This window comes from Rana temporaria, chromosome 10 (assembly GCF_905171775.1).
Source record: "Rana temporaria chromosome 10, aRanTem1.1, whole genome shotgun sequence".
In the NCBI taxonomy this organism is placed as follows: Eukaryota; Metazoa; Chordata; class Amphibia; order Anura; family Ranidae; genus Rana; species Rana temporaria.
The window spans coordinates 87407078-87617978 of record NC_053498.1 but is presented as its reverse complement, the minus strand read 5'-3'; the positions used below and the strand labels follow the sequence as shown (position 1 = coordinate 87617978).

The 210901-nt window shown below is 41.8% G+C and overlaps 1 protein-coding gene and 1 pseudogene across 1 annotated transcript; both read left to right on the top strand.

The window, feature by feature from the left end:
* Window positions 1-65252: 65252 nt before the first annotated feature.
* On the top strand, window positions 65253-190194 carry CACNG8 (calcium voltage-gated channel auxiliary subunit gamma 8). The gene is made up of 5 exons (XM_040325668.1): window positions 65253-65605; window positions 124738-125300; window positions 146223-146306; window positions 183112-183252; window positions 188354-190194. The coding sequence occupies exons 2-5, from the start codon at window positions 125078-125080 to the stop codon at window positions 188932-188934; spliced, it is 1029 nt and encodes a 342-aa protein (XP_040181602.1). The 5' UTR covers window positions 65253-65605; window positions 124738-125077; the 3' UTR covers window positions 188935-190194.
* Window positions 73508-73626, top strand: LOC120916686 (annotated as a pseudogene).
* Window positions 190195-210901: the final 20707 nt, after the last annotated feature.

Genomic DNA, 210901 nt, shown 5'->3' with positions numbered 1-210901 from the left:
CAGCATGAAGACATAAAGACATTTTACTTTGAAAATTAAATATATATTAAATAGTGTTTTCAATTTGTGGTGACCAGATACAATTAAAGTGTTACTAAACCCACAACAGTAAAATCAGTCTGTATATGAAGCAAAGCATGCTTCTTATACTTACTGTGGAACATAAGGTGTTAATCCTCTGCATTGTGTAAAAAAGCTGTTTTATCCTGTATACACAGATCCTCCCCTCCTACACTGTCTATCTGGGGAAGGCCAGTTGACACAGGCAGAGTAGCCAACCTGCACATGCTCAGTTGTGTCTTTTATGCTAGAGAGAACTCTTTCTTGTTCTCAGAGATAGCTAGGTCACATGATATTGACATCACCAGTGCCGGACCAAGACATTGTGCTTCCTGGTACCAAGAATTAAATGCTGCCCCCCCCCCCCCCCCAGAAAAAAAAAACAATCACGCCCACCAAAATGCCCCCACATCCATTATTTTATATCATGATAACCAAAGTGGACCTGTCATGGCTCTATACATGTATGTAGGAATATAAAGAGGACCTATTATGGTTGTTTACATGTATAGGAGTATAAAAAAGACCTGTTATGGCTCTAATCATGTATGTAGGAGTATAAAGAGGACATTTCATGGCTCTATATGTGTATGTAGGAGTATAAAGAGGACCTGTCATGGCTCCATGCATGTATAAAGGAGTATAAATAGGACCTGTCATGGCTCTATACATGTATGTAGGAGTATAAAGAGGACCTGTCATGGCTCCATGCATGTATAAAGGAGTATAAAGAGGACCTGTTATGGTTGTTTACATGTATAGGAGTATAAAAAGGACCTGTTTTGGCTCTATTCATGTAAAGGAGTATAAAGATGACCTGTTTTAGCTCTATTCATGTATAGAAGTATAAAGAGGACCTGTCATGGCTCTATAAAAAGGACCTGTTATGGCTCTATTCATGTATAGGAGTATAAAGAGGACCTGTCATGGCTCTATAAAAAGGACCTGTTATGGCTCTATTTATGTATAGGAGTATAAAGAGGACCTGTCATGGCTCTATAAAAAGGACCTGTTATGGCTGTATTCATGTTTAGGAGTATAAAGAGGACCTGTCATGGCTCTATATGTGTATATAGAAGTATAAAGAGGAACTGTCATGGCCCTATACATGTATATAGAAGTATACATTGGACCTGTCATGGCTCTATACATGTATATAGGAGTTTAAAAGGACCTGTGTGTGGCCGGCAGCCGCAATGTCAGCCGGCCACCCACGATCGCTGGGGGGGGGGGGGGCATTATGTTACTGCACATGCGCCGCCCAGCCGAGCGCATCCAAGCTTTCTTGAGGCCGGCTTCGGAATGGCGCATGCACAGTTGCATGGTCGGCTCGCAGCCATCTTTTTTTACGGACTTTCACGGATGGTTGGCAGCACTGGCGGCAATTTGCCAGCTCAGTGGAGCAGGCGGAACAGGATAGCGGGCCTGCGGAAATTTGCCGCCCCCCGAAAGTGCCACCTGGTACATTGGTACCATCGGGTCCCATGGTAGGGCCGGCCCTGGACATCACACATGTGGGCGTGTATACAGACTGTAGTGAAAATCTCCTCCTTCCTGAACCCTCAGCACTGGAAAACTGTGCAGTTTATCATGTAACAGTGGTATACAGATCATTCAAAAAGTTATACAGTGTCAGTATTTTATATAAAAATAAGATTTATAAGCTGTGGGCACTGTTTGGGGGGGGAGAATGGGGGGGCGGATTAACTATTTCTATTACTGGGTTTTGTAACACTTTAAGTTCCATTTTAAAGTGTACTTTGTGCAAAAATGTATTTTCTGCGTATTTACCAGGGGTCCCAACCTTGTGCCAAAAAGCTGCATTGCAATAAAAAAATAATTACCTGTGGATGAAAAAAAGTGGTTAACATGCTTACCTTACCCCAGCACTCAGGGTGCCTAGGTGATAATGACAGAATGCCAGATTTGGACTACTGGGTTTTCGTCTGAAGTAAGGTGACGTCATTCCTGCAGTACAAAGCTCAATTCTTTCTTTCTCTTTAACCTAGTACATCATTTTGGCACCGGCAGAGGACCCTTAGCAAATAAGCAGAGCTTGCTTATAGTGCAAGGTGTGTTTTCGCCTAGGTTCACACTAATGTGGTGTGGGAAACCCCATGATCTGTGTGCGCTTCCTGTACTGCATTCAAATTGCACTGACCTTGCGATCTGCAGTGGGTGCCAGTGAAATCTTAGAGTGGTTGTTAAGCCACTCTAACCTGTATACACCATCAGCACTGACACCTATTATAGTACCCCCTCTGTGTGTGATTTATAAAAAAGAAATGCTGCAAATACCTCATTTCACTGACAAGATTGCGATCACTTGACCTGCCAACTTTCCCCTTTTCTCCTCTGAGAGATGCAGCAGGCGCATCCTCTGCTGATGTCAGTCTGGAGGGGAGGAGGAGAGAGCTGGCTGGTCATGTGAACATAATCTCTGGTCTTAAATGAGGTATTTACAGGATTTATATTTATAAATCATTCACAGAGGGGGATACTGCAATGGGAGGCAGTGCTGATGGTGTATACAGGTTAGTGTTATGAGAGCAACAGGAGAGGTGTGGCGGCTCTCACACAGACAGAGGGGGAGGGGGAAGAGGACACAGGGGCAGAGAAGAGAGAAGATAGCAGGCTGCTGATGACAGAGGCACATAAACTGACCACGGTCTGGTCTCAGCAGCCATGATACACCGTGGTCAGTTTACAGAGGGGCAGGGACAACCCATGTCAGCACCCAAGCCAATTCTTCAACCGGGTGCAGGCGCTGGCATTGTAAGCAAGGAAAACCGTCCGTGAAGCCTTCTGGCTTCACAGCCGGTTTCCTACTGCTCTTCCCTTTTTGTGAATGGTCCCACATTCTTCTGGGACCTGTGTGTTCCAGAAGGCTGCAGGGGGAAGGAGGAGGGGCCAAACATGCTCGTAGATCGCCACAGCAATCTGAGCCGGAAGTGGGAGCAGGTACCTGTTAAAACCAGGTACCCGTTCCACCATCAACCTAAAAAAGTAGCAAATGTGGCAGTGGAGTAGGGGGGATGCAAACAATCAGAGCTTCGCTTTAAGAAAACCTTTTACTCCAACTTCAATAATGTTTGTGAAATTAAATTGTTTGTTTTAATAGAAATAAAAAGTGTTCCATTACAACCTGAATGTATGTACGTATTTTTTATTCTAATGTGTAGTTTTTCTATCATTTCTGTTGCTTCCCTTTTTATGTGCTGTAGAATATGTTCAATGAAATGATTTGCAAAAGAAATATGACATTGCAATTATGTTGTTATTTCAGACAAGTTGGGCTTTCCATCCGTATGGAGCAAGCACACGGTTTGTGTATCTTATACATGAACAATCTGCATCCTAGGCCTGATAAATCTATAGCACTTACACTGCAATAGCAAACAACGGCCCACTGGGTCATATGCGCGTTAAAATGAATCCTCCAGGTACTTCAGCTTCAAGTAAAGCCATTAATCAACTTGTAGTTGAAAGTATAGGCTAATGTTTGTTTTGCTCTCCACCTTATGTTTGCCTTATTTTTTACAATTAATTGTTTTGCTTAAAAAAACAAATCATTTAGTAGATTAAAGGCTGTTTTTCAGTGTATTTGCTTTTTGTTAGAGAATGCAAATCCGTAAACAGAGAAAGGAGACAAAGAATGGCATTGTGAATCCTGCAAAGTAAATCCTGGTCTATATTTCTGAAAAGCCAACACAGGCCATGGTGCTGCCAGGGGAGGCACATTCCAATGTACAATAAAAGGTTGCAGACTGCTATCTTAAAGAGGAACTTTAGTCGCCTCTCAGGAGGCTCTGACCCCCCTACCTATCCGGTGCCACCATTATGGCGCATTCACAGATGACTTATGCGGTACACACAGTCGGTCAAAAACCGATGAAAACGGACTGAAGGACCTTTTCATCGGTCCAAAACCGATCGTGTGTGGGCCCCATCGGTCAGTTATCCTTCGGTCCAAAAATTTAGAATTGCTTTTAATTTTGACCGATGGACGCCTAACGATCGGTCAAAACCGATGGTAGTATGCAAAAGCATCGGTTAAGGTCCACGCGTGCTCAGAGTCGAGTCGACGCATGCTTGGAAGCATTGAACTTCATTTTTTTCAGCACGTCATTGTCATCGGATGGACGGACCGTTTGTGTACGCGGCCTTAGGGTTGCCACCTCATCCCTTTAAACCAGTGGTTCTCAACCTGGGGGTCGGGACACCCTTGGGGGTCGAATGATGATTTGCCAGGGGTCACAAATCCTGGGCTGTTTCTGAAGTCTGCACCACCTCATAGCCTTTTTGGGAAACACCTAGCTGGGCTGTTCTGGAGCCCGCAGCCGCCCATTCAGTTCACGGAATGGGTGGGGGCAGAGACTAGAGGTCAGTTGACTGGTGAGGAATGTGAAGTGGGAGGGGTTAATTTCGGCATAGGTGCCACTGCTATGAGTAACACTAGCTGTGATTATAGTTGCCATTAAGAGCCCCCGCTACAATTCTCATATCAGCAGATGACCTTGATCAAGAGCACCTAAGTTGGCTGATCAGAACTCCCCCCAGCACTGCCACTCATCCTATCCCCTCACCACCAAGGAGTAAGAGAAGGAATAGCAATAGAGAATACATGGAAGGGAGAGGAAAAGAGGGGGAGGAACAGAGACAAAGGGAGAGAAAGAATAAGAGAACAAGAAAGACGTCTAGAGAGAGGGATAGGGGGAAAAAACAAGAAATTAGGATAGAGAAAGATAAAAGGGAAAGAAAGGAGAACACAGATAAGAGTGATACATCCTAAAATGTACCATAAGGGGTTTTAATACTGTACAAGTGGAAGGGACTCAGTCAGCGCTAAATGTCCGTGGGTTAGGGGCACACATTTCTTGTCTTGCCTAGGGGCTGACAACCCACGCAACAAAAATAATTTTACTATTGGGGGTCCCCACAACTTGGGAAATTTTATCAAGGGGTCACGGCACTAGACAGGTTGAGAACCACTGCTTTAAACCCAAACACATATGAATTACAAAGTAGGGCTAATTTTTTTTTCTCTTTCCTTTCTTTTCTCAGCTCCTTTTTTATTTATACTACAAATATCTCTTATAATTAAATTTATTACGATTCTTTACAACAATCATTTCGATACGCTCAATATGTGAAATATTCATGGTTAGATAGTTCTTCCTATAGATTATCTGACCAAATTGCTGTTTATTATTGATTATCTTGTATTTATATGATTGTAATTTGTCCTTTTTATTTGATGTATCAATAAAAACGATTGAAACAGAAAAAGAAATAAATAAGAAAATAATGTCCATTTTTAAGAAAGGAGGGCAGGAGGCAGGGCATAGCATGACCTTTATGGTGAAGGTCTGCTTTAAGTTGGCCATACAGGCCGCTAAAGCGGACAATCCCTACTGAATTGGCCAGAATTCAAGCTGTGGGTGCCCTGTTGGCACCATCTGACTAGACAAGAGTCAATTTTTAAATCCACTTTTAGAACAAGCTAGATGGAAATTTGTTGGTCAAACAAGGAATGCAATCACAGTGTCCCATTATTGTAGGGCCACTGCAATGATTATAGTGGATATAGTTGGAGTTCTGGCGGTGAGGAGGAAATAAGACAACCTTTAATAGGGATGTTTCACTCCTCCAAAACCCCAAGTATTATATGTGGATCGGGTGAGCTAAAGGACAGTGTTTTTCTCAGTGACACTGAGGACTGGGAGTCCACTGCTGCAGGCAATTTGTAATGAATAGAGTCTTTTTGCTGAAATTGTTACACAAGGACCTGTGAGGGTAGGATCCTGTGCTGTGTGAGAAATGGCTGGTTTACGCCAAATTCTGGAGAGAAAGACACATTAATTGGACAGCTGTGTCTTGGGCTTTTTAAGTCTGACCTGAACAGCATTCAGGGCCCCACCCCACAGACAGGAGGTCTGTGCTAGAAGTCAGGTGACTCCCAAATCTCTCTGAGAGAAGTCAGAGAGTGGATGCATCTTTGCAGGAGGCAGATGTCATTAAGGACTGGAGAAAGCGAGGTTTGAGCTTGACTCCAGGAAACTGTTCTGAGGGACAGAAATTGCGCAGCAAGACACTGACAGAAAAAGCTAGGTGTGTGCTTACCATTGGGAAACGGGTAGTTCTGAGGAGCAGAACTTAGGCCTAAGCTAAAGGCCTGAAACAGCCGGATGGCAAGAATAAGTTTTTCAAGATACAGGAATGGTGGAACCCCCCTGCGAGGGCTGCTATTTGTATTTGTGAAATTTTAAATAAAATTGGGCTACCAGGCCCTTAAAAAAACTCATTCTGATTGGCGTACTCACTGGAAACGCATCTATCGCTGGAGGTCTAATAACCCCAATCTTAAAGACCCCAGAATTTGGGTCTTTAAAGAAAAGAAAATAGAACCAAATTTGGCGGCAAACACCTTTAGATCCTCTGCCATCATTCCAGGGGGAGACAAAAATGTAGCCTTTGAAGACCTTATTTTTAGCATTTCTGATAGTGGCAGGGTCCCATGTAATAACCAATTTGTTTTCAATGCTTTGATCTCTCAAAGGAAGATCAGTGGTGATCAGAGTGTTCTTAAAAATAGCAGCCAGGCCCAGCTGTAGGCCACCTTTACAAAGCAGCACCTGAACCACATGATGCTCACCAGGGCTGAAATGGACAGTCTCTGAAGTGAGGATCCCCTGGGCTATTGGGTGTCCAGGCTAAAACACAGGCCAGAGCTTGCACAGTATGAGCTAGAATTTCTGTTTTGCCCTGCACTCAGTGTGCTGTCAGAGAGGGCCTTTATTGCAGCAGGAGAATTTTGATACGCAGAGGAAAATCGACCTGTGCCCTGATAGTGTGGATTGGCTCAGTTTCATTCAAATTAACCAGTACTGGATTATGAATGTCTACAAAACCTCTCATGGTGAGGTTACAGCATGTTTCTAATGTTCTAAAAATTCCTAATGTTTACTGCATGGTAAATCCTGCTTTACATCTCATAGTTTGCAGCCTCTTTTCTGGTGCTTCAACAGTATAAAGGTTTGACACAATGTTTCCACAGCTTGACTGCAGTTGCAAAATTTCTAATGTTTACTGTAGAGTAAATCTCGCTTTGTGCCTTAGTATTTGCAACCTATTTCTACCCTCAGAAATATATGTGGCCATTGTTTCATAGAAAACACAATCTGTTTCTTTCAAAATAGGACTTGACTCGTCTCTCCTCTTTACATTGCAGCCTAACCAAGATTCTTTTTATACAGTCTAGCCACTGTACTATATTTGTGGCTATTGTCTTTAGTAATATTTTTTTTAACTGGTTCCCGACCGGCTCACGCAGATATACTGCGGCAGAATGGCTCTCCTGAGCGAAATCCCGTATATATACAGCTTTGCCCAGGAGAGCCACCAGAGGGCGCTCAAGCGCAGCCCGAGGGGCGCGCACCCCCTGCATGGCAGGGAACCTGATGCGCATGGCCGGCGGGCGCGATCACTGCCAGTCAAACGTGTAAACACACAAATCCCTGTGCTGTCTGCGGAAACCAGACAGATCGTGCATTTCTACAAAGTAGAAAACACGATCTGTCAAATCTTCTACTTAGTCCCATCCCCCACAGTTAGAACACACAATAGGGTACACATTTTAACGCCTTGATCACCCCCTAGTGCCTTAGTGTTAACCCCTTCCCTGCCAGTGACATTTACATAGTAATCACTGCATACAATGCCTTGCAAAAGTATTCACCCCCCTTGGCTTTTTACCTATTTTGTTACATTACAGCCTTTAGTAAAAAAAAAAAAAATCTGAGTTATATGTGATGGATCAAAACACAATAGTCTAAGTGGTGAAGTAAAATTAGAAATATATATACATAAAACTATTTTTCAGAAATAAAAAACTAATTGGCATGTACGTATGTATTCACCCCCTTTGTTATGAAGCCATAAAAAGCTCTGGTGCAACCAATTACCTTCAGAAGTCCCATATAATTTGTGAAATGCTGTCAACCTGTGTGCAATCTAAGTGTCACATGGATCTGTCATTACATATAAGCACACCTTTTTGAAATTCCCCAGAGGCTACAACACCTAAGCAAGAGGTATCACCAACCAAACACTGCCATGAAGACCAAGGAACTCTCCAAACAAGTAACTTTTCTAATTTGAATTTGAAAACTATTCAAAATTGATTTGAAAAATTATTTGAATTGATTCAAATTCAAATTCGGTACGATTTTTCTTCAATATTTCGGATTTGTTTAAATTCGGTTTTATTGTAATTCGTAAATTTGAATAAATCTGAATCTCTAAAAAAACAAAATTTGTCTGGATTTCAATTCGGAACGAAACGAAACTACACATGTCTATTGGGCAGGCAGGGCCAAAAAAAGCCACGAAAGGAGCCTAAAGATGGTTGAGACCTTCCCCGCTTGGGTAAACTCCCTTACTAACTATAAGGCCTCATGCCCACGGACGTTTTAAAAAATGAGCTGTAAAGCTACAGTAGTACAGACGCCAGGAAAAAGCGGTGTTAAAAACACAATTTGCATTGAATCAATGCACGTCTAGCCATGCTGGCTTTCAGTCGCGTTTCTCTGTCTCTATTCAAAATTTAATGGTTCCCTATGGGAAATAATTGATTACGAATAAGAAGTCGCACCAGAAGTCGAATCAGGATGATCCGACTTGCGTGCTGAGAATCTTGAAGGGGAACCCCGGCAAAATGTAAAATAATTTGCGTGAGGTTCCCCCCAAGACGATCCCAGACCCTACAGTCTGGTATGGATCTTAAGGGGAACCCGACACCAAAAAATGCATGGGGATCCCCCCAAGATCCATACCAGACCCTTACCCCTACCCATTCACCTAAAAAAAGAGTAAAAAATAAACACACCACACATGTTTTTTAAATATTTTATTAGGGCAACTCCGGCTCTTCTCTCTTCTCTGACAAAGTCCTCTCCCTCTGCCCGTCATTCTCTCCTCTCTGGTTCTCCTCCTCTCTCCACTGTCTTCTGCTCTTTTGCTGGGTCTTCTCCCACTGTTCTTCTGATGTAGATTCAAAGCCATCTCCCGATGTAATGCTGGCTTCCGCCGTGTGCAATGACTTATATTAGCATGGGGCGGGGCCGCCCGATGACGTAATTTTGAGACCACGCAAATTGTGACTTTATGGCCCAGGCATTATGGGGCAATGACGTTGCAAGGACCAACCCCCCCCCCATGTTGAGGGCATGTGGCCTGGCTCGCTCGCCCCCCTCTTTCCTGACCTGCTGGACTGTGTGCTCAGGTAAGGGTCTGGTATGGATCTTGAGGGGGCCACACCATTTTTGGTTGTTGTGGGGTTCCCCAAGATCCATACAAGACGGAAGGGTCTGGTTTCGCCTTGGGGGGAACCTCATGCTAATTCTTTTTTTTTTACATTTTGAAGGGTTCTCCCCTCAAGATTCTCAGCACACAAGGTCGCACCGCAAGTCAGATCATCTTGATCTCACTTCTAGTGCGACTTCTATTCAAATCAATGCGCTCCCATAGGGAACCATTGATTTTGAATAGAGACATAAAACGCCGTGACGGACGAGGTTCAACCCAGCGTTAAGCCTTGTTAAATTGCACTTAACGCCCTTTTCCGGCGTCTGATGTTTTTACAGCTCTAGCGCTGGAGCCTCAGAACGCACTGGTCCTGTTTTTTTTGCACTGGTCCTTCTTAAAATCACCTATGCCACTTATAGCTCCTAAACGCCTTGGTGGGCATGAGGCCATAACATGGAGAGGTGTTTTCAAGCTGTGAATAACGCTCCAAAAAGCAGCTGTAAAAATGTCCGTGGTCAAAAGGCCTAACAAAACCTATACCTGTACGCACCAGCATAGAAGATGGTTGCATATTTTCTGACTCTCTAACACAGTGAGACCACCTGCATACTTGTAGCATAGTTATATTTTCAAGTCGAATGTACACCATTTTATACTATTTTGTTTTACACAAAATGGTAAACAAAGTAATATAGAATGATTCACATGATTTCTCATAGGAATCAGGCAGATACTAACAGAATGAAGTTTGAAGTGTTTGATTACCTTTACTCCCATACGGAAAAAAAAACATCTATTACACTACTGATTATGCTTATTTGCTACATTATTTTGAATGAGCGTAATTGTTTAAAACATGTTGAGCAGCATATTTTTACATAGAATCAAGATATGTGATAGATCTAGCCAGCCTTGTATTTTACGCAATGTGTTTTGAAGAAAAACTATCAAACCATACATGTATAAAGAGGAAATTGGAGGCTCTTGTTCAGTGATGCTACACATTCCTCCTTGACATACTTTCACTCGAGGCAACAGAATACATAGAAAGATGGATGAGTAGGAGTCGAAAGGAGCTTTTCACTAAAAGCATGAATTGAAATAATTTTCCCTTAAAAATATGAAATATGCATCTGTTGCAGTTACCGTATGCTGCAACAATAGTGAGTTAATTTACAAGGCAGCACTTATTTTTTAGTATGAATAGCATAATATGAAATTGATTCATATCTTGCAAACACCTGTAAAGGCTCTATGACACATTTAAAAACATGCACAAAGAAAACTAAAGAGATTACCCCAAGACAACCTCTAGGTCAGTGTTTCTCAACTCCAGTCTCGGGGCGCACCAACAGGTTTGATTTCAGGCTTTCCATTATTGTGCACAGGTGATTTTATCAGTTTCACTGCCTTAGTAATTACCACAGCAGTTTGATCTGAGGGAAATCCTGAAAACATGACCTGTTGGTGCGCCCCGAGGACTGGAGTTGAGAAACACTGCTCTAGGTGTTAGTAGTCAGTCTCTTTTTTGCACTGGAAAAATAAATCTTTGCATAATTAAAAGAGCAGTGTACAGTGCAGTAATTGTGCTCAAATTGTTAAAATTTGTAGTAACTAGTGATGAGCAACAGTACAACAAGTGGTGCTGCCCCAACCTATATCTGGCCTTAACAACAAGGAGCACATGGAAGGGCGACGGCATGCCAAACAACAACAAAGAAAAATTCCCAGCTCAACTTACCAGCCAGCTGCAATGAGTCGATTGTCCTGTCTAATAGTTCATGTTAAAAACAGGAGTTTCGTTTGCACACATTGCAAATACAGTATCTCACAAAAGTACACCACTCACATTTTCCTAAACATTTTGTTATATTTTTTATGTGGACAACACGGAAGAAATTACACTTTGCTACAATGTAAAGTAGTGAGGTGCCATATAGTGATGTCGCAAACCCTAAAACTTTGCGCTCGCGAATGGCAAACGCGAACTTCCGCAAATGTTCGCAAACGGGCTAACCCGGCGAACCGTCATAGACTTCAATGGGCAGGCGGATTTTAAAAGCCACAGGGACTCTTTCTGGCCACAATAGTGATGGAAAAGTTGTTTCAAGGGGAATAACACCTGGACTGAGCCATGCCGGAGGGGGATCCATGGCAAAACTCCCATGGAAAAATACGTAGTTGTCACAGAGACCGTTTTTTAATATTAAAGGGCATAAATCACCTAACATTCCTAAATTGTTTGGAATAACGTGCTTTAAAACATCAGGTATGATGTTGTATCGATCAGGTAGTATAAGGGTTAGGGTTACAGATAGGTTAGGGTTACAGATAGGGTTAGGGGTATAGACTAAACCCCTAACCCTAACCCTATCTGTAACCCTAACCCTGTCTGTAACCCTAACCCTATCTGTAAACCCTAACCCTATCTGTAACCCCTCACCCTGTCTGTAACTTACACACTCATGACATAAATTTTATTCCTCTATGCGTCAATCTTGGTGTAGTGATGACTGTGCTCGTGCGCACGTTTGAAAGATTGCAGGCGATGGGGAGTTTTTCATATCCTATGGTCATGCTGAGGTAGTTCAGTGACAGTTAAAGCGGTTGTAAACCCACTATACATGTTTTTATTTTTTTACACCTGCAAGGCAAAGCCATAATGAGCTAGTATGCACCGCATATTAGCTCATTATGAAATACTTACCTCGGAAAGAGGTAGGGAACTTACCTGGTCCACGCCAAGCGTGTCTTCTGGGTATCGCCGCTCCAGCGCTGTGATTGGCTGGAGCGGCGATGACGTCACTCCACGCATGCGCGCGGGAGATTTCCTTTCCAGGATGGGTCGGCGGAGGCCGGCCCTTCAGCCGAGGATCCCCCCTGCGCATGCGCCGCTGCAATCAGCGGCGCATTGCAAGGGGAATATCTCCTAAACGTACAGGTTTAGGAGATATTCTTTATACCTACAGGTTAAGCCTTATTATAGCTTACCTGTAGGCAAAAGTCAAAAAAGTGGGTTTACAACCACTTTAAGTGACCCAGAAAACAATGATTCTGCAGTGTGGGCCCATTGTTGGCCTAGTAGGCTTTAATGATCTCCTTAGATGATCACAAAGAAAATTAATGTTTTTTCTATGCAAAATTATCCAGCCGATCGCTTTTGGTCTGTTCACAATGAAGCAACGACCATATCATCTGTGGTGTGCCAACATTGCCATTGCCAACACTCATAGAGGTGGTCGCTTCATTGTGATACGCCAAGCCCCGTTCACCACAACAAGGTAACGATCACGAAGGGGAATTGACACACGTATGTGCCTTTTAAAAAAAAAAATTGGTATGGTTGCAGCGCTGCTGTAGCAGCCGGCAGAAAAATTGATGTTTTCAAGGCAGAAAGTGCACTATAACATTGCGGCTTGAACCCTAGTTGGTGGCGGATAAGTCACGCAAGTCATCGGCATGCAGAGATAAAATACAGCAGCGTGTGGACCATTTTTAGCCAAGGCAGCTCGTGTCATCAGGCTTTTTTTTAGTCAAATGTATCGCCCACTGTCCAGTCCCTTCGGGATCCATGCCTCATTCATCTTAATAAAGGTGAGGTAATCTAGACTTTTTTGACCTAGGCGACTTCTCTTCTCTGTGACAATACTCCTGCTGCACTGAAGGTCCATTCTGAAAGGACACTTGAAGCAGGGCAGGCCAGAAGTTCTATCGCAAATTGGGATAGCTCAGGCCACAGGTCAAGCCTGCACACCCAGTAGTCAAGGGGTTCATCGCTCCTCAGAGTGTCAATATCTGCAGTTAAGGCGAGGTAGTCTGCTACTGTCGGTCGAGTCTGTAAAGCGTCCTGTCCTTGCCGGCGTGGTATGGTAGGAGGAAGATACTTTCACCTCTTCCCCCTGTTAAATTCCCGTTGTGCTGTGGACATCACCCTTATACGCTGTGTAAGCATATTTTAAATTTATTTTGGAACTGCTGCATCCTTTTCCGACTTCGGTAATTCGCTACATCTTCAGGCACTTTCTGCTTATACCGGGGGTCTAGCGTGGCCACCCAGTACAGGTCCTTCTCCTTCAGCCTTTTTATACGAGGGTCCCTCAACAGGCACGACAGCATGAAAGACCCCCATTTGCACAAGGTTGGATGCCGAGCTTCTCATGTCCTGTTCCTCATCCTCACTGATCTCACGAAGGTCTGTTCTTCCCCCCAGCCACGTACAACACCACGGGTACCAGATAGGCGACAACGAGCACCCTGGGATGCCTGCTGTGGTTGGTCTTTCTCCTCCTCCTCCTCAAAGCCACATTCCTCCTCTGACTCCTCTTCCTCATACTGCTCTTACCAGCGTTGCCGCAGGTCCAGCAAGCAATGCTGATAAGGCTGTTTCTGGTAGTGATGGTGACCACAACTCTTCCTCTTCCTCTTCACGCTCATCTACGGCCTGATCCAGCACTCTCCGCAGAAAACAAATGGGATGATGTTGCTGATGGTGCATTCAGTGCTACTGACTAGGTTTTTCACCTCCTCAAAAGGACGCATGAGCCTACAGGCATTGCGCATGAGCGTCCAGTAATGTGGCAAAAAAGTCCCAGCTGCGCAGAGGCTGTCCTAGCACCCCGGTCATACAAATACTCGTTGACGGCTTTTCTTGTTGGAGCAGGCGGTCGAACATCAGGAGTGTTGAATTCCAATGTGTCGGGCTGTCGCAAATCAAGCGCCTCATTGTCATGTTGTTTTGCCGCTGGATATCTGAAAAGTGTGCCATGGCCATGTAGGAACGCCTGAAATTGCCACACACCTTCCTGGCCTGCTTGAGGACGTCCTGAAAGTTTGGGTACTTATGCACAAAGCGTTTGTACAATCAGATTCAACACATGTGCCATGCACGGCACATGTGTCAACTTGCCCAAATTCAGTGCCACCAAACAAATTGCTTCCGTTGTCACACACCACTTTGCCGATCTCCAGTTGGTGCGGAGTCAGCATGATCCACCTGTGCGTTCAGGGCAGACAGGAGTGCTGGTCCGGTGTGACTCCCTGCTTTTAGGCAAGTCAACCCAAGACGGCGTGACACTGTCATATCCGGGATGTGGAATAGCCCCTGGGGAGCTGGGGGGGTGCAGGAGATGTGGAGCAAGATGCAGCAGCAGAAGAGGACTCAGCCAAGGAGGTTATGCAGAGGATGGAGTAGGAGGAGTAGAGGGGTGGCAGCAGGCCTGCCTGCAAGTCGTGGCGGTGTCAGAGCCACGCATTACATGCTTGGCAGAAGTCAGCAGGTTTACCCAATGCGCAGTGTAGATGATATTCCTGCCTGACCGTGCTTTGCAGACCAGGTATCAGTGGTCAGATGGAACCCTTGCCCCAACACTGTGTGCCATGACTTCCTTTTGCACAATAGAGTACAGGTTGGGGATTGCCTTTTGATGAAAAGAAATTTCGGCCGGGTACCTTCCACTGCGGTGTCCCAATAGCTACAAATTTTTTGAAGGCCTCAGACTCCACCAGCTTGTATGTAAAAGCTGGCAGGCTAAGAGTTCCGACAAGCCAGCTGTCAGACGCCGGGCAAGGGGGTGACTCTGTGACTCTGTGACATTGGCTTCTTACGCTCAAACATGTCCTTGACAGACACCTGACTGTGGCAGATGAGCAGGAACTGCTCAAGGTGAGAGGACGGAGTGGCGGATGGTTGAGAGGGGGCAAGGAGGACAGCAGTGGTTGACGTGGCTGAAGATGCTGGACCAGGAGGGGGATGGTGGCTTTGAGCTTGTGTGCTGCTTGTACTCGTCATCATGTGTTGATCCCATAGGCATTTGTGCTGTGAGATCATGTGCCTTCGCAAAACAGTTGTACCTAGGTGGGTGTTGGATTTCCCATGACTCAGTTTGTGTGGCAAGGTTGCAAATGGCATCGCTGTTATCAGAGGCAGACACACAAAAAAAATGCCACACTGCTGACCTTTGCAATGACGGCATTCTGGTGGTGGCAACAGCATGTGTTGATTGGCGTGCTGTCTGGCTGACCCCGGGTGCCGATACATGCTGTCTGACTGTGCCACTAGCTCCTTGCGACGACCTCCCCCTGCTTCCAACTCGTCTCCTCCTCCTCTCTGTCTCCCCATCTGACTTTCCCTCTCTTCTTCTTCCCTTGGAGCGGGCACCCACGTGACATCCACGGACCACATTGTCATCATCAACTGCTTCACTTGTATCTGACAACTCAGCAAAGGAAGCAGCAGCGCGTACAACATCATCATCATCACACCATACGTCCATGTGTGTAATGCTGCCTGACTGGGACATATCCCTTTTATCTACATCCCTTCTAAATAATGGTTGTGCATCACTCATTTCTTCCAACTGATGTGTAAATAACTCCTCTGACAGATCAAGTGAAGCAGCTGTGATGCTAGTGTTGGTGGTGGCGGCAGGCGGGCGAGTGGTAACTAGAGAGGTGCCCGAAGCTGAGCTTGAGGAGGATGGTGCGTCAAGGTTCCGAGCGGAAGCTATAGAAGATTGGGTGTCCTGTGTTAGCCAGTCAACTATGTCCTCAGAACTTTTCGAGTTCAGGGTACGTGGCCTCTGAACACTGGGCATTATTCTAGGGCCAAAGGGATCACAGCACCATGACCACGACGGCCCCCTGCGGGGTGGCCTGCCTCTGCCTGTCATTTTTTTTAGATTAGTTTAGTTGTACTATGCGTGCAAGCTACTGTGCCACCAGATATGAGAATGTGGCACTGGCAGGTGGGCACAGTTTACCCTGTGAGGCAAAGACACCCTGGCAGACAAAAGACTACTATTTAGTATTGCAGTGAATTTTGTTTTTATATCTTATCAACTGTGCCAACACAATATAGATGAGATGTGGCACTGGCAGGTGGGCACAGTTTACCCCTGTGAGGCAAAGACACCCTGGCAGACAAAAGACTACTATTTAGTATTGCAGTGAATTTTGTTTTTTATATCTTATCAACTGTGCCACACAATATAGATGAGATGTGGCACTGGCAGGTGGGCACAGTTTACCCTGTGAGGCAAAGACACCCTGGCAGACAAAAGACTACTATTTTAGTATTTGCAGTGAACTTTGTTTTTATATCTATAAACTGTGCCAACACAATATAGATGAGATGTGGCACTGGCAGGCAGGTGGGCACAGTTTACCCTGTGAGGCAAAGACACCCTGGCAGACAAAAGACTACTATTTAGTATTGCAGTGATTTTGTTTTTATATCTTATCAACTGTGCCAATCACAATATAGATGAGATGTGGCCACTGGCAGGTGGGCACAGTTTACCCCTGTGAGGCAAAGACACCCTGGCAGATAAAAGACTACTATTTAGTATTGCAGTGAATTTAGTTTTTATATGGTTATAATGGTTAGTACGCAAAAGCATCGGTTTAAAACCCGCGCATGCTCAGAATCAAGTCGACGCATGCTTGGAAGCATTGAACTTCGTTTTTTTTAGCACATCGTTGTGTTTTACGCCACCGCGTTGGACTCGTTTGATTTTGAACTGATGGTGTGTAGGCACATCGTCCATCAGCCCATCAGACTTCAGCCTTCAGTCCGTTTTCATCAGTTTGGACTGATCGTGTGTACAAGGCCTCACACTTGCTTTGGCTTAAACACACTTTAAAGCGCATACCGATTCAACATGCTTTTATGATGTGTTATTCTGCTTCGGTGGTGCTTCGATGAAGCTTCGGTGGTGCTTTGATGAAGATTAGGTGATGCATTGGTGAAGCATCGGGGATGCTTCCGTAATGCTCTGTTGAAGCTTTGTAAAAAATATACCAGAATTTATCGAAGATAATACTGATCCAAGCGCTCTATGGATATAGTGTAATATGTATGATGGTGGTTTTGGCCAGAATAGCAGCTATTATAAAAGTAATACTAGAAATGAGAAAGGTGTCTCTAAATGGAAACACTAACAGCGCTCTGGTAAAAGAATGTAATAAATCTAAAATTACCCCTCTGCTTATGGTGATAAATAATCACCCTTGGTGAGAGCAAGTGTTAATCTGAATCAATCATAAGCCATGAGTGAAAAAGAAGGAAACAACAAAACCTCACTGCAATGATAATGGTTAAATTGAAAAAAGAATCAATGATGCAAAAGTCCATTCACAAAAAAAACTCATTAGCATAAAAAAAGTCTCTAAAATCATTGTGATTACTGTGCGTAGATATTCCTGAAGTGTTCCAAACAAAGATCTTCACCTACAGGTCTCCCTTAGGAGTTCTACTCACCAGATGCCTATGGTGTAATCAGCCTTGAGAACTCCTGTAATCCTGCTGGGATCCTTCAAATGGAATGCTAGGATGTATCCTGGATAACTCTAAAGAATCTTTCCTCCCTAGGTTATCAGCGTCTCTCAGTGGAGTGGATGGATGATCATGGGCAGGGTTTAATCATGGAAAAATAAGCATAGGAAAGGAACATAGTGTGATATTGCTTTTTATTGAACAAAGCCCCCACACAAAATGTAAAGCTTACTAGTGTTGAGCAGAATACGCCATATTCGATTTCGCGATATATCTCGAATATATAGTCGAATATTCTAGATATATTCGCTAAATTCGAATATTCGTGATATTTTATCGAAATGAAATGGATTTGCGAAATTTCGCTATTGCGAATGCGAACATAATGCGAAATTTCGACAACTGCGTTAGGAGCACTCTGATTGGCTCAGAATATTCGTGATATTTTATCGAAATTTCGCAAAATGCGAATGCGATATTTATTGCGGAATTTCGGACAACTGCGGTAGGAGCCCTCTGATTGGCTCAGAATATTCGTGATATTTTATCGAAAATTTCGCAAAATGCGAATGCGATATTTATTGCGGAATTTCGACAACTGCGGTAGGAGCCCTCTGATTGGCTCAGAATATTCGTGATATTTTATCGAAATTTCGCAAAATGCGGAATGCGATATTTATTGCGGAATTTCGACAACTGCGGTAGGAGCCCTCTGATTGGCTCAGAATATTCGTGATATTTTATCGAAATTTCGCAAAATGCGAATGCGATATTTATTGCGAATTTCGACAACTGCGGTAGGAGAACTCTGATTGGCTCTGACTGCAAAAGAAGGGCGGAGAAAAATAATCGCAGCGATATTCGATTGCCGAATAATCGCATTGCGATTTTTCGGCAAGATAAAATGATCTCTTCAGCTACTCGGCCAGGTCTTAATATACAGCAATGCTTTTAGACGTCGATGGAGATCTCAGGATGTGATCTGTTCTAAAATAAAATTGAAAAAATTTGAATATTCGGAATAGCGAATATTCACCGCGAAATTCAAAATATATCGCGAATACTCGAATATGCTATATCGAGCCGAATATTCGCAATACGAATAATTCGTGAGCAACACTAATGCTTACAATGTAATAGATAAAAAACAGGGCACATCAGATGTAAGGACTTTTAGCTCACGTAGCTATGTTGCTTGTCAGTCAGCTCCAGCTGACAAGTTGCTCGCTCTATACAACTGCTGTCTGTGTGAGTGTAAACTCGTCGTGTAGCCACGCCCTGACGTGTTTCTGGATTGGCTCCTGTCTTCAGAGGGCGTGGCTACACAACGCTGGCTCCGAATTTAAATAGGCAAGAGCAGTGAGTGTCCATCCACGCTCTAGCCTATGGTGTACAGCCATGTGTGCGGATCGTACACGCCCACTCAGACCTGGAGTTCCCTCTCAGGTCTGTTTTTTGGACCGATAATATCACCCTATGCAAAACTATGGGCGCGGACTGCATTGTAATGTCCGCGCATAATGCAGTCCAATGCAGTCCAATGCAGGCCTTGAGGAAAGATTCTGAGGCCCTTGTACTCACGACCGGATCTGTGCGCAGGAACTGTCTGCCCCGACAGTTTCCGGCGTACAAGGCTGATTTGTTGTTTTGTTCCGCTGGCGTGTACACACCAGCGGGACCAAATTCCCGTCGTACCGGAACGCGTGCACGTAAAACTACGTACGACGTCACTATAAAGGGGAAGACCAAAGTAATGGCGCCGCCCTCTGTTCCTCTTATGCTAGTTACGTGTTTGCTCGTGTTAGTGAAGGTTTGGTTAGAGCTGATTCGCGCTTCTCGGTCTCCAGGCTTTGACAGCGTGTATTCACGGGTTCAGTGCGTGTGCTTGCGGTAACGTAGTTGTCATTCGGCTATAGGCAAGCAGGTTGTTTCTGCTTTAGCAGTTGCATCCTGTGCGCTCGTATCTGTTTGTCACGCGTTTGTCGCAGGTTAGTGCTGGATTTGCGAGTGCTTTCTGTTTCAGTGTGGTCTTGACTGACAGCCGGCCGGTTGAAGCCATGATGGAGCAGCAGCGTCAATTTTCGCGAGTTGGTGCTGTTTATGGGATGGCTGCTGGATATGTTCATTTGTCAGTACTTTGGCCAGAAACAGGAGGGCGGAGGCGTTTCTGGACCAAGAATTGGTTGCGCCAGCGTGACAGTTCTCACATATGCTCTGCTTAGGGAACTCCAGGAGAATAATCCTAATGACTTTAGGAATTTTCTCCGCATGCGGACCCCGTATTCAACCGTCTGCTGGATCTTCTGTCCCCCTATATCACGAGGCAGGACACTGTGATGCGCCCAAGCCATCACGGTCCGAGCAGAGGCTTATTGCCACGTTGCGGTACCTGGCGACTGGGAGGAGCCTGCAGGACCTCAAGTTCTCGACAGGCATCCTTCCGCAGGCGCTTGGGGTCATCATACCGGACACGTGTGCTGCCATCATCAAAGTTATGCATGAGGAGTATATTAAGGTAAGTTTCATGGCTCTAATAATGTGTCAAACTAACTTTATTTTTAATTTCCCAGAATATTGCTGTGTGTTTAACTAACGTTACCTTTTCTCCCTATGCATGTTGATATCAGCTTTACATGTTTTATTCTTGGCCTACCTGATATTTGTCCATTACCAATATTAACCTGTCCAGCATGCTATCCTAGGGACAAACCACCTTGCCATTTTTTCTAACAGGACTTTTGGTTTTTGTGCCCCCCCCCTTCAAACTTTTATTGTCCCCATCAGAGGGCTGTGGAGTCTCTTAATGAAGTGGCCCTATATATTTCATTTCCCAAATTCTCCATGCACATTTTTCTAATGCAATTTTAATACTGTGAACTGTCACAAGGATGCTTGTAGGATGTATTTGTTACAAAGTACTAAATCTCTAATTTTGTTTGTCCCCACAGCTACCCCTCACACACAGGAATGGCAGTCTGTGGCTTCCAATTTGCCCAGCGGTGTGATTTTCCAAACTGCGGTGGAGCAATAGATGGGAAACACGTCCGCATTGTGCCCCCCACCCCGCTCGGGGTCGTATATTATAATTACAAGGGTTATCATAGTATTGTGTTGATGGCGGTGGTTGTCGGCACAGTATGAGTTTCTATATGTGGACGTGGGGAAGAACGGCCGGATGTCTGATGGGGGAGTGTTCGCACGGACTGATTTCTATGATCGTCTCCAAGCTGGTGGTCTGGCATTGCCACAGATGAAGATAATGTGGAAGGACTTCGTTTGTGTTCCTAGCGGACGAGGCTTTCGGGCTTGGTCTCACCTCATGCGGACTTTTCCCCAGAGGACCCTCACCTCAGAGAGGAGTGTGTTTAATTTTCGGTTGGCCAGGGCTCGGAGGGTAGTCGAGAATGCCTTTGGGATACTCACCAACGGTTACGCCTGTTCAGGACATCGATACATCTGGCGGAATATAAATTGGACACCGTTGTATTTGCCTGCTGCATTTTGCACAACTTTTTACGCAGCACTCCCAGACGTACCTACACGAATCGGTTCTGAGGCAAGACTACCCTCAGATCCCCTTCCCGGGCTGGACACTGGTCGCGCTGGCTTGGACCCCCAATCAGCTCGTGAGGTACGCGACAAATAAGTTGAGTACTTCATGGGTCGGGGGGCCATTGCTATGCCAGATCATATTTCTTTCTAATTCGGACCCAAAAGAAAGGAATATTCTAAAAAATAATAAATAATTAGACCATTGGACTTTATACAGTTGTTTGTCATTAATGCTTTTTCTCTTTTTCTGTCTTCCTGGTTCTCTAACTAACTTCTTCAATTGTAATGCATAATTGATTTTCCACTTTTAGTAATAACCACATTTTGCACAGTATTCACTCATCTTCAAACTGGGTATTGGTCTAGAAATAAGAAGCAATCCATTTGTAAATGTTGAGGTCAATTTTTTTAATTTTTGCTTGTTCATGACCCAAAATAATTTTATATTTTTTTCAATTACTCCTGCTTTTGTACTTAGGGAGTCGTCAAATTTATTAAAACTTTTTTTTTTTTTTCAGTAATTCAACCAAAAATATTTTGCAGATTATAAATTTATAACAAGTTCACTTATTTTTTCCTCAAAATATAGTTAGATTTATTGTTTACATATATATATATATATAGATTATATTTGGTGGGGTGTTTACCGCCTTAATTTTTTTGGGCCAATTTTTTAGGCACAAAAAACAATAATTTTTTAACCATTTTTTTTTTTTTTTGGTGTTTTTTTCTAAAGAAAATTTTTAGGTGAGAATTGGAGTCAAATCTCTACTTCACTAAATTCAGTGATTAGAGAGATTATAATTTATATATTATATTTTAAAAAATTTTGGCGTTGTTTATTCTTTATGGTCTAACTTTATAGTATCCAACAAGATCAAATGTCAAAAAGTAACAAATCAATTCCAATATTATAAAACTCACAACAGCAGTATGTCATGGTGTGCTTTCACACTGGAACACGCCAAAATTGGAAGATACACACATTCAGTGCAAACTCGCCAAATGTCATTGGTTCAACAGACAAATGGCCACATGTGCTATCTGACATCATGGGTGATCAATGTCTGTGTTTTGTGGGAGCAAACCCTTCCTCTCAACTACTTGAGGATGGAGGAGGGGGTTGGACCCACAAAGCACAGACATTAGATATTCTGTGATGGCAGATAGCACATGTTGGCACACTGTGTGTGTATCTTCAAATTTTGGCGTATTCATTATTCAAACTGTAAAAATGTTTGTGGGGGCGGGGGATGGGCGGGGGGTGTTTCAGTCTTTGACACGGCCCATCATGTCAATAATGTTCTTAAAATTAGATTCGATCACCATCATTCTTTGCCGCATATTGTCCATTTCCGTGCTGCATTCCAAAAGGACATTTGTTACATTCTGTTCCATGAGAAACATCCTTTCACGCATATTGTGCATTTCAGTGCTGCACTCCATTACCTGCTGAATAATTATAGCAGCACTTGCACGTGAAAATATTGGCACACCATCCTCCTCCCCTAAAACAAAAAAAAAAAAAAAGGCATTTACAATATTATTTTTCAATGAGGCCTATCTACATATGTTTTTTTCAATCAAGCTAGGGTGACACTGACCTGATGGGCTTCTCCTTTCCACCTCTTCGACATCTTCTATCACTCCTCCTTCTTCCACCACCTCCCCATCATCTTCAATCACTCCTCCTTCTTCCACCACTTCCCCATCATCTTGGACTCCTCCTTCATCCATCAATCCACCTTCTTTCAATTCGCCAAATTGTTCTTCCGCCACTTGCCCTTCATCTGCTATGACTTCTAAGTCCAAAATTACTTCTTCCTCCTCTCTTCCTTCCTCCTTTCTTCCTTCCTCCTCTCCTTCCACATCCTCCTCTCCTTCCACATCCTCCTCTCCTTCCACATCCTCCTCTCCTTCCACATCCTCTTCTCCTTCCACATTCTCCTCTCCTTCCACATCCTCTTCTCCTTCCACATCCTCCTCCTCCTCCACATGTTGAGATGGCAGATTTTGGCTTTGTCTGGCCCTCTCTGCCTCCTCCAAATGCTGGCGACTTCTTTCCCCTGAAATAAACCCAAAAAAATGTAGACTCATCAGCACACAGATATTGGAGAGCATAAATCGCACACATTGCTTAGAAGATGCTTTCATTTAGTTACTTTTATCTTTCACCAAACCTACATTTTGCAATTACTTCTATATGGCAAGCTCTGATCCTGCCCCTTTTTAGCAAAGTGACACACATGGATGTCCCCCCTAAACTGTATTTCTGGGAGACCCTACCAAAACCCATTTTTGATTTGGGGAGACACAGGTGCTCTGCATTGCAGATGTGAAAACATCTGCTTTCTTACCACTATTTTTAGAATGAATCCTGTTTGCCTTTCCCATTCTCATACTTTTTTTTTCTAGAACTAGCTTTTACACAATGTTTACAAACAAAGTTTTTGGCCAGTGAGCCATGTCCAGGTGTGTTGTTCCTGGAATAACCGAGCCTTTCTGATAAACTATGTGATGTTACGTTGTTTACTAAGAACACTGTTTGTAAATATGTAGTTAGTTATGTTCTAAAAAATAAATAACAACATGTCTTTAAAATTACAAGCTGGCCAAGGAGGCAGATGGTGAAATATACATGGCAACACATTATTGCAGACAATCACCACCCCCCCCCCCCCAACCCCAATATATATTTACTTACTTTTACGCAGAATTTTAAGTATTTTCTTCATCTGATGTGGCTCCCTCAATTTTAAGTCTGACCAGCGTTTCCTCAGCTGTTCCTTGGACCTGGTGATCCCAAACATCCTCTGCATTCTCCTCGCCACCTTGTCCATAATATGTGCCTTTCGGCGGTTAGGGGTCTTGTATGGCCCTAATTCACCATCATAGTCCTTTTTTCGCATGATGTAAACTAACTCCACCATTTCCTGGAACCGCATATTAGTGGCTTTATATCTTCTTTTCCTTGATCGGGACGTCCCTGCCTCTGTCCCTTCACTTGTGGCATGAGAGCATCGTGCCCGCTCGTGTGACATCGCCATCTTTCCTTTCCCACAGAGATTATGGGCGTGGAAAAGATGAATTCTTACGCCATGGGCGGAGAAGAGGGCGGCGTTTAATACATACGCGGAGTGTAGAGAATGCAAACAACGTGTTTACGTCCGTTACGCGGAGAATCTTCGAGCGCATCCAGAACATACACAGTTAACGCCATATTTCCTAAACTCATTGATTAGGGGCCTCGCAAAGGTGACGAGGGCGGGGTTTCATAAATACGCGGAGTGTTTAAAAGGTTTACGCCGTGATTACGCATCTTACGCGGTAATTAGGCGAGCGTGAGAAACGAGGAGCGAGAGACAGGAAGGTAAGGAAATTAAAAATGTGATCAGCAGAGGCCTTGAAAATGTAGACACATGGGATGGGGGTTTGGGCTGTTGGTTGCACCCTTTTTAAGCTATTCTGTCTATGGGGTACCACAATGTTATTTTGTATCCAAATGCTTTTGGACACCTCACAAAATAGAGATGTGAACAATGCTGTACCTCATTGACAAGTTTTTGAATGGTGTATTCAGATCAGGCAAAGTATTGTTCAAGTGTTGGTTGTACAGAGGTCATTAGGAAGTGTCTTTTATGTCATCCATTGTCAGGGGCATGAGATTTACACATGAAAGAGTGCCTAGATGAAAACTGTCATTTGTAAGCATTGTTTAATTTAATATATTTAAAATATTTACTGCAATGTGAACAATGGCTCTGCATCTAGCAAATCAATGTTTGGTACAAGCAATGCGGCCGAGCTGCCAATCATTGTTTAAACAAGAGAGACTGTGTTTGGAATTAGATATAGGTAATAAATTTGAAGACACATATTAGATCAAGGTCAACGCTGATCCTTTGGAATATTTATGTTTCTGTGGTTTATGTTTTTGTAATCTAGACTCAAAAAGAAATATAATTTTGCTAAAATTGCAATGGACCTCCTACAAAGCAAGGAATCTATAGAGGCCTTACTTCAAAAATACCAGGAGACGCCCATCCTGTGGAATTCAAAACACTCGTTATATTGCAATAAAGAGGTACGAGCGGCAGCACTAGAAGAGCTAGCAAATTATATGCAAACTTGGGTGCCAGGATGCACTGCCAACATGGTGAAGGATAAACTTGCCAACCTCAGAAGCACATACAGGAGAGCATACAAAGCTAATAAAATCAAAAAATCTGGAGCAGCAGCAAGACAAGCAAAGGAACCCAAACTGTGGTATTATAAACAGATGGCTTTTTTGCGGGACGAAATGGAAGGCAGGAAAACGATGTCCAGTCTTTCTTCCAACCTTTCCTCCATGCTACCTTCCAGCGGACCTTCCCCAGATGACCACAGCCCTGCAGAGTCGGAGGAAGAGGGCCTGGCTGACAGAGATGCAGATCTGCCACCCTTCGATGAGGAGGTATAGTAGTTTCCTCTATATTTATGGCGTAAATAATTCTTGGTGGATTAATGATTAGATATTGTAAAAAAAAAACCAAGCTGGAAAAAAGCAAACAAAAAGGTGTACAGACAAATAGGTGTCAGGGATGACAACTGCAGGGGTCAGAAGTAGAGTGTATTCAAGTAATAATGAACAGAAAATACTGAACGAAAAACATGAAAATGAGTGTGGTTTTATTTAGCGAAATTGTAAAAAAATTCTTTTTTTTTCCACACAGGAAGAAGAGATCAGCCAGGAGGTGGCAGATCCTCAGGTGTCTGTCAGCCAGGAGGAGGCCGGGGTCAGTGGCAGCCAGGAGGAGGCCGGGGTCAGTGTCAGCCAGGAGGAGGCCGGGGTCAGTGGCAGCCAGGAGGAGGCCGGGGTCAGTGGCAGCCAGGAGGAGGCTGGGCCCAGTGGCCTGCAGCAGGTCCACCCGGCCAGGAGAACCACCACCAGCCAGTCTTCTCCCCCCCAGGTGAGGCCATCAGGCCGAAGGAGGCAGTTGAGGCCTGTGGAGGAGGCAAGCCTCCGCATGATCCAGGAGGCAAGCGCCATCATGAGGGCCCCCCTCAACCCCACAGAGGCCTTCAGTGCCTCATTGGCCCATGATTTAAATGAAGGGGAGGAGGACCAGAGAAGACTGGCAAAGGCCCTGATGAACCAGGTCCTTTGGTGGATGCAGAGGGGCCTGCTGACCCCAGACACTGGGCTATGTGACCCGGCCCGGCTTGCGGAACACCATCCTCCTGCTGCCACATCAACCCCACCTGCAAGACCCCGTGTTCGATCCGCTGGAAGGCTGCCTGGAGGGAAGGCTGGAAAGAGGAGGAAACGTTGATTTTCTGCCTTCCATTTCCTTCCACATAAAGGACATCTTGTTTGTACTACCACAGTTTGGGTTCCTTTGTTTGTGTGCTGCTGCTTCATATTTTTGTGTTTGGCTCCTGAGGCTTGGAAGTTTATCCTTCACCATGTTGGAAATGCAAGTTTGCATATAGTTTGCTATCTATTCTAGTGCTGCCGTTCTTTTTATTTTTTGTGATGACATTTGCCTGAATAAAAGGCCTTTTGCTTTCATTTGAAAACATGTCTATTGTTTGATATACTGTGGGGATTATTAGGCAGCAAACCTTTAATAAATATACAATGGGTAATTTACAAAGGACACACTCCTTGGGGGGTGGGTACATTTGGTGTGCCAACATGGTTTAATATTCTCTAATGAAACACCAAAAAAAAAAAAAAAAATTAAAAAAACATGTAAAAAAAAAATAGTTTAAATGGTGACATAACTAGAAACAAAAAAAAAAAATTAAAAAATGAACATTCCTTTACAAAAATGACTACTCTAAATTATGGAGGACCACCAACCAAAACACACGTCTGGCATAGAAAACATTATTAAAGGATTACATCACAAGCAAGAAATGTGACATTTCAGTATGGGACAACTCTATTGAAATTGCATCAGCAAGAGAACGGGGTTATTCTAGCAAGAGAAGAATTAAGAAAACGAGGCTTTAAAATGTGGTTTAGTGCGCCTTTTTAAGACATTGTTCTCTTGCTAGAATAAAAGGTTTCTAATGACGAATGTGCCATATCCCAAAGAAACGCGAGTTTTACCTGAACGAGCGCTCCCGTCTCCTCATTTGGACTGAGCATGCGCGGGGTTTTTGTACGCTGCTTTTGTGTACAGACGACCGAACATGTCTGACGGACACGATTCCAGCAGACTGTTTTAAAGCAAGACCAGGAAACAGTTGTTCGTTGGAAAACGGTCTGGCCGACGATTGTTTGCTGGAATTCTGTACGTTACTGCCTACACACGAACGAACATGTCCGCTGAAACTGGTCCGCGGACCAGTTTCAGCAGACATGTTTGGTCGTGAGTACGAGGCCTGAGAGTTGTCCAGGATACATCCTAGGCATTCCATTTGAAGGATCCCAGCAGGATTACAGGAGTTCTCAAGGCTGATTACACCATAGGCATCTGGTGAGTAGAACTCCTAAGGGAGACCTGTAGGTGAAGATCTTTGGACACTTCAGGAATATCTACGCACAGGAATCACAATGATTTTAGAGACTTTTTTATGCTAATGAGTTTTTTTTTGTGAATGGATTCTTTTTCAATTTTAACCATTATCATTGCAGTGAGGTTTTGTTTTCTTCTTTTTCACTCATGGCTTATGATTGACTTAGATTAACACTTGCTCTCACCAAGGGTGATTATTTATCACCATAAGCAGAGGGGTAATTTTAGATTTATTACAATCTTTTACCAGAGCGCTGTTAGTGTTTCCATTTAGAGACACCTTTCCTCATTTCTGTTGAAGCTTTGTTGAAGCTTGACAGATGTGTGTGTTTGTGGATATCTCATACCTGCAATTTCTCCAAAATAAAGTGAAGCTAAAGCTGAATTAAAGCCTTTCAACAGCCACAGGTGCTTCAAGCGAGCTTCAAGCGAGCTTTGTCATACAGTTCTATAGAGCCTTTAACCACTTGCCTACTGGGCACTTTAACCCCCTTCCTGCCCAGGCAAATTTTCAGCTTTCAGTGCTGTCACACTTTGAATGACAATTGCGCAGTCATACAACGCTGTACCCAAAAAACATTTTTATAATTTTTTCCCCACAAATAGAGCTTTCTTTTGGTGGTATTTGATCACATCTGCGTTTTTTATTTATTGCGCTATAAACAAAAGAAGAGGGACAAGTTTGAAAAAAAACACAATGGGCCCGATTCACGTAGATGGCGCATCTTTATACCGGCAAAGCGCATCTGACATGCGCTACGCCAACGTAACATAGAGAGGCGAGAACAGTATTCACAAAGCACTCGCTCCCAATGTTGCGCCGGCGTAACGTAAATTGGGCGACGTAAGCCTGCCTAATTTAAAGTAGGAAGGAAGTGGGCGTGATACATTTAAATGAACCGTGACCCCATGCAAATGAAGGGCCGAACGAACGGCGCATGCGCCGTCCCGTGGACGCTTCCCACTGCGCATGCTCAGAATCACGTCGGAACGAACGCCTAAGATACGTCGAATCACTGAACGTAACCTACGCCCAGCCCTATTCACGTAGTACTATGTAAACGACGTAAAAAAACTACGGCTGTTCCGTCGTCCATACCTTTGCATGGGTTGTGCCTCCTATATGGTGGAATAACTTTACGCCGGACGTTAGCCTTACGTGAACGGCGTATATTACTGCGACGGGCGCAAGTACGTTCGTGAATCGGCATATCTAGGTCATTTACATATTCGACGCGTAAATCAATGGAAGCGCCCCATGCGGCCAGCGTAAATATGTGCCCAAGATACGACGGAGTAGGAAACTTACGTCGGTCGGATGAAGAAACATTTCAGGCGTATCTTGCATTAAGAATCAGGCGCATAGATACGATGGCACATCAGTGCACTTACGCGGCGTATATAGAGATACGTCGGCGTAAGTGTTTCCTGAATCCGGGCCACATTTTTTAACTTTTTGCTATAATAAATATCCATTTTTTTTTTAAACAAATTTTTTCTCAGTTTAGGCCAATATGTATTCTACATATTTTTGGTAAAAAAAATCGCAATAAGCGTATATTGATTGGTTTGCGCAAAAGTTATACGGGATAGATTTATAGCATTTTTTTTTATTTATTTTTTTTACTTGTAATGGCGGCGATCAGCGATTTTTATCGTGACTGCGATATTGCGGCGGACACTTTTGACACATTTTTGGGACCATTTACATTTATTCAGCGATCCCTGCTATAAAAATGCATTGATTACTGTATAAATGTGACTGGCAGGGAAGGGGTTAACACTAGGGGCGATAGTTGTCCCTATGTACAAGGGACATACCATCGGTCCCTTCTCCTTGACAGGACGTGCTCAGTTACTGGGCAATCGCGGGTGCCCGGCGGCGATTGCGGCCGATGGGCATGTGCACCCGTTCCCCAGTGAGACGGCGGGCGTGTACGCGCCCCCTAGTGGATTAAAAGGGCGCAACGTCATATGACATCCACCCAGAACAACAGGGTCTGCCTCCCGCCGTCATTTGATGGCGGGCGGTGGATTATGCCCTGTACACACGATCGGTTCAACTGATGAAAACGGACCAATGGATTTTTTCATCAGATATCCAATGAAGCTGACTTTCATCAGTCTTGCCTACACACCATCAGTTAAAAAAACGTTCGTGTCAGAACGCGGTGACGTAAAACACTACGACATACTGAGAAAAATTAAGTTCAATGCTTCCGAGCATGCGTCGACTTGATTCTGAGCATGCGTGGATTTTTAACCAATGGACTTGCCCACAGACGATCATTTTTTTCTATAGTTTTTTTAACCATCAGATAATTTTAAAACAGTATCTACGTTTTTTCACCGATGGGAAAAAAAACGATGGGGCCCACACACGATCAGTTCGTCCGATGAAAACAGTCCATCGGCATTAGAGGTCAAAGACGCTTTGAAGCACCACTAAAGCGACATGGGGTATAATTTTTGAAGCAAAGCCAAAGCAAACACAAGGGGTAAACAGGACTCTAAGCTAACCATTTTATTTAGACATGACAGGAGCTTTGACTAGCATTCAGAGAGCTTTAACAAAGCTTTAACAAATCGTGTCCAAAGTCTTGTTTTGAAGCAAGTGTAATCTAACCCTTATATAAGCACACAGCATTTCTTAGAATTAGACAACAACTGAAAACCTGACTGTTGAATCTTTGCTTTGATATTTAAGAATTTATTAATTTTCAAAACAAGCAAACAGAAAACTCAGTGATGGCTTAGTTTAAAGGCTACGTTCGTCAATTTTTTTCGAAAATCCAGCAGCCATACAGTTGTGCTCAAAAGTTTGCTTACCCTGGCAGAAATTGTGACATTTTGACATTAATATTGAAAAGATGACTGAACTTGCCAAAAAACTGTCTTTTATTTAAGGATAGCAATGAAGCCATTTATTATGACATAGTTTTTTGGATCCTTCTTAAATCATAATGATAACAGAAATCACCCAAATGGCCCTGATACAAAGTTTACATACCCTGGAATGTTTGGCCTTGGTACAGACACAGAATGTTAAAATGGCAATTAAAGGTTAATTTCCATGGATACACTAAGCAGGCTAAACACTGAGCCATGAGGAGGTAGAAAAGAACAGTCAAAAGACCTGCGTAACAAGGTAATGGAACTTTATAAAGATGGAAAAGGATATAAAAAGATACCCAAAAGCCTTGAATATGCCAGTCAGTACTGTTTAATCACTTATTAAGAAGTGGAAAATTGTTTTTTGTTTTTTATACCAATCCAAGGTCAGGTAGACCAAGAAAGATTGCAGCCACGACAAATAAAAGAAAGTTTTTTTGGCATGATCAGTCATATTTTCAATATTAATACCAAAATTTCACAATTGATTTTGGAAACAAGCCCTTACCTCATCTATGGCTATATTTTGAAGATCACTTCAGAGACTCCCTGTTATACAGACAGGACTCACTAGCCAGTATGACACAGGAAGGAGTTTACCAGCTAACCTCATTAGCACACCTTAACCCACCGACTAAGTTCACAGCTGAGCCATGATGAGGTAGAAAAGAACAGTCAAAAGACCTGCGTAAAAAGGTAATGGAACTTTATAAAGATGGAAAAGGATATAAAAATATACCCAAAAGCCTTGAATATGCCAGTCAGTACTGTCTAATCACTTATTAAGAAGTGGAAAATTCAATCAAGCTATTGCATCCATGGCGTGCACGCGCACGTGAAGACGTGAGGTCGCGCTGCGCTCTCGGGTGAGGAGGAAGAACTAGGGAGCAACGGGAGGAGGGGCGGAACATGGAGCGAGATAGAGCGGACATCACACCATACACACGCCGCATGCTGCTTCTGTCCGGCACACCACGGAGTCGTCGGGACCATCTGGAGCCGCAGATAGCGGAGCCCCGCTCGTTACACTAAGAAGACGGAGCTCAGGCAATAAGCAGAGGAGATATAGAAAGCAGAGCGGAGCAGGTATCGGGAGGACAGCACACGTAAACCCACACTATCCCCGGCCAGGTCTCATCGACGTGAGTATGGTGAGCCAGCGGTACGCTGAGCTTAGATGAAGAGTCTGCACCCCGTCTCCATGTGGACCCAGAAGGGGAGGTACATTTTTCTTCTTTTAAAAAAAAGGGTCTAAATGTGTCTAAATTCTATTGAAGCTTATTGCTTCATCCACTGCTGCAAACAGTAATCAGTAAGGTCAGCGGTAAGAAACCCCCTACGCAAAAACCAGGAAGCACGGAGGTACGTCTGTTATGCACTATTTACTTTTTATTTGCTGGATCCCTAAGGTATGAGAATTTATATTATTGAAAAACTGTAAGGGACTGCACCGTGCGATATGCATATAAAACCAACAAAATGTACTGTAAAAGAAATGTGTGAGAAAAGAATCTGAATCAGACCTGAATTTGGGGGAGTGTACCAGAAGGGGGGTGTTTGAAGAAAACAAACCGTAAATTGTTATTGATACCATTAAATCACCAGATGCAAAAGAAGCACAAGGTGCTAACACCCAAGGTATCTCAAACAGCTCACTCATATTGGTATCCGGGCTTTCTGAACTCTGTACTCTACATGCTGAACGAATCTATGCAATACATTTTATATTGGTGCAAAAGTTATCGGCATGGTTTTCAAGTCAGCCCGCGGGTCCCGCTGAACTATAAATTCAGGTCTTTTGTAAACGCATGTGACCCCCCTGTTATTGGTTTGAAATCTCACTGAAGGAAGCTTAGTCACACATACACTGGGGGAAAGACCAAGAGATTATTTAAGACCTAACGGTGACATAACTCTGGCACAGGAGAAGGTTGAGCAGAGAAGAGAAGAGGGGTTGGGAAGTGACTAATAAATAACAGGCAAGCTCCCACGTGAAGTTGCGATTTCTTGGTGTAAGTGCGCCATTAGTCTCTTTGTTTTTTTTTTTTTTTTGGGGTTACTCTAGCTTCCTGGCTCAGTAAGTACTATTGAGCCGGGGCTATAGGAGTGAAAGGGGGAACGAAAGAGACCTCCTGAAAACTAAAGCACACAGGAATAACACGGTGGCACGTTCCCCTATCACCTCTTAGTAATAACCCCCCCTCTCTCCAATACGTGATTAAGGTCTATAAGAGGGTGATATTCAAACGGTGCAAGTACGTACGATAAGATGAAGTGACATAGGGGGGATCAAAACCGGAGGAGTTTAGTATCAGAGAAAATCTCCCGTTCTATCCATCCCTGCATTTTACATGAGTTTCCCCTTTCCAACGGAGCCTCCCTCCAATCTCTAATTCTTCCAATAATTGGAAAAAGGAGGTCAAGCTGGGGAAGAGAATTAGAAGGAGAGAGAATAATATGAGTAGAATGACGAGTAGATCAACAAAAGGGGGGCCCCCAATTACCCCAAGCAATACAACAGCAACAAGCTCAATAAGACCATTTGTGACTAGAGGGGAAAGCCCGCGTGCCCAGGGGGCCCAGGGAGCAATGAAGCAACAACAACAAGCGAATAAAAATAAAAAGACTGATAATAAGATACCCCAGAGTGATATTTCTAGAGAAACATCTATAGAACTAAGAGAGGAAGGGCCCAGGGGAAATGGACTGGAAAGTAGCAGGATGGAAGAACAAAGCGTAAACACACAGTCCCCCTCAAAGGGAGAAATGGCTGAGATGCTGCTAAAACTGGAAAATGCGATAAAGGGGGAGATACAGAACTTACGGACAGATTTTAGTCAAATGCTCTCCAGAATAGAATCAGCAGAGGAACAAATTGAGAAACAAGAACAAGAATCTAACTCACTAAAAATTCAGATCGATCAGATCCAATTACAACAGAGGCATATTCTCTACAAATTAGAAGATCAGGAAAATAGAAACCGGAGACAAAATCTAAGGATTAAATCAATACCAGAGAAGAGGGGAGAGGATCTCAGGACAATTATGCAAACGATATTTAATCCTGTATTGGAAAGAACAGTTGACAACCCAATCATGATCGAAAGGGTACATCGACTAGGAAACCCGAAAAGAGGGCCCCCTGAACGAACAAGAGATGTTATAATAAGATTCAGATTCTATGAAGAGAAAGAAGAAATATGGAAGAAGCTGAGGGGGCAACCCCCGATAGTTTTTGAGGGGGCCGAGCTCCGGATATTCACTGATGTGGCCCCAGAAACCTTGGCGAGGAGATGGATGTTAAAACCACTCCTAAAACAGATGATCGATCTGAATATCAAGTATAACTGGGGATTTCCCGCCTGTCTAATTGGGACAAGAGAGGGAAGATCTGCGACCTTGAGATTCCCCGAGGACTTAAGTGAATTCTGCAGGAAATTGGATATTCGGATCCCTGACTTGCCGGGCTGGGGTTAGGGGGGGGGAGTTACGAGGGAGGGGGGGGCCGCTTTCTTGAGACCCCCCATCCCTCTCCTTCTCCTACCCATCCGGCTCTGACTTAGGCTAAAATCTGCCTCCTTAGGGTTCCCATCAATGAAGCCCTTCTCCCCCTTTGTTTTGAGAGTTGAGGGGACACACGGTGGACAAAGAGGAAGACGATCGTGACTAGTCCCTTTTTTCAAAGGGATTTAATATACCTGGGGATTCCCTGTTTGCTAAACCGAGAATTGTGAGAGGAGATCTGCAGTGTTAAGAATCCCCGAGGACTTAAATGAGTGCCGAGGGGAACTGGACACTCGGGTTTCCATTCTCTCGGGGTGGGGTGGGGGGGAGGGGGGGGCCCTATTCCGAGGCCCCCCCTATCCTCTCCATCTCTCCCCACCCAGCCCTGTCCCTTGGTACATTGTGCCTTGTTAGGACCCCTCTTTTTGCTTCCTAGGTGTGTTGTGCCCCTTTTTTTTTTATTCTTCTTTTTCCCCCTGTCTGCTACCTGGACCCGAGAGGGCCCTGGGCAGTTATGGGGGAGATGAAATTGTGGTTTGCCCTCCTCCCCCCATATCTAAACGATGGTGGGGGGGGAGGAAAACCCTAAAACCTCACCCAGAGCGATCTGGACCAAGACATGGTAGTTGGTTCAGAGGTCTTTAATAGACCAAATGGGAGGGCGGGAGGAGGGGAGGGGGGAGGGGGGAAGAGGGGGGAGGGACAGAGGGAGGGGGGAAGAAGCCCTGTCTCACCTGGACAATTAGAAGAGAGCGTAAACCATAGAAGGGAAAATTGCAGACCTAGACCTAGTGGAAAAAAAAAAAAAAAAAAAAAAAAAAAAAAAAACGAAGATGCCAGTAATTAAATGCATCTCATACAACGTTAAGGGTCTAAACAGCCCATACAAGAGACATAAGGTGCTAAAGGAACTGAAACACTATAGGGCAGATATCGTATTCCTACAAGAGACCCATTTGACAATAGGGTCAAACGTAAGGATGTACTCGCCAGACTTTCCCACTTGGTTTTATGGAGACACCATCTCCAAGAGAGCCAGAGGGGTCGCAATAGGGGTAGCCAAGGGGATTAGGTTTGTGCTTACAGATAGACTAACGGACCCAGAAGGGAGATTCCTCTTTCTGAGAGGAAAATTGGAGGAAGAAGAGTATACTCTGGTAAACGTATATGCACCTAACATCTCCCCGATGAAATACATATTGGGAATTTTAGGGAAATTAAAAGACTTCAGTAGGGGAAAGATAATACTAGGAGGAGATCTAAACTTCTGCATGGATCCGAAAGTGGATAAATCACACCGGACATTAGAAACTCAGGACACACAATTAAGAAAGGCCAAAGCTAGCCTACATAGAAGTCAACTGGTGGATACATGGAGGATTTTTAATCCTAGTCAGCGAGACTATACATTTTATTCCCAGGTGCATGGTAGTTATTCTCGGATCGACCACATCCTTGTTGATCATAGAATGCTGGAGGAGGTGGTCGAGACGAGAATAGAGCCCATGACGATTTCCGACCACGCGCCCATTAGTATATCTATAAAAATCTCAGGCAATCAAAGGCCCTATCAAAGCTGGAGATTAAATGAGGAACTACTGATTGAGGAGAAAAGCCTAACAAGGGTTAAAAAAGAACTAGAAGAATATTTTAAGATCAATGAGACTGAGGAAATTTCGGCGGCAACCCTATGGGACGCCCACAAGGCAGTGATAAGAGGGGTTTTGATCTCGGAAGGAGCAAGGAGAAAAAAAGAAGCGATCAGTAAAAAAGTAAAATTAATAGATGAGATTTTCAGCCTAGAACAAAAACACAAAAAAGAAGGTAAGCAACGAGAGGTATACCTAACCCTTGTCAATAAACGAAATAAACTTAAAGATCTCATGGAACAGGAAACAAGAAAAGATTTCAACTCAATAGCATGGGAAAGATACAAGTGGGGAAATAAAACAAGCAAACATTTGGCTCGGCTGGTGAAAAAAAAGAAATCAAGGAACTATATTGACAAAATTAAAAATGAAAAAGGAGAGGTTTTCCATACAACAAAAGAAATTGCCGAAACATTTAGATTATACTATGAAAAATTATACTCAGTAGAACAAAAGACATGGCAGATAGGAGAGAAAGAAAATAAGATCACAACCTTTTTAAAAGAAGCAAGACTTCCAAAAATTAGTCAAATCGATGCCGAGGGGATGGATAGGCCAATCACGGAAAAAGAAATCATGTTAGCATTAACCAACTCAGTCTCAGGTAAAAGCCCAGGCCCAGATGGCTTTACAGTAATGTATTACAAAAAATGTAAAGAGATACTACTACCAAGGCTATGTAAGTACTTTAACGGCCTCGGGAAGGGGTACAAATTAAGTAAGGAGGCCTCGGAAGCAATCATAACCGTTATCCCGAAAGAAGGCAAAGACTTGGAAGGTTGCTCGGGCTACCGGCCAATATCCTTGCTAAACACGGATATAAAATTGTTCGCAAGGATATTGGCCGGGAGAGTTAAGCAGGAAATGAATAAATTAGTGTATCCAGATCAGACGGGCTTTATTCAGGGGCGAGAGGGGAGAGATAACGGTGTAAGAACACTTTTGATAATCAGGAAAATGAGGACAGCGGGGTCCCCAGGTCTACTCCTGTCGATAGATGCAGAGAAAGCGTTCGACAGGGTAGACTGGGGACTCATGCTCTCTACTTTAAAGGAAATGGGGTTTGGCCAGGGGATGATGAACTGGGTGGCCGCCCTTTATCAGTTCCCTTCGGCAAAAATAAAAATAAATGGTAGCTTCTCGCAAACATTTCAAATGAAAAATGGAACGCGACAGGGGTGCCCATTGTCACCACTGCTGTTTGTGCTGTCTATGGAACCCCTGTTAGCCAAGATTCGCAACAGCCAAAAAATAAAAGGGATCAAAATAGGAGAGGAGGAACATAAACTCGCAGCTTTTGCAGACGACGTCCTCTTCTATCTAACTGAACCCAAAACATCAATTCCAAACCTATTAAGCCTTTGCCATGAATACGGAGAATTTTCAAATTTCAAATTAAATATCACCAAAACGGAGATCATGAGTATAAATGTTAGCAAGACAGAAGAAAAATCCCTGAAAATGAACCATCGTTTCGCCTGGGTTAGTGAACTTAAATATCTTGGGATCTTGTTAGCAAAATCAATCAAAAAAACCTACACGATAAATTTCATCCCATTGTTAAACGAAATTAAGAAAGAGACAAAAAGGGTGGAAAACAGAGCAATATCATGGATAGGACGAATTAATTATTGCAAAATGATCATCATGCCAAAGGTCCTATATAAATTCCAGATGATCCCTATAGCCCTCCCGAGAACGCTACTCTCAGCCCTTAATAAATTAATCATGAATTTTATTTGGAAGAATAAGAAACATAGGATATCTTTTCAAACATTAAGGCAACCAAAAAAAAAGGGTGGACTCGCCGTTCCGGATGTTAAGAGATACTACGATGCGGTGATATTAACAAGGGTGGTGGAGTGGGCCAGAGCCAATAAAGAAAAAAGGTGGGTAAGTTTAGAAAATGAAATATCACAGGCAAGGTTAGATAAGATAATTTGGAATCCCCCTAAATTTAGGACACTGGATATAAATCTACACGAGATAACAAAAAAGGCACTGAAAACATGGGATATAGTATATAAAAAAATTGAGAAAGAATACAACTCTCCTCTCATAGCACTGAAAAACAACGATTTTTTTGCACCGGGTAAGACACAAGTAGGGGGACATTGGATTAAAAAAGACACTGCACAACTAAGAGATATTATGAGTGAGGGTCACATTAAAACACTGCAGGAGTTAAAACTTAATAAAAATTTAATGGAAATCAATGAGTGGAGATACCAGCAGCTAAACCATTTTATTCAAGGTCTTTCTCACCCCTTGAGGTCAGGAGACCAGTTGTCAGATCTGGAGAAAATCTGCACCACAGAAAGATCCAAAGGTATTGTTTCAAAACTATATAGGATCCTACTGAAGATGGGGGAGCCGGACATACCTCCATTCATTGAAAAATGGGAAAGGGAATTGGGCACACAGCGGGATAGGACCACAATAGAGAGAATGTTGGCTCTGACTCACTCCTCCGCGGTGGATAGCCGCACGGCGGAAATGTGCTTTAAATGCATTGCCGGTTGGTATATGACACCGGATAAATTAAAACAATTTAAAGAGGGGCAGACAGGGGACTGCTGGAGGGGCTGTAGATCACTAGGAAATATGGCACACCTTTGGTGGGGATGCCCCAAGATAAAAGAGTATTGGGAAAATATATTGGGTTGCGTGGAAGAGATCACAAAGAAAAAGATAAAGATGGACCCATGGGTTGTTTTATTTCATGGGGGAGAAGAAGGCATTAAAAGGTACAGGGACTCTCTGATACCACACCTCCTGAACGCCGCTAAGAGATTAATCCCTAGAAGGTGGCAAGATCCAGACCCCCCTTTGGTGTGGGAATGGATCGACGCGGTCGAAGAAACATACAAAATGGAGGAACTGAAAGAGGGGTTAGAGGGTAATAATATCTTATTAAGCACAAAATGGGAAAACTGGAGAATTTTCAAGAAAACATGGAGTTACGCAGAAAAGCTAAGGGAAGAAATTTAAAACGCTCCCTTAGAAGAAAATTAGAAAGACCTACAGGTCTGAAGAGAATGTCTAAGGTGAGACGGGGGGGGGGGGAGGGGTAGGGGTAAGGGGGGGTAAAAATTTGAAATGGTTAATTTTTGGTACTTCCATTTGCTCTTTTTCAAATGGAGCAACATAAGGGTTCATATAGGTTTACTTGTATATGTGCATGTTACAATAGCATATGTAAAAAAAAAAAAAAAAAAAAAAAGAAATCCATATAAAGAAAAGCGACACTAATGATGCTAAACCAAAATAGAGATGCAATGGGCCGGTACGCAGAACATGAGCATAAAACACGCACTCTATGAGGTAGAGTCTGAAGTGGAAACGAAAAAAAAAAAAAAAAAAAAAAGAAGTGGAAAATTCGTATTTTTTTTTTTATACCAATCCAAGTTCAGGTAGACCAAGAAAGATTGCAGCCACGACAAATAAAAGAAAGTTTTTTTGGCATGATCAGTCATATTTTCAATATTAATACCAAAATTTCACAATTGATTTTGGAAACAAGCCCTTACCTCATCTATGGCTATATTTTGAAGATCACTTCAGAGACTCCCTGTTATATAGACAGGACAGACTAGCCAGTATGACACAGGGAGGAGTTTACCAGCTAACCTCATTAGCACACCTTCACCCACCAACTAAGTTCACAGCACCCTGGCATTCCTTCATGTGTGCATTTGACTGGCTTCACCAGTGTCCCTTCAGATGGGCTCAGGCTGTATGCTAAATTCCCATAACATGCAGCCCATGGACACCCCTGATATCCTGATTGGATACAGAGTGATTGAATTGATGGTGTGTCCTCCTAGTATATTGTTTCGGTAAATCTGAACAAAATTGTACAGGGATTGCACAATCAGATTGTATAGTGTATGGCCACATTTATACACCTAAAATTACATTGTTGCACTTTCAGTGTCATTAATTGTAGGGTTGTCCCGATACCACTTTTTTAGGACCGAGTACAAGTACCGATACTTTTTTTCAAGTAGTCGCCGATACCGAATACCGATACTTTTTTTTAATGTCATGTGACCGTTTTCAAACCACAATATAGACCAAAGATATTTTCTTTAGAATTATGAAGAACTGGTACATCATGGTGTGGGGCTGTTTTTTAGCATAGGGTACTGGAAAACTACATATCATTGAAGGAGTGATCACTGTCAGTGCAGCTCATCGGTGCCAGTGCCCAAAAGTGCAGCTAGCCAGTGCCACCTATCAGTGCAGATCAGTGCCCATTAGTGCATCAGTGCAGGGAGGCAGCTTATTAGTGCATCTCATCAGTGCCACCCAATCAATGCCAGTGCCACCTATCAGTGCCATCCATTTATGAGTGCCATTCAATCAATGCCAGTGCCACCTATCAGTGCCATCCAATGGTGCCATCCAATTTGTGTTCGATGTCACAAAAAAAAAAAAAGTATTCTATTTTGGTATCGGGAGTATTTGCGCGAGTACGAGTACTAGTGCTAATACTCGGTATCGGTCCGATACCGATACTGGTATCGGTATCTGGACAACCCTAATTAATTGTTTACGGCACACCAAACACAGAAGGAAACACACATTTTGCCACATGAAAAAACAGGTGACAAATGTAGTAAAACAAAAAAAAAATGTCCCACAAGCTACCTTGCCAGTCACTGGAAAAATTAGGCAAAAAATATGCACTCCTACTACACTATGTGAGAATGGGGCCTGAAAGTGAAATGGAAATATGGATAATTTCGCACTGCCCTGGTAGTAAGCGGCTAACACAACCAATTAACCAAATGGTAAAAACAAGTAGTACATAAAGTGTAGCGCTAAAGTTGAACCGGATGATTGTATAAAAATAGGAAGAAGAAGAGAAGGCACATAGCGTAATACTGTAATATTATTGGATTTTTAATGGAGTGGGAAAACTTACATTAGAGAAGTCAAAACAGCGCTTATCAAAGTACTTTCAGCAACAGTGGACTCCACTGTGCCTTCTCTTCTTCTTCCTATTTTATACAATCATCCGGTTCAACTTTCTGGTACCACCTGAACAATAAGACTCCATTCACATCTGTGTGTTTTCAAGCGCATGGCAAACTGCACAGAAAATGCGCACTTTGTCATGTGTTTCAGAAATGCTGAAAAATGTGCATCGTGCTTGTGTTGTCATTAAGTGTTAAATGATCTCCAAGTGCAGCAAATGCACCATAAATTGCAGTAACACACCATGCTCCGCTCCAAAAAAGTTATGGAGCTTCTCTGGGGCAATGCCCTATGCATCATGAGTAAAAACACTCCAAAGCACCCAAAACCAAGACAGGCCCTTGCACTACATAGCTAATGGGAGATCTAAAGATTGTATAGGAAGTAGGTAGAAGGTGGTATTGCAACGAGGAAGGTGTGGTGCAGAGTCATGCCCTCTTCTATGATGCAGCAAGGGAGTGAAGGTTTCTGGGAGATGACCTAACAGGAAGTGAGTGCTGATAGAAGCTACAGAAATTGATGGAATCTTAAAAACTGTTCAAAAATACAAATTAACTGACAAGATTTTATACATTGTGTGGACAAGGTAAGTGAGAGAAAAGCGCAATGGGATGGCTGGGCCAGAAATGACATTGGAAAAAGATTTGATCAACGATTGTATGGCTCAGAACAGTGGGAAACAAGGTCTAACTTTGGAAGTTTGCAGTAAGGGTGTCCAAGCTGAGGTGTCCTCCCACCTTCCCACACACCAATATATAAATTGTCATCGAGTAAAAGAAGGAGCCGGCAACTCCATAATATCAAGCGTATTTATTGTGAAGTCTTCACAGTGAGTACAGTCAGCAGCAGACTAGTTTCGGTGATAAGCCTTGTTCACAGCACACATGTATGTTAAAAAGCATGAACATTTATACATAAAAGACTGTCACATGACTACTGCTCCTCTTCAATCAACAATGTGTTCAATTAAAATCAGGTGATTGGTTACAGATTGTCAACAGATGTGTAGATGACAAATGAGAAGCAAATAGTCTAGCTATAATACAACACTTGAGATACAAAACATACAAAGACTATCTTGACATGTGAGAAAATACATATATTAAAAGCTCTATGAGAGCATCTTTAATGAAAAAATGTATAGATTAAAAAAATATATTGCTTGATGTGAAATATAAAGACTATACATAAAAGATAGTGCATATTCAAAGCGTATGACAAGCGATAGGCATAATACAGACATTGTCCCAGGACAATTGTTCATTCACACAGGTGCCATTGTCTGTAGGTGGAAAATCCACCAAACTTCACGTAAAAGAAGTGCACGGTGGATCCCCCCCCCCCCCCCACGTGAGGATAGTTTAACTCTTTCCAAGCCTGAGTATGAGAAGGATGCCATTATGTTCGTACTTGAAGTGATTAGACACATTGGATAAGCCTTTGTCTGTGCTGTAAGATGCACCATGAAAATGTTCTCTGATTCAAATTCTCAGTGGTCTCATGGTGCAACCCACATATTGTTTGTTACATTTATTGCATTCCACAACATATACAACATTACTAGTGCCACAGTTGATATATTCACAAATCGTGAATTCTCGTCCGATGGTACATGAAATTACTGTCTTGTGTTGTCTGGAGTCTCTACTACAGAAACGGCTTTATTTCCAGAAATGTAAGAGCCCTTAGTATTCAACCAAGTTTTTTTGTGTTGCTGCAACTTAAACAGACTTGGGGATAGAGGGCCTCCAAGCCTTTTAGCACGGCAGCTTGAAAACCTACAGCCCGACTTAAGTATTGGTGCCAAATCTCCATCTGTGTAAAGTATTGGTATGTATTTATTTACAATGTTTTTTATTTTGTTAAATTCCAGGGAGAAGGCAGTTAAAAAAGTGACTGAACTTGTTTTCCTGTCATTAGAACTCCTACTTTTGCTATAGCTGTTTTTGCAACCAGCATTTCCCAAGAGGGTGATTCTATTTTTCACCATGGCCAGACGGGCTGCTCTATCTATATTCCATTTTTCGCATTTTTTCGTGAATGGAGTCTTGAGGCTATAATGTTAAATCCTTCCTCAGTAGAGCAGTTTCATCTGGCCCTGGTGAACTTCCCCCATCGGTATGGATTGTTTGGTGTGTGCAGGATGGCAACTAGTAGCCAGAAGCAAGGCATTGCCTGCACATGCCTTACGATAGGTACATGCTGTAACCAAACCCTGGAGTGCAAGCCTGTTAAAGTAAGATCTAAGAAGTTAATGGTATCCTTCTGACTATCAAAACTGAATTCCAAATTGAGATTATTTTTTTTTGTTAAGGATACAAAGGTGACACAGTCCATAAGGGAACCATCCCATACAATCAGAAGGTCATCTATGTAGCGACCATAACTAACGATAGAACCTGCACATGGGAAAACTCTCCTCCCACTAGCCCATGTACAGGTTCGCCAGGGATGGTGAAAAATGGGCCTCCATCGAGGCTCCTATACATTGCAGATACAAGACTCGATTGAACATGAAATAATTACTCCTGAGCAGAAATTCAACTGCCATAATTATGAACTCTCAAATTGGTGTTGTAGCATGTGAGATGATGTTCAATGGCTTTAATTGCAAGATTGTGCGGAATACAGGAATATAGTGACTTTACATCCATGGTGAGCCACTGGTACTCCTCTTTCCACACTACTTCCTGTAAAGAAGCCAGTACTGATGTGGCGTCCTTGATATAGCCAGGTAATCTTACAACCAATGGCTGAAGATGCTGGTCTAACCAATGACCCAAAAGCTCAAAAAGGGAAACGATACCTGCCACTCTCGGTCTACCTTGTACCGGAACTATGTTTTTATGGAGTTTGGGCATGTGATGGAAAATGGGGACTATAGGTGAATTGACCATAAGATGCTCTGCCACTTTTCTGTCAAAAACTCCCATTTCCACACCTCTGTCCAGAAGATTGGCCATTTGCTGTCTGGAGACAGGAGTGGAATCCCTATCCAAAATTCAATATGTGGAGGTGTCTTGCAACTGGCGCAAAGCCTCTTCCTTATAACTACTTGCTTTTAGAATGACGACCAAGCCCCCTTGTTGGCCTCTTTTATCACTAGATCAAAGTGTGATTTGAGACCAACAATAGCATATCTTTCTGATTTAGTGAGATTGTCCTTATGTCGGATAGGCTGGGTCGTGAAAAGTAAAATTAAGGCTTATGCCACATTGTTTTCAAACAGTACAAAATGCTAAACAAATATACCATTTGAGCTTGAGATCTGGAAGGTTTTACCACCTTTATGACTAGGGCACTTTTTACTGGCAATTACGTGGTCATGCAAAACTGTACACAAATGAATTTTTTTTGTATTTTTTTTCACACTAATAGCCTTCTTTTGGTAAAATTTGATCACCACTGGGTTTTTTTATTTTTTGTCATACGTTTAGGACAAAATGTATTCTTCTAAATATCTTTGATAAAAAAAATCTCTTTATAGATATAAATTAATTAGTTTGTGTGACAGTTATAGAGTACAAACTATGATAGATATATTTGAAAATTGATCAATGTACTGATGGCCTATCTCATTTCTTGAAGCTCTAAAATTCTAGGATAGTACAAATATCCCCCAAATTACCCCTTTTTGTACAGAAGACAGCGTGATGCATTTAGTAAGAGGAATGGTGAGCTTTTTGAAGTTGTAAATTTTTATCACAATTTTTTTTTCTAAATGACGAAATTGTATAAATTTACATACTGCCACCAGTACAATAAAGCGTCATCATATGACTGACATGGCAGTGACCAGGGACACTGCCTGGTGACAGTAAATTCAATATTTTCTTTCTTTTTTTTTTAAACATTGTTTTCCTGTCATCATAGTAACAGCAACATTTTCAGCTGTCATGAACGGGTTAACCATACATGACAGCAGTAATCACTAGTGATCTGTGATTTGCTACAGCTAATCACATGGTACATGTAGCTATAATTGGTCCAGGTATCGTGTGATAGATGTGGGCCAATCACGGCATAGGCAGCACAGCTGTTATGAATTAAATAATTCCTAATAGCTTTCTTGACATCAGCAATCACATGATCACTGAGCCCTGAGTACCGGGATCCGCAAACTGGTATCTGGCAGACACATCGGTCAGGGGCAGGGGGGTCACGCAGTGTGCTCCTAAATCCAGTGCAGGCACATGACATACATGTACGAGATGGTGCCTGCTCATGCCAACCTGCCATAATATATGTACTGGTGCGAGTCAGCAAGTGGTTAAAGTATAACCAAGAGCATTTTTTTTTACATTTTGGATAGTGGAGAGGGATTTCATAAGCTGTCAGGTTTTTATTGCTGTCTGTGTCCCTGTTATGGATATTCACTATCTCTTCTTTTTGTCCTGTTTACCTTAATCACAAAAGTGAAAAATAAATAAATAAAAGTTGTAGCTTTTCTTCAGAACAGAAAAGGAGGATAAATCTTCAAATGGGGACACTAGTTCTTGTGATCCTGGTGATACCCAGGGATCACCTCACTTTGTAAGGATTTTCTTTTACTTTAAGTTTTAGCTATAAAACAAAAGTGAAAGTAAATTTACCTACTGGGGTATAACCTTTCCTCTCTATCCTAAATGGAAAAAGAATGTTTTGCGTATAGTTCTATGTCAAGTCTAGGTACAGATGCACTCAAAATTAGCCATTCCTTTAACAATGGTTAAAGTGAAACTATAGTGGTTTGAGACCACTTTTATCTTTAACATTTTATGTTTTAGATTATGTTTTATATCTTTGTATTTACAACTGTAATAAACATTACATATATAACAAAGGATTCCCAGAGCACACTGGGTTTTCTAAAGGCACAGGACAGTTGCCTGCCTTTTGGCTAGCTTAGACTAACTGAAAAGCATGTAGTTATATGATGAGGAATGAGTTACTTAACCACTTCCCCACCAAGCCATTGTAAAATGACGTCGGCTGGGACCTCTCGTCCTTCAGACTGGACGTCATATGACATCCTGTCTTTTCCGGCCGCTAGGGGGTGCGCGCGCCGCATTCCTCGGGACCCGGTGCGCGTCCGCCGGGCACCCGCGATTACCCGCAATCACGGCAGGACCATGGATCTGTGTGTTTAAACACACAGATCCATGTCCTGTCAGCGGTGAGGAGACTGATGTGTGTTCCCAGTACAGAGGAACACACATCGATCTCCTCCCCCAGTCAGTCCCCGTCCCCCTCCCCTAACAGTTAGAACACACTTTAGGGAACATATTTAACCCCTTCAGCGCCCCCTAGTGTTAACCCCTTCTCTGCCAGTCACATTTACACAGTAATCAGTGCAGTTTTATAGCACCAATCGCTGTGTAAATGTGAATGGCCCCAAAAATGTGTCAAAAGTGTCCGATATGTCCGCCGCAATGTCACGGTCACAAAAATAAAAATCGCAGATCGCCGCCATTACTAGTAAAAAAAAAAAAAAAATGCCATAATTCTATTCCCTATTTTTTAGACGGTAGAACTTTTGCGCAAACCGATCAAATACGCTTATTGCGTTTTTTTGTTTTTTTTACCAAAAATATGTAGAATAAGTATCAGTCTAAACTGAGGAAAAAAATGTTTTTTTCTTTTAAAAATATGATATTTATTAAATCAAAAAGTAAAAAATATTGTGTTTTTTTTTAAATTGTCGCTCTTCTTTTGTTTATAGCGCAAAAAATAAAAACCGCAGAGGTGATCAAATACCACAAAAAGAAAGCTCTATTTGTGGGAAAAAAAGGGTGACAATTTTGTTTGGGAGCCACGTCGCACGACCGCGCAATTGTCATTCAAAGTGCGACAGCGCTGAAAACTAAAAATTGGTCTGGGCAGGAAGGGGGTGAAAATGCCCTGTATGGAAGTGGTTAATTTAACTATGTGTATACATTTTAGCTAAAGTTGTTAAACTGTAAAAAAAAATTTGAGCAAATGATAGGAAAGAGAAAAAGGGATCCGCCTGCTGGCGGGATAGAAAACAACATAATATTTATATACATCCTTCCCAGCATGGTCAATCTTCTAGCTGTGCTGTGGGGCCCAAAGCAGCTGCCACATACTTGCCAACTATCCCAGTTTAAATTTCCTTATCCCTTGAAGTTTTAGTCTTGTGTGATGTGTCCCAATATCTCTGTGTGAAGTTCTGTTACTAATGCTGCCCAGCTCTGCCGTATTGCTGTGTACAGATGAATCACCTGCAGACCCTGTGTTTACATGTAAATAACCTAAATTGATATGTAAATAGAGGCGGCATTAATATGTAAATATCCACGGACTGATTGCATTGATATGTAAACAAAAGCGGCATTCATAGGTATATCATGCCCCCCAGAGGTCATATCAACCATTACCTCTGCTAAATGAAGAAATAATTTCAGATGGCTGCATTTCCAAAAATCCTTTTATTGCTTCTTCATATGACAAGTGGTTGACAGATGGAGCAGGGATCAAAGAGGTAGGCACATTTTGCGGAAATGTTAGCGCTTAGTCATTACCTAAGATTTGCTCAAAACGCATCTACCTCTTTGTCCCCTGCTCTATCTGTCAACCACTTGTCATATAAAGCTTCAATAAAAGGATTTTTGGAAGTGCAGCCGTCTGGAATTATTTCATCATGTTACACAGCATGCCAGCTGGGCTAGCACCTGACTAGTGTGTGTGGGGATTAACCAGAGACTCACTCACCTGGAGCAGCTTTTCTTGTTTCACCTCTGCTGAATGTTGCCACGGGGGAGGTAAAGGAGCATGCTTGAAAGTCCTGCCTACAACTATGGTCATTAAGCCTATCATCAGCCTTTTCTGCAAAGTTAAGAAAATTGGAGATGGAACCCTTTTTCAAAATAACATGGTACCACAGCATCGTGAATTTTGGTGGATGTGAATGTGCACATCTCAGCAGATGCATGGGGGTGTCAAGACGTATTACCATAAAACACGCACCCATCTCATCCATTTGAATTGCGCGCCCTTACGCCGACACAGTTACACTACGCCGTCGTAACTTACGACGCAAATTCTTCGCGAATACGGAAATACACTGTAAGATACGCCAGCGTAAATGCTTTGTGGATCTGGCCCTAAATCTTCTCATTACATTTGTGGCTTGGTGTATAATCCTTTCATTCACACTAGTGGCTAGTGTGAATGTCCACCTTACATTGGTTGTCAGTGTTAATTCTTAATTAAATTGGTGATCAGTGTACATTTCCATTACATTGGTGGTAAGTGCAGAATTGCCCTTACACTGGTGGTCAGTGTAAATCCCCCCTAACATGGGTGGTGGGTGTAGAAGTGTCATCTTACATTGATGGTCAGTACAAATCTCCTCAATGGTTGTAACTCCCCCCTTACATGGAGGTCATTGTATATTCCCCCTTACACTGGAGGTTGGTGTAAATGCCCATATTACATTGGTGTAAGTGTAGAAATCCCTCTTTATACATAGTTACATAGTTAGTCAGGTTGAAAAAAGACACAAGTCCATCCAGTTCAACCACAAAAAATAAAAAACAAAATAAAAAACACAGTACAATCCTATACACCCAACTCCATACCCACAGTTGATCCAGAGGAAGGCAAAAAACCCCAGCAGAGCATGATCCAATTTGCTACAGCAGGGGAAAGAATTCCTTCCTGATCCCCCAAGAGGCAATCGGATTTACCCTGGATCAACTTTACCTACAAATCTTAGTACTCAGTTATATTCTGTACATTTAGGAAAGAATCTAGGCCTTTCTTAAAGCAATCTACTGATTGGTGGGTGACATACAATCCCTGTTACATATTGGTCAGTGTAAATCCCCCCTCACATTGGTGGTCAGTGTAGAATCCCTCACTATATACTTGCCAAAGATTTCCAGCTCCCACCCCTCCACAGTCTCCACTCCCATCTTTCTATGTCCCCATACACACTATTAGATTTTCTGTAGCTTCTTGTCTTCAGATTTACCAAAGCCATGTAGTGCAAGGGCCTGCTTGATTGCAAACAAGTTGAAACTCTTAGGCCGCGTACACACGATTGATCCATCCGATGAGAATGGTCCGACGGACCCTTTTTATCGGTTCACCGCTGAAGCAGACCGATGGTCTGATGTGCGTACACACCATCAGTTCAAAAACCGATCGGGACAGAACGTGGTGACGTTAAACACACGACGTGCTGAAAAAAACGAAGTTCAATGCTTCCAAGCATGTGTCGACTTGATTCTGAGCATGCACGGGTTTTGAACCGATGCTTTTGTGTACTAACCATCGGTTTTGACCGATGGTCAGCCGTCCATCGGTTCGATTTTAAAGCAAGTTCTCTCATTTTTGTCCGAAGGACAACAGACCGATGGGCCATACACACGGTCGGTTTGGACCGATGAAACTGGACTTCAGGCTGTTTTCATCGGTTTGAACCGACCGTGTGTACGCGGCCTCAAGGTTTGACCTCATATTATATGGTTTTGGTAAATCTGAAGAGAAAAACCAGCAGAAAATTGAATAGTGTGTATGTGGCTTAACACCCTTAAAGCGGGGGTTCACCCTATTAAAAAAAAAAAAAAAAAATTTTTTATTCTACCATTACATTCGGCATCGTAGCGCGAGCTACAGTATGCCGGTCTTACATTTTTTATCCCCGTACTCACTGTGCTATTCCACATTGAAGATTCCGGGGAATGGGCGTTCCTATGGTGAGAGAAGGTGATTGACGGCCGGCCCTGGCACGTCACGCTTCTCCGGAAATAGCCGAAATAGGCTTGGCTCTTCACGGCGCCTGCGCATAGCCTGTGCGCAGGCGCCGTGAAGAGCCGAGACCTACTCCGGCTGTCTTCGGGGAGCGTGACGTGCCAGAGCCGGCCGTCAATCATCCTCCCTCTCCATAGGCACGCCCATTCCCCGCGGGAGTCGGAATCTTCAATGATCAATAGCACAGTGAGTACGGGGATTAAAAATTTAAGACCGGCATACTGTAGCTCGCGCTACGATGCCGAATGTAATGCTATAATGATGTTAAGGAGGGTGAACCACCGCTTTAAGCAGCTGAGAACAGAGGCTATGTGCATTCTCTGCATTAAGCCCAACAAAATTCCCATCCTCCTTCCCTGTGTGAGAACGAAAAGAGGGGAAAATAGATCCAACATCTCCTTTCACCTCTCTTCCTCTTGGTAGAGGGACTTGGCAGCAGCAGGAGCCATTGGCCATTGTTTGCAATTGCCCAACATCAAAATAACTCTACTCTGTAAAGCAGATGTCCCAAAGTATTTAAAGTAAACCTTTAACCCTTTCATGACTAAGCCTATTTCTGACATTTGGTGTTTACAAGTTAACATCCGTATTTTTTGCTAGAAAATTACTTAGAACTAGGGTTGTCCCGATACCACTTTGGTACAAGTACCGATACTTTTTTTCATGTACTCGCCGATACTGATTACCGATAATTTTTTTATGTCATGTGACAGTTTGACTGATGGGCACTGAAAGATGGCACTGACTGATGGGCACTGATAGGCGGCACTTATGGGCACTGACAGGTGGCTGGCACTGATGAGCGACACTGGCAGGTGGCACTGATGGCACTTATGGGCACTGATAGGTGGCAATCATGGATGGCACTGATAGTTGGTACTTATGGACACTGATGGCTGGCAATGACAGGTGGCTAGCACTGATGGGCGGCACTAACATGTGGCAATGATGGATGGCACTGATAGTTGGCACTTATGGACACTGATGGCTGGCACTGATAGGTGGCTGACACTGATGGGCAGCACTTATGGGCACTGACAGTTGGCTGGCACTGATAGTCGGCACTTATGGCCACTGACATGTGGCTGGCACTGATAGTCGGAACTTATGGGCACTGACATGTGGCTGGCACTGATGGCACTGATAGTCGGCACTTATGGGCACTGACATGTGGCTGGCACTGATGGCTGGCACTGAAATGCCACAATAAATGACTTGAGGAAGGATTTTGAAATGCTATGCTGTGACGCCCATCTTGGTACACCGTGCACTCGGCATCAGTAAGTATCAGCAGACATCTTGTTACACCCAGCCCAAACTATATGGGCTGGGTGTAACAAGATGTCCGCTGCTGGCTTACTGTGGCCAAGTGCAGGGTGTACCAAGATGGGCGTCGGGATGTCCACGCTGACGTTCACCAATCCTGATGCGGCTGCGCCCTCCACACTTCCAGCTTACCTAGCTGAGGACTCGCTCTCTGCCCTACTGACTCCGCCTATGGATGCCTCCCGCCCACTCCACCCGCCCTCTTCGCTCACAGACTACACCCGACCTCTCCACTTGCAAACTCTGCCCATCCTCTCCGTCTTCTCTGCTCACAAACTCTGCCTACCCTCGCCACTCAATCACTCCATCCGCCCTCTGCCTGCCCTCTCCGGCCTTCTCTGCTCACAAACTCCGCCTACCCTCACCGCTCAATCACTCCACCCGCCCTCTCCACTCGTACTCTGCCTGCCCTCTCTGCTCACAAACTTCGCCAGCCAAGGTATCCGGTCAGGCATCAGGAGCATTTTCGCGAGTACAAGTAACCCTATTTAGAACCCCCAAACATTATATATATGTATATTGTGAAAGACCTAGCTGCGACAGAGGCTTTTGGAGAGGACTTAATGCGAGCCTCTTGCCTTCCGATTATGGGCCAGGGCCTATATTAGCAGAGAATCTAGAGAATAAAATGTCGATAGTTGCAATATTTTGCGTCACACAGTATCTGTGCAGCTGTGTTTTAAACGCAACTTTTTGGGAAAAATTTACTTTCATGAATTAAAAAAAATGAAAAAGTAAAGTTAGTAATTTTTTTTGTATAATGTGAAAGATGATGTTACGCTGAGTAAATAGATACCAAACATGACATGCTTTTTAATTGCATGCACCTGTGGAATGGCGAGGAAGGTCAGAGTTACAGAGGAGGTCTAGTGCTAGAATTATTGCTCTCGCCCTCTAACGATCGCGGCGATACCTCACATGTGTGATTTGAACACCGTTTACATATGCGGGCACGACTGCCGTATGCCTTTTTTTCCTGCGTGAGCTCGCGGGGACGGGGGCGCTTTAAAATTATTTGTTTTTATTATTATTTCATTTATTTATTTTTATAATATTAAATTGTGTTTTTAAAAAAATAAAAATGTTGATCACTTTTATAGCTGTTGCAAGGAATGTAAACATCCCTTGTGACAGTAATAGGTGGTGACAGGTACTCTTTATGGAGGGATCGGGCGTCTAAAAGACCCCCGATCCCTCCTTTGCATTTCAAAGTATTCAGATCGTCGAAAATGGCCATTCTGAATACTGTATATTTTCTACATGATTCCGGACTTCCGCCTGCAGGGGGTGCGTGTGCACCACTAGTGGACCACTTCTGCTGCAATAATTTACAGCAGAAGCCAATCTGTGGGTCCCAGGGACTCAATGTTCTTCAGCATCTGCTGATCGTCAGTAAACACAGAGAACTGAGATATGTAAACAAGGCATAGCTCAGTTCATAGTTCTTGATTGATCAATTTACGTTCAAAGTTATTTTGGCACCATCATCCCTTTGTAAGCAAAATTATAAAAACAGTCCAAAAAGGATAGTGATGGGCCTATGTGGGTGCTAGTAATGTACCGAAATACCAATATTCTATAAAAATATATTATTTATTGTACAGTACATATACAATGTTCATCAAGAACCCTATAAAAAACACACACCAGTTCTGGGTTTGATTTTCAAGAGAAGCATTGCTTGATGTGAATGATGCCTCGCACAAAAGAGCTCTCAGAAGACCTACGATTAAGAATTGTTGACTTGCATAAAGCTGGAAAGGGTTATAAAAGTATCTCCAAAAGCCTTGCTGCTCATCAGTCCACGGTAAGACAAATTGTCTATAAATGGAGAAAGTTCAGCACTGCTGCTACTCTCCCTAGGAGTGGCCGCCCTGTAAAGATGACTGCAAGAGCACAACGCAGACTGATCAATGAGGTGAAGAAAAATTCTAGAGTGTCAGCTAAAGACTTACAAAAGTCTCTGGCATATGCTAACATCCCTGTTAGCGAATCTATGATACTTAAAACACAGAAATGGTTGGTGCAGTTGTCACCAGGGAATCAATGCACAAACAGCAATAAAGGTATTATCAGTTGCCCTACAGTAGTTCTTCCCGTGTCTACTAAACTGTGTTTTGTATTTATTTGTTTACACCTTTGGGGGATTTCCCATTACTTCCTATCCTAAAAGGATGGCAAAAGAATAAAAAAAACTTGACAGGGGTTCTAAATCTCCATCCAAAATGAAAGAAAAAATGTGTTGGCTAAAAAGTCTACAAAACATTTATAAAAGTTTATGAAGTATCCTTCTCTAGAGAATCAACTCTATTCAGATTGTATTTTAAGTTCAAAGAAGTGCTCAGTCTAGATTTAACTGTTCCTAAAGTATTTTTTCCTGCTTTTGGGGGAAGGTTAGGACATCTACCAAGTTTCTTTTTTTGCTGTTTCTGTTGCTTCTGAGAAGATGGACGTGTGTCTTTTTTTCAACCTCACCTTCTATGTAACTACTGTATGTATCTATGGAATCACTCTATTTGTCCTGGAGACCATTGATACCAGGACTTGCATTTTCTCAATGAATGCAAGGCATGGGAGTGTAGACTGTACAACATTTTAAATTAAATAAAATACATATATGAAATAAAACTCAATAGACCAAAATAAGTCTAACCACTTTATTACATTTTTTATTTATTTTTGGTAATAGAAATGGCCGCGGCACCTTTATTGGTATATACATATAAGTATAAATATTATTTAAATTCTTAATGAATAAAACTTTCAAAACTTAAAATTATCTCTTAAGATCTCGCTCAGTCATAGAACTCGAGCGAATACCATAAATAATAAATACAAAGTCCCCACCAGCCGGTTTTGCCTGCTACCAAAAAACGGCCTACCCCAACACCGTGGCCATTTCTATCATAGTTTGGAGATCCAGATTGAATATATCTAGGCCTACATCAGACAGATGAATTCCATCCTGTCTGTAAAGACCAGAAAAACCTCCTTCTAACTCAATGTGCCTATAGGAGAAGCTATTCAACATAGGCATGAATTTTGCAATTGAGTGATTAACACGTCTCTGAATTTTTTCTAAAACTTTATTCTCTGGAGACGATAACCAAATCAGACGTGCAATTATTTCCGAAAAAATTACTCTAGTACCCGGAAAAAGTGAATAAATACGCTGCAAATCGCATTTTATTATGAAAATTAAATCTAAAGTTGAATTTTTACCAACATCGTTTCCCCCAAGATGAATTATCAAAACATCTGGATAAGGCAAAATATAAGATAACAAAGAAATGTGATGAAAAAGATTGTTCCATCGAAGACCATGAATATCTTTCCAGAAAACTTTAAAAGAATCAGGTGATAAAGATAGATTAGCAGAATAACATCGCTGACAAGCCCGTCTGTGAGCCCAGTGAACAAATGAATGTCCAACAATCCAGACGGAAGTTTTTGAACCTAAAATCAGAGAGATAGATTAGGGTGAATATATAAATTAAACCTCTTAGATTCCCATCTACCTAGACTCATAATTACAGATTCATTGAGGCCCAATCTAGCTGCTTCAGTGGCGGCGCCAATGCGAAAGGAATGAGAGGAAAATTTAAGATGACCAAGACCTAGATAATTCAAACAATGCTGAAAAATAGATAAAAATTGAAATCTCGTTATGGAGAAAGATCTAAATGAACCAAAAAATTTCCCCTACAAGAAGGTCTAACCGAAAACTATTTGGAAAGGACTAAGTAAGGGCAAATAATGGGGTCACCACAGGCATATAGAGTGGGCCAATGACCTCTGCCAACCAAATCTGTTTTTGATTTGCTGATAAAAACCTGAATTGTATCCTGTGTAATGCAAACTTTTAGACCAGAATCACCACTTTTATTGTTTGGTACTAATTCAGAGATGCAAAATGCTGCAAAGAAAATTAGCACAAAAGCTGTATGGAAGAGCAACGCCTCATATTCTGAACGACAAATATTAGGGATAATTAAACAAATATCTTTTAAAAGCACTATTGAGACAGGCCTACGCTTATCTGGCATGAAAGTCTGTCTTCTATATCCTTTCAGGGCTTGGCGAACAGAAAAGAAACTGTTGCAAACTGGTTAATTATGTAATTTTAAGAAAAAGGAAATACCCGCTAAACTCTTGTTAATGTGATTGAAAGATAATTTTTTCTGCATGAGGGAGCAAAGAAAAGCTAGGACCGTTTGCTCTGTAGGCGAGAAACCAGATAAACCTATCTCATCGGTAAACAAGAGCCACTTTCTCCATGCGACCGAATACTCGATCCACGTTTTGGGGGCAATAGAGCTCTTGATAGCCGAGAGAACAGGGGCTATATTAAATCCCATAGGTGACTCGGGCAAGTGTAACCAACTAGGTCCGCCTCCGGAAAAAGCTGCCTGAAACGAGCCACCTGGAACCGAGACAGGGCGTCAGCTATCACGTTACTTTTTCCAGGAACATGCTTTGCTTTTACCTAAATATTAAACTTTAAACACAATAAAACAAAATATCTTAACATCTTATCTTAGTTTTATTACGAAAATTGACTTGTTTTTAGTTGCGTTATTGGCCACCCAAAAAGGAGGCCAAGAACCACAACACCAATGGGTACTCCAAATTGCTGCAAAGCCAAAAGAACCTGCTGAATCTGTGTAAAGGTCCATGTCAGCTGAAAAAATAAATTCCTCCTGAAAGAAAGTACGGCCATTATAATCTGACAAAAATTGTGACCAAACCAACAGATCATCTTTTAAATCGGATGTAAGGCGAATGTGTGAAAAAGGAGACTTAAATCCAGACATTGCCATGGATAATCTCCTAGAGAAAATCCTGCCGACTGGCATAACCCTAGTGGCAAAGGCCAGTAACCCTAAAAATGACTGAAGCTCTTTTAACAAGATCTTTTTTCTGCGTAAAAAGAGACAAATCAAATTCTGAATCCTGGTTATTTTAACCAATGGAAGCTGATATTCACATCGAATGGTATTGATGTTAATACCCAGGAATTCTATAACCGTAACCGGAAGGACTGTTTTTTCAAAGGAGATTGGAACACCGAAAAACTGAGCGAAGCCCAAAAATAATTTTAGCAATAAAAAGCAGATAGGAGAATCCGGAGGGCCAATAAAAAGAAAATCATCTAAATAATGAATAATTCCATCGCAACCCGACTCATGAGTAATGACCCATTGCAAAAAAAGTGGCAAAGGTTTCAAAATACCGGCACGATGGGCAAACACATGTCATAGAAAAATGTATCCTCAAAACAAAAACCTATGGAATTAAAGGACTCGGATGCAATAGGCAATAACCTGAAGGCCGATTTAATGTCAGACTTTGCTAACAAAGCCCCAGTACCAAATTTTTTTATAAGCCTTATTGCATCATCAAAACTAGCGTATGAAACAGAAGCTAAAGAGCTGTCAATTTCATCATTTAATGAATCACCCTTGGGAAACTAAAGGTGATGTATCAAACAATATGCGTTGGGCTCCTTTTTTGGTACCACACCTAACGGGGAAACACGGAAAATTTTAAACGGTGGTGAGACAAAAGGACCAGCAATTGCCGGCTGCAATTTCTTTTATTAGTTTCTGTCACCACCTCGCTATGCAAATAACCGATTTTAAATTACTCACCCTACTACAACCGACTCGCCTTTTGAATTATCTCTGTTCTGGGGATGAGGGGAGTTTCTTTTAAAACATTTTGTAACGGGGTGAGTCCCCAAACAAAAGGAACATTCGTGCTTGAAACGACATGACGTGGACCACTTACACTGACATTCATTAAATGCATAGCAAAAACCTTTTTTAAATACTGATGCAACATTTTGGGTTACTGGTGACTGCCTTGTGAAAGCGGGTGTTTGTGGCAAAATAAGGTTCAACCACAAACCAACGTCCTTCATTCCCTATTTTAGGTTGGGGTAAACCAACATTTTTTGGCGGAATGATTCATCGTAGTTAAACCAACCAAAACCGTCAAAATTCCTGTAAGCTTCAAGAATGTTTTCCAGATGTTGGAATAAACCACTACACTTATCAGAGAATTTCTCACTCATAATGTCTGAATATATACAAAAAGCCTGCAACCAGTTATTAAAAGACTTTGGGGCAGTGCGCGGCATATCATCAGACATCTCTTCAATTTTTTTAACACTTTTAACAGAAAATTCTTTACCAGGGAGTAAAGTTAATAGGTCAATAAAATCACCTTTCCAAATGTTTTCTTTTATGTTAGATGTTAAGTGAAAGCCTAAAGGGGAGATTTCACAAGGTAATGGCTCTTTAAAACAAACTTGTGGGACCTGAGAGGCAACTGGTAAGGAATATACAGATTCCTGCATAGAATTAGGATTAAAAATGTTAGCTGGAGCCTGAGAAACAATTGGTAAAGGCTGTGCTGACCAAACATTTGCAGGAGATGAATGCAATTGCTTCTGGCTATTAAAATATTCCTGTAATTTGTTAACTGAATTCAATAGGTGGCTTAACAGAAGCAGGTTAGCAGACTCACCATCTGAAGATGTACCTGCTACTGCCTGTAATGCTGGGTTGTCGCTGTTCTGTGTCCTATTTGATCTTGCAGCCGGCTGAGAAGAGGATTCAAGCCACTGTTGAGCCGTCACTTCATCCAGCTGAATCTGCCTGGCAACCAGTGACGCTGTGTGCTCCTCCGACGCTGTGGGAACTTAAAAAGAATAAAGACACTGCCTTCCTCCAGCTGGTGATTGATGGGCTCTACCCCGCCCTGTAGTGACGCGCATGGGTGAAGGAGAGGCCATTCTCTTCTTCTTCTGTATCCTCAAGCTGCTGCGCTGCGGAGTGACGTTGACCACCTCACACTGGCTGACTTCCTCATCCTCGCGAGACGCTGCTGCTGCGATATGACGTTCAGGAGGCTGGCTTCTGGGAAACCTGTGGGGGTGAGAAGATGGCTGGGATGGAAGAGGGTCCTGAGATACCTCAGAAGGACCCGCTATGGCTTCATCTTCCTCCGCGACAAGAGCGGGCTCAGTTTCCATGTCAGCAAGGCATCTCTTCAGCCATTCCTCTCCACCTTCAGCTGCCGCACGCTCCAGGATCCTCTTGACGAGATTCTTCATGACTAACGGTATGTGACAGACCACAGAGAGGGGGAGCACACAACCGTTACCTGGTCACAATTGAATTATGCCTCAAGGTAGGGGGCTTATATAGCCCCCCACACGTGCACAAAGCCCGGGAAACATGTGTTTCTCCCCCTCAGAATCAAGTTTTTCCCGCCCGAGATACACATGTCTTTAAATATGAAGCCTTAAAGTAACAGTACCTATTTTTAAAAACACACACATTTTTTTTTTTGCCAGCCACAATCCCATGTTGTGGGCACTAATTAATGCCCCTTTTTTATTCTCTGAATGACGTCCATGCTGAGCGAGTGACCCCGTGTTTACTATGCAGCAGGGCACCCAGAAGTCCGTTACGATCACTGTACAGACAAACATCTGACTTACATACTTCTCATACTTCCAAAGGAGGGAGACAACAGGAAGTGAAAGGAAATCTACCCCTAGGAAGGGAAATTCACTCCTGTTATAGTTATCATAGGAAAAAGGTGTCTCCACTGAAGCTTTATTACCAATCCTTGTTTCCACGACAACCCAAATTTTTTTATATTCAACTGTCAAGGGACAGAAAGTGAGGAGAAATCTTCTGTACAAAGGCACAGACAGCAAAACATACTTTACAGGGGTGTTAACCCTTCCTTATGCTACAAATGCAACTTAAGAACACACCTACTGACAGGGGAGGGCTGGCAGGGGGGGCAGGGTGGAAATCTCCCCCCAGGCTGGTGACACTATGCACAGCCACTGGCTGCCACTACCAAATGCTGTTTTTGCAGAGCAGGAATATGCCTGCTGGAGCTCTGTTAACACAGGTCACGGCCGCTGCTCACCTCCCACTGTGCAGCCGTGCCTGTGTCAGCTCCGAGGTAGATGGCTGCAGAGCTGAGCTATGTCTCGCCTCACACATAGCTCAGCCTCAGTGCACACCATCGCTGACATCCCCTTCTCTCTCTGCACAGACACGAGGAGAGATAGAGCTTATCTGCTCCTCCTCCTTCTGAGTCTGCCCTGCCCACACTCCCCGGACATGTGTGGGCACTGGACAGGAAGTCTGAACCCAAAAAAGCATCAGACAGGCTGCCTGCGCTACAGCCTCCATCCTGGTAAGCTCACCCTCTAGTCTCTCCTGCCTCCCAGTGTAGAAAAAGGGGTGCTCTGTGGACTTTGTTAAAGGGGAGGGGGGCAGGCTTTGGTGAGCAGAGACCCTATTTACACAATAGTCCACAGCATGCACCCTTAAATCAAGTTTCCCAGAACACCCCTTACATCAGATATGATGTATATGGGGTCTGTGCGGACTCTGATGTATATGGGGTCTGTGCGGACTCTGATGTAAGGGGAGGCTCTGTGCGGACTCTGATGTAAGGGGAGGCTCTGTGCAGACTCTGATGTAAGGGGACGCTCTGTGCGGACTCTGATGTAAGGGGAGGCTCTGTGCGGACTCTGACGTAAGGGGAGGCTCTGTGCGGACTCTGATGTAAGGGGAGGCTCTGTGCAGACTCTGATGTAAGGGGGGCCTCTGATGTAAGGGGGGCCTCTGTGCGGACTCTGATGTAAGGGGGGCCTCTGTGTGGACTCTGATGTAAGGGGGGGCCTCTGTGCAGACTCTGATGTAAGGGGGGCCTCTGTGCGGACTCTGATGTAAGGGGGGCCTCTGTGCGGACTCTGATGTAAGGGGAGGCTCTGTGTGGACTCTGATGTAAGGGGGGCCTCTGTGTGGACTCTGATGTAAGGAGGGCCTCTGTGCGGACTCTTGTGATCATGAAAAATCTTAGACTGTTTTCCTCAATCCATCACTTTTCCACGCTCTATGGGCCACATGACTGGACTTGCCCCCCAGGCCTAAGGCTGCCATCCCTCCCCTGCCTACTGACTATATCTTTTTTGTAACCCGGGGACTGCCTGTAGTAGTGGTGGTTACTACAGTGAGTCTTCACTTCTCCAGCAATCCTACAGGTACTTTGTAGTATATGCATACTCATATAACTACCAATGTAACTTTGAAAAATGTGGTTTTAATGTTTCCAAAAAATCTATTGACAATTGTTATTCTGGCTATAATCTTAGTTTTTCTATCTATCTATCTATCTATCTATCTATCTATCTATCTATCTATCTATCTATCTATCTATCTATCTATCTATCTATCTGACATTTTTTACAACTTGTGATTTATGGCTAGGTATCCCCAGGGGTGAGCAATTTTAATTGTTTTTAGCCCTTTTTGAGTTTGATGTGTCTCTTGTGCTATTATTCACAGTATTCTTTTGAGTTTACTTCTACTTATTTGCTTGTTTTTTTTTCTGTTTGTTTTTTATATTTTTGAATTTTTGCTAGAATACATTTTGAATTGCAATTGTATTCATACAATTTAGATCCCTGTTTATATTGTGAATTTTATATAATTAGCATAGTCATTCTTACTGGAATATCTCTTTCCATGGGGCATAACTTAAATGCATTAAGGTGAAAAAACATGAACCTTTACAACCCCTTTAAGTATTTTGTATAGTCGTTCTTACTGGAAAAACAAAATGTTTTGGCACATACATTAGCATGATTTACATTAGCAACGATTGTTGAGGGGAATCAATCCAGTGAATGATAGTATTTATAATGATTATTCTTTTTTTATTTTAACCAGAGGGGTGAGCCCTCCCTGCCATCATAATTCAATCATCAATGTTGCTGGCACTGATCATTTAGGAAAAACCTCACAGGCTGGTTGTTCACAAGTCGATCAATACAGCAAGCCCATAAATTAATCCAAATTCAGCCAGTCCTTGCTGTGCCGGCCCATTTTCGATCCATGTATAGCCAGCATAAGAACCTTATATGAAGATTAAACTTTTACACAAACTTGAGCTCCATGTACAGTTGCAATAAAAAGTATGTGAACCCTTTTGGAATAATATGGATTTCTGCACAAATTGGTCATAAAATGTGATCTGATCTTCATCTAAGTCACAACAATAGACAATCACAGTCTGCTTAAACTATAACACACAAAGAATTACATGTTACCATGTTTTTATTGAGCACACCATGCAAACATTCACAGTACAGGTGGAAAAAGTATGTGAACCCCTAGACTAATAACATCTGCAAGAGCTAATTGGAGTGAGCTGTCAGCCAACTGGAGTCCAATCAATGAGATGAGATTTGAGGTGTTGGTTTAAGCTGCCCTGCCCTATAAAAAACACACACCAGTTCTGGGTTTGCTTTTCAAGAGAAGCATTGCTTGATGTGAATGATGCCTCACACAAAAGAGCTCTCAGAAGACCTACGATTAAGAATTGTTGACTTGCATAAAGCTGGAAAGGGTTATAAAAGTATCTCCAAAAGCCTTGCTGTTCATCAGTCCACGGTAAGACAAATTGTCTATAAATGGAGAAAGTTCAGCACCGCTGCTACTCTCCCTAGTGGCCGCCCTGTAAAGATGACTGCAAGAGCACAACGCAGACTGCTCAATGAGGTGAAGAAAAATTCTAGAGTGTCAGCTAAAGACTTACAAAAGTCTCTGGCATATGCTAACATCCCTGTTAGCGAATCTATGATACTTAAAACACTAAACAAGAATGGATTTCATGGGAGGATACCACAGAGGAAGCCACTGCTGTCAAAAAAAAACATTGCTGCACGTTTACAGTTTGCACAAGAGCACCTGGATGTTCCACAGCAGTACTGGCAAAATATTCTGTGGACAGATAAAACCAAAGTTGAGTTTTTTAGAAGAAACACACAACACTATGTGTGGAGAAAAACAGGCACAGCACACCAACATCAAAACCTCATCCCAACTGTGAAGTATGGTGGTGGGGGCATCATGGTTTGGGGCTGCTTTGCTGCATCAGGGCCTGGACAGATAGCTATCATCGAAGGAAAAATGAATTCCCAAGTTTATCAAGACATTTTGCAGGAGAACTTAAGGCCATCTGTCCACCAGCTGAAGGTCAACAGAATATGGGTGTTGCAACAGGACAACGACCCAAAGCATAGAAGTAAATCAACAACAGAATGGCTTAAACAGAAGAAAATACGCCTTCTGAAGTGGCTCAGTCAGAGTCCTGACCTCAAACCGATTGAGATACTGTGGCATGACCTCAAGAAACGATTCACACCAGACACCCCAAGAATATTGCTGAACTGAAACAGTTCTGTAAAGAGGAATGGTCAAGAATTACTCCTGACCGTTGTGCACGTCTGATCTGCAACTACAGGAAACGTTTGGTTGAAGTTATTGCTGCCAAAGGAGGTTCAACCAGTTATTAAATCCAATGATTCACATACTTTTTCCACCTGCACTGTGAATGTTTACATGGTGTGTTCAATAAAAACATGGTAACATTTAATTCTTTGTGTGTTTAAGCAGATTGTGATTGTCTATTGTTGTGACTTAGATGAAGATCAGATCACATTTTATGACCAATTTGTGCAGAAATCCATATAATTTCTGTAGTGCCTGTGTACTTTCAGTCCAGGTGCTATCTTAAATTTAGAGGGGAATGAGAGAGTTACTTGGCTCTCATCCGGTTAATCTATGTAAATTGGGTCTCTGCCGGGTTGGGCCGCACTGTGGTTTCAATCTGTGTTCCAGAGATGCTTTTCCACCTCGGGGAGACAGATGGCGCCAGAGGGGCCCATGCAGGGGTGCCTCTCTCCAGCAGCCAATCAGTGGGGGTTTTCCCTCGCGGGGCATGCTGGGGAAGGGTATTTCTGAGGCAGACGCCTTTGGTCGGGAGTATTGTTACGGGTGCGGCACCCACCTTCAGGGTGTGCGCACATCACGGGCCCCGGCGATGTGGCCTACCAGGCCGGGGTGCATGTGCTATGTGGTGTTCTTGGTTCCGGGACCATGACGGCCCGGAGCAACTGAAGCTGGTGGGGCCCCAGTGATCTACTTCGTCCCCCAACTTTCTGAGGAAGATCCCAAGCGAGTTGTGCTGTTTGGTGGGGAGTCGGTCTGAGGAGAGCCCGGAGGCAGGTGATCCAACAGGGCTTTGACAATCCACTGGGGATAGAGGGGACCTTACATTGACAGTTTGTCTGTTGGCAACCTGTCAGTTGGTGACCATTTGAGAGACTACCTGAGGGAGATTCAGGCACTAAATTTACTAAGGAGAATCTACCTCATGATCTACATTCTGGAAAAGGGGCCTGTGGCAGAGACTTATGTTCTCCTCAAGTGTTTGAGTGATACTCTGGCTGCCAGGTCGGTGTGAGAGGCCTGTCCGGATACACTATACCCACTCCAGCTGAGAGGCGACGAAGTAAAAGTTCCGCTAGAAGCAGGACTGCTTCTATATTGTTCAAGCCTGAATCTGATAACTCTCCTCTTCACCCATCTTCTTCCTATTCTACCTCAAGTTACTGTTTTGCCGTGTTGGGTGAAATAAAGCACAAGAAAAGACACCTGCTGCTTGGACATTCCATTATTGCTCTCATCACTTCATCATCATCTTTACCCCTAGACCAGGCGAGGGCAAACTCGGCCCTCCAGCTGTTTTGAAACTACAAGTCCCATGAGACATTGCAAGACCCTGACAATCACAGGCATGACTCCTAGAGGCAGAGGCATGATGGGATTTGCAGTTTCACCACAGCTGGAGGGCCGAGATTGCCCACCCCTGCCCTAGACGCTCACAGAGGTAACGCGCTATCCCTATTCTATCCAGCGGCTCCTGCGGGGGTAGCGCTACATTTCAAAAGTGTATACTTTTTATTGCAACTCTATCTATCTATCTATCTATCTATCTATCTATCTATCTATCTATCTATCTATCTATCTATCTATCTACCTATCTATCTGATCTATCTGATCTATATATCCAACTTCCTATCACTTTCTGTCTATCTTATCTATCTGATCTATATATCTATCTATCTATCTATCTATCTAATCTATCTATCCAATGTATATATCTATCTATCACATATGTCTGTCTATCTATCTATCTATCTATCTATCTATCTATCTATCTATCTATCTATCTATCTATCTATCTATCTATCTATCTATTGTTCTATGTGTCTGTCTATCTGATCTATATGTCTATCTTCCTATCACATCTTTATGTCTATCCTATCTATCTATCTATCTATCTCTCTATCTATCTATCTATCCATCTATTGTTCGTTCTATGTGTCTGTCTTTCTGATCTATATATCTATCTTCTTTCACATCTTTCTGTCTATCTAATCTATCTATCTAATGTATATATCTAGCTATTTATCACATCTTTCTGTCTATCTATCTATCTATCTATCTATCTATCTATCTATCTATCTATCTACCTATCTATTGTTCTATGTGTCTGTCTGTCTATCTGATCTATACAGTATATCTATCTTCCTATCACATCTATCTATCTATCTATCTATCTATCTATCTATCTATCTATCTATCTATCTATCTATCTATCTATCTACGTTCTGTGTACTCTCTGATGCCAGTATCCAGCATTTTATGCTATGGAGCAATGTATAAAATACAGTAGTCCATTACAACCTATGAGCCAGTCTGTATGTTTCTGGAGCTGATGAGGTGGATCTGGGTGGTTACTGTGGGCTGCAGCACTTTGTATATCATCAAAGCTCCTTGCATGTCATTCCAATAATTCTAATAGTTCTATAACACCCATAAAAATGACCCTTTCTGGTCTTGCGGTGGAAGCCCACCCCCTGTGATTAGAAACAGGTTTGCAAGCATGTGTATGGGAACCACTTTATCCTTGTAAATGATTTTATCACAAGACTATTGGAGATGAGCATCTCACGTTGCCATGGAGACCCTGCGAACTGGAATAGGGAGAAAAGGCCTGGCTATGGCACATTCGTATATTCCAGCAGAATTAACCAAAGTGAATGAACACAAGCAATTTAGCCATATGCTGATCCCTTCCTCGGGGACACTGCAAATACACACGTCGACCCAGGACTAATTACCTATTGTCATTTCTATAGACCTCTTTCATTTTTGCATCCTTTGCTGTGTGTGTGATCATCATTCACAACATTAGTGCTACCAGTTCTAAATTCCTCCTCTCCTGCCTGTGGTCCTCTCTTCAGCATCCTCCCTGCTTTCCTAATAGAACATCCTCCCTACAGATTCATAAACCAGCCTGGCCGTGCTTCATTTTTGTATCAGAAAATATGAATAATATACTATAGATAGTGAGAAGAGAACCAAATCTCCATAGATTTTATCAGCTTCGTTGATTTTAGGGATCTTTTTTATCCTTTGTAAATCCTTTCCCAGAAAATCCCTAATTTTTTCTCACCTTCTCTTTATTGCTATCCCTCCGTTCAATCCATATTAAACCGACGTCTATACCTCTTTGTCCCACTCTTTTCCTTCTGCTTTTCTTCCCCCTCCCCCACCTCAATCCCAATGCTGTGTACATGCTCTCGCCTCATTCTCTCTCTCCCTCCATCTCTCCCCTTTTCTCTCGTGTACTTTTTTCACAGTGGTTTCTCCCAGTGACATAATAACAGGATGCTGAAGTCTTTCTCCTTTTCTGCAAAATATCCCCTCTTAAAATAAATGCCATTCCACAGAACCTTCCAGGGCATGAGGGAGAGATGCTAATACATCCAGGGATTTATATGAGCATCTCCTGATCATCCTATAGACACACAGACATACATTCTCATCCAAGCACACGATTTAAGCAAGGTAAGAGCATCATTCTAGCAACATGGTAGCTAGCTACAGGATCAGCTTTTGTCAGCTGTGCAGCACTTTCTATGTGTATTACCCAATTTCATTCATGTATATAATACCCAATATTTCCAATAATTATTATTTAGATGTGTCTATCTGTGCCTGTCTAAAAAAAAATTGTTGCATGACTGTCAGTTTTTTTTTTCCTTCTAGCCCATCTGTAATCAGCGGTCATAGAATTTTGGAAAATGCAACAGATACTTAGTAACATGCTTAACAATTGGCTTTATCTGGATTTTCAAAAGGGATTGGACAAATGCTGGCAATTAGCAAACTGGTTTTCTAATGCTATCCGCTAAAGAGGGACAGATGGTTATTTTTTTATTTTACATGGATATCATTTAGTTTTAATGTATCCTCTGTATTAGCTGGTGATGTATGACATATAGTGAAAGGCTGATTAGCAAGTGGTGCTAAATGAATAATTACAGTTGTGAGGTTAGGAGTTTGGGTGGCAAAAGGAAAATCGTAATATATATGTATCGAATGAACGTATATAGCTAATTTATTTTCTTAAAGCTAATATGTCATATATTTAATCACTCCAACACAAATGTGCATGACCATTCATATGTGCTGGTATCTGTCTATCTATCTATCTAGATATCTAGATATCTATCTATCTAGCTAGCTATCTTTTTTTATTTTTCTATGCATTTATAGAATGTGTAGCAATCTGTTTGACTTAGTAATGCCCATACATTATACATGCTTATGCCATGCCAGACAAAATGTAGCACAGATGTGTATTATGCAAGTGAATTTGACTTGCCTGTGCACTGGTCCCTAAACAGATATATATTACTTAGATGAATGTCTCCTAGAAAGATAGAGGGGTCAGGAAGCCGCTTTGTTTTATTTCCGTTGTCCTTTCCCTCCTCCCAGCTAGTGGTGTTTGAAACACTGACATGATCTTTATCGTTCCATAAAATGTACATGTGAAGTAGAAGTGCCCTCTCCAGCCCTTCAGCAGGTTGTGGGCAGGTGGCCACTGAACTAGCGCTAACAGACCGGAGATTTTACCTCCCACAGCAAGACTGGAGGTATTAGGTGAGCTGTTTTTGGTCTGTGGGTGGCTGTGCATAACTAATTAGGTATTATATATCTGTTCATATAGTTTGTGCCATGGTATGGTGTTTAAAGCCTATTTTATTTTTATTCTTATGCCATAACATGGATAAATGGTTATGGTAATGCTGGATGACTGGTTGTAATGAAAGACTATATTGATAAATTATAGTAAACTACAGCTTATTATAGGAAATGGAGTGTACTTCTCTCAAAGTTACATCCATAATTGCCTGTCATTTCATATGTGCCCTTGCTGGTAATCTAACTTAATTTCATATTTACGAATTTAAAATTGCCTTGACTATAATGTGACATCTACCCTTCCAGATCAATCTCATTAACAGGAAGATCAACAAATAGGCCTTTTAAAACCCAGAGGGATGTTAACTCTTGTTGCCTACGATGCCTTGCTTAATGATAAACTTCAGCCCCCTGCAGGATATTAAGTGTTAATGAGGTCATATTTCACACTGGCACCTCATAACTCGTTGTTGGTGCTATAGAATTGTTGTGCTTAGATAGCAGTAACTGGTATCAGCCATGAAATATTTTGCCATGTCTTTTCATACTGTGAGGAGGAAAGGTGAACTATTCTGAGATGAATGCCCTAACCACTAAGCATCAATCAAGTAAAGGGTCTGTGCCCCATGTTGGCTGATTGTTCGTCTTATTTAAAAGAACAATCCAATCAAAATGGATATTTAAATTAGAGGTGGACAGTAGTGGGTTGAGTCATTCATTCTTATGTTTCTTGGGCCCTTCATCAACAAGATCTCCCGCTGGAGTTTCCGGCTTTGCTCCCACCGATCATGCAGTTTGATTCCTCCTACTGTAGCAGGATTGTCATGCTGTTATATTCTCTGTTTTGTAAAATAAAGGAAATGCCAGCTGGGAAATTGAGACCCTTAATGACCACAGCAGGTGGGCTAACTTGAGAAGCCAGGTACAGAGATCTGTCAGACCTAGTACACATTTCTGATTGGTTGATTTGAGTTTTTACAACAGTGAATTCACTTTCTGTATTGAATAATGATGCCTTAATGATATAAAATGGGACACAATGTATATATATATATATATTAAAAAAAAGAGCACTATAACACTGACAATAGAATGAAACTGTATTTATGAGTCTATGGCACTGTACCATAAGAAGTGGTGTTCATTTTACGCTCAAACTATTGCTATGCTACAGCAGTAATGAGTAATCCACAAGAGGACTTCAAATGAAAAGAACTAAAGGAGTTGTGAGAAGTATAAAGTAGACTTATCTCAGATACATACGGTATAGTCATTTTTGTGACTATTCTTACAGTTTGTTCATGGTGTTACTTATTGACTGATATGTTAAGCTGGCAGTGGTCACACATGTAAGAGTCTTTTCTAACAGTATAGTTTTTTATGTGTGTTTTGCTTGTTGTTAATTACTGTCTTCCAATATCACCATTCACAGCATAACATGTTGCAATCCAATGGACATTGTATATTGTAAAAGACTATACGAAATTCCTACTTGCTTGAAGGTTTCAACAGCTATACAGAGAGTGTTAAAAAGCATAGAGCAATCCATTGACAGTCATAATCCCTAAATGGCCCCTGTGTGGGACAACTATTGCCACATGTACAGACACCTAACTTGGCCATAGATAGGTCAGTTTTTTCAATCATCCAGCAGGTTGATCAGAATAAAAGATTCCCCCACTTACACAAGTGAGTTGGATAAAGGAATAATTCCCACTGTGCTATTGTATTCTAACAGAAGGGACTCCTCCACTGTCAGAATACACTGATTAGAGCTGCAGCCGAATGGCTTCATGTGCTGACCAAATGAAAATTTCTAACATTTCCCTGTTAGAGAAGCCGATCATTAAATGAACTTCTCTCAAATCCAGAGATGGATTCAAATTTGGCCTTTGCTGAACTGGCTGATTTTCGATCCATCTATACCCAGCTTTATTCATGATAGATAGATAGATAGATAGATAGATAGATAGATAGATAGATAGATAGATAGATAGATAGATAGATAGATAGATAGATAGATAGATAGATAGATAGATAGATAGATAGATAGATAGATAGAAATGTATTCTTAGCTCTCTTATGGTTTATATTATACAACTGGGGTCAGACAGCGAACACTCCCAATACTTCCAGTCCAAATGGTGTTGAGAGGAATAGAGAGAAGCATTGGACATTATCTCAGTAGAGCTCACACAGATGGTATGTCCATCCCTGGTACAATCGCAACACCATGCAGACTGCGGAGCTCAAATGAAACACTTTTTAATGCCATAAAAAACATCAATTGTTGGTCATCTATAAAGACTCTACAAATTTTGAGATGTGTTGAGCATTTCAAATTAAACTGAAAAGTAAAATCTGTTTATAATGTGTAACAACGAGTTTAACACTTCAAATCGACCTGTTGTCTATGTAAAAAGAATATATAGAAAAATGTCACTTTATGACCTTTTATGTAAAGCAGGGGAATCCAGGTGTTTCTGAGCATTGAGAGTTCTCCTCAGATCTTGACCTGAAGTGTTGTTGAACACACAGACTTGCTAGAAAGCATACAGAGGGCCCAGTTCTCTACTGCAAATGTAGGGAGTGCTGCAGGCCATCCAGCCATATGGGCTTTGCAGCAGCCTCCCCCCTCTTACCACCACAGTTAAACCTGTAAAATTACATCATTCACCAATATGTCAGTTATGTATATAAGCAAAATCAGGAAAGAAGCCATGGACAGGGGTTAATCTATTTGATAATTTTTCCTATTTGTTGAAACAAGGCCAAAGTATACGTATCACTCTCTGTGTTTTGTGACTAGTGCACTTTTTCGGCTGTTTAACATAGTGGATGCTGATACAGTAGTACTGGAAAAATGAAACTGAGAACATTGAAGTAGTTTCCTATAAAAGCAAAACAGAGTTCACCTTTCATTTTCTATATTTGAAATGGTCAGTATACACAGCAACTCCAGTTTTATTTTTGTTTCTAGTTGTATCATTCCCATTTTTCAAATACATGGAATATTTACGATATATCCATCTTTCACCTTAAATGTACCGACGTAGTAAATGTAGGGCATAAGCAAAGATCATACTGTACATAGTGATAAGGAACAATTCAAACAATTGGCATATGTAAATATCAACTGGAATCCATCAGAAGGAAACTTTTAGATCGAAATTCATAATTCAAAGCACAACTCTAGAAAAGCAGTTGGGTTTGCAATTCTGTTTGGATGGTCTCATGCCTCATTTAAACCTGAAAACGTGCACAGCTGGACAGGTAACAAACTGTTTTTTTATGTCTTACTTTCTGTGTCCTGCCCTGAACATAAGGCTGTATTCATTTTAATTATCCAATCAAGTGTGAGTAAAAAATCCTTTTTTTTTTTCTCCCTTGCACATGATTGAGTATTCAATATGAACACAGCTTCAACTAGTTTAAGTTTGGTGAACCTTCACACAGTCCCTGCACCTTTATCAAGCAATCCAAATTAATCAACATCATAACCTCTATTCAAAGAGCATGCAGATAAACCAGAAAGCGGTAATTTGACCGTTGAACTGAGGTAGTAGCAAATGTTTTTTTTGTTGGCTGTGCAATGTGGCAGGGATGGGTAAATGGCAAGAGTGGATAAACAAAATTACAAAATTGCTGACAGTATGCCAAAATACAGAAAAAAAAGGAATGATTATCCACTTCAGCCCGGACCATATTGCTGTTTTTGCAATTCAGCACTGCGTCGCTTTAACTGACAATTGCACGGTCGTGCGACGTGGCTCCCAAACAAAATTGGTGTCCTTTTTTTCACACAAATAGAGCTTTCTTTTGGTGGTATTTGATCACCTCTGCGGTTTTTATTTTTTGCGCCATAAACAAAAATTTTGCGACAATTTTGAAAGAAAATTTATATTTTTTACTTTTTGCTGTTTTTTTTACTAGTAATGGCGGTGATCAGCGATTTTTATCGGTACTGCGAACTTATGGCGGACACTTCGGACACTTTTGACATATTTTTGGGACCATTGGCATTTTTATAGCGATCAGTTCTATAAAAATGCATTGATTACTATAAAAATGCCACTGGCAGGGAAGGGGTTAACACTAGGGGGTGAGGAAGGGGTTAATTATGTTCCCTGTGTGTGTTCTAACTGAAGGGGGGTGGGACTGACTAGGGGAAATTACTGATCGCTGTTCATACATTGTATGAACAGATGATCAGGCATTTCTCCCCCTGACAGGACTGTTTACATACACAGCTCCCGGTTCTCGCTCTGTAACGAGCGATCGCGGGTGCCTGGTGGTGATCGCGCCCGCCGGGCACGCACGCCGGGACCAGGAGCGAGCGGGGGGCATGCGCGCACGCCTCCTATTGGCTGACACGCGAGATGTTGTAATATTACGTGATCTCACGCAGGGGAGCTGACCGGCGGCTGGTCGGCAAGTGGTTATGATTAGCTGTGCCAGAAGAAGCCTTAGTTGTTTATTTTGTAATTTTGCCATACATGCTTCTAAGGTACTCTTATGTTTGCCCTTAAAAAGCGGGGACGTTTTTGGAAAATAATGAAATAAATTAGTGCCTGTTAGCACATATGTAGAGAAATATTAACTCCCTAATATGGGTGATACACTCTACATCCATTTTTTACAGTCTTCAGGGCCCTATATCATCAAGGAGTTTAGACAAAAATTCATAGGAACTCTTTTTTTTTGTCCAGACTAGTTTGTCAAAGGGGGATCGTTTAGGCTTTTGGGAGCCAATGAATTGAGTCTGGCAAAGTGTAAAAATGTGTACTGAGTAAAAGAAAAGAAAAAATAAAATAAGGAAAGAGATTAAGGAAGAGTATTTTTACAGGATCGGACCACACAAAAGTGATATTTCAGTTTTTGGTAGATATTGCAGTGTTAACCACTATGACAATATTTTTTTACATCTCCCAGGGGGTCTATTGATTAGGTCTAGATGGTTGTGGCCTGTGTATACCTGTTGTGGCCTTTGTGAGTGGCTCCCATTTTTATATATAATTGGTTATACTGAAACACACAAAAAGTGGGCAGAAATGCCCCCCCCCAGGAGAACAGGGACATGGTCAGTGATAATGACAGGGAGAATTTGTTATTGGAATATCCAGGGCATAAAGGAAGCCAGTGCCTGACTCACTTCACTTGACTCCTAGCACCTATAACTAAATTATCACTTTTAAGTAGACTGGTTCATCAAATATATGCTGAATTTACCAGTAATAACATATTTAAAGCTCAAATTTGACTTGAGGGGGGGGGGGGGGTGGTTGCGGGGGGCAACATTTACAATGCACCAGTTGATGCATGAAGTTTTAACAATACATATTGTTTTAAAACCGTGCCCTTGACTTGTCAGTATGATCACTCTTGGCTTAGTTTCAGCTTAAACTTGCATGATTTTCCCAGGAAAGCACTGTCTCCACTTCTTCTGGTTAAACAGTTCCCCATTATGTGTGTCATGCAATGACTGATGGTCTATGTCTTTTAACATACTGTGAAAAAGATTTCAACAAACCTATACCACTGAAACAGCTTCTGAAAATTGTACCTTAACTGCACCCACTGACTCCCTTTCAGCAATGCAGCTGTCTATAGATTTTTTTTGCACAAGAACTAAGGAATGCATTTCTGGATGCAGGTACAGTGGGGAAAATAATTATTTGATCCCCTGCAATTCAATTTATAACATTTGTATCATGTGTTTTTTTTTTTTTTTGGGGGGGGGGGAGGTTGATATTCTGTCTCTACCATTTAAAATACACCTATGATAAAAAAATATAGACCCTTCATTTCTTTGTAAGTGGGCAAACTTACAAAATATACAGGGGATCAAATAATTATTTTCCCCATTGTATGGCTTTGCCTATAATTTCTAGGAAATCAGTGTTTTCACCGGCCCTTTAGGGGGCCTTAGTAAAATAGTTAGATAAGAAAGAAGAAGCTGGTGTGAGGTGGGTGGAGGTGATGTCTCAGTCCCAATTAGTATTCATACAACAACCATCTTATGCCCATGGGACTTTTAAGGAGTCACACCTCAAACATATATAAAAAATGTAAGAACAATTATTTATTGACATACATTTAAAAACAACACATAATACATAAATTGGTATTAAAAAAGCTACATGTTAAATACTAAATATAATTTAATGAAGGAACCTTTGCAATCCGTGTTAATATATCTACCATCAATCTGAAAAATCTGTGCTAACATTCTCAATTAATTTCGCGAGGGAGACCTCGCTTCTTCAAGTAATGCAGATGAAAGTATAATTTGTAGAAATTAACCGCCATCTTTACCCCAATAGTGGTATCGCCAGCAGGTGGATGAAAGTCAGATATTTTCCAAACAGTATTCCAAAAATATATGGTAGCAGAGGTCAGAATGAGGTAAACCATGGGTCCACTATTCTCCAACCGGGAGCTGTGGAAGGGCAGGAGGATGAGAGAAAGATGACACCGCTCTGAGTGTGGAACCCGGCAAGTTGGTGTCAGATCCGTTAAGGAAAAATAAATCACCCCAATCCTTATAGGTGAAGAAACAGCGAATATCCAGCAGTCAGATCACAGCCATTTCGTAGGTTCCATGTTAATTGTTCCTTCATTGAATTATATTTAGTATTTAATGTGTACTTTTTGAATACCAATTTATGTATTATGTGTTGTTTTAAAATGTATGTCAATAAATAATTTTTCTTTATATTTTTTTTATATATGTTTGAGGTGTGACTTAAAATTCCCGTGGGAGTCTATGGCCACACCACCCTGAATGCGCCCGCTCTCGTCTGATCTTGGAAGCTAAGCAGGGTCGGGCCTGGTTAATACTTGGATGGGAGACCGCCTGGAAATACCAGGTGCTGTAGGCTTAAAAAAAATAAAAAAAAATCCTGTGGGCATAAGGTGGTTGTTGTATGATTAGCAAAATAGTTCTTTATCATACCTGCTTTCTTTCGAAAGTGTCATTCTATACATTTTTGTCCAAAAGATGTCAACTTTAAATGCCAACTATGCCTAAAACTTATCTTTTGGGTATGGTTGGTAGTAGACCCCAAACACATAGTAACTTCTTTGGGGACCCTAGTGGCAAGATAGACATGCAACAGTCAGCCATCCTGCCAATGTCTTTATACAAAGAATCAGGCCCTGTACACAAGACCGAGTTTCTCGGCAAAAATTAGCCAGAAACTCGATCGGAGCTGAATTCTGCCGAGAAACCCGGCGTGTGTACACTTTCGGCCGAGGAAGCCGACGAGTTCCTCGTCGAGCCAAATAGAGAACATGTTCTCTATTTCCTCGTTGTTCAATGAGGAAAGTTGGCTCGCCGAGATCCTTGGCGGCTTCACACAGAACTCGACGAGCAAAACGATGAGTTTTGCCCGTCGAGTTCCTCGGACGTGTGTACGAGGCCTCACAGTCTTGCTGTCCCCTTGAGCCTTAGTGAAGAAAGTTTTAACTGTTGGAAATGTGCCATTTAAAATTGGAGGTTTTGGTTTACATGCTTAAAAATCCAAATGAATGTTGAGTTTAAATCGTCTAAACACATTCTAGATACATCAGAACAAAAAGTGTGCAAAGCATTATTGTTTTTTTTTATAGATAGATGCCACATCCTGAGTAAAAGGGCCACTGCCGTGCCAGTATATTGAAATGGACTTTGGGATAGTTGGATGCCAGTCTGGCACTCCTCGTAAGGATAGACATTAAAATAGGACTATAGGCAAAACTTTTTTTTGTTTTTTTTGATCATGTGGGATAGAGCAAGGAAGGGTTACAACCCTTGTCAAATTTTTTATTCGCCCTCCGTGTCCCATTGGGGAGATTTTCCTTCACTTACTGTCCCATAGTTAAACAAGAAGCGAGAGAAAATCTAGCAAATTAGGAGAATTTCTTGGGGACCCCCAGGTCACCATAACTATTGTCCCCATTTTAAGATTTCCTCTCTATTACGTTTCTGGGGATTACTCAAAATTGGGTATTTTCTTTTACTTTCACTTTTACTGATAATGGTAAATAAGACAAATAGAGAGAATGAATCGCCTTAACAGGGACACAGACAGCAATAAAAACTGATAGGTGTTCTTATTCCCCTCCACAAAAAAGTTTTTCCTTTGGTTACACTTTAAGGATACTACTCAGAATATTATCCAGGCATGCTCACAGTATACAGTATGTGTGACTGGCAAAAGGTTATAGGCACAATGTTGTAGGCACAAGGTTAAAGCTGCAAGGTTCTTTTCTGAACTTGGTATTAAACTGTACTACTTTAATAAAAACTGTGTCTTTGGCCCATGCAGAATAAACAGTTTTTGTATCATTATTCGGCAAGGCTAACTTTAGATATGGATTACTACACCTACTGTATAACTCCAAATAGAAGCTAGATTCCCCATATATTCTTCTGTATGGCGGTTGCAGAACAGAAAGAATGAGCAGACTTTGTAATGATAATGGGTAGGGGCAAAGCTGAGAACCCTAGTGGAGTAATCTTCATTGGGGTTGATTTACTTAAACTGGAGCATGCAAAATCTGGGGCATCTCTACATGGAAACCAATCAGCCTCCAGGTTTTGTTGTTAAAGATTTATTGAACAAGCTGAAGTTAGAAGCTGATTGGCTATCATGCACAACTACACCAGATTTTGCACTCTCCAGTCTTAGTAAATCAACCCCATTGTGTTATCTTTTAGAATAAACTGGCATGTGAAAGTTGGAGGACATCAAAGGACGCTTTCCTCGACTTGTTCATTCCCCGACTTGTTCATTCCCCGACTTAGTTGGGGTAGGCGGTACACTTTGGTGGGGGTGGGTCAGCCACACAGTGTGACCTTTGACCTCTGGGAACCCGCCTTCTGATCTTTGACCTTTGGGGGAGGTCCCTGTTCCAAGTCCTGAGTCCTAGCCATATTCTTCAATGGGAAACCCTAACCCCTAACCCTAACCCCCTAACCCTAACCCTAACCCCTAACCCTAACCCAAGCCCTAACCCTAAGCCCTAACCCTAACCCTAAGCCCTAATCCTAACCCTAAGCCCTAACCCTAACCCTAAACCTAATTTTGAGTCGCTTGACAAGTAGATGTCTTATATTGATTTTACTGCATTTATATGCTAATGGCTTTTGGAAGACACTGTGAAGTATTAATATGTATTGTTGGAAGTGGATGTTGTTTGTTATGTGGTTTGAATGTGAAACATTTTGGTTAGCAAATTGTTCAAATCCATGTATAGTTCCAAAAAATAATTACATTTCAGGTATTCAAAATCTCTGCAGTGACCATTTTATATAAATATATTTCCCAACAGTAGCCATATTGCTATATACACTATATTACCAAAAGTAAACATGAACTTTAATAGAATTCCAGTCTTATGCCTCGTACACGCGGTTGGAAATTCCGACAACAAATGTTCGATGTGAGCTTTTGGTCGGAAATTCCGACTGTGTGTAGGCTCCATCGGACATTTGCTGTTGGAATTTCCAAGCACGCACAAAAATTTGAGAGCTGGTTCTCAAATTTACCGACAACAAAAGTTCTTCATCTGTATGCAATTCCGATGCACACAAATCCTATGCATGCTCAGAACCAATTTGACACATGCTCGGAATCATAAACTTTATTTTTCTCGGCTTGTCGTAGTGTTGTACGTCACCGCGTTCTTGACGTTCGGAATTTCTGACAAGATTTGTGTGACCGTGTGTATGCAAATTTGAGCCAAAATTCCGTCAGAAAAAATCCACAGTTTTGTTGACGGAATTTCCGATCGTGTGTATGCGGCATTAGTCTGTAAGGTTCAATATTGAGTTGGCCCACCCTTTGCAGCTATAACAGCTTCAAGTCTTTTGGGAAGGCTACAAATGGAAAAAGAAAATATGGACAGTCGCACTCCAAAAAACCTTGATGGTTATCTTTATTTAAATAAGGAAAAATGCACTACACGGGAGTAAAACAGCTGACGCATTTCGCACTATAAATTAGTGCTTAATCATAGCTATTATAGGGGTTGGTTTGGGTTTGGCCCCTTAGTTCCAGTGAAGGCATCAGCATACCAAGACATTTTGGACAATTTTATGCTCCCAACTTTGTGGGAACAGTTTGGGGATGTCCCCTTCCTGTTCCAACATGACTGCACACCAGTGCACAAAGCAAGGTCCAAAAATGACATGGATGAGTGAGTTTGGGGTTAAGGAACTGACTGGCCTGCACAGAATCCTGACCTCAACCCAACAGAACACCTTTGGGATGAATTAGAGTGAGACTGCGAGACAGAGCTTGTGGACTCCACAACAGTGCCTGACCTCACAAATGCGCTTCTGGAAGAATGGTTATATATTCCCATAGACAACCTCCTAAACCTTGTGGATGGCCTTCACAGAAGAGTTGAAGCTGTTATAGCTGCAAATGGTGGGCCAACTCAATATTGAACCCTACATACTAAGACTGGATTGTCATTTGAGTTCATGTGCGTGTAAAGGCAAGCATCCCATTACTTTTGGTAATATAGGGCCAGATTCACAGCCAGGCGGCGCAGCGTAACGTAACTGATTTAGGTTACACTGCCGCAATTTTTCTGGCTAAGTGCCCGATCCACAAAGCACTTACCTGGAAATTTGCGGCGGTGTATCCTAAATCCGTCCGGCGCAAGGCGGGCCCAATCGAATGGGGTGAGTCCCATTTAAATTAGGCGCGCTCCCGCGCCGGACGTACTGCACATGCTCTTGTCGCAAATTTCCCGACGTGCTTTGCGTGAAGTTACGACGCGCCAACGTTTTGTGAATCGCGACGGGTAAAAAAGACTTGCGCCAAAAAAAAAAAAAAAAAAAAAATCGAAAGCGACGCGGGAAAGACGGGTATACTTTTACATGGTGTACTAAGTTTACACTTTGTAAAAGGTGCCCTATCTTTGCGATGGCAAACTAACACTTGCGGCGACGTAACGACGGGAAAACATTTTGTGGATCGCCCTAACTGCTAATTTGCATACCCGACGCTGGTTTACGACGCAAAATCCCCCCCGCGGCGGCCGTGGTACTGCATCCTAAGATCCGACAGTGTAAAACTATTACACCTGTTGGATCTTAGGGATATCTATGCGTAACTGATTCTATGAATCAGTCGCATAGATAGAAACAGGGATACGACGGCGTATCAGCAGATACGCCGTCGTATCCCTTTTGTGAATCTGGCCCATAGTGTATATATAACCCATAACTAGACCAAAATATGCAATGCATGGGGTATGGGATAAACACCTGGATTCAACAGAGGCAAGCTTTTTGGTGCTCTATTTCAAAATGTAAACAAAAATCCTCTACATCTTGATAATAGCTACACATGCTTTACACGTGTGAACAATATGATACTTTTATCAGTGCAGTAAAATGGAAAGAAACAATCTAATGCCTCATACACACGGCCGGACTTTCCGAGGAACAAAGTCAGACAGGCTTTTTTTTTGGAAAGTCCGGCCGTGTGTAGCCTCCATCAGACTTTTTTCTTGGAAGTCCGATGGACCTTACATAGTTACATAGTTACATAGTTACATAGTTAGTCAGGTTGAAAAAAGACACAAGTCCATCCAGTTCAACCACAAAAAATAAAAAAACAAAAATAAAAAACACAGTAAAATCCTATACACCCAACTCCATTCCCACAGTTGATCCAGAGGAAGGCAAAAAACCCCAGCAGAGCATGATCCAATTTGCTACAGCAGGGGAAAAAATTCCTTCCTGATCCCCCGAGAGGCAATCGGATTTACCCTGGATCAACTTTACCTACAAATCTTAATACTCAAGTTATATTCTGTACATTTAGGAAAGAATCCAGGCCTTTCTTAAAGCAATCTACTGAGCTGGCCAGAACCACCTCTGGAGGGAGTCTGTTCCACATTTTCACAGCTCTTACTGTGAAAAAACCTTTCCGTATTTGGAGGTGAAATCTCTTTTCCTCTAGACGTTTACGTCTTTAGAGTGCCCCCTTGTCCTCAGTGTTGACCGTAAAGTGAATAACTCAACACCAAGTTCACTGTATGGACCTCTTATATATTTGTACATGTTGATCATATCCCCCCTTATTCTCCTCTTCTCAAGAGTGAATAAATTCAGTTCCTCTAATCTTTCCACATAGCTGAGCTCCTCCATGCCTCTTATCAGTTTGGTTGCCCTTCTCTGCACTTTCTCCAGTTCTCCGATGTCCTTTTTGAGAACTGGTGCCCAAAACTGAACTGCATATTCCAGATGAGGTCTTACTAATGATTTGTACAGGGGCAAAATTATATCTCTGTCTCTGGAGTCCATACCTCTCTTAATACAAGAAAGGACTTTGCTCGCTTTGGAAACCGCAGCTTGGCATTGCATGCCATTATTGAGCTTATGATCAACTAAAACCCCCAGATCCTTCTCCACTACAGATCCCCCCAGTTGTACTCCCCCGAGTATGTATGATGCATGCATATTCTTAGCCCCCAAGTGCATAACTTTACATTTATCTACATTAAACCTCATCTGCCACTTAGTCGCCCAATTAGACAGAGCATTGAGGTCGGCTTGTAAATTGGAGACATCCTGTAAGGACGTTATTCCACTGCATAGCTTGGTGTCATCTGCAAAGACAGAAATGTTACTTTTGATCTCAGACCCAATAACATTTATAAATATATTGAAAAGTAAGGGTCCCAGCACTGAACCTTGGGGTACACCACTGATAACCTTAGACCATTCAGAGTAAGAATCATTAACCAAGACTCTCTGAATTCTGTCTTTCAGCCAGTTTTCTATCCATTTACAAACTGATATATCCAATCCTGTAGACCTTACCTTACACATGAGCCTTGTGTGCGGAACTGTATCGAACGCTTTTGCAAAATCCAAATATATCACGTCCACAGCCACGCCTCTGTCCAGGGTTTTACTTACCTCTTCATAAAAGGAAATCAGGTTTGTCTGACAACTTCTGTCTTTCATGAATCCATGTTGTCTGCTGCTTAAATAGTTTGTTTCCAGCAAGAACTCATCCATGTGGTCTCTTTCTTTCCGTCGGACTTCCGACAAACTCACGGCGGACTTTTGCACGGTCAAAAGTCTGACCGTGTGTACAAGGCATTAAAGTGCACCAGTGCCCAGACTATAGGCAGTACATTTTTTAAAATTTGGATAAAACAGCTAAAACAAGCCATTGCTGGTGTTAGTAGCTGAAGATATTTTGGATAATGCATTTCAAAAATCTCAAGAGAGTTTGTCTCAGGTTGCAACACCTGCTCTCTGTTTAAATTAGAAATACCTGCTGACAGAAAAAAATAGGAAAATATGGTAGAGTATCCCAATAAAGCTCAGAGTATAAGCGAAATACGACGATGCAATTTGCTGCAATTTGAGCGATAATAAACTCACGTGGTGCCTTCTCTGCAGTAAATTAGCCTTAGAACCCGTGTAATTCATATGGGTTTGGGTTTAAAGGGATGAGGTGGCAACCGTAATACACAGCCCTAAGGTAAGTATTCAACATAATGCTTGAAATGGTGTGTCACCACAGCCCCATGACTTCTCTGACCAATGAGAAGTGCATCTGAGACTTATTCTTCCAGTAACGTGTCCCAGAATAAAGGGTCAGTTCGGTCACGTGGTCACACCAACCAATTACCTCTTGCCCTTACAAGCATTATGAATAATACTAAATCTGGAGTTGTGTATTGCGGTGTATGAATCCTTAGGCCCCGTACACACCATAGAATCCATCCGCAGATAAATCCCAGCAAATGGGTTTCAGCGGATAGATCCTATGGTGTGTACACTCCAGCGGATCTATTTCCGCGGATATATCTCCCCTGGGATGGATTCCAGCAGATCGGATATTTGCTGACATGCAGAACATATCCATCTGCTGGAGTCCATCCCAACAGATGGATCCGCTGGTCTGTACAGACTCACCGGATCCATCCGTCCGAAGGGATCCCCCGCATGCGTCGTAATGATTCGACGCATGCGTGGAATTCCTTATATGACAGCGTCACGCACGTCGCCGCGTCATAATCGCGGCGACGGCGCGACACGTCATCGCCAGAGGATTTCGGCGCGGATTTCAATGCGATGGTGAGTACACTCCATCACATTAAAATCTGCTGAAATCCTCGAGAGGATTTATCCGCGGAAACGGTCCGCTGGACCGTATTCGCGGATAAATTCTATCGTGTGTATGGGGCCTCACAGTGGCAGCATGGGGTCATCATAGCCGTGATGTGCCGTGGGGTCTAAATAGGTGTCCAGGATATTTGGAGGTACAGTAGTCCACCTTTTTTGTGTAAAAAGGTAAACTTACCTTTTAAGATTGTTTGATTTGTCAGTTTGCATTGGATGATGGCGACACATGAATAAGCAGTGCTATATTGTATATGCCTAGATTAGCTCAATAACCACAGTTACTGTATGTGGTTTTGAAAAAGGGAATTTTGAGATGTGCTTTGTTAGCAATAAGTAGTTACTTAATTGGACGCTCTGTGAAGTGAGGATTTTAAACCTCATGGGGGATGTTTAATTTGGGACTCATCTGCATGTCTTTGAAACAGACTATGTGAGCCAATGTAAACACAGATCAATATCCATATGCAATCACTTTGCACAATATACTTTTTGATTGATCTATAGTATGCCAAATTTTTTGTAATATGGACAACTCCATCAAGTTTGAAAATGTTATTGGTGGGATGCTAAAGTCATGAACTACTCTGCTGGGGCAAATTATGTAGTATTGCATCTCAGAATTGTCTCTTAAAGTGGAGGTTCCATCAAAAAAAAAAAAATGTTGCTTTAAACTGTAGCTTACGACTAAAAAAGAAAAAAAAAGACATTTTTTTTTTTACTCATCTGGAAATGCCTGTTGCTATGCGGTCCCACGAAATCTGCCTTTGAAACCACCTAGGATTCTGACATCATCTCCCTCTAATGCTCCTGGGAAATGTGTGTCGGATTGTAAAATAGTAAGTGACCGGATTTATATTATAAAAACACAGGATGAAAGGACATACATTTAAAAAATGCTAATTGTGGTTGAAACTCCGCTTTAAATCAGTATTTGACCGGTTCACGACCTGCTCACGCAGATATACTGCCTCGGAATGGCTCCCCCATGGGCGAAATCCCATATGGGTATGTCCATTCCTTTAGCGGCACACGCCCGCTGCATGGCATGGGACCCAAAGAGCGTGGCCAGCGGGCACGATCATCGCTGGCCACGTGTGATCGCGTGCACGAGCGCCAGCATGGGGATTTGTGTGTGTAAACACACAAATTCCTGTGCTGTCAGGGAAGAGGAGCCATATTGTTTGTTCCTACTAAGTAGGAAAAATTATATGTCTCCCCTCCTAGTCAATCCTATCCCCCCACAGTTAGAACACACTGAGGGAACACACAATTACCCCTTGATCGCCCCCTAGTGTTAACCCCTTCCCTGACAGTGACATTTACACAGAAATCTGTGCATTTTTAGAGGACTGATCACTGTAAAAATCGTCCCAAAAAAGTGTCAAAAGTCACAGATCTGTCCATTGCAATGTCGCAGTACCGCAAAAAAAAACGCAGACCACCGCCATTACCAGTAAAAAAAAAAAACAATAAAAATGCCATAAATCTTTATCATAGTTTGTAGACACTATGGGCCAGATTCACGTAGAATTGCCTTACGCTGCGGGGGCGTAACGTATTACATTTACGTTACACCGCCGCAAGTTTTCAGCGTAAGTGCTTGATTCACAAAGCACTTGCCTGTAAACTTGCGACGGCGTAGCGTAAATCCGCCCGGCGCAAGCCCGCCTAATTCAAATGGGGTGAGGACCATTTAAATTAGGCGTGTTCCCGCGCCGAACGTACTGCGCATGTTCCGTCCCTAAAATTTCCCGGCGTGCATTGCGCTAAATGACGTCGCAAGGACGTTATTGGTTTCAACGTTAACGTAAATGGCATCCAGCGCCATTCAGGGATTACTTACGCAAACTACGTGAAATTTTAAATTTTGACGCGGGAACGACGGCCATACTTAACATTGGCTAGACCACCTAGAGGGCAGGTTTAGTTTTACACCGCGCATCTCTACGGAAATGACGTAAATTTACAGCGACGGGCAAATCGTACGTTCGTGAATCGGCGTAACTAGTCATTTGCATATTCTACACCGACCGCAATAGGATTCGCCACCTAGCGGCCGGCCTAGAATTGCAGCCTAAGATCCGACGGTGTAAGTCACTTACACCTGTCAGATCTTAGGGCTATCTATGCGTAACCTGATTCTATGAATCAGGCGCATAGATACGACAATCGTATCTCAGAGATACGACGGCGTATCTGGTCCTATAACTTTTGCGCAAACCAATCAATATACACTTATTAGGATTTTTTTTTTAAACTGATGAAGAACTGATGAAAATTTTTTTTTTTAATTGGGGGATATTAATTTTAGCAAAAAGTAAAAAATATTGTTATTTTTTTTCGAAATTGTCGCTCTTTTTTTTGTTTATAGCACAAAAAATAAAGGTGATCGAATACTACCAAAAGAAATCTCTATTTGTGGGTAAAAAGGACGCAAATTTTGTTTGGGTACATCGTCAATCGACCACGCAATTGTCAGTTAAAGCGATGCAGTGAGTGCCAAATTGTAAAAATTGCTCTGGTCAGGAAGGGGGTACAATCTTCCGGGGCTGAAGTGGTAATCCAAAAAAATCTAAATATTATATTGCAGCTTACCAATTCTTAGATGTAGTGGCTGCATTCGTTTTAATTTTTTTAGGCTTGTTTCCTTTATTTTTACATGGTGATCCAGGCAGTAAAAGGTTATTTCTCAACTTCTTTTAACATACCAAGCTGTCCAGGAAAAGTGGCAGTTAGAGGATTGAGACAAAACATTTAACAATGACTGGGTACCTACAATGGTCAGCTTTTATTTGTTTATGTAAAACCTTTATCCCAAAAGGAAAATCAAACTGTTGCTGTAACTGCTTAAAACGGCTATAATTCAGCTTTACAATAGTTATAAAGGCTAAAGGTTTTTCACCTGCATTCTCTGCAGTAAGGTAAAAAACCTTTCATGTGCAGCCCCCCCCCCCCCCCAAAAAAAATACTTACCTGTGCCTGATCTCAATCCAGTGCTGTGCCCCAGAGCAGCAGTGCTCTCCTCATAGGCTCAGAAACTACTGTCAGTCAAAGTCAGTGAGCAGGGGGCGGGTCAGGGCTGAACCACACTGGCCCGGATTCACGTACTAGTTACCCTGGCGTATCTCCACATACGCTGTCGTAACTCTGAGTCTGAGCCGTCGTATCTATGCGCCTGATTCTTAGAATCAGTTACGCATAGATTTGTATTAGATCCGACCGGCGTAAGTCTCTTACGCCGTCGTATCTTAACTGCATATTTACGCTGGCCGCTAGGGGCGTGTAAGCTGATTTACACCTAGAAATATGTAAATCAGCTAGATACGCCAATTCACGAACATACGCCCGGCCGACGCAGTACAGATACGCCGTTAATGTTAGGCTTTTCCCGGCGTAAAGTTACCCCTGCTATATGAGGCGTAAATGAGGCGTACCAATGTTAAGTATGGACATCGCTCCCGTGTCAAATTTTGAAAATTTTACGTTGTTTGCGTAAGTCGTTCGCGAATAGGGCTGGGCGTCATTTACGTTCACGTCGAAAGCATTGGCTTCTTGCGGGTTAATTTGGAGCATGTGCACTGTGATACTTTCACGGACGGCGCATGCGCCGTTTGTAAAAAGCGTCATTTACGTGGGGTCACATTAAATTTACATAACACACGCCCACATCTACCACATTTGAATTAGGCGGGCTTACGCCGGCCTATTTACGCTACGCCGTCACAACTTTGGTTTGAGAATACGGCACTTGCCTGTCAAAGTTGCGGAGGCGGTGATGATTTGTGCTAGGAAGGGCAATTTGTGCTGGGAGGGGGCATTTGAAGTTGGGGGAGAAGATGTGAACTTCTTAAAAACATCTTGGGGGGTTTGGCATGATCACCCTGGGCTCTAGACGAACTCATCCCGACACTGACTACTGTAATGCTTTAGTGGAAGAATACTGTGAAGTTTTGTAGCATTTATGCTTAGAGAGATGCTATGTATTTTTAGTGTGGTTTAAATGTGTATGGTTCGTATGGGGGTAGCTTGATGTTGCTGGTTTTTACTGACAGGTGTATCAGTTTTAATGGTGGTGTTAATGTTAATGCGGGGCGCTGAGGTGTATGGAATCCAATGTTCTTTTTTTTTTTTTTTAAGCACGTGATTAGAGCCAGAGGCCACTGGCTTTGGTGCAGAAATTGGATAATTTTTAATGACAATAAAGTGTTTACACAGTGCAATGTGTAATCTTTTATTGTTGTTGGACATTTGAAGGCCTCTTGAGCCCCTGAGGCCCCGTACACACGACCAGTTTCCTCGGCAGAATTCAGCTTCCGACCGAGTTTCTGGCTGAATTCTGCCGAGAAACCCGGCCGTGTGTACAATTTTGCCGAGGAAGCCGACGAGGAGCTCGACGAGGAAATAGAGAACATGTTCTCTATTTCCTCGTTGTTCTATGGGAGCTCTCGGTCCGCCGAGCTCCTCGGCGGCTTCAGGGCTGAACTGGCCGAGGAACTCGATGTGTTTGGCACGTCGAGTTCCTCGGCCGTGTGTACGGGGCCTCAGGGAAAGAGAGCCTTAACTGATGGGGGCATGGCCAGGTGCAGGATAAGGCGGATCAAAAGATTGGTTGCTAGGGGGAATGGGCTGGGCCTGAGCTCTGTAAAAGTAGTGCCACCCAGGGAATTCTGGGTCTTTTTTTAAAGAAATGTGGTTGGTAAGACCTGACCACCCTCCCGCTCCTTTTTTATATGGTATGTCACAGCTTGCTGCGGTTTCTTGACTTTGCCAGCATAAAATGGCTGTAATGGGCTATGCCCTTGATGGAAATCGGAAGTAGGCAGCCTGTCGGGCACTTATGGCAAGGACAGGCCCCCTCCCCTTTGGAACTGTGTGCTCACAGTACAACTGTGACTGGCACTGGTTGAAAAGTGTTCACATGTTATGTTTAGATTTAATAAAGCCGTGGCCTTGCATTTTCCAACCTAATGGTTGTAAGTGTGTTTATTTAACACGGGGGGGAAGGGACAAGGTGGAAAGTTTTTACTATACATTTACGTTACAGTTAATTGCGCCTGGGCTTATTGCATCTCAGCAGTCAAGTGTGTTAATAGGTTTGGAAGTTTTTTGCACAGCATCTATTTATGAGAAAAATATTTTTTTCTCCCTTGGGAATGGGATTATCACACAGTTTTAGAACCATGTTACAATTCATCTAAAATTTTTAAAGAAGAGGCCTTTTTTTAATACTGCATATACAACATAGTATAACTAGATCAATACATGCAATTCATATGTAGCACTACCCCCGTAGGAGCTGCTGGTTTGTTTTTGGGCTTGCACATTACCGCAACATTCGTCATCTAGGGGAAGGAAGTCTGAAAGAACTCCAATGTCCACACAAGATGGAAAACCTCCAACTGTCAGGTTTTATTATTTTGCTGAAAAACTTGTGAAGAAGCTAGGAGGTTGAAGGGGAAGGGAAGGTTCAGGTACACGGTACAGATCACTGGGGAAAAACCCATTAAACTCCAAAGTCATTCACCACTCCACTCTTGAGTGGGTATTGCTCACCCGGATAGACCCCTCTCACCTGGCCTAGCAGCTGGGATGATGCACAAACCAGTTTGATAACAGTCTCTGCCACAGACTGATTGAGAACAAATTTGAACAGTCCGGAATCCTCTGCCACATGATGTAACACCCAAACTTCCAGCCTTACAGTTAAAGTGCCTTTAAGTGTAGGACAACTTGAGTTGTGGATCCTTCCTTAATAAGGTCACCAGGCCTATCCCGAGACATAAGCCTTCTGCTTGGTCTCCTCCAGGGCAGGTCCTCCCCTGGTTTCCTTCATTAAGTGTAGCTTCCTTCAATTCGATGGACAGCTTAGGATCCCTCTTGGTTTGTAGGCCCCAGCCAGAATTACTGGGCCTACTAGTAGAGATGCAGCCTCGGGCCAACGTGGTCCCGGGGATAAAAATCACACAATACATACCTTGTACCAGGAGGGCCACGAGGCGAAGGACCTTAAAATATGGCGTCTGCCCCTTAAGTATCCCTTCCCGGCATGCACAGCGGGTCACCACTCCCACTGGGCTGTTCCCGAGGAAAGATACTCAATGACCTATGGCTTGCCCTTGTTCCAACACTGGCCTGTGGGGGCATCGCCACCTACAGGCAACAGTGGGAAAATGCTGTCAGGCACAGCCACTGCCAGAACAGAGGCTAATTTAGAATAAATCATACAGCCTGAACCACACTATCGGCTCAGACACCCACTAAATTTTAGCGTAGTGCCCAGTCATTTGGGAGCAGGGCGCTACACATAGATTAGATTTAAACATTGGAATTCAACAGAGGCGAAGATAAGCTTTTTAATGCTCCATTTCAAAATGTGAACAATAATTCTCTACATCAGCTACACATGCATTTTACATGTGTGAACAATGTGATAAATCTTTCAGTGCAGGTAAACTGGGAAGAAACAACCACTGTTAAAGTGCACCAGTGCCCAGAATAAATTTAGGCCAGGTTCACACCTATGCAAATTGAATGCAAATTGAATGCGCGTTTCCCCGCATTCAATTCGCATAGCAGGAGAATGTGACTGGCTCTCTATGGAGCCGGTTCCCATATCTCCGCAGCGGGTCTGGTGCGGTGTGCAGGAAAATCGCGTGCCTTTTTTGGTGTGTTTCAGCTTTGATTTCAGCCCAAAATCCGGACATGAACCAGTGAACCAGCACGCACCCCACCCCTGCTGTGCGACAGTGTGAACCTGGCCTAAAGCTTTTATATATTGTTAACAACCAGTAAAAAAGCTTTAAAATAAGCCCTCACTAATGTCTTTAGCTGCAGGTATTTTGGAGTAATTTGTCTCCAAAAATCACAACAGAGACTCTGAAGAAGGATTTCAATCAGTTTCTTACCTGCTCTCTGTTAACATTAGAATGCTAGTTATCTGTTGTGAATTTAGAAGATGAATGATTACTGTATAGTCTCCTCAGTGTCGGTAGCTACAGAAGCCAGTAAGAGCTTGTTTTAAAGCTATTTGGTTGCTAAGATTATGTAACTGTGTATATATATATATATTTATATACACACATAGAGTTAGATACACGTAGCTCAGCGTATAGTTTGGCCGGCGTAGCGCATCTCATATGCTGCGACTCATATAGCAGGGGTAACGTTACGCCGGACGTAAGCCTTACTTAAATGGCGTAGCGGGCACAAGTACGTTTGTGAATCGGCGTATCTAGGTCTTTAACATATTCTACGCATAAATCTACGGAAGCGCCCCTAGCAGCCAGCGTAAATATGCACCCTAGATATGACGGCGTACTAACACTTACATCGGTCGGAGGAAGCTAGAATTCAGGCGTATCTAGCTACCAGAATGGCACGCATAGATACGACGGCGCATCTTTCTACTTACGCGGCGTATCTATAGATACGCCGACATAAGAGCTATGTGAATCTAGCTCATACTTATTACTTAAAGTATTGGGACGCTTGCCTTTACATGCACGTGAACTTTAATGGCATCCCTGTCTTAGTCCACAGGGTTCAATAATAAATTGGCCCAACCTTGCATTGTGCACTGGCCCAAAAAAATTGATGGAGGGGGGATTATGGTGTGGGGTTGTATTTCAGGGGTTGGACATGGCCCCTTAGTTCCAGTGAAGTGAACTCTTAAGGTGTCAGCATACTAAGACATTTTGGACAAGTTCATGCTCCCAACTTTGTGGGAACAGTTTGGAGATGGCCCCATCCTGTTCCAACATGACTACGCACCCCAGTGCACAAAGAAAGGTCCATAAAGACATGAATAAGTGAGTTGGGGTGGAGAAACTTGACTGCCTTGCACCTGACCTCATCCTGATAGAACACCTTTGGGATGAAATAGAGTGGAGACTCCGAGCCAGGCCTTCTCATCCAACATCAGTGCCTGAACTCACAAATGCACTTCTGGAAGAATGGTCAAATATTCCCATAGACACACTCCTAAACCTTGTGGACAGCCTTCCCAGAAGAGTTGAAGCTGTTATAGCTGCAAAGGGTGGGCCAATTCCATATTGAACCCTACGAACTAAGACTGGGATGCCATTAAAGATAGGGGGTGTGTAAAGGCAGGCATCCCAAGACTTTGACAATACAGTGTATACATTGTCTTTTTTTTGTTTGTTTATGTCCATAGATTGGGCACTTGTACACTTTAAATAAATTGACTTACAAAGGAGTCTTCAAAAATAACTCATTGTTGGTCCAATCAGCAGAAGCGCTTGAAGTCTAATGTTGAATGGGTCAAAGTCTCCTGCTTTATGAACATTAGATTTCCTTATTTACCAAATAAAACATGTTTTGTCGCTAGAATTTGCCATGTCCTCAGTTCATGGATGATAACAATGATTTTATTTGAGAAGGTGCTATGTCATCAGGTCTGATTAGATCTTTGGGACTTGATGACTCAGAATGAAAATCCCTGAGGCATAGAGAACGACCACCTTTATACTGCGTGGAGAGGAGAGGTTTTTTCCACCCACATACCTGGAAGGTTGCGTGTTCCTCATCCTTGGGGTGACCACAGCCTCAACAGATCTGTGTCTTTTAAATAGAAGACAACTGGCCAAACTTAGCAAATTGCCAAGCAAACAGGAACGAATATAAATGGTCAAAATAATGTGAGTTTATTTTATGTTGATTTTATTAAAACTTAGTTTGGTATACAGAGAGCACTAGTCTGTCCCCTCTCTTATTTACATATACCTCTCTGTGGATCCGGGAACTGGCTGAGCTGTTTGCTGCTTGCTGCTTATCTATTGAGATCTGGAGGTGTCTTGCTCATACCTGGGAGGTATAATATGCTATGTGACCTAGCCATGGTCGAATGGCTGAGGTGAGAGGCCATCTATATATATTGGTGGAGGATCTTTACCTGTGGATCACTGATCTTCGACTTACTGCACTCAGTCACTTTTATATTGGAGCACTTTTTGGATTTATTTCACCTGTGCACTTTATGGACTTCTTTTGATATATATTTAATATTTTTTGTTTATCATTTCACTTGCGCTGCACTATTTGTTACACTTTAGTGATCGTCTGTTCCCTGTGTTAGGGAACGACGATCAGTGATGTCACACGCACAGCCACGCCCCCCCCACAGTAAGAACACTCCCTTAGAACACACTCAACCCCTACAGCGCCCCTTCTGGTTAACCCCTTCACTGCCAGTGTAATTTTCACAGTAATCAGTACATTTTTATAGCACTTTTCGCTGTGAAAATGACAATGGTCCCAAAAATGTGCAAAAAGTGTCCGATGTGTCCGCCATAATGTTGCAGTCATGAAAAAAAATCGCTGTAGTAAAAAAAAAATATTAATAAAAATGCCATAAAACTATCCACTATTTTATAAACACTATACATTTTGCATAAACCAATCAATAAACGCTTATTGCGATTTTTTTTACCAAAAGTATGTAGAAGAATACGTATCGGCCTAAACTGAGGGAAAAATATTTTTTTTTATATTTTTAGGGGATATTTATTATAGCAAAAAGTAAAAAATATAGATTTTTTTTTTTTAATTGACGCTCTATTTTTGTTTATAGCGCAAAAAATAAAAAACCGCAGAGGTGATCAAATACCACCTAAAGAAATCTCTATTTGTGGGGGGAAAAAAAAGTGCCAATTTTGTTTGGGGGCCACGTCGCACAACCGTGCAATTGTCAGTTAAAGCAACGCAGTGCCAAATCGCAAAAAGGGGCCAGGTCCTTTACCTGCATATTGGTCTGGGTCTTAAGTGGTTAAGCTCTATAGCAGATTTCACACCCCAACTCAGCAGCAGAGTGTGGCTTTAAGAGGGTTGCTTTTCTTTAGCATTATTCTGGGGAGGCATAGAAGCCAGAGACTTTATGCGATCAATTTGCAGTTTCCTAGGAAACAGAACTGCTTTGTGAAGATTACAAATTGGTAGATGCAGTACACAGAATAGAGCCTGTGATGTCACAGTATACACAAGCCTTTTCTAGTGTGCTGAAGAGGGGATTCCCTGCATGAAGGACTGTATCTTCTACCTACTGGATACTAAAATTCAGTTCATCCTTTGAGAAAACATTTCATTGATACGCTGGCAGCTGGGTGAATCAGGTGTGTTTTTATTTCCCAAGGAATCGCATTTTCCCTTTGGAATTAGCATAGTGGTCTTTTCTTTTAGTGTGATTTGTTTGTACATAGGCTGTTTTTATGTTGAATGTTGTAAATAATATATATGCTTTCCTTGCTGACTTCTCTTTCTGAGTCTGTACCTGGCTGTCATACTGATCAATTTACTTCAATACATCCTGCATTTCTGACCTATGACAATCATTAAGATCAATGACTTTTCTCCGAGTTGAATTTGCTACATGCTTTGTATTTGTCTCATGACACGTTTACTTCAAAATTCTGTTCAACTTTAAAAAATATCAGGGTTGTAAAAAATGACCCAAAAAGCCAAACCAGCTGTGTTTGAAAATTGAGATAGCAACTGAGATGTATCCGGCCTTATCCTTGTAGTCGATCAACAGCTGGAAGGCTCCCTCTTGTCTAGGGCCATCGTGCAGTTTGTGGTTTCCGATCTGGCACTAAACCAAAATCAATAAGCATCCCATTATTCATTTAACTAAATGTAGATATTTAAACAATGAATTACTTACTAAGCGGTTGTTAAACATAACTTTATAAAATGAGAGAGACACATTAAGAGGGTTTTGTTTAGCTCAAAGTACACCTGACAGATCAATAACTCAAAAACACAAGGGTCACTTACAGCAGGCTGTTTTCAGTGCAAATATATTATTGTAGCCAAAGATGTTTAATTCAAAGGCACACTTATTATTATGGGTGCGATACATGGCTAGCAAATATTATTAAATTAAATATTTGTATTAACTGTAAATGTTTCCTGCTTTAGACCCATTTCACACTGAAGGCGCTTTTCAAGCATTTAAGTGCTAAAAACAGTGCCTGTAAAGCGCCTAAAAAAAAGCTCCTCTCAAGCCTCCCCAGTGTGAAAGCCTGAGTGCTTTCACATTGGTGCGGTGCGCTTGCAGGACCTGAAAAAAAAGTCCTGCAAGCAGCGTCTTTTGGGATGGTATGGGAGCAGTGTATACATGCCTCCTAAACCGCTCCTGCCATTGAAATCAATGGTCATCGCTTCACAGCTCGTAAACATTGAGACATTTTTACATATAGGTAAGCCTATAATAAGGCTTACCTATATGTACTGAAAAAACCTCCTAAACGTGCGCCGTTTAGGCGATTTTTACCTTGTAGTGCGCTGATGAGGTCATTAGCGCATGCACAGTGAAGAAACGGCCTTCCATGCCGGGATTGGTGGCTTCGTGGGAGTGACAATATACGGCTCCAGCCAGTCACAGAGCAGAAGGAGGAGGGGCGAAGCTGGATGCTTCCACCAGCGGGGACATCGTGGACATCGCAGGCTTCGTTTGCAGGTAAGTTCCACATGATGGGCTAGAATGCATTAATATTATGCATTATGCTCATTATGCTTTTACTTTGACGAAGTAAAACCCATCAGGGTTTACTTCCTCTTAAAGGCTGGGTTTACACTAATGCAAATTGGCAGGAGAGTGTGACCGGCTCACAATGGAGCCTGTTCACACATCTCTGGGGCGGCTGCAGAGCACATCGCATAGAAAAGCAGATGTATAGGTGCTGCAACCTTCCCCTGTGTTTCTTTGGTGCCATTTCCGGTAAAAAATTGGGCCTGATTTGTCCCTGGAATGGAGAATAGCAATGCACCGGCCCCCTGCCGTAAGCCGTGTTCGCACTCAATGTAAAACCAGCCTTAATTTAAAAAAAATTTAGGGTGATTTTCAAGTACCGGTAGTCAAATTAAGGAGAAATGTCAAGTTGGCATAACTGTGAATTGACTCCTTGATAACGTCCTATTGGACAAAAAGCTTCGGGCCACTTTTCGATTCCGGGTTGGCAGTGGCACCCATTGTCATATGTTTTTATGATTCATTTTATTTTGGCTTTTAACATACAGTTCTAATAAATGCTACACTATGGAGACTTCATCTGGCTCCCGGTGAGCTTTATTTACTACAGCTGCATCTGGATGGTGCAAGTTACTGAACAGCCATCCCCACAACAGATGACGGATCTACACGGAGTGCGTGTTTACTGCTGTAACGGCAGCCAGCTTTTCCGGTGAGTGCCCATTTCGCAGGGGGGCGATGGATGATTCCGGAGCACTGTACTGTATCACCTCTTCTATAGGTGTGCGCAGTCTATTGCATTGGGGTGTGCACCCCAAAGCCCAAACACACTCTACTGATGACTCACTATGTTCATTCAGAAAGGGAAGGGGCTGGTAAATTACATATTTACTGGCCCCCTTCCCACTCCTAAAACATACCAGCAGCAACAGCCAATAGGAGAGGAGGGAAGCTCTCAGCGCTGCAGGGGAAAAGATGGGAGCCAGGGCAGTAGGGGGATATTGTGCTTTTCAGGGTGATTAGGGTGTGCCTGGGCACACCTGGCACACCCTGTGCACATGCCTATGACCTCTTCACCACCAAATTTGTGTGCACATCTTTGCACTAACTATTGTGTTTTCACTTCTAATTTTATATTGCTGATCCTATCATGGGACTGTGCATTTACAACCTATATTTTTCACTACATTGTTTTTTTTATTGTTGATTTCAATCCACAAGATTGGACTTACCGTATTTATCGGCGTATAACACGTACAAGCGTATAACACGCACCTTAACTTTAGGAGGAAAATTTCAGGAAAAAAACTTTGCACAGCCTCCCGGCATAGTACACGGACCCCCTGTTTAATACATGTACCCCCTGCTTAGTACACCCCTGTACAACACTGCAGTCCCCTGTACAACACCGCAGTCCCCTGTACAACACCGCAGCCCCCTGTACAACACTGCAGCCCCCTGTACAACACTGCAGTCCCCTGTACAACACTGCAGCCCCCTGTACAACACCACAGTCCCCTGTACAACACTGCAGCCCCCTGTACAACACCGCAGCCCTCTGTACAACAGCACGGGCCCCTTTCATTATAAAGACCCCCCCTGCACTCCCAGCGCTGGCACAGGCAGCGCAGCCAGCATACTCTAAAGTTGAGAAAACTTCACATTGTCAGCCCCTTCTCATATACCGCTCCCCCTGTGGCACTCTCATTGTAAAGCAAAGCTTCTAAATACCTCCATTAATGCCGTTCTCTATTGTGGACCCGTTCATGTGACTGCTCTCCTCTCTTTCATTGACGGTCACATGACCGCTCTCCTCCAATCAAAAGCTACACACGGGGAGGAGGCAGAGCGGGAGTAGGAGAGCGGCGTTAATTAAGGGATTCAGAGGCTTAGATTTACACAAAGAACACAGAAGTACGGGTATATGACAAAGGACAATGTTTTTTGAACTTTAAAGTTTACTGCCAGCGCTGTCCCACGGCCAGAAGAGGCGGGTGGCCAGCCTGACACCCTCCCAATAGGTGGCACTGGGGGCAGACAGTCCGATCCCCGCCCCTTGTTTGGTAAAAAAACAGATATCGGCGTATAACACTTAGGCACGGGTTACCCTCTATTTTCAGGGTAAAAAATGTGTGTTATACGCCAATAAATACGGTATATATATATTTTTTTTCACTTTAGCATTTTTTCACTTTAAAGGAGTTGTAAAGGTTTGTTTTTTTATTTTCTAAATAGGTTTCTTGAAGCTAGTGCATTGTTGGTTTACTAACCTTTTCCTTCGATCTCCCTTTCTAAATGTTTTTTTTTTCTTTGTCTGAATTTCTCACTTCCTGTTTCTCCTCAGTAAACTTTCCCCCATTATCCGAGGGGGTTAGTCAGCCAGAACAGCTTACTGAGGAGGAGCAGGAAGTGAGAAATTCAGACAAAGAAAACAAAGAAAAAAAAACATTTAGAAGGGAAATCAAAGGAAAATGTAAGTAAACCAACAATGCACTAGCTTAAAGGAACCTATTTAGAAAATAAAAAACCTTTACAACCCCTTTAACATTTTTCTGGACTTTATTCCAACGTGCTGTCCATCTATAACATAGTATTCTGATCTCATCGCTGTTCATTTACTTTTGGCGCTACACTTTCTTAATATAACTGTGAATACTGTGACCTGGCAAACGTTGTCTTTGTCCTCTTCAGGAAGAGATATTTATGGCAATCCTGCTGCTTCTTGTGTGATGGAATCCTGGTTCAATCAGTTCATTGGTTTGGCTAATCTGACAGATGCCTTGCTGTGCAGTTTGACTTTGCAGATATTTTGACCTACTGGTTTATAGAAAAATTGAATTTTTCTTATTATGAGCTCCTTAAGGTAGTACATGCGTTAAAGACTACTCATGTTTTTCTTCAGAAGAAAATTCCCAATTACAGTCAGATGTCTTCATCCACCGAGACACTGTTGGCTCATGTCCAGGATCAGATAAAGAACTGTACTACAGCACAAATGACTGTCAGGCAGGATAATGTTCACAACTTGCAGCTCAGTGTGTGGTAAATACACCTGTCAACTGATCAATCTAACCAACAATGCATGTTACCAGTCTCTTGACTCTACTGCCTGTACATGAAGACATATTTGCCAGGCATTGCTCAATTTGTGAAACTAGAGTAATATTCTCGAGATGTGTAGACTTTTTTTTTATTGAGTACACATATAAAACTGCTCATTATGTTTAACAGTACATGGCTTTCATTCACCTCTGTCAACCACTTCAGCCCCCGAAGATTTAGCCCCTTAATGACCAGGCCATTTTTTGCGATACGGCACTGCGTCGTTTTAACTGACAATTGTGCGGTGTTGTACAAAAACAAAATGTACGTCCTTTTTTTTAAAAAAAATAGACCTTTCTTTTGGTGGTATTTGATTATCTCTGCAATTTAAAATTTTTGCGCTATAAACCAAAAATAGAGACAATTAAAAAAAAAAATATATATATATATATATATATATATATATATATATATATATATATATATATATATATATATATATATTTTTTTACTTTTTGCTATAATAAATGTCCCCCATTTTTTCAAAAAACATTTCTTCCTCAGTTTAGGCCGATGTGTATTCTTCTACATATTTTTGGTAAAAAAAATTGCAATAAGCGTATATTGATTGGTTTTCGCAAAAGTTATAGGGTCTACAAAATAAGGGATAGATTAATGGCATTTTTATTATTATTATTATTATTATTTTATTGTAGTAATGGCGGTGATCTGCGATTTTTATCGGGACTGCGAAATTTCAATGGAAAGATCGGACATTTTTGACACTTTTTGGGGACCATTACCGTTTATACAGGGGTCAGTGCTAAAAATAGCCACTGATTACTGTATAAATGTCACTGGCAGGGAAGGGGTTAACACTAGGGGGCGATCAAGGGGTTAAAGGAGTTCCCTAGATGTGTTCTAACTGTGGGGGGAATGTGGATGACTAGAGGTGGAGACAGATTTTTGTTCCTACTTAGTAAGAACACACGATCTGTCTCCTCTACCCCTACCAGAACTGGGATTTGTGTGTTTACATACACAGATCCTGGTTTTTGCTCTGTCACAAGCGATCACAGATGCCCGGCAGTCATCACGCCCGCCGGGCATCCGCATCAGCACCAAGGACACGATGCAGGCGAGCGCCCGCTACAGCGTCTTAAAGATCCGTCGTATAGCTACGACTGCTCGTCCAGGGGAGCCATCCTGCTGCAGTATAACTGTGGATAGAGTGGAGAGGGATTAGTACACCTGTCGAGTTTTATAGGGGGAAAAAAAGGGGGTTTAAGTTTAGAGAAAGAGATGGAAAATAAAAACCTCAAGGGTTAGGAAAATGATATAGATATATAAAGTGAACAGATAGAAAGTTTAAAAGGGAAATAATAGGAATAGCTGGGGGGGGGGAGGAATGGGAGGGGGCAGAGATTTAAGATGAATACATATGTACAGAAATGTAGACAACGGCGCAGGTGCACTTTAGTAACAGCGATCGTGCCGTTCCTAAAGGAGCCTGTGCCGTGACTGGCGGCTCCCGTGGGCATGTGAGTGATTTCATTGTGGCTCCTGCCAATCAAAGTGCCGGAGCCGAGATACCTGGAAGTATCCCCCGGGAGAGATATTGGCCGCCCGAGCGATGTACAAGGACGGCTGTGGGGGCTTCAATCGGAGGTGAGTATTACATAATGAGCGAGTATGCTTTGCATACTCGCTCATTATGCCTTTGTCTTGCAGGGTTTTCTTTTGTTTATTTTAAATAAAGTATAATTTAGTAGTTGTAAAAAAACGTCTGCCAAAAATGGCTTAGACCTGGATGTAGAAGACATATCAGAAGAAAATAATTCTGCAGTAATAGAGAGCCTATCTGAAAGCAAAGGCATACCTGATCATGAATTTATAGATTTTGCATAGGTGGAAAACATATATTGGGAAGAAATTACAGACTCTGCAGATGTGGAAAAGCATAACAGAGCAGGACTTTACAAATTTTGCGGATGCAGTGATTGAAAGAGGCATGTCTGCACAGAAGATAACACTTTCTATTATTGCTGAAGGCATATCTGAACATAAAGTACAAGGTTTGCTGCATTCAGAATGGTCACACTCTCTTGGTCTCCCTTTGTTACCATCTATAATTTTCTGTAAAGATGCCTGTTCTTTCACCTGATTACTGACAAGCTTGACATTGAAGATGGTGCAGAGTTAGAAACAAACTGTTTCTGAAAACATACAGTATTTCATAAAAGTGAGTACACCCCTCACATTTTTGAAAATATTTGCAGTCAATGTTGATGGGGGAATCCATCCTGCAGCGCTATTGTGTTCTGCCAGCATTGAGCATGGGAAGCCTTCCCCACTGGCAGAATACAATGATCACTGGCAGCTATTGTTGATGACAATGGTCAGGCAAATAACAATCAACAGGCTCAGCGTCAATACAATTAGCCTGCCCATAGATAGATCGATCCTCAGCCACTTCCTGCTGAACCAGTCAAATTTTGATTTGTCTATGGCTGGCTTTAGTAACAAACTTCCACTGCCGCTTGCCTCTTCCTGGATGCCCCATTCCCATACATGTTCTTCCCTGCAGTAAGTGACCCCCAAATAAATGTTACTATTTCCACGCAATACCATTTTTAAATTTTTATTAAGATAATTATTTAGAGCTGTGGTCTCCAAACTGCAGCCCGGGGGCCCGATGTGGCCCTTTGCTTGCTTTTATATGGCCCTTGTGGCAATTTTCCCCCCTCTGTCATTAACAGTGGGGTGTATTTCCTGCCATTAACACAAACAACGGGGCACTTTTTCTTCTATTGATATCAATGATGGGACACTATTCCTCCCATTGACACCATTGATGAGACACTAATCCTCCCACTGACACCAATGATAGGACACTATTCCCCCACTGACACCAATGATGGATACCATTTCTCCCATTAACACAAATGATTGGAAACCATCCCTCCCATTGACACCAATGATGGGACACTATTCCTCCCACTGACTCTAAAGATGGGACACTATTCCTCCCACTGACACCAATAATGGAACACTATTCCTCCCACTGACACCAATGGTGGGACACCATTCTTTCCACTAACACCAATGGTGGGGCACTATTCCTTCCACTGGCAGCAATGGTGGGGAACTATTCCTCCCACTGACATCATTGGTAGAGGCGCTATTCCTCCCACTGACACCAATGATGGAGCACTATTCCTTCCACTGATACTAAAGAAGGGAAATTGTTTATTTCCGGTGACATCAGGACATCTTCTACCCACCCTGGCCACAGTGCGGCCCCCTAAAGTTTGAAGGACGGTAAACTGGCCCTTTGTTTAGAAAGTTTGAAAACCCATGATTTAGATTATCTCTTTCTCTGTGTTCACACATTGTGGTGATTGTCTATATAAATGTTCCCTTTTTGGTGGGAAATTCACAGAAGGGATAATAGTTGTTTTTGAAGTGATTGTATTCAAATGTTTTTGTTTTTTGTTGCTGTTATCATTTAATATTGACACACAGTGGCAGATGTAAGCAATTAGGGCCCCTTTAACACCAGCGGACTGAAGGGGTCTGCCTCTCTGCTTTTTGGGCGGACCTGCTTGGACCACCCATTATTCTCTATGGGAGGCGGATGTAAACGGACATGTGTGCAGCCGCAGCCGTAGCCTCACAGATGATGATGATGATGAGATCTCACTGACACAACACGTCCCCTCCTGAGTTACAGTGACAGTCTCTCTCCAAGCCAAGCGGTCCCAACAGCACTGACAGTTTCAGACACAGCCTGTCTTGCTCCCATACCGCAGATCCACACACAAGGCCGCTCTGCTTGGCTCCATTACACCATGACATCACACAACGTTCTCAGGCACTGCCTCCGCCAGAGCCGCCCAATCAAACTGTAGCAGGCACTTGGATGGTCTCAGCCTGCTCCAGACTAAGCCAAGCATCACAGCCATATTTTTTACTGGCAACCTTTTACTTTTACTGGCATTTACCGGCAGGAGAAAATTGCCTGTTTTTTACTGGCTGCCAGTAAAAATACTGTCGGTTGGCAACACTGCTGATGGGCCAATTTGCCCCTATACCTAAATTTGTAATTCACATTATTTTCAATGCATATAGATATTTTCACGTTACAGTGACAAAACATGTATCTATGTGGTACAGTTCATACATAAGTCTTTATTTGCTCATTTAGAAACTGAGGCCCAGATTCTCGTATCTGGGCGTAAAACTGCGGCAGCGTAACGTATGTCATTTACGTTACGCCGCCGCAAGTTTTACAGGCAAGTGCTTTATTCACAAAGAACTTGCCTGTAAAGTTGCGGCGGCGTAGCGTAAATCCCCCGGCGCAAGCACGCCTAATTCAAATGAGCCGGGTAGGGGGCGTGGATCATTTAAATTAGGCGCGTTCCCGCGCCGAACGTACTGCGCATGCGCCGTCCCTAAAATTTCCCGACGTGCATTGCGCTAAATGATGTCGCAAGGACGTCATTGGTTTTGACGTGAACGTAAATGACGTCCAGCCCCATTCACGGACGACTTATGCAAACAACGTAAATTTTTAAATTTTGATGCGGGAACGACGGCCATACCTAATATTGGTTTGTCCTCATATAGCAGGGGCAACTTTACGCGTCGCAAATCTGACGTAAATGTTGTAACTTCACTGCGTCGACCGCGCGTACGTTCGGGAATTCGCGTATTTTGCTAATTTGCATATTCGACCGGGAAAATGATGGAGGCAACACCTAGCGGCGAAAAAAACAATTGCATTTAAGATCCGACAGCGTAAGAGCCTTACGCCTGTCGGATCTAATGGTTATCTATGCGTAACTGATTCTAAGAATCAGTGGCATAGATACGACGGCCCAGATTAGGACTTAAGACGGCGCACATTGCGTTGCGCTGTCGTAATCCCTTTGAGAATCTGGGCCTGAATGTATAATGCAGACTGTCAAGAAAAAGTAAAACAAAAACCATATATACAAGATTACAGACAAGTATAATTAGTTCATTGCTGTTGGCTGACAAATACCAACTGAGTTGTGTTTGATTTTATCTTACTTTCTAACACAAAAGGTAAAGAGCTCTATCCTGTATGTGTATTTTGTACATTTAAATCTATATTCTACACTGCTGCAGTTTACATCTCTTGGCTGACACAAATATGAGCCACCGGCTGTTGGCATTGAGATTTCAGCCTTGGTAGATCTCAGCACAGGAGAGGAAGTTTTTGGCACCAAGACTTTGGCAATCAATAATGCAGGCTTGAAGTTTAGTGTTCAGGGTTTAGTTAGGGTGAAGGTTTAGGGGATTATATTTGTAGTTAAGGTAAGGTTAAAGTCTAAAGACTTCGTAAACTCAAAAATAACATTTCCATAAAGTGCTCCGTTTCTAACAGTTAAATATAGTGATGCATTTATTTTATTCTTTGTAGTAGTAAAGCCAAAGTAATTGCCTGTTGATAGCAAGCAACTAAGATAAATATAGGCACTAGTGTTGGGTCAACTGTTTGGCCCGAGTATGAGTTTGGGCTGAACATTGGCTGTTCGCCCCATTTAGGGAACACCATGCAGGTGTTCACCCCACCGAACGCAATGCAATGCTTTACAGTGCATTCTAAGCTGGTTAAGGAGAGAGGTCAGGAACAACCGATTCATCAGCTGTCAATAGGCTTCGCGGCTCACAGCTGAATACAAAAAAAACATGTGCCGATAAAAAAAACTGTGAACAAAAAAGCTGTGTGGGGGAACCCCATGCCAAAATGTAAAAAAAAACAAAAACAGCAGGGGGGTCCCCCCAAAATCCATACCAGACCCTTATTAGATCGTGTAGCCTGGCAGGTCAGAAAAGGGGGGGAACAAGCGAGCACCCCCTTGAACCATATCAGGGCACATGCCCTTAACATTGGGGGTGCATTGGGGCTTTGCCCCCCCCACCCCAAAGTACCTTGTCTCTATGTTGATGGGGACAAGGGACTCTTCCCCACAACGCCGAGCTGTGGTTGTCCGTGGGCGGGGACTTAGCGGAATATGGAAGCCCCCTTTAACAAACCAGATCCCACCCGTCCATGTGAATGAGTATGGGGTACATAGTATCCCTACCCATTCACCAAAAAAGTGTTAAAAACTTTTTTGTTCCAGTTAACCACTTGCTTACTAGGAACTTAAACCCCCTTACTGCCCAGGCCAATTTTCAGCTTTCACTATTTGAATAACAATTGTGTGGTCATGGTACATTGTACCCATATGATTTTTTTTCACACACAAATAGAGCTTTCTTTTGGTGGTATTTAATCACCGCTGTTTTTTTTTTTTTTTTTAAAAAAAAAAACAGTTTTCATAGTTTGTTATAACATTTTGCAAACAGGTAATTGTTCTCTTATGTTTATGTGCACTGATTATGCTGCACTGCTGGACACTGATGAGACTACACTGGTAGGTGGCACTAATAGACAGCACTGAAGGGCAATGATAGGTGGCACTGATAGGCAGCCCTGATGGGCACTGGTAGGTGGCACTGATAAACACTGATGAGGTGGCACTGATGGGCACTGATGAGACTGCACTGGTAGGTGGCACTGATAGGCAGCACTAAAGGGCACTGATAGGTGGCACTGATGCGCACTGATAGGCACTGGTAGATGACACTGATAGGCAGCACTGATGATGAGGCACTGGTGGGCACTGGTAGGTGGCAATGGTGGGCACTGCATAGCAGTGCTGATATGCACTGGTAGGTGGCACTGATTAGCAGCAGAAGGTCTGGAGTGTGCGGGACCGATGTCCCTTTTACTCCAGATGGCAATCTTCTTTTTTTTCCTCCTCACGCTGTGAAGGAAAAAAAGCAGATTACTGGCTCTGTTTACATCACGTGATCAGCTGTCATTGGTTGACAGCTAATCATGTGGTAAGTGGACCCTTACCATGATCTGTGATCAGCTGAGTCTCATGGACTTGTTGATCACAGAGCGAGCCTTGCGCGCCCCCGCAGGGGCCCCCCAGAGCGCAAGGTGTTTTCATTTATTTAGCTTTATTGAAATGTCAATGTGACATTTCATTAAAATGGACAGTGACTTAAAGTGGCACCATATAGAGCCGACTCACAGGTCGGCTATTTAAGGAAAACTTGTGACGCGCCTTGTGCGCCATGGGAAGTTTTTCACCAGACGTCAATCATCTAACCCAGGGATAGAAACGCCCAGTCCCGCGGGAATCAGAACCCGGAAGCCGGGGGGGGAAATAACAATATAACGGTATGTACGGTGAAAAAATATATATATACCTGCATACTGTACATGTCGTTAGTATGCTGGATGTAATGCTGGATAATTGTTTTAGGGTAAACCTCCACTTTAAGGTAAGTACCATGTCTTAATTTTTGTGTTGCAGTGTGATCAGGGCACATAGAAAGTAATTGTTTTCTATGTGTCCTAGCAGTGACAGGCATTGATCAAGTGCAGAAAAACACCAGTCACTACAAGAAGAGCCCCTTAAGGATTAAACCGCCCTAAAACCAAGCAGAAAATGTCCTAATATATTTCTTAGGTTTTTACTGCTTATGAGTGAGACATTGATCCAACTCTGCAAAAAAAAGATAAAAAACAGTTACTGCAGCCGTCAGATGAAAAGACATACATGTGTACATTTCTATTCCAGAGTCGGATTCCCTTAGAATCTCACAGCAGAAGCAAGCACAAAACTCCCAAAAGTCATGGCAAGCATTAAAACAGACTAGACATTTCTGTCTTGTTGGTTTACTGTCAAACGTGTTAAGCAAAGTGTTAAACTGTAAAAAGCACAGCTACTGTAGGAGACAAAATGTGATACCTCTCTCTTCTTTGTTATCAATAGACAGTATAAAAGATTTTATATTTTGAAAACTATTTATTTTTGCTTATAATATGTAGGCAGCAATGCACGACATTTTGTTTTTGTTTTTTTGCATGTCACATAACACCTTCTATGCCCTGTTCAAGATACAGTGCTGTGAAAAAGTATTTACCCTCTTCCTGATTTTTGTTTTTTTTCTTTTGCAAATTTCTCACACTTTTGAATGTGTAGTATGTTCCCAGGGGTGAATGCCTAGAATGCAAATAGTCTGTGTCCTGCCCATTTGTCCCAAACATTTGTTACTGCACCATACGCTGTTTTAGCTGCGCTTTTCGGCTGCTAGCGGGGTGCTTTTAACCCCAAAGAAGCGATTAAAAACTCCTGTGTTGCAGCGCTTCGGAATCAGTTTTCAGGCACTTCGGAAGCGCTGTCCATTCATTCATTCCAATGGGCAGGGCCTTTTGGGCAAGGCCTTTTGCAAGCGCTAAATACAGCTCTCCCATACCACCCCAAAGATGCTGCTTGCTGTCCCGCAAGCACACCACCTAAGTGAGCAATTTGCACTTGAATAAATGGGAGGCGGTTTTCAGGCACTTAGCAGAGGCTGTTTCCAGCTCTAAAGTGCCTTAAAACTGCCCCAGTGTGAAAGGGGTCTTACAGGTACAGTATGTGTACAGGGCAAGATGTGTGGAAACTCAGCAGATACCAGCCATTGTCGGTTTTAACATTTTCACTCTTTAAAACTCCATAAAGTAAAAATGAACAAATTATGGTAAATTTCCATACCACAAGACCAGATGACAAGCATGTATTGTGTAAATTATAGATGGATAGATTATAACAGGATTTTATTAGTTCCCCTCATCTCTACAGCAACTGTTAGTATATTTTTGGATGTCAAAGTAATTTTAGGAAACTAGAAAAAATGCCTCACTTTGATGGAGAACTGGATGACGGAGAGTTACCTTAAACTGAATGGATCAAAAACAGAACTTCTTCTGCTCCACACAAATCGAAAGAGACTAGCTAAATCGACATGGACCCCCTGCCCATTTTGGGACAAATCATCACCCCCAGCACCAAAGTCAAGAGCCTCGGAGTCACCTTTGACTCCGATATGACAATGGATGCACAAATAGGATCAGTAGTCAGCGGATCCCACCATTTGCTGCGCCTGCTATGTAGACTCGTCCCCTTCATCCCAAAAGAAGACACAGCAGTAGTTGTGGGAACAATAATCAATTCCAGGCTCAACTATGCAATCTCCCTTTACCTTGGTCTTCCAAAATACCAGGTTACACGTCTACAAGTCGTCCAGAATACGGCGACACGACTTGTAACAGGAAAAAAATCCTGGGAATCAATTACCCCCTCCCTCAGGTCCCTTCACTGGCTGCCCGTGAAGGACCGGATCGCATTTAAGGCCCTCTAGCTGACGCACAAATGTGTACAAGGAACCGCTCCCCAATATTTATGTGAGAAAATAAAATGCCACAACCCCAACCGCGTTCTCAGGTGACCTAACCAAAATCCACTTAAAATCCCCAAGGCCCGTTACAAAACAAAAGGAGAGCGAAGATTTGCAGTCCAAGAACCCAGACTATGGAACCTGGAATCACCAGGCCTTCAGGAAAAAACTCAAGACCCACCTATTCTGAAGGCCAAATTAGAAGGAAATGGATACCAAGCGCCTTGAGGCGATTCAGTTCGCATGTGTAGCACTATATAAGTTTTTCAATCATTCATTCATTCATTCATGTACACTGGATCTTGAGTAGACTGAAACCCAGAATGGCCACTAACAAAGAGTTGATGCCTTCATAGTACCCCTCACATGCCAGTGTTCAGGCCAAGTGACTGGCTTCTAGGCCTATAGAGCACAACCTGTGTGCAAGCTTTAACATTTTCCCAACAAACGGCAAAAGAGCTTTGAATCAATCTACTATCACTGACCTCTGTAGCTGCATGCACTATAAAGTAATTAATCCTCAAAGGTCATGTGATAGCTTGGTTCTTGGTCTTTGAGCCAGGGACATAAGTGAGAATTGCTAGCTGAGTATTGAAATCATGCGCTGGAAGCTTCTTAATTACAGCAATAGCTTTGCATTGATGGAGAAACATAAGAATCTCCATATCTTACAGCATGGAGACAGGAACAGGAACAAAACACAAACAAGTACACATAGAGGAAAAACAGTACTTTCTCCCATTACATCATATCATACATACACACTATAATACTGCAGCGCCACCTGCCAATACAGACAGGTATAATGCATATGTATAGTTCAAAGTATATAAAGCTACTATGCTGTTGTTCCAACAAGTATAAATGTATTTATTTATTTTAATATAAGTTTATTTTTTGGAATTCCCATACTTCGCTTTGTTTTTAGCTTGGAGCATGTGCAGAGCTCTAATGGAGCTACAGAGCACCCAAGATGGTGCAATTGAACTCTTATGTACACAGACGATCGGTTTGTCTGATGAAAACGGACCGATGGACCGTTTTCATCGTACAAACCGATCGTGTGTGGGTCCCATCGTTTTTTTTTTCCATCGGTGAAAGAAAATAGAACCTGCTTTACATTTTTCCTATGGTAATAAAAACGATAAAAAAACGATCGTCTGTGGGGAAGTCCATCGGTCAAAAATCCACGCATGCTCAGAATCAAGTCGACGCATGCTTGGAAGCATTGAACTTCATTTTTCTCAGCATGTCGTAGTGTTTTACATCACCGTGTTGGACACGATCAGATTTTTAACCGATGGAGTGTAGGCAAGTATGATGAAAGTCAGCTTCATCGGATATCCGATGAAAAAATCCATCGGATTAGATTTCATCAGCTATCCGATCAAGTGTACAGGGCTTTATGCTCTCACGCTGGTTTCCAGGGGCACAGAAAATGCTGATGCCAGGTACAGCCAAGTAGCTAGCATTTTCAGAAAGAGATCCGAATGACACCTGCTCATTTATGTACGTAAACAATTTCTTTATTTCCTTTCCATGAAAATCTATTTTGGGTTGAGATTTGTATTAAATGGAATAAACTAGTATTCCAGGAATTAAACAAATAATGATACACCTTCTATAACTAATAGATATTGTTTTAGCAGCTATTTAAATTCAGTTGCATCAGAAAATATTTTTCTCAGCAACACAACTGTAGACCAGAACACATTTAAGTTCTATTTAGGACTGCAGTCTTATTTCTAACATAAAACTGATTTTTAATAAAATGAAGTTACTGATGCTTGCAATGCCTGCTATTCTGTTTTAGCCTTTTTTCAATACATTCATACATTTCAAACAACTTTAAAATCTTGGAGTTGAAAGTTTAACAACTATCATCAACAGACGAATAACAATATACAGTAGGATACAATATTGATGTCTTTATTCCTCTATTTTTACTCCTTAAGCAGAAGTTGCATGTATTGATTTTGTTTTTTATGTCGGACAAATGTTGCAGTGATCCTGAATAGAATCAGCATGATATGAACAATAGCAGAACTGGTAACATGACCCGTTTCAGCTGTACACAATAGTCTGCTCCTGTTTTATGTCTACCATAGTCTTTACCAGATAAAGGCTTCTCCTTTTTTTAAATTTGGTCAAGAAAAATGTTACACCATGCTCCTTCAAATTTTCTCATGATTAAGGTCAAAATGAATGTTGATTTGACCCCAATAATTGTTAGAAAATGTAATGAAATTCAATGTTTGGCCAGTTTTAGAATGTGAAACTGTACATCAAATAGTATTCAGTGGACTGGGAAACATACGCTATAAAGACGCTTGTTTGTGGACACCTCACAATCACACCTTATAGGACATTCCTTTCTACAGAATCCTGCAATGTATCTGTGGGAATTTGCTTTCATTCAGCCAAAAGAACAGTGAGTCAGGACTCCATGTAAGCCAATTGAGTCTCTCCACACAACTCCATCCAACCATTTGTGGCATTACAAACAAGTACAGTAAGGCCCCTTTCAGACTGTGGCGGGAGCCGCGGTGGCGGTATAACGCCGCTAAAAATAGCGGCGCTATACCGCCGGGATTGCCGCGGGAATCAGCCGCTAGCGGTGCGGTATTAACCCCCGCTAGTGGCCGATAAGGGTTATAGAGGCGCATTGTGGGCGGTATTGCCGCGGTTTCCCATTGTTTTCAATGGGAAGGAGCGGTGAAGGAGCGGTATACAATACCGCTCCTCTCACCGCTCCAAAGATGCTGCTGACAGGAGATTTTTTTGTCTCCCGCCAGTGCATCGCCTCAGTGTGAAAGCCCTCGGGCTTTCACATTGAGTCTGCAGTGAAGGAGTTTTTCAGGCGGGATAGCAGCGCTATTTTTAGCGCTGTACCGTCTGAAAAACTCCTCAATGTGAAAGGGGTCTTAGTCATTTCTACGTTCCTCATTTTAGAACAATCTAAAAAGTTGTTTAAAACAGAACTCCAGACAAAAATAACAAGATAAAAACAAATAGCTTATTGAAATACAAAATCAGGCTTTGCTGCAATATTTACCTTTAAAGTAATTGTAAAACATTTTATGTTATAAAAATAATAAACATGTTCTACTTACCTGCTCTGTACGATGGTTTTGCACAGAGTAACAATGATACTCCTCCTTTGTGGTCCCACACCAGTGCTTTGTGCTCTTCCTGCTGGGTGCCCCCTAGCAAGTTGTTTGCTAGGAGGGCCAGTAATTCAGGCTTGCTCCCAAGCTGGCTCCGTGTGTCCATAGACACAAAGAGCTCCCTCCTCACTGATTGTGATTGGCAGGAGACAATGGCTTGAAATGCTGTCTCTGTGCCAATGAAGATGGAGATAGCTGAAAGAGCCTCCTCTCTCATGCACAGCGCTGGATTAAGATTGGGCTCAGGAAAGTATAATGGATAAAATGCATTAAGGTAAAAACAAATGTAGCGCCCCCTTACTTTCAGTAAAGGCACTACGCTAAAGTTAGTGGGGGAATGGGAGAGATAAGTTGCTCTTATTCCGAATTATGTCAAATTTGGCTGTCACCAAATCTGGATTGTTCTGTGGGTGAGACTACGTTCTAGGGATGCGGTACCATCCCTGGGCGGCAGGTGGCGCCAGAGAGGTCCAGGCGGAGCCGCTTCTTCCTAGCAGCCAATTAGGGAAGTTTTCCCTCGCGGGGCATGCTGGGGAGGAGTATTTCTGTGGCGGAAGCCATTGTTCTGGGTTCTTTGCGGGTTCCTGGTTCCAGGTGCGGCACCCACCTTTAGGGTGTGCGAACATCGCCACTATGGCCTACCTGACCTGGGGTCACTCGCAATGCGGAGTTCCTGACTATGGGCCCTCATGGCCTGGGGCAACTGATGCTACCAGGGGCCCCAGTGACTTACTGGGTCCCCAGCTCTACTGAAGAGATCCTAAGCTACGTGCTGTGCGGTGGGGGATCGTCTCAAGGAGCACCCGGAGGCAGGTTGTCTGAGAGACTTGAACGAACCATCGGGGATCTGGTGACCGGGACACTGACAGGTACACTTCCACTGTCATTGGGAGGATTCGCTCTGCTGTTCACATTGTCAGCATTGAGCCTGTGGCAGAGGCCTCATCTGGCATCTTAATCTAATCTAATCAGAGCCAAGTCCGTGGCAGGGACTTGTTCCTTCCCATAACCTTAAAGTGGCATTCCAGCTGCCAGGCTCGTGGCAGGAGACTGTCCGGAGGCACTTCACCCACTCTGGCTGGAGTGGCGACGAACTGTATGTACTACTACTGAGAGCAGGCTTGCTTTCTACCTATCCAAGGCCTGATACTGTAAAGTTAATTTACTTCATCAACCTTTTCTGTCTACCTCTTGTTGATGTTGGTCATGTTGGGCCGAGAAATAAAGCATTCAGAAAACCTCATTCGCTGATTGGACATTCGTTTACTGCTCTACTCAGTACCATCGCCCCTAGACAACGATTAGAGGTAACTTAATACGCCGATCCCAAAACAATCAGCGGCTCCTGAGGGGGTAGCGCTACACAAAAAACAAAAAACTTTCTGCCTTTAGTCTAGAAATTTCCCCCACAGTACTTTTCTGCCACTAGATGTCCTCAGTCTGATAACCAGCATCATTCAACCCACTTCCTCTAAGACCAGGTTGTACTGGCTACAGGATAGCGAAAGGAGAAGCAGCATAATGATGAGCTCATTACTCTGTCACTCTGTTTTCTCCTCCTATCAGCATGCTTCTTGTGAACACATAAACTGAAATTTCTCCTTCTACTTCTCCTTCCTCTCACAACCAGTTCTGCTGGTTTGGGCTATTTAGGGCTACCCAAACAAGCAGGTTTAACTTTCAAAACAATTGTTATTGATCAGACATTTTCCAGGTTGTTAAAGATCTTTGTGTGACCAGGCACAATGCTTCCTTGAACCCAAACCTGCAGATTAGTTGCTATGGAAAAACAACAGCAGTTTTTATGAAGGACAGTTTGAAAAATGAAGCCCAGAGACACACTAATGTACAACTGGAATTTTTACACTATTAATATTGTAAGAAAGTTTAGAAAAATAACATCTATACCAACACATCGTTCTCTATGTAGCCTAATATGCATGCAAAACCAACTGGCACAGTTCAGCATTTCATTTTAAAAGTTAATGTTAACATAAAAATCTGCATAATGTAACACCACAGGGAGTTAAATGATCTTATTTAGGACTGAACTCTCATCATTCATTCATTGATTACATTCAAGTATCTGCTGGAACCAGTGCCAATATTTAGTCGTTTTAATCTTTAAACAAGACAGCTTACAGTGCGTGAAATTGGTCTGGTCAAGACGACCTTCAAAAGACATTGTCTGTTCTTATTTGCCTTTGAGGTTGGGGGATGGAGTAAGGGGGATCAAGCAATTTCTGTGTGAATATTTCATTGCTTTAAACAGCTAGATGTACATTTTACTTGATGAGAGTCCTTTGAACTTTTATTTATTCACACATCTCATTGGTTCTGTAAAAACTGCATCTATTGCCGCGTTCACACGATCGTTTTTCGGCATAAAAAAAAAATGTCAGCATGTCCAAAAAACAAAGGGCCTAATCCTCAAAAACCCGGCGCAACGTAACTTTTGCCATTTTAAATTACACCGCCGTAAAATCTCTACCTAAGTGCCCGATCCACAAAGCACTTACCTAGAAATTTTGAGCGGTGTAACTTAAATCCGGCCGGCGCAAGGCGTTCCTAATTTAATGGGGCGAGTCCCATTTAAATTAGGCGCGCTCCCGCGCCGGACGTACTGCGCATGCTCCCGACGTCATTTTCCCGACGTGCTTTGCGCGGTTTTACGTTGCGCCGGGTTTTGAGAATCGCGACGGGCTTAAAAAAAAAAATACGAGTTGCGGCGAGAAAAAAAAAATTGAAAAAAAAAAAGACAGCGACGCGGGATAGAAGGGTCTACTTTTACAAGGTCTAAACAGTTTAGGCCTTGTAAAAGCAGCCCTAATATTGCGACGGCAAACTAATACTTACGGAGAAAAAACGAAGTGTAAAAGCTTTGTGGATCTCCGTAAGTGCTAATTTGCATACCCGAAGCGGCATTTCGACGAGAAATACCCCCAGCGGCGGCTGCGGTACTGCATCCTAAGATCCGACAGTGTAAGTCCCTTACACATGTCGGATCTTCTGCCTATCTATGTGAAACTGATTCTGTGGATCAGTTCCATAGATAGAAACAGGGATACGACGGCGTATCAGTAGATACGCCGGCGTATCCCTTTTGAGGATCAGGCCCAAAGTTTTTCCAACTTCATCATTAAAAACGATGTTGCCCACACACCATCGTTTTTAAAAAATGATGAACAAAGCGCGGTGACGTACAACCCGTACGACGGCACTCTGAAGGGGAAGTTCTATTCGCCTTTGAGCTGCTTTTAGCTGATTCCTTGTTAGTAAAAGACGATTTGCGCTTGTTACAGCGTGATGAATGTGCTTACTCCATTATGAATGGTAGTTTTACCAGAACGAGCGCTCCCGTCTCATAACTTGCTTCTGGGCATGCGCGGGTTTAAAACGTTGTTTTTGCCCACACACGATAATTTTTCACAACGCGAAAAACAACATTTTTCAGAAGCCGAAAAATGACGTGAAGCCCACACACAATCATTTTGAATGACGTTTTATTAAAAAATTTCGTTTTTTTTCATGCCGAAAAATTATCGTGTGTACACGGCATATGACTTGACAAACAAGACTTTTAGGTATAGACTTCTTGGGACCTTCATTAGTATTGTAATATACAAAATCAAAATACAGCTATAGTAGGAAGGCATGGAGGATGTTACTATTGACCTCTCCCTTATTAAAAAAAAAAAAAACAGTTTTTGGGATGCCATGTTGATTTAGTGGCTTCAGGTTCTTCAGGAACTTTCTGGATCCTTGACCAAACATGCAGATACTAAGGGCCAGATTCACATACATTTGCGGCCGTGTAACGTAACCCGTTTACGATACACCGCCGCAAGTTTCCAGTTTTAGTGCCCGATCCACAAAGCACTTACCTGGAAACTTGCGGCAGTGTATCGTAAATACGTCCGGCGCAAGGCGGGCCAATTCAAATGGGCGTGTGCCATTTAAATTAGGCGCGCTCCCGCGCCGGACCTAATGCGCATGCTCTGTTTCGCAATTCCCGTCGTGCTTTGCACGCAGTGACGTCATTTTTTCAAACGGCGACGCGCGTAGCGTAATTCCGTATTCCCGGACGGCTTACGCAAACGACGTTCATTTTTAAATTTCGACGCGGGAACGACGGCCATACTTTATACAGCAATGCGATTGCTGTGTAAAGTTAAGGCACCAAAAATGACGACTAACTTTGCGACGGGAAACTAGACTAGCGGCGATGTAGCGAACGCGAAAATCCGTCGTGGATCGCTGTAACTCCTAATTTGCATACCCGACGCTGGTTTACGACGCAAACTCCCCCCGCGGCGGCCGCTGTACTGCATCCTAAGATTCGACAGTGTAAAACAATTACACCTGTCGGATCTTATGGATATCTATGCGTAACTGATTCTATGAATCAGTCGCATAGATAGAAACAGAGATACGACGGCGTATCAGGAGATACGCCGTCGTATCTCTTTTGTGAATCTGGCCCAGAGTACCTACTTTATAAGGAACTTCCTGATCTACAGTATGTGAGCTACAGATCATGTCTCAGAATGTAAAAGGAGGACACAACCTTTTGGGCCCTCCTTCATGGATCCGAGGTTGCCCCCCCTTCTACCCTCATTTAATTTGCAGGTATAGAGTAATGGGTTGGTGGATATGCTGCCCCTTTAAGAAGATTGCAGGTTTCACAGGTGAGTTAGGTATGGCCAATGGGAACACCTGTAAGGTGCTGGAACAGGCAGAGAGCTGATAAAAGGTGGCCAGAACAGGAAATTGTCCTCTTTGGACCTTCTAGCATGTAGCTTTATCTCCCACAAATGTGTTTGTTTTTCCACCACCCTGGATCCAGGGTAGGTGTTTTTCTGGTAATAAACTGCTTGAGTTCCGAAAACTGGGCATTATTTGTGGTATTGGTAAATATTGAATTGTTTTTGATTAATAAAGTTTATGGATTTTTTTGTAAACCAATAAATAGAGTTGCCGTCATTTCATGCCATTATCTGTGTATTGGTCTTTTATTTAGGGTGTTGTTGGTTTTGGTAGTTGGGGGGGGTTGTGGCCTGCAGTCCCATGTATAAGCCAAAGACAACAAAGCAACTAGCATTTTCAGAAGGAGGCTGTCAGAAGCAGCCTTTGTATTTCTTTTAACACATTTCCTTTAACCGGTACTTCCACACAAAACTAACATTCTTACTATGAGTGACCAGTGGTTTCAGAGCCCTTAGATAAAATTAATCACTGAGCCTCTTTCTGAGATGAGTTAAAACATTTTTTTTCTAGAAAATTTCTTAGAACTCCAAACATTATATAATTTTTTCTAACACCCTAGAGAATAAAATGACGGCCGTTGCAATACTTTCTGTCACACCTTGTAGCATTACCCCCGGAGGAGTTGCTGGATTTTTGGGCGGCACATTACCTCATGGCTCCTTCTAATTCCTAGGGGTGAATGATGCGTATTGCATATAGTAGAAGTAAAGAAATGTCCACGACAGGTGCTCTTTGCTGTGCTCTTTATTACCCAGCCGGGTAAAAACAGTAAACCAGGGATCCTCAAACTATGGCCCTCCAGCAGTTGCAGAACTGCAAATCCCATGAGGCATTGTAAACCTCTGACATTCACAGACATGACTGAGCATGATGGGAATTGTAGTTCCTGAACACCTGGAGGGCCATAGTTTGAGGACCCATGCAGTAAACGAATGGTGAGGATAGTAAAGTTGAAGAAGAAGGTAGAATAGCAGATTCAGGCGTGATGATAGGAAACAGTCCTGCTCCCAAGCGTAACACTTCTCTGCGTCAATCCTGCCGGAGTGGGTTTAGTGTACCCGGAGAGGCCTCTCTCTTACTGACCTGGCAGCCGGAGTATCACTCGAAAATTTGTAGGATAAAGTCTCTGCCACAGACCCTCCTTGGTGAACTTGAACTTGAGGAAAAGTCTCTGCCACAGACTCTCCTCGGTGAGCCTCAGAAAGACACCTCTGCCACAGGCCCTCTCTGCCACAGGCCCTCTCCCTTAGATGAGTTACGCCTGGATCTCCTTCAACCTGCCGCTCAGGTACCGATTCATAGGTGATCAATACCTTGATCCCTGGTGGTTTGTCCAGGCTCTTTTGGACCACCAGCTTCTCAATGGCGCTCCTCAGACTGACTCCCCACCGAACAGCAGTACAGCTTGAGATCCTCAAAGGTGGGAACCCAGTCACTCACTGGGTCCCCGTCGCTGTTCAGATGCTCCGGGCCAGTATGGCCCCAGAACCAGGAACACCGCATGGCACGCACGCCCCGACCAGGTAGGCCATAACGCCGGGGCGCCGTGATGTGGCCACCCTAAAGGTGGGTGCCACACTGGACGAAGAATACCCAGAACTAATGGTGTCTGTCTCATAAATACCCCTCCCCAGCATGCACAGCAAGGTCAAACCCTCCTGATTGGCTGCTGGGAAAAAGCTTCCAAATCTTGACTCCACTGCTGCCACCTGCAGCACTGGGGCTGGAAGAACACCCCAACGCAACAGAATAGCCTACAGCACAGCCAAGCTAAGACAGAGACCCTGTTTTGCACTTAACAATCTGTATCAGAGTCTAACTACACTCTAGTCTTACCCTTAAATTTGACTAGCACCGGTACTATAAAGTACACAGGCGCTACACACCGAATTTGCGTAGCGGTCTTACAAGCACATTTTTTGGGGGAAAGATACCCTTTTTTTAATTAAAAAATAAGACAACAGTTTATTTTTATATTTAGAAAAATTATGTTACACCCGATATGTCACGCTTCAAAATTACACCTGCTCGTGGAATGGTGACAAACCTTTACTCTTAAAAATCTCCATAGGCGATGTTTAAAAAATTCTACAGGTTGCACGTTTTGAGTTACAGAGGAGGTCTAGTGCTCGAATTTTTGCTCTTACTCTCACATGTGTGGTTTAAACACCGTTTTCATATGCGGGCGCTGCTCACATATGTGTTACTTTCTGCATGTGAGCTTGGCGGGACCGGGTGCATTTACATTTTTTTTATTATTATTTATTTTACCTTTTATTTTTTTTATTTTTACAAAAATGGTGTCACTTTTATTCATATTACAACATCCCTTGTAATAGAAAAAAAGCATGTCCCTTTAAGAGCTATGGGCGGAAGTGATGTCTTGACGTCGCTACACCCTTTAATGGTATGGAGACGGGTGGGTGCCATCTTCCCCTCCCTCACTCATCACTTGTCTCTGTATCAAGCCAGGGAGAGGACCCAATTGCCTCCGCTGCTACCAACGGCGGAGGGCACCGAAGTCCTCTCCCACCGCCAATAAAAGTGATCTCACAGTAAATCCGCTGCTAGCTGCTGCCATAACAACGATATTCCTGTTCAAAGTACCAACATATAACAACATATAACCACTTAGGGACAGCGGTCCATAAGTGGTTAAACAACTTTACTGAGTGTTGCCAGTTACCCTTTTCACTGTATATGAGTAGGAATACAATTTGTGTTCAGTGCAGATCTTCAAGCAAACCTGTGCATTGTCCAACCCTCTCCCTAGCGGTATATACATATAGTCTGTGACATTCAGCCACCAAAAAACCTTCTAACTCCAGGTATGGAGAATCATTAGACACATTGTAGTCCGGGACCAGCCACCAAACACCACAGAACCCTGAAATAGAGGGTATTAGTCTTGAGCAACTTGTGTTGCGATGCCTACTACAGTGGTTTCCAGCTTCCATTGGGATCTGCCAAGTATGGCATATGCATATGTACTCTGGTCCAAGCCGGACCAAGATAACTATTAAAAAAAAACTAAAATACCTAAACTTTAGCTTGTAGGGCTTATTCACACCACACATAATTATCATGCCTTGCAGTACTCACTGTTTTCCTTTTTACCTACTTTTTTTAACAAATATTTCTAGGCATTGCAGCAAATTGTGAATTATTACAGTGCATTGCAATATAGTGTGCAAAAATAGAACATATACTTTTTTTAATCGCACACCAAAGCATCATGCTGATGTAAACTGAAGCTATGGGACATAAAGTCCATGATCTTGTGTTGGGATTGCGTTTGGTAACACGTCGTAGTGCAGCCCAAAGATATTGGCATGAATAATCTCTAAAGTGTACCTATTTGTTTTCTATGCATTATTGTAGCATTGATGTAGAAAAGATGTACTGGTATTCAACAGTATTGATTGATTCTATGCATTTGATTGTAGTGTTGAGCAGAATACGCCATATTCGATTTCGCGATATATCTCGAATATATAGTCGAATATTTGAGATATATTCGCTAAATTCGAATATTCGTGATATTTTATCGAAATGAAATGATTGCGAATTTTTGCTATTGCGAATGCGAAAATAATTGCGAATTTTCGATAACTGCGGTAGGAGCACTCTGATTGGCTCAGAATATTCGTGATATTTTACAATACAAAATAATTGTGAATATTCGGCAAATGTGGAAGGAGCACTCTGATTGGCTCAGAATATTCTTGATATTTTACAATACAAAATAATTGCGAATATTCGGCAAATGCGGAAGGAGCACTCTGATTGGCTCAGAATATTCTTGATATTTTACAATACAAAATAATTGCGAATATTCGGCAAATGCGGAAGGAGCACTCTGATTGGCTCAGAATATTCGTGATATTTTACAATAGAAAATAAAAAGTGTTTTGCATTGGTGGCGATTCTTTACTCTATCCATCTGTCACAGCCGTTTGTCAATCAAACACCTTGAAGATTGAACACGTTCATGCTGCATGCTTTGGACTTTTTTTCACTTCACATATCAAAGACATTTTTATGAAAGATTATTTTTCTATTATTGGGACTATATTTCTTTATATATTTGTTTCACTGTGTATTTCACAAGTTATTTGCGCTTGCTTATTTTATAATTTGCCCACATGTCTTGTCACTAGACATATTTTTTATTCTTGTAGAGCGACTCCATTTTCTGTCTTGTATTAATTTATGTTGTATAACATTTTTGAGTTGCTGCTGTATTCTCCCCTTTTTTTAAGGTATGCGCAATTTTTTCCTTCTTACAAAAAAAAATAATATCAAACATACAAATATTCATAACAGAAACATACACAAAGCCCCCCCCCTTTTGCATCAGAGACAATCAGAGTTCTCCTACCACAGTTATCGAAAATTCGCAATCATTTTCGCATTCGCATTAGCGAAAATTCGCAATTTTTCTTTTTTATATTCGGCAACATAAAAGGATCGCCTCAGCTTAGCTACTCGGCCCAGGGTCTCTAATCATACCAGCAATGCTTTTAGACGTCGATAGGATGTGATCTGTTTTAAAAATAAAATTGAAAAAATGCGAATATTCGGAATTGCGAATATTCACAGCGAAATTCGAAATATATCGCGAATACTCGAATATGCCATATTCGAGCCGAATATTCGCAATACGAATATTCGTGAGCAACACTATTTGATTGTATGTATTATTTATATTATTAATTTTATGGAGCAGCATTCACAATAAATGGAAATGGAAAAGCAGCAAAGATAATAGATAATGGTACTAAAAATACAGTTATGCCACGTACACACGATCATTTTTCGGCATGAAAAAACGTTGTTTTAAAAAAATGTAATTTAAAATGATCGTGTGTGGGCTTCACATCATTTTTCGGGTTCTGAAAAACGACAAAAAAAATTTCCGAACATTTTTTAACGACGTTTTAAACTATGAAGTTTTTCGGGTTGTAAAAACCCGCACATGCTCAGAAGCAAGTTATGAGACGGGAGCGCTCGTTCTGGTAAAACTACCATTCGTAATGGAGTAAGCACATTCATCACGCTGTAACAGACAGAAAAGCGCGAATCGTCTTTTACTAACACGGAATCAGCTAAAGCTGCCCCAAGGGCGGCATCATCCGCATGGAACTTCCCCTTTATAGTGCCATTGTACATGTTGTACGTCACCGCGCTTTTCTAGAGCATTTTTTTTAAAACGATGGTGCATGGGCAATGTCGTTTTAATGATGAAGTTGGAAAAACTGTGTTTTTTCTACATGCCGAAAAATGATCGTGTGTACGCGACATTAGCCTTTGAGCCCTAACAGTAACCCCTATTTACTGAAAACCCACATTGTCCAAATAAACCAGCCTATACAAATGACCATGTGGTTGCCATCATCCCTTAAAAATTTGTAATGCGAAACCTCTAGGGTTGGGATTATGTGGGCAACGAAAAAAATATATATTCAAGAATTATAAAAAATATATTTTAATACATTTACGTAGAAAAAGTACAAAAATTACATTGAAATACAAAATAATATTGTGAAAAGAGAACAAAACAGATTTTAAGACATGTAAATGACAGATTGACACTATGCCATATTGCAACACAAAGTCCCCCCTGGGGGGTGAACTGTAGAAGGTAGGCTGATCCAGGATCAGCCTACCTTCTGCAGTTCACCCCCCAGGGGGGGAATTTGTGTTGCAATATGACATAGTCAATATGACATATGAACAACTGTTCTGCTTTAAACCCAAGTAGCTATTAAATGTGTCTAAAGAAATAAGTTTAAAATAATGGAAAGATAGGTTACGCTACCTTCTCTTTATTGAAAATCCAATGTACCTTGCTAATTAGTGCTGGGCTGTAAAGCGGCAGTTTAGATGCAATATGCAACAGCACCAGTGTCAGTCGCTTGATCTATTTGTTCCTCTGGTTTGAGCAGACTTATTTCTACTTGTATTACACCATCCAGATATAGTCTCAGGTGCATATTTCTCACTCATGCACTCTTTACTGGCCATGAAATCGAGGAGGGATCTTTCTGTGTAACAATTATTTTTAAGCTGTTTTATCTAATCTATTAGAGTCTACAAAAAGGAGGAAAATACATAATTTAAGATCGATTTACTAGGTTCATCGATATTATAGTTTCTAATATTTCATGATGTAGGTCCATAAATATTTATGAATAATACATTTGTCTGGGTTTTGGTGGAGGGAGAACTGCCTGGAATGGGTGTTCTACTAGTATGGCTATAGTCTGTAAAATAGACATCTCTGTATATTAGAGAACCACTCCAGTCAACAAAATAAAAAATCTGTCGTACATTACTTAAAAAAATTTCTGTCCACCTGTAAAAATATATTTTTATGTACAGCTAGTCTTTGCATCCATCACTTCTTGCTCTTTTACCTTGAGACTTCTTTTTTCTTGTCTGTGTGTTCATTTTTGGTCTTACGTTGCCTCCTCACATTAAACTTTATTATTTTTATTTTTTTTGTAAATTCTTCAAGATTAAAAGGTATCTGACAAGTATGTTATGTACAGTATTGAGAAAGGACAAACATCTGAAGGTATAGGATTATGGCTCTGCATATACAATACTCTATGCATGCAAACACATTTTACAAAACTTATTTTTAAAGTGAAGATAGTTGAGATTTTTATGGGACTGTTGTTTGGTCAACATGTCAAATAAAAATTGGAAATTGTTATAATTTTCTAAACCTTTTAGTAGCTAATTTTGGCACACCCGCTGTTAGGATGAGCTAAAATGTCAACTGGATTATTAGAATTTTCGATGCAAAAGGTTACACCAAATAACACATAGCACAGCTTCATAGTAACTTTTGTAACAGTTGTTTACTAACCATACGTAATAAGGAATTCAGTAAAAACTAGCCTAGAAGTCAGTAATAATAAGGGAAGGAGTATTTTCATAAGGCTGTCAAATTCATTTGTCACGTGTTCCTTTATCGCATAGTGCAGAAAGCTGCTATATATAAAATTTGCTAATTTGTTATTGGCCTGTTTAGACCCCAATAATCTTTTAAAATTTTTTAGAGATTAAAAAACCATAACATTTTTTCTCCTTAATGAGACACGATCATCAATAAACCCTTTCCTGGTCTCATATTATCCCGCACGTCGAGTTCTGGGATGAAGCCGCCGAGAAGCTCGGCGGGACGCCTTCTCCCATAGAACAACGAGAAAATAGAGAACATGTTCTCTATTTTCTCGTCGAGCTTCTCGGCGGCTCCATCGAGCCAAAACTGTACAGACGACAGAGTTTCTCGGCAGAATCCGGGTTTTGACCGAGTTTCTCTGTGAATTCTGCCGAGAAACTCTGTCGTGTGTACGGGGCCTCAGACCATCAAATTTATAAGTTATAACCCAGTTATCTGGTACTGGGTTTGAAGAAAAAAAATTGAATTTTTATAGCTGGTGCCCTGCATGAGGTTATTAACTCCAAGGAAATATTGGAGTTCTTTAGGGTCCAGTATCCTATCATACCTGTTTTCTATACATTACCTAAAGTGCATGAACATCCCACCAGTCCACCAAGGAGACCGATATTGGATAAGATATAACACCATTAGTACAGAAAACACCTAATATGTGTTATAGATATCATGGATTCTTAATCTAAACTTGGGGCACACACATTTCTGGACAAAGAGATAAATGTGGTTAATTGGGATGTCTTAAAATTAATCCTCAGACAGGATGTAACATTTACTACATCTACAGCTCCAGCACCCCCCAAACCCCCCCCCCCCCCATGACAAATTTTAAAGTCAGCAGCTACAAATACTGTAGCTGCTGACTTTTAATATGAGCTACCTTACTTGTCCAGGGATCCTGCGATGTCAGTGCCCCAGCTGATTTTTTAATTGGCTCACGGGTGATGCCGCCACCATTGCAGCTTTACAGCTGGTTCCCTACTGCTCATGCGTGAAGCGACCTGCGCTTTGTGAATAGCCCGGCGGTGGAGGGAGGAAAGGGGGGGTGAATTTCAGGGGGACCTCACCACGGAGAGTACAAAATAGGTTACAGCGCACACATACAAAAATTACATTTAAATCCTGCAAGGCTTTTTTAAAACATCTGAACATATTCAAAACATACAGGGATTTGGTCAAACTATATGGTCATATAGTGCTAAGCCCACTTATTGTGGCAAAGTACCCCATTATCAGTAGGTCCTACACTAGTAATAGAATAAAAAGATCCTGTGTCTCAACCATGGGAGACAAACTACTCTTTATAAAAAAAGAACTAAAAGGACTCCTCCTATGAACTGGTGGACACTAATAAAAGTTATTGAAGGGGGGGGGGGGGGGTGGGGTGCTCCGGCCCAAGGAACCTGGTCAGAGTCCATACAATATACATACAAAATCACCACAGGGAGGTCTCCCAAAAGTGGGGACGGGTATCTGTCGAAAACAGGTCCCTGCTCCCTATTCCCCCCCTGAAAGGTGACAAATGAGGCAGCAGAGGGGGAGGAAGCAAACAAGCGGAGCTTCCTCTTTTGGGTAGAGCGACACTTAAATCTTATACTAAAGTTACTGTGATAATTTATGTAAACCATATTTCTCTAATTTTTAACTAGTTATTCCCAATGTAAACCAAAGAAATGCAAATGTATATATCCAGATTCTGCTACCAAATGAAAGCCTTGTGTGTCCTGAAAAAAAAAATGCATATAAAATGTTTGGATAGACTAGAGACACTAAAAGGTAAAATGGGTAAAACTGAGACATTACAGAAACGAAACAATGAGCAAAGGGGTTTTAGGGAGGAAAAGGCCCAGTAACTCAAGCATTAAAGTAAAAAAGACAGGCCATCATATGTGCATTAAGTGGAGGATGAATGGGAGAGGAGCAGATAGTCACAATAGCAGACAAGCTTTCTAATCCGTTCAGTTGCTTTTTCTATTGACAAAAGTTTGTCAGGGTAGACACTCGATTATATGAATGTGTGGTCAGCAGTGGTGGCCGGTTCCTCCAAATTTTTGGGGTGGCGCAAACAAACAAAAAAAACAAACAATTGCAGCCTCACTGTGCCCATCAAATGCAGCTACTGTGCCCATCAATTGCAACCACTGTGCCCATCAAAGGCAGCCACTGTGCCCATCAAATCCAGCCACTGTGCCCATAAAATGCAGCCACTGTGCCATCAATTGTCACCACTGTGCCATCAATTGTCGCCACTGTGCCATGCCATCAAATGCAGCCACTGTGCCATGCCATCAAACGCAGCCACTGTGCCATCAATTGTTACCACTGTGCCATCAATTGTTACCACTGTGCCATCAATTGTCACCACTGTGCCCAGCAATTGTCACCACTATGCTATGCCATTAAACGCAGCCATTGTTCCATCAATTGTCACCACTGCGCCATCAATTGTCGCCACTGTGCCCAGCAATTGTCGCCAATGTGCCATCAATTGTCACCACTGTGCCATCAATTGTTGCCACTGTGCCCAGCAATTGTCGCCACTGTGCCCAGCAATTGTAGCCACTGTGCCTATCAATTTTCGCCACTGTGCCCAGCTGGCTCTGATAGGCACTTCCACAGCCAACCAGCTGCCATTATTCAGATGGCCGGCGCTCGCCAGGGGGCCGGCCATCTGAATAGTCGGCGGCAGCGGCAATACATAGATTCATGCAATGCATGAATCTATGTATTGTATTTAGTGGTGGTGCGAGAGCGAGAGGGGCGGCGCTCCGGCGCCCTCTATGGACGCACCGCCACTGGTGGTCAGTACAAACAAAAACCTATAAAATGGGACTGTATTGGTATATTTAAGGCCAGTATATACCTCTATATCCATACAGTACATGAGGACATACATAATGAATATAAAAAAAATAATAATTATAAAAAGATTTATTTCATGTTCATTAAAACATACTTAAAAAAAACAGTAACATTGGCATATGTGTTATGTACATACAGATCTTATAATAACACCTCACGGCCTTAACTCACCATTTCCCCATTGCTGTTTATCTTTGTCATTATTTTAACAATTATCTAATAATCCATGTGTTTATGTCTGTGAAATCCTCAGTAGCCACAGAGAAAATGGAAGAGGGGCCATGGCTCTCTGTGCATTTATTGCATCTGATTCCATTTCATCAGGAGGTGATTCTGTAAATTGTATAATAACAAGGTAGTTAGATATCACATATGTTTAAGCTAATGTCATACTATACTGCCTATCCACTGTAAACTATTTACACATACAAAGCCCAGATCCTGGATCTATTTACAATCTTGAAATGAAACCATATATGCTCGGTTATGCGCTGCTGTATGGCCTTAGGCAAGAGACAGAGAGGGCCGCAGCAGACCAAGCAAGGGATATCTGCCACCACTGACTATATCTGAGTAGAATAACAAATAGGACCAATATTTGCAATCATAGTCACACAATCACATACAAATATGTCCCTCTATCCTTATGCCTACCATAAGGCAGGATATTAGAGTGTCACCTTAGGTACATACTTCAGTATAATCTATTTAATGCCCTTATTCCAGGGTCATTCTAAAAAATGCAAATACGGTAATATAATGAATATATTCCTCATTACACCTACTCATATTATAACCGTATATACAAAAATTTATACTTATACCACCCCTTTCACTACCTTATAAATTGTGGTCCATAGCTATTGCTGATGACCACGAGATGACAATCAGGTGAACATAAGCTTAGCCTTAGAGCCCATTCAAACAGGGGCGACTCGTCAGGGGCGACAGCCGCCTGACAAGTCGCGTCCCGCTTTGTTCAATAGAACCATTCTAATAGGAGCAACCCATGTCGCTCCGACTTAAAAATAGGTTCTTGTACGACTTTGGGGGCGACTCAGGGCGACTTGCATTGACTTCTATACAGAAGTCATTTTGCAAGTCGCCTCTGAAGTCGTCTTCAGGTCGCCTTGCCGAGTCGCCCCAAAGTCGTGCTGCCCCTGTGTGAATGGGCTCTTAATGCTGCCCAAGGTTCTAAATTATCACAAAAGTACATTTCTTAAGTTAACTTTTTTTTTAAAAACTTCCTCAAGGCAGCATCTACCCACAAGTATATTATCTAAGTGAACTGAACCCCGATATCTTAACAGAAACACCTATAGCTGGGCGAGCTCAGATGTTACCAAAAAGGAACACAGCATATCCTGTTGGTAACTGCACTTCTACATGTTGATTTAAATCAAGCTATTTTACTAGTAATTTAAATCGTGATTTAAATTGACTTGATTTAAATCAAACCCACCCTGGTGTTATCAATGCATTTCCTTCATCACAACAAGCTTGGTTCAGACCTTTTATCTTTCACATTATTCTACATCTCTGTACTACCCTCCCACAGATGCCTCTGTGACACCAGACACTTCTAAAAAAAATATCCAACTACATTGATGCTGGTAAGTTAATTATCATTCTCACAAAGCTGACCCATGAGTATTAGGAGCATTAGATTGTAAACTTTAAAGGGCATAGTTATATGTAAACTCCTAAACAATGGGATTAAATAAATGATGTCAATGGGTAGTCTGCAGAGCTCAATACCATAAATAAATAATGATTTCTTTACTGTTGGTACTGGATTGTGTTAATGACTAAGAGACATCCACCTTTTCTTTTCAGTTTTTCTAATAAATCATTTCTTTACCAGTATGCAAGGATTTATTTTTATGTTAGTGTGATCAAACTGTTGTATTCTATAACAAAGTATATTAAGTGATAGTTAACAGTACACATGCATTTAAATATGTGATTAATGTATTTCTTACTATGAGATACAGTTGGTAAAATTTGTCAATGAAGTTATTGATCCAGGAAATTAATCTTACTTCTACTGACAGGGTCAAGATTTGTTTTCTAAATTGGCAGCTGCCTCACTAAGGTTTTGTTTTTCCTTCCTCTATGTTATTTGTAATAGAGAAATATTAGAACTGATAAAGGTTCATCAATGTATTTATTTTTTAATTAATGTATTAGTCTATTTCCCCCTTTGCTAACATTGTTACCATGTTACCATATCTTATACAGGTTCTTGTGATGCAAGAGGAGCACTTTATCAGCTAGCACTGACGCATACGGAACTAAGAGTAGACAGTCAATGGAAGACAACTTGAAGATTGTTGGTAACATAGTCCTGAGCATTTCAGTGGCTTCCATTGTCCTCTGGCAGAAGCATCTTAGCTATTGCTGACAGCAGAAAAGCCACAAGAAGGAGGAAAAACGGGAGAGGGTCCCAGGAACCAAAGAGCCAAGGAAGACCAAAGAAGAAGACTTCAGGCTTCTTCTTCTCAAATCACATTTTTTTTTGTGAGTTAGGCCCCCTCAACCTGTCACCCTGGAGTCGTGGAAGAGGTGGAATGAAGGCAGAATGGTGTGGTGTGAGAAAGGGGTTCAGGTTCTTCTGACCACGGTGGGAGCTTTTGCTGCATTTGGGCTCATGACAATCGCAATAGGAACAGATTACTGGCTATATGCCAGGGCCTTCATCTGCAATACCACTAACATATCAAGTGAAGATACACCACTGAAAGATAAGAAAGACCCTGGAGGGCTAACCCATTCTGGTCTATGGAGAATTTGTTGTTTGGAAGGTAAATACATGCTTTTTTTTTACTGTTTCTTAGTTTTTTTGGTTGTTTGTTGATTCAAACATAAATGTATTATTTAATTTAATGAAATAATTTATTAAATGTTTATTCTTCATATATTTTACCGACTGGTATGGTCCCATATAATTAATAATGGTATAATAATAAATAATAATCTACATATATGGCTATAATTACAATGTAAGCTCATTTGAAGCTGAAATCCAGGAATTCAGCCACTTTGATAAATGTGGAGGCATTCTATTAGTTAAGTCCATCAAGGCACTTGGCACCTCATGGACCTGTTTATCTAATTTACATCTGACAGTTATATGGAGCTTCAGAAGGATAGCTCTGGCAGGTGGGGCAGAGATGCTGTGTGTGCTTCTCTCCTTGCATAGCCCTGGAATAGTGGTTCTCAACTCCTGTCCTCAGGACCCAGGCCAGGTTTTCAAGATAACTGAAATACATCACAGGTGATATTATTTGCTGCTCAGTGATTGCAGTATTCTAATCTGCATCTCCCCAAGGTAATACTTAAAATCTGGCCTGTTAGTGGGTCTTGAGGACAGGAGTTGAGAACCACCGCCCTGGAATGTATCCTTCAGGAAATGCAATAAAACTCTCAGATCTAAATTAAAGAGATAAGTCCAGATGTGTCCTAGCCTGTGCATCTCTTTGCCTGACACATCTGTTATCATGTCTCATCGCGTCTCATCATGTCACATCACGTCTGCTTCCAACAGTTCTTGGAACTTCTAATTAGGGTTGTCTCTATCTTTCTCTTGCAAAGTTTTTCTGACCTTATCAAACAACAGTCATCTACAAAATTTACCTTCAGCCTGTTTGCGTTGTCCCAGCCAGCCTGTCCAACTTGGCACATTTCCCTACGGCATATCTCTGCTGCTTTATTTTGCAGTTCCTGGGCCTATTGCAGAATGGATTTTCCTCCTCATGGTTTCTACTGTTGAAGTGGTCCCTAAAGTCCCTTAATGTTGCCACTTGGATCTTGTATATACATTGCTTCTAAGCAGTTAACTATCTTGACAAGACTTTCCAGTGAGAGGTGCAGGATTAACCTTCTTGCCTTCCCCTCAAAAATATTAATAGCCAATTCATCCTAGTGGGCAGTCAGGATTCCATATGAGGCCCTGCAATCTCATGGCACTATCAACCAGTTACACAAGTCATGACCACGCGTTGTGCACTTGGGTAATTATTGCAGCAGGAACCCTGCCAGGAATAAGGGGCTAGTACCACTGTCATGCCACTCCCATCACTATTGTCTGACATGGTCAATACTATTCATAGACACCAAATTTAGCAAAATATGTAATCAACCGATGGATCAGACATAGGGTAAATGTATCTTGCAGTTTACTAAACAGGTACAATGTTAGAGACAAGAATGCAAACAGGTTATGTCAAAAAGGATGTAAAAACATGCATTCACAGCAGAATAAAGAAACATGTGCAAACTTTAGAAAACTGCATGAACATGGACTCTTCAAAGCAATCTTTCTGTGATTCATGTGTCAGAGTAACATGTTGCTGCATTGCATAGTCTCTATGAGAATGTTTAACAACAGAGAATTAAAGGGGTTGTAAACCCTCGTGTTTTTTCAGCTTAATGCATCCTATGCATTGAGGTGAAAAAACTTCTGACAGTGACCGGCCCCCCAGCCCCCCTGTTTTACTCACCTGACACCCTTCGATCCCTCAGCAGAGATGCGCTATACCTCTTTGCCTGTGGTTCTCTGCTCTTAATTGGATAGATTGATAGCAACGCAGCCATTGGCTCCTACTGCTGTCAATAAAATCCAATGACGTAAATGTCAGGGGTGGGGCTGAAGCCTACATCCTGCATCTATTAATGCAAATTCTGGACTCGGGAGTGCAACCGCAAGGTAACCCCCCGGGAAAGCGCTTCTCCTAGGGGGTTATACGATGCGAGAAGGAGCTGATAGCGCAGCCGAGGGACCCCAAAAGAGAATGTTTGGAGCCACTCCGCGCAAAATGAACTGGACAGTGGAGGTAAGTATGAGTTGTTTGTTATTTAAAATAAATAAATAAATAAACGTTAAAATCACTTTAAGCTAAGAATCACTACTCACTACACTACAGTAAACTACGCCCAACACAGCGACCTGTGATTATCGTCATAAACAGAATCCCTCACATTGAAGTCTAGGAATTTCTGGTAAAACAGGTGAACAGTTGGAAGGACTCAAAGCCCAAGGACAAAGCACCACCCCACTGGAACTAAAGTACTCTGCTAGAAATCAGAAAGGGACTCATCACAGTAGCTGGTTCTGTTGGAGAAGCTGCATGCTATTAAACTGGTTCTGACCAAGAAGAGAAGAGAAGACTCTCATCTGGCTGAAGATCAATTGCCCAACTACCTCTAGCTCATCAGATTTTGAGCTTAATTACTGAGAGACAATAGTCAGAAATGTTGTTCTGTGGCTAGATAGTGTGTAAACAGCCTGGTAAGGCCATATTGTAAGAGTTAAAGGTGAGGCAGGTTTTATATTGAAATAAACATTAGACTATATTATTTGAGAGACAATAGCTACAAATATTGACATTGACTGGACAGTAAGTAAGCAGTTTGGTCAGACCGTGATATAAAAGGAGAGACAAGGCAGGTTTTGACTTAAGATACAAATTAGAGTGTATTATCTGAGAGACCATAGCCAGTAATATTTTTAGCGCTGAAGCACAAAGCACGATTTACTGTACAGACATTACGATCGTCTTTTTTTCTTTTTTGGGCTGGCTGACAATTAAAAGTTTAATATGTGGCATTAACAGCATGCAGGGGATTTGTAGTTATTTGTAATTTAAGCCTGGTTCATTTAAATATAAGTACGTCCAGTAAGGTCACAAGTGCAATCCCCTCTTCTTTAAAAAAAAAAGAAAAGTGTGACATAAAGACGAGCTTGTCACTGTAATTCTTTTCCTTCACTGTCCAGTAATTGTTTGGGGGTGGGTACATGACATCCTGGAGAAAGTAATTTAAATAATTAAGGCTATCACCTGAAATACTGATGACACCACCTTGTAACATAAAAGAAGTACTGCGGGGCTTGAACCTTGAACTGAAAATAAATATTGCCACAAAAGCTGCTTTTTTTTGTTTATTCTTTTATTGAGCTATTTTTGTCCTGGAATTCTACGTTACTTAAGATTGAAAATATATCCAAAAAATATATACATTTCCTTTATTTCTGCAAAAATGTCAAAATGATTTTTGTGTTTTATTTTGCTTATTTATAGAGAACAAATGCTATAATTTCATGTGTACCAATGTGTAGAACAGTGTTTCTCAATGAGGGTGCCCTGGATCAGTGTCATAAGGTGTCATGGATGGTGCCTGTGGGCAGGCTGCCAACACTATAATGAGCAATGATGCTCTAGGGCTCCAGGGCTAGGATGAACTGCACCATTCATTGCTACTATGTTGGCAAATAGTTTGCCTGCCCTCTGCCATGCTGCTGGAGTCAAAGTTAGGGCTCTGATATGAAGAAGGGCTCTCTGATTGGGGGGGGGGGGGGGATTTGTGTGACTGGGAGGCTAATGTGTGATTGGAGGGCACTGTGATGGTTGGACTCTGATGTAATGGGGGGCTCAGTAGCTCAGTAGTGATGGGGGACTCTTGTATAGGGGTGACGGATGCATAGGGATTACTCTGATGTGACAGGGCTGCCTCTGAATTATAGTGGGGACTCTGTTATGATGGGGACCTCTGACATGATGAAGGACCTCTGATGTGACAGAGATCCTCTGATGTACAGTGGGGATCGAAAGTGTGGGCACCCCAGGTAAAAATTTGTATTAATGTGCATAACAAAGCCAAGGAAAGATGGAAAAATCTCCAAAAGGCATTAAATTACAGATTAGACATTCTTATAATATGTAAAAAAAAAGTTAGATTTTATTTCCATAATTTACACTTTCAAAATTACAGAAAACAAAAAAATGCCATCTGCAAAAGTTTGGGCACCCTGCAGAGTTAATATCTTGTACTGCCCCTTTGCAAAGCTGAGACCTGCCAGTGTCATGTATTGTTCTCAATCATCGCCATTTTTTTGTTTTCTGTAATTTTGAAAGTGTAAATGATGGAAATAAAATCTAACTTTTTTTAGTGTAGCAATATGTTGCTAAATGTTGAACCTTCATTAAATGTAACCATATTGCTACACTTACAGGCGCCTCTCTTCTCTTGTATACCCAGTTGTGACATGACACTACTCTTATGTCAAGACATTGCTTGTATATCAAGTTAAAAGTTCTTAAAATGTTTTGCTTGTCTTGCAAAATGCTCTCAAACCAAGTTACTCTCAAACTAAGGTTTACTGTAGGTTTTTTACATTTTAGACTGGGGTGCCTTGAAATTTGGCATGCTTTAACCACTTCCTGACCTCCTCATGTACATATACGTCAGCAGAATGGCACGGACAGGCACATGTACGTACCTGTACGTCCTCTGCTAGACGTGGGTGGGGGGTCCGATCGGGACCCCCCCCCCGGTACATGCGGAGGTCGGGTCCGCTCGGGGAGCGATCCGGGACGACGGCGCGGCTATTTGTTTATAGCCGCTCCGTCGCGATCGCTCCCCGGAGCTGAAGAACAGGGAGAGCCGTGTGTAAACACGGCTTCCCCGTGCTTCACTGTGGCGGCGCATCGATCGAGTGATCCCTTATATAGGGAAGACTCGATCGATGTTGTCAATCCTACAGCCACACCCCCCTACACTAGTAAAGACACACACAGTGATCCCTAAATCCTACAGCGCCCCCTGTGTTTAACTCCCAAACTGCAACTGTCATTTTCACAATAAAGAATGCAATTTAAATGCATTTTTTGCTGTGAAAATGACAATTGTCCCAAAAATGTGTCAAAATTGTCCGAAGTGTCCGCCATAATGTCGCAGTCACGAAAAAAATCGCTGATCGCCGCCATTAGTAGTAAAGAAAAATAAAAAAAATAAAAATGCAAAAAAACTATCCCCTATTTTGTAAACGCTATAAATTTTGCGCAAACCAACCGATAAACGATTATTGCGTTTTTTTTTACCAAAAATAGGTAGAAGAATACGTATCGGCCTAAACTGAGGAAAAAAAAAATTATATATGTTTTTGGGGGATATTTATTACAGCAAAAAGTAAAAAATATTGCATTTTTTTCAAAATTGTCGCTCTATTTTTGTTTATAGCGCAAAAAATTAAAACTGCAGAGGTGATCAAATACCACCAAAAGAAAGCTCTATTTGTGGGGAAAAAGGACACCAATTTTGTTTGGGAGCCACGTCGCACGACCGCGCAATTGTCTGTTAAAGCGACGCAGTCCCGAACTGTAAAAACCCCTTGGGTCTTTAGGCAGCAACATGGTCCGGGGCTTAAGTGGTTAAACAGGTGCCACAATTGAAAGAAGGTTGAGAAATGTTAGTTTAGGACATACGGTATGCATTAGTGGTATACTATTAGTACACTTCCTTAATCTTGCCTGGAAAAAAAATTGAATTAAATTTATGTTTTCTTAGATAGACATTATTATTATTATTATTATTATTATTATACAGGTTTTATATAGCGCCAACAGCGCTTGACAAAATAAAGGCAGACATTACAGTTACATTACAATTTGGTACAAGAGGAATCAGAGGGCCCTGCTCTTTAGAGCTTACAATCTAAAAAAAAAAAAAAAAAAAACACATGATATAAAGTACAAATAAACTGTGTTATATAATGGAGTCTAGCTTTGCTTTATCCTGATCTCAATCCTGAGAGCACGCACCTTATGTAGATTTGGAAAATAAAGAAATAAAACATTTGATCTTTTAAGGTTTCCTTTTTTATCTCACAGTTTTTGCTGACAGATCTTGATTTGCTACTTTAATGACAAGATATTTCACAACTCAGTATCTGCAAATAGCAAAATTGTAACACTAAACACTGAAATTACCAAAAACTCGGTGGTATTCTCTTCAGTTCCAATACAATCATTCATGCTATGATAATGAGCAGAATAATGAGAGATGCAGTCTATACTGCATACATTTTACATAAATTTAAATTATGAGCATAACATAATACAACCAAACCAATGAATAATATTATCCAACTTGGGTAATGCTGTGATTTCACATTCAAATCATTTTATGCCCAAAGTAACTAGTAAGACGTGCCTTAAACTGTTGTAGGAATTGCAGAAAATATAAAAGGATCCTTCTAACTGGCAGTAATTTATTATTCCTATTATTATGGGCTCTGTTTATGTTGTTTTTATATAACGATGTAATAAGCTTAAAAATGATTTCTCCATAATGTTCTGTGCTGACCTACTCTTAATATTTATGTGTCTCTAGGGCTGCTACACAAAAAAAAGTAACTGTAGTTAAATAAAAAATCAACATATAAGACTGCCCCCCTCCCCCTCCTCTTTTCAATATGTATTAAGTGTCTTATGTTCAAAGTATTATCTTCCAAAAGACCCTCTGCTTAAAGTGGTAGTAAACCGCAGCCTTTAAAAAAAAAACTAAAAAAAAACTGCAAGACAATGGCATAATGTGCTAGTATGCATTGTAGACTAACACATTATGAATTACTTACGTTAGAATGAAGCCCTTTAGTGGAGCGCTGTCCCCACTGACAGGTCTTCCATTTTAACCCAGTCTTCCTTCTGGATTCGCATGCTCCAGCCGTCTGATTGGCCGAGCTGCAATAATGTCACTGCCTCATTATAGGCTTACCTGTAGGTACAAGTAAAAAAAAATACTTTACTATCACTTTAATTATATGCTCATGTAGTGCTGGTCTCCCAACGAGTCAGGCGCTATTGTAAATTTAGGGGTGTCTGAGCCAATAGTTGGGCTCAGACTCTGTTAATTCTATTTAAATTAGCCTCTGTTCTGGCTGTGCTTGTGCTCTGTAGAAATGTTCCCTTGTTGCCTGTAGGTGGCGTTACCACTTCAGGCCTATGTTGGAACTCAAGCAAACCATAATGTGTTAGGTGACCCCTCTCCGTAGCAGCCCAGTGGGAGTGGTGCCCAGCTGTGTGTGCTGGGAGGGGGTACTTAAGGCATAGACACTGTTTTTCTGGGTCCTTCGCCTCGTGGCCCTCCTGGCACGAGGTGGGTGTGCGTGATTTCAATCTCGGGACCATGTTGGTCTGAAGCTGTGCCCCTCTGGAGTAGGCCCAGCTATGCTGGCTGGGGCCTATGGTTCTACAAGGGATCCCAAGCTGTCCATCTAAGTGGAGGAAGCTTCTTAGCAAAGGAAACCGGGGGAGAACCTGCCCTGGAGGAGACAAGCAAGGCAAACTGATGTCTCGGGATAGGCCTGGTAACCTCGTTAAGGAAAAGGGATCCGCTACGCAAGTTCTCTTACAGTCTGCCTGATTGGCTTAAAGGCTCTTTGGCTGTAAGACAGGAAGTTCAGGACTTTAAATCCTGTGGCAGAGGATTCCTGACTATCCATTCTGTGTTCTCAGACGATCTGTGGCAGAAACTTTTTCTATACTGTCCGTGCGTCCTTCCGGCTGCTAGGCCATGTGAGAGGGGCCATCCGGGTGAGTAATACCCACTCAGGAGTGAGTGGCGAATATTGCAACTTTGAATACTTTGTGCATTCTGTACCGCGTAAGCTGAACCTTCCCCTTCTCTCTATACTCGCTACTTCCTTCGCAAGTTTTAAGCAGGAAAAATAAAGCCTGCAGTTGAAGGTTTTACATCTTGTGTGGACATTGCAATTTCTACAGACTTTCTTCCCTAGACAACGAACTTAGAGGTAACGTGCAAAACCCCAAATCTAAACCAGCAGCTCTTACGGGGCTAGTGCTACACTCAAAAAAAAAAAAAAAGAAACAAATGCATCTATAGGTACAGTACTGTATGTATTCTCATTATACCAACAACAACCTGCTAGACATAAAAGTGACAAAGTAAGGAATACAGCATTTACACAATAAGTTTAAATTGTTTAAAGGCATAATATAGACTTTTAGGAAACAATCTGACCTCAAATTTTTTTTAGCTGCCTGTTGACATGCATTTTTGTATCTTATAGTGCAAGAAATAGTACCATGTTTCCCCGAAAGTACACCCTACCCCGAAAATAAGCCCTACCTGGATTATCAGGGTGGGCTGCAATATAAGGCCTACCCCGAAAATAAGACCTAGTCAATCTCCGTAAAACAACTTTTTAAATGCTTGCTATTGTTTCCCTTTTGCTGCCATATATAAGAAAAACTTGTTTGCACCCACCGGTGCCCCGCGCGAGGTCCTCTTCTCTCCTCCCGGCTGATGTCTGCTTCTGCTTCATCTTGTGCGCACGTCAGCCAGGGATCTCGGCTATTCTGTTTCCTCCCCTCCTCCCACCAGATGTCTGCGCACTGGCTCTTCTTTTTCCTCCCCTCCTCCCGCGGACATCTGTGCCCCCTCCCTCTTTAGTGCACGGAGCGGGCTGACGAGCGCGCTGACGTCATCACAGCCTAACTTCTTCTAATCATCAGAGGAGAGAAGAATACCGGTAAAAGCTGTTAAACAGGTACTTTTACTGTTATACCGTACCAGTATAAAACTGCACTGAACCACAGTACCAGAATTAATTATCTAAAAAACGGACAATGTAAAGGGAAAAAACGGACTCTTGACCTGATAAGGGGGTGGTGGTGGTGGGGGGAGACCTGAAGGGAAGACAGGACACAGAATTTTTAGATTTTAACAGGTTTTTTTAGAAATAAGCCCTACCCTGAAAATAAGCCCTAGTGTGTTTTTTGTGACTAAATATAAGACCCGGTCTTATTTTCGGGGAAATAAGGTATAGAGGAAGAAAAGCTGTAAGTTGGCAAAAAATATGACCAATAGACTTTTCCCCTTTCCACTTCTAACTTAAAGTGGTTCTAAAGCCTGAACATTTTTACCTTCATACATTCTTTGCATTAAGGTAAAAAACCTTCAGTATGCAGCTCCTCCTGCCCCCCTTCCTTATACTTACCTGAGCCTGATCTCAATCCAGTGAGCATGAGAACTTGCTCTCCTGGCTCTCTCCCAGCTCATTTGCTCAGACACAGCAGCCATTGGCTGTCAATCATAGCCAATGAGGAGGGAATGGGGAGTGAGACCAAGCCATGCTGGATGTGGGCTGGCTCAGGAGTGAGTATACACTAGTGCACACGGAGCAATCGGCTTACTATGGGGGCCCTTGGCAGGGGGAGGAGCCAGGAGTGACAGTGAAGGGGCCCTAGAAGAGGAGGATCTGGGCTGCTCTGTGCAAAACCTTTACACAGAGCAGGTAAATGATAGCATGGTTGTTAGTAAAAGAAAAAAATGAACAATTATAATCACTTTATCCAGTTTCTGACTGGCGCACAAGGATGTACGTCGACAGAATGGCACGGCTGCGCAAATGGGCTGTGACTCTGCCGTGAGCTCAGTGACCACACCCACAGGACCAGCAATCGGGTCACAGAGCTGAAGAGCGGGGAGATGTTAGTGTGAATACAACATCTCCCCATTCTGCCTAGGTGACACTGTCACTGATCGTGTTCCCTGTCATTGGGAACAACGATCAGTGATGTGTCACGGCAAGCCATGCTCCCTAACAGTTACTAGCACTCCCTAGGACACCCTTAACCCCGTCAGTGCCCCCTACAGTATAACCACTTCACTGCCAGTGTAATTTTTACAGTAATCACTGCATTTTTATAGCACTGATCGCTGTAAAAATGACAATGGTCCCAAAATGGTGTCAAAAGTGTCCGATGTGTCCGCCATAATGTCGCAGTCACGATCACTGCCATTACTAGTAAAAAAATATATATATTAATAAATATGCCATAAAACTGTCCCATGTTTTGTAGACGCTATAATCTTTGTGCAAACCAATCAATAACCGCTTATTGTTTTTTTTTTTTTTACCAAAAATATGTAGAAGAATACCTATCAGCCTAAACTGAGTAAAATGAAGAAAAAAATTTTTTTTTATATATATATTTTTTGGTGATAGTTATTATAGCAAAAAGTAAAAAATATAGGGCCATATTCTCAAATAATTTACGCAGGCGTATCAGAAGATACGCCGACGTAAGTCCGATCCTATGTTTAAGTGTATAGTCAAACTGAGATACACTTAAACATGCCTAAGATACGACGGCCTGCGCCGTTGTATCTTAGGCTGCAATATTTACGCTGACCGCTAGGTGGCGGTCAGCGTAGAATATGCAAATGACTAGTCACGCCGATTCTCTAACGTACGCTTGCCCACCGTAGTGTTTTAACGTTGTTTCCGTAAGCGATACGCGGCGTAAAGATAAAGATGCCCCCTAGATGGCGTACTCAATGTTAAGTATGGCCGTCGATCCCGCGTCGAAATTTGAAAATTTAACGTCGTTTGCGTAAGTCGTTCGTGAATGGCGCTGGACGCCATTTACGTTACAGTCAAAACAAATGACGTCCGTGAGACGTCATTTAGCGCAATGCACGTCGGGTAATTTACCCGACGGAGCATGCGCATTACGATCGGCGCAGGAGCGCGCCTAATTTAAATGATCCACGCCCCCTACCAGGATCATTTGAATTAGGAGGGCTTGCGCGGGTGGACTTTACCCAACGACGCCGCAAGTTTACAGGTAAGTGGTTTGGGAATCAGGCACTTGCCACTTAAACTTGCGGCGGCGTAACGTAAAGGACATACGTTCCGCCGCCTCAGATCTATAAGAATATGCCCCATAGCATTTAAAAAAAAAAATTAAAATTAAAATAAAAAAATAAAAACCACAGAAGTGATCAAATACCACCAAAAGAAAGCTCTATTTGTGGGGAAAAAAGAACGTAAATTTTGTTTGGAAAGCCACGTCGCACGTCGCAATGCCGAATCGCAAAAAGTGGCCTGGTCTTTGGCCAGCAAAATGGTCTGGGGCTTAAGTGGTTAAATACCCAAACCTGCCTTTTTATTGGTTTTGTTTATAAGAAGAGCAACCGCTCTCCCCCTCCACTTTTTCTAGTAGAGATAGGTTCTTTGGATGTTCAGTCTCTTGGAGCTGTTAAAAATGCAGTGCTAGTATAGCCCTCTTTTTAACTTTTTTTTGCGGGGAGCAGGGCTATGAGAAATGGCCCTCCTAAAACAGGAAAGCGCACTAAACCTGTAGGTAAATATGAGAATCAGAACCTTCACTAAGTGGAAGAGTGGGTTTGATAATAAAGTTGGCAGTGCCTCCACCCAAGGTAGGGCCTCTGTGAATCAAAGTAATTGGAAGCAATTACTGCAACCAACATACAACATTAACCATAGGTATATAGATGCACGAGAGTATAGAACTAATACAAGCTTTTTACAAGAAAATAATAGACATGTGCACACTGAAATATTTTGTTTTCGGAATTTCATTTTTGTCCGAAAAATACATTTATTTAGTGACTCCCAAAATTTGTTTTTATTTATTAAGTTTAAAAAAAAAATGCATTTGTCTGAAAATCTGAATTAATTAAGGTTGAATCTGTCATTGAAGGTGTCTGTCCAATGTTCTAAGGAGATTCGACGGAGCAGCTAAACCGTACATTTCCAGTCGAATGTTCCGCCTACAAGCTATAGAAGAATTCTAATGTATGACACTAGTAATAATTATATTTTTAAATTATTATTACTAGTCAACCAACATTCAAATTCTTCTATAGCCTATGGGCCGCGTATTCGAACGGAAATGTACGATTGCGGCGTCGTACAGTTTAGCTGCTTGTCAAATGTTCTTAGAACTTTCGACAGACACCATAAGCCTTCAATGACAGAGTCAACGTTTGTATGTTTTTCTCTGCTTCGTCGAATCTTCATCGTTTATGACGAATGGTCTACCCCAACACTGTCTCTATAATATAGAGCAATTGGATCTAAGGTCCCCAAACCAAAGAGCCAAAGAAAAGGGGGTGGGGCCATGGTTGAACTATCACGGTACTGGTGACATGAATATAAAATGTACAAATGCAAATATAGAAACATTTTTTTTATTAAATACAGCATCAATAGGACACAACAAGAGGTACAAAATTAAAATAGTAACGACCATGCACAACACCAGTATAATAATCCCCAAAGGGGGAGAAGAACAGTGGGTTGAGGGTCACAACAATCATCTTGACTAGTTTTGCGGCCTGAGCCGATTCGTCAGAAGTATGTCTAAAAAAAAAACACAAGCGAGCAAGGCGGGTGCCACCAAACAGGGTCCCGTACGGCGACCGGGGGGCACGCATAATTATGGAGGGACCTATGTGGGCTGGGTAAGGCCACAGAGATCCCAGGGTCCAGCCTCCATTGCTCCTGGGATCTCTGTGGCCTTACCCAGCCCACATAGGTCCACATAGGTCCTTCCATACATATGCGTGCCCCCCCGGTCGCCGTACGGGACCCTGTTTGGGGCAAGCTTACTGAGGAGAAACAGGAAGTGAGAAATTCAGACAAACCAACAATGCACTAGCTTAAAGGAACCTATTTAGAAAATAAAAAGTGAACTTGTACAACCCCTTTAAGGGACCAGGATCTGTATATATTTTTTTTGTGTGTAACAAACACTTTAACTTATTACTACAGTATTATTATGAGACCCAGAAATAAAAGGAAAGCTTGTCTAAAGTTCAAAAGAATAGTGAGTCCCTTCTGGAGACACAATGAAATTAATTTACTAAAAGTATTATTTACTTTGCAAATACATTTTTACCAGAACTTGGTAATTGTGGTAAAAATTCACTTTGCAAAGAATACCCAATCACTTTCAAGGAAAAGAAAAAAAAAACAGCATTTTTACTTGCACATGATTGGGTGTATAGGGCCTTTAAATTACTTAAATGAGCAATGGAAGCTTACGGTATTTTTTTATTTTATCATTTTTTTATTATCAATTCTTTTTTTAACTTATTTTTTTGTTTGTGAGCTATTGTCATAAAACGCAAGCTAGGACTGAAGAAGGTAACTCTGAAGCACTAAACCATCATGGTTCCAACTAAAAGTGGTAGTAAACTCTGTACTACCACTTTTACCTACGGTAAGCCTATAATAAGGCTTACCTGTAGGTAAAAAGAATATCTCCTAAACCTGTACGGTTTAGGAGATATTCCCCTTTGCAATGAGCCGCTGACTGCAGCGGCGCATGCGCAGGGAGATTCCTCGGCTAAAGGCCTGGCTGCCGGACCTTGCCGGAAAGAAGTCTCCCGCGCGCATGTGCAGGAGTGACGACATCGCCGCTCCAGCCACTCACAGAGCTGGAGCGGCGATACCCGAAAGACATGCTGAGGCAAGATGACATCTCCCTCGGCGTGGACCAGGTAAGTTCCCCACGCCTCGTTCCAAGTTAAGTATTTCCTGCGTGTTTACTACCGCTTTAAGGGAAACCTGCAGTAAGTAAAAAAGGGATACTGTATATGAAATCTGAAAATTTCAACCTTCCCTTAAAAACATTGGGGCAGATCCACAGAGATCTGCACCCGCGCAGCATATCAGAGATACGCTACGCCGCCGTACCTTACCTGGCTTTAGTTCGAATCCTTAAAGGTTACGACGGCGTAGTGTATCTCTGGCGGCGGAATTCAAATTGGCGATTAGGGGGCGTGTTTCATTTAAATGAAGCGCGCACCCGCGCCGAATGAACTGCGCATGCGCCATCCTGAAATTTCCCGCAGTGCATTGCGCTAAATGACGTCGCTAGGACGTCATTTTTTTTAACATAGACGTGAATTACGTCCATCCCGATTCACGGACGACTTACGCAAAAAAAAAAAAAAAATTCAAATTAAACGCGGGAACGACGGCCATACTTAACATGGCAAGTCTAACTATACGCCGCAAAACATCAGCTTTAACTATACACCGGAAAAAGCCGACTATAGACGACGTAAAAGAATGCGACGGCCGCGTGTACGTTCGTGGATCGTCGGAAATAGCTAATTTGCATACCCGACGCAGAAAAAAACGACGCAAACTTCACCCAGCGGACGCCAAAGTATTGAATCTAAGATCCGAAGGCGTACGAAGCCGCACGCCTGTCGGATCTAACCCAGATGCCGTCGTATCTTGGTTTGAGGATTTAAACTAAAGATATGACACGGGTAATTTGAAAGTACGCCGGCGTATCAGTAGATACGCCGGCGTACTTGCTCTGTGGATCTGCCCTATTGGTTGCCTGGCTGTCTTTATCCTCAATTCTATTTTAGCATGTACCAAATAAGATCAGTGTAAAGTTTAAACTTTTGATTTTCAACCTTGCCTGACTGGTTGACTGACTGAAATTTGGAATATTGATCAGTGGGACAGTCAGGTAGGTAACTATCCATTTTTCATAATATGGAACATGACTGAAATTTGGAAAATAGATCAGTGTGACAGTCGGGTAGGTAACTATGTATTTTTCACAATATACCAACTCAAAAACTGTGCTTGGAAAATAATAATTATCCACTGTGAAAATATAATAATAATGATGAAAAGTTGTAAGATATTTTCCACAGAACAGATCCTAAGAGCCGCACTTGGAAGACAAGGGGCTGAAACATTCTTGTTGAGTAAAAAAATGATTAAGCCTAGGTTCAGACTGATAGCAGTATTGAATGGGGTTCCTGAACAGATGTCTATACAAACCCTGAAGTCACCAAAAATAGTAAAGAAACAACTTTCGGGAATCGGTGCCGCGCCACAAATGCGGCCTCGCATCAATTTGGATGGTGCCATTGCCGGCAGAAGCTGCAGAATTGGCATAAGATTTGACATGCCAAATCGTTGCAATGTGAACCTAGGCTAAAAAACAAAGGTGGGCTCTCACAGGTAGCTCTACAGAGAAGTGGATTGTAGTTTCCTATATTGGTGTATTTGCACTTGGATTCTCTTGTGCACAGGTGTTATACAATAGATCATATGATATTCATGTTGTCATTGTAATACCCAATTTCACTCGGTTTGTTTTTTGATTCATATTTTGATTATCACTGCTTTATAGCATGGCTCGATTTTGATATATAACTATCCATTTTTAATAGTGGAGGTTAGAATTGGAACATACATATTTATCTTTACAGACTTCTTTACAAATACAAAAATGGAAGACAAATTATATCTACATTGGCCCGGATTCACATACATTGGCGCATATTTATGCCGGCGTAGCGTATGTTTTTTAGGCTACGCCGGCGTAGCGCAGAGCGGCAAGCACTGGATTCACAAAGCACTCACCCCCACTCGCTGTTAAAGATACACTGGGTTTCCTCGGCGTAAGCCAGCATAGGAGGTAGTGGGCGTGAGCCATGCTAATGAGGCGTGACCTCATGCAAATGATGGGCCAAACGTCATAGAAGTACTTCAAACGAACGGCGTATCCCAGTGCGCATGCTCAGAATCATGTCGAAACTACTCCCTAAGATACGACGGATCACTACCTGCGACGTGAATGTAACCTACGACTAGCCCTATTCACTATTCACTACGTAAACGACGTACAAAACGTTGGCTGTGTTCCCTGGTGCAGCCATTTGCATTGATGCTGCTGACTTACTCCTGCTTTATGCGGCTTAACTTCACGCCGGACATACGACTTATGTAAACCACGTATATTAATGCGCCGGGCGCAAGTACGTTCGTGAATCGGCGTATCTCCCTCATTTGCATATTCGAATCGTAAATCAATGGGAGTGCCCCTTGCGGCCAGCGTAAATATGCGCCCACGATACGACGGCGTAGGAAACTTACGTTGGTCGGATGAAGCCTATTTTCAGGCGTATTATGCTTTCAGAGTCAGGCGCATAGATACGACGGCGCATATGTGCACTTATGCGGCGTATCTCGAGATACGTCGGCGTAAGTGCTTCATGAATCCGGGCCAATTGATATATCTTTTGAGGAAAGTTAAGCCTGTGCTCTCCCACACTTTTTTCTGTCTGGCACTGTTTCCAAATTACATCTTTCAAATATATTTGTACATATTGTATTCCCATGGTAATACAATAAATCACAGCATGCTGGCAGCAGATCAATATTGATATCTCCATGCAGTGTGCCCATTTATTTCTAAGTTAGGATGATCATTTTTTATTGGTAATTGTGACGGTATTAGAATGATATCCCCGTCAAAGTCTTCCCTTCTCTCCATAAAGAAAATCACCCCAATATTCCACGAGGAGGGATATTCCTGGAATCACCCAATAAGCCACACATGGGTCACGCTTACTGCTGGAACAAGACAGACTTTAATGATATAACACACAGCTTATATGTAATTTACAAAACTGTTACAATGACAAATCTCCGCCCCCTCACACTGGGGCTTCCATACAGATCATAGGCAGACATTTTGGAGCCGACTCTGAAAACACATTTTCTTTAGATAATGATATCAGTGAAGGTAATTACTAGTTGTACAGAATACATTATCTAGACAGCCTGACCACAATGAAGCAATCAGAATAATTAACATGAGCCACTTCTAATCACAGTAAACAGTAACCACAGGGCTCCTTCACACAATTACCCTTTGAAATAGGACTGGCTGAGGAAGGGTCATTAACATTTCAAAAGCCTGTTAGCAGAGGGGGGAGTCACACCTGAAATCACCTGTTACACTTAACACACAGCAATATTATTTAGCAGGGAGAATTTAAACTGAAGCATCCTTCACAATGGCCCCCCTTTTTCTCCCTGCTCCACAACCCGGTTTGACCTTCCCTGGTCCAGTAGGGTTGACGGGTTCAGAGCTTTTAGTCCGAGGTTAACTCCGTTTGGCGTGACTGACCTCCCTTGGCAACTGCTTCCGACTCAGGTATGTCACCGGGTCGTCAGATCACACGCCGGTTAATCCCCAAGTCTTTGTGCGATCTGCAGAGTCACCGGAAGTCAGTGTGAAGACGGCGAATGGGTCGGTGCGCCGCCGTCTAGGTGTCCCGCTATGGGAGGGGGCAGGTTATGGCTCTGAAGTGACAATCACAGGAGATTCATAAAAAAAGAAAAAGTTATATTTGTTGGAATGCTGTAGCACTGGTGCTCAGAGTCCGGGGGGGGGGATCAGTGCCCCATAGGGTCAGCCACCCCCTGCTCCCTCCGCAGCCGCCGGTTCTCCTCTTTGAGCTTCTCCAGCTCCATCTCCAGTTCATGGAGCCTGGGGGGGTCAGCCTGCTGTGACCTCAGGTGGTTGTTCTCCTCCTCCATGCGGCTTATGCACTCCTCCAGCTCCATGTACTCACGGATCAGCTCCTGCTTGCTCATGTCCTGCAGGCTCTCCACGTGGTCCTTCATCATCAGGAACTGGGTGGTGGTGTAAGGGGCCACCGGTGGGCCCTTGGCGAACATCTCGGCCCGCATCTGGGACGCCCGCTGCGACTCCCTCTCCTCCAGTCACTTCTCCTCCCAGGTCAGCTTGTTATACGGCTTCCAGGACCTCTTCTTCTTGGAGGGTGGCCGGCGGTGCCTCTTTCTGCCCAGCACCCTCCAGGGCCCCTCCGGCTCATGGCTGTCGCCCATGACCAGCTGACAATGGTGTTCCCTGTTGTCCGTAATAACAGAGTGTACCATGAGGGCTTCGTAAGGGGTGCCCAATGGTTCTTCCGGACCCAGCTCCTGGGGATCCCAAGCCGAGTCTACACAATGGGCTGCTGCTGGTGGGCGGTACCCAGGTTGAGACCAATTTGACCTAGTGTTGTCATTCATGGGGCAATTCTGCTTGAAGTGACCCAGCTGTTTGCACCGGAAACAGCGTTGTTCGTTGTCCTCCTGGTGTGGATAGCGAGGGCTAGATGTCATCGGTCTGTTAGGAGGTTGGTATCTAGCGGCTGGTGGGTGTGAGGGCGCCGTTGGTTGTGGAGGTTGTACCCGTGGTGTGACCTGGTTTGTCTTGCGAGTATCCGCATATTCATCCGCCAACTTCGCAGCCTCTGGTAGAGTCATGGGCCTGCGATCTCTCACCCAGTCTTTGACATCCGTCTGGATGTGATTGTAAAATTGCTCCAGGAGCATTAGTTGCAAAATGTCCTTTGCGGTGGTGGCCTGGCTGCTGTTAACCCAGTTAGAGGCTGACAGGGATAACTGGCATGCCCATTCCGCGTAAGAGTCTTTCGTGGTTTTGCGTGAGTCCCTGAACTTCTGTCGGTGGGACTCTGGGGTTACTGCATAACGAGCCAGGAGCACTTCTTTAACCCGGGCGTAGCTATGGATATCCTGATCTGGCACGGTCCGGAATGCATCAGAAGCTTTGCCTGACAGTTTGCCTGACAATATTGCAACCCACTCTCCTCTAGCTATTCGGTGCAGGTTACATTGTCGCTCAAAATCTGCCAGGTAGTTATCAATTTCACAGTCCTTTTCATCAAAAGCTTTAAAAGCGCTAAACGGAATCTTCCTTGCGTCTGCTGTGCTGTACTCACTGTTTGGAGAATGTACGGCTGCTTGTTGGACTGCTGCCAGTTTTTAACTGTAGTTCTGCGTCTCTTATTTGTTTAGCCTCCTCCGCTAACAGGTCCATCACTTTCAGCACCACATCCGCCGTTGGGTTCGGACCGAACCATGCTAGCTTCTCTCTCATTAGCTTGTTGGCTGGTGATTCCTCTTCCTGAATCACTGGTGTCTCCATCTCTTGTACTGCTGGCGTTGCTGCAACCAAGTTCTCCTGGTCTAGCTCCATTACTTCTGCTATGATGTCCCGCTTGGTTTTGTTGCTAGCAATCCTTCCACGACTTCCAGTAGTTCTTCCAGTGTCTGCTTGGAATCCGGGTGTAAAGGAGAGTAGAAGGGAAAATCCCGCTGCTGCCAACCAATTGTGACGGTATTAGAATGATATCCCCGTCAAAGTCTTCCCTTCTCCCCATAAAGAAAATCACCCCAATATTCCACGAGGAGGGATATTCCTGGAATCACCCAATAAGCCACACATTGGTCACGCTTACTGCTGGAACAAGACAGACTTTAATGGTATAACACACAGCTTATATGTAATTTACAAAACTGTTACAATGACAAATCTCCGCCCCCTCACACTGGGGCTTCCATACAGATCATAGGCAGACATTTCGGAGCCGACTCTGAAAACACATTTTCTTTAGATAATGACATCAGTGAAGGTAATTACTAGTTGTACAGAATACATTGTCTAGACAGCCTGACCACAATATAGCAATCAGAATAATTAACATGAGCCACTTCTAATCACAGTAAACAGTAACCACAGGGCTCCTTCAAACACACAATTACCCTTTGAAATAGGACTGGCTGAGGAAGGGTCATTAACATTTCAAAAGCCTGTTAGCAGAGGGGGGAGTCACACCTGAAATCACCTGTTACACTTAACACACAGCAATATTATTTAGCAGGGATAATTTAAACTGAAGCATCCTTCACAGTAATGATAGCAGGAGGTGAGTAAGGGCGAGTGTATATTAAAGCATTTGTTACCCCAACATTGTATATTCCTGATATGTGCCTGCTGTACCATGTACTTGTATAAGAAAGTAGCCTGTTCTCTTTGTATTGCTTCCTTTGTGTAAAATCCCTGTCATTCCTGCTAGTTCCTTTGCTTTCCTATTAAAAACTGACCACACCAAGCAGGAGAACACACCATGGTTAGTTCTCTAGCTATGCTGGAAACTCAGCCTGCTGTCCTCAAATAATCAGATCTGTCCTGAAACCCCCCCCCCCCCCTTACAGAATTTTACTGGGAAGCTCAGTGTGTTGCTGTTTCTCCTCCCCCCAGCCCGTATGCAGCTGAGAACAATGAGAATGTAATTACTTATAAAAATAAATTAAAAAAAGGTATATATCTATATATCTATACAAAAATGTTTTGCCTTTCATTTCTATTTTAAACTGAATGGGTTGTTTTAGAAGGTTTACAATTGTACACAGCATTTAGAGGGTGTATTAGACTGAACTTCATATTTCTGTATGATTAGGTAAATGTTCTTTAACCACTTAAGGACCGCCTCCTGCACAATTACATCGGCAGAATGGCACGGCTGGGCACATGCACTTACAGGTACGTCCTGTGCTAGTGCCCAGCCGTGGGTCGGGAACCAGTCCGAAGCTCCGTGACCAGGACCGCGGGACCCGCAGACCCGATCGCCGCTGGAGTCCCGCAATCGGTCCCCGGAGCTGAAGAACAGGGAGAGCTGTGTGTGATACACAATCAATGACGTCACACCTACAGCCACACCCCCCTACAGTTAGAAACACAAATTAGGTCATACATAACCCCTTCAGCGCCCCCTTGTGGTTAACTCCCAAACTGCAATTGTCATTTTCACAGTAAACAATGCATTTTAAATGCATTTTTTGCTGTGAAAATGACAATGGTTCCAAAATGTGTCAAAATTGTCCGAATGTCGCAGTCACGAAAAAAATCGCTGATCGCCGCCATTAGTAGTAAAAAAAAAAAATATTAATAAAAGTGCAATAAAACTATCCCCTATTTTGTAAACGCTATACATTTTGCGCAAACCAACCGATAAACGCTTATTGCGATTTTTTTTGCAAGAATAGGTAGAAGAATACGTATCGGCCTAAACTGAGGAAAAAACATTTTTTTTATATATTTTTGGGGGATATTTATTATAGCAAAAAGTAAAAAATATAGATTTTTTATCAAAATTGTCGCTCTATTTTTGTTTATAGCGCAAAAAATTAAAACCACAGAGGTGATCAAATACCACCAAAAAAAAGCTCTATTTGTGGGAAAAAAAGGACGCCAATTTTGTTTGGGAGCCACGTCGCACGACCGCGCAATTGTCTGTTAAAGCTATGCAGTGCTGAATCGCAAAACCTGGCCGGGTCCTTTAGCTGCCTAAAGGTCCGGCCGGGTCTTAAGTGGTTAAATACACAGATTCTGTGTTCTTGTGCAATGGTCATTCCACAAAATTTGTAGTATATGTCATACTACTGTCTAATAATGTGTGTTTTCTTTCATATTTAGGACAAAGAAGAGGAATATGTGTAAAAATAAATCACTTTCCTGAAGACACAGATTATGATCATGACAGTGCCGAATATCTTCTACGTGAGTCATTTTAATTTTTTTTATACATATAGATATAGATGTGTATATTGATTTTTGGATGTACTATTTTTATTTGCTGTATCTTTACATTTTGTACCTATCAAAGCAGATAGCACACTTTGAAGCACCAATCTGAAAATATTCCTGGTCTATCTCCAAAGATCTTATTTTTAAATTTTGGCAGGGAAGGCAGACGTTCGGGATCTTAGGCTACTATAACTATATCTGGGATCCAAAGCTGGATAGTGTCTACAGTATTTTGAGAAATTTGTTGCTCTTGTTGCCTTTATAAATAAGGTCCTGGAAGCCTTCTTAGGCCTCGTACACACGGCCAGTTTCCTCGGCAGAATCCATCAACAAACTTGGTGGGAGAGTTTTTTTGCCGAGGAAACTGGTCGTGTACGTTTTTCATTGAGGAAACTGTCGAGGAACTCGACGAGCCAAAAAGAGAGCAAGTTCTCTTTTTCCTCGACGGGAGTCTCAAATTGGCTCGTCGAGTTCCTCGTCTGGCTGGTTTCTGACGAGAAACTCGAGCGTGTGTATGCTAAGGAACCCGCGCTTGCTCATAATAAAGTATGAGACGGGAGTAAAAGTAGCATTTGTAATGGAGATAACACATTTTGAAAGCTGGAACAGACTGAAAAGTGCAAATAGTCTCTTACCAAACTTTTACTTAACACTCAAGCACATGAGATTAGCAAAACCAGCCCCAAGATTTGTGCCAGTGGAATCGAAATTACCCTGCCGTCCTATGTGTTGAAGTCACTGCGTTTGAGAACGAGGAGATTTGGTCTTGACTGTGTGTACGCAAAGGAACTCGACGAGGAAAATGATGTGTTTCGCCCAACGAGTTACTCGGTCTTGTGTATGAGGCCTCAGGCTTTTACTATATTCCTTATAGGAAGGCTTCTGGGTGTGCATACTAAACCAAACCAAAATCGTATTTGGACTTTACTGGTACAGGGAGGACAGACACATATATAGATAAAAAAAAAGTTTACGTAAAGTTTATTACAAGTTTAAAAATCACAGATTAGAATTATTCAAGAAATTGGTCCCATGGATCCATGGATTTTAGACCCTTGTGAATCACATATGCTATTCAAATAATGTTTTTGCTCAACATAGCCCAAAAGGTTGACACGTTTTGCATTATTTGCTTCTTCAGAACCCTGTATTCTTAGAGGCAAAGAAGAATAGCCTGGCTGATATATATATATATATATATATATATATATATACACACACACATGTTTATACAAGTGGTTGTAAACTCTAAAAAAAAAAAAAACTGCAAGATAAAGGCATGATGAGCTAGCTAATATACAAAAACAAGTCTCCTACGCTCTGATATTTTTAGGAAGTACTATGAAGTGGTGCAGTTCAATTAAAAGTTATCATCTAGAGTCTTGCAGCCCTCCTCAGAATCGTGGGAATTCATGAAACTATAAAAGAGAAGAAAAAGAGCGGAGGGCGCACCAACCTCGTGTGATACTGATAAAATATATTTATTCAAATATTAAAATCAATGGTTATACTCACAAAATTGGAGTTAAAATCAGGCTTTAAAAATGAGTACAGCAGATGTCCAGCATCGTCAGTGGAACACGAATAATCGTTTAAACCAATCAGTCAATGTAATAGCTGACGCGTTTCGGGGGCGTACCCCTTTCCTCAGAGCTAACGTGGTCTGCAGTGCTCAAATGATGAGCTAGCTGTTGCAGCAGTCCCTGTACACCGCTGTGACCGGCGACATGTCTCCCAGAGTTATTTCCAGTTTGCGGGCTCCAGCGCTATGATTGGCTGGAGCCGCGATGACGTCACTCCCGCAAAATGCGGGCAGGAGCCGCCAGTCATGGCACAGCTACTAAAGAAACGGCACAAGCGAGCCGTTTCTTCAGTGCGTTTCTTCAGTGCGCATGTGCCGATAAAGTCAGCACTTGCGGATACAGTGAATATCTCCTAAACAGTGCAGATTTAGGAGATATTCACGGTCCCTACAGGTAAGCCTTATTATAGGCTTACTTGTGGGAAAAAGTGGTAGTGCAGAGTTTACAACTACTTTAACAAAACCAAGGGGAAGATTCACGTACGGGCGCCTAAAATTAGGACGACCTAGCCTACTTTTTTTAGGCTACACCGCCTTAAATTATTTAGGTTAAAAGTGATTCTCAAACCACTTACCTTCAAATTTTAGGCGGCGTAGCCTCAAACGAGCGGGCGTAAGCGCGCCTAATTTAAATGAATGGGAGGGGGGTGTTTATTATCGAAATGAGGCTTGACCTCACGTTTTTTGACGTTTTTTACACTGCGCATGCGCCGGGCGACTACATTTCCCAGTGCGCATTGCAGCTAAGTAGGCCGTACAGGCCTATTGATTTTGACGCGTACGTAAACGACGTAAATCCCGATTCGCGGACGACTTGCACAAACAACGTAAAAAATTCGAACCTCGCGGCGGGAACGGCGGCCATACTTAACATTATTATTTCACCTCATAGGTGGACTAACTTTAGGCTGCCTATCGCGTATGGAAACGACGTAACTCGACGGTGTAGGCCCGAGGTACGCTCGCAAATCGTCGGGAATCGGCGTAGTCCCTCATTTACATAATCTAGGCCGGGCGCAATGGCAGCGCCATCTAGCGGGCAAAAGAAACATTGCAGCCTAAGATAGAATGGCGCAAGCCAGCCTATCTTAGGTATGTTTAAGTTTATCTCTGTTAGAGAATATTTAGATATATTGATAGCAATCTGTTCCAGACAGTGTAATCCAAGAATGTTTCCACATAAATGATGAAGAAAAAGGTGCACAATAGTGTAATACCGTAAAAGCAGCTTTAATAAAACACCATGCAAAAAAACTCTTCAAAATATGCACTCACAAACAAACTCTTCAAACAAGCGGTGAATCACTCCAAATCAAAAAGGTATTGTCAATCTCTTTTCCAGGTGAGCCAGTGGTCACGGCGGACCTACGAACAGCCTGAATGTACTCACAGCCCTTGTAGCGATGTGTATTGAATAATCCTTCCTGGTGCCTGAGTCAGATCAATGCGTCACACATTCGAATAGTTTACATAGGTGCAGATAGTGACTTAGTAACTACGCGCCGACATGTTTCGTCACGTGGGACTTAATCATGGTTAAGTCCCACGTGACGAAACATATGTGTACAGTACAAACCTTAAACAAATTTTGAGAGAGAGGAGCTTTCAGAAGTCAGAGCAGCTATCGAACGCCCTTTACTAATGTAGCCAACCTTTGCTGGGTAGGAGAGAAGCCGCGTTGTTCAAACCGCGGGGAACATGACAGCTTTCAATTCAATAGCTGCTTTCCCCGCCGTGCGCTTCATATACAGCCCCTTCCCTTGTCCGGGAAAATTTGATAGACAGATCACACATCACTCTGGTAGTGAGCAGCTACAAATATTGTATCTGCTGACCTTTAAGAAACAAATACTTACCAGCCCATGGAGCTCCACATTATCGTCCCACAGTTTTTTGTTCACTGTGATTCTGCTCTTCAGTACTGCGAGCTTGGATATTGGAGCCAGCTGTGACTTTCTGATGTCTCACAGTCGGTTCCCCACTTTTCATGAACGGGGACCGTAGCACTGTTGGACCGGTCCTGCAGCCTTTGGGACATATGACATGTTCCAAAAGGTTGTGGGCAGGAGGGGTGGCCCAAGTGGATGTAATTTGTGCCTAAGTGAGAATTGAGTAAGTGGTAAAGAGTCTGTCAAATAAAGATAACGGCTCCCTCTCCCCATAGAAAATGATTCAAATGTGATAGGGGCCGGGTGATGGGGAAGAGAAAAATAATCAGTACTTTAAAATGGTCAGCTTTAAAAGTAAAAAATATTTTTAAACCCCTTTATTAATAGTGGGGTACTTTTGTTTACCAATGCGTTTAGATATTTGTACATTGTGGAAAGCCCTAGGTTTGGGCTTATTTTAAATGGCAAGATGCAGCAATTCCGTTTCCATACCAGGCATCAGAGTCCTCAGAGAATGAGAAATGTGGGATAAGAGCTTTGATTGATGCCTGGGTACATAGGGCATAACACGGCGACCACATATTCCTTTCAAACTTTGCGACTTCTTTTTCTTCAGCTGTTCATTGTTATGAAGAACTACATAGTAAGACATCTGACGTTTTCCTTATCTCATGTCTGAATACATTAAAGCTGCAATAATGAATTTTTCCTTTCACTCAGCAGATCTAGAGATAAGTTGGTATACTTTAAGCATGCCAAAAGAACAAACAGTGTACAGATAGCGCATGGTTAGTTAAAACGACTTAGATCAGAGAATTCACGATAAAATAAATCCTTTTCATTTGCAATATTTATGTGGCACACAGAACTAAGGATGAAATTGTAACTTGTATATAGCTTTCATGGTAAATTTCAGACAGAGGACAACAGAATGTATTCACTTTCAGTTTCTGGAATTTATTGATATTCTTCTTTATTTTTCTTTCTTCACAGTGTACAGATTTAAAAGTGCTGAGTAACCACATTCATAGTTTAAAGGGCAATTAACCTACTTTTTTTATTTTAAGTTTATAGGGTGATTTTAATATGAATATAAATTTAGATTTTACAAATGAGCATTCAATACATGATAAACCCATATCATGTTTTTTCCACAAAGCAGTTAAAGTGGAGTTCCACCCATTTTTTTTTATGTTTGGCTGTGCTGCATGCCCTTAGCGCATAGTTTTCACAATGGGCAAAGTGTTTTATTTTTTTGGCTGGTAAATACCTTTTTTCCCATTTTTTCTGCATAGCTTCCTGGTCCTAATAGCCTAGGCGATTACGTCTCAAGGAAATTCACAAGGGTTCCTGGCATATCGGCATCATGTATCCCTTGCGAATCGCCTCCTCCTTTCAGAAGTCATCAGCGATGTCTGGGTGGGCGGGACAGAGAAGTTATCGAACAACAGCCAATTATGTGGCTTCTTAAGAAAGGGGGCGGAGCTGCATCACGTAGCATAATCTAATTGTGTGCAGGGAGAGAGAGGAGCTTTCAGAAGTCATCGGTGATGTCTGGCTTGGTGGGACAGAGCAGCTATCGAACGTCAGCCAATAGAATGGTGTCAGGGCGGCCTGCTATGTGCATGCGGCTCCTCCCCTTTCTTTGGCTACATTAGTGTGGGGGGACCAGACGGCGGCAACAGCAGCGGCAGCAGGAACTCTCCTCTCCTTGTTCGCCTGCCCTCAAAATTTACCCGCATTTTGCGAGCAGGCGAGTGTACATTTTGAGGGCTGATTATAGCATACTGTATGTGTACTGTGTATTTACTTTTTTTGAATGTGGCGCCGATCTCTGCCCCTGTGCATCGTAACATTGCAGGGTACGGAGCTCGGCGGCACACGGGCACTGTGTGAATCGAGCGAGGAGGCAGCTCGATCACACAGCGGGGAGGCATCGCAAGATCCAGGGACAAGGTAAGTAACTCTGCCTGCCTGTATACTGCGATGCGATCCAGAGTCTGGCTCGGGGATACCTCTTATGGTACAGGATTTCCACCCCAGCCAGACTCGGGAATACCGCCAGGGAGGTTAATTATCATACCAGACCCAAAGGGCCTGGTAATGGACTGGGGGGGGAACCCATGTTGTTTTTCTCGATTACCTTTATCCGTATTGTCGGGACCTGACAATTCATTATAGCCGCGAGTAGTTTTAAATTACTTTTTTTTCTTTTAGAAATTACATTTTGTGCGGGGACTTTTCTAAGCATGGGAAACAAGCGCTATTTTACAGGCATACTATAGACACCCCCCCTAGGTATGAAATTTAAAGGAATATTTCACTTTTATTGTTTCACTTTAAGCATTATTAAAATCACTGCTCTTGAAAAAACGTCCGTTTTAAAACTTTTTTTGCAATGATACATGTCCCCTGGGGCAGGACCCGGGTCCCCAAACACTTTTTATGACAATAACTTGCATATTAACCTTTAAAATTAGCACTTTAGATTTCTCCCATAGACTTTTACAGGGTGTTCCGCGTCTTTTCGAATTTGCAGCGAACACCCCAAATAGTTCGCTGTTCGCCAAACAGGCAATGTTCGAGTCGACTCGAACTCGAAGCTCATACCTACTTATAACCCTTATAATATTAAACTTATTTAGACCCACAAAGATAGGTAGCAAAACTTATGTTTACCAATGTTACGACCCTGATTCTGAGAACACTCTGTCTCAAGTTTAAACTCCAGCTGTAGAGGCCTATCAGAATTAACCACCAGCTCACTCTCACTGAACTATAAGAGTATGGGGTCTATATCATCATATCCTCTGATTGGAGCAAAACATGTAGTAATAGTTTAATACTTGTTAAACTATGTCGTAACCTTTTATCTAGAAGAATAACAAAGATAAGTCTTTAGTAAGTGCTTTCTGAATATATAGGTAGTGAACTTGAGTCATGTAGGGAATTAGCACTCTTGATATAACATATACAAGGAAGCCTCAATATAATTAGAGCAAGTATATCAACAGTTAATATGTATTTCTGAGAGAGAGATAAGGAAATAGTCCAGACTATGGGTAGCAACACTATCTGTGTGACAAAATAGTCTTTAAACACAAGCAGTTAAAGAGGTAGTGTGGACCAGGTCTGTTTGCACAGGAGTAGATGGTAATTCCAATATGCAATAATATGCTCTATATACTTATGCAGTTTAAGAGGTAGTGTGGACCAGGTCTGTTTGCACAGGAGTAGATGGTAATCCCAATATGCAGTAATATGCTCTATATACTTATGCAATTTAAGAAGTAGTGTGGACCAGGTCTGTTTGCACAGGAGTAGATGGTAATCCCAATATGCAGTAATATGCTCTATATCCTTATGCAGTTTAAGAAGTAGTGTGGACCAGGTCTGTTTGCACAGGAGTAGATGGTAATCCCAATATGCAGTAATATGCTCTATATCCTTATGCAGTTTAAGAAGTAGTGTGGACCAGGTCTGTTTGCACAGGAGTAGATGGTAATCCCAATATGCAGTAATATACTCTATATACTTGCGGTTAGGAGGTAGTCCAGACTGGGAAAGTAAGCACAGGTGTAAAGCTGGTGGTCCTTCTATCCAGTATAGCAATGAGGTCTGGATCCAAGTATCCCACAAGTGAACTTCAAGGTTGGTGTGGGTTGGTGGAGGGTCTCCAGGTGGCGGCAGGGTCCAACAGGAATATTCCAACAACCTGTCGCCAGTGCTGGAGGTTTAAATAGCCCGGTCTCCCATGCACGCCGAGCGCCGCACACTGGAACGCACTTCCGCGTTCCAGCGTGGAGCGCAGACGTCCGCGTACCGGAAGTGACGCGGATGTCTTTGTGAATGGAGCGCAGCTGTCATAATAGGTAAAGCTGCGCTCCTAGTACACAAATTAACGCTAATAGCGTTACATACTCCCCTCCTCAAGGGGGCCCATCCGGGGCGCCTAATAGGAGATGGTTTATCAGGATATTTGTGATGGAACTGCTTAATAAGTCTAGGGGCATGAATATCTGATGAGCATTCCCAGGAATCATCTGTGGGAGAATAGCCTTTCCAACGAATCAAGTATTGAATGGAAGAACCTCTCCTCCTAGAATCCAAAATCTTCTCTACTTGATATTCAGTCTCACCAAAAACTTGAACTGGTGGAGGAGGTTGTGGATCTCTGTTTGGAAAAGGGTTTGGTTTGTAAGGTTTAATTAATGAAACATGGAAGGATGGATGAATCTTCCAATCGGAGGGTAGAATTAATCTGACAGCATTATTATTAATGATGTGGGAAATTGGAAAAGGTCCCGTGTACTGACGGCCAAGTTTCTTAGAAGGAATCTTGAGTCGTAAATTCCTAGTAGATAACCATACCAAATCTCCAATCTTATAAGATGGGGGTTTTGTTCTATGAGAATCGTAGTACTTCTTTTGTCTAATCTGTGCATCTTCAAGATTAGAACGGAGAGTATCTAGAGTATCCTTTATGGTTGATAAAAGATTCTGAACAGCAGGGACATTAGTTGAAGGAAAAGTAGACGGTAAATTATTAGGATGAAAACCATAATTTGCGTAAAAAGGTGAAAACTGGGAGGATGAACTGGAAGCGTTGTTGTAAGCAAATTCTGCATGTGGAAGTAAATGAAACCAGTCGTCTTGGAGGTGAGTACAGTAACAGCGCAGATATTGTTCCAGTGTTTGATTTACCCGTTCTGTTTGCCCATTAGTTTGGGGGTGATAGGCGGTAGACATGCGATGATCTATTTGTAGAGTTTGACAGAGAGCTTTCCAGAATCTAGAAATAAATTGTGAGCCTCTATCTGAAATGATCTGAGATGGTAAGCCATGAAGTTTAAGAATATTGGATATGAAAGCCTTTGCAGTCTCTTGAGAGGTTGGTAACCTCTTCAAAGGTACAAAATGGGCCATCTTTGTTAAAACATCAACTGTGACCATGATGGTGTTTGTTCCATTTGACCTTGGGAGGTCAACTATGAAATCCATAGAAATAACGTCCCAAGGTCTATTTGGTACTGGGATAGAAGTTAATAGACCATAGGGAGGTTTTCTAGAATGTTTGTTGGTGGCACAGGTCTGACAAGAATTAACATAGTCCTGAACTGTCTTTGTGAGATTTGGCCACCAGTAATTTCTCTTGACTAGATGAAGGGTCTTAGTAATGCCAGGATGTCCTGCAAGTGGAGCATCATGAAGTTGTTTTAGTAACATAAGTTGCAATTTTGGTGGAACATATATCTTGTTGTTAAAAGTTAATAGTCCGTTAGACTCTTGTTGTAAACCCATAGGTAAATGAGATCTCTCTTTAGTGAGGGTTTGAATAAGCAACTTATTGAAGGTCATAGTAGTACCCAGAATCCTATTGGATGGAATAATTGAAAATGGTGGAATCTCCAATGTTTGTTCTTCATGCATACGAGACAAAGAGTCTGCTTTAGTATTTTGGGTACCAGGAAGGTAGGAAATAACAAAATTGAATCTATCGAAAAATAGACTCCATCTGACTTGACGGGCAGAGAGAGTTTTGCAAGATTTTAAGTGTTGTAAATTTCGATGATCAGTGAGGATGGTGATAGTATGTGTTGAACCCTCCAGCAAATGTCTCCAGTTAGAGAGAGCATCTCTTATTGCTAGTAATTCTTTCTCACCAATAGGATAATTTTTTTCCGCTGAGGAGAGTGTCCTGGAAAAGAAAGCAACTGGATGTAGTGGGTCCGATAATGTAGGTTGTTGGGAGAGTACAGCGCCGAGAGCAAAATGCGAAGCATCTACTTCTAATGTGAAATGGTATGATGGATTTGGCAATTGAAGAATAGGAGCAGAAGTGTAACTATTCTTGAGTGTGTCAAAAGATTTCTGTGCATCATCATTCCAAACAAAAGGTATCTTTGAACTGGTTAAGCTGGTTAATGGTCTCACAATAGCTGAAAAGTTTTTTATGAACTTTCTGTAGTAATTTGAAAAACCGAGAAATCTCTGAAGAGCTTTCCTAGTTTGTGGTGAAGGCCAGGACAGAATGCAATCTACCTTAGATCGATCCATCTGAACTCCACTAGGAGTAATTTGGTAACCCAGGAAGGAAATAGTAGTTTGATTGAATACACACTTTTCAAGTTTTGCATACAAAGAGTGTGTCCTAAGCCTAGCCAGTACCCAGCGCACATGTTTGTGATGTTCATCCTGATTCTCAGAATAAATTAAGATGTCGTCCAAATAAATTACAACGCAAATATCAAGTAGATCATGAAAAATATCATTAATGAACCACTGAAAAGTTGCTGGAGCGTTACATAAACCGAAAGGCATTACACAATACTCAAAAAGTCCATATCGGGTTTTGAAGGCAGTTTTCCATTCGTCACCCGAACGGATTCTGATCAGATTATATGCACCTCTGAGGTCCAGTTTTGTATAGATCTTGGCGTTCTGTAGACGCTCAATGAGTTCCGGAATGAGTGGTAATGGGTATCTATTTTTTACAGTGATATTATTGAGAGAACGATAATCAATGATTGGTCGGAGTGAACCATCTTTATTTTTTACAAAAAAGAGAGCTGCACGTGCTGAAGAGGTGGAGTTCCTAATAAACCCCTTTTTGAGATTCTCATCGAGGTACTCTTTTAAATGTACAAGCTCTGGTTGAGAGAGGGGGTAGATTCGAGCAGTAGGAATAGGACTGTCGGGGATGAGGTCTATGGGACAGTCGTAAATTCTATGTGGAGGAAGTTTATCTGCATTAGTCTTACTGAATACATCAAGGAAGTCATGTAAATATTCAGGTAGGTCATGTGGAATGGCGTCAGAGAAAGAGATGATGCATGGGGAATAACAGAACTGTTTACAATAATCAGACTGCAAAGAAATTGATTTGGTGGACCATAAAAAAATAGGCTGATGGAGAAGCAACCATGGAAGGCCTAGAACAATGGGAAAGACAGGTGACGAAATAATATCAAATTTGAGGGTCTCAGAATGACCAGTGGCACATGTAACCTTTAGGGGAGATGTCTGAGATATAACAGGACCATGAGTTGAACTGGACCCATCAATAAAAGTGAGTGACACTGGATTTTGCTTAAACACACAGGGAATTTTATTTGATTCTACAATACTTGAATCTATAAAGTTGCCGCAGGCTCCGCTGTCGACCATTGCTTCAATGGAAATCTCTTCTTGATCCCACTGTAGAGTAAGAAGGATAAAGATATATCGATTAGATGTGGAAAGGGATGAGTCTAATTTATTAATGTGGGAAAATTTACCTTCAGAGTTTTTCTTAAGTATAGGACAGGTAGAGACAATGTGGTCTGGAGCTGAACAATAAAGACATAGATTATTGGCTCTACGGCGTTGCTTTTCTGCTGGAGTCAAAGGTCCTCTTATAGTTCCAAGTTCCATTGGAGACTCTTTTGAAGGCGATCTGAATCTCCTGAAGGAAGTGACTGGGTATGTATTTGCACGTTCCGCCTTTCTCTCACGCAGACGGCGATCGATAGTCACTGATAGGTGCATGAGGTCTTCAAGAGTATCAGGGAGCACAACGCGAGCAAGCTCATCCTTCATAGCCTCTGATAATCCCAAACGAAATTGATTTCTAAGAGCAATCTCTGACCATTGGGTCTCCCTGCTCCAGCATTTAAATTCTGAAATAAAGTCCTCCACTGGCCTCTTACCCTGTTTGAGGGTTCTGATTGAATTTTCAGCTGTTAGCTGTTTGTTAGGATCTTCATATAAGAGAGACATCTCATTAATGAAAGTATCAAAAGCTCCCAAAAGATCTCCATGTTCTTCTATGTATGTATCAGCCCACACTCTGGGTTCACCTCTGAGATAGGTAATTAAAGTGAGGATCTTTATTCTATCAGAGTAATAAGTGCGCGGACGTAATTCGTACATCAAACGACATGAACTAATGAATTGTCTATAATTCTTCCTTTCACCAGAAAAAAGTTCTGGTGGGCAGACCTTAGCTTCAGGTCTGTCTCTAGCTTGTGCATGATTGAGATTGCGTAAGGTATCATTCTGAACACGCAATTCATTCATGTTAGCAGTCAGGTTATCCACTCTTTGGGAGAGTGTAACTAAATGATTTGCAAGTTCAGCTGGATCCATCTTGAATGTTTTTTTTTTTTTTTTTTTTTTTAAAGGGGTTGGAATATTATGTTACAACCCTGATTCTGAGAACACTCTGTCTCAAGTTTAAACTCCAGCTGTAGAGGCCTATCAGAATTAACCACCAGCTCACTCTCACTGAACTATAAGAGTATGGGGTCTATATCATCATATCCTCTGATTGAAGCAAAACATGTAGTAATAGTTTAATACTTGTTAAACTATGTCGTAACCTTTTATCTAGAAGAATAACAAAGATAAGTCTTTAGTAAGTGCTTTCTGAATATATAGGTAGTGAACTTGAGTCATGTAGGGAATTAGCACTCTTGATATAACATATACAAGGAAGCCTCAATATAATTAGAGCAAGTATATCAACAGTTAATATGTATTTCTGAGAGAGAGATAAGGAAATAGTCCAGACTATGGGTAGCAACACTATCTGTGTGACAAAATAGTCTTTAAACACAAGCAGTTAAAGAGGTAGTGTGGACCAGGTCTGTTTGCACAGGAGTAGATGGTAATTCCAATATGCAATAATATGCTCTATATACTTATGCAGTTTAAGAGGTAGTGTGGACCAGGTCTGTTTGCACAGGAGTAGATGGTAATCCCAATATGCAGTAATATGCTCTATATACTTATGCAATTTAAGAAGTAGTGTGGACCAGGTCTGTTTGCACAGGAGTAGATGGTAATCCCAATATGCAGTAATATGCTCTATATCCTTATGCAGTTTAAGAAGTAGTGTGGACCAGGTCTGTTTGCACAGGAGTAGATGGTAATCCCAATATGCAGTAATATACTCTATATACTTGCGGTTAGGAGGTAGTCCAGACTGGGAAAGTAAGCACAGGTGTAAAGCTGGTGGTCCTTCTATCCAGTATAGCAATGAGGTCTGGATCCAAGTATCCCACAAGTGAACTTCAAGGTTGGTGTGGGTTGGTGGAGGGTCTCCAGGTGGCGGCAGGGTCCAACAGGAATATTCCAACAACCTGTCGCCAGTGCTGGAGGTTTAAATAGCCCGGTCTCCCATGCACGCCGAGCGCCGCACACTGGAACGCACTTCCGCGTTCCAGCGTGGAGCGCAGACGTCCGCGTACCGGAAGTGACGCGGATGTCTTTGTGAATGGAGCGCAGCTGTCATAATAGGTAAAGCTGCGCTCCTAGTACACAAATTAACGCTAATAGCGTTACAACCAATCATTCAAACTTAATGTCAATTTTCTGTCTTAAAGTGGAGGTTCCCCCTATAAAAAATTTCTAACACTACATCCAGCCCAGTCCTGCATATAAAATTACACTGACCTTTTTTTTTTCTTTGCCGTACATAGCGTTTAGCCGTGGAATTCACCACGGCTTCCAGGTAGGGAATCCCGCGGGAGTGGGCGTTCCTATTGTCATGCCAATTGATTGACATGCTAAACGACGGCGCACACAGAGCGTCACGACTTACCGAAGGAAGCTCGGGTCGGCTCGGCTCTATTTGGCGCCTGCGCACCGGCACCGAATAGAAAAAAAAAAGGTCAGTGTCATTTTATATGCAGGACTGGGCTGGATGTAGTGTTAGAAATTTTTTATAGGGTGAACCTCCACTTTAATTTGTGTAACATTTTCACATTCACCACAAACAAAACAACATGCATTCATCATGTCTTCAAACAAGTAACATTTCCTTATCTTTAGCTAGAAACAAAAGACAACACGAAGAGCTCAACGTTTAGATTTGAACATGCATGTATATCTTACGGTTCTACAGTAATCACAATCAGTGTCAATTTTTCACTTCTTTTCCTACCTGTTTTCTGCTCATCATTTCCAAACCTCAAAAAAAGTTAATTGCTTTTAACCACTTCAATACCAGGCACTTTCACCCCCTTCCTGCCCAGACCAACTTTTAGCTTTTAGTGCTCTCACACTTTGATTGACAAATACTCAGTCATGCAACACTGTACCCAAACAACATTTTTATATTTTTTTCCACAAAAGTAGAACTTTCTTTTGGTGGTATTTAATCACCATTGCGTTTTTTATGTTTTGCGATATAAGTGAAAAAAGTGCAAGAATTTGGAAAAAAAAAGTTATAGAGTCTACAAGCTATGGTGCCAAATCCCCAATAATACAAAATTGATCACAACTGATGTACTGATAGTCTAGCTCATTTTGAGGCCCTGAAATGTCAGGACAGTGCAAATACCCCCCAAATGACCCCTTTTGGAAAATCAGTATAATGTATTTGGTAAGGGGCATGGTGAGTTTTTCGAAGTTGTCATTTTTTCACACAATTCGTGTGAAAATTTAAAAAATATTACACAGCATATGCATACTTCCAATTACACCCCAAAATACATTCTGCTACTCCTCCTATGTATGGCAATACCACATGTGTGAGACTTTTTCACAGCCTGGCCACATACAGAGGCCCAACATCCAAGTAGCACCTTCGGGCATTCTAGGAGCATAAATTACATATCTGATTCCCTGACTACATATTTCCAGGACCTTTTGAAGGCCCTGGAGCACCAGGACAATGGAAACACCCACAAAATGACCCCATTTTGGAAAGCAAACACCCCAACGTATATTCTATGAGGCATGGGCTGCAGATAGGTACTCAGGTACTCTAAAGGGGCTGCAGATAGATACTCTGATGGGCTGGAGACAGGTTCTTGGGTACTCTGATGGGCTGCAGATAGCTACTCGAGTACTCTGGGCTGGAGACAGGTACTCGGGTACCCTAATGGGCTAGATACAGGTACTCCAGTACCCTGATGGACTGTGGATAGGTACTCCGGTACTCTGATGGGCTGCAGATAGGTACTCTAATGGGCTGAGACAGGTACTTGGGTACTCTGATGGGCTGCAGATAGGTACTTGGGTACTCTGGGCTGGAGACAGGTACTCAGGTACTTTAATGAGCTGGTGACAGGTACGCTTTATTATTGGGCAATCTGTGCTTTGTGCTGTACACTGTAAGCGGTAACAAGCTGTTACCGCAATCTCCTCCTCACACAGGATAGGTGTGTGAGGAGGAGAACCCGGTAACAGCTAGTTACCGCGGTTTGTTAACATTTGTGACTGGCTGTGTTCAATCAATTTCATTGGCTCTTTACCTTGATTGGGGATGGGCTGTGTCAGAGTGACACGCCTCATCCCCGATCGCAGTCCTGCGCACCCCTGGGGGCGCGCACAAGCGGCGTGCACAAAGATAGTGCATATGAGCAGCTGTGATTGGACAGCTGGTCATGTAGTAAAGAGACATTTCCATTGGGCTCTTTACTCTGATTCAGGATGGGCTTTGTCCTGGGGAACACGCCTCATCCATGATTGCCACTCTGCATGCTCCCAGGGGAATGCGAGAGCCGCAAGAATGGGCGGACATCATATGGCGCCCGCCAGGAGGGAAGGTTCCTGCCAGCGTCATTTTACAATGCGCCAATAGAAAAGGGGTTAAACTGCCGGCAGCCCAGAGTCTTTTTCCTATCACAACCATTCCACCTGCAAATCAATCTTTTGCTCCATTTATTAAACCAAGACAAATCTTTGAATTAACAAATCAGATCATCACAGCGTGGAACTGTGGATATGAGAAAAAAATAATACAATGCCACAACCCGATAACTTGGATTAAGAAAAAATATACACATATATATATATAAATACATATATGTATAGAGTAGATGATGGGCTTTGAAGGCATAATGGGTTAAAAATTGAATATTTATTGAAAAAAAATATATATATAAGAATAATTGAAAACATAAAATTCATGAATAAGGCTGTTCCTAAGAAAGCCTAAGAATACAAAAACACTAGCATGACAAAACACCTATTACATATGGGTACAGTACAAAGATGAAAGTGGGAGACTAGCAACCACGTTTTGTTGGTAATTATAACAAGACCCTTGAAGTTTGCAGAAGGTGAAGTGTCATACGATGCTCAGCCCGTCATGTTGCGCGTTGAAAAAATGTTTCTTCAGGAGCTTAAAACTAATTCTACAAAATAATAATAATAATGACAAATTTTACAATGGACAAAAACACAACAAATAACCAATAACAATTATTTTAAGTCTCTGACTTAAGCCCGTTTGAGTACTGCTACATAGCCCAAAAGCTGGTCCAATAAGGAGATGCAGACAGGGACAAAGTGGTAGGAAGAAGAGAGCAGGGGAGAGGAGAAGGGAGGGAAGTAGCGAGGGGGGAGGGGGTCCCTGTCTGCAGCTCCTGATTGGACCAGCTTTTGGGCTATGTAGCATTACTCAAATGGGCTTAAGTCAGAGACTTATAATAATTTTTATTGGTTATTTGTTGTGTTTTTGCCCATTGTAAAATTTGTCATTATTATTATTATTATTTTGTAGAATTCGTTTTAAGCTCCTGAAGAAGCGTTTTTTCAATGCGCAACATGTCGGGCTGAGCATCGTATGACACTTCACCTTCTGCAAACTTCAAGGGTCTTGTTATAATTACCAACAAAAAGTGGTTGCTAGTCTCCCACTTTCATCTTTGTACTGTACCCATATGTAATAGGTGTTTTGTCATGCTAGTGTTTTTGTATTCTTAGGCTTTCTTAGGAACGGCCTTATTCATGAATTTTATGATTTCAATTATTCTTATATATATATATTTTTTTTCAATAAATATTCAATTTTTAACCCATTACGCCTTCAAAGTCCATCATCTGCTCTATACAAGACAAATCTTTCACAGACTGGCAAGGTTTGAAAACACTCGGATTCCATTGTCCAGTCATGGGCACCCAACACTGGAATGAGCTCACACTTTGATCATCTGGCACCTCTCTCTTCATCCAGCTAAGCGACTGATGCATTTTCTGCACTTTCTAGCATAATCTTGCCACTACATATTCTATTATTTGTATCTCTAGTTCCCGCTGAATATCTCACTTCTGACATCAACTGTTTTATCACAGTTATGAAATTGTTTACATTTTTTTATTTTTTTGAGATGTGCAAAGAGAGATCACAGAAACACTTAGATAAAATCAAACTGTATATACGATTTAATAAAGAAATTACAGATAAAGATTAAATATAACAAATGTAATAATATTAAAAAAGTAACAAGAATACTTTGATACAAGTAGACTAAAGCTGCTATTCCAAGGGTCCCTGCCCATTTTCCAGTGGCTTGGCAGATGATCAGGACAGACATGGGCTTATTGCAGTTCTGTTAGAGGACAAGTTTACCCTTATGTTGGCTGTGGTATATACAGTGGAAATCAAAAGTTTGGGCACCCCAGGTAAAAATTTGTATTAATGTGCATAACGAAGCCAAGGAAACATGGAAAAATCTCCAAAAGGCATCAAATTACAGATTAGACATTCTTATATGTCAAAAAAAGTTAGATTTTATTTCCATCATTTACACTTTCAAAATTACAGAAAACAAGAAAATGGCGTCTGCAAAAGTTTGGGCACCCTGCAGAATTTATAGCATGCACTGCCCCCTTTGCAAAGCTGAGACCTGCCAGTGTCGTGGATTGTTCTCAAACATCGTCTGGGAAGACCAGGTGATGTCAATCTCAAAGGTTTTAAATGCCCAGACTCATCTGACCTTGCCCCAACAATCAGCACCATGGGTTCTTCTAAAGCCTCGTAAACACGAACGAGTTTCTCGGGAAAAACCAGCAAGAAGTGGGATTTTTTTTGTTGCCAAGGAAACCGGTCGTGTGTACATTTTTCGATGAGGAAACTGTCGAGGATCCCGTCGAGCCAAAAAGAGAGCATGTCTTCTTTTTCCTCAACGGGAATAGAGAAACTTGCCTTGTCGAGTTCCTCGACAGCCTAACAAGGAACTCGACGAATAAAACAATGTGCTTCGCCTGTCGAGTTCCTCGTCGTGTTTACGAGGCTTAAGCAGTTGTCTAGAAAACAGCTCACAGGATTGTGAGAAAAGCAATTCAAAACCCACGTTTGACTGCACGATCTCTCCAGAAAGATCTGGCAGACAATGGAGTTGTGGTACACTATTCCACTATAAAGAGATACTTGTACAAATCTGGTCTTCATGGAAGAGTCATCAGAAGAAAACCTCTTCTACGTCCTCACCACAAAAATCAGCGTTTGAACTTTGCAAATGAACATATAGACAAGCCTGACGCATTTTGGAAACAAGTTCTCTGGACCGATAAGGTTAAAATAGAGCTTTTTGGCCGGAATGAGCAAAGGTACGTTTGGAGAAGAAAGGGCACAGAATTTAATGAAAAGAACCTCTGTCCAACTGTTAAGCATGGGGGTGGATCAATCATGATTTGGGGTTGTATTGCAGCCAGTGGCATAGGGAACATTTCACGAGTAGAAGGAAAAATGGATTAAATAAAATTTCAGCAAATTTTGGATGGTAACTTGATGCCATCTGTGAAAAAGCTGAAGTTAAAAGAGGATGGCTTCTACAAATGGATAATGATCCTAAACACACCTCAACATCCATGGGGGATTACATCAAGAGGCTTAAACTGAAGGTTTTGCCATGGCCTTCACAATCTCCTGACCTCAACATAATAGAAAATCTATGGATAAACCTTAACCCTCCTAGCGGTATTCCAGAGTCTGACTCGGGGTAAGATTTTTATGCCAAAAGCGGTAACCCTGAGTCAGACTCGGGCTTGCCTCGCTGCAGCAGCAGACAAAGTTACTTACCTTGTCCCTGGATCCAGCGATGCCACCGCGCTGTGTGAGCGAGCGGGACCTCGCTCGATTTACACAGTGTCCTCCTGTGCCGCCGATCTCCGTTCCCTGCGACGTTACAACGCACAGGAGCGGAGAACGGCGCCAAATTCAAAAACGTAAACAAACACATTACATACAGTATACTATAATCTTATAGATTACAGTACTGTATGTAAAAAATACACACCCCCCTTGTCCCTAGTGGTCTGCCCAGTGCCCTACATGTACTTTTATATACCGTATTTATTGGGGTATAGCGCGCTCCCGCGTATAGCGCGCACCCCTAAAGTTGCCCCGAAATTCCTATTGAAAAAAAGATTTTTGTACTTACAGTTTGGTGTCTTGCACGGCGTCCATCGGCGGCCTCGTCGGGTCCGGCGTCCGTCTGCGGCTTCGGGTGTCCTCTTCGTCGGGTCCGGCGTCCTTCTGCGGCGTCCTCCTCGCTCGTTTCCCGCTTTCCCGCGCTGAGTTTGAATACTGTGCCGACATACACCGAGAGCAGTACACTCGACGTATAGTCGGCAATGCTCGCGCTGACGTCCTGGACGTACAGGACGTGAGCGCGAGTGTAGCCTAGACTGCCCGACTATACACGAGTGTACTGCGCTCGGTATATGTCGGCCCAGTATTCAAACTCGGCGCGGGAAATCGGGTATCGGCGTATATCGCGCACCCACGATTTTGCCCTGATTTTCAGGGCAAAATAGTGCGCAGTATACGCCGATAAATACGGTAATAAAAACGGTTCTTTCTCCCTGCAAACTGTAGATTGTCCATAGCAACCAAAAGTATCCCTTTATGTCAAAAATGATTTTAGAGCAGCTAGAAAACAGCGATAATAAATTATAATCACTTGCAGAATTGTGAGATAGCGATTTGTGGGGAAATTCGTCATAAAAAAATAAAAGTAATGACAGCGACAATTCTGCAACTGAGCAAATTTCAGTGATTTTGAGTTGATTACATTATTGAATAATTTTTATTATAATTATATTATTACTTGTTATAATTATATATAATTATTTAATATATTATAATTTATAATTTTGTTTTTAAAAAAATGTCATACCCGGGATGCCTACTAGTCTCTTGTTTGGTCAGATTTAAATGAGTTATTCCTAAAAATTACAGACCTACCGTATAAAACGCCAAATTTCCTTGCAAATAATGGTACCGCTTTCAGCACCTTTTTTCTGAAATAATCATACCGCCAGGGAGGTTAAAAGAGCAGTGCGTGACAGACAGCCCAGAAATCTCAAAGAACTGGAAGACTTTTGTAAGGAAGAATGGGCAAAGATACCTCAAACAAGAATTGAAAGACTCTTGGCTGGCTACAAAAAGCGTTTACAAGCTGTGATACTTGCCAAAGGGAACAGTACAAGATATTAACTCTGCAGGGTGCCCAAACTTTTGCAGACGCCATTTTTTTTTGTTTTTTGTAGTTTTGAACGTGTAAATGATGGAAATAAAATCTAATTTTTTTTTACATATTATAAGAATGTCTAATCTGTAATTTGATGCCTTTTGGAAATTTTTCCATCTTTCCTTGGCTTCGTTATGCACATTAATACAAATTTTTACCTGGGGTGCCCAAACTTTCGATCCCCACTGTACATGACTTGTCAGTAAGTAACAACCAATAGGAATTGTTTGGAAAGTGATAGTACCCTTTAAGGAAGATAGTACACATCCCTAACAGGACTTGGTGGACTTGGCTATATGGTCAGTTTGTAATGACATTCCTATAGTATTAGGTCAGTTAAGGTAAAACCATTCTTATGGCCTAATATGGCCCCATACCCAAGTTTTGGAGGCATTCTTATACATTAGTCACATTCAAGGGAATATTCATTTCTCCAGCATGTACCAAGTATACTTCCTAAAACACCTATAATATAGTGGATCTAGCTAAATCATTTCAAGGAAAATCAAATCATGGTGAAACCATGATTTTCAATTGGTATAGTTACAAACAAATCCCTGACAGAGACTGTTAAAGGGTATGGCACTGGGGAAAAGGTTAATTTAGGAATTGCATCCTAGTTTGAGTGCACCTATCAGCAGGGCCGCCATCAGGGGGTTACAGGCATTACACCTGTAAGGGGCCCGATGGTCCCCCTGTTTTATTTTTTTTTACCTCTCCACCCTTAGAAACTTGTGGCAGTGGCCCGCCCCCTCCCCCCTGATTTTTTTTTCTTAATTTTTAATTATTATTATTATTTTTTTCATTTTTTTTTCTTCTGTCCCCCCCACCTTTAGCAACTTGCGGCATGGGCTGCTGTGCCTAACAGAAGTGCAGTTAATATAGATATCTGTGTGCAAACCACCTGGGCTTAGGTAAAATCACTTCAAGGTGATACAAATAATTCTGCACTGGCCAGCTACAAGGAGACCAACCAGTTGCTATGAAGACCAAGAATGCAGGAAGTAACAGCGTTTGTTAAGGGGACATATGCTAACACTTCATAAAAAATAATTTGTGGTACAGAAAATGTCTGTGAAGGTTCTCATTACTGTATCCGGGTCATGGTATAGCTCATAGTGGTTAGTCACATACAACTGGTCATGTTCTGCAATGTGGAAGAATGTTCATAGCTTAGCAAGCCACTTCTTCAGTACCAGTGTGTGTCAGGAACATACCCCAGCATTTATATTCTCCATTTATATCCTGTTCTTGGACAATTAACATTGGTGTCATATGGTGAAGATATAAATGCTGAAGAAGGAAAACTAAATTTTGGACTTTTGAATGAAGCACACTGCTGAATTTGATGAAAAAACTAAGGTAAACATATTTATTGATTACAAAGATGGTATAACAAACACATGATAAAAAATCGATAGGTAAAATAGATGTGAATATCAACAATCAATAAATATGTTTACCTTAGTTGTTTCATCGAATTCAGCAGTGTGCTTCATTCAAAAGTCCCAAATTTAGTTTTCCTTCTTCAACTTATCGGGGATGGAGGTACATACTAGGTATGGCCTCATTCTAAAAGTCCCAATATAGCTCTAGTACAGCAATTTGCTCCAAGATATAAATGCTGTTGTATCCTCCTGAAACACATTGGAACTGAAAAGTGGTTTGATAAGCTATAAAACATCTTCAATACTACAAAACGAGCCCAGTTGAATGTGACTAACTACTACGAAGTATAATTGATATTACTGACAAGTAAGGATCCATGCTGTTAGTTCCTTAAAACTAGAATACAGTCATCCCTGTGTAGGTGAGGGTCCGGATACTTCTCTATAGGCCTTGTCTCTCTAGGGGCTCTCCAGGACAATCATTATTTTTCCAGAACAGTATCTTACTGTACCTTAATGACATTTTCCCATTTAGTTTTTATAAGACAAAATCTCTCTGTATGGCAGACCTACCAGCGCAGTTCTACTTAGTGGAGGTTGCCACTTTCCACCATGCTACACATAAAAAAAATGAAAAAGCACAAAATCATCCATTTAGATATAATGGTCACTCATAAATCAATCACCATGTAGGGTGTTGTTACTGTAACCAAAGCATATATGTCACAAAACAAGAAAAAAGGAAAACCGCGCTACCACAGCAAAAGGCTACAGGCAGCAGCTAACGTGTGATACACAAAAGCAAATAAAAATATAAAGCCGCGCCCAAATAATTAATGTAACAGGTGGAATTATGTCCAAATAAATGTCTATAACATTCAACAGATGATAAAGTTGGTTAGATCCTATATAACACTGTTCATAGATTGCAGATGGAGACTTCAAGTTGGTTGATATATTGGAATGTGGTTGATCAAAAACTCCAAAACACCAGGTGACATGCATGCAGTCAGTGCCAGCCCTCCACCGTAAATCAAAGCAGCTTACCAGATGGCAAGCCTTTAACACAATTGGCTATAGCCCAGCCACGGCCTTTTAATCCTCAGGACACTTGGTTGGAACACTCCGTCACTTAACAGGATCACAGGCTCAGGTGATTGTGGTAAAGGATTGCGAATCAGCCTCAAATAAGCTCATCAGCGGAGCAACAACGGTCAAACGATCCCCAATGCATAAATTGAAAGATAAAAAAGGAACGCAATAGCGTAATACCGCAGGGTACAAAAATTTTATAGAAGCAGTAATGTACTTACAGCATCAGTAGTTAAAAACAGCATGTAGCGAACAAAGTTTGTAAAAGTCGGCCGGCTTGAAGGAGCCCTCCTCCTTGGCGTGGTGACGTCACTGCGCCAAGGAGGAGGGCTCCTTCAAGCCGGCCGGCTTTTACAAAGATGCTGTAAGTACATTACTGCTTCTATTAAATTTTTGTACCCTGCGGTATTACGCTATTGCGTTCCTTTTTTATCTTTCGATTTATGCATTGGGGATCGTTTGACCGTTGTTGCTCCGCTGATGAGCTTATTTGAGGCTGATTCGCAATCCTTTACCACAATCACCTGAGCCTGTGATCCTGTTAAGTGACGGAGTGTTCCAACCAAGTGTCCTGAGGATTAAAAGGCCGTGGCTGGGCTATAGCCAATTGTGTTAAAGGCTTGCCATCTGGTAAGCTGCTTTGATTTACGGTGGAGGGCTGGCACTGACTGCATGCATGTCACCTGGTGTTTTGGAGTTTTTGATCAACCACATTCCAATATATCAACCAACTTGAAGTCTCCATCTGCAATCTATGAACAGTGTTATATAGGATCTAACCAACTTTATCATCTGTTGAATGTTATAGACATTTATTTGGACATAATTCCACCTGTTACATTAATTATTTGGGCGCGGCTTTATATTTTTATTTATGTCACAAAACAACCTGGTATAGAACAGGAAAAAGGGTTACAAATGGTAACAAGAATTAGATCATACTAGAGTAGTTTATAACGTTAGATTTATTATATGGCAAGATATGGCACAATCTAAAGCTAATAATAGAAAAATATGGGATATACTGTATTTATGAAATTTGTATTTATTTTATTTTATTTATTAGTAATTGCGGCGATCAGCGACTTATAGCCAGACTGCGATATTGCAGCACACAAATCGGACACTAACTGACACTTTTAAGGGACCAGTGACAATAATACAGTGATCATTGTTAAAAAATATGCACTGTCACTGTACTAATGACACTGGCTAGGAAGGGGCTAACATCAGGGGCGATCAAAGGGTTAACTGTGTGTCTAACCAGTGCTTGTGTACTTGTGTGGATACGCTTGTGTGGAAGGTGCTTTTACTTGGGGAAGGCAAGGATTCATGTTCCTGCTTTGCAGGAACACAGGATCCATGTCTTCCCTACTGACAGAGCAGTGATCTGTCTTGTTTACATAGGCAGATCGCCATTCTGGTTTTCTACCTAATAATTGGCGGGTGCCAGTGATCATTAAGGCCGCGGTACCTGCAGATCAGCTCCCACTGTGTATAATCACATCAGTAGCCGGTCGCCGGTGGCGCCCTAGACCCGGAAGTGCAAAATCACATACTAGGTACATGATCCTGCACAGCATGGCCATCTTGCCACCATATATGTATGTTATATGGTCAACAAACCGTTAAAAAAATAATAAACAGCTTCTTTATGATGATTTCAAGATTTTTTTATCAATCTTTCAATCATTAAAGAAATGTCAATAGCCAAATATAAAAAAACAATATTTGTTGCAATTAATGTGCTAAAAATTTAAAGACAGGATGCTCAACATAGTTTTCAGGCACAAGGCTTAATTCACTAAGTTATAATACATGTGTAATTTTCTGTAGTGATTATTATTTTTCTCCTTACTCCAGCTTTTTATTGACTTTCATTGTTGATTGATATACAGTACCTCATTGATTTAATGGTTGATATGGCAAATAAAAATGTGAGCTGAACCCATTGCAGCTTACACATGTCTCTTAGACAGTTTGATTCCTGTTTTTTTTTATAAAGGAGTGGAACTTACCAGGCCCATTGATACCCCAGGATTAGGTTAGACTTTTCTTGCACTTTTGGAGCAGGGTTCCCATCTTGCTTCATGGCTGCTAATCAGTTTTTTTCTCGGAATAGACATGGAGAAAACTATGCAAGAATCAAGAATATTCATAGAAGCACAACAAGAGAGTGCTTCAGCATTGGCACTGCCAGCTGTTATTATCATTAGGGGGTGCATTATAAAGACACAAGAGGAGAGGAAAAGCAGCAAGGCACAGTCTCGTCTCACTTAGTGTGCCTTTTCTTTGCTTTTCTGTTCTAGTTGACATGATTTCTAATGCGTTTCAGACTATGAAACTGTGCTCACTGTGGAAACTATTGATTTGTATTCATAGTGGAATGGAGTGGTTTACTTTTAAAATGGTAATTTTTTCTAAAGCAGAATATGCATCCCTGTGGGCAGGGCTTAGTGCTAGGGGAAAGCTTAGTGAAGCCAGTTGGGGGGGGGGGGAACTATTTAGTGACCCAATTATTTTAGTTTACAGGGTGAAAAATACATAGCATAATGCATTCCCTATTATGTCCCCATAATCAAGATAGTGTCTATATTGTGTACTATCCAACTGTTTTGTTCATAGTTGGATTCATTGACCTATAAAGGGATCGTGTTTATAGAAATCATCATGATTTTGCCTATATAAATACAGATTTTTAGATAATGTATATTGGACATGCACTCATTAGGGCTGATTTACTAAAGACAAATAAGCTGTCAATTGTTCCATAGAATTTTCCCTTGGCTTAGTGAATGTGATGAAAATTCACTTTGCAAAGAATACCCAATTATGGGTAAGGAAAAAAAAAATTTTGCTGGTGTAACACTGAAGTATGGGTCTCCTGATTCCGGATGACCTGAGCCCTTTGGCAATGTCACACCAAATCTAACCAAATACACCAATGCTAAAGAAGAAGGATTTATTTGTGCTACACACCCAACAAGGAAACAACATAAATTAGCAATACTAATAAACAGGTACAGAGTAAAGTCTAATACACAGGGCCTGAATAGGGGAGTGGCATTGGCCGATTCAATAGAAACCAGTCAACATTCTGCTTATTTGTACTGGAATCCAGCTGTTCATGACTGAAAAAAGTCTGCCTATCCACTCCCAATCTGACCGGTGTGTTCTGGTGGGGGGGCCGCCCCCTTGTCAGAACACAATAGAACAGCAGGGGAGATTAATGTACTGACATTGGATAGTTATCACAGTGACTCCTCCTGAGCTGTCAGTTTTTAAGCCCCATACACTGGTGAAGATTTCACAATACAACAAAATATTAAGACCAGGTATCTCTGCACTGGAACCCAGGATCTAGGGAGGCCCTAGCCAAAGGGTAGGTACTAGAAGCAATTGGTCCTTCAGTCTCTTCAAATGCTTCCCAAGTGTACTTGTAGGTGGGTGCAGCAGCAATAACACACACTCAGTCCAGATGCAATTGAAAGAACTTGTACTGGAGTATAGTTAGAACAGTTCACAACAGGCCCAATGGAAGGAAGCCCAACTGGGAACAGTCAAGGATGACAACAGCGTGCAGCAGAACAGGTCTTGGCCAAAAATACAGTGTCTGTCTGGAGGGAAAGAATACGGCCAGGCAGGTCCGAGCCTAAGTGGGGAGGTTTCCAGGATAATAAGTAGATCCCTACACTTTCCCCACTTTTCTTGTGGGCACCAGAGTTAGTATCCAACGTGATTTCTGCCCTAGTGTCCCAGGAAACCATAGAGGAACCATGTTCTTCCTGACTTTCTCTCCCTCTGTACTGCCACTGCAGTTGAGCACCACCTGCAGAGGAGAAAATAGACTGCACCTGCCTACATACTATTAAGAGTTCCTGAATTTGAGGGAGGAGTCTAGAGATGGCGCGGTCAGTGTGGAGGAGCAGCTAGACGGGATGCCTGCTCTCCAGCCCTGCTCCGAACTGATGCCGATATGAGCGTGAGCTGGATCCCCCGCTCCCTCCACTGAAGAGTCCCCCCCCTCCCTCCCTCCTCCCCCCCACCGGATTGTAGCTCCCGGCCGGTCGGCCGAAACGGACTTGCACGGGTCTCCCCGAACTGCTAACCTGGCGGGTGGGCTGTTGCGTGGGCTGGGCGGCTCCCCTGGTTTCCCTGGCTTGCAGGCTGGCTGGCGGTGCGGCGGTGCTGCATTGTGTCGGCCGGTGCTGCGTCTCCCTGGTCTGCCTGGTCTGCCTGGTTCGCTGGAGCGGGCGGGTGGATGAGCTGCGGAGGTGTGCCGTGCGGCGTCGGAAGGGGGCCTGGGGGGAGGGGGCGTCACGTAGTCACGCAGTATCAGGTGGCCCAGTCGCTCCATAGCTTGCAGCCCAGCGAAGTGAGGCACTGGCCCCATCATTAAAGCCAAAGCCAAAGCCATAATAGTAGGTACAGAAATAACCTGGAAACTCACTGCAGCAGCTCGTAAGCACTTCTTAGTCAGACAACTATTGGACTGGTGAGTACATTCTATGAGCACACTTCATCCATCAAAGTGGTGAGTACAAATGTACAAATGTCCTTTTAAGAAATATGAACTAAGAAAAAGAAATATATGAATTGGATACCTCCCTCTGAGGAGATTGACAAATGGATGGGTCTGACATGAAAGCATGAAATAATGCTCATAAGGGACATGTGCTCAACACTGTCATTTGAAGTGTCTGTAAAGATGTCGGTAACTTTATAGTCCCCCCGGTGGTTCCCTCTTGACACTTTCCCTCTTCCCATGGGGGTTAATTAAAAAACACAGTGAAAATCTCTTTTTTGCAAAACGAGACATACGGAACGTTGTTTTTTTTTTTTTTTGTTTTTTTTTTTTTTTTTGGCGCACTATATTCAATAGACGGGCACCAGAATCGCAGAGAAGAGGGGGGCCAGTATACTTGCTTGTGGCTCCGAATACCCTTATCCAAGGCCAAAGACAAAGAGCGGAAAAATTATAGCAACCCTAAACTGTGATAAAGGAAACATCAAAAGGCACTGTTTGGTGCTATACGCAACACACATTGTACTCTTTCCATGTTATACCTCAGTATTTCACAATATATAGGCGAGTCGGCAGAAAACGTGTTTAAAAATCCCTTGCAGATATAACTGTAAAAGCGTAGTACACAGTGCAAGTAAACAGACCATAGAGCCCTGAAAACCCGTAGAAGGAGGTCCTTGAGGTATACGGGCGCTGGAGACCGAGAGGGGGGGTCAGTATACGAGTTGGGTGCTCCCAATAGCTCTAAGTCAAGCTAAAGATTAGAAATACTATAACTATAAATTAAGATATAAGAAACATCAAAGGGTATTGTCTTGTGCAGTAGACACCAACCACAAGTTCAAACGGTCTTCCCATAAAATCTCTCTAAAGTGACGCAGTTACAACTCAGGGGTGAGGATGACCACAAGGGGAAAAATAGCGAAAGGAGGGGCAATCCCAAAGGTCCCCCGCTTAAGTCAAAGCCCAGGCCCGATGTGTAAATTTGTGATCCATGGGACAAATGGAGATAATCAGCACATAGAAAAACCACCAATTGGTAAAGGAGGCCAAGCAGAAAAAGAAAAGAAAAAGGATAAGAAAAAAGGGCCTGCGAATACCATGGTGGACTCAGAAATACTCTCAGAGTCACTCTTAGAGATTAGAACAGACAAAGATAGAGAAACAGACAAAGAAACAGACTTTGAACAGGGTAATAAGGAAGAAACGCAGGATATGACACTTTTGCCAACAAAAAGGGAAATGGAAGGAATGTTCGCTGCCCTAGAAAGATCACTTAAAACGCAAATGGAAAAAATGGAGAGAAATATGGGGCATATATTGGAAAGAGTGGAAGAAGTGGAGAAAAAAGTCGAATACAATGTAACCTCAGTTAAAAAACTAGAAGATGAAATAAAAGCATTAAAAATAAACCAACGAGAACAGGCGTATAAATTAGAAGATCAAGAAAACAGGGATAGAAGGAAGAATATAAGAATACGCGGAGTTCCAGAAACGACACAGGCTGAGGACCTCCCAGAAATAATAAGGAAAATTTGCAATCCAATACTAGAGAGAGAAACAACTTCCCCACTAAGAATAGAACGAGCACACAGGATAAGACGGCCCAGGGAGACAGCACAGGGCTACCCAAGGGACATTATTGTACGTTTTGAAAGTTGGGAAGAGAAAAACCACCTATGGAGAAAATTGAGAGGGAAATCACCGTTAGAATATGACCAACAGAAAATTCAAATTTATCAAGACCTGTCACAAGAGACGTTAAAACGAAGAAGAAGCTTAAAACCATTGTTAGGAGTGCTGCAGGAACATGATATTCAGTATAATTGGGGATTCCCAGCGTGCCTAATAGGCAGGAAAAATGGCATTTCGGCAAGACTGAGGTTTATTGAGGAGATACCAGAATTTTGCCATAATCTGGGCATTCCAATACCAAAAAATTATTAATGTTGATCGACAGAGGAGGGGGGGAACGGGGGGGGGGGGGGGGGGGGGGGGGGGGGGGGGGGGGGGGGGTAGGGGGAGGGGGAGGGTCAACATAGTAAACTAAGCCATCGGAGTGGGACGGGGGAGGGGGGAGACCCAGAAAGCGCTTCTTCACCAGTTCCCCAGTATAGGGAGATAGGAGACCGGGCTAAAATAGAACTCCACCTCAGCCTGAGGAGCAAAAGAGCGCCAGGAGCGCCAAATAGAAAAAGCTCTAAATGACCAGAAGGTCAGGGATCGAATGGGGGGAAGGGGGGGAGGGGGTGGGGGGGAGAAAGCCCCAAATGAAGAACAAGGGGGCAAGATACGAGGGGAGGGGAGGGGGGGAGGGAGAAGGGAGGGGGAGGAGGAGTTTGGGTGGGAAGGGAGAGGGGAGGATTGGGAAGGGGGGGGGAAAGGGACTCAGATCTGTGTGTCATGTAGCAGGAAAGAACAAATATATCCGAGAAAGACAGAAAAGGGAAAAAAAAAAAAAATATGACAAACATAAATTTTTTAACATATAATGTAAGAGGTCTTAGTTGCCCTGAAAAAAGGCATATGGTATTAAGAGAAATTGAAAGGTATTCCGCTGAAATCGTTTTTCTGCAAGAGACACACATAACGTTGGATTCTAATGTTAGATTGTATTCTCGGGCAGTTCCCATTTGGTATTATGGGGACTCCCCAAAGAAAAGAGCTAAGGGGGTCGCCATAGGAATAGGGAATAATATCTCTTTTACAGTAGAAGATAGGAAGGTAGACCCGGACGGTCGTTATCTGTTCCTAAAAGGAGTACTCCAAGGAAAAAAATACACGTTAGCAAATATATATTGCCCAAATAACCAACCATATAAATATCTGAGGGGGATCTTGAACGCCTTAATGGACTTTAAATCAGGACATGTAATAATAGCAGGAGACTTCAACCTCTCAATGGACTATCAATTAGATAGTACATCCGGGGCCCAGAGGCGAAATATTAAACAGCTTAGAATATTAAGAAAAAAAATGCATGACTACTGTTTAATAGATCCTTGGAGGATTACACATCCAAATAAAAGGGACTATACCTACTATTCTGCCGTGCACGGAACATACTCAAGACTGGACTATATAATGGTAGACCACGAGTTACTGGAAGAGGTAGTTAAAACTTCAATAGGGGTAACCACAATTTCAGACCATGCTCCTGTAATAGTGGAAATTAGATTCAAAGAGATAGAGCAAAGAAAAGGATCATGGAATTTAAACGAAGAACTTATAGAGGATATAGAGGTAAACAACATAGTGAGAACGGATTTGGATCAATATTTCACCCTCAATAACACACCTGAAGTAAGGGTAGCTACTGTATGGGAGGCCCATAAGGCATACATCAGAGGGAAACTAATCTCAATAGGAGCAGGGAAGAAAAAGATAAGAAAATTAAACATGAAAAAATTAACAACTGAGCTATTTGAATTGGAGCAAATGCATAAGGAGAGAGGAGAAATTGAAATACACCAAGAAATTGTTGTAAAGAGGACCCAGCTTAGAGATCTTATGAAGTTTGAAACAAGAGACATATTCAAAAATGTTAGAAAGGAGAGGTATAAATGGGGGAACAAACCAGGGAAACTTTTAGCTAGAATATCTAGAGAAAAAAAAAAAAAAACTACATAGAAAAAATAAAAAACCAAGACGGCCTTATGAAATATAAGACGTCCGAAATCGCGGAGTCCTTCCGGACTTTTTATAGCTCATTATATTCAATAAGAACTAATGAAACCCAAGAGCAAGAAAGGGTGAGAAAAAGGAAAATCAGGGAATACTTAGAAGAAGTGAAATTACCTAAAATTTCCCAAAACGACATTGAATCCTTAGAGGCCCCAATAACTCAAGATGAGGTACACAGAGCCTTCCGGGAAACACCGTGTGGTAAGAGCCCAGGCCCCGATGGTTTGCCGATTAAATATTACAAAACATTTAAAGAACTTTTGATCCCAGAGATGTGCAACTATTTTAACAAAATAGGAGAGGAAGAGGAAATAAGAAAAGAATCTCTATTGGCAAATATTTCTATTATCCCTAAAACGGGAAAAGATGGAACGTTGTGCTCCAGCTATCGACCAATAGCATTGTTAAATGCAGATCTGAAAGTATATGCGAAAATACTAGCAACTAGGATAAAAAGTTTAATGCCGCAATTAATAAACCCAGATCAGGCGGGCTTTGTAGCGGGCAGAGAAGGAAGAGACAATAGCATAAGGACCCTGTTACTGTTACAACAAGAAAAAAAAAAGAAACCCCCAGTCGTACTCATGTCCTTAGATGCCGAAAAAGCATTTGACAGAGTCGACTGGGGGTTTATGATGGAAACCTTACAAAATATAGGCCTGGGACCAAGGTTCATGAAATGGGTGAAGAACTTGTATAGTCACCCGACGGCAAGGGTGAAGGTCAATGGGAGTATGTCGTCTGTATTCAACATGGAAAACGGAACCAGACAGGGTTGCCCGCTCTCGCCTCTCCTATATGTAATAGCCCTGGAACCGTTGTTAGCAAAAATCCGGGAAAACCCGGGGATAGGGGGGGTGAGGGTGGGAGATGAAGAACACAAGGTGGCGGCGTATGCAGACGACATACTCCTATACTTGACCAAACCGAGAGTCTCCCTCCCTAATGTCATAAAGGAAATAAAAAGATACGGTGAACTCTCAAACTTTAAAATAAACCCGATTAAAACAGTAATTTTGAATTTAGGGATAGATAAAAAAGAAGCAGAAGAACTTCAGAAAGAGTTTCCATTTACATGGGAAAAAGAAGCTATAACGTACCTGGGTATAAAAATTACATCTACAGTTGAAAAACTCTACTCGGCCAATTTTGTCCCCTTAATCAACGACATTAACCAAGACCTGAAAAACCTAGCAAAAAAACATATCTCCTGGATAGGTAAGATTAATGCGTTCAAAATGATGATATTACCGAAGATAACATACAAACTTCAAATGCTCCCAATAAAAATACCGCAAAGCTTCTTTAAAGTAATTAAAACAGTAATCTTGAAATATATATGGGCAGGAAAAAAGGCTAGATTAAGCTATTCATTGCTGAGCATGAAAAAAAAAGGAGGGGGGTTGGGGCTCCCCGATATAAAAAGATATTATTTTGCTGTAAACTTAGCAAGGTTGGTAGAATGGACAAACGCATACACAAAAAAAAAATGGGTACGTATGGAAGAAATATTAAGTAGGACACAATTAAATAGAAATATATGGATACCACCGAAAATGAGGGAATTGAGCACGAACACACATAACATAACAAGGAACGTATTTAGAATATGGGACACAATATTTAGACGGGAAAAATGGGAGTATAACTCTCCATTAACCCCATTAGCAGGCACAAATTTTTTTCCACCAGGAAATGGAACACGTTTTGGAAAGCACCTAGGGGAGAAAAAATTAAAGGATATTGTTACACGTGGAAAAATTAAACTAAGACAAGAGATAAAAATAGGGGAAAAGGAACAAAATATGAGTGAATGGGAGTATTTGCAGTTAAAACACTTTGTGAGTACACTACCACAACCAATTAGGGAAGATAAGACACTATACCCAATAGAAAAAATATGCAGCATGGATAAGCCCCTGACACACGGAATATCAAAGGCATATGGGATACTAACAGAACTTGAGATTCAAGACACACTGCCTTTCTTAGAAAAATGGGAAAGCGATATCGGTAAAAAAATTGATAAAACACAAATGATAGGTGCAGTATACAATCATGCCGCGGACATTACCACCATAGAAGCAAACTATAAATGTATGGTGCGATGGCACCTGACCCCATCAAGAATGAGTAAGATTCATCCAAGAAATTCAGAGCTATGCTGGAGAAACTGTAAACAAAAAGGAACAACTCTACATATATGGTGGGACTGCCCGAGAATCCAGGAATATTGGAAAGAAATCTTGAAATATATTGAAGAAATAACAGGGGAGACGATTCTATGCAGCCCACTGCCCTGTCTGTTTCATGGAACAGAAAAAACAAAAAAACAATATGGAACAACTCTGGTCCCAGTTTTATTAAATGCAGCTAAGGCTCTGATCCCAAAAAATTGGCTACATCCAAAGAGGCCATCAATTAAAGAGTGGATAGAAAGGGTGGAATATATAGAAGAGATGGAGTATCTTGCCTGCAGAGAGACAGGAGAAGAGGACAAATACAGGGTGGTTTGGGAAAAATGGAAAGTATTCAAATCCTCAGAAAAGTTCGCCCAGGGAATGATAGAAGCAGATAGCTGAGAAATTATAAAGAAGATTACATGGCACACAGATCTGGGGGGGGAAGGAGGGGGGAAAAAAAAAAAAAAAAAGGGGTTGGGACTAATTATGTTATACTAGCAAGGAATGCAGTCAGACTTGTTAAGCGGGGAAAGATTAATTAATAGTTTAAAAATGTCAAACCTGTAATGGCAAAAAAAAAAAAAAAAAAAAAAAGGGAAAGGAACTTAATCATAAGAAAAGGAAAAAAAAAAAAAAAAAAACCCACGAATGATGCGAAGCCGCAAGAGAGACGCTAAGGGCGGGCGAACCGTGAGCTAGCCTCTCCGCTATATGTGAACAGAGTCTGACGTGGGGAAAAAAAAAAAAAAAAAAAAAAAAAGAGTTCCTGAATTGGAGCATTCAAGTTTAAGGGGATTCTATGGTACAGAGGGTAAATACCCAAATTGTATCCATAGGCAAGGCGACACTGTCCCTTTAAGAAGTGGGTAAGGAAGTTGGGGCCAGCAGCCTCCTACCACAAAGCAGTCTGCGAAATGCTTAACAAAGTTGTGGCCCCATAGCCTCTCACCACCATGGCATCTGTAATAAAGCATTCTTCTGCTCTCCATGGTGACATCTTCTCATGCAAATGGTTATGTCTCTTTTCTCAAGGCTGCTGGGTCTCTCCAACAGATGTACCCTCCATGCAGATGTGACAACATAGTCTCTTTCTAACACCACAGTGAGCACTCACGACAGTCAGCATCACTAACTCAGCAGCGCTCTCTAGCAGTCACCTCTCACTTTACACATGAGACTGCCCAAGCCCCGGGCTTCACTTTCATTTTCCTCCTCTTTTCTGTTCTCTTGGGATTTGTAGTTCCATCCAGTACTTGGCTTGATAGAGGCTGTCTCCTGGGTAATACATCCCTCAGTTCCAGGTGGTTCCCAGCAGCCTCTCCCAGACTGCACAGCAGACAGTCACAGTGTCCCCTGTACCCTTGGGTGGTGAGTGATTATCTCCTCCAGCTCATTGTGGCTGCAACCTCAGCCCTGCCAAAATGTCCTCTAGTCAGCTCCCTCCTTTTCCTCCTCCCATGCACGGCCACCCCTCCACTCACTTGCATAAACTGTGTTTATGAGGGGCTGCAGCATTTCATATGACATCCTGTTCCATGCACCAGTGGGCAGTGTGCTACACTTGCACATGATTGGATGATGGAAGTCAACAAAGCGTCATCTCATTCCCTAAGATAAGAGAAAATTCCTTTAGAAAGTGAACATCCTTCAAGAGTTACACTGCTCCAGGTCAGTCCACACGTTCTAACCCATTTTTGAATTGCAAAATACAATACATCATGTCATTACCTGTCAAATTTGTTCCAAAATTTGTTCCATCCAATATTTTGGAAGAACTACAAAAAGGCTAAGGGATCGCTTACACAATCACCATTACAGTATATAACAACATTACTCTACTAATGTAGCTCAATATTTTAATCAGTGTCATGGAGGGATTTAACTGCTGTAAAGAGCTAGGCAACTGATAATTTGTCTAGGCATTTGCGGACCAGGATTCCTGGTGGATTACATTTTGAGTTGGATTTGACCCACTGCTATGATTGATTTGATGCTAATCCCTCTTGTAGACCAGTGAATCTCACCCCTTGTTTTATTGCACATTTCTTTTTTTTTATATTTCTGCAAATATGACACGATACTGTGTAGTATATATGTATATTTCTAGGTGTTGCTTATCCTATAGTATGCATGCAGTTTTAACCCATTAAGGTGTGTGGTGATATTCAACAATGAAGCACATTAACCTGTTCCCGACCGGCTCACGCAGATATACTGCAGCAGAATGTCTCTCCTGGGCGAAATCCTGTATATATACAGCTTCGCCCAGGAGAGCCACCAGAGGGGGAGCGAGTGCCGCTGGAGGCGCACACGCTCCCCCTGCACAGGAGGGAATTCGATACGTGTGGCTGGCAGGCGCGATCACCACCGGCCACGCGCCACAGACTGTGTCTTTCTACAAAGTAGAAAACACGATCTGTCATCTCCTATAGTCAGTCCCCATCCCCCCACAGTTAGAACACAAAATAGGGAACACAGTTAACCCCTTGATCGCCCCCTCGTGTTAACCCCTTCCCTGCCAGTGACATTTACATAGTAATAAGAGCATATTTACAACACTGATTGCTCTGTAGATGTCAGTGGTCCCAAAAATGTGTCAAAAGTGTCCGACCTGTCCGCCACAACATCGCAATACCGCAGATCACTGACATTACTAGAAAACAAAACAAAAAAAATGCCATATAAATGCTATAAATCTTTCCCATAACCAATCAATATACGCTTATTGCGATTTTTTGTAGAAGAAAACATCTCGGCCTAAACTGAGGAAAAAAATTGTTGTTTTTTTTTATTGGGATATTTACTATAGCAAAACGTTTTCAAAATTGTTGCTCTTTTTTTGTTTAAAGCGCAAAAAATAAAAATCGCAGAGGTGATCAAATACCACCAAAAGACAGCTCTATTTGTGGGAAACAATTTTGTTTGGGTACAACATCACACAACTGTGCAATTGTCAGTTAAAGCGACGCAGTGCCGTATAGCAAAAATTGGCCCGGTCATAGGGCAGCCAAATCTTCTGGGGCTGAATTGGTTAACAGGTTCTATTCTTGTGTTTATGCTGTGATATTGTCTCCATATTTTGAATTGTAACAATAAAGCATTTGGCTTTTCTGGACATCGATGCACGATCATCCCTACAACACTTTTTTTTTTGCACTATTTGCCTTTAGTAAATCAGCCCCATGGAAAATATCTTGACTTTTTTGTCTTCCTATTATTTTGATCAACATTTTGATACTGGTAGGTGTAATTAACAGTTCTTTTTGTTTGGTTCTTAACCAGACCTTTTCTGGCACTTTTTTTTATAAGTTTAAACCTGTATTTTTTGCTAAAAAATTACTTATAACTCCCTAACATTATATATATATTTTTAGCAGAGACCCCGGGGAATAAATTGGCGATTGTTGCAATTTTGTATCTTACACAGTATTTGTGCAGCACTTTTTCAAACGCAAATATTTTGGAAAAAAAAACACTCTTTAATTAATTTCTTAAAAACAATATATACCCCAATTATTTTTTAAAATGTCACGCTTTAAAATTGCGCACGCTCATGGAATGGCAAAAAAGTATGTTACTTAAAAATATCCATAGGCGACGCTTTTATTTTTTTTACAGGTTACCTGTTTAGAGTTACTGAGGAGGTCTAGTGAGATATTGCTCTTGGTCTAACAATTGCGGTGATACCTCACAACAGGTATGCATTCGCTTCTGTGCGTCACCACGGAGGGATGGGGGCGCTTTCATTTTTTTTTCTTATTTATGTAAACATTCCTTGTAATATAAATAAGGATGACATGTCCTCTTTATAGAGAGATCTGGGGTCAAAAAGACCCCAAATCTCTTCTTTACCTTTAAAAGCAAAAGATCAAAAAAAAAAAAAGGTGATCTTTTGCTTTATTAAAAAAAAAATATTGTTTGCTTCTGCTCTCGACCAGAAGTGACGTCATGACATCGCTCCGGTCCTCCAAGGTCATAGAGGCAATGTGATGGCTCACATTTTATTAAATAACTGTACTTGTCTGCTATTGCTTTAAAATGTTTCAAAGGCCGTGCTTCTAGAATAAATTTGGGCATTTCCAACAAAAATTTTAGTTTTATTCATTCTATGTAGCAAAGAATTTAAACCAGCTGATACCTATAGACTGTTATCAAGTCATCTCTTTTTCCATTTATTTTGATTCCCAGGTGTGGTTCGTGCCTCAAGCATCTTCCCTATCCTTAGTGCCATGCTCCTGCTACTTGGGGGCCTTTGTGTTGCTGCCAGTCGTGTTTACAAATCCAAGCGCAACATCATCCTAGGAGCTGGAATTCTATTTGTTGCTGCGGGTAAGAATTTTTTTTTTGAGATCATTAAAGAAAAACTCCTGCAAAAATATCAATCTTGATTGTTCTCAAATGTTTTTTTTTTTTTAACGTGAACTTCATTAGAGCTTACAGTATACGTTATAGCAAATTTTTGTGGTTATATCTGTACCTCTTGATGGGGAATGTTTCTGATGGATGGAACTGTATAAAACTGTATATATTGGCTAGTCTATCACATTGAATTGACATACAGAACATTGTCTATGAGGCTTTTTTTTTCCTGCTACAGTGTTTTAGTTCCAAATTTCAAAATCAATTATTCACATGTGTATGACTGACAATTGTGTTCTGCCTTTTTAATTTAAAGATTTATGTCCATACAGTATGTATTTTAGAATAACTCTAAAGTTTGTGAAAGTGAAGGGCAACATATAAAAAGTATTGGGTGGAGAATGATGACATAAAAAAATACACCATCTTGATTAACCTTCCTGGCGGTATGATTCTTTCAGATTTTTGGTGCTGAAAACGGTACAATTGTTTTGCATGGAAAGTTGACGTTTTATATTGTAGGCCTGTAATTCTTAGGAATAACTCACTTAAATCTGTCCAAACAAGAGTCTAGTAGACATCCCGAGTATGATAAAGTTTGAAACACAAAATCATAAATTATAATATAATAAATAACTATAAATAATTATAACAAATAATAATATAATAATAATAAAAATTATTCAATAATGTAATCAAATCAAAAACACAGAAATTTGCTCAGTTGCAGAATTGTCGCTGTCGTTACTTTCAGTGTTTGATGACGAATTTCTCCACAAATCGCTATCGCTCAATTCTGCAAGTGATTCTAATTTATTATCGCTGTTTTCTAGCAGGTCTAAAACCACTTTTGACATAAAGGGACACTTTTTGGTTGCTATGGACAATCTACAGTTTCCAGGCATAAAAAACTGTATTTATAATATAAAAGTACATGCAGAACACTGGACAGACCACTAGGGACAAAGGGGATGTGTAATTATTTTATACAGTACTGGAATCTGTAAGATTACAGTATACTGTATGTGTACTGTGTTTTTACTTTTTTGAATTTGGCGCCAATCTTTTCCCTCGTGCGTCGTAACTTCGCAGGGAACGGAGCTCGGCGGCACTCGGGCACTGTGTGAATCGAGCGAGGAGACAGCTCGCTCACACAGCGGGGAGACATCGCAGGATCCAGGGGACAAGGTAAGTAACCTCTGCCTGGATACTGCGATGCAATCCCTTGTCTGGCTCAGGGTTACCGCTATTAGTACTGAAATTGCACCCCGAGCCAGGCTCGGGAATACCGCCAGGGAGGTTAAAGTCCATTCCCATCTCATCCCTATTGAAAATAAAAGATTTGTTCTCTTTTCCTGTTTCTACAACAGCTCCAACATATTGGATTTCCCATCACTTTTATTCCCAAAGGCAATACAATATTTTCCTAATAAGATATGAAAAATCTCGCCAGCAGGTACACAGACCACAATAAAAACCTGAAAGGGGTTATAACACATCCATACTCTATCCAAAACTAAAATGAAAAACATTTTGGATTTACATACATTTTAAAGTTAATGGTTAGGGATAGAGGGCCAGATTCACATAGAACTGCGGCGGCGTAACGTATCGTAGATACGTTACACCGCCGCAAGTTTTCATCGCAAGTGCCTGATTCACAGAGCACTTGCGATGAAAACTAGGCCGGCGGTCTCCGACGCAAGGCGGGCCAATTCAAATGGGCGTGTGCCATTTAAATTAGGCGCGCTCCCGCGCCGGACCTACTGCGCATGCTCAGTTGCGCAATTCCCGTTGTGCTTTGCGCGCCGTGACGTAATTTTTTCGAACGGCGACGCGCGTAGCGTACTTCCGTATTCCCAGACGGCTTACGCAAACAACATGCATTTTTACATTTCGACGCAGGAACGACGGCCATACTTTAGACAGCAATACGTTTGCTGACTAAAGTTAGGGCACCTAAAACGACGACTAACTTTGCAACGGGAAACTAGACTAGCGGCGACGTAGCGAACGCGAAAATCCGTCGGGGATCCGCCGTAACTCCTAATTTGCATACCCGACGCTGGTTTACGACGCAAACTCCCCCCAGCGGTGGCTGCGGTACTGCATCCTAAGATCCGACAGTGTAAAACAATTACACCTGTTGGATCTTAGGGATATCTATGCGTAACTGATTCTATGAATCAGTCGCATAGATAGAAACAGAGATACGACGGTGTATCAGGAGATACGCCGTCGTATCCCTTTTGTGAATCTGGCCCAGAGTTTATAGAAAGTCAAAATGCTAAGTCATACACAATGTTTTGAGGTTCCAGTTAAATATTAAGGGCTTATTGTAAGGGTTCAGTTAAAGTAGATCTCAAATTAATCTGAATGAAATGTAGTTTTCCCAACGCACTATATGCCATAAACATCTGCCATGTTTTTTTTTCTCTAATTAACATGCTTTTCATCTGTTTTTCTCTTGTTACATCTCAGTGCAGCTGAATAACTTTAGCCTCTTTCAGACACATTGTGGTTAATTTACTAAAACTGGAGAGTTCAAAATCTGGTTCAGCTCTTCTTGGTAGCCAATCAGCTTCTAACTTCAGTTCAATTTAGCTTTCACAAGAAAACCTGGAAGCTGATTGGTTTCTATGCAGAGCTGCACCAGATTTTCCACTCTCCGGTTTTAGTAAATCAACCCCAAGGACAAACAAGGATCTTCATGGTAGCATCACTAGATGTAATGTTAATGAAAGCTGCATATTTAAAAATAATTGAGATTACATTGACATATTAAACCTTATATGAGATTTTAGTGAGCTGGATTATTGCCAAGCAGGGAGAAGTAACAGGTTCACTTTAATGTTCACCACACCAGTTGTACATACCTTCTCTTTTCTTTCCTCTTGCTCCGTCTGAAGATTGTAACTCTTCTTTTGCACCTGCATGATACTGATCCTGAGCCTGAGGCCTCGTACACACGACCAAGTTTCTCGGCAAAAACCAGCAAGAAACTTGCTGTTTTTTTTTTTTTTTGCCGAGAAAACCGGTCGTGTGTACATTTTTCGATGAGGAAACTGTCGAGGAACTCGTCGAGCCAAAAAGAGAGCATGTTCTCTTTTTCCTCAACGGGAATGGAGAAAATTGGCACGCCGAATTCCTCGACAGCCTAACAAGGAACTTGACGAGCAAAACGATGTGTTTCGCCCGTCGAGTTCCTCGGTCGTGTGTAAGAGGCCTCAGGCTCTGAGCAATCACCATGCACCAACACCAAGCACTAGGATAAAAGTAAGTCACATGCTGCTCCTTTACCAGACGTTCCAGGCAAAATAGAGTGCTGGGGTAGAGAAATTGTGCTACTGATAGGGCCACCATTTTAAAAGCAACTCATGTAAATATCTAAACTTGATTGGCACCAGCCTCTTGCAATCCCTTGTACTTGTACAACATGACTCAGACAGGAAGAGGGAAAATCAGCAACAAAAGCCAATCAGTTGTGTTGCAGTGTCCATGTGCCAACTATAAACCAACTGACAGGAGGAGAGAGCCCAGTGACAGAAAAATTAGCTCATCCATTTTCTGCTTCTCCTTCACTGTCTAGTCAGAGGCTGGGGGCAGGTGAAGAAAATCTATTTGTATTACTTAACTACAATGTCTGGTCTCCATACTAGCTACGATGTGTGGCAGGTTTTTGTAAATCTCTTGAATAATGAACAGAAATACAAATTATTTGGCAGGTTAAAGTACCCTTCTACATTAATTTTCTTTGTGTAGTTAACTGTTTGTTTGCCTGGAGTTTAGGTTTAAGGAGCTGGTTAAAAGTATATTTGTTTGGGACCAATTTATTTATTTATGTTTTTTTTTAAAGAGCGGTCAGTGATAAATGTCTATTACACTAAATCTGAATTAATATTTGAACAGAGCTATATAGAGGAAGTGAGGCAAGGTGATACGTCACTGCCCTGACATATCAATCTGTCTGTAAAAATATAATCTTGAGCTATTGAACTCTGTAAACAATAAGCTTTTTATAACAAGATGAAATAAGACACTTGAAAAAATTGAAGAACCTATAGCTCTACTTGCTAGCAAGAACTAAGGAAATGTGGGGTTGATTTATTAAAGGCAAATATACTTTTTAAAGAATATCCAATCACATGCAAGGAAAATAAAAACAGCATTTTTGCTTGCACATGATTGGATCATAGAATTAGCTTCCTCTCAGAGCTTACCCTCAGATCAAGCGCAACTGCACTTGCAGTGCACAGTATATTTGCCTTAAGTATTTCAACCTCTATATATTTATATGCAATATTTCATATTTACCACCATATTTTTTAATTTCCGATTATGAGAAATGAAAATGAAAATACATAAAAAACACTATATATTTCCTTAATTTTAGGGACTAGTCTAAGCAATGCAGTTCAGGCCCATGTGAGGGTTAAGTGTAATGCCGCGTACACACGATCATTTTTTTCCGTCGAAAAACCTTGGATGGTTTTTCCGATGGAATTCCGCTCAAACTTGGCTTGCATACACACAGTCACACAAAAGTTCTCTGAACTTTCGTCCGTCAAGAATGCTGTGACAAACTAAGTTAAATGCTTTCGAGCATGCGTCAAATTGTTTCCGAGCATGCTTCAGAATTTTGCCTGTCGGAATTGCTACAGACGATCGGATTTTAATTGAGAACCAGCTCTCAATCTTTTGTTGGTGGAAATTCCGACAGAAAATGTCCGATGGAGCATACACACGGTCGGAATTTCCGTTCAAAAGCTCACATCGGACTTTTGCTGTCTAAATTTCTGATCGTGTGTACGGGGCATAGGAGTCAGATAAAGGATTAGATTACAGCTCAGGGTTATTTTTAAAAGCTGTTTAATTTTGACATGTTTTTGACACCAAAGCACTATGCTGAGAACTACTATGCTATCATAATAATGAGGTCAAGAACACCAGTTTTCACACATGACTGAAAAAGTCCCTTTAAATGTTGTACTGACTTTTAAATGTGTTTTTTATTTCAAAAAGCAAAATATGTCTAATTGTCTGATAATTTCTCTTTCACATTTAATGACAGGACTAAGCAACATTATTGGTGTAATTGTTTACATATCTGCCAATGCCGGAGATCCTGGAACCAAGAGAGATGATGAGAAGAAAAGTCATTATTCATATGGTTGGTCCTTTTATTTTGGTGGACTTTCTTTTATTATTGCTGAAATGATTGGGGTCCTTGCGGTCAACATCTACATTGAAAAGAACAGAGAGGCCCATTGTAAATCACGTACTGAGCTGATCAAAAACCCCTCTGCCATTCTACGCTTACCAAGTTACCGCTTTCGATATCGCCGACGTTCTAGATCAAGTTCACGCTCCACTGAACCTTCTCAATCGAGGGACACTTCCCCTGTTGGAGTCAAAGGGATACCTTCAACTGACATCTCCATGTACACCTTGTCAAGAGATACCTCCAAGGCTAATGTTAGCAGCTTATATAATACAGAGCGCGGAGATCACAGTTTTCTACAGCTTCACAACTGCTTCCCTAAGGAACCAGGGGTCACCGTCACCGTTACAGGACCAGCCTCAAACACTGGCACCCTGGGCAAGGACGGTTCAAACACCAACACTCTAAACAGGAAAACCACACCTGTGTAGGTGGTTCCAAGCCTAAGGTCTTCTAAGTGAGCGTGTGTGAGTGAATGTGCAATGCGTGTGATAGGGTGTACGTTTTAGGATGGAGATAGGAGCCATTTTATGCCATGTAGCTGCCAATTTCTGGTACAGAGGTGTCAGGAGTCCAACCCTCTGTTCTAGTGAAAGAAATTTTGGAACCAAATGGTAAATGTTCTGAAAACTGCATTATAGTGTTTTGATAAAAAAAATATATTATATATAAATATATATATATATATAAACACACATATATACTTAAGAGATATTGTACATTTTAGGTTGCTGATAAGCTGTTCTCTTCTAAGATAAGGTAAGGATTATCCAACCATTTGTTATTTCACATGCTTAGGACTACATTGCTCTTGAGCCGTAGTTTCTCTGACAATATAATCATAAGAATACAAAGCAGTTTCATGTTTAAAATCAAATTCTAAATGTAAATTGAAACCGTCATTCCACTGTAAATGAATACTGTGAAAGAAATGAATGGGAAAGAAAGGCTATCGTTTAAATTTATGAACGATATTCATATCTTGACAGCTCTAAATGAAAGGGTCAGTTCTCATACATCTTTCATTTTATGTTAAAACATTCACTAGCTTCTTGAAGACATAAGCATTCCACTACACAGAAGGAACCATAAAGTGTCAGTTGTAACATCTGCCTTGTCCCCCGTAGCTTGGTTTTGCATTCAGAGCCCCCACCTATACCCTGTACCTCCAGGTATAGGGCTCACATACACAGCCTCCCTGCCTCCCGCAATGCAATGCTGGCCAAATCAAAGTGGCCAAATCAAAGTCATATGGGTAAGGAGTTTGCTCAGCCCTGTACAAGTTTCCACTTTTTAAGTTAAAGAAGTTTTAGAGACGCTAGTGGCAGATTTCAATGTAACAGCTCCTAGTATGCAATGCCGGGCTCAATTGTTCATTTTTTATTACTACCGGTTATTTAAATTTCTTTGGGTCTTCAGCATCAATATCTCTCTGCTGGAATTACTGGTTCTGCTTCTTTTCCACTTTCAATGGAATTTACTTCTCCTGTTGAGATGGTGTAGAGATATCATTCTTAAGCCTGGTACACACAATCGGATTTTCCGTGGACAAAGCTTAGGACTTTTGTCCAAAGGGCATTGGCCGTGAACTTGTATTGCACACAAACGGCAAAGAATTGACAGGCAACAGACACAAAACTTGTTTTTCAGCTCTTTAGCGCCACCCTTTGGGCAACTTCTGCTAATGTTGTGTTATGGTTAGCATTGCTTCTGAGCATGCGTGTTTGTACTTTTTAATTACATTATTTAATTGAATTTAAAGCATGCTATCCAATGTTTGCTGGCGAAAAATCCGACAATTGTCCGATGGAGCATGCAAACGGTCGGATTTCCTGACAACAGCCTGCCATCACACAATTATTGTTGGAAAATCCGATTGTGCGTACGGGCCTTAAGAATCCCTTATCTATATAGGGAGCTGGTGGGCGTTTCCTACTATTATAAATATGATAATAATAAATCAGCAAACTGTGATGGTTGACCTAAACATGCATTTGTAAGACAAGTGACAAGTTTTTTCATATACATTCATATTAATGCTGCACTAATCTCTGTTCATCTTTGATGAATAGCTTCCACGCAACCAATGTTAGAAAACATTTAGTTGGGGTTTATTCAAAGAACCTGGACTGTGATGTTTTACCACTTTCTTTCCTTTGCATCTCCATTTCATCTGTGCACACTACAGTCTTTATCTAAACATCTTCAGTAGGGAACCTTTGATACTTTGAGATACATATCAGTTTTAATAATGGCGAGAACTTAATTGTGGGTCTCAGGTACTTTCCAATGACCTTCCAGAGAAAACTTAACTAATACTTCCTAATAATGTTCGAATGTATCTGTCCCCAACCCTTATAGTTTCATATTCTAGCTGAAATTTCAAACTTACCTTAGCCTATGTCAAGATAATAATTATAGCGCACAAGGCAATTATAAATATAGAAATACAGTACTAAATTCTCCCAATGTCCTTTCTAAAAATTTAAGGTAATACAAAAAAGAGATTCTAAGACCAGAGCTCCCATTCCAACAGCCAGCAGACCTGTGGTGTTTGCACTGGATGTCTCTGCATAGACTTTCATGGACTGCCCATTAGTTTTTCTATGAGCTTAAGTATGAGACACCTATAAATGTCTATGTTGCTGACTAGTGTAACTGAAGTACTGTGTTCAGTCAGCTTTGAGAGAACCAGTGTAAATACAAAGCAATGATCTGGCTCTCATGGAAGCTTGGCTCTACAGTCTACTTTTTTTAATCTAAGGCTGGTGTTCAGGGTCTTTGTGTTGCGGGTATACGATATGTGTCTGCTGTAAGTCAAAGAACTTCACTGTAAAAGGGTACAGTCTTAAAGCATCCAAAAACACCAGTACCTGTAACAATGTGCATAGGCAGACTTAAGAGTTAATTTCAATATATTTTGTGAAGCAGCTTGGCTCCAGTGACTTATTTTTAAGGAGGTAAAATGATGAGAACATTGTGAACAGTCAGATGGTAATTTCAGACTGAGGTTTTTAGCGATGCATATCTTTTTTTTAAATACTATATCCACCAGCATGCAGGGATATTAGTGTGTTGGCAAATAGGCATATTCATGCAGGACAATAGAGACTCTCTATTTACACATGCACAGATAATACACTCAGGAAAATGATCATCCCCTATAAATGAAATGCTGGCACTGGAATCCCAGACTTGTATCACAAAGAGTAGTTCCAATTGTACATATACATAATTATACATGTCCAATGGGTGTCATAAGTTAGAAATCCACTTATGCTTCTAGAATGCAAAATATTTCATAAGCATTCTGCATGGTACAGTTCTATAATCTATATTAACAAACATCAGATTGTACTGCCCATATTATGTCAGTTGTGACAAGACCACAAATACCTCTAGTTAACTTAGTTAAAACCTAAGTTTAATCAGAAATAAAAAAAAAAATCAGCACAAGGGCCATTACTTACAGTCAGTAGGGTGTGTCCCTTGTACTGCTGTGCCCTCTATAACCCAAAATCTTTCTCCATTGACCCCCCACCATCTCTAATCTTCCAGTGCAGCAAGGATGTTAGCACCAACAGAGCTGTGACAGGCACTCATCAAGGGTACTTGACAATGCCCGCCCTTTCCGCCTAGCTTCTCCACTCATACAAACCACACTTTACCTTCTGTGAATGAAACAGGATCAAGGAATGAAGGATGCATGGATGATTAAAATGTCCACCCCCTTAATTCATAGATCACCATATGAGCACTAGACATGTGCATGCATTTCCGTCCGAATTTCGGGTATTTTCGTTAACATTTTAATAAACGAAAACGGACGCGCAGAATCCGAAATCTGAAACCTCCGACATAAAAAATGCTTTATTTTCATTTTCGTTGCTAACAACAGTTCGATATAGATAAGAGATTTGACATGATGCTGACAATAGCAATATGTTTCTATTGAACCTGTGGTCGAATGTGCCTAACCTTAACTGTATTAGTCTAAGATTATTCTACATAGAGAGGAAAGATTCGACATAGAGAGAAAGGATTTGACATTATAGAGACAGTGTTGGGGTAGACCATTCGATATGAACGACAAAGATTCTACGAAGCAGCGAAAAACATACAAACGCTGAATCTGTCATTGAAGGCTTATGGTGTCTGTCGAAAGTTCTAAGAAGATTCAACAAGCAGCTAAACTGTACGATGCCGCAATCGTACATTTCCGGTCAAATGCTCGGCCCATAGGCTATAGAAGAATTTGAATGTTGGTTAACAAGTAATAATAATTTATAAATATAATTATTACTAGTGTCATACAACATTAGAATTCTTCTATAGCTTGTAGGCGGAACATTCGACCAGAAATGTACAATCTGGGCATTGTACAGTTTAGCTGCTCCATCGAATCTTCTTATAACATTGGAACGACACCATAAGCCTTCAATGACAGATTCAACCTTAATGAATTCTGATTTTCAGACAAATGCATTTTTTAACGAAACAAAATAAATAAAAACTAATTTCGGGAGAAACTAAGTCAATTTTTTTTTTTCGGACGTAAACAAAATTCCGAAACAAAATATTTCAGTGTGCATATGTCTAATGAGCACACAACCAGGAAATTACTCAGGCCTAATGCATTCTTAATTATATGAAAAAGTTTACGTGCATGCTTTAGTGCATTTCTATGTACTATGCCACGTTTAAACTGCCTTAATTTTTTTTTACTACAGAGTAGTGTAGCCCAAATAAGTGTAAACTGACCCTTTGACATTATTAAAGGAAACTTGTACTGCTAATAATATAGAGGCTGCCTTTGCTGACCTCTTTCTGAAATTACTAGTTGCCTTGTTGTTTTCGACATGCAGTATAAGTTAAAGTCACCGACTGGAAAGTCAGGAAGGTCACAGTGGAGGTAGAAGTCTATGAACATGTTCCAGGTCAGTGACTTTGAAGGTACTAAAAATCACTGAAACAGTATGACAGCCAGTCATCTAGGATTATTGGAAGGAAAATTTAATAATGGCTACTACTTTTAAAGAGATTCTGTCACCTTGTGCTCATTAAATGGTCTTAAAGTTGGTGTCCTACTTTTCAACCTCAAAGTCTAATGCCTCGTACACACAACCGTTTTCCTTGGCAAAAACCATCAAGAAAACTGCTGGCAGAGCTTTTTTGCCGAGAAAAAGGGTTGTGTGTATGTTTTTTGTCGAGAAAACTGTCGTGGATCTCCAAGAGAAAAAAATAGAACATGCTCTCTTTTTTCTCGTCGGGAGTCTCAATTTTCTCGTTGTGGTTCTCGACGGGCTGGTATACGACGAGAAACATGTTCGTGTGAATGCTTAAAAACCCACGCATGCTCAGAATAAAGTTTGAGACGGGAGCGCACCTTCGGTAAAAGTAGTGTTCGTAATGGAGATAGCACATTCATCACGCTGTAACAGAAAAGCGCAAATCGTCTCTCACCAAACTTTTACTTAACACGCGGTAACATGAGATTAGCAAAAGCAGCCCCAAGGGTGACGCCAGTGGAATCGAACTTCCCCTTTATAGTGCCGTCGTACGTGTTGTACGTCACCGCGTTTGAGAACAACGAGATTTTGTCTCAACAGTGTGTATGCAAGGAAAGCTTGACAAGAATCTCATCAACCTTGACAAGAACCTTGTCGAGGAAAACAACGTTTCTTTTACGACGAGATTCTCGGTCGTGTGTACGAGGCATAAGTTGAAAATCTGGATATTCCTATATTTCATGAAATATTGAAGCAGAGGTTTATGTCTAATAGTGTTGAGCAGAATATGCCATATTCGATTTCGCGATATATCTCGAATATATATTCGAATATTCGAGATATATTCGCTAAATTCGAATATTCGTGATATTTTATCGAAATTAAATTATTGCGATTTTTCGCTATTGCGAATGCGAAAATAATTGCGATTTTTTGATAACTGCGGTAGGAGCGCTCTGATTGGCTCAGAATATTCGTGATATTTTATCGAAATATCGCAACATGCGAATGCGATATTTATTGCGCAATTTCGAGAAATGCTGGAGGAGCGCTCTGATTGGCTCAGAATATTCGTGATATTTTATCGAAATATCGCAACATGCGAATGCGATATTTATTGCGCAATTTCGAGAAATGCTGGAGGAGCGCTCTGATTGGCTCAGAATATTCGTGATATTTTATCGAAATATCGCAACATGCGAATGCGATATTTATTGCGCAATTTCGACAAATGCTGTAGGAGCACTCTGATTGGCTCAGAATATTCGTGATATTTTACAATACAAAATAATTGCGAATATTCGGCAAATGCGGAAGGAGCACTCTGATTGGCTCAGAATATTCTTGATATTTTACAATACAAAATAATTGCGAATATTCGGCAAATGCAGAAGGAGCACTCTGATTGGCTCAGAATATTCTTGATATTTTACAATACAAAATAATTGCGAATATTCGGCAAATGCGGAAGGAGCACTCTGATTGGCTCAGAATATTCTTGATATTTTACAATACAAAATAATTGCGAATATTCGGCAAATGCGGAAGGAGCACTCTGATTGGCTCAGAATATTCGTGATATTTTACAATAGAAAATAAAAAGTGTTTTGCATTGGTGGTGATTCTTTACTCTATCCATCTGTCACCGCCATTTGTCAATCAAACACCTTGAAGATTGAACACGTTCATGCTGCATGCTTTGGACTTTTTTTCACTTCACATATCAAAGACATTTTTATGAAAGATTATTTTTCTATTATTGGGACTATATTTCTTAATATATTTGTTTCACTGTGTATTTCACAAGTTATTTGAGCTTGCTTATTTTATAATTTGCCCACATGTCTTGTCACTAGACATATTTTTTATTCTTGTAGAGCGACTCCATTTTCTGTCTTGTATTAATTTATGTTGTATAACATTTTTGAGTTGCTGCTGTATTCTCCCCTTTTTTAAGGTATGCACAATTTTTTCCTTCTTACAAAAAATAATAATATCAAACATACAAATATTCATAACATACACATACACAAAGCCCCCCCATTTTGCATCAGAGACAATCAGAGTTCTCCTACCACAGTTATCGAAAATTCGCAATCATTTTCGCATTCGCAATAGCGAAAAATCGCAATTTTTTTTTTTTCAATTTGGCCACATAAAAGGATCGCCTCAGCTTAGCTACTCGGCCCAGGGTCTCTAATCATACCAGCAATGCTTTTAGACGTCGATAGGATGTGATATGTTTTAAAAATCAAATTGAAAAAATGCGAATATTCGGAATTGCGAATATTCACCGCAAAATTCGAAATATAGCGCGATTTCTCGAATATGCTATATTCGAGTCGAATATTCGCAATGCGAATATTCGTGAGCAACACTAATGTCTAATATCAAAGCTACTTACATCAACCATAGGTAATTCATGCCATCATTGCAGTTGATAGATAAAGAAGCAGGTTAGGGTCCAGGATGGTCATCCCCACAAGAAAACATTGTGCACCTCTATTGACAAGTCCGTGCTTTGCAATCTATAGATTGCAAAGCACGGCTCCACTGGTTGATCTGTACAGGGGTGCGTAGTGATATGATATTCTAATCTAATCTTTGACCAGCAGTAGTTATAAAAATTATCTAATGTAAGGAAAGGATTGATTCTCATTAGGTGGTATAAAGAGAAAGAGAATAAAGAATGTGGTGTATGTAGAGTATTTGACCACTAAGGCAGAACATTGTTTAACACCACCTGCTGTATACACCAATGTTATTTTCAGCAATAGTCCTAAAACTAAATGAATAATGGTAGGATGAAAATAAATGCAACATTTTGGTGTCCCCTGATGTTTGTGGATTGTGTAGAAATAACCCCTTACATGAGAAGTCAATTTAAAATGTCCAACTTATGCAGGTGGCAGTGAAGGTAGGGAATACCTCACCGGTGCACACTGCTCAAGGAACTTCTAAAAAACCTTAAGTGGAACCCTATCAAAGAAAGGCTCATGTACACTGTTTTGTTGGCTTTGAATTATTGTGAAACTTTTCTCCCACTTGTTTCACTTTGTAATCAGACCTTAAAGTGGTTGTAAACCCCCCAAAAAACCTGCAAGACAAAGGCATAATGAGCATAGTATACTAGATCATTATGAAATACTTACCTTAGATTGAAGCCCCCGCAGCGATCCGGCACACCACTGTGGCTGGCGACATGTCTCCCGGAGTTATTTCCAGGTATCACGGGCTGTGATTGGCCGGAGCCGCAATGACGTCCCTGCCGTGCATGCGTACGAGAGTCGCCGGTAACGGCACAGCAGCTGAAGAAACGCATGAGTGAGCCGTTTCTTTTGTGCACATGTGCCAATGACGTCGGCACATGCTGATACAGTAAATATCTGATAAACTGTACAAGTTTAGGAGATATTTACAGTACCTACATGTAAGTCTTATTATAGGCTTACCTGTAAGTAAAATTGGTGTGTAAGGCCTCGTACTGGGTTACTTCCTCTGCCTGCAACAACGGCGTGCATCTTTCTATATTTTGAATTCTACTAGACCATGCTCTCTACAGGCCCAAACTTCATGAAGTACACTACGCTGCCCAACTGGCCCAACTTCCCAAGTACCGTGCCACCTATGAAATACCCTTATGGGTATTCACAGAGTCTGTTAAATGTGACCCCCTCTCAGTCGTTTATCTTTTCTGGCTTCAGCCTTCTGATTGCCGCACTATACCCAATTACAAGCCATTCTTTAGGACCACCTTAAATCAAGCCACACTCTGCAATCAACCCACAACCCGATTCTATCCTTCCTCCGCAACCCAACTTTTGGCCTGGGCTTCCCCAACCTCTTTTCTGGCCTGGTCTTCAGCAAACCTTATCCATGCATATAAATTCATGGACTTCACTGGAATCAAGCCATTCCCCTCTCTTTGCTAATCGCATAACCTTCCTCCCTCTGAAATCTTCTGTTATCTCCAGATTAAACACTTCCTCACACCCTTAATACCTAGGGACTCCCCCGCTCCATCCATAACCATATTCGAACACATCATGCTTGATTTACCATTAAATTTGAATGCCACCCAAGTACAGGTAGCAGGCACGTGTTTGCTGTGTGTTTTGTTGAATGATAAACGCACTGCAAACACACTCAAAAAAACGCACAGTAAAAAAAGTGCCACACTCCACTTTGGGGTGTTTGTAGAATGTAGGGCAGCCCATTCAAGGGAATGGGCTGCCCTATGTGTGATGCGTGTTAACACGTGAAAAAAGGAAAGCATATAAGTTAGCAGGACTGCAAGTTTCCACTGCATGCATATATGAATGCAGCCCTATGTATAAATGATTTCACTCACAGATTTCTTTGTAATACAGCTTATACCTTGGTTTGGGTGTATTCTTCACTACTTCAAAGTGCTTTTCCACTTTCTTCCTTTTTGTGACATTTAAAACCATAAATTGCCAGAAAGTTTTTCATAATCCATTAATTGAAAGCACAGAAAAACATGCATACAGACAGAATGATACATATCTATTCTGTTTTGGGATGCTGTCAAATCTACTACCCTATCAAACTGCAGAAAGACACCTTTTGTTACATAAATTCAGGACACATAAGCTAAGATAAGATAATTTTTGAGAAAATAAGGAATATTATAACAATTTTATATTACCACATAGGGAAGAATAAGTCATTATGAAAAACAGACACTGAATAAGTCTTTCGAGAATCATACAATTTGTGAGTGGATTTGCAAACGTAATGGTCTTCCGCAGATCAGATACAAAAACAAATATTCAGATCAACACAACATAAACTGTCGAGTCCGTAATTCTCCTGAACTGCAACTTTTACATTATATGAAGTACAACAAAGCAACCCACCCTCTCATTTAACCCCCTGAGCGGTAATCCCGAGTCTGGCTCGGGGTGGAATTTCAGGACCAAAAGCGGTAACCCCGAGCCAGACTCGGGACTGGCTCACAGTGTCCACAGGCACAAGTTACTTACCTTGTCCCTGAATCCTGCGATGCCTCCCTGCTGTGTGATCGAGCTGTGCCCTCCTCGCTCGATTCACAGTGCTGAGTGCCGCCAAGCTCCGTTCCCTGCGACGTTATGACGCACGGGGGCAGAGATCGGTGCCAAATTTAAAAAAGTAAATAAACACAATTAGCTAGATTCAGAAACACTTACGACGGCGTATCACTAGATACGCCGTCGTAAGTCCGAATCCGCGCCGTCGCATCTTTAAGCGTATTCTCAAACTGGGATACGCTTAAATCTTGCTAAGATACGACCGGCGTAAGTCTCCTACACCATCGTATCTTAGCTGCATATTTACGCTGGCCGCTAGTGGCGTGTACGTTGATTTACGCCGAGAATATGTAAATGAGCAAGATACGCCTATTCACGAACGTACGTATGCCCGTCGCAGTAAGCTACGCCATTTACGTAAGGCGTTTTTCCGGCGTAAAGATAAAGCACTAAAATGATGGCACAGCCAATCTTAAGTATGGACGACGGGACAGCCGTCAAAATTTCACTTCGTTTACGTCGTTTGCGTAAGCCGATTCAGAATGGGGCTGGGCGTAGGTTACGTTCACGTCGAAAGCAAGGAGTATTTGCAACGTGATACTGAGCATGCGCGCGCATGCGCCGTACGATCGGCGCTTCATTTACATATATGGTAATGAATCGTGAATTCATTACCATACAACACGCCCCCTACCTGCCTATTTTGAATTAGGCGGGGTTACGCCGGGCCATTTGCGATACGCCGACGTAACTTAGGAGGCAAGTGCTTTGTGAATACAGTACTTGCCTCACTATCTTACGTCGGCGTAGTGCAAATGGGCTGCGCTACGCCGACCTAAAGAAGCGCCGCCGTACGTGAATATAGCTAAATACATACAGAATACTGTAATCTTATAGATTACAGTAATGTATGAAAAAAATACACACACCCTTTGTCCCTAGTGGTCTGCCCAGTGTCCTACATGCACTTTTGTATAAAAAAAACTGTTCTTTCTGCCTGGAAACTGGAGATTGTCCATAGCAACCAAAAGTGTCCCTTTATGTCAAAAGTGGTTTTAGACCAGCTAAAAAAACAGCGATAATAAATTAGAACCACTTGCAGAATTGAACGATAGTGATTTGTGGGAAAATTTGTCATTAAAAGTAATAATTTTTATTATTAATATATTATTTGTATGTATTTATTATATTATAATTTATGATTTTGTGTTTCAAATTTTATCATACCCGGAATGTCTACTAGACTCTTGTTTGGACAGATTTAAGTGAGTTATTCCTAAGAATTGCAGGCCTACAATATAAAACGCCAAATTTTCATGCAAAAAATTGTACCGCTTTTAGCACCTAAAATCTGAAATAATCATATCGCCAGGGAGGTTAAAAGCTAAATGTAGGCTTCGTCCATGTTCAAAAGACCGGATGGCTCTGCTGTACAGAATATGCATTTATTTTAATGTTTGGAAGGTGACATGTCCTGCAAGCTGGGGCAACACAATATGAGTGAATGCTGTATGTGACAATTGTATGGCTATAACCTTTTTTTATGAGGGTGAGGCCTTACTACACATATGCAGTTACATGGTAGTTTGACCATTTACAGAGAATACGACTGATTTATGAAAAAATTTAGTAAAAATAAGACTTTGAGTTTCACTAAAGAACAATCAAGTTTTATTTTCTTTAACCAATTAGGACATAATAGCTCCCAACTGTCCCTGATTTGGAGGGACGGTCCCTGATTTGGGCAATGTCCCTCTGTCCATCATCCCTCCTTATTTGTCCTTCATTTTGGTCTGATCTATATAGATGTATACAAAATGCACAATTTAGCTAAATAAAAGTGTTTTCCAATGCTAAACCTTTCACCTGATTTTGGGGTTGTAAAGGTTCGTTTTTTATTTTCTAAATAGGTTACTTTAAGCTAGTGCATTGTAGGTTCACTTACCTTTTCCTTCAATTTCCCTTCTAATTTTTTTTTTCTTTGTTTTCTTTGTCTGAATTTCTCACTTCCTGTTCCTCCTCAGTAAGGTGTTCAGTAAGCTGTCCTGACTGACTTTCCACCACTCGGATGATGGTGGAATGCTTACTGAGGAGAAACAGGAAGTGAGAAATTCAAACAAAGAAAAAAAAACATTTAGAAGGGAAATCGAAGGAAAGGGTAAGTGAACCAACAATGCATTAGCTTAAAGGAACCTATTTAGAAAATAAAAGACGAACCTTTACAACCCCTTTAATTGCTGTATTTGTAAATTCCAAAAGCCAATATAAAGGAATAGTAAAAAAACATATTTTTTTGTACAATTCTGCTTTAAGGGGCATGGCAAGAGGTGTGTCCTATGCCTGCATACTTTTGCTGATAGTTGTCCCTGATTCCCATCTTAAAAAGTTGGAAGGTATGGGACAGCTACTGTCAATCTCCAGTTCAAATAGCTCTGTTAGTAACCCAATTCTCGTGTGCTCTCAGCAAATGCCCATTTGTAAACCCTCTATTATTCAGGGGATCCAACCTTTTTGAACAAAGGGCCAGTTTACTGTTCTTCAGACTTTGAGGGGGCCAGACTGTGTCCAGTGGGAGTAGAACATGCCCTGGTATCAATGAGAGTAAAGAATGTCCCATCAGTGATATTAGTTGGAGGAATATTGCCACATTGTTGGTTTTAGGTGAAAAAAATTGTGCCAAATCATTGGTTTCTTTAGGAGAAATAGTGCCCAATTGTTGGTATCAGGGGAACGAATAATGCCCCATCATTAGTGTCAGTGGGAAGAATAGGGACCTGCAGTTGGTGTCAGTGAGAGGAATAGTGTCCCATCATTGGGGGCAGTGGAAGAAACCCTATTGATTGGAGTCAATGACAGGAATTATGCATTTTATCAGTGGAAGAAATAGAGTTCCAAGGGCCTGATAAAGGCAAGCAAAGGGCCACATCCAGCCCCCGGGCCACAGTTAGGAGACCGCTGCTCTAATTAAACAACCCTTACATTTGAGTGGGTAATAGACAAATAGGCAAATAGGTAATCTTTTACAATAGAAAATGGGTACTGGATAATAATAGATAAATGTATGCAGTAACTATTATTTATTTTTATTTTTGCCAATTACTTTTCTAAATGTCAAGTGGTTCACCTACATTGCATTGGCCTGACTTGTAAATGCGTAATAGGCAAATGGGTGGTGAGTAATGTCTGCAGTAACCATAGTTAATTTGTATTGCTTGCAGGGATTTCAAAATTCAAAAAATGGCACAGTAGTTAATGTACAGAGCTGCTATCAACAGACCATTATGGAATTCATTAGGAGTGTAATGCATTCAGAGCAAGGTGAGAGAGAAATTAAGAAAGATTATGATAGTAAAGGAGTTTATCTATCCAGCCAGGTGTGTGGGCCAGATGTCTCCTCGGCTGCTGTGCTGGGAAACATCCTCTGCAATAAGTACAGCAGTGATGAAATGCTCTGCAATTTACCTCTGCCAGAACCCGCTGTGTCTTTTCATTTTATTGGCAAAATAGTCATCTATCTCCTATGTCAAAGTAATGGAATGCATTGGGAGTCTGTGTCTGATGAGAGTGTAAGCAATGCTTCATAAGATCTCTTTGAGAGAGGGATACTGTATCCCGGTGGAGCTGCAGTACCGGGAAGCGTATAGAGGAAATACGGCTAGGGGCAAAGCTACTAGCTTGAGAGCAATTTTTCCAGGAAATTATACAAAAATGAAAGTCATATTTCCAGAGTACAGCATTGTGAGATAGATTAATCAAAATCTAAGTGTGAAATATGTTTTCGAGAATTATTTTAAAGCAGGTCTGACAGCCATTAAAGTGTGTCCTTACCCTTAGCCTATTACATTTTATGATCCAAGAAACCTTCATAGATTATACTTTTTTACAAACGGTTCTCTGAGATCTAATCTCCTGAGAAATATTATACATATTTAAAGTGTCACTAGATTTAAATGTGTGGGCACACTCACAGCTTCATTATTCCAAATCAGTTGGTGTTGTAACCCTATGACAGAAAGTAAGCAAAAAGAACACAAACTACACATACACACCTAACAGAGAATGTATCTTTTCCCCTCTTTCTTAGAAAAAAAGGGCTTTAGAGCTGAACTTCGTTTATCGGAATACCTATATATTCCTTAATACCTTGCACCAAACGCCTTGCCAAACCTTACACCCTGATTGTTGTATGTTTTTCATCAGATTTTGTTTTACATTGTTTTTCTGCATTTTAGCAATTAGTTATTCATTCAGATTTGCTCCAGCTATCATGTGAACAAACCCCAACATTTTGCTGATGAAGCTTGTAACCTTTGCTGGAAGATGCCACCATCTGATACCTAGGCTTGGTATTAGTCCTAGGACTTAGGCCTCGTACACACGACTGAGTTTCTCGGCAAAAACCAGCAAGAAACTGGCTGGGAGAATTTTTTTTGCTGAGGAAACCGGTCGTGTGTACATTTTCATCGAGGAAACTGTCGAGAAACTCGACGAGCCAAAAAGAGAGCATGTTCTCTATTTCCTTGACGGGAATGGAGAAAATTGGCTTGTCGAGTTCCTCGATAGCGCAACAAGGAACTCAACGAGGAAAACGATGTGTTTCGCCCGTCGAGTTCCTCGGTCGTGTGTACGAAGGCTTAAGTTATTGCTTTGTGAGAAGGCGCTTGGGTAAGCAGTGAGCCAGAACTTGTACCAGTTCTGGGAGCCTCCAGCATGGTTTAAGTGCCTCAGGTGATGTGAGTATCTGGAAGTGACAGACTTCTTTAAAGAAGCCCTCTACCCTCATTGACTTTTCCACTGTACTTACAATTCAACATTCTCCGGGTTCTGTCTCTTTTTTCAGTGTTAGGGAAACCAATACAACAGTTGTGAACAAAAGCCATAATTTTCTATTTACCTGATACAGTTGCTGTGTTGAATTTCAAAGACTGTCTTTCCTACATTTTTCAAAACTAGATGAAAAAAGTAGTTATTTCATAGAGATCATTACCATTCATTAGAGATCATTACCATTACCCTTTCTTTAATGACCTAATTGCACGTCAGCCGAGAGACATGGATTCTATGTGGGTGCATCTCTGTGTAAATTAAACCCTGGTCTCTGTCTCTCCAATAGAGGCAGAAGAAAAGGTCGAGTGTGCCTTAAGCCAAAGCTCAACAGACCATAGGGCTAAGTTCTAAACTCAAGCTCTTATGTTTCTTTTAAATCCAATTTTTTACCCAAGTCTTTTGGGTAAACAATAGGGTATCTTAGCATTTCAGTTTACTGACAATAGTATTTACAAAAAAAATAAAAAATAAAAATAATAATAAGAAAACATATTCTGGTGTATATATAAGGCATTAAATCAAAACTACAGAAAACAATTACATTTAATTATGGTATTATTATGATTATTATAATTTGAAAAAAATAAACACAAACTTACTTCCATGCTTCAGCATAAATATGATGCTGCACAGGGCCGATCCTGGGCAGGTGCACAGGGTGCAGCTCACCCAGGCGCCACAGAGTTGGGGGCGCTGAAGTGCCAGAGTGCTCCTCTTCCGCCTCCTCCTCTTCTTCTTGTCTGTGTCCAGAGGCAGCTCTCTCCGCCGGAAACTGACAGGAGTGGATCAGAGGAGTGGAGACTGTGCCGTCGCTGTGTTTCCTGCCCAAGTCCATCCTCCCTCCTCCTGTCAGAGGAGGAGAGCGAAGCAGCTGGAGACCATAGCGGCAGTCTCTGACCATCTCCTGTATTATATCTGCATTCTCTGATCATCTCCTGTATTATATCTGCATTCTCTAAACCATCTCCTGTAGTATGTCTGCAGTCTCTGACCATCTCCTGTACTATATCTGCAGTCTCTGACCATCTCCTGTACTATATCTGCAGTCTCTGACCATCTCCTGTATGTCTGCAGTCTCTGACCATGTGGGGGGCGCCAGAAATATTTCCACACCCAGGCATCTGTGACCCTAGGATCGGCATTGATGCTGCAGCTGTCCCACATTGGCTGTATGACCAATAAATGACCAATCACATGACTGCTGATTGCTTAGTTCTCTGTCTGCTTCAAGTGGAAAGCAATGATTGTCAGTTAACGCTCTCCGCTCTGCTCTTCCAAGCATGTATAGCCACATCACAGACCTGGGCTTGGATATACTAGTAAAGGTTTTTGTTTCATTTAGAAAATAATTGAATGGAAACATGAAAGTCAGATTAGCTTGTGTTGAGCAGTCACATTGCACCAGTGAAAGTTACTGCTTTTGTTTATTCCAGTCCTTTTGATGTTTAGAGAGAGGTGGCCATCAATCATCTGCCTTTTTTTACCGACAGGTAAAATCCCTTGATTTTAGTGTTGTCTTTCAGTAAATACTTGGCAAAGGACACAGTCACCAAACACATATAGGGTCGTAAAAACCACAATGCTTGTATTGTGTTAATAAACTAAGTTTAATCGTTTTTGTCTTTTGTACACAGAGTACTGAAAGGTATTATTCGTAATGACAGTGCTTTACGTTCAAGCATTTTGACTTTGCACAAATAAAATAGATGTTAGCCCAATCACTATACGTCATACAATCATGTTAATGTGATTTCAAAAGTAATTTTAAATCTTTTTAAAATTACAGCTTTCATTCAAATAAGATCTGGTAAACCTGCCATGAAGGTCCTTGTTCGGATACTACACCCATCTTTACACAGAACCCCCTCCCCATACTACTCCCATCATTACACAGGACCCCTCCCCATACTACTCCCATCATTACACAAGACCTCCTCCCTCATACTACCCCCATCATTACACAGGACCCCTCCCCCATACTACTCCCATCAATAAAAAATACCTCCTTCCCCATACTAACCATCATTACACAGGACCCTCTCCTCCATCATTACACAGGACCCCTTCCCAATACTATCCGCATCATTACACAAGACCTCCTCCCTCATACTACCCCCATCATCATACATGACCTTCTCCTCCATACTACCCCCATCATTGCCCAAGACTCCCTCCCAATACTACTCCCATCATTACAAAATACCTAATTTACCATACTACCCCATCATTACACAGGACTCTCTCCTCCATCATTACACAGGACCCTTCCCCCATCATTACACAAGACCTCCTCCCCCATCATTACACAGGACCCCTCCCCCATAATACTCCCATCATTACACAAGACTTCCTCCCCCATATGATCCCTATTGTTACACAGGACCCCCTCCTACATCAATACACAGGACCCCTCCCCCCATACTCCCCCCATCATTACACAGGACTCCTCCCTCATACTACTCCAAACATTACACAAGACTTCCTCCCTTATACTACCCCATCATTACACAGGACCCCCTCCCTCCACAGACCCCTGCATGCCCCCCCCAGCGGTCTCTCCTTGATAGTTTACAGAGGATGTCAGGTGATCACCAGGCACACAGCACCAAACCCTCCGGCAAATAAGTTTGTCAGTGGGCCGATGGTCTGCAGCTTGTCGGACATGGTGTGGGAGAGGGGTTGATGTGACGGTGCCCTGGACTGAAAGGCGCTCTCCCTGGACAAGGTTTACCTTACCAAGCTGACCAATCACTGCACAGGCTGCAGACAAAACACCCAACCAATCACTAGTGCCCCCGACATTCAGTTCCGTCCTCATCTCCTGAGTGATAGCTAAATCCACTTATCAATTATTTGCAGGCAGTGGAACAGCGTGGTCTCAGGTGGTGGATCAGCTGCTTTGGATCTCTCAACAATGACTGGGCCTGGGGCAGCTGCCCATTTTGTCCCATGTCAAAGACAGGAATTCATTGCAATGAAGCTGGGGAGGATCAGCAGTACCAAGATTCAAAAAGGGCTTATAAGGGGTACAAACAAGTATTTTCTGAATAAAAAAAGAAAGAAATATCAGTTGTTTGTGGTACACAGTGCTTTAGCAAGCTAAACGTCATCCATTTACGGTTTCCATACACATGAAGGTAAAAAAAAAAACACTTTAATTCCTTGGGGAGCCTGTGCAAGAAATTATGTGTGATGTAATCATAGTGAAAAGAAAGCTAGAAATAGCCAAAAAATGCCAATGGTTCTAATACCATTGCTATTGGGATATTTAAATACTTTTTCTAGCATATGAGTTGTCATTCATTAATCATTTGAGATATTTCTGCAACTAGTGAATTTGTGAGAGTTCCATGGTATAAATTAACAATCTTCTAGCCCTAACCCATGCTACTAAAAATGTGTGTTTCTTTTGTTCTGTGTCGCCGTTGGAGAGATTTCCACAGTGGAGACACAGTAATAAAAACATGGCAGAGGCTCAAACTCTTCCTTGCTTCATCCAAAACACACACAAAATACACACAAAAATAATAAATAAGCAAATAAATAAATAAAATCAACTTCTAATAAAGGACTAAAAGTTCACAGCTCAGGCCTAGTACACACTACCGAGAATCTCGTGAGGAAAAACCCGTTGTTTTCCCTGACGAGATTCTTGGCAAGAAACTCTTGCCGCCGGAGTGTACTGACATTTCAAAAGAACCACGGTTCTCTTGAAAGGAAAGAACACGGTAACGTCATTGCGTATGACGAGCATGCGTTCGTCACATTCGATGCCGTCGCCACCATCTTGCTTCACCCTACCTATGCCGTGGAAGCTTCCGCGCATGCGTCAAAGTCATTTCGAGCATGCGTGGGTTTCCACGGCGACAGGTTAGTATACACACGCTCTGGCTTCTCGTCGGGAAACAGGCCGACAAGAATCTCGACGAGAAAAAAGAGAGCAGGTTCTCTTTTTTTCTCTTCGAGATTCTGGCCAGATTTCCTGACGAGAAACCTGAATGCCTCGTACACACGAACGGGAATCTCGGCAAGAATCAGTTTTCTTGCTGGTTTTTGCCGAGAAACCCGGTTGTGTGTACGAGGCGTCAGAGTAAAAAAAAATGAGAAAACCCCTATATAGCACTGCTGCATTAGTCCTACCTCTTCTTTCTTGTCTATACAGTATAATCCCATGCATTCTGGGTGCTACTATCTTGCAGCAGCTGTGTCTATGCACTAGACTGCCTACACAGAGATACTTGGAACATCTGTGCATCCCCAAGTGGCCAAATATGGCCCTTGCATGGGCATATGCCTAAAGTGGTGGAACTTCACTCTCCCAATCAACCTTGATTATTTGTAATCCTCATGCTGCTAGCATTAGTAAATAGATAGGAAAGTATATTATTTTTACGTGTTTAAAACATTTTATTACATTTCTTTAGTTACTTTGTGATTTCTTGCCTAGGCAAATGATGTCATACATCCCAGGAGTCTTCAGGAGGGGAGGAGAGGAGGAGGGATTTTCTCAGCTAAGCACACTCGCCTGCATGCATACTTGAGCTAAGGGCAGATGGATACCAGGAAGTAAATCCTGCATGAATCATTTGCCCTGACTCAAGATGGCCACGGCAAGAAATGCTAGGGGGGGGGGTGGGGCAGGTTTCAAAGTGATTTCTCAACAAAAGAAAGCATAGACACATGGATTGATAGAGGAGTTTGCTTTGAATACTAAAAAGTGAAGATCCGCTTTAAGTATGCCCAGTAAGGTTTTACTTTTAATGTCTATTAATGTTGGCAGCTTTCCAGCAATCCAATACAAACACACAACATTTGTTTCTTAGCCTTTATAAAAACAAATATATAAGAGGAACTTTGAAAATAAATTACTTTATAGTACATGCAGCTAGAGAAGTCACTCCTGACTTCTCTAGCTGCATGTACTATAAAGTAATTTAATTAAAGTATTACTAAACCCATAACAGTAAAATCAGTCTGTATACTATTGCATTTCCATGTTCTGTGTACTGCGGTAGACAAGATATAGGGAATGCAGGGTCCTGGGTATAGTAACACTTTAAAGCTCTTTTATTGCTTAATATCATGTATTTTGATGTCAAAATTCAGGGCACAGGTACACCTAAGATAGTGAATGGAAGCAAAAGAGAAGCAGGAAATCTGTTTAACTGCGGTCTTGAATTAGGATTTCTGGTGGGAAAAAAAATCAATACATTTGTTGTTCTTTTATTCCAAAAATATAACCGCTGCAGCGACAGATTTTTGAATAGTAAAAGCCACCATTTTATTCTCAGGTGTAAGACTACATTACATTGTTTCTCACTGTGACATGTGTTTTGTGACTACATCCAAGGCTGTAAAATGACACATAATATGCTCTACAGAAATAATGTACTCGGGTAAAATATTCAAAGTAACAGCCTGGATATATTTTGTCACTAAGCAAAGAGAAGACTGACAAGTTGACCCAGGGTGTTCAGTGGCTATCTTGTTTCATGCAAAGACTTGAAATTCAATCCTCAGTACTGAAATGTATAGCCTAGGCAGTATCTTACCTTCTCTTGCCTCACTTGACCCAACTTAACTAGGAATTACAACTGTCAACTGCAGAAAAATAATGAAAGCAAAATACAATTTGTAGGAAGAAATATCACTTTATTTTATTATTATGCTAATGGTGTTGGATTTATGTTCTCTAAACAGGTTAGTCAGTCCACCCACTTGGTATATATCACTAAAGCCGTGTACACACGATCGGTTTGTCTGATGAAAACACAGACTGTGCCCCATCGCTTTTTTTCCATCAGTGAAAAAAAATAGAACATGTTTTAAATTTTTCCTATGGATAAAAAACCGATTGAAAAATCTGATCATCTGTGTGGAACTCCATCAGACAAAAATCCACACATGCTCAGAATCAAGTCGACGCATGCTCGGAAGCATTGAACTTCATTTTTTTCAGCTCGTCGTAGTGTTGTACGTCACCGCATTTTGGCACGGTCGGATTTTTGACTGATGGTGTGTAGGCAAGACTGATGAAAGTCAGCTTCATCGGATATCCAACAAAAAAATCCATCGGATTAGATTCCATCAGATATCCAATCGTGTGTACAGGGCTTCAGTGATGACCATTGAAAAGATCTTGCACCTGAATTCACAGCACTTCTCTCCATCTGCAGCCACTTCAATGAGTCATTACTTATTTATTTTACCACCTAGAAAGTGTAAAAAGAACAATGGGATATCAGTGTAAAGCACAGCCATGAGCATGAAGGCAGAAATCTTGCTGCCAAATCCCAGAGAGAATATAAACCAGTGACTTATTCAGCTCACAAAGGTTACCCCATTTTTAATAGGTAGACTTTGGTGGACAAACAAAGAGCAATTTAATTTTAAATTAACTTTTGTAATGTAAGTAAAGTTTTATTTTTTATTTTTTTATTTTTACAGTAGATCTTTGATTGCCATTGTGTTGCAAATTATCATACATATCATTGTCCTTCCGAACCTGCAAAAAGCATGTTCTGAATTTGTTCAAACCATATTTTTTTTCTTAAGCCCCACCGCATCTACTGGTAAATGGTTAACTATAGTTTGCTCTCTTAAACCACAACGATGCCAATTAATTATCTGTGTCTGAGAGATTCCGGTGATATCCCGCTCACTCGGAACCCACAAACATGTGGTCTGCCTTTCTATATATAAGTCATGGCTGGATATTTTGAAGTATGAAACTTGTGAACGTTTATGCCAAATATTGAGTCACATTCATGATTTTTTTCCAAATTGGTTCCATAGTTTTTTTATCATTATATTAACAACTAAGATAACTACATTTGATCATTGTTGGTTTTAAAACATTTGTACATATTCAGAAACAGCCCATAATTTGCCATGAAACAGTGTGTCAGTCGTAATTACATAAAGATGGCTATAATTCTGTTTAAATATGTTTCCAGACTCAAACCAATAAACTGTGTTGTCACTTAAAAGTCTTTATAGAGAATTAGGAGAATTAGGAGAATTGAGAGACACAAAAAAAGTAATGAAAATGACATAAAGGGTTGAAAAATTACCTGAAAGACATTTGAATGCACACTAAAGTATACTGCAGCTCTTCTGAAGGAAACAAAAAACAAATATGAAGAAAAGCAAGATAAATATTGAGGAAGCAGATATTGGATGTTAATGAAAGGACGAGTCTGTGCCTTTTTTGGGTTATGCCAGGAACAGATCAGCTTAGGCTCATAAAGTGTGGGACCTAATTTCCCACAGAGACATGAAAGTCAAACCACAATATGTGTGATGCCCCGTACACACGATCGGTTTTCCCAGCGGTAAAAAATCCGCCGGGAAAACCGAGAACCTGCTTGGTAGCTTTTTTCCCCCTACACACGGCATGTTTTCCTGGCAGGAAAACTGCCATGAGAGCTTTGGTCGGGAAACCCAGCCGTGTGTATGCTCCGCAGGCTTTCCCCATAGAAAAACTGCCGGCTTAAAAACCGTCGAGAATCCAGGATTTCCGGCGGTTTTCC

What these genes read in the sequence shown, in the direction of transcription:
- CACNG8 (XM_040325668.1), top strand. Translation starts at nt 125,078, where the DNA reads ATGGTGTGGTGTGAGAAAGGGGTTCAGGTTCTTCTGACCACGGTGGGA. An exon ending in GAGAATTTGTTGTTTGGAAG is followed by an intron (nt 125,301 to 146,222) that starts GTAAATACATGC and finishes TTTCATATTTAG; the next exon opens with GACAAAGAAGAGGAATATGT. An exon ending in AATTCTATTTGTTGCTGCGG is followed by an intron (nt 183,253 to 188,353) that starts GTAAGAATTTTT and finishes ATTTAATGACAG; the next exon opens with GACTAAGCAACATTATTGGT.